At 40.6% G+C, this 288,358-nt stretch overlaps 2 protein-coding genes and 1 pseudogene across 4 annotated transcripts; 1 reads left to right on the top strand and 2 right to left on the bottom strand.

Annotated features, from left to right (window-relative positions):
- Nucleotides 1–27,881: 27,881 nt before the first annotated feature.
- On the bottom strand, nt 27,882–34,334 carry LOC114225945 (small ribosomal subunit protein eS10 pseudogene; annotated as a pseudogene).
- A 43,736-nt stretch (nt 34,335–78,070) lies between these two features.
- Nucleotides 78,071–119,389, bottom strand: DTL (denticleless E3 ubiquitin protein ligase adapter). Of its 2 annotated transcripts, XR_003612633.1 has the most exons (17): nt 119,227–119,389; nt 114,267–114,392; nt 113,390–113,488; nt 112,313–112,374; nt 112,107–112,227; nt 109,338–109,403; nt 107,991–108,103; nt 106,676–106,749; nt 104,991–105,094; nt 104,598–104,702; nt 101,732–101,844; nt 95,581–95,670; nt 92,344–92,479; nt 82,317–83,149; nt 80,071–80,181; nt 79,870–79,967; nt 78,071–78,340 (listed from the first exon to the last, which is right to left on the bottom strand). XR_003612633.1 is itself a non-coding variant. In XM_028125739.1 (16 exons), the coding sequence occupies exons 1-15, from the start codon at nt 119,276–119,278 to the stop codon at nt 80,083–80,085; spliced, it is 2,193 nt and encodes a 730-aa protein (XP_027981540.1). In that variant the 5' UTR covers nt 119,279–119,389; the 3' UTR covers nt 78,071–79,967; nt 80,071–80,082. The 2 variants fall into 2 exon arrangements, 1 of the variants encoding a protein (XP_027981540.1); XM_028125739.1 differs by having other exon boundaries at nt 78,071–79,967.
- A 253-nt stretch (nt 119,390–119,642) lies between these two features.
- Nucleotides 119,643–219,365, top strand: INTS7 (integrator complex subunit 7). 2 transcript variants are annotated; one of them, XM_028125825.2, is made up of 20 exons: nt 119,643–119,827; nt 127,267–127,396; nt 129,894–130,040; nt 137,065–137,202; nt 143,656–143,702; nt 147,190–147,389; nt 147,867–147,989; nt 171,471–171,588; nt 176,784–176,918; nt 179,748–179,845; nt 182,652–182,891; nt 184,810–184,947; nt 186,037–186,243; nt 196,194–196,388; nt 196,902–197,005; nt 198,054–198,122; nt 202,996–203,128; nt 212,908–213,006; nt 214,523–214,708; nt 217,876–219,365. In XM_028125825.2, exons 1-20 carry the CDS (start codon nt 119,734–119,736, stop codon nt 218,161–218,163), a joined length of 2,889 nt encoding a protein of 962 aa, XP_027981626.1. In that variant the 5' UTR covers nt 119,643–119,733; the 3' UTR covers nt 218,164–219,365. The 2 variants fall into 2 exon arrangements, with proteins under 2 accessions (XP_027981626.1, XP_027981627.1); XM_028125826.1 differs by lacking the exons at nt 119,643–119,827; nt 127,267–127,396 and adding an exon at nt 134,763–134,843 and having other exon boundaries at nt 129,965–130,040.
- The last annotated feature ends 68,993 nt before the right edge of the window (nt 219,366–288,358 follow it).

Below are 288,358 nucleotides of genomic sequence, written 5' to 3'. Positions count from 1 at the left end.
CAAACTTAGTAACTTGAAAGAACATCACTCTATTATGTTACAGGTCCCAAGGTCAGAAGTCTTCATGGGTCAGCAGGGCTGTGTTCCTTCTGGAGGCTCTGGGAGAGGATCCATGCCTAGTCCAGCTCCTAGAGGCTGCCCACATTCCTTGGCTCTTGGCCACATCTCACCAACCTCTGCTTTCATCATCAGGTCTTCGCTGACTCTGACATGCCCTCTAATAAAGACCTTGTGATTACATTGGGTTCAGACGGATAATCCAGAATAATCTCTCCATCTCAAAATTCTTCATTTAGTTACATCTGTAAAGTCCCATTTCTCACGTTAAGGTAACATAGCCACAGTTTAGCACATGGATAGCTTTGGGGGCCATTTTTCAGTCACGATAGTGTTTATCTGAGGAGAGAGGAAAAATAGGATTGGGGAGAAAAACTAAGAGAACTTCAACTTTGTCTGCCAGGTTTTATTTCTTTGCTTTAAAAAAGCCTTTTGAGGGCACCTGGGTGGCTCCGATGGCTAAGCGTCTGCCTTCGGCTCAGGTCATGATCCCAGGGTCCTGGGATGGAGTCCTGCATGGGGCTCCCTGCTCAGCGGGGAGCCTGCTTCTCCCTCTGCCTCTCTCTCTCTCTCTCTGTCTCTCATGAATAAATAAATAAAATCTTAAAAATAAAAGCCTTTTGAGACAAATATATGAAATTGTAATTTTCTGGTTATGGGTGGTAAGTGTTAGTTACATTATCCCCTGTGTATATGCTATTCCTTCTATTAATTTTTTTTTTCAAAATTACCAAAAAAAAAGAGAAAGGGGGTTAGGAAGGGAATGTATTTTCTCCTAGTTCATAGCTATGAAAAGTGCTGTGCTACTGTGTGACTCTATGAGGGAAGAATCAAGAAAGAAATCTAAGAAAAAGGAAAAAAGAAGGAAAGAAGGAAGGAAGGAAGGAAGGAAGGGAAGAAGGAAGGAAGGCTTTTAGATCAGACAGAAGGGGTCAGAGAGAACAGCTAGGCCGGTGGTTGTCTAACAGCCCCGGGAAGGCCTCACCTGGGGCAATACTTCAAGGCGCTGCTGGGGCCAAGATTGGGCCCTTTAAAGGACCCCTCCTTCTCCTATTCCACCCTTGTCTCTCCCACCGTCCCTTCAACCAAGGCACATCTGTTTTATCTGATTTTTATGATGGCGTTTTACACAAGATGTCATCATCCAAAAAGATGTTAAGTAAATACGTACTTGCACACACACATGCATGCACGAATACACACTTACACACCTGCACACATAGACAGCTTGAAAACCACTAACCGTTCCATCCTTCATCATTGTGTGATTGGGGAGTCTGAATCTGGAAAAGATGAAGCGACTTGAGACTACATAAAAGGTGTTACTATCTCAGCAAATCTCTTTTATTTGTGAGTCAGAGACCAGGCTGTTATAAACCCACAGAGGAAAGCCTTAAGATTTTCCAGTAACTGGAATTGTTTTATCTGAACACGTTTCCTGGAATCACGGATTCGTAGGACAGAGGTGTGGAGACAAGGAAGGAGGGGGTGTTCCTTGAGGAGGAAAGATCCTTTGTACATCCTCCCTGCTTCCAGAAGAATACAGAAACTGCTGAAAAGAGGGTTATTAGGAAGGAATTAGTAATAAATCTTTAAAACTAAAATATAGTTTTAAAAAATCTGGTTTCCCCAAAGCTCAAGTGAACACAGAGAGATATTTCCCCCTCTGCCTCCTTTTCTTCTCTTGCTTTTATAAAAGTATATGTTTTCCTTACTCTGTCTTTCCAAGTCTGCTTTGTGTCTCTCTCTGTTGTTTTACTTCTTTATTTATTTTATTTTATTTGAAGTGAAAGGACACGGCTGGAAGTCATCCCTCCCAGGCATGGGTGTGTGTGTGTGTGTGTGTGTGTGTGTGTGTGTGGCGGGGCCTCTATCCCAGAGGAGACTTTCTTTGCCTGTTGTGGAATGAAGGCTGTGTAGAAGTTCTGAGGATCCACCAACACAGAGGAGAGCAGAAGAGGTGACCAGTCAGCCCGAGAACACCTGCTTGGCAATGTGCTATGCAGCACGGAGCGTGGTGTGAAGAGCTGGCATCCTCTACGGGAGGCAGTCAGTCTCAAGCTTCTGAAGAGATTTTTATCGGCACCGGTCAAGTAACTTGATTTCTGAGTGAAGAGTTGTATTAAGGTGTTGACCTCAAACCAGTTTGTATAGATTAGTTTTGGGTGTAGTTGAGAGAACTGGTAACTCACATTTTCGGACCTATAACTGCTGGGTGGCTGCCATTGTCCTGGGCGTTTGTAGACTGTAGTGGGACCTGTTGGTGGCCTACTCAACTTCCATTTCTCCCTTTCTTCCTTGCTAACTGAACCCTGATTTTGTTCACCGCTTCTTTCCTTTTGAGGGTCAGAGAAAGGTGACCTGTCTCCAATTCCAAAGGTAGCTATTAATGGGTCTAAGCTAATTATGGTATTTCCATTTCCCTTGACAGTGACTGGCTTAGGAAAGGTCACGTGATACGAGTCTGTCAGAAATCATCCTAATTGATGTTTATAGGTTAATTCACTTAGTCTTCAGCACTGCCCGTAAGGTATCTGTGTCCTTTTTTATAGGTTAAGAAATGCATTTAAGTTAATACAGCTGTTAATCAGCTTAGCCCAAATTCAATCTAGCTCTAACTTCATGAAGATGGAAGCAGGCAGCACCCTGACAGCAAGGGCAGAATTTTGTTCACCAGTGTCTAGTCTAGCGCTTGGCACATGGTAGCCATTTTGAATAAATTAGCCCAGATCCCAGGTTTATTTTATTACCTTATGCTACTACATTAGAAGTAACAGGTAACTTCTATTTCTTGCAGTATAGTAGGCCAGATATTCTTAAATATCCCATCACTACCAAATACATAAATTATCTAAAAATACTAAAAAAATTTTTAAACTTTTAAAATGTACTGCTGAACTGATGTGCTTGCGTATGTGTGTGCACACGTACACACATGCACGCAAAGAAAAAGAAAAACTGAAAGGCAAAAAAAATCAAAGCAATAGCAAATTTAGAGCCAGAAGCACCCTGAGGAAAATCTCTCAATTTCTAACAACCACAGAGCCCACAGAAGCTGAAGAATCAAATCAGAGACTCCATCTCAAAGCTGGGTTTCTGAAGGGCTGAACCACAGTGTGAGTGGGGTACCTCCAAAGGGACTTAACAAAGAATCACTTGTGTTGGATTTTGCTCTCGGTTTGAGAGGAAAAAAAAATGTCTCCTTGAGATGGAGTCACCATAAACCAGCCCTCAACTCAGTTTGGGTTCCAGATTCACTCTATTTGCATATTCTGAAAATCTCCAATTGAGAATTTCATTTAAATTGATCCTGGGTCGATAGTGATTCTGAGTGTAGAAGAAGCAAATGTTAAGTCCTCTCTGGAGGAAGGACACCACCCTCAGCCAGGCCTCAAAGTATTCCATCAGGGAAAGATCTAATAAATATAAACTCGCAGTTTTCAAAAACAAATCATGAAACACACAAGGAAATAAAATGCCATGAGTGAGAGTCAACAGAAGAGTAAGATTACAAAGACTTCAGATATCGGAATTGTCAAAGCAGAATATAAATTAAATATATTTAGTATCAGTGGAATAAGGAAAAGAAAGAAGTCTTGGGGTAGAAAAAAGGTGAGGGAATGAAGAGGATGTTACACTTGTATGCTTTTTTATTTTTTTTATTTTTATTTTTTTTTAAGAATTTTATTTATTTATTGAAAGAGAGAGAGAATGGTAGAGAGAGAGCATGAGAGGGAGGAAGGTCAGAGGGAGAAGCAGACTCCCTACCGAGCAGGGAGCCTGATGTGGGACTCGATCCTGGGACTCCAGGATCATGACCTGAGCTGAAGGCAGTCGCTTAACCAACTGAGCCACCCAGGCACCCTACACTTGTATGCTTTTTTAAAAAAACATAGCTAAAAGATACTAATTACTCAAATAATACAAGGACATATGCATGTTTTAAAGATTCTAACCATGCAGAATGTAAGGAAATTTGAAATACAAAAAAGAATTTACTGTCTCCAATAGAAAGCTATGCACGGTTTTGGGGATACCCTTTAGGATGATCTGATTCTAGCCTTTCATTGCCTTTGATTTGCTTTACAGCTCTGTGAAGAGTAGAGAGCTGATAGCAAGGCAAAATAATGTTTGCCCATAGACACCTAAGTGAATTCTGGCCAGTGGAGGGACAACATGCCCCTCTCCACCCTAGAAAAACCAGTTTTGCATCCATTTACAAATTCTTTTCAATATTCCTGGTCTATAAATGTGTTGTCCTTTGGATTCCTTTGAACCAATTGTAACATCTGCTTCGTCCTCTCATGAGTAACGAGTTTTAACAATCTTTAACATGTGTTCATTTGATATCTGTCGGAGAGTTATGATTTTCACCTTTTTTAAAAGTCATCCTTATAACAAGAAGTATAGCAAAATCGAATACAACATGGAAAGTCTCCTTCTTCTTCAAGCCTTGGAAAACCACTAGTAACCTGGTAATCCTGGAGAGCAAGTTGGAGACGAGGTGGTGACCAGTCACTCAGAGGGCTGCCCCTCCTTCTGGACAGAGTCCACCACTGTCCTAGAGGCTGTTCCCAGAGTTAGTATTGCTCAGTTTTCTTTGGTGCAGGACTCTCTGGGTTCAAGCCATGGCTCCACCACTCAAATCTGAGAGATGTGGGGCAAGTTACTCAAACTTTCTGTGCTCCAGTGTCCCCTTATGGAAAGTGAGGCTAGTAATAAAATCTATCTAGTGGGGCTCTTGTAAAGATTAAATGAGTTTATGTTTATACATCACTTGAAATAGTGCCTGGTCCATTGGCAAAAGCAAGTCATAGCCAACACTATTTATTATTGTCTGCATGACCAAATGGCCAATTTCCAGGCAGATTTCAATCTAAAACACTATCACTTCTCCCCAGTAAAGTGGTATTTTCTTCATTTTTCCCTTTGCTATTCCTTTTAACCCACTCACTCTTTCTGGTGAACCCCTAGAAGCAAAACTATATGGTGGGGAGGCAGAGAGAGCAAAGAAGGAGAAGGTGAATGCTAGGAATTGGCAGGCTTGACTATCAGCAGAGGAGTTGGCATATTTTTGGGATCTGACTTGGGGTAGGAGAGAAAGGAAAGGTTGAAAATTTAGTTTGTCTCAAAATGTCCTATCAACCTCAGCCCTTTGGTTAGTGAGTTATTCCCGCTAGTCAATTCAGTTTACCGGAGGCAAGGCATTTTCTCCAGAAGACTCCATTAAGATGTAGCAGGGCAAGTGGGGAAACCACACGGAGTAGCGGCTAAGCCTGAAGCCTTTCGTGCTAGACTACCTGTGTTTGAGGCCTCAGTCTACTGTTTTCCAGCTGTGGCACCCTATACAGTTTGCTGAAATTTATCTGAGAGAGGAAACATTTACCTGATAGAGATTTCAGGAGGAATAAATGAGATAAGAAACAGAAAGTGTCCGGACCCTAAGCACTCAACAATCCAATGGTGCACATAGTGTGGGTTTAGAGAATGCCTCTTTCAGTGGTTCTTGACCAGGCTTTCACAGTGGAACCCCCAAGAGTTTCTTAAAATACAAGGGCACAGGCCTTGCACTGAATGGAAAACACTAGAGGCTGGGCAGACTTATTTTCCCAAGACAGGAGGGGTAACAAGCCACACTTGTCCCCCACTTTAGCTGGCACTGGTGCACCAGAATATTGCGTTGTCATCTGTGGGGTGGCAAAAATCCCATAGGGCCAGGTGGTATGGTGGGAAAGGTGCAGGCTTTGAAGCCAGCCAGGTCTGTGATGAAATTCAGGTCCAGTCACTCACTGGTTATGTGACTTTGGGGAAGGCACTTCATCTCTCTAAGCCTCAGTTTCCCTGTCTGTGTAGTAGAAATCATTAGAGCTTTCTTTAAGCCTTTGGTGAGGATTAATTTAGGCCCAGTAGTACCTGGTGGTCGGCCAATGTTAGCATCACTTGTCTTCAAGATGGAGCCCTGACTTCATTCGACACCCATGCCCTCTGAGAAGATGGAAAATGGAGCTTCTGGGAGCATGCCTGGCAGCAATTGAGATGTTCAGACCTGGAGCTGACCTTTAGACATTGAAGGAAACTGAATCTTCTGCAGGCGGAAGAGCTGCCACGTTGTTGGTCAGGGTTCCTCGTGGGTGAGTCACAGAGCATTGGTACCAGCTCACAGGTGCTGGTAGGAGGGGAGCTGGGTGGGGCAGTGACAGGCAGTGTCGGCAGTGGGGAGAGGTTCATTGGCTTCTTCCTTACTAAAAAATAAACTCCTGTCCATTTCCAGAAGCAAGGAGCCTTCATATTAGGTATTCCCTCCCTATAGAACATCCCATGTGGGCTGAACCCTACCGAAGAAAGGGGAGAGCTCTGTGGTTGTTGCTAGTGGTGGTTGGTTGGTGTTCCCTTCAACCCAACAGGGAAGAGTCCCTGTGATGTCTCCCTCCATTCACTCCTTGAGTTACAATCTTGTCATGAGATGATCTCCTTCTCAACATTGAATGCACAGACAGATTCACACACATTATGACACAAAACCAGTAACACACAGCCAGAAGAGAAGTTTTGAGGCTTCTTTGGCCTCATGTAGATGAAAGTCCAAGCAATCTTCCTCCCCCTATTTCTCAGATCCCACCCCAACACCTCCACAGTGATTCCTCATCTGTCCAGGCAAGGAGGAAGCACTCAAAGGGGAAATCTCCCCCGCTGCTCTTGGGGTTAACCAGCTCAAGATCTGGCCAGTCTTTACCAACATCTTTCTTGCCACATGACATTCTAACAGGGAATATTGGGAATGGGGATGGGGACAGGGGGAGCTCAGAAGTCAGTTTCAGTTTTTTTTCCTGTTGTTTCTTTGTTATTCACATTATGACTTTTCTTGCTTTGGGGCTCCTCTTGATATTTTGCATTTATTCTGATCATTGATGTCTCTTGCCCTGTTTCTAAGAGCACACACACCCCATCTCTGTGTCAGATGTGCAGCAGAAACATCCAGGAGCCCCTACTGGAATGTGAGGTTCTCACCTGCCTTATTCCTCTTCACATCCCTAGCACTTAGCATAGTACTAGGCACCAAGTTGGTCTTTAGTCATGGGTGCTGAACCAGTGGACTGTTACTGCACTGGAAGCGTGACTCAGGGAGGGGCAGCTCTGTTAAGGTTTCTCTAAAAGGTGGTTCTGTCCATCTCTGGCTTAACTGGGCAAGTGACAAAACAAGAGGTGGTTTCCAGCTTGAAACCATGGTTTCCATGACCTCTAGCTTCTCCCCCAGGCAATGTGAAACACTTGGGATTTGGAACATGAAATCTAAATTCAAGAGACAGACTTTCCACTTACTAACTGCATGAACCTTGGGCCATTTTCTTAAGTCCTCTGAACTTTAGTTTGTTTATTTACTTTTTTCCAGAAAAATATAAGATTTTCCTCTCCTGCTTCATAATCAGAGAGGTTGTGACAATCACACAAATAAGGTTTATGAAAATGCTCTCATCAAGAAGTATATTGGGGCAACTGGGTGGCTCAGTTGGTTGAGTGACTTTTGATCTCAGCTCAGGTTTTGATCTCAGCTCAGGTCTTGATCTCAGGGTCATGAGTTCGAGCCCCACGTTGGGTGTGGAGACTATATACATATGTATATATATAGAGAGAGGCATATAAAAATATATATAAAAGAAGTATATGAATGACAACTGTTATTTTTTATAAAGTTATTTCACTAGTGGGTTTCAAGTGTCATGGTTCAAAGGTATTAGACGCCCACTATATGTCAGGTGAAAAGAGCACTATGAAGGCGCCCAAAGAAATGAGCCACTCATAGACCGCACCCAGTCTGGGGGTGTCCTGGATATTTCTGTTGCTAAAGCACCCCATAATCTTTCATCCTGTGGAGTCTGAAGCTGTTAATAACACCCAAGTCATTCTCATTTTGCTTCAGGACACCCCCAGGCTGAGTCTGTGAATGGCTCCTTTCTTTCCACCAGGGCTGGCCACCATCTCTGGGAACACAGACCTTCCTTGACTTATGATAGGGTTACACCCCAATAAACCCATAGTAAGTGGAAAACATTGTAAGTCGAAAATGCATTTAATATATACCTAACCTACTGGACATCATCACTTAGCCTAGCCTACCTTAAACATTCCCAGAACACTTCCATTAGCCTACAGTTGGGCAACATCATCTAACACAAAGCCTATTTTATAATAAAGTGATGAATAGCTCATGTAATTGATTAAATACTGTACTGAAAGTGAATAACAGCGTGGCTGTGTGGGTACGGAATGGTTTTAAGTGTGCTGATTGTTTACTCTTGTGATTGTGGCTGATGTTAACATCACGAGAGTATCATACCGAATATTGCTAGCCCAGGGAAAAGATCAAAATTCAAAGTATGGTTTCTACTGAATGCTTATTACTTTCTCATCATGGTAAAGTCAAAAAATCCTAAGTTGAACCATTTTAAATTGAGGACCATCTGTACTGAAAAATCACCAAGTATTATCTCTGCTGAAGCCACGTATGGATCATAGACACTGTGTGATTTCAAGTATCGGTGTTCATTCTAACAGTAAATATCACATTAGGGAAAATTAATAGGCAAACAAGATTTTTGATATTTCCCTCCTCTCCCACTTCAAATCAGATGCTACAGATACGCTCCTCTGCTGGTAGCCAGCCCTGCTGATTCTTGGCATTTACCTCCTCCTTCTTTGCTCTGTGTGTCGTCCCTGCATACAGTTTTGCTCCCGGGAGTCCACCAGAAACAGTGGGTGAGGGAAAAGGAATAGCAAAGAGAAAAATTAAGAAACTACCGCTTTTATTAGGAAGCAGTGCACTGCTTTAGATTGAAATTTGTCTGAAAATAGACCATTCAGTCATGCAGACAATAATCAATTACATGTAAACACCAAACACTCAGGTGCATCTTAAAAACACGTCAATCAATGTTCATGTGACCCATGTGTATTTTGAGATGGTGTGAGGGGACCGTAAGTATAGCCTTCATGGTTAAGAACTTGGGATTGAGCACTAGCTCTGCTGATTACGAGCTACATGACCTTTTCTATGATTCAGTTTCCTCCTCTATAAAGTGGGAATAATATAGTACTTGCCTCATGGGCCATTGTGAGGACTGAGTGAGCACAGAAGACTCTCCTTTACAGCAGCCTGAAGGGAAACAGTGACCCTAATCAGACCTGTTCCTCTTCTCTGCTTTCCTCTCCCCTTGTCAATGGCTTATCTCCTCCTCTCCCACAGGAGCACCTGATTCAATGCAGACTCCTCCACCTTCAAGGCATCTAGCCCAAAGGACTTGTCCTCCCTTCCTTGTATGGGGGGAGCTATGTTCTTGGCTTTGAGACAGATTCTCAAATTGTCTTCTGCAGTTGCAAGTGACTCAGTCGTTGCTTAGAGATTTAATTAACCAGCAATAAGAGGCTTGAAACAGACAAGCCTCTGGGGACTTCTGCTCTTCTTTGGTTGGCTGTGAGCAGGGTGAGAATGGAACAACAAGGAAACTTCCAGAATTTCACTGTCCAATATGGTAGCCACAGTAGCTATTGAGCACTTGAAATGTGATTGTCCAAATTAAGATGTGCTGTAAGTACAAAATATATACCAGATTTTAAAGATTTGTATGAAAAAAGAATGTAAATTTCTCAATAATTTTTTATATTTATTGCAAATTGAAATAATATTTTTGATATATTGGCTTTACTTATTTTAATGCGGCTACAAGACAATTTAAAATTACCTATGTGGCTGCTGAATGGTGCTGTTCATGACTTAATAATGACTAATAACATGCCAGCATTTTTAAAAAGTGACTTTAACATAGATCTCCTTTTACCTTTATGAAGTAGATATTATCATAACAAATTTTCAGATTAAGGGCAGCAAGACCACAATCCATCTGTATTTGGATGATCAGTAGACTTGCTTGGTCGAAGCAGATCTAAGCTGGAGGATAATCAGATGAAAGAACACTGACTTGGGAATCAAACTTGGCTTCTCAACCTTACTACAGCATTAAATAGCTGTGTGACTTCCAGCAAATTATTGCCCCTCTCTGGACCTCAGGTTTTACTTACAAAATAAAGAGATTGGCTAAATTAGAATTTAAGAGTGGGAAACTGGAAGCCTATGGGCCAGGTATAGCCACAGATTTGTTTGTGTGTTTTGGCCAACACAGTGTTATAGAATTTATGTATTTACATACTCCTAGGTAGGGATCAGGTGCTCCTACTGTTGGGGGCTCTGACCATTCCCCTTGGACTCACACTCCACCACTTCACACACATTCATTACCTGCCTCAAAACCCAGGAGGCATTTGAGTTTGCAATCCTTGGCTGCAAAATTTTTTTTTTTAAAGATTTTACTTATTTAGAGAGACAGAGCGTGCGAGCATGCGTGCGCACACGTGCGGGCATGTGCAAGCTGGGGGCGGGAGGCGGGGTGGAAGTGGGCAGAGGGAGAGGGAGCAAGAGAATCCCAAGCAGACTCCGCACTGAGCATGGAGCCCAAAGTGGGGTTTTATCCCAGAACCATGACCTGAGCTGAAATCAAGAGTCAGACACTTAACCAACTGAGCCAACCAGGCACCCCTTAGCTGCAAATTTTAAACTCCTGGTGGAAGGACTCCAAGGAAAGACTACTGACTCTTCCTTCTGTCCATGCTAATGCCAACCATTGTTAGAACTGGGTGGCCTTAAGTAGTGGTCACCAGTCTACTCCAGGCCAAATTTTGACCTCTCCTTCTAGGTTGTTGCTGTTGTTGTTGTTGTTCAATGATGTTACCATCTTGAATTTCTAACAAAAACAGCATTATATCCTCCTGTAGAATCATAAATACTAACCTAGAAGGAAACTTAAAAATAATCCATTCAGGGCAAACCTTTCATTTTATAGAGGAGGAAACCAAAAGAAATTGAAGGCATATAGTGCTTTTATACTTGCATGTGTCAATGACTTTCTCGTCTGTCTTTGCAAATAAGATAAAAAATAAGATAAAATATAACTATTTTTAATTAAAATATTATGCAGTTCCTTTACATGAAATCCAGGTAGAATTTTCTCCTCCTTCTCCTTCTTCTTTTTTAAATAAAAATTCAATGGGATGGCTGGCTAGGAAAAGAAATAGTAGTCTAGAATTACTTTACTTCCTTTGTGATTATGCTATATAAAACTTGCAACAAAAAAAATAGGTAAATGCAATCCATGCAATGCAAGTAAACAGCCAAAGGATTTTAAAGCACTGAAAGAAGCCTTTTTGCAGGAATAATAGCAATTTGGATGTGAGCTACTGCTTTTGCATATTAAACGCAAGTCTTTGTCTCTTTCACCTCAGTAGTGTGAGAAAACAAAATCTGATTTGATGGAGGATTAGGCAAAGACCATAAATAAAAGGGTGGGTTGTTTCCTGAGGGACAATCTTCCTAATGGCATTCTGCCCAGAAGTCCTTTCTTCTTGGCTGACCCACGTGACCAGGATACGTTGAGTAACCAGACTGAGACCCGAGAGGGTCAGGAGAGACCACAAAGTTGATCAATGCCTCCAGGGTCCAGACTTGAGCCAGTCAGTGTTGCTGTTGAATAAACATACTCATGGAAACTACACGTGATCTCTGTATGGAGAAGATCAAAGTCAGCGATGGAAGAGATCCTCCCCAAGCTTAGCTAGTCACAGGTACCCCAGAAGTGTCTGAAGTTACTATCACCCCTCAATACTACTCCCAGGCATCCCTTGCCAGGAGAGAAGTCTAATCTTGGGTACATGGCTGGATTTAGGCAAAGACCATGACCTCTACCCTCAGGAAGCCAATGTCCAAAAAAGGGAAAAGACAGATCTGTTTTTTGTCCACAAAAATATAAACAAGTAAGTTCTAGAGGTCACCTTAGGGATTCGAGAAGAGGGGGAAGCAAAAAACAGCTTTTGCAAATGGCAAAAGCCAATCCAACCAACCCAAGTTCAGGAAAAGATAAAAATTAATAGTAAAATGGTTTGGGGAGATAAAGGTCTTCTCAACACTCCCTGTCCTTTTCTCCTTTGTTTATATACTTTTCTCTAGCAGCAGGCCCTTAGTTCGCCTGTTTCTCCAACAACTTACCCGTCTTTCAAGGTGCCTCAGGAATCCCACTTCTAAGAAGCTTTCTCTAAGCCTCCACATCCTTTGATGTGCCCATCAAAGACACCCGGCCCGAGTGTTTCTGCCTTTACTATCTGTGCTGTTCATTTGTCACTTGAATATGGTCTTGAGCTGCTTTTTACTATATTTATACACGTGCACCTCATCTTCCTAATCTGACTATAGACCCTTCACAGGCTGGGTGAAATGTAAGTGTTGGGTCTAGCTGAGCTGAGTACAGAGCTCTCAAGAGGAGACCAGCTCAACAGGCCCTCTACCAGCCATGGCCTGGGGCCTCCTTGCTTCCCTTTCCCAGCATGCCCCAGGACGCTGCACTTCACTGACTCCACACCTGGTTCCCTTCTTTGTGGCCAGACAGGAACCACATTCATCTGTCCTGCTTTTTCCCCTCACCAGAAGGCCAAAAAAAGAGATGTTTATCTTTTTATTCAAGAGATAAAGTATCAGGGAAACAAAGTATTATCAGCCGTTTAGGGAAGTTTATAATAGCAATTACCATTATCCAGATTACTAAGATTTTCTTAGAAAACCAAACCTTTTCCTGCTGAACAGAGCTGGACCATTAAGAAAACAAAAACCAAAAAACCAGGAAACAAAGAAAAACCTTCCATAGCTTTCTTCTGGAGGTGTTACCAGGCATCTGAGGACTTTAAAACAACAACAACAACAAACTATGTATACCTTGTGTTTATACGGTCCACAAGTGCAGGTAGGCTCATAAAACAAGCATTAACAATAAAAATACAGTCTGGGCTGGGCGCCTATGTGGCTGCGTTTGTTAAGCGTCCAACTCTTGGTTTCAGCTCAGGTCATGATCTCAGGGTCCTGGAAATGAGGCCCACGTTGGGCTCTGTGCTTAGTGTAGAGTCTTCTTGAGGTTCTTTCCCTCTCCCTCCCCTCTGCTTTTCCCCCTGCTTTCTCTCTCTCTCCCTCTCTCTCTGTCAAATAAATAAATAAATAAATAAAATCTTAAAAAAAAATACAGTCCAGGCTGAACTGTATGCTTAAATGGTTAAGATGGTAATTTTTTCATTATGTACCTTTTTACAGTTAAAAACTTAAAAAAAATACAGTCTGTATACAATATCAAGCATTAAAAGAAGAGTTGGGGGTGCCTGGGTGGCTCAGTTGGTTAAGCGACTGCCTTTGGCTCAGGTCATGATCCCGGAGTCCTGGGATCAAGTCCCGCATCGGGCTCCCTGCTCGGCAGGGAGCCTGCTTCTCCCTCTGACCCTCTCCCCTCTCATGTACTCTCTCTCATTCTCACTCTCTCAAATAAATAAATCTTTAAAAAAAAAAAAAGAAGAGTTGGAAGTTGCAAATGGACAACATGAGAGTACAGATTGAGGGTGGAAGATGGTGAAGCTCTTTCAGCCTAACTGAAGGGCTAGGGCAGTTGGTAACTCTGTAATACCCCAAGTTAGGTAAGGAGGAAAAATAACCATTAAAATTAACTATGGTATAAAGTTAGGCATTTGTCAGGAAATGAAAATTCTACTTGGAATTCCAATGGGATTGAATGCATAACTAAGTGCTATGTTCATGAGATGTCTGTTTTTATTTATCATTTTCTGCCTCTGAAAAAGAAAATGAGGTGGAGCCGAGAATGATAATAATATTACACTGTTGAATATGTGACTTCATTCTTTTCCCCCTAAGTTAAAAGTCCGAACGTGCCAAGAACATAAAATTCCAGCCAGACAAATGAGGTAAGGAACAAAGGAAGGAAATGGTCACTCGGGCCAGGTGTCTTTGATGGGCACATCTGCAGAGAAAGTTGAACAACCGTCCCTGCTCAAGACACTCTTTAAAAAGCTCCCCCATTGTTGCAGCATCTCTCAAACACATCTGACTTTGGAACACTTTCTATACATAAGATGTGGAGAAAAATACCAGTAGGAGCCCCTGAATGACATCACAATAATGATGATAATAGCATTTGCTGATACTTACCTGCCAACACTGTTCTAAGCACTTTATATATACTGACACTGGGGTGTCTGGGTGGCACAGTCGGTTGTGATCTCAGGGTCCTGGGATCGAACCCTGCGATGGGCTCCCTGCTCAATGCAGTCTGCTTGTCTCTCTCGCCCTCTGTCCTTCCCCCTGCTTATGCTCTCTCTCTAAAATAAGTAAATAAATCTTATATATACTGACATTTATCCTCAAAGCAACATGCAAGGTAGATATTGTTAATGTCTCCCATTTTACAAATGAGGAAACAGAGGCACAGACTGCATGGAGTAAATTGTTCAAGGTCGCAGAGCTAGTAAGGGGTCATGTCAGGATTTGAATCCAGGTAGTTTGACTCTAAAGCCTGTATGGGCCTTCACCACTGTTGAGGACTAAATGAGTATGCCCACCATCCCCAAAATTTATATGTTGAAGCTCTAACCCCAATGTGATGGTATTTGGGGATGGGGTCTTTGGGAGGCAAATGTTTAGATGAAGTCATGAGACTGGGCCCCCCATGATGGGATTAGCACCCTTATTTAAAGAAGACATAAGAGAACTCTCTGTCTCTGTTTTTCTCTGTCTGTCTGTCTGTCTCTTTTTTGTGTGCACAAAGAAGAGGTTATGTAAGCACACAATAAGATGGAGGCTGACTACAAACCAAGAAGAGAGGCCTCAGAATGACACCTACCTCGCCAACACCTTGATCTTGGACTTGCAGCTCCAGAACTATGAGACATGAATCTCTGTTGTACAAAGCACCAATTTATGGTATTTGTTATGGTGACCCAAGAAGACTAAGACAACCGCTAGACTACATGCTCCTTCTGCTCAGCACAGGATTGTAGGGCATGGGTGTGTAAATGTTTAGGCCACAATAAATACAATAGCATTAAAATGAATACTGAAATAATATACAAGATGCCTCATTGAAGATGACTGTTGATTGGTAAGCGTTGCTACCTCCCCTAAGTTCCCACTGAGCACAGGCATGCGTGCCTTGCCTGCCCATGGGGCTTGCTTGGACACACCATTTCTAAAGGCAAGGGGACACTGTAGGGTGAAAAACCATACAAATATGTTCAATATCTTTAAAAAATAAACACTTAATTTTAGAATACTTTTAGATTGACATAAAAATTGCAAAGATAGTACAGAGAGTTCTTGTGTACTCCATGCTCAATTTCCCCTATTGCTCACATGTTACACTAAGTATGGTACATTTGTTATAATTAATGAAACTATATTGATACATTATTATTAACTCATGTCCATTCTTCATTCAGATTTCCTTAGTTTTTACCAAATGTCCTTTCTGTATACCAGGATCTCATCTAGGATGCCACATTACATTTAGTTGTTGTCCTGAGGCTCCTCTTGGTTATGACAGTTTTCTAGACTTTCCTTGTTTTTGATGACCCTGACAGTTTTGAGGCATAAGGGTCAGGTATTTTATAGAATGTTCCTCTTTTGAGATATGTCAGATGTTTTTCTCATGATTAGGAGGATTACAGGTTTTTAGGAGAAGGACACAGAGGTAAAGTACCATTTTCACCACATTGTATCAAGGGTACATACTAACAAAATGACTTCATCTCTGTTGATGTTGACCTTGATCGCATGAGGTCATATTTGTCCGATTTCTCCGCTGTAAAGTTACTCCCTCTGCCCCTTTGCACACTCTACTCACTGGAAGGAAGTCACTATGCACAGCCCACACTGAAGGAGTAGGGAGTTATGCTTGACCTCCTTGAGAGTGGGGTGCCTACATAAATTATTTGGAATTCTTCTGCACGGGAGATTTGTCTTTTCTTTCCTCTGACTTCTTTATTCACATCTCTTGTCTTCTTCCTCTTTTTCTCCTTCCTCCTTTCTTCCTTCCTCCTCCTATTTCTCCTTCTTCTCATCCGCTTCCTCCTGACTTTATTTTTTTAGAGCAGATTTCAGATTTACAGCAAAATTGAGCGGAAAGTTACAGAGAGTTCCCATAAACCCCTTACCCCACACATGCAGTCTCCCCACTATCAACATCCTGCAGTAGAGTGGTACATTGTCCCATCATTATCACCCAAAGTCCCTACCTTATACTGGGGTTCACTCTTGGTGTTGTACACTCTATGGGTTTTGGCAAACGTATAATGACATGTATCCACCATTGCAGACCTATACATAATATTTTCACGGCCCTAAATATCCTCTTGCTCTGCCTATTTATCCCTTTCCCCCCAAAACCCTGGCAACCACTAATCTTTCTACTGTCTCCATAGTTTTGCCTTTTCCAGAAGTCATATAACTGGAATCGTACAGTATGTAGCCTCTTCAAATTGGCTCCTTTCACTTAGTAATATGCATTTAAGATTTTTTCATGTCTTTTTATGGCTTGATAGTTCATTTCTTTTCAGTGCTGAGTAATAGTCCATTGTCTGATGTACCACAGCTTATTTATCTATTCACCTGCTGAAGGACATCTTGGTTATTTCCAAGTTTTGGAAATTATGAATAAAGTTGCTATGAACTTCTGTGTGCAGGTTTTTGTGTGGACATAAGTTTTCAATTCGTTTGGATAAATGCCAAGGAGTGCGATGGCTGGATCATATGGTAAGAGTATATTTACTTTTTTAAGAAACTGCCAAACTGTCTCCCAAAGTGACAAGACAATTTTTGCATTACCACCAGCAGTGAATGAGAATTCTTGTTGCTCCACAGCCTTGTCAGCACTTGGTGTTGTCAGTGTTTTGGATTTTGGCCATTCTAATAGGGGTATAGTGGTATCTCATTGTTGTTTAATTTATAATTCTCTAATGACATATGATGCCGAACATTTTTACATATGCTTACTTGCTATCATCTTTAGTGAAGCGTTTGTTCACATTTTTTTTGCCCATTTTAAAAATTAGGTTGTTTGTTTTCTTATTGTTGAGCTTTAAGAGTTCTTTGCATATTGTGGAAAATAGTCTTTTATCAGATGTGTCTTTTGTGAATATTTTCTCCCAGGCTGTGGCTTGTCTTATCCTCTTGACACTGTTTTTTGCAGAAGTTTTTAATTGTGATGAAGTCCAGCTCATCAGTTATTTCTTTCATAAATCGTGCCTTTGGTGTTGTATTTAAAAAGCCATTGAAATACCCAAGGTCATCCAGGTTTTCCCTTATGTTATTCTCTAGGAGTATTACAGTTTTGAGTTTTACTTTTATTTTTATAATATTTTTGTGGAAAGTATAATGTCGGTGTCTAAATTAACTTTTTTCACATGTAGATTCACAGTTGTCCTACATAATATCTTTTTAATATATATATTTAAAGAAATTTTGTAAGAAAAATACTGGTCACATCCTAGTAACTTCTCAAGGCATGAAGACGGCTTCAGAGCAGTTTGAGAGATATTGATCTTTTAAATAAAGAGCCTCCATAGCCTGGTCCCTCCCACTGCTGCAGTCTTGGCCCTTGGAACTTTTCTGTCTACATTCAGTCCTCCAGCCAGACTGAGCTACAGGCTGCCCTTTTGCACCTTGTTTCCACCAAAACTACTACTTCTAAAAACCCCTTCATCTCAGGAGTTCCAGTTTTCACATTAGAAACATCCCTGGCTGAAATAATCCCTTTTTCCTCTGAGCTAAAAGGGTTCTCTACTTATATTTCTGTTGATGGTTGATTCTTGTTCTGTTTTTGTTCTACCTTCAGGAATCCATATTTTGCTTTATAACAGCCTTTTTCGATTTCTGAAGCATATTTCCTCCCTTTATCACCAACTAGGTAGGTGGGCTAAGACAGATCCATTCAGGGACAGTCCTATCCTGCCTGGGGACCAGTTAATGTGAGGTTGGTCATTTGGTTTTACCCAGGCTTGTGTATCTTAGATACAACAAAAACATTTGTGGAGCACAGACAAAAGCACACATGGAGTCCCAAATACATATATCTAAATATTTAAGTTATGAATTGAGAGAATAAACTGTTAAGTAAAATATGTTTTATTCTCCTACCTTGACAAAGATACCTTTATAATCACGTGGAAGGACAATTTCAAATTCAGAATGCTTGAACTCCTTGGAGTTCTGCACCGGAGGGGGGTGGCCCAGGGATTGATGACTGCCATCTCCCCCCTCCCCCATCCCATCTGTCCCGGCTCATCTTCCTGTTCCTGCTCTCTCTCAGGTACCTCATGTACAAGCCTGTGCATACTCCAGCCTGCAACCCAATCCCTGCAATCAGTTGCTCCAAGGCCACCTTTCAGGTGATCTCACCCAGGCAGAGCTATTGATCCCAGGAGGATGGGCCTGGGGTCACACACACACACACACACACACCCTGGAGGCGGGATCCGGCAGGGCTCTTTGTGCAAAGGCTTCTGGCATCCCAACTACCTGGAACATGGTCTGAAAGGGGAGGTGGGCTCTGGGTGGCCCTGTCTCCTTGACCCTGAGGACTCTTCATCCAGCGAGGAGAGATGCAACTGGAGGAAGCATGTTTCTCAGACACCAGTGTGCATGTGAATCACCTGGGATCGTATTTAGTAGGTCTGGGCAGGGCCTGAGATTCTGCATTTCTAAGAACTCCTAGGGGATGTCAATCCTCCCGGTCCTCTGCATTTCTAAGAACTCCTAGGGGATGTCAATCCTCCCGGTACAGGACCATACTTTGAATAGGAAAGCTCTAAAGCATAGACCCAAGGCAAGGGTCCCTCTTGCCTGGGGAAACAGGATGTATTGTATAATAATCTAATCATTGCCGTGGATAAACTACCAATGGAACTTAGTACGTGTTTAGGGTACACAAAAATAATGTATGCATAATAAAAATTTGAATGTAGCATCAAGCCCACACTTGGGGAGATCTTCTGTCTTAGTATGACCAGGTGTCACGACAGGTGAGTGTCATAGCTTTCAGTCCTAGTAGTTACTGTTTTCTTGACCTGCTTGCACACTTGAGCCCTTCCTGCTTGTGGCTCCCCCTGGGGCACTCACTGACCAGTTCCTGACATGCCTGTTAGGATTTCCGCTGCGTCTTCTGGGACTCTTCCTTACAAACACATTTTCTTACTCTTCCTCATCCTTTATTCTTTCTTCTCATCTGCTTCCCCACACTCTCAGAGCATTTCTTCTGGCACTTTCTCTAGCAGACTAGTCACTTTTCCAGGTCCTTTTGCCCCTTGCCCTCAGCCCTCAAGCCCACGCGGCCTAGTCCATGCTGCTGGTCCTGCAGTCGCTGTCTCCTGCTCACATGCTCCCGAGGCTCTCACCTTTCCTGATGCTGGAAAGCACCCTCCCTGAGACCTGCCTTCTGTAATGTGGCGGCATCTTTGGCCAGTTCCATGCGGCAAGAGAAGCTATTTATGCCTTTTGGAAATCTCATCAACGGGGCAGGAAGTGACCAACTTCCGGGCAAAGAATTCCCCAGAACATCTTCCCAGAGGGGAAAAAAGAGAAAACATATCTCTGACGTACATAGATGGTTTCCTTACTTGTAACTGGCCCTGCCCCAGCCCAGTGATATGGCTCAAGGCTGAAGCACTCCTGCTGGTGACAGAAGTCCACCCCATGTGACCCATTCAGCCTCGGTGCCTTGGATGTAGCAGGTGTGTAGCCTTGCCTGAATCAAGTTGAACTTCCTGGGGCTGGAACCCTGCTTCCTCTTTACTCTCTCTGCCCCTCTTGATCTTTTCACAGGGCGCTGCCAATGTTGGTTAATGCCTAAAATTAATTTTTTGCTACAGCTGAGGATTCAGCATACATCAGAATGCTGAGTCAAGTAGATCATGGACAGGGTACAGAGAGGGGTGTGAACTTTCTTTTAGAAAGAGCAACGTGTTATGTGGAGCCAGAAACTACCCTCCCACCCTTCTCCAAGAAAACTCATGAAAAACCAAAAACCAAAATAATCTACAGTGTTGACCGGAACATATAAGAACTTCATTTGGGGATAATGTAAGAGATGGCAATAAACAGGCTCTTTTCAAACAGTGACATGATGATGTAAAGGGACCAAAGGGACAAGAATGAGTGCTCTGTCTATGATTGTTGGAGAAGCTGTGAGGGCTTGTTATACTCTAGCAATGACCGAAGGTAAAATCACGGCTGACCTTAGTGTTATATTGAGTCTTAATATTAATAATTTTTTTCCCAAATATTTCCCTCCAAATGCTAATAGTTAGCATTTGTTTCAGCTAACAGCTGAAATAGAGCCACCACACCACTACCATAAAGACTCAACAGGACCAGCCCCAAAGGCAAATTGAAACAGGAGTGTTGGTCTTCAGGGTATAATTTCCTCTTCCTGCTGCAACCTTCTTGCCCACAATTACTGGCTTCCTGGCAACACAGAAAGGTTACTGGTCAAAGAGTTCTTTCTCCTAGGGTTGGTAGTTCCAAGGTAGAGTCTAATCAATCTAATTAACTAATCCATGCTAACATGCAAATGACTTGGGCCCTCCCCTCCATTCACTATACATTTTCATGGTGGTCTCAGAAGACCCTACCCCTCTAGAGCCTGTGAAGGTAGAAGACTGACACATGAGGAAAACTTGTTGGGGCAGATCCTTCTTCACAGGTGTGGTTTGGGACCTTCTTGGTCTATCCTGGCACACTGGCTATTCTCTCCATATGAGCACTGCTCACTGCAGTTATTGGCCTGATGGACTGGCTGATTGACAGACTTCTGGAAGACAAATGAAGGTCCAAGGTTGTTTTTCTTAGTGGTGTCTTTTAGGATAGTGTTCAGGAAGGTTGTCTTGGAGGGGTGTCTGGTATAGCCATGATTCACACCATCACTCCCTTTCCACTTGAGAGCCTGAAGTGTGGCCCTCGCCGAACCAAGTGGCTTTCCTGCCCCCAAATCAGGAGGTTGGGAGATGTATTAGTCACCTGTGTTGGTTAAAAATTTCAATCTATTGTTTTCTACATGTCCCATTTGTTCTTTGTTTCTTTGTCTTCTTTTGGATTGATTATTTCTCTTATGATTCCATTTTATTTCCACTATTGGATTATTAACTATAGCTCTTAAAATTTTTTTTCTGGTGGTTGTTCTCTATGGTTTACAACATACTTCTTATCACAGTCTATCACAAAACTTCCAATAATTTTATAATTTTATATCACTTCACATATAGTGAAAGCAACTTACAACAGTTTATTTCTATTTCTTCCCTTCCATCTTTTGTGCTATCATTATACATTTCACTCCAACATAGGCTATAAACCCCAAGATACATTGTAATTATTTTTACATGGATCAATTATCTTTTAAGGAAATTTAAAAGCAGGATAATTTTCTTTTATAGTTGTCCTACTATTTGACATTTCTGGTGCCCTTATTCCTTTGTGTAGACCAAATTTCCATCACCTTCCACCTGAAGAACTCCATTTAACATATCTTTTGACAACAAATTCTTTTGGCTTTTCTTTGTCTGAAAGAGCATTTATTTTTGCTTTTGTTTCTGAAAAGGTATTTTCATCAGGTATAGAATTCTAGGTTGATAGTTTTTATTTTCAACATCATAAAGAGGCTCTGCTGTCTCTAACTTGCAAAGTTTCTGACAAGAAGAGTGCTATCATTCTTGTATTTTGCTCCTCTGTACATTCTTTTTTCCTCTGGCTACTTTTAAGATTTTAATTTTTAACACTACCTTTTAGCAATTTGTATGGTGTGTCTTCATACAGTTTTCTTTATGTTTATTCTGCTTGGAATTTGTTGAGCTGCTTGTATCTATGAGTTTATAGTTTTCAACAACTTGGGGAAAATTTCAGCTATTATTTCTTCAAAACATTTTCCCATTCCCCCTCCTCTCCTGGAACTCAAATTACAGGTATGTTATACCACTTGCTACTGATTCATAGGTAACTGAAGCTCTTTTTTTTTCCCCCAGTCTTTTTTCCTTTGGACTGTTTTATTGCTGTGTCCTTAATTCATTGATCTTTTATATTATCTGATTTGTTTTTAATCTCAGTCAGTATATTTTTCATTTAGGTATTGCATCTTCCATCTCTAGAAATTTTATTTAGTCCTTTTTGCATCTTCCATTTTTCCCTTCATTGTGTTTATGTTTCCCTCTATCTTCCTCAGCACGTGGAGCAGGTTTAAAATAGCGTGTTAATGTTCTTGTTTGCTAACTCCCTCATCTCTGTCATTTCTGGGTCTGTTTCTACTAACTGATTTTTCTCCTTGTTGTGGATAGTATTTTCCTACTTTGATGTATGTGTGGCAAGTTTTGCTTGGTTGTGGGACCTGGTGAATTGTACACTGTTGGGTACTAGGTTTGGTTGTAATCCTTGAAGTGGTGTGCTACTGGTTCTGGCATGAAGTTAAGTAACTTAGCGTCAGTTTGATTCCTGCAAGGCTTGTTTTCAGCTTTGTTAGGGTGGATCCTGAGCAACTGTGAGTTTAGAGCTAATTTAGCACCACCACTATGACAATGCCCTCCTGAGGACTCTCCCTGAGGCTGTGTGTATTATGAGGTCTTTCCACTCTGGCTAAGGGGAACAGAATTCTGTGGGCTCCAGGAATTTGGGGAGCTCTTGCTTTCCATTCTTGTGCCCCCACTCTCTAGCCACCCCTCCCATCCGCCTGCTGTGGGATTCTTTCACACATGCATGATTCAGTACTCAGCCAAACACTTGCTCTACATTCCTTCAGAGCTCTCTATCTGGGTACGTCTGTCCTCTCTGATATGCTGCCTCTCAAACTCTAGCCATCTTGGCTTCCCTGAAGTCCAATCTCTCGATTTAGTGAGACCATCAGGCTGCTTGGGTTCTGCCTCCACACTCTGCAGCCTGGAAACTGTCTCCAGCTAGTCAGCTGAAGCAATCGTGGACTGACCTTGTTTTTTTGTTTTTCCCTTCTCTAAGGGACCACAATCATGTACTGACTATCATCCAAGGCCTGAAACCATTGTGTCATAGTTTGTCCAGATTTTTAGCTCTTTAAGTTAAGAAAGTAAATTCTTGGTGTCCCTGTTACTCCATTATGGCCAGAAGCAGAAGTTCTCTCCATGTGGATATAATGATATAACATATGACATTTTACATCATGATGTTTTCACTTAACAGTAGATGTTGGTCATTTTTCCATTTTATTGTATAATTTTGGTAAGCATTTTTTAAACTGTGTATATGTTCAGTTACTTATCAAACAGCTATCGGTTGAGTAACTCCTATGCTCCAGGCTCTGAATAAAGCAGTGACCCAAACAGGCAAGATTGCCACTTTCACAGAGGTTTTGCTCTGTGGAGGGAAGACAGGTAAAAGATAAGAAATAAATGAGCAAACCACGGAGCGATAAGAGCTATAAAACAGGGTGATGTGTTAGAGAGTGACAAGGATGGCTGTTGAAGATGGGTGTTTAGGGAAGTCCTCTCTGAGATATGGAACCTAAGCCCTGACTGATTTAGGAGCAGTCATGCACAGAGTGTGCCAGGCAGAGGGAACGTAGGTGCAGGAGCCTTGGGAAAGTAGCAAGCCCAGCATCCTGGAGGAACAGAGAGGAGACCAGTTTGGTGAGAGTATAGGGATCAAGGGGGAAGAGTTATACCAGATAAAATCAGGGAGAGAGATAAGGGCCAAGGCTTTGTGGAGCAAAGAATACCATGCAAGTGTGTAATTTATTTACTTAATTATACCATTATATAATGAATTTACTTATTCCTGTCCTGTTGAAACTCAGGTTTTGGGGTTTTTGTTTTGTTTTGTTTTTGCATTTTGAAATGTTTTATCATAAATGACACTGCAGCAAACATCTTTGTTTTCTCTTTTTTCTTTCTATACTTAGAATTCTTTCAGTATGGCAGAATTCCAGGACTGGAATTAAAGAGTCTGAGGGTACGTAGCGGAGGCTGTTGTTACCCCTGGGATCCCTTTTACAGTCAGAGGAGTCCTTCCTCCAGCCCCTGTAGGTGTTGCCAATAACTCACACATTGACCCGCTGGAGCCGCCTCCCCGCATGTTTGGGAATGACACCCCTGCACAGCCTACGGGCCAGTGACCCACTGCTGTGGAAAAACAAAAGCACCCACCTCCTTGCCTCAGTACAGGACAAACTGTGGTGCCATTTGTACTCTGGAGCTCCCAGAAGGACCAGTCTGAGGCTACATTTCTCCTGAAAACCACACTTCTGCTTAACTTCTTCCCCTTCCCTATCCTGCTCCCCTCCCTCCTCTCATGACTCTTCTAGAGCATTCTCCCCCAAAGTCACCTGCACAAGAATCTGCACATTAGGCTTTCCTCCTAGGGAACTCAATGTACAACAGTATATGAACGTTCTGAAAATTTCTGACTTACTAAATCCTAATTAAGAATTCTTTTTGTGGAGGGGCGCCTCGCTGGCTCAGTCAGAAGAGCGTGTGACTCTTGATCTCAGGATCATGGGTTCAAGCCCCACGATGGGTGTAGAGATTACTAATACAAATAAATAAACTTAAAGAAAAAGAATTCTATTTGTAGAAACACTATGTTCACTGGAGACAATATGACATTTGCCATCCCTATGAAGGGTAGGAAGGAGGTGGGGGGTAAGTGATTGAAGGATACCGAAAGGTCCTGAGGTGAAGGACTAATTGTTGCTGACGACCACATGTAGAAGGAGGATTAAGATTCCATCAGCTTCAGACAGGTAAGGAACACAAGTCTGTGAAGATTTAGGAATAGCCAGATTCAACCTAAATGAGAGTAGCCTATTTGACAATGTCCAGGTGAACTTATTGCCCCTGTTCTCAGCCACAATGAGAGCCTGCCCATTACCTCGCTGGTCCCAGAGCACATATTTTATTTTTCCTCTGAAGGAGTCTGTCATTTGATCCCAGAGGCCCTATGGCTTTAAGATAAGATGACAAGAGAACAGAAACACTAAAGCCAGGGCTGGGAGCCATGGTCAGAAGAAAGATAGGGACCAAGATGAGAGATGGGAATGAGAGTTCAGACTAGGGAAGGAAAAGTCAGGGCATCCTGACCCTTTGGTCACGATCCTTTTTTCTCTCTCCTCTTTGGGAAAAGACAACAGTCCATGGGAAAGCTTAAGATCAGCAGTGGCTATCACTCCCCTAATCCCCTCCCCCCTGCCCCCCCATGTTCCTACCACCTCCCCATCCTTTGAAGAAAGGATCTTGGACAAAGGACCCCACGCAGAGTGTTTAGAAGTACCCTCTTATTGAGAGTCTGGGCAGATTCCAACCTGGCTTCCAAAGTAGATGGTAATTCTACTGCCAAGCATTTCTGAAGAGGTCGAGATCTAGAATCATTAACAAATTCATCCAAATGTCAGGAAACTGAGAAAAGACTACGCACAGGAAGGCTGGATTCTTGTGCTATCTCTACCTACGTCAGAGTGAGAACAGCGGTGATTAAGGACAGTAGTCCCCCCTTATCCATGGTTTTGCTCTCTGCAGTTTCAGTCACCCCTTGCCAACTGCGGTCTCAGAGCAGATGACCCTCCTTCTGATCTATCATCAGAAGGTTGGTAGTAGCCTAATCGCAACGTCTGTGTCATTCCCCTCACTTCATCTCATCACAGAGGCATCTTTTCATTTCACATCATCACAAGAAGGGTGAGCACAACACAATGAGAGATTCTGAGAGGAAGATCACATCCATATAACTTTCATTACGATATATTGTTATAATTGTTCTGTTTTATTACTAGTTATTGTTGTTCATCTCTTTCCGTGCCTAATTTATAAAATTCATTATAGGTAGGTATGTGTAGAGAAGAAACACAGTACGTATAGGGTTTGGTACTATCTGTGGTTGCAGGCATCCACTGGGGGACTTGGAACAAATCCCTGTGAATAAGGGAGGACTGTGGAACATACCTGAATATGCCCCTTATGTGCAGAACACACAGTCCAAACTCTAACGTGGCACATCCCCTGAGTTGCCCAGGTCCGTGGAGCAAGTCAGAGCTATGGTAATAACTGAAATTTGCACAGGACTTTACAGCTTCCAGAATACTTTCATAACCATTATTATTTAGCTGCCTCTCATCTGTAAGCTCTAACTCTGATTATTGTTGTTGCTTTCATTTCTTTACATGAGCACATGTAGGGTCAGAGCAGTTAATAACTTGCCTAAGATCCTGTTACCGACAAGAGGCAACCCTTTTCTTCTGAGTCTGAATCTTGTATAGTTCCCACTCTACCTGCCTGCCTTGTCCCCCTCTCTGCTCACTGGAGTCTTTGTGTCCTGGTGTTCAGGGCTATGAGTTCTGATATCCTAGAAAAGGCACCAGGGAGTTGGCCATCCATGAGCTCCAGAGCCTACTCTCTCTCTCAAGGGTATCTTCCCATACTTACTGGACAAGGAACATTCTAGCCTACCCTTTTATTTTGGGGTACAGCTCCCAAGTTCCTGTACATAAGAAACACTTCTTTCCCTCCCTGATTTGCTCCTCTGTGGCTCCCAAGATGGCAGGCCTCTCTACTCTGACGGGAACATGGGAACAAGGCAAGACATGCAAACCTACCCCTGAGAGCAAAAACAGTGAGCCCACATAACAGTCTCGGTAGGAAGTGAGTGGGGGGTTCCACTGGCCATGGTGAATATTGAGCACATTGTTTCATAACCCTGCCCCACTGGTTCCCCCTTCTCTTGCACCTCCAGAGCTGCCTATCTAACTAATCTGGGAGGATGGAATGCCATTTCTTTCTCTCATTACCCTAAATTAAGTATCATTAGGAAGGTAAATGCTCTGCCTAAAACAAATAAATCACCTAACACACTCCAGAGAGAGATGTAAATTATTTAAATTTCTAGATAATCTGTCTCTTTGGATTAACCACACCACTATCGATTTCCCTAGCAGGAATAATTGAGAAGTAACAAAAAAAAAAATGGACTCACCTGACGCCCAGAGCCTTAGGGCTCATGCTGACTTGCAGACTGGCTGTGACACTGCCATGGAAGGAAGTGATGGCATTTGGGAGAATTTGTCACCCCGAGGAATATGGTGGTAGTAGTTTCAGCGTTTGCAATGCAGCTCTGAGTCATAGCAAAGCATGCTGCGGTAGGGATAGACCCAGCTTTGGATTGGGCGGCTTCCCAAGGCAGAGTCAACCAACAGGCCCGGGAAGCTCATTAATCCTCTTTCGGGCGTCGGTACCATAGCCAACCCAAGCCATCAGTGAGCACCAATGCACTGCTGAGATTCCCAGGCTGGGACGTGTGGGGGCAAGACTTGCCCAGAAAAAGATATAGTAGAGCCTCTAGATGGGAGGCCCACTCCCCTGCTCCCAGGAAGAAAGGCAGCGTAGTCCGGGGAGGGCGGGGGGAGGGTGGTGATGGTGGCAGAGGAGTGGGGGCCGGAGGAGGATGAGTGGCTTGTGACCCCTCAAAGGAGTCATGTCTGCCATTCCTTGGCACCGTAAAAGCGAGTCACCAGCCATGCCCGTGCCTGCAGTTCTGTCGGCTAACCTGGGAGGTCCCTGGAGGGTGAATAGAGCTAGAAGATTCTGCTTCTCTGGTCAGCAGCACCGAGCACTGAATTTGGAGCCCTGCCTCGGGTTTGGAGGCAAAGATACAACGAAGAAGAGGCATTTCCCCCTCGGAGCTGCTGTGGCGATGGGGGAGGGTTCTGGGTCAAACGCCCAAGACCCAGGAGGCATCTAGGAGCCGGCTGTGGAGGTGCTTTGTGAACTAGCGTTCCTCCCATCCGTCCCATTCTCCATCCCAGTTTACTGGAGGAGACTGGATAAACATGCACCAAAATGTCCAAAAGCAAAGCAACAGGAAAGATAGCGATGGAGTCAGGCCTCCACTTTGTGCCTTAGGCGTGATCTTCGTCGACCTCACCTGGGCCCCCAATCACCGACAGGAGGGCTGAAGACTGGACACAGCGCACAGAGGCCGTATGTGTGGGAGAAGACAGGTGATTCTAGTTGAAAGTCCAGAGCTGGTTATACAGCAGATCAGAAGGAGAAAACTCTATGAAAAGAACTCTTTTTTCCTGACCCGAGGCTGAAAATCTCCTGAGGAGAGACTCTGCTATTGTTTTGGTCAAGAAGTGAACTTCCCGAAGGCTGACGGATGATTCAGGTGTTCTCCCTGGAGAGGTGATTGGTAGGGAGAGAGGGGTAGGTGCAGGTGGTTCAGGGCTGATTTGGGATTCACGGCCTTATCTACAGTGACACAGGCAGCCCAGGCCCCTGCCTTCCGTGGGCCCAAATCCTGTGACAGCTTCTCCCAGGCAAACACGCAGGCAGTTGCCATGTGACTGGGCTGACACGCTTCTGCCCACCGCTGATGTCTCAGGGGAAAGTCATTTGGAGGTTAAGATAGGGAAGGAGGGAGGTAAGGTGTTCTCAAGCTAAATGGATTCAGGCAGGGCCAGGAAGGTTTTCTAAAAAGGGGGGATTTCAAATCTGCTTGACTGAAAAAAAAAAAAGGAACTTTCTTCTGTCTCACGCATCATCTACGAATGCTTCCTCGTGTACAGTTACCTCATCGGCAGTGGTAGTACAGCTTTTAAACATTCAAGTTGGTTGTCCTTTGATAGATCACAGTGAGCAGAGGTGTTAAGAGAGCCCCCATTGCCCGAGGAGGCTGGGTGGCACGCTGAGATGTGCCTGGTTTCTATTGCCAGAAGGAGCTGGGCTCGAGTCCTACCTGGGCCACTTATGAGTCATGGTTCCTTAAATAAGTTGCTTGACCTCCCTGATTCCACAAATCCTTAATTATAAAATGGAGACAGTCACTCCATGGTGAGGGGGGGGACCGAGAATTAAATGGAACATTATACAGCACTAGACCAAAAGTAGCTCCAGCGTTTCATTTCTGTGCATGTTTGAAGCACAGTGGGAGGGCAGGACCTGAAATGGAGCTCGATGAACAGGTGTGCCCGATGTGGGCCTTCACTGTGCTTTCCTCTAAGGAAGTGCCATCTGGAGGGGCATCAACCTGAACCCAGGGTGCCTATCCAAGATGGTAGCTCGTCCAGAGACTCCTCCGCATAGAACCAGTGGTGGGTCCAGGACACACAAGCCACATGGCCCATGCCTCAGTACTGCTTTTGGTAAACAGGACCACCCCAGGAGCTCCCCCTAAGCCCAAGCTCTGCAGGTGTGCCTGGACAACACACACAACACAGACCTGGAATCAAGGCCCAGAGGCGGTGCCTTGACCCTGTCTGTGGCATTGAAGATAGAAGCTGAGAAATGAAAAATAATTTTGAAAGTTAAGATCACATGCACCAACTTTTAGTAAACACACTTTTATTTTTCTTCTCACTTTTCAATATTATTTGTGGGTTCTTGTATGAGAATGTGTCCCTCACAGCTTAGTGTGTCAAACAAGAAAGAGGAATCCGAAGTCCCAGGTTCCAGCTCCAGCGCTTATTAACTGAGAGACCTTGGGCAAATCCTTTCATCTTGTTGAGCCTCAATGATCTCACCTGCGATAAAAGAAAGCTAGTGTCTCTCTCACAGGGTTGTGGTTAGGATCCAATAAAATAAGGAATGTAAAGGCCCTTAATGAACTGGGGGCCAAAGGGATACACATGGAAGCTAGCTTTTGCACGTCAAATGTCCATTGATCATCTGCTTGAAGCGTCTGTAATTATTGGGTTGACTTCCTGTACTATCTAACATCTGAGCCTATTCCTTCTTCTCTGCTCCTCAATCCCTACCCCAGTCTCCCTCCTCCATCAGGTCAAAAGAACTGAGACACTCTTGACCCCATTGTGCCTGTGGCAGGTCGGATATTCCTGAATGGTCATCACGGACTCCTGGGGACAGAAGTGATGATCCCAACTTGCTGGTGTGAGTGGGACAGTCTTTCCTCCTTGCCTTGCAAACCCTCTCAAGACTTAGGTTGTTCCGGCCTTTTCTTCAACAGGGGTCAAGAGAAAAAAGAAAAGAAAAGAAAAAGAAAACAAGAGAAGATAAAAGAAAGGGGGACCCGGGGGGCACAGGGTATGGGATGCTAACTGTCATGGCCTCTGAGTTGCCCCACCCACAAACTGTCCATGAAACCTTTGAATATGACAAGTGTTTCATGCAAAGTCTCTCAAGTCCCCTCTCTCTCCTTTGTTCATCTTGCACTCCCCTCTCAAACATCACCAAAGTTATAGAGGACGAGGCTATAGCTACATGTCATGAAAACCAAGAGTGGGTGCAATTCCTGGCCATTCTGTGTGAATGTGACTTTATGGTCACTTGCTCATCTTGCTTTTAGCATAAACTACCTTGTCCTACCAGGTTTCTTTCATTAAAAAATTAAAACCATTTTTCTAACTATAAAATAATACGTACAGAAAACATGTAAAGGAAATCATAAAGAAGAAAAAAAGACTATAATTCCACCACTGCTAACATCTTGGGCATATCTCCTTTCGTAACCACAAAATGTGGGTGATGACACGTATATAGTTTTGTGTGTTTTTTCACTTAATGTTAGACCATGAGAAATTTCCCGTCATGCAGAAATTCTGAGAAAAATGGATTTTAATGGCTGTAGAACGTCTACACGTACAGATGAATCATAAGTTACTTAACGGATTCCCTATTGTTCAACATTTAGACTGTTTTTATTTTTTTCCATTAAAAATAACACAGCTATTAATATCCTTGTACATAAGTGTCTATGCCTCTGATTATTTCCTTAACATAAATTACTAGAAATAGAACCAGTGGGTCAAAAGAGGAGGAATATTTTTGAAAGTCTTGATGTATGGTGCCAAATTGCCCTCCAAAAAATATGTACTGATTTGCCCTTCCACGAATAGTGTGCAATAACACTTATTTCACCACACCACCGCCAAGGCTGCATATTATCTCTGTTTGATTTTATTTATTTATTTATTTATTTATTTATTTATTTATTTATTATCTCTGTTTTCATCTTTGCTCTGTTTTTAAGATTTTTGTTTATTTATTTGAGAGGGAGAGAGAGAAAAATGTGTGAGCTAGAGCGCAAGAGCAGGTGGAGGGAGAAGCAGACTCCCCACTGAGCAGGGCCAAGGAGGGGCTCGATCCCAGGACTCCAGGATCATGACCTGAGCCAAAGGCAGACGCTTAACCGACTGAGCCACCCAGGTGCCCCTTATCTTTGCTCTTTTAATAAGTGAAATGTGGACATTTAATTTTTCTTTCATTAATTCACTCAGGTAACAAGCATTACTGGGCATCTATGATATATCAAGCACTGTACTCAACGCTGAAGAAAGTAGCTCACACTCTAGAAGGAGTGGGGTATGGGAGCATACAGGATGTTCTGAGAACATTAAGGAGAGACCTGAAGCCCAGATGGGAGGAATCAAGGAGGGCTTCCTGAAGGAGGTAGTGGCTGACAGGAGTTAGCCATAAATAACGTGGCTGAGGGGTTGGGTGTTTCAGGGGCAGAGAGCTCCATCTGCAAAGTTATAGTAGACAAAGAAAGTATGGTGCTTGGAGGAGTTTACTACTGGTTTAGCATATTCAGAACTTAGAGAGGGACAGAGAAAATGCAGGAGGTGAGGCCAGAGAGTTGGCAGGGGTCATAGCATGTACAGTGAGAATGAAGGTGACCAGTCTCAGGCTTCACCAGTCAGTGTGTGGAGGGGCAACCCCACCAGCATCAATATCCCACTCTCCCAAGCTCTGCATCCCACCAGCTTGTCTAAAGGAAGTCAAGATTCTGACAGAAAATCAAAGTTATTTTCAGGGTCTTTTCCACCAAGTACTTAGGGGACTCACTAGGGAGTACTTCCATGTTTTGATGAAATAGTCTGGGTTATCACTTGTCCATGGCTAGCCAAGCTGCAATTCTGCAGTCCCAGGCCTTCATGCTGTGACGAGGGTGCCAACGTAAAGGCTGGAAGATTCGGCCTATCATTGGCACAAATACCGGGCAGTCTGTTGAGCTTTATAGTGTTGACATTGGAGCATCACTGCTGCATGGAAAGACCAGAGATTATTGCCACTGCTCTAGAAAATGCTCTGGGGAAATGCTCTTATTGCTCTTATTGGGTCCAGGTCAAATAAGGTTCCACAGCGAGGCTTCTTGACTGTACTGTAACAGCTTTTGAAACTTCCCCAGAAGCCCCCTTCCTTCCAGGAGCCGCACATGCTGCCAAAGTGGCTAGAGAGACAAGTTCCAGTGTTAGCTTCTGCCATGAACCCAGAATACCATTTGGCTTGGGCACTCTGGCCCCAGTGCTGGATTTGATTCAAGGGGCCAGAAGCCTTCTTCTCTCTGATGACTTAGTTCTTGACAACCAGCCCCCACCCCCGCCACCACCTCCCCACCTTCGCTGCTTATAATCATGCCTCCCTCAGGCACCAGCCCCTCCCCGCCCCAGTCCATTGGATGAGTGAAATCCAGCCAGGACAAGCGTCAGACCCTTTCTCATAGGCTGGACTGTTCAACCTCTGTGTGAATCAGTGGATGCAAATAGATACATGGTGAGAAGGGAGGTGCCTAACTGTTCTTATCAAAGGCATCTAAATACCATCTCCTGCTCAGACAGCACACCTGGCTTTATTAAGCCACTTAGATTTTATTCTGTACACAAAGAAGATCCAATACAATTTTTATATGGTGTATTAGTATACAAATTGCACTATACTAATTAATGATTAATATCCATAATATACAAAGAGCTCTCAGAAACAGATTAGAAAAGACAAATCTGGTAGAAATGGGTAAATAACGTGAATATACAACTCATAGAAGAGAAGATCCCAATGTCCAATAAGTACATCTAAAAAAGCTAATTAAAATTAAAGTAGTAAAGTAATATCGCTTTATACCCTTTGGATTGGTAAAAATTAGGAACAGTGATGACACCTACTACAGGTGAAAATGGAGAGGAAACAGATACTCATAACATTGTTGGATGAAATGTGAATTGCTACAAACTTTTTGGCAATCAGGGAAAGACTATAAAATTTTAATACATTATGTCCTTCAACCCAGCAGTCCCATTGCTAGGAACCCAGCTTGTAGAAATAAATCATGGTAGAAAGGATACATGTACAAAGGTGTTTATTTCTGTATTGTTTATGGTTGGCAAAACACTGAATACAAAATGAATGCCCATCTTTAGGAGAATGATTGAATAAATTATAGTGTGCTCCTACCATGAGGAGTAACGTAGCCATTTAAAAAAGTATAGGCTAGGGTGCCTGGGTGGCTCAGTCGTTAAGCGTCTGCCTTCGGCTCAGGTCATGATCCCAGGGTCCTGGGATCGAGTCCCACATCGGGCTCCCTGCTCAGTGGGAAGCCTGCTTCTCCCTCTCCCACTCCCCCTGCTTGTGTTCCTGCTCTCTCTCTCTCTCTCTCTCTGTCAAATAAATAAATAAAATCTTAAAAAAATTAAAAATATAAAAAAAATAAAAAGTATAGGCTAGATCTATACTAAATGACTTGGAGGGATTTCCATGAAGTGTGATTAAGTAGGAAGAGCTCTATGCAACAGTGTATGTGTCCCCTGATCCAATTTGGCTGCTAATAGCAAAACAAGAACCCTAAAATCTTTTGTGTGTTAGCGTGTGTGTGTGTGTGTGTGTGTGTGTGTGTGTGTGTGTGTATGTGCCTTTTTTTCCTGCCCCATCTTGCAGAGAGGAGTGGCCAATGAGATATAATGGGAGCTTTGGACCGAGCGTTTGGTGAAGTTCTTTTTTGCTCCTGGTCTTCCCCTTTTCTTTCTTCCTTCCTTCCTTCCTTCCTTCCTTCCTTCCTTCCTTCCTTCCTTCCTTCTTTTCTTTTTCTGCCTACAGATTTATTCAACACACAACAATCTCTCCTCCAGCTTGATGGAGGTGGCTGACCACATCCACAACCAAACCTGCCTCTAAACTGGCCTTCAGTTGCTGACACAGGTCTGGCCTCAGCGAGCTTGTCGCAGCAGGGAGCCCAGGGCTTGGTCGGTCCGTGTCCCTGTCACTCGCCCTGTGGTGAGTCTGGCAGCTGGCTCTCCCTCTAGACCTTTGAGCCATGGCCTGTCCCAGGATGCTGTGGGGCAGAGCGGCAGGCACGCTCTCAGCCCGCAGGTGGAGGCAGGCGTGGGGACACTGGCCACCCTGGCTGGTCAGGGGCTGGTAGAAATGTCCCCCGGCAGACCTTCCCTTTATGTAGCTTCATGATTTGAAGGGCTCCATGGCCTTCACGATGTGAAGATGGGGCACGTTCTTTTCTACCTGCTCTCATCTGCCAGGCATGTGGACGTCCTTCTTGGCCACCGTCCCTCCTCCTTGAAAAGGAGTTCATAAATGGCAATAGGGTTCTTGCCGGGCATCAACATCCCAGCGGCTGCTATGTCCGCGGCCAGGGCCAGGGCTGGAAAGCAGCCTTCCCCTTTCCTTATCTGAGATGAGGATATGATAGCTGGCGCTTTTACAGCCGTTTTATGGCCTTGAAGTTATGACAGTATGAAAGATTGCAAGGCAGATAATTGGAAGGAACCTGGCTCCCTGGCCACTGTATGGGGCCCTGGACTTCGTACTTGTGAGAATAAACTGTCAAGGGAGCTGAGTCACTGTTAGGAGGAGCCAAACACAATATATGATGATGTGAGCATGAAGAAAATGTCGGAAAGTATACATGCTGAGTTCTTAGCATTGATTCACTGCGGTGGGTGTGGGGTGCAGGAGGAGAGAGAGCAGAGAAGGTATGGAAAAAAGTATTTTTTTTTAAAGTGCCCTCTACTCAAAACAAAACAGCACTATGATATTATTGTACAATTAGGTGGTCACTCTTTCTGGGTCTTCTTTGTTTCTACTTGAAATTATTCTTCCCTCAAGGCCATCCTGTGGCATCTGAATCCCAGAAAGGGACAAGGTTCAGACTTTTCTCATATGATTGGGCAACATTCAAAGGTTGACAGAGGAATAGAAGTGACTCAGGGTGGTGGGATTTCAGGTGATCATTTGTTTCTTTCTTATCTTTGTAAGATAGTCTTATTTTTATATTAATGTTGTAGTATTTATATAATCAGGAAAAAACAGCAAAGCTGTTTTTATTGAAAAACAACAAAAATAACAAAGAGATTGGAGTGAGGCAAGGTTGCAGGCAAGGTCACCTGGGAGGGCATTTTAATAATCCAGGTAAGAAATGATGACGGGCCAAATACAAGTAATGGCAGTGGAGATGGAGAGACGTGGAAGGTGGGTAGAAACAACAGGACACAGAGATTAATTGGAGGAGGAGGAGAAAGCAAGATTTTCTAGCTTCAAAGTAGATGGAGAGGTATGCCATTTCCTGGGATGAGGAACACAAGAGGAAAAGCAACCATTGAATGAAGGACATGTAGCATCTTCAAATATTGATGCCTGGGCTCCCCCCTGAATCAGAATCTCCAGGCACGTGTGACAGGGGATTCTGAGGCACCCCCAGGGCTGAGAGACAATGGTGAAGACCCCAGCACAGGGCTGAGGACCAGAAGACCAGGAAGTTTGAGACTAAGAAAACATGGTCAGAGAAGGAGGAGGAAAGCAAAGGAGAGTATGTCCCAGAAATCAACAGAGAAGGTTTCTGACACTGAGCACTGTGCTTAGAGCATAATTGGTGCTCAGTAAATACTTACTGACTAAATGACAGAAGGAAGGAAGGGATAATGGTGTCAAATATTGCCAGAGAGTCAAGAAAGAGAAGGGTTCTAAAGCGTCCATTGGATTTGGCATTGAAGAGGTTACCTTTAACACTTGTGGGGTCGGTTTGTGTTGTTGAGTGGTGAGGACTGGGAGCAAAAGTGTGGTGGGTTGATGACCAAATGGAAACTGACCATCTATTATATAACAATCTTGGTTATGCTTTAGAAATCACATTTCTAAAACATTTTGTGTTACTGAAAAATGCTCCCTCTACGTATAGTATGATTCTGATTGGGGTGAAAAGTAGAAGCATAAGGAGCCAGACTGCCTAGGATTGAGTCTAGAATGTGCCACTGACTCAATGCACGACTGTGGGTAAGTCTCTCACTGGATCCTGGTGAGCCTGGCCCACAGAAAGCACTCGCTAAAACATCATCTATTAAGTGTTAGACATAGATCTATACACGTGGAAACCCACAAAGAAGTGGCAAGATTACAAAGGTTCATTTCAGTATAGTTTGTGCAAATATTCTATAATGATCATGTACTACCTTTATAATTAGAGAAACATGTAAGATGATGTTTAACAACAAGAACAAGTTTTGCTGTTCAAGAAAAGATAAAGAAAGGGCAATAGCTAAAGTATATAATATTGATATTTCATGTGCTCCTGATGGGACATTTACCTATTCATGACTTTTGAAAAGGCATGGAAGGGGTTGAAGGTGATAACTGTGGCAAGAATGTTTCTTCAGTGGGGAGACGGGAAGGGATCCTGAGTGTAGTTTGAAGAATTAGCCTTGGACAGGATATGTCTTCCTGTGATTAGGAAGGGAAGGTGTTGTGAGTAGGTATAAATGCAGTAATTTGGGGATGCCTGGTTGGCTCAGCTGGTAGAGCATGCAACTCTTTTTTTTTTTAAAGACTTTATTTATTTATTTTTTATTTTAGAGAGATAGTGAGAGAGTGAGCAGGGGGAGGGGCGGAGGGAGAGAGAGAATCTCAAGCAGACTCAGCGCCGAGCACAGAGCCCAACGTGGGTCCTTAATTCCAGGACCATGAGATCACAACCCAAGCTAAAACTAAGAGTCAGACGCTTAACTGACTGAGCCACATAGAACATGCAACTCTTAATCTCAGGGTCATGAGTTCGAGCCCCATGTTGGGTGTAGAGATCACTTAAAATAAATAAATAAATAAATAAAAATTTTAAAAAAATGCAACAGTTTGTAGGTGCAGAGACAGTAGATCGAGGAAGTTCATGACTGATTACCTCGATGTCTATTACTGAAGCCAGCTAGGCTGTCTTCTGAGAGGGGAGATTTTGACAAGCACCCATAGGGAATGAAGAAGGAAACTGACAACCCAGATACTGGCAAGTGGCACCAAGCACCCACCTTTGGATGGAGACGTGACTCTGCCAAGGCCCTGATGTATGTCACCTCCAGGGGAGCAGGTGTATCCAGTGTTCTGTCACACAGTTCTGGTGTGTTTGTGTCTTGCTCTGGATCTGTGATTTAGTTGCTTCCCATGTGAATTCTATTCATTCTCCTTCTTATTTACAGACATCTTACTCAGTCTGCAAGGCCCAGCTCACTTACTCATTTATTCAGGTTTGACTGATCCAATTTCCAGTTGATCTCTCAGAACCTCATCCCTTCTGGGTTCAGAAACTTGCAAAAGCTCCATCTATGCCTTTTCTCTTTGATACCTGTGCTATCTGATCATGAAAGAGTCATTTCAGGACAGGAGCTTGCCTTGAAGTCTGACTTCCTGATGATTTTTGATTGGGGGCCAGTATTATATTCAGTCTGTGTATGAGTATACACGTGCTTCCTCTAGTTCTGCTATTAGGGATTTAATTTACTGGAGGGGAAGCACCTGTAACCCGTTTGGAAAAATGTTTAATGGCAATTCTCCCGGATGGGACCCACTTGACAGTAAAAGTTCCAGTGGAATCACTGTAGCCCAGTTCATGTGTAGATATAATCAGACATTTGGCTAGCTAGTTGGAAATGACTGGGTTCTCCAGAGAACTTAATCTCCACCATACCTATTCTCTGATTGTTATCAGGATCTCCAGTTTTCTACCAATGCAACACACCTCCTAACACATTTTTTTCCACATCCTACGTGAAACCTATGGCATATGATGGCATATGATGGCATATGATGTTCTTAACATCCAAGGTCCCTAACTTTCCCAATTCTTCTTCTTTACAGGTCACCAGTCTCAAATCAATCCAACCATCTCTTTTGCTTCTATGTTAGGGCTACTGAGCCCTTCATTAGAGCCTAGGTTTTTTCCCCAATGTGGCCAGCCAGAATTAGAGGTGCACAAGGACAACAAGTTAGCCTTCATGTCCCTGGTGGGAATCAGTGGGACTACAGGACCAAGGACTGGCCCCAAAGTAGTTAGGACATTGGTTACACATAGGTGGATTGAGCAAATATGTAATATATTGAGGATAATGAAAGCCAATTCTCTTACTGTTAGTGAAGGGAGTTATAAGTATGGAAAAGGGAAAGCTAAGATCAACCCTGAAATGTTGGATTAGAATTGGAGGTATTGGTGAAATCTCATGGTTTTTAATAGAAAGATATGGAAATAGATATAGATGTGCATGTGTGTGTGTATATTTATTCATATTCATATTCATATTCATATTTCCTTGCTCTGTCCACTGAGAGGACAGGGGCCTAGAAGCAATGAATGACACTCCTGTAGGAAGGAGCACACTGAGTACGCAGATCCTGGTTTATGAATATCACCTTGCACTAAAATGAATCAAGGCTTCTTGAAGAAATGACTGATTTTAGGCAGAGAAGTATAAAATGATCCTAGGGCCTGTTACCAAAAGTAACAAAGTACTGACATACCAAAAGGACACAGGAGATAACTTGAAGGGATTCCTACTGACCAAATGGGAAACAATTAGAAGATAAAAAAAAAAATAATAGTAATAGATTATAAGTCATTGAATAGAACTTCAATGAGTCCATACAATTGACTTTTAACCAAAAATTAACAATTTGTGGGGCTTATAACATATGTAGAAATAATTAACATATTACAATAATAGTATGAAAGCCAGAAAGGGAGTAAGTATTATTGTATGTTTCTTACCCATACATGAAGTGATATAATATTATAATATTATTTCAATATGCCTGTAATAAGTCATGAATGCATATTGTAATTTCTAGAGCAACCACTAAAATAAACAAAACCCCATGAGAAATAGCTAAAATGGAACACAAAAAATGTTTTTCTATATACAAAAAAAGCAGGAAGGGAGGTGAAAAGGAACAGAGAACAGATGGGATAAGTTAAAAATAAATAGCAACAGAGTGGACTTAAACCCAGTTATATCAATAATTACACTAAATATAAATGGTCTAAACACCACCATTAAAAGCAGTCTGTGTAAATAAGATAGTCTAGGAAGGCCTCACTACAAAGGGGACAATTGAACAAATACGTGAAGGAAAAGAGGGAGCAAAACATGCAGATAACTAGGGTCAGAGTGTTTGCAGACAGAGGAAAGAACATATACAAGACAGATACTGTTTTAAAAAAGAGAGCTGATCAGCAGACATTGCTCAGAGCTGAGGCTACTTGGATTCTCAATAACTGAAACATCCAGAAATATTCCTAGGATTATATATTGGTAAGTTATGGTGAGCTCAGCACTTCACAGAAATATCCCTTCAAATATTACTAGTTCTGCTTCTCAACTAGGCCTTTTCTGAACCACTTATTCTCTGTATTCTGGTGCAAGCCCCATTTGGAAAAGGTACTCAGTTAAGCCTTCAAGGTTTATGGTGATAGTGATCACAGAGTCATGGATTTAGGGATTGGAAGATATCTCAAAGCTCATCTTGTTCCAACCTCACACCTATGGCATGGCTGACAGATATGAGTTGGAGTCATAACCAATGAAAATGATTTCACACCTTCCAGGGTGGACTCTTCATCTGATGGAAGCCTCTATTAGAAAGTTCTTTCTTCTGTGGAGCACAAACTTGCTTCACTGTACTTGAATTTTTTCTGCATGTAATCAATTCTGATGAATGTCTTACTATATCTAGCAAGACATAAAGTAGGAGGGTTTCAACTTGACCATAAGTTTCTTGGTTTTCATCACCTTCACAGGACCTGTCAAATGGTTTAGATTTCAAAACTTAAATCCTTGGCCTTCACTAAACCTTCCCAGTACCTTCTGTCAAGAGGCTTCCTGGACTTTTGAAGGGAAAGTAAACCAAATGGGCGTTTGTTTCTCATCAGTGAAGGCAAAGTGCTTGCAGAGGCCAGCTGGTCTATTTTTGTCTGTGGGTCATGGATGGTCGCCAAGAATCAGCAGAGGGGTTTGTCTGTAGTAAAAACCAGAGACAGGGGTTGGTGGAGATGGATACTGATGCAGAAGGAAGGCTCAAGAACAGGACTCAGAACCTGGGAGCATTGTTGAGATGGTCCCAGCTCCACCTTCAAGCTCGGACCTCTCATTCTCCTCCTCACTTGCATCCTCTTCTCTGTGGGCTCAGGACTGCTAAGGGACTCATTCCTCTCCTAAGAGAAAGTAGATCTCAAGCCTTTGGTTGGGTCAGATCTTGTAGTGCCCTCATCTTACTATATGATGCTCTGATTGTTGGTACTGTGAATCCAAAGTGTCCTCTCCCTCATCCTCACTAATGGGGCTCAGCACTGTTTTGGCTGGATGCAAAGGCTGGGTGGGAGGACAGAGCCACTGGGGGTAGCACTAAATGTCAAAGAGAGCCAAGTTAATTCCAGGGAGTTGCGGACTGACTCAGATTCACAAACTGAGAAACGCCCAGAGAAACACCAATTCCACAGGCCCAAAATGCCGGGGTTTCAGAAGCCATGGGACCAGGTAGAGCTGGTATTAAAGGAAAGCAGTTTGGGAACAAGCCAACACAGGCTCCTGAGTCACTTTAACATTTTGCACTTTCCTTAAGGGCCCATGTGTATTGAATACTTACACACGAATGAGAGTGAATTCAGGGTGGCTTTTTCAAAAATAGAGATTTTTAAATATAGATTTTAAAAATATAGGTTAAAATATAGATGTCTAAGCCCTGCTCTTAGAAATGCAGATTTGGTCAGTCTGAGAGGGATCCAGAAAGTTGTCTTTTGAAAACTTCCCCAGATGACTCTGGTGTCTGGGAGTTATCAGCTTAAGGAGTTGGAGGTCCGGCAGACACCTGTGCTGGGTCTTTTGCCTGTGGACATCTGAACTTCCTGCCCTCAGCTTTGGTACTGTGCTCACCATAACCTTTCTCTCACTTACCTTGCTGATTCCCATGACTTGATTACCTGCCTGCCCAGTCTTAGCAGGTCTCAGGGCTGCCATGAGGAGGAAGTGAGCTAATGCTAAAGAATGCTTAGCATTGAACCTCATACTCAATAATTACTCAATAAAAGTCAGTTGTTATTCTTATTACCTTCTCTGCTTAAAAGTAAATGATGTGCCTCAATTGTATGACTCATTGGACCATGTGATTATATCCCTTAAAGATAGTAGAACTAGGTCAAACTCCTACCACCATTAATCCCTGGAATCTCTCCTCCTCTAGGAAACTTCCTGTTTGGCCCCACTGGGTTCTTACTTGGTGCCAGTCTGACTTTCTCCGGTTTCCTTTCTTTCTATTCTTTTGGCAAGATCTGGAGCAGGTGTAAGCCCCTTTGTGTTTGTTTGGAAATGTTCTTGACTGGTGGGAGGAGTTGGGCCTCCCACTCATAGTGTTTCGGTGATTTGTTTCCATTCTTTGTGGTTGTGTTTATGATTGTGGTACAACTACTTGGAACTGAAATGTAGTTTCTTTGGAGACTGGGGTATTTTGTAGACACAGTGTGAAATTCCTTGGGCTGGGAGGGTCCCCAGAATGTAACACAATATCTCTAGAACTTGGCAGAGTAGATAGGATTCTACTGTTACAACTAGAACTAGGGTAAATACAGGATTCACTCATTTGTTCATTTTTGTAGCTAATGTTTTATGAGTACTTTTAATGTGCCAGGCACTATACTAACAGAAGAAAAAGAGGGCCCAGATCCTTTTTGTACCCCCTCCTGTCCATAGATTACAACACCATCAGGTTAAACTTCACTCATTCATGCTCACAGTAACTAATCACCTACTGTGTGCTAGCTCAGAGGTTAAGAGGATATACCATAGCTTGCTTTTATCCATGGAGGATTTGTTCCAAGACCCCCAGTGAATGCCTGAAACTGTGGATAGTACCAAACCCTGTATATACTGTTTTTTCCTATACATACACACCCATGATAAAGTTTAGTTTATAAATTAGGCACAATAAGAGATGAACAACCTACCCAATAATAAAATAAAACAATTATAACAATGTATCTAAAAGTTATGTGAATGTGGCCTCTATCTTTCTAACTATGTTATTGTAACATACTCACCCTTCCTGTGATGACATGAGAAATAAAATGCCTACGTGATGAGATGACATGAGGTGAATGACGTAGGCATTGCAAGGTAGCGTTAGGACACCACTGACCTTCTGACGAGATGTCAGAGGGAGGATCATCTGCTTCCAGACCACAGTTGCCTGCGGGTAAGTGAAACTGAGGAAAAGCAAAAAGGCAGATGGGGGCGGGGGGGACCAGTACTGTAGAACTACTGTACTTCCGGTCTTCCAGGAACTCACAGTGTGGTAGGAAAGGAAGCGCAGAAGCATGTAACTATCCTGTTTCAAGTCCTGTTTAGCACGAGTGAAATATGCTTATTCTACCCGGAGCTTAGTACTGAAATAGAGCTAGAAAAGAAATGTGTGCAAAGTACCGGAGCATAAGAATTATATGTTTGGTGCTGTGCTCCGCAATACAGCAGAAGAGCTTCTGCTTTTATGGGACAGAGTTTGAAAGTGTAGGCTTATGAGAATTGGAGGTTGTACCTTGGCTCTACTACTTACTTAGCAGCTGTGTAACCTTGGGCAAATTACCCTCCCTCTCTGAGCCTCACATTTCTCATCTGTAAGATGGAGAAAATACCGTCTACCACATGGATTACTGGGAAGAGTAAATGAGACCTTTTTGTTTTGTTTTAAAGAGCTTTCAATTTAGTCCCCTTTTATTCTAATCTACTTCCTTGCATAATGCTAGATTAGTGCCTAACTGTTGCCCTAGACTGTGACTTCCCAAGGACGGTAACTGTGTCATATTTAGCTTTGTATCTACGGTGGCCCCTGCGTGTTGTGTTGCCCCCAGCTCACGTCTGGGTTGGAGTCCCTCACAGCTGCTGCTCCTGCACCCAGGCCATGGGCACCGGCCACGGTCCAGGGGCTTGTGGCTAGGTGGCGTTGGTTGTCAGCACGGAAGAACAATCTAAACACCTGGGGGCATGGAGCAGGAAGCTGGCGGGGCTGAGCTTGCTCCTCTCCTGCAGGTGCCTGATGTGGTCCCTCTGTTTTAACCTCCACCCACGCCCAGGCTTGAACACAGCCCCTGCCCCTTCTCTTGCTGTCCACGTTGCACTGCCTTGTCTGTTGTCTGCTGATTTCCTGCCCCACCTGACTATCCACACTGGCTCTTTGGGCCTCACTGATACAGCACTGTCTGCATCAGTGCCTCAGAAACCCATGGTCACATAGGAGCCATCCCCAACTGACTTCTAACTCTTTCACCTTGACTCGGTGCCCTTGTGGACAACCTGCTACTAGCTTTTCTGCCCCAGTTGGACTTCTGTCCCACCCTGACCCATTCAACAAACACACATTGAGTTCTTAAAGTGTGCCAGGTTCTCTGCCAGAGAACCCACAGGTGAAAGACACAGTCCTGCCTTGAATGACATCTATGACAGCCCCTGTCTTTTGGAAAAGGGTTGTCCAGCCTCCACAATGAGGTTTTCTTGCCCACTCTGATGAGTAGAAGACATCAAGGTGCCTTCTGGTGGGGCCCTAGAGCCAGCCCTCTTTTTAAAGATTTTTTTATTTATTCATTTGGGAGAGAGAGCAAGTGAGAGCATGAGCAGAGGGAGGGTCAAAGGGGGAGGGAGAAGACTCCCTGCTGAGCAGGGAGCCTGATGTGGGGCTCGATCCCAGGACCCCGGGATCATGACCTGAGCCGAAGGCAGACGCTTAACCGACTGAGCCACCCAGGCATTCCGTGTGTGTGTTTTTAAGAAAGGATGTACTCTCATTGTTACATAAATGCTTTTTTATATAAGAATGCATAAGGAACAAATTATTATGGACCTATCTGGGGAGGAGAACAAGACCATACTAGGAAGCTATATTCATTTTATTTTATTTTATTTTATTTTATTTTATTTTATTTGGAACCCATATTCATTTTAAACTCTACAATGGGTACTTAAGTTACTTTCATAATAAAAATACAAAGTTGACAGGGTACATATATTACTTCATAATAAAAATGCAAATTCAAATAAAGTCATGGCAAACCTTTTAATTAGGAGTTTGCTCCCAATCTCCCTCTGGTGACTAGATTGGTGCGCCTCATCTCCTCACACACTGCCAAGTCTGAATCTCAACAGCTGCCAACAGGAGATGATGGGCAAACAAAAGGTATAAAGAAATAAACAGGGGACACCTAGGTGGCTCAGTCGGTTAAGTGTCTGCCTTCGGCTCAGGTCATGATCCCAGGGTCCTGGGATCAAGCCCCGCATCGGGCTCCCTGCTCAGCAGGGAGCCTGCTTCTCCCTCTCCCACTCCCCCTGCTTGCGTTCCTGCTCTCACTATCTCTCTGTCAAACAAATAAATAAAATCTTAAAAAAACACACACACACACATCAACATCATATATGATCAAAAATTCCTATAGGTTTCCAAATGGGACAATTATAAAAGTAGAGGCTGTATTTTCTAGAGAAAGGTCTCTCTTAAAAAAAAAAAAATTATTTATTTATTTTGAGGGGGGTGGAGGGACAGAGGGAGAGGGAGAGAGAGAATTTCCAGCAGGCGTGGAGCCTGACACAGGGCTTGATGTGGGACTTGATCTCAAGACCCTGAGATCATCACTCTGAGATCATGACCTGAGCCAAAACCAAGAGTTGGATGCTCAACCAACTGAGCCACCCAGGCACCCCTAGAGAAAGGTCTCTTTAAAGCTTCAGACTCTCCACTCAGATTGGAGGGAGCAGGTGCCCATTTGTAGAAAAAATTTGTCCTCTATATTCTAAAATATTGCAGGACAGTCAATTCTTTCTCCCACTCGTTTTGCCTTCTGCTTTCCTTCTTTGGATGATAAATTTCTTCCAAGAAGGGAAGGGCTGAATTTTAGGTCACGTGTCCACCCACTTCCTGAGAACAGGTCATTTCCTCAGTCCTTATTGTGGACCCTGCCTGAGAGCGTGGGGGAAGGACTATTCTTTGGCTTGGTTGTTTGGTCAAATGGCCTTCGAGGGGTCAAGTTTGTCTGAAGACCTGTTGATTTCCTTGGATTTTTGTTACGCTGGAGCTTCTCCCTCAGGGAAAAGGAGGGACCAAAACAACCAAGTCAAAAGATTTGAGAGGGTGGAGTTAGTTTGACTGTTTCCCTGAACAACTTTTTAGTAGAGAATCTCTGTCAGACTGCTTCTGTTCCCGCCCTTTTCCTACCTTTCAGGATTACTTAACCTTTCTGGCCTTGGAAAGCTTTCCCTCACAGTGAGGGGGCAGGAGATGGGGGAAAAGGCTAGTAAGTGGCTGAACTAGGGTCTAACCCAGTCTTTCTGCCTCAAAATCCTGCAGAATCTCCAGGCTCATCCCCTCTTCTCCCTGTGGGAATTCAGTGCCCCCTTCAGGCAGGGCTGTTCTCAGCTGTAAGCACGTCTCCTTCTGCCCTCCAGACTGTCCTTGAGTCGCTCCACATCCCACTCCCATCCTTCTCACCCCTACTCTCTGCTCAAATACCACCCGCCTTTTCAGGTTACCCTTTTGGTCCTTTCATGAAGATCTCCATGAGCACTGATACATGCTAAGAAGATACTGGATTTTAAAAATACTTCAAAAACAAGTGTGCACATATCTTCCCCAATGTCTATCACCCAGCCACCCCCTCCCTCCCAAGGTGAGCGCTGTGAATTGTGTAAGACTGTTAAATCACAGATCTGAAACAAATAACGCAACATATTTTAAGAAAAAAGAAAAAGAAGAAGATAGCAGGAGAGGAAGAATGAAGGGGAGTAAGTCAGAGGGGGAGACGAACCAGGAGAGATGATGGACTCTGAAAAACAAACTGAGGTTTCTAGAGGGGAGGAGGGTAGGGGGATGGGTTAGCCTGGTGATGGGTATTAAAGAGGGCACATTCTGCATGGAGCACTGGGTGTTATGAACAAACAATGAATCATGGAACACTACACCAAAACAAATTATGTAATATATGGTGATTAACATAACGATAAAAAATTTAAAAAAAAGCAAAAAAAAAAACAAGTGTGCAAAAGATTATTATTATCACTGATGACCTTAGCTGTGGGGCACATTCAAGCTACAGGCTTAGCCCCGTGGCAGCCTGTGGTGGAAGCCTGGGATTCTCCAGGTTGGCTTTTCCACACAGGTGACCTAGGGCAGCAAGGCGGACTGATAGCCTGGTGGGCCAAGGAGCTCTCTAGCTCAGGGTGAGAGAGAAGCCAGCCTGAACCAGCTTGCTGGCCAGAGGTGCAGGGAGAAAGCAGCCTGCAGTTTGCACGTCAAATCCCCAACTGTTTTGCCTCAAATATTTTTCTTTCTTTTTCTTTCTTTCTTTCTTTCTTTCTTTCTTTCTTTCTTTCTTTCTTTCTTTCTTTCTTTCTTTCTTTCTTTCTTTCTTTCTTTCTTTCTTTCTTTCTTTCTTTCTTTCTTTCTTTCTTTCTTTCTTTCTTTCTTTCTTTCTCTCTCTCTCTCTCTCTCTCTCTCTCTTTCTTCCTTCCTTCCTTCCTTCCTTCTTTCTTTCTTTCTCTCTCTCTCTCTCTCTCTTTCTTTCTTTCTTTCTTTCTTCTTTCTTTCTTTTTTAAAATTTTATTTATTCATTTGAGACTCAGCGATACAGAGAGAGAGAGAGAGCATGAGCAGGGGGAGACGAGAGGGAGAAGCAGGCTCCCCGCTGAGTCAGGAGCCCGATGTGGGGCTTGATCTCAGGACCCTGGGATCATGACCTGAGCTGAAGGCAGACGCTTAACCATCTGAGCCACCCAGGCGCCCCATGAAGGGGTCACTAAGGTCACTGACTAAGAGGAAGTCAGTTCTTCCCACAGCTTCCCTGATGCCACCAAAACAACTCTTGGTTGCTCTCTCTCTCAGAAAACAGCAGGATACAGTGTGGTCTCAGGACAGAACCTGGACATTCATTCGACCGGGGCATTCTGACTGTCGCCATCCAGACCTAGGGGTTCCTGTTTCCAGATTTGTTAGTAGAAAGAGAATCTGGGCTTGAGTCAGAGAATCATAAAATGTTAAGTGGTAGAAGGGAATCAAGGAGAAATCCAACACTCTCTGATAAGGTAAATGAGGCCTAGAGAGATTTCAGAACTGGTTTCCAACGCCAATCCTTCTATCTGTCTTCTGGGGGGGCGGTGGTAAAAAAAGGATAAAGTAGTGAGTTTAAAAAAAATCATCTAAATTTATTCAATTTAAAAGATGTGTCTTTCATTCTGGTAGTATGGTCTTCTCTGTTTTTTAGGATTTAAGGTAATTTTGAATACTCTTTAAACAAATATAATGACTGTACTCGAAATTCTGAAGTTCAGATCCCCCGGGGTTAGGTAACTCACCAAAGGCCCTATGCGTCTAGTCAAGGGCAGAGCTGACTTTGAATTTCTATTACTCACTGTTTTCTTCTAAAGCCACAGAGACACTTAATGTATGACCTGGGGTAAATGATTTACATCCAGAGCTCCAGATTTTGCCATCTGTAAAATGAGGGATAATAAAATCTGCTCTGGGTCACCAAGCATTCATGAGGCAAAAATGAGACAATGGAGAAAGAAGAATTTGCGGAGTAAGGTTTTTACACTGACCAAGGGCTTGGTCAGTCCATTGATTCTTGAGGCTCTAGCTGTGTAGATTTTTTGCTTTGAAGCCTCTATTAGTTTCCCAGGGCTGCCAGAACAAAGTACCACAAACTGGTGGTAAACAGAAATTTATTCTGTCACAGTTCTGGAGGCTAGACATCTGATATTGTGGTATTGGCAGGGTCATACTCCCTCTGAAGCCTCTAGGGGACTGTCCTTCCTTGCCTTGTCCACTGCTGGTGACCCCAGCTGTTCTTTGGCTTCTTCCAGCATAACTCCTTTCTCTGCTTTTGGTATTCCATGACTGTCTCCTGTCTCTGTGACTCTGTCTCTTCACACAGTAGTGTTCTTTTCATAAGGAAACCAGTCATGTCAGATGAGTACGACCCCATCTTAACGCGATTTCATCGGCAGTGAACCTGTTTCCAAACAAGGTCATGTTCTGAGCTACGAGGAGTTAGGGCTTCAACACGTCGTCTTTGCAGGAGGGACACAATTCAACCGGTCACAAAGACCATCCAGGTAAATCTTAAGTTGCATTTTGAGTAGCATCAGCTGCCCTGACTCTAAGGAAAGCAAATTTCAGTTACCCCACTTTTCCAAAAAGGACCGCTATGAGGCAAAAACAAAGGGAAGTGGGGAGGTCGGTGTGTGGGGAGGGGGAGTGGAGGAAAATTAAAGTAGCTGGTTAATCAACAAACAGAATTCTTGGCTCCTGAGGGATGGAGCACTTAAGAGCTCCAAAAGCTTGACCAAGCTTGAAAGCAAATTCCAGGCTGTGCTCACTCCTCAGAGAACTCTTAGCCAGAGTGCTGCTCCCCTAGAACAATCCTCATTGCCAGGGAAAGGGGAAGCTTTCTTAAGTCAACACACTTGGGCCTGAAGCAATATTTGTTGATGAAGGGTCTGAGCTGGGTCCCGCTCTGCCAGGAGCAGACGCACTGGTGGTGGGGGCATTGCTGGCCAGGCCGGCCTCGCCAGGCCCTGGGGCCAGTTGAATCAACACCAGCACTCTTCTCATCTAGCGGCAAGCCTCCGCTTCCTTCCCAGAGAGTTGTTTTTTTTTTTTTTTTGTTTTTCGTTCTGACTCAAAGGTCAAAGGCAGCTGTGTTCAATTCTCCCAAGGACTGGGCCAAAGAAGGACATGGTCACAAGGAACTCTGCTCAGATCTTGCAAAGCATTCTCTCTCCATGAAGTTTGTGGACCCTGAGACATGTTCCTTGAGGAAGACAGGGCTGCATTCTGGGTTTTGCTGGCCCTTGGCACTTTTGCCTTTGTGGGTTCCTCACTTCATACAAAAAATATTTAAAATTATGTTTTATGGTATAAAGCTTAGCATAATTCAATCTGGATTCTTATAGATTTTTTAAAAGATTTTATTTATTTATTTGACAGAGAGAGACAGGGAGAGAGGGAACACAAGCAGGGGGAGTGAGAGAGGGAGAAGCAGTCTTCCTGGTGAGCAGGGAGCCTGATGTGGGGCTCGGTCCCAGGACCCCGGGATCATGACCTGAGCCAAAGGCAGACGCTTAACGACTGAGCCACCCAGGCGCCCCTGGATTCTTATTATAGATTTTATTTATTTATTTTTCTTAAGTAGGATCCATGCCCAGCATGGAGCCTGGGATTCTTATTATATATCTATTGATATTGTATATATATTTCCTTTTGGTTTTAAAAGAAATTAAAATGGAAACATTTTTGTTGGTCCCTAACATATCATGGGCCCTCGGCACTGTGCCTACTGTGCCTATGGATAAGTCAGCTCTTGGAGAGAGGTTATGCTATTTTTAAGCATGTGGGCATGGGTACAGTGAGTGGGGGTATGTCTGTATCTCTGGGTGTGAGTGTGATTTAAATCTAGGAGATGATTTAACATCAATCCAGTCTGGACACAGAAGAATGACCAAGGTGACTTCTTGAGGCCCATGTAAGCTGAAGGAATAAGGAGTAAGTTACCAAGCCCTTTCTCTTTAGAGTTTGGTGCTCTCTTTCTTCCTGTGAACCCAGATATATATCCAAATGGAAAGTGCATCTACCTTGTCAGTGGTTCCCTCACTTCCAAGTTCAATATGTGGATAACTTGCCTCATCGCAGGTCAAAAATGTAGAGGTGGATGTGCAAAAGAGGGTGATGAGAAGGGGAGAAAGCCAGAAGGGATTACCTGGACCACTAGTGAAATTAGGGGCCTAGGGCCCAAGATTATTGCATATCAACACAAATCCTGCCTCGCGGAGGGTCCCAAAAAACATTTTTCACTGGGACCAGAGCTATTTTGAGCACAAAGTATTTCATCTTCCATCTAACCTAGCGCTTACCTACCTTCTCCTCCATCGAGGAAAGCTGTACCAGTTTTACTGAGTCTAGGAAGTATTCACTGAGTCATTAGACTCATCTGTGCGTTGGCAAACTTCTGTAAAGGGCCAGCTAGTACATATTTTAGGCTTTCCAGGCCTTACAGTCTTTGTTGGAAGTACTTAATTCTGCTGTTATAATGCAAAGGCAATCATGGATAATATGTAAAAAAAGAAAAAAAAAAGGCCACAGATGTGTTCCAATAAAATTTTATTTACAAAAACAGATGGAGGGCCAGATTTGGCCTGTGGGTTGTAGTTTGCCAAACCCTGGACTACCCTAGCTTTCTCTCCTGACCACATCCTGTTCTTTCTTTCCAGAACATTTCTTGAGTGCCTCTTATGTGTTATACACTCTTAGGGACATTATTAGGTCTTATAATATTTAAGTTTTCCTGTTTTTGCTTCTTGTTTCTTCAGTGGCATCAAAGGCCCTGTTTTCTTCTGTATCCTCCACGAGGCTTAATGTAGTGCTGAACTGAGTATCCTTTGGCTTCTTATGATAATTATTGCTTACATTTTTCTGGTCTTGAAATCAATGGAGAAGACATTAGTTAAATTCACTAAAATCCACCAATTTGTATTTGGTGTTCAATTACCTTCCTTTCAGACTTCTGCTTTCCTCAGGGAGCAACCTCCAGCTCTTGTCTACAAGGCCCATCCTTTAGAGCTTTGCTGGCTGTCACTATATTCGACTCTTGCCAGTCAACAAATATCCATTTAGCACCTACCAATATGCTTAGATTATTATTTACAAAAAAAAAAAGATGCGATCTCTACTCTAAGTATTTATAAACTGTGGATATCGGTAGCACACCAAAAAACGACATGTCCCACTAGTATTACCCTTTTGAAGTCCTTTCCCACATTGACTCTTGGGTTGGGTGGGTGGCTTCCTCAGCCAATGAGATACTAACACACATGAAGCAAGTAGATAAATACTTGCATATTGGAGCTCTACTTCTTGAAATGCTCCCTTTTAGAATTTAGCTGCCATGCTGTAAGGAAGCCCAGGATAACCTGCTAGAGAGGAGACCATGTGGAGAGGCCTCAGAGGATGAGGCACCATATGGAGAGAAGGGCCAGCCAGCCCCCAGTGGTTCCAATCTCCTCCGCTGAGGTATCAGACATGCGGATGAAGACTTCTTGGATCTCCCATCACAACTGAGCCTCCAGATGATTGCAGCAGCATGAGAGACATTGAGCCAACTGGCAAAAGAACCACCCAACTGATCCCAGCCCATATTGTAGAGTTGTGAGTAATAATCATTTAAGTCACTAAGTTTTGGTGTGGTTTGTAATGCAGCAGTAGATACATTAATTGACAATGGATAGACACTAATTAGGAAGAGTGTACACACACACACACACACAGAATCCAACCAAGAAGATGCACCAGGCCATACCTGCTAGATCAAAGACTTGTACCAGCAACTCAAGCCCAAAGACAAGGGCAGGCAAGGCTGGAACAAAACCACTGAGGAGGGGCGCCTGGGTGGCTCAGTTGGTTAAGTGACTGCCTTCAGCTCAGGTCATGATCCTGGAGTCCCGGGATCGAGTCCCGCATCGGGCTCCCTGCTCAGCAGGGAGTCTGCTTCTCCCTCTGACCTTACCCCCTCTCATGTACTCTCTCTCTCTCCCTCATTCTCTCTCTCAAATAAATAAATAAAATCTTAAAAAAAAAAAAAACCACTGAGGAATTGTTCTGGGACTGAATGACAGATAGGATTTGAATATGTGGAAAAGAGCAACCTATGCAAAGAAGCAACGAGAGCAAAGGCTCATCTCTCTCTGGACCACGTGCCTTTAAAAGAAGACTCTGAGCGCTAAAATCATCCCTAAGGATGGACTCTAATGATGGACTTCCAGGAATGGTGATGTAAGGAGGCATTTTGGTATGTGGCTGAGGCACCCCCTCGTTTCTCTCAGAACATGCACGTGGATGGCAACCTACTCCACTTCCTCCTAAAGTCAGCCCTGATAAAAATAATCTATTATCAATGTAGAAAACTCCTAGGGCAAAATCCCCAGAACCCTAATAGGAGGTTCTCTCTTAGGAGGAACAGTCAGGAACAGCTAGGTTTACACTGCCTATTTTATAAAATGGCCAAATGCAAGTTTCAGGGTCTTGTTGTTATCCATCCTGGTCCATCTGGATTACTAATGATTTGGTTTCTTATCTATGTACTACTTAGATTTTTTTTAAAGATTTTATTTATTTATTTGACAGACATAGAGATAGTGAGAGCAGGAACACAAGCAGGGTGAGTGGGAGGGAGAGGGAGAAGCAGGCTCCCCGCTGAGCAGGGAGCCCGACGTGGGACTCGATCCCAGGACCCTGGGATCATGACCAGAGCCGAAGGCAGACGCTTAACGACTGAGCCACCCAGGTGCCCCTGTACTACTTAAGTTTTGAAGGCTAATTGCTTCCCTGCCAGCTGAGTTTTTGGTTCCTGATGGCAACACCATTGACTGAGATTCAAAGCTGGGCAATGGTCACACTGTATTGGAGTTGACTGTTCTCTTCTCCGCAGTCCCCACTAGAACAAGAGATTCTCAAAGGCAAAGATTTCTTCTGTTCAATGTTTTGTCTCCAATGCCTACATATTGATTGACATATAGCAAGTGTCCAATAAATGTGTAATGAATTAATGAGAAACCCAGGAATATGACAAACACAAAACCAGGCACATTAGAGTGGAAGACATAGCAGGCATAAAAGATTACTATCATTTATTGGCACAACTCTATTCCAGCTTCTGTATTAAGCATGTGATGAATCTTTTGTTCACTCTTAGTGTTTAGCAAGTTTTAGTTACATCTGGAGAGGTTAAATTATTTATCCATAGCTGGAATTCAACTGGGCCCCTCTGTTCCCAAGTCTATGCTACACTTTCTAGCTCTCCTCCTGGATGTTGAATACTACCCAGTCACTCTTATTTGAGAGTTCACCAAATAGGGTTAGAGATGGAGGAGAGATTGACAGGGGGGATCCCTTAGAGAACTTTTGCTTGGCCCTCAGGAATGAGCTCACTTATTCCCAAGTGTGTGCTGAGGAGGATTAGATGCAGACAGAAGACACCCTCAGAGTCTTTGAAGACCTTTTCATGGGCACAAGGAGGCAGGACTTGGCACCCAGCCTGTGCTGGGATAAGGATGAGTCCCTCTCAGGCTGTTCTCATCTCCTTCAGGACCAAGTTACTGTTCTCTGGAAGGACTGACATGCAGGAGAGGTCAGCCCGACCTGCCTATTCATAGGGTGGGTCATTACAACTTGACTCTATTTCTCCCAAGTTTCGAGATTAAGATCGGGAGCTCGGGATGGGGCAGGGGCTTGGCATTGGGGATGAAGTCGATGAGCGAAATTCAGACTCACAAAGAGCAGGGTGGAGCTGGGGTGACTCAGGGGGCAGCACCCAGTGTGGGGCAGCCTTTGGCAGGCAGGGACAGATTGGAGGAAAGTGTCTAACTGCATCCCTGTACGCACGGCTTTGCGGGCACTATTTGTCAGCTGCAGTGCTGTAAGTTAACCTGTGGCTTGGTCTCAACAGCCTAGGCTCAAATCCTAGCATGGCCATTTACTCTCCAGATGGCCCTGGCAAAATCATTTAAATTTTCAGGGCTTCAGTTTCCCTTTATACCATGGGACTAAAATGCTAGGTTGGGGTGACAAATAAATGGGAAAGCATGCTGAACATCTGTTCCCCTCCTTCTCCCTGTGCTGCTGGCCCTTGATAGTCCCCAGAGCCTTAAAGGTGAGCTGTGTCAGGCAGGGCCACATTATGATTCTCATGTGTCCCTTTTGCCTTCCTCAGTTGCTTCTTCCATAAAAAATGTTAAAAATTCTATTTTATGACTACATTGGTATAAAGAGGGATATAATCCAAACTGGGCTTATTATCATATATTCATTATTATTATACTCATTTTTCCTCTAACAGAAATTAACATTATAATATTCTGGGGGGGGCCTAAAAGTATCATGGGCCCTCAGCACTGTGCCTAATGGGTATGTTGGCTCTGGTGTCAGGCTATAAGCTATTCCTACAGGGGTGGGTCTCTTCCTTTTTCCTGAATCTTTGAGTCCCATTGCAATTGAAATGGTCAGGGCAGTAAATTCACAATTGAAGAGACATTTTCCCCCTGAGATATTCACGGGGTCAGTGAGGGTGTGTGTTGCACATGACTATGGGTATTTCTGTGGTGGTCTCAGTGTATCTGCGCCTCAGGGTGTAGCTGTTTTGGAGTGGAGGCAGGGTAGTGTGAAAGTCTATATTATAAAGTGCCTGAAACTTTATTGGTTCATCCAACAAATATTTTTTTGAGTATTTACCACATGCCAAGCCCTGTTATAGGAACTGGAGATACAGTACAACAAACAAAAAGACGAAGTCCCTGTCCTCATTCCGCTTACCTTCTGTGGAGGAAAATAGACAAGAAACGAAAAGATTATGTGAGGTGATAAGTGTTAAGCAAGGTGGGTAGAGAGAGCCGGTATAAGTGATAAGGTGAGAGTGGAGTGTCTATTACATAGAAGATGATCAGGAAACACGTCTTTGATAAGATGATATTGGAGCAGAGACCCAAAGGAAGTGAGGGATGGAGCCACGTGGCTACCTGGGGGAATAGCATTCCAGGCAGAATGAAAGGCAGGTACAGGGCGCCTGGGTGGTACAGTTGGTTAAGTGAATGACTCTTGGTTTTGCTCAGGTTGTGGTCTCAGTGTCATCCCACATCGGCTTTGCGCTTGGCGCGGAACCTGCTTGGGATTCTCTCTCCTTCTCCCTCTGCCCCTCCCGCTCATGCTCACTCTCTCTCTCTCAAATAAATAAATAAATCTTAAAAAAAAAAAAAAAAGACCCTGTAGCAGGAGGCTTCTCAGTGAGCTTGAGGAACAGAATGGAAGCCAGAGTCTGGAGCAGTGTGGCAGGAGATGAATTTAGACAGGCGGCACAGGGCCAGATCATGTAGAGCTTTGTAGGTTGTTGTAAAGACTCTAGCGTGTAGTCCAAGTGTGATGAGAAGCCTCTAAAAGAATTTGTTAGAGGAGTGTCATGATCTGACCTAGCTCTTAATAGTATCACTTTGGCTGCTTGCATGGAATAGATCGGAAGAGGCAAGCACAGAGCGGGAGGCCAGTTAGGAGACAATTTATACGGATGTGGACCAGAGGATTAGCAATGAGTGATGCTGAGAAGTGGTCAAAGTGGGGATATGAAGGTAAAGCCAACAAGATTGGCTGATATATTAAGATGTCTGAGGAACCTGAAAAAGAGGAGTCAAGGAAAACTTCCAAACGGGAAGCATGGAATTGGCATTTCCTGAAATGGGGCAAGGGAACAGGTTTAGAGAGGACTCTAAGAGTTTCGTTTTGAATGAGTTAATTTTGAGATGATTTTCTTGGATAAAGATTCTCAAATTGAAGCATTGGCCAGGGGTTTGTAGCCCTGACCAGTCTTTGGATGTGGGCTGCCCCCAGCAAGGGGGTGCAGAAATGAACCGAGGAAGCTCCCTTTAGCTGACAACATTGTCCAGAGAGGGGCAGAGCTGTGAGTCATCAACAGGCAACACTCATTGATGCTGAGGGAATGCATGTCTTAGTCCTAAAGAGGGGGGATCTGGATGCCACCTCATAGTATCCACTAGAAGCCACCTCTTGTGCTGTTCAAATCTACTCCATCTGGGAACAGTTTCTATAGAACCATAGTTGGTCTGTTTCCTTGGGAAACTTATGGAAGGTTCATGGGGTTAACCAGCCATACCTCTCCCTGTCTCCACTCCTGGCCACAACCAATACTCATCATCTCCCTCCTGTACTACCCATTCTAGAGTCCCTTCATCCCTGGCTGGCCCCTCCACTGTTCCAAGTGGCTCACCTGGTGTTGTGACCCTCATCCCTAAGGGATCTGAGCAGTGGGTCACCATGACCTAACGCTGCTGCACTTTTCCATTTACCTTTGTGATTGGGAGAGGGGGTATCAGGAGACACCCCAGCAGATCATGTGAGTGCCAAAGATATTCTTCATTACTCCCAGGGTGTAGCACGGCATCCTGATGATTAGGGTCGATCACCTTGGCCAATGTGGCGATCTTTTTCTGTCTGCTAGTCTCTTGGCATGAGGAGACTGAGGTGACCAGGCAGCATCCATGGCTTGAAGCATACTGGAACTTCTACTGTACCTCCTCCTGGTAGAAGCATTCTCCATTCGGGAACCAGGGCCTCTAGATCCACAAAGCCGCAAGTTGTTGGGGCTGGAAGCACCAACTCCCCAAGGAGGTCACTGGAGTGATGGTGAATGGGTCTTCCTCTTGGTTCCTGGACCTATGTATTCTGCCTATTGGAGACACGGTACTGTATAATGCTCGTTGATCAGGATGAGATCACATCCTGGGGACAACAGCACAACTTCGCAGTATATCAATTCCAAATTGGTGCCTCAGCTGCATCTTTAAGCAGCCACGTCGGCCCTCTACCAGGCCAGCAGCGTCTGGGTATGAGATAGGACGAGGGGATACCATGGTCATGTGCCCACTCCCACATCTCCTTTGCTGAAAAGTGAAGCCCATGGCCTGAGGCAAGATCATGCTTGATCCCATGGCAGTGGATCTAGTGTTCAGTAAGCCTTTGGATTGTGGTGTTGGCCAAGGCTCCACATGCAAGAAAGGCAAATCCAACTATGGAACATCAACCAGTTGTTTTTAAATTAAATCTTTATTTGATAACTGGAAATGCCCATGCAGTTGTAAAAATTAAAACAGAGATCCTATGGATTCTTTTACCCAGTTTCCCTCAACAGTACATCTTGCCAAACTAGCGCAATGTCACAACTGGGATATCCACACTGATACAAATCAGATTGCCCTGATTTTACTTGTACTCATTTCTGTGTGTGTGTGGTTGTGCACATGCACTTAGTTCTATACAGTTTTGTCACCCATGTGGGTGTGTATACCCACCACCACTGTCAAGATACAGAACAGTTCCATCCCCATAAGGATCCCTGTATTGGTCCTCTATAACCACAGCTGCCTCTCCCTTCCTTCTCCCACACCTAATGCCGGACAACCATGGATCTGTTCTCCGGTTCTAAAATTTTGTCATTTCAAAAATGTTTTATAAACAGAATTATAAAACAGTATCTAAGTTTTAGGAATTGGCTTTTTTATCACTCAGCATAATTCCTTGAAGACTCATCCAAGTCCTGTTCATCACTAGTTCATTCTTTTTGTTGCCAAGTATTCCATGATATGAATATACCACAGTTTAACTATTTATTCACTGGAGAACATCTGGGTTGTTTTCATTTTTTTTTAGCTGTAATGAATAAAGCTTCTTTGAATATCTGTGTACAGGTGTTTATGTGAACATAAGACTTCATTTCTATGGGATAAATGGCCAAGAGTGTAATTGCTGGGTCATATGGTAATTATATGCTTAGTTTTATTAAAAAACTACCAAACTGTTTTCCAGTGCACCTGGATCATTTTACCCTCCCACCAGCAATGTGTGAGTGATTCAGTTTTTCTACATCCTCACCAGCATTTGATGACACGATTTTTTATTTTAGTAAGTATGTAGTGATATCTCACTGTGGCTTTAATTTGTATTTCTCTAATGGCTAATGATATTGAACATCTTTCCATGCGCTTATTTGCTATCTGTATACCTTCTTCAGTGAAATATCCATTCATATTTTTGCCCATTTTATAATTGGATTTTTTAACTGTTGAGTTTTTTTTCCCCAGTCATGAAACTCTCTTGTACTGATACCACAGATGATCAATTATTTTTATTTTTTTATTTTTTAAATAATTTTTTATTGTTATGTTAATCACCATACACTACATCATTAGTTTTTGATGTAGTGTTCCACGATTCATTGTTTGTGCATAACACCCAGTGCTCCACGCAGAATGTGCCCTCTTTAATACCCATCACCAGGCTAACCCATCCCCCCACCCCCCTCCCCTCTAGAACCCTCAGTTTGTTTTTCAGAGTCCATCATCTCTAATGGTTCGTCTTAACTGTTGAGTTTTAAGATTTTTATATACGTGTATTTTTAGATACCAGTTCTCTGTTAGACATACGTTTTGCAAATATTTTCTCCCAATTACTGTTTGTTTTTAAATCCTCTTTATAGGGTCTTTCACAGAACAAAAGTTTTACATTTTGATGAGGTCAAATTTATCAATTTTTCCTTGTGGGTCATGCTTTTGGTATCAAGTCAAAAAACTCTGCCTAGCTCTAGATCCCGAATATTTTCTCCTGTTTTTTTTTATTGTTGTTAGTTTTTTTTTAAGATTTTATTTATTTATTTATTTGAGAGAGAGAGAGAGCACATGAGAGGGGAGAGGGTCAGAGGGAGAAGCAGACTCCCCGCCAAGCAGGGAGCCCGATGCGGGACTCGATCCCGGGACTCCAGGATCATGACCCGAGCAAAGGCAGTCGCTCAACCAACTGAGCCACCCAGGCGCCCAATTGTTGTTAGTTTTATAGCTTTACATTTTATATGTAAGCTTGTGATCCATTTTGAGTTAATGCATGAGGTAATGCATATGCATTTGAGTTAATGAAATATGTCTGAATGCCAGTCAAACTGGTGTTTCCTCTTCCAAAATGAAAAAGTCCCAGTGTAATCAACTTGCCACAAGTGGCTGGCTTGTGTCGTTGAAGGATGGTGCTGGATTGGGTGCTGAGCATCAGCTTCTGTTCCTGGCAGGTTGGTCATTTGTGGAGGCAGTAGACTAGCCTTTGTGACTGGGAGTTTGCACAGAGGTAGCCAGTGACAGAAGGTATCTGAGATCCACTGGCTGAGTCATTCCGTCTACTTGGGTTTAGTGGCAGTTGTTTTCTGGTGGCCATTAATATGTGGCAAAATACTTCATACTTCATGCCTACTTCCATAGGTCTATCCACATGACTCTCCCTCAGACCTCCCTGTCCCTTATCTTCTAAGCTTTGTCCTTCCCAGGACCCTGACAAATACTGCCAAACTATTCATCACTACCTAGATATTCTTGACCTCAATCTATTTATCTTTTCTTACAAGAGAATGACAGGTGCATGGAAGCTCTATCTATTATGAAGGTTTCCCCTCACCACTGTTTTTCAGGGCTGCCCCTGGATGGGCTGTAATGCAGCACCAGTCCACTTGTGGCGTGACCCATCTGTGACCCAAGCTTGGCTTCTTCCTCCTCTATCAGCCGATCATAAGAGCCCTACCTCATGTCTCCAAGTAGGAGCCGAGGGAAATGTGGTAGTTGACACCAGTGTCTGGAAGCTACATCGCCTTTCTAATCTAGCCTCAAAATCAATACATCATCACCACCTTGTTCAATTGGTAGAAACAGTTACAAACCTTCCCAGATTAAAGGACGAAAAAAAAAATCAGACTCTACTTCTTGATGTGGGTATAGCAACTCACATCGTAGAACAGTATGTGGTATGGGAGATCTTGGGTTATCTTTGGAAAATACAACCTGCCACAACAAGGTCTCTCTACTCTGGCTGCTAAGAACTTGAATGATTCACAGCCCTGCAGGAGCCCTAGGAATTGTTCAGCTTATAGCTCCCAGAAATTAGTCTTTCTCCAGTGGTTTGTCTTTGGCCTGGTCCTGTGAAGTATCACCCTGTGCATGTACAGACTGGTGTTCGTCCAAAGAGTTAACTCCTCATCCATAGTTCTTTTTCCACATAGCTCCTTCCTTTTTGGCATTTACCTAGCAAATTTTAGCTGACTCGGCTTCCCCAAACTCTAATTTGCCTCCTCAGTTCAGCAAGACCCCTGGGCTCTGTTACGTTTTTCCCAAACTATAAAAATTGCAATGATTCCGTAATGGAGGCTGAGTAACCTGACAATTTCCTCCACAGCGGAGGGCTCATCTCATTTGTTTCCCTTCCCTCAGGGATCACAGTCCTGGTGTGCCTCTTGTCCAAGGTCTAAAAATAGTTGTTTCATACCTTTGATCCACTTTTTCGGTTGGTTATGGTGACATAGTACTTCCCATTTTTTCATGGATGGAAGCAGAACCTGAATATATTTTGAAGATAAAGCCAATGGGATTTGATTATGAGTTGGATATAGGTTGTGAGAAAAAGAGAGATGTCAGTCAAGGATGACTTCAAGTTTTTAGGCCTGAAACTAGAAGGATAGCATTGCTATTACCTGAGGTTAGATCAGAATTGGGGTGGTGGCGGGGAGTAAATCAGGAGTTTAGTTTTAAAAATGTTAAACCTAAATACCTATTAAACATCCAAGTTGGGGGGCACCTGGGCAGCTCAGTTGGTTGAGCAGCTACCTTCGGCTCAGGTCATGATCCCAGGGTCCTGGGATCAAGCCCCGCATCAGGCTCCCTGCTCAGCAGAGAGCCTGCTTCTCCCTCTCCCTCTGCCTGCCTCTCTGCCTACTTGTGCTCTCTCTCTCTCTGTCAAATAAATAAATAAAATCTTTAAAAAAAAATTCAAGTTGGGCTGTCAACTCTTCAGTTGGATATAGGAGTCAGGTGCTCAGGTTGGAGATCAGGCTAGAAATACACACTAGGAATTGTCTCTGTATAGATGGTATTAAAAGCCATGAATCTGAATGAGATCCCCAAGGAAGAAAGTATGGATAGAAAAGTGAAGTCCGAGGACTAAGACCTGGGACTCTCCAATATTAAACATTTGGGGAGATGAAGAGGAACCCTGGAGTTGTTTGTGCTAACTCTCCCTCTCCTCCGTCCCCATTCTCTCTCACTCCCATGACTGCGCCCCATTCTGTCTTGCTGTTTTGCTGGCTCTGACTTCTGCTGACTTGTTTTGTCCTGTGGCCATCCCAGTCTGGGCCTGACAGATCAGTTCCAGGATTGACATTGAGCCTCAGAAACTGCTCTAGCCAATCCATGTCCTCAGAGTACTCTGGCGTCATTTGAGATCCATCTGGCTCCATCAGGACTGACTCCTGCCAAAGTATAGGGTGAGAATAAGGCGAATGGCTCATGACTTCCAGAGTGAGCAGTTCCTTGGCTAGAACTATCATCTGTGATAGTACCTTCCTTGTTGAAAGCTCAGAAGAACAGGGAAATAGCAGATATATCATCCTAGACCAAGCCAGTTTCTTCTGCCAAAGATTCTGTCATGCACAGTATTGCTGTGTGGGTAAACTTGGTAGTTGTACTCTATGCCATTGGCCTCAAAACACTAAGTGTATATTTTCCAAATATCTCCAATTTCCCCAAAGCAATTTATTAGTGACTGGATGGTAGTCATCAATATTAGCATCATTCATCTAGCCACATGTGAAAAGGATTAGATAAGGAATTTTATCATAGTACTATTTATAAAAATAAAAATATTAGAAATAACCTAAAATGACTAACAACAGGAATCAATATAAGTATGATATGGGAAGATGCTTATAATATATTGCTGATTTAAACTTTTTTTTTTTTCCAGAGAGGGAGAGGAGAGGAGGGGCAGAGGAAGTAAGAGAATCCTAAGCAGGCTCCAGCCCCAAGCTTGATGCAGGGCTCCATCCCACAACCCTGCGATCACGACCAGAGCTGAAATCAAGAGCCGGATGCTTAACCGACTGAGTCCCCCAGGTGCCCTGATTTAAACACTTTAACAAGGCAGTACAGTGTGGTGTTTAAAAGCACTTTCGAATAAACAGATTTAAAGAGAACTCCATACTTGAACTCTAATAATTAATGGCTAGGTAGAGAAGGATGCAAAGGGGACTTAGCAAGATCAGGTCAAAGATACAAGAAAAGCATTGTGTCACAGAAGGCAGGGGAAGTTTTTTGTTTTGGTTTTGGTTTTGGTTAAGAAAAAAGGAATGGTCATTCAACCATTCAATAGAGTCAAATGCTGAAGAGGCAAGATGAGGATTGAAAGATTGAAAGATGACCACTGTATTGACTGTGGGTATCACTGATGACCATTGCCAGAGCTGTTTTAGCAGAATAATGAGAGTAAAAGCCAGACTGGAAGTGGGTTGAAGGATAGACGGGAGGTGAAAAAGTGGAACTATTTTGAGGAATTAGATTGTGTAGGGGAAGAGAGACAGAAGGCCACAGATAGAGGATGTATGTTCACGGATTCTCTTTTTATTGAGAGAGATAGGAGTATGTTTAAATAACCATAAGATGGACCCAACAGAGAGGGAAAGACTGGATACACAAAAGCAAGACGGGATAAATTACAGATGAGGTTCATGAAAAGGAGGGTGAGGATGGGCTATAAAACACAAGTGGGGGAATTGCTCTTGGTTAGTTAGTAGGAAGAAGGACTCTTCAATTGTAACAGGAAGCAACAAGTAAGGGTGAATGTGTGGGTAGGTTTTAAACATTTGGTAACACAAAGGAAGGACTCAATGATGACTTGTGTGGAGGGCATCAGAGGGGTCAGGGGAGTGGGGAAGGTTTGAAACAGTTGATAGGAGTGTGAGTTGACCAGAGTCAAGTAGTAAACTTTCAACCACCCTTTTGTCCCATGTGGGGCTAGTGATCCTGAATTGTAGTGGAACCCATCTGCCTGACAGTGAGACTTTCTTCAGTAGTATTTAGTTGCTTGGGTGCAGGCAAAAAGGAAGCAGATAGAATGGTTCATCTGTGGTTGGGATTTCGCCATGCAGGAGATGAAAATGTCTCCCACCTGCTTGTGGGCCTGGGTGGATGGGGATGAGCCAGCCGCCCAGTTCTTCTGTGGAAGCACAGCGAGAGGGAAATGGGAAGACAGTGGTTCCTCTGTCCCCATTAAATGAGTTTCTCTGAAGTCCACCTTCCAAACTTCCTGTCCCTGGGAAAGCCTGTCCTTTGTTAGCCTGACAGATTCCTCCACGTAGAGCTCAGCCTCCCATATGCTCTTTGCTGTTTCTGTAGGCTTGTCGGGAACAATCCCTTTCAATTTTCAGAGAGGTCTTTTTATATGTGCTGCTTCTTGATCCATACTGTGCTTGTGAGTGCATGGGAGGGATAGGGCTTGACTCCCTGAGGAAGGTCACTGTTCAGCTCTAGTGAGGACAAAACAGCCTTCTTTAATGCTCTACTCACTTTATACTCTGGTGCCAACACTTCCTATAAGAAGCAACGGGGCTTCTCTTTCCTCTGGCCCTTCGCTTCTGCGGAAAGCAAAGTAGAATGGAGACACTTACTTTCCTCAGGTCTCGGCTTTTTACCCAAGGAGAAGAAACAGGGCAGCCAAGTTATAATTTGTGCATGTGTGACATTCCTAACCTGGCTGCTGGGCCAGAGTTGGCACTGGGAAGGGAACGGCTGGTGGAATGGAAGGAGTGAGGGAATCAGGTTCCAGCTCCCGACAGGCCTCAGCTGTGACTTCTGCTCAGAGAACAGAGGGGAGAGGGTGAACACAGGGTGGGCGACTGGTGGCTCTGCTGAAGAGCAGACTATGTTCCTCAAGCAGACGGGCTTTGGGGACAGGCTGGCCTCCGGAAGAAAGTCACACCCCCACCCCACCCGATATACATGCTCCAACCAGAAAAAGGCCAACCTGTGTTTCCTATGTGTCTTTGCTCCCTGGGAGCAGAGGAACCTTGTTTAAATGATAAGCTCCTGGCCAGCTGACGAACTGGGAGGTCACTAGCCATTTCTGGGCCTGTGACTTCATCCACAACCTGGGAGTTGAATGGGATGATTTCTAAGGCTCTTTCTGACTATAAATCTGATATATTCTGGGTATAAGTCTGATTGAACTGGAATGACAGATTTTAACTGTTTTATGAGCACTGGATCCCGAGGTCTTAACACATATTGGATGATATACACAGAGTCCCAGCACTAGTCTCAGCACTGATCCCAGAGGAAGGGGTCAGGGGAGAGAGAATAATTTAGGATGGCTTCACCCTGAAGAATGTGTTGAACCCCATGGCTCTGACTCTACTTTTTAGGCCTCAGTTTCTTCAACTGTAAAATGAGACTCTAAGCCTAGAAGACCTTTAAGATGTAGTTCTGATGTTCTGTGTTGCATGTCTCTGTCCTCAGGTAATCCTGAGCCCCAGTGGACAAAGACAGTGTACTTCCTGAACTATTTGCTTGGCCTGTGTGCAGTGCTGTAGTGGAACATGACTCCTGTCTCAAAGAGCTCACAATGGATTTTTAAAAATACTAAGCCACACACATAGGAAAGTGTGGTATAACATGCAATGTCATCCATGGCTAAATGTATTACACAGACACCACAGGCTGGCTCTCTTGGCATGCTGCAGGCTGGAGGAGCCACAATTATAGCTTGCTTCCCCCTCGGCCTTCTTCTACTTCAGCTCTCAAAAGGGGCTTTGTGGGGGTCAGACTGCTGGGGTCAGTTCTGGCTTCGCTACTTGTAAACTTGGGGAAGTTACTCAACTGTTGTAAGCTGTAAGGTCAGTTTCCTGATCTTCAAGATGGGGTTAATAAAAGGACTCCCTTGCCATGTTGTTGTAAAGATTATAGGACTTCTCAATAACTGGGTATAGAGAGAATGTACTTCAACATAATAAAGGCCATATATGATAAGTACACAGCTAATATACTCAACAGTGAAAAGCTGAAAGCTTTTTCTTTAAGATTGGGAGTAAGACAAGGATGCCCACTTTTACTGCTTGAATTTAACATCATGTTAGAAGTCCCAGCCAGAGCAATCAGGCGAGAAAAAGAAATAAAAAGACATCTGAATCAGAAAGAAAGAGGTAAAACTGTCTCTATTTGCAGATGACATGATGTTATATATAGAAACTCCAAAGACTCTACCAAAAAAAACTGTAAGAATACACAAATTCAATAAAGATGTAGGACACAAAAGCAATATACAAAAATCAGTTGTGTTTCTATACACTAACAATGATCAGAGGGAAATTAAGAAAACAACCCCACTTACAGTTGCATTGAAAGAATAAAATACCCAGGAATAAATTTAACCAAGGAGGTGAATGATCTGTACGCTGTAAACTATAAAACACCAGTGAAAGAAATCAAAGACATAAATAAATGGAAAGATATTCCATGTTCATGGATTAGAAGAATTAATATTATTAAAAGGTCCATACTACCCAAGGCAACTACAGATTCAATGCAATCCCTATCAAAATTCCAGTGGAATATTTCACAAAAATAGAACAAACAATCCGAAAATTTGTATGGAACTAAAGAAGACTCCAAATAGCCAAAGAAGTGTTATAAAAGAACAAAGCTGGAAGCATCACACTTCCTGATTTCAAACAAAATTACAAAGCTATAGTAATCAGAAACAGTATGGTATTGGCATAAAAACAGACACGTAGTTCAATGGGAACAGAATAGAGAGCCCAAAGATAAACCCATGCATATATGGTCAATTACTTTTCAACAAAAGACCCAAGAATATATAAGGGGGGAAAGAACAGTCTTCTCAATAAATAGTGCTAGGAAAATTAGGCAGCCTCATGCAAAAGAATGAAACTAGACTCCTGTTTTACACCATACACAAACATCAACTCACACAGATTAGAGACTTAAACATAAAACCTGAAACCATAAAAGTGCTAGAAGAAAATTTAGGGGCTAAGCTCCTTTATATCAGTCTTGGAAATACTTTCTTTGGATTTGACACCAAAAGCAAAGACAACAAAAGAAAAAAATAAGTAAGTGGGACTACATCAAACTAAAAGCTCTGTCTAGCAAAGGAAACTATCAACCAAATGAAAAGGCAACCTCCTGAACTGTAGAAAATATTTGCAAATCATATATAAGGAGTTAATATCCCAAATATACAAAGAACTCATACAACTCAATAGCAAAAAACAAAAAACCCAAACGATTCAATTAAAAAATGGTCAGAGGAACTGAACAGACATTTTTCCCAAAGAAGACATATAGATGGCCAATAGGTACATGAGAAAGTACTACCATCACTAATTACCAGAGAAATGCAAATCAAGACCACAATGAGCTATCACCTCACACCTGTTACTGTTAGAATGGCTATCATCAAAAAGACAAGAGATACAGGTGGTGGTGAGGAGGTAGAGAAAAGGGAACCCTTGTACAATGTTGATGGGAAGGTAAATTGTTGTAGCCACTATGGAAAACAATATGGAGGTTCTTCAAAAAATTTAAAAATAGAACTCACATTTTATCCAGCAATCCCACTGCTGGGTATTTATCCAAAAGAAATGAAAAGAGGATCTCGAAGCAGTATCTGCACGCCCATGTTCATTGCAGCACTATTCACAATAAATAGTCAAGGTATGGAAATGATAAAAGTGTCCATCAACAGATGAATGGATAAAGATGTGAGATACACACACACACACACACACACACACACACACACACACACACACACACAATGGAATACTATTTGGCCATAAGGAAAAAGGAAATCCTGCAACAGGGATGGACCTCGAGGTCATTTTGTTAAGGGAAAAAAGTGAGATAGAGAAAGACAAACACTATGTGTGGAATCTAAAAACTTTTTTAAAAAGAGAAAAAAAGGCAAACTCGTAGAAACAGAAAAGTGGTTGCCAGAGGTCTGTGTCCGAAAAATTCCCCTAGTGTGATGATAATGTCTCCCTGATGCACTGATGTCCAAGACTGTCACAGAGAGATAGGTGGCAGTGATGGAGAAGGAGCCCATAAGTGTAGCCATCACCGGTTTGGTTCTTAGACTGGCAGGAACCAGAGCCAAGCAGGCAGGGGGTGGGTCAAGTGAGAGAGGCAGAGCTCCCATTGGGCTCTAATCACTGCTGTGCTGTAGAGTTCTTGAGTTTACTGCAAACCACTCAAACCTGTCAGATCCCAATCCCTTTATGTCTTAGAGGTATTTACTATAGAAGAGAAAACCTGAATTCCTAAGAAGAAATCCCAGGAAATTAACAGGGTTTACTTTTTAAGAAAAGGCGGAAGTATAAAGGAAATCAAGGTATTAATGGGGATTCATCTAGAGTCCAGACTTGGGAGGCCTTAAATGATCTAAGGGAAATTGGAGGGTTTAAGGCAACTAGATTTAAAGAGCCACTAGCATCTCCAGAGCAGAGTCTTTGGACCTATCTGTTCAGTAGCAACTAACCCAAAGGCTTGTCCTAAGGACTTTCAGGGCCCATTAGTGCAAGTTGCTAGAGCCCTGTGCTCATGGGATCACAGGTTTGACCTTTGTGTATACGTGACCATTCCCATATTAGACTGAGCCCTCGCCCCAGTCAGTAGTCACACATGTACTCCTCAGGGACACACGGGGTTCTGGCTAGGGGAGTACAAGTGAATCCCCACCTTTGGAATCTAGCTAAAAGTACACTCTAGCTCAAACTACACACCTTGATACCTCAGGTTTGGAGCAGTGTTCGTATGTATCCTGCACGTCATTGTCATTTCATAGTAATTTTAAAAGAACATTCGAGCAGCGAGAGAAGACAGGACTCACTTCTGAGGGCCATTGAGCCTCTGAGGCACTAGCCTAGTGGGTTGACCAATTGGCCTGACTGGCAATTCTCCTTCAGGAAGTAAGTACTCAGAATTCTCCATCTTTGAGGAAACCACAGAGCTCTTCTTTCTTGAGGGCTTCCTGGGCATTTCAGCCAGACCTGCGGGGCTGGTCATCCAGGCTCACAGTAAGAGCTGTAGCTGAGGGTCTGGCACGCAGAACTGGAGGGCTGGGCCTCTGACGGCAGGTCCCAAAATAAGGTGCCAAGCCCTCCTTCTCACTTTCCCCCTGTGCCCTGTTAGATGCTGGCACTGCCTTCGGAGCCATTACTCAGCAGCCTGAATGTTCAGAAATAGGCCTAGTGCACTGACCCAGCAGGCCACGGTTCTTTCCTCTGGCAGGGACCTGTCCTGAGGTGGTAGGCCCAGGGAGAGCTGGCCTCCCACTCTCACTTCCTGTCAGGCAGTAATCCTACCACAGGACTGGGCTTTACTTAACTGTTTCTAGGCCATTGAACATGTATCTCCTCGCCTCTGGACTATACAGTACATTAACTGAACACACTTCCTTACCTTCCCCACATTTTTAACACACACTCTTTCCACCTTCTTATCCTAAATGAAAACCTGACCTGCCTTGTCTCCCTGCCCTCTCCAGAGGAGGCCACTTCTCTACCTCCCCTGGTTTTCAAGGTCAGGAGAACAACCTGGCATTCTTTGAGTTCCCTTTGTTTCCCCAGACCATGCTTCTCCATCCCTCTTGGGCACACCACCCCATCTTACTGGCCACCTTGTCCATTCAACTGTTTACTGATTTTTGGCATTCTCTTATCCTCCTCAGTGGCTTAAAGCCTGCCTCACAGTTTTCCTGGTCACTTCATCCCTGAGAGGTAAAGGGACCCTCCAGATATCCTGGATTCACCATCATTTTGAAAACTACAAATGACTAAATTCTGCCCAACAACATTACTCACTGTGATGAACATAATTTGGCCATGGGCATCAGAATGGTTCAAATCCTCACAGCCCTACTTGGACCACTTAACTTCTTTCTACCTGTCAAAGTATTTCTTCCTCATCTGTTCACCCTCCCCAGAATCTCCCACTTCCTCCATGTCCAGCCTGGACCTACTGGTCCACCACTCTAGGGTGCTCGTGGATCCCTTTCTTTCTTCTTCCCTGGGTCTTTTCTTGCTTCCTATCCTGGTTAATCTCTAACTCAGCTTTCTTTGCCTCTGTTCCTAGATTGCTGAGCTCTGCTGGAAATTTATAATTTCTGTGCTGCCTGAGCCCTCGACAAACCATACTGTTCAGATCACGCGTGTCTCTCTTCCCCACCATTTGTTCTTCAAGATAGGAATTTTGGCACCCCAGAACAGCTATAGAAAGTTAAAACTTAGCACATGCCTGGCACTTGTCTAGGCACTTTATACATACCAGCTCATTTGACCCCTACCCAATGACAATGAGGAAAATACTCTGAATGCTTCCCTTACTTGGTGAGGAAACTGGGGCTCAGAAAGAGTCAATAAATTGCAGAAGACCACAGAATTAGCAAGTGGCAGAACCAAGATTAGGGAGTCCGGGTGAGACATTATATTGTGTCTCATCATGAGATGATCATAAACTTTGCACAAAGTCTGTTGACTTTTATCAGAGCTCCCGTTGCAGTCCAGCAATCTTTTAAATCAACCCTTGTTCACTCCTAATTGGACATGTTTTTATTTTAACTCTGACTCTTATTATTTTTGGTCAATTTCGTTAGAGACCAAAGGCAATGCCTCAGAAGTCCCAGTGGGCATCTAGCATCTCAGGGTATTCTCTAATTTTCTTCTGACTGATTTCTGATTGGATCAGCTCCCATACAGCATCCCTCTGACAACATATACCATAACCAGCAGTGTCCTGGTCTCCATTCACTAGGAAGGGGAGAAGACACTGTAATTCTCATAATGGTTATTTCAAGCCATTTCCTTGTGAACTGGCTTTGGAGGCTGGGACCTAAATCCCCACTACTTACTAGATTCCATAGGCAAATTAAACTCAGAGGTTTAGTTTCTTTTTCTGTAAAGTGGGGGATAATAATAATCTCCCTAAAGGGTTGTATTGATTAAGGAGCCTAGCGTGGAGCCTGGCTCAGATCAGGCACTCGAAGTATTTGTTCCTTTCCTTCTCTTCCCCATACTCTCCTTTCACCTCACCTATACATTTAATCCGTCTTTCCGACCCACAGATATTTTCCTGACCATAGCCTGCTCCCCAGTATCTACCCTTTCTCACTTCTCTTCCCAGCAGACTCCATGGAGAGTAAACTATATTGGCTATCTCCCATTTTCTCCTTGACACTTACCCCGGTTCCAATATGACCCCTCTAAATGATGAAATGCAATTGACATTATTTGTTTTTCATCTTGCCTGACTTTATTCAATTTTATTTCTTGAAATCTATCCTGACCATCTTTTCCTGTAATGACTCCTTCTCACTCACTTCTGTCACCTCTTCTTTCTTTAATCACCCCCAAATGCTGGCTTTTCTCCACATGGATGTTCTCCCAGCAGCATCGGCATGGCTTGGGAACTTGTTAGAAATGTAGATTTCCAGGTTCCACCTCAGATCCCCTGAATCAAAAACTAGTGGGGATACTCGCTCAAGTTTGAGAACCATTGTGCCACACATTTTCTCTGGCTAATCTCTATGAGCTCCCCTTTTAACTATTCTTTTCCCACCTAATACTCCAAAAATTCTCTCTACTCCAGACCACTCTCCAGAGCGGCAATTGTATACATACGCCCACCTAAGGGGTATCTCCAGTCTGGCTATTAGGTGTCTCCATGGACAATAACCTCTCATGATCCTATCATTTCTGTGTCCCCTTTCTCCAAATGATACCGTTACCCAGTTGTCAGTGCCAGGATCCTGGGATTCATGATTCCTCGTTTACCCACCTAAGAAAACACTAGTTTGCCATTTCAGGAGTATCTCTCAAATCGGCAGTGTCCTCTTAACTGGCACCATTGTTACTTTACTTCAGGCCCATCCTTCTCACTGACTGGATGGCTAGTCTCCTTCTAATTGGGTCACTGAAGTCTGATTCCTTTCCAATGTACCCTCCACATTGCTACCAGAATCATCTAAAATAAAAATCGGATGGGGTTTATCCCCTGCTCAGTCATTCAGTGGCTGTCCAAGGCCTTCGAGATAAAGTTCAAACTCAGTACGGGGGCACCGTAGGGGTGCTTATGCCCGACCCCTGCTTGCCTCTGCAGCCTCATCTCCTGCTGGTGCTTTATGCTGTTCTCTCTGTTCTAGCTCTAACAGGAAACTGGAACTACACGAGTTCTCCAGACAGCCACTCTTTCTCACCCTCACACCGTTGTTCATGCTATTTTGCTATTTCCTTTGTGAGGAATGTCCTTCCTTCACTTACCACGTGGAAAACGTTCTTCTCTAGCACTCGGCTCAGTCGGCTTTGGTATGGAATCTCCCCTGGATGTGCAGGCTCAGTCTGATGTGCTCCCCCAGCCCCCATGTCATGTCTTCATCACAACCTTATCACACTGTGCTTGGTGCCCTTGTTGCCGTAGGCACCAGGGAGCAGCTTAAGGACAGGCCTGCATGTTACCTTTATTTAGTGCAATGCTTGACACACAGTAGGTATTCAGCAAATAGTTGCTTAGTAAGAAAGATTGCTTTTTTTTTTTTTTTGAAAGGCATCTACATTTACTGCTGTTTCCTAACCGCCCCTACCCTTTCGTTCCCACAGTTCAGCCTTATTATGCTACTGAAAAAGCTCTTGAGGACAAAGATGTGCTGGCTTTACTTCTCATCTTCCTAACTTCTCTGCAGCAGTGAACCACCTATTTCTCAAAAAGTTCTCTTCCCCGTGTTCCTCAACTGATACTTTTTGAACTCTCTGCATTCGCACTGGTTCCCTTCCTTCTCCACACTTGTTGCAACCGCTCTGCCCTACAGCAAGTACAGGGGTGGCTGGTGGTGGTGGTGGTATTCGTACAGTGACATGCTGGTAGCTGGCTCCCTGGGAGAAAAAGGCCCTGATTTGTGGTTTTTGTCTATTCCATGGTGTAAAGACTCTCATCAGGACTGATTTCAAGCTACGAACATTTTAATGACCAGCTCACAAAATTCCCGAGTATTTAATAATTGGCTCTCACAAGCATACCACTGGCTATGCAGAAATGAGTAAGACCAGTTTGACATCTAGGAGGATACAATCTGGTGGAGGGAATATGGAAAAAATTATGAGGCAAATGTGATAAGCATGATTGAGGACATTTAAACCAGGCACCATGCATGGGGCTGAATGGAAGGCTTAATTAGGAAAATCTGTTAATACTTCCTATGGGAAGGTAGGAGGCTTTGAACCGAACCTTAAAAATGGTATGTAGAGGAATGGCTAGTAGACCAGGAAGACTGGGGTGCAAAGAATGCGGGGTACCAGAATGGATTCTGCCACTAGTTTTGTGACCTTGGTCAAATTGGTTAACTTCCCCAGGCCAGTTTCTGCACCTTGAAAATAAGAATTTGATTTCCATGGCCCATTCTGCCTGGATTTGATGATGGTCCTTGGGAAGAGAAAAATATAAGTGGAGGAAGAAGGAAAAGGGAAGAAATATACTTAGTGTGAAGCTTTTAGGAGACCAAATGGTGCAGGAATCTCTCTTCTAACTAGTCCTCCCTGCTAACTTCTGGCTCAGTCCCAATTTTGAAAATCCCAATCCCATGTCTGAGTGATTGCGCAGTAGGCTGAAAGCTCAGTTCTTGTTTTTTCACCTGAATGAATATAGTGAATCCTGACAGTATATGTGGATCCAAGTCAGTTCATTCTTCTGTGTTGAGGGAACAGAGGATTTTCCCTTTTCCTTAGAAAGTATTAAAAAGAGTAGTAGCTTATTCCATTTGAATAATTGTTACTATCAAATCTATCTAGAATCTGCTTCTTGCCTGATCTTCTCAAGAACTATCTGAACTTCATTCCTTTTCAAAAACCTTTAAAAACATCATGAATCATAAAACAGATAGAAATATGCATAAAACATAAATGTAAGGCATAATTATAAAGCAAACACCCATGTAACCACCAAGCGGGGGAAGAGAGAACCTTGCCATAACCTAGCAAGTCCTCCCTGTGTTATTCCCCAAGTACAACCTTCCAGAAGGATCCACTATCTCGATTTATTGTGATAATGATCTTTGTTTTGCCTTTTACCATCCATGTATGTATCCTTCAATCCTACTTCACTATTGCATTTTTTGTTAACACCTGATATGAAGAGAATCATACTGCATGCATTCCCTTGTTTCTTGCTTCTTTTGTTCACCATTCTAACATTCATTCATTTTGTGTGTAGCTAGTTTATTCTTTTTTGTTTCATGGTTACATAGTATTCGACCATGAGTATTCCAGTCTACCAATTCTACTGTGAATGGATATTTGGGTTGTTTCCAGCCTTTGGCCAGTATAAACAATGCTGCTCTGAACATCTTCACTGTGCCCAGTGCATGTGAGCTTCCCAAAGGTACAGGGGTAGAATCATTAGGTCACAAGGTATGTATATCCTCATCTCCATTCTTCATTCTTTCCCCTACATTAGTGAGCAAGCCTTTTCTGAAGAATTTTACCTTCTGTGCCTTTGTTCCTGTTTTTCTAACTTTCAATCATCTTTGTTAATCTTATGTTCCTATAACACACGTTATCAGTACTGATTCTAGCTTCTAGCCCTGTATATTACCTTCCTCTGGTAGTTGAGAATGGTGTCCTCTCCAAGACGTAACATTATTTCATTTATTACTCAAAGAACAAATGTATCTGGAACATTTTGAGAGTTCTTCTTATTTGAATGTGTGCAAAATAGAAATCCTGTATTTGATTAATAGAGGGCCAGGGACAAGTCTCTTTCTCTGAGGCATTATAGTACGGGAATTAAGACTGTGGGCTTTGAGTCAGACCAAATCCACAAGCTGCTGGCCATGTGTCCTTGGGCTAATTACCTAACTTCTCTGTGCTTTAGTTTCCTCATCTGTCAAAACGTAGATAACAAACTATATCCACCCACAGGGTTATTGTGTGCATTACATGAAACAATCTACAAGTTTATCAAAAGAGGTTTATTAACTTGGTCTTTAGGGAGAAAGACAAGGAAAGACAGGCTTTCAAAATGCCTACAAGTTATGTAGTGAGGATACCTATTATGAGTTTGTCTCTGGGGTTTATACTGAGCCTAAATACTTTTTCCACTCCTCTTTCTTTTTTTAAAGATTTTATTTATTTGACAGTGAGAGGCACAGCGAGAGAGGGAACACAAGCAGGGGGAGTGGGAGTGGGAGTGGGAGAAGCAGGCTTCCCGCTGAGCAGGAAGCCCAACGCGGGACTCAATCCCAGGACCCTGGGACCATGACCTGAGCTGGAGGCAGACGCCCAATGACTGAGCCCTCCCCAGGCGCCCCTCCACTCCTCTTTCTGGAGCAGATGGCTAGGATAGGTAAGTGAGAGGGTGCCAAGGGCCATGGAACAGAGTGAAGTGAATTGGCCCATTTGGGAATCAAATCCCCAACTGGCTTTAATTACTATTCAACTGAGTTCAGTGGGCAACATAACCTGAAAAAGGAGAAAAATGAATGGGACTAGAAATACTGACAAAGTAAACAGGAGGGCAAGAGGACACTATAGGATAACTCAAATTAACAAGCTGCTCTAAACGACATCCTCTCTTTGTGAAATTTATTTTACAGGAGAGTTGGCTGTAATAGAAACCAGTCTTAATCATCAAAAAACCACATTCTAATTTTCCTTATCCTCCCGACTCTCCACGTATAATTCTAGACTTCGTTGCTTACATCTTTTGGTTTTAGGATATAGTCTTCCAAAGCTAGAAACTTAATTACAGATTCAACACTTCAAGGCCAATACCTAATTGCCTAATTAGGGAGCTGAGAAATGTTTAGCATAACTACCTTCCTACCCCTACCCTGAAGTTATTAATGTTCACTTCAGATTGTTTGCTAGTCAACCCTTGTGAAGATACTGATTTTTGGACTCTGAGTCTCTTACTCCTACATAAAGCTATCTAAATTCAATAAGGCTTTTGAGGAAGCAGCGTTTCCAACTTATTAACTGGTGGGCCAAATAATGACCCATTACAGAGACAATAATGCCTACTGGATTTTAATTTTAATTATTTCAGTTCCTGTTATTTCACAGTTACACTTAATAAACTCTACTATGCTTCTTATTAAATAATTTGTGGAAAATTGTGAGTGCATGGTAGGTTATGGAAAAAAGGTGGAAGAGAAATTAAAAAGGGGAAGAATGGTTCTGAACGATTATTGAATGATGTGGTGTGACAATATTTGTTAACTTCATGTCAACATAGCAAGGCCAGATGATTTATTTATAGCTTACTGTTTCAGTTAACATATATTATCTGGTAGTATATTGCTGGGGGAAGGGCTGATTTGTATAATTTTTGTACTTTTACACTATGACTTGGAAAGTGAGTAGGCTGATAACAGGAAAACAAAAAGCAGCCCTTAACATCTTCATTAGAATTGATAGTTTTGGCACCAACCCACGAAGGGCGCTGAGCATGGGGGGACGACTATCTGTTTGCAGAGGTGCAGATGCCAGCTCCTAATCGAGAACGCCACATTTTGTAAGTTCCTGGAAATTTGGAAACCAGGGTCTTGAACAGTAGCAGTGGCGGCATAATTTGGTGCTCAGATGCTAAGTGAAACTCCAGTGTTGGGTTTCTCCACCATAATGTCAAAGAAACCTCCATGGCTGGTATTTTGGCACTGATGTGACACTGGCAACAGGTATTACTGGCAACAAAAAGAAGCCCAGGGAAGAATCTCATTAAGTGAGAAAAAAGAATCTAGAGTCTACACATTACTCCTCAACCAAATGTTTGAATCTTGCATCCTACAAAATCAGAGCTACTAAGAGAGCAACATGGCCTGCTTTGAGCTTCATCTCTTATGTGCCTACTCACTGGCCATGGAACACAATAGTCTAACAAGTGATCAAGAATTGGCACTAACGGCCAGCCAGCTGCAGCTTCCTCCCCAAAGGTGAACACATGCTAAACAATGTAGCAGAGCTGGGGGCAGAGGTCAGGAAATGGGAGGGTGAGCTCTGTGAGAGCAAATGCTTCGGCTTGCTTAGGAGTCCAGGGTACAGATTTGCAAATTATAACCTCTTTGAACACTGGCTGAGACCACATATGAAATAACCTCTGTAATTTTAATGTGTACTTGGTAGGTAGGAATCATGAATCTCAAACACCTGCAGAACTGGAGTTGCTTTTGTTTTCGTCTTGTTTTTCTAGCGGTCTACTTGCTCCTTTTGAAAAGCGCTAGGAATGGGAGACTCAGGCAACATTGGTAAAAAAAAAAAAGCTTCTCAGGTGATTTTTATTTAGTTCCCATACCTTTGAGGACCATGGTTCTAGTGGAATGGGAATGAACAGGAATGAGTTAGAACTGAAAAGTTAAACCTTTATGCCCGTTTATCAAATAAGGATAGAATCCCTTCTCTCCCAATCTTGAGACTAATAGCTAACAGTAATTGTTCAATAAACGTTAGCTATTGTGTGCCAGGCACTGTCCTAAGAGCTATATTTGTGTGATAACCACACAATCCCATTTTATAAACGAGAAAACTGATTCACAGAGAGGTTAAGGAACTTGCCCAAGGTCACACAGCTAGGGCTTGGATTCAAAGCTAGGCAGTTTGGCTACAGAGATCATGCTTTTAACTATTATTCATAATATTGTAAAGAACATCATAAACACATGCATGAGAAAAGCATTTTACTTTGAAAAGTTCAGGTGCTCTAAGCAGCTGCTGAAAGAAGTTCCTGGAGGGAAGAGTCTGCATTGCATCTAGACAGCACTTGCTACCTTAATAGCTGCTCACAAACAACTTTACTCAAAGGACTTGAAAATCTGATCTTTGCCTGTTTCTCTCAAATGCCGACTTTACCCATTGACATGCCATAGATAAAGTGACTCCTCTGACAACAAAAAAATAAAGAGAACTCTCCAGTCCAGGTGCCTCACACAGGGCTTGGCACCCAGGTGATGAATAAAATGCTGACTGAATTGAAAACCTTCCAATCAAAGACATTTTGAAATGTGCTATTCACAGTCCACAAAATGGCTTGAATACAAATTATTTAGAATGTCAAAACAGGAAGGGGCATGTGGCAAGTTAAGGAAATTAAAGAGAAATGAAGTATAAATGGAATACTAAACCTTTGAAATTTAAAATAAAGAACCTGGTTATATATCCTTGAAATCCTCTTTCTTGGCTTAGCCGGGAAATGGGAGGGATAAGTGCTGGGGATCGAACAAGCCTATTCTTTAATAATATAATACTTATTTGTATACTATGTACTTGCTGTAAGCCTACAGATCTGAACAAGCTGCTTAATATGCTCAGGTGATTTTTTGAAAAGGCTGACTTTACCCTACATCATTCCCTAACGACCCTCGTGTTTTTTAGCAGGCACTCAAACATAGCTCAGAAATAAAACAGGTTTTTCTACCACTTTAGACAACAAAATGGATCCCTTATAACAAGCTGGGCTTGTATTCCTAGCATCAAATCTAATGAAGCATTAGACTCACCTCATGTCCAATGTAGTGTTTGGCCTCCCTATAACTTTCAACCAGTATCTAAAGAGCTAATGCATAAAGCAGGGTTTTCCATAATTCCCAAGAATTTAATGACTGGTTATTTCATGATGTGGCTTGATCCAAACCTGGGGCAGCCAAAGAATCTCCTATGAAGACCTGTTGAGAAGTAGTGAGACTTGATGAGCAAGAGCTCACTGGGCCTACATTCATCCCTTTAATTGCCATAAGGAGGACAACTCAGTTTCCCCAGCATGACATTCTCACTCAGGCTCTCTTCTGATGCACATCTGTAAAATGTTGTGCATGCTACCTAGTTGTGGAACTGATTCTATGAGACTACTTGGCCTTTGCTTTAAGAGCAGTGTGAAAGAAAGTCCAGACCCTCTTGGGACTAGGAAAAGCAGAAAAACAGACCAGAGAGCAGCAGTTTATCTGCTATGATAGGCTCTCAAAAGGCATATTTGCCCTGATATGTGACCTATACAAGATCATGACCATAGGCTGGGGGTTAAGGCAACACACACACACACACACACACACACACACACACACACACACACACTTTAAAAAGTTACCTCCAGACATCCATATTGCACAGTTGAGGATTTAAAAAAATGATTCCTATACAGGATGTTCCAAAAGTCTTAGTAAAGTTTTAAGCTATTAGGGCTGGAGACGGGGTGGTGAGCTGAATTTGCCCTCTGCCAGTCCAACAGGGTAGCTACAGATGGTCTTGATTTATCATCAGTTAAATGTGCAGCCCAGATTAAAGGAAACATTTTAAAGGACTAATTAGTCAACCCTCACAAAAGTAAATTAAGGGCCTGTGTTGAAACAGCCAAAGGAAACTCTAATACAGCACTGTAGCAATAATGCTGGGAGTGTATTCAAATGGAAAAGCTTGGGCTGGAAATACTTGTTTAGAAAAAGAAGTACAACACTCCACCCTACTTCAAGTAATCCAAGCCATCTTACACACTCAAGGTCTGACCAAGCAAGACGTATTTTATTAAAACCTCTTTCAGCTTGAACTAGATCATATCCTTGGGAATAAACAAATTTTATTCAATGAACAAGTAGAAGGGATTCTTGATTACTACTAGAGCTCTTTTGTGTAGACTGCTTCTAGGTTAATGCAAAAAGCTCAGAAAAGGATATCAGATAAGGTAAAAGGCTTTATTATTCAGGACCAGCTCAAAGTCTGACGCTGACAGAGGCAGGAATAATTATTATCTCATTACATTTGACCTTTGGTACCCATTTGAAGTACTAGTTTTCCAAGTGGGACGTGTTACAGCCAGGAGACTCTCAGCACAGTTTCTGTCAGCCACATTTACCCCAATTTTACTCGGTAGAGCTGTTAGGAGATGTTCAAGGATACAAAGAATATAATCATCTACTTTAGTTATCCTACCCCCCACCCCCACTGGCTTTCAAAGCAAGAGATAGGTAGCATTATTAGCAGATATGGTCATAAATAACACCTTTCCATAACCTAACATTAAAAAATCAAACACTAATTATAAGTAGAGTTTCTAAATATTCAGTTAATTCTATGGAGTGCTTTGTTTCAAAAACAGCAATTCTGAGGCTTCTCTTTATTTTTCTCCTTGCATAAAACCACGGAGAAGCCATGTTTAATTCACATACGTAGTTCTGGTTGGTACAAGCTTAACTTACAGGAATCAAAGGAATTAAAATTTGTCATTAAGAACAGATTTTTAAATTTTGACAAAAATATGAATAAAATCTACATATTTCTTAAGGATATGGATAAAATGAACCAAGTGTCATGATTGTTAGGGGATCCCCTTCCAAGGACACAGTACACAGAAGTACAAAGAGCTTGTGTCTCCGAGGTTATAAAGGCGAAAAACAGAAAACAACAGTTCAAGATGATTGATATGTAATTGCTGATTAAAGGGAAGATGTTCAAAATATTTTGCATATTATTAACTTAGAATCAATCTAAACACCTTCTATATTAAATATTTAGAGATATTTCCATGACTTTTCAGCTCAGGGCTATACTAGAGGTTTTTTATGTATATGTTTTTTATGTATATGAAGAGAATCCAAAAATTCAAGTTAAAGCCAAAAATTGTTTTTTAGGTTCTGGATTTTCAGTTCAGAGCTATGTTCTTTTAATAAAAGTACCAGTAAGAAATCATTACTTTTTCTTAAATTGATGACTTGTATTTTTAAAAAATTACAGCCCCTAGAGAACTGAATTCAAGTTGAATTCAAACCCCAACTTTAATGTATGACTATTGATTTTATAAATATCTTTGTCTAGTAAATGGCAAAAATTATAACCTCTTAGAGACCATGATGTTGGATTGGTACCATAGTAAATCGCTTAGTAAAAATAGAAGGACCTTAAGTCTCATATGGGAGATATATTTGGGGGAAAAAAGACAAGTAAAGGTTTCTAGTGTTGTTCTCCTAGTTTCTCCAAAGAGCTGACATTTATCACTGCTCTTAAAAAAAAGATGATTTTAACTTAAGAGACTGTATTTTAACACTGAACACTGAATCAAGATAAATGTACTTATCTGAACATCACATTTTTACACATACTAAAAAAACAAAAAAACTCCCAAAAGTGTAGTGAAAAGATTATATAAATTTTAAATGAAATTATATTTGTTTGAGGCAGCACAGATCCAGAGGTCTCCAGCAGAAGACTTCTTCAGCAACCAGCCTTCACAGACAGGCCTCCTGCCAAGACCAGCAGATATTTTCCACTGTGCACCAGTCTCAGAGTAACAAGAGACAAGTCTTGCTTTTTGCCTCTATGAGGTGGGATGTCATTATTGTAGAGAAGAGGCATAATTTAAAAAGTAAAGACTACTCATTCAGAAAGTTACAGAGTGATAAACTTACTTTATGGAATTAAACACAGCATTCATCCCAAGGAAGCTGCATATAAGCTATGGTAGTAGAACCAGAGCAGGTAAACTTCAGAGTTGAAAGGATTTTCTCTGAAAATGAAAAAAACGGTAGCTTTCTTAAAGATTAGAGTTATAGAATCACTCTGTTGTATTTTTTGTCTTGTTTTAATGGGCCAAAGTTCAGTTAACTCACTCAGATTAGAATCTATAATTCTGTTGATTGTTCAGGACTGCAGTAGTCATCTTGGGATTTTCTATGGAAGTATGTACAGATTTTCCTCATGGAGCTGGGAGTAATAGTGACCTAGAAAAAGAAAGTTTAGATTTCAAGATAAAGTTCAGCTGTTAACTTCAGCAAGTTAGCACTAAAAGGTATTTTAAATTGCGATGCCTAGAAATTTAGTCAGTCAGCTTTCAGTCCCAAACATTTTGATGGCAATGTGTCTTTTGGCTGATTTGTACTGAATTTAATAAAAATTGAACAGACAGTATGCAAGGATGGAAGGGATAGATTTTTCACGTGAACAGAAAATATTTACCAGTTAAACCTCCTAGTAGGAACGAAAGGTTAAAATAACCCTTCTTCTTGAAACAAATGAGTAAATCACCCTCCCAAATTTACAAATGGGATAGCGATTCAAATGGCAGCCGGTACCCTCTTCTGAAAGAATCTACATTATCATCATGCACATAAAGCAGAAAATTCTTTTAAAGAAACTTTAGCTTCAAAGACTGAAATTATAAAACCAGAAATATATGGGACCAGGACACTCTTTTTAAAAGCCTTTAAAATTCACACATTAGTGAAAACAATTTTTCATTGAAATTATTTTTCTGCTAACACACAGCTGAGACCAGTTCCTCTGGTGAAAAAAAAATTTTTGGTTAGGGGCAAAAAACAGATACAGTGAAAATATAATTCCTATATTATAGCTGATTTTTTTTCCATGTTCTGTAGCAAGGTCTTGGTTGGAGCTTGTGTTTGAAATAATCTTTAAAATATTTCTAGTTTATTTTCCCTCTGATTATGGGATAGGCTTCATGATAGTAGGAGGGGGATATGAACACTTATTAAACTAGAACTGGCCTGAGGTTATCCAGTTTCTGCCTTTTAGATTCTTGGAGTGGATTTTAATCATTCTACCACCTTCTCCTTAACACAGAGCAAGAGCTACTATGAAGCACAGCAGAACCTTCCTTAACCCATCCCACCTTAACTTGCAAACTGATTACCTGAAGCTTTTTAGTTCTGACTGGTGCCCATACTCACCCAACGCTTATAGCTACTTCCTCCACCATTAGTAATGAGTCACTTCCTTTCCCAATTTCACAAACCTATTTTCTGCCAGCAGTACTTGTTTTTGAAATTATTTAACTTAAATTTATGCTAGTCAATGAAATGAGTCCTAAAAAGGTAAGTGAAACTAAGCTGAATGTTTTAAAAGTATAGGTAATAGGTGAATTGCCAAAAATACTGGTGTGAGCAAGATGACTGTAAAAAAGATTGGAGAAAATCATAAAAATCTGGAAGGATTCTTCATTTAAATTGCTTTGTAAGTATCTAAGTTTCACCGTATTTTAAATAATCAAACTGTAATTACAAACTGGAAATCTATTTATGGACGTTGGCAACTTGCCCACGAATGTCAGCTTTATCCATAAGAAGGGGAGGGAATCTATAAAAAGTGGTGGCTGGGGGAGTGGTGGAGAAAATAAAAAGGGGGCCTGGGGGTGGCGGTGGAGAAAATAAAAAGAAAAGGTGGGGGTGGGGTGGGGAGGGAATAATATCAAACAAAGTAGAGGGAAGATACCTTTGAATTGATATACTAGAGGATGATGAAGGCTTTGAGGAATCAAGCAAGAGGGCTGAGGGCTATGGAACTTGATAGGAGGTTTTTTTTTTTTTTAATTAATTAATTTATTTGAAAGAGAGGGAGAGAGTGAGAGCGCCCACCCTCCAGGCGAGTGGGGGAGGGAGGGTAGGGGCAGAGGGAGAGAAGTAGACTCCCTGCTCAGCTGGGAGCCAGGAGGGTTGGATTTCACAACCCTGGGATCAAGACGTGAGCCGCAATCAAGAGTCAGAAGCTTAATGGACTGAGCCACTCAGGCACCCCTGGACCTTGACAGAAGGCATTTAATGGGAATAAATAGGGCTGCTAGATAATAAAATACAGCAATATCCAGTTACATTTGAATTTCAAACAAATAACTTTTTGGTATAAGGAATTTTTAGTATAAATATGTCCCATGCAATATTTGTCCTGAATTTTTATGTGCTAAATTTGGCAACTCTAGGTATAAATAGATTTACTAAAAAAAAAGAAAGCATCCTGACTCCTGAGAAGGGATTTGTGTCTGACCTCTTCAAATTAGGGAACGTATCCTCTCACTGGCCCCATTTGAGTTAGGAAATGCATCTTCCCACCACTGCCAACTTACCGGGCCTGGAGAAGTCTTTCCGCTCTGTCTCCTGGAATTGGGGGTCTGGGAGGATGGACTTCGCGGAGATGAATTCTCAGCCTTCCGTTTGGCTGCCATGGCCAATAACCAGTTTTTATTCTCTGGGGAGCTATTCTCTTTGCCTACAACCTCAGATCCTTCTCCACAAGATCCCAAAGGAAGAGGTAGTGTCCCACAGCTTTCTGAAGCATAAGGACTGGCAGGAGAAGGAGGCTCTGAGATACTCATACTAGCTCCTTCTATCTTGCTTGGTTTGGTAGGGCCTAGAGAGTCCTTACCAAGGTCCTCCTGGTTACCAGCAAGGCAGCACAGATCCAAATGAAGCTTTTCAACTGGGTCATCAAGCTCAGTCACACAGTTGCAACTCTTCACACACTTCTGTTTCACACTCTCCAGACAACTTGAGTCTAGCCTCCTCTTTACTCGATTTCTAGACTCTGAGCAAGCCACTGCTTGGGATGATTTCAAACTCACAGGAATGAGGGCTTTTCTTGGAGATGTGATCTTGGTCTCAGAAGCAGGTGGAGTGATAGGTGGTGATGAGGATGGTGTTCGGGTCATCCAGTTTCTAATGGACATCTTGAAAGATGAGGGTGGCTTGGGAGAGCCAGAGGAGACAGAGCCTCTTCTGCTGATGGGAGACCGGGCTTTGGCAGGAGGGGTTTTAATAGAGAATGTGGGAGTATTTGAAGGAAGAGGGAGGTCTCCTGCACAGCTTGGAGCACAAGCTGCTGATGATGGGGAGGAAATGGATGGACTGCTCTTTACTCTGGGCGCTTTGGCAGGAGTACTCTGGCTACTTGTTACTGTCACTGGGAAAAAAAAAAAAAAAGAGGGTCACAAAAATCAGAAGAGAAAGTCATAGAAAATTCCTGAATTCTCATCAAGGAAAATTATAGCTAACTTACTCATATAGAAATGGGTTTCCCAGTGAGTAGGTTACACAGATCATTGGATTGTTAACACACCCTTGGAACATTTTCCTTCCCCTTTCCTAACTGCCAGCCTCCCAACCACTGTTGTAAAACATATACTTTTAAATCTAGAAAATACAGAAAAATTTAAAAAAAAATTCAAAGTATTCAGGTAAACAACTTTTAGCATTTTTCTATACTTGTGCCTGTAATATATACATTATACACTTCAAATTTTTCTATACAAAAACAAGACCATAATGTATATACTATTTAGTAACCTGCTTCTTAGCATATCATGACTATTTCTCACATTAATATAGATTTATATTATCATTTTTAATAGCTACCAAGTATTCTAAGGTAACAGTTAGACATCAGGTTGTTAATATTTTGTTTTCATAAGTAAAGTTGCCATTAGGATTGCCATATATACTTTTCAGCAATGCTAGGGCAGAGAGGCGCTGCACAATGGCTCCCAAACAGAAGTGTCCTGGTCTAAAATTTGGCACATTCATTTACTATTGACTTGAACACAACCCTTTACCTCCTCTACTTCAGTTTCCCTATCTGTTAAATGGAGAGCTTTTAATCTCCACAAGAAATAACCCCATCAATTACTTGTTAAGGTTATTAGGCCTCACTTGGTTTTCCACCTTAATTTACAAATGGCTACAAGCCAAAGAATGCCAAAGAACATTTTAGAAACGAAATGCTTGCTTGCTCTTAGTAAAACAAATCAAACAGTGGATAGAACTCTTCTCTATGTGTCCTGTCTCTTGTTTACAAGCAATGACAAGTACTTTAGGCAAATTCTTATAAACTTTATGCTTCTTCCCCCTTGGGCCCCACCACAGACAGCTCTGTATTTTCTTACTTTCCTTCTGAGCTTTGTAGATTTCTGAAACAGTGTTCCTATCTCCAATAACAAGTAAAGGCCATCAGTTTATTTTCTAAGTCACAAACTCTTTGAATTATCACTCTGATATTTAATTCAGTTTAATTACTGAATTGCATTTATATGCATTTGAATTTAAAATGAGCTGACATAAAAATACAATCTCTCTTTTAACTAGAATACAGATTTACAAGCATTAATTTCAGGCATTTAGTTACCCTTTATGTTCTACCCTGTGCTTTTTACTAATCAAGCAGTTTTGCCTTGCAACAAAGAAATTCTACAAACTGACTTTTGCCTAAACTTTTCCCATCAACCATATGTTTAGAAATGGCCAAAGTGATACTGCTCCTTCAATGCATCATTACTGGAAACCCCCATTTTTGTCATAACACGCTATACAAGGGAAATTAGTGACAGGGACCTGTCCCTGAAGCATCTGGTCATAGTTCTCATACTCATGTTCCAGAGCTTGATTTGTTATTATTTCAGGAGGACAGAAACTTTTCATTTGTTTCACTGCTCAGTGCAGGTCAACAGTCACTACATAACCCCTGTAGTCTTTAGTTCCATTAAAGTGGGCTGAAGGGTATGGTTAAGGCAGAAAGTCCTAAAATAGTATGGGTCTTACAACATGCAGATTCGAAGACAGGATTAGGGGAGAAGGAAAAACTGGGCCAGGGGCAGCTGGGCTTGGGCCACACAGATATCTAAGTTTCTGGAGTGTTTACTAAAGGTCAGCGGGGGATCTGATGTGGTAGAAAGCTAGGGCATTTCTCTTCCTTTAGGATGTTAAAATGAAAGAAGGAGGGGACCATGGGGGTTCAAAGAGTAGATTTTAACTTGGAAGGCTAACAAAACTCTAGGCCAAATTTAAATCTTTTTTTAAAAATAGTAATTAGATTATTAAGATAATAAAGTTCATGATAAAAGAAGAACCAAACAGTTAAAGAGGGGAATAAGGTGAAAAGTAAAAAGTCCTCTTTTTAATCTTCTCATTTTACTCATGTTCTTGTGCAACTCACAATTTTCTATATGCCTGTTAGTACACACAAGGCATATCATACTTTAAAAACACACATACACCACATACTCCCCCACATACATTCTGCAGTTTGCTCTTTTCTCTTAAAAGTGTTATCTTTTTCTCTATATCTCTACAAGTACATTAGATGTACTGCATTCTTTTTAACAGCTATACAGTATGCCATTATACTGATCTATCGATTTAATATGACGTGCCCATTTAGCACATCATCTACTGAATTTCCACTGACCCTAAGCACTGCACGAGATCTGATGACACGGTAGCATAGACTGCTTTACTATCCTAAAAGCTTCCTGAAAGTCAGTTCCTTTGAGGAATTATAGAGAGCTTACTAATAACTGGTCACTTTGCAGCTCCTTTCTGTATAGGGTTTGCCATCTGGCCTCACCCCACCTTTTCAGTCATATCATGTACTCTGCTACTTTAGGATCCTGTTACAGGAGACTACTCATTGCTTCCTGAACAAGCTGCACAATGTCACATCTCTGTCTTTGTTCATGTGGCTTTCTTGCCAAGTCTGTCCCTTCTTGGCCAGGCAAAAATTCTCATGTTTCAGGCTCTGATGACATCGTTAACTTCATTGTTACACAATTCACAAACTTCTTTTCATTGTGAAGAATTCACAAACTTCTTTCCTCCTCTCCCAGAGTAAGTAGGTTCTTTTGTTTATATAGCTAGGAGCAATGTTAATAATGTACCACAGCTTTTGTATCTGCCTCCTGGACTAGACTGTGAGCACCTAGGGGAAGGTGATGATGATTTACTCATTTTTAAGTCTAGTGCCCCTATAGCAACTCAGCAAGGAATTATTAAGCAATTTTTGTTAAATGTCATTACTGCTGAGAGAGGACGGGGAGGTTCCAGGCATCAAAAAACAGACTCTAAGTATTCTGCTGACTGGTGAGACTATAGCAAGCACATGAGATAAAACAGGTAAGGTTTCTTTCCTTTAATATAAAGACAATCATCTTTGTCATTCAATAATGCCTAAACCAGATGTTCTCAATCCTGGCTACATAACAGAATTACTTGGAACTTTATAAACATACAGGTACTTGGTCCCCACCCCAGACCTATCTGGGGATACACAAACTTTTAAAAAGCTCCACCACTGGTTATGATGCACAGCTGGGGTTAAGAACCATTCACCTCGACAGTGCTGAAGATTGTTGGCCGAAACAGTGAAACACCAGGAAGTGACAGAGCAGGTGCTGGCTGGGAAAAGTAGGGCAGAGGGAAAAGTGGCCGTGCCTTGAGTTTAAAGCCTTCTGGCTGCTGTGTTAAAAGGGCCAGAAGAGAATATATGAAGCCCAGGATAGCAGTGAAGCTTGGGGTGACAATTAGAAGTTGGGAAAGCAGAGGACCATAATTTTCAAAACGGAAGTGTCATTAGCAGCAGCCGATCTGTTGCTGAAAGCTGGGCTATAGGGTTGAATAGCCAATGTGCCAGCCCTTGGCATTCATGTGGGGTTGCTGCTCTGTAGTGCTCTTCAGAGGAACTCTAGCAGCATCCAGAAATGGAGAAATCTAGGCATAACTCTTGGTCAGGTTTTTTCTCTTTTTTTAAAATATTTTATTTACTTATTAGAGAGAGAGAAAGCACAAACAGGGGAAGTGGTAGAGGGAGAGGGAGAAGCAGGCTGGAGCCCAGTACCCTGGGATCATGACCTGAGCCGAAGGCAGACAACCAACTGAGCCACTCAGGTGCCCCTCTTGGTCAGGTCTTAACTCCAATTTTGCTTTCCTGTGTTGAGTTCTAAAGGAGGCAGTACTGCAGAGTGCTTGCAAGCATGTGCTCTGAACCCAGGCTGCAAGTGTTTAAACTCTGGTTCTACTACAACTTCAAGGCTGTGTGATCTGAGGCAAGTCTTTCCTTGAGCTTCAGTTTTGGTTGTTTGGGGAACTAAATAAGATAATCCATGTGGGTCCCTAGAATGATTGTGCTAATACTCAATAATGGCTAAACGTTGTTGTTGTTATTATTCTGGTCCAAACTTAGTCAACATATGTAACTTTTTTTGTGACTTGGTTTCCAAAACTAAGAATAATTAATGACACACTAAAAATACTTAAACAACTCACTTTTCATTAATACTCTTAAAATGGTTACTGCAATTAACACAGAAATGCCACCTCTGGGAATCTATTTTAATGGGATGAAGGAACCCTTAATTCAGAAAAAAATTTTCACAAAATATTGGAAACAAAATGTCCAACTATGATAGAATAGCTAGATAAACTATGGAACATTTACTCAGTGGACTATTTTAAATATTTTGCTAAAAAGATAACAGAAAGTGCTTAGGACATCATGTTCAGTGAAAACATCCCCAAGAAATCCAAATGTATTTACAGTGTAAACATGATTCTGTTGATAAGAATCTCTTTGTGGAAAAGGAGGAAAATCTCAAAAAATAAGTTAAAATGTTAATTAAAATTGTGAGTGGTGGAAACACTGATGGCTTTTTCCTCATATGATTCTTCGCTTTTTCATTTTCCAAAATTAGGGAGAGATAAGTAAATATAAAGACAAGGCAGCAAATAGACATCCATGTTCATGGATCACAAGACTTAACATATCATTAAGATGGCAATATTACCCAAACTGAGCTATAGATTTGATGCAGTCCATATCAAAATCCTGGAGGACTATTTTGCAGAAATTGACAAGTTGGTTCTAAAATTCGTATAGAAATATAAGAGGACAAGCATAGTCATAATAACTTTGAAAAAGAAGAAAATTGGGGGACTCAGACTTTCCGATTTCCAAACCTGCTACAAAGCTACAATAATCAAGGCAATGTGCTATCAGCATAAGGATAGACATATACATCAATGGAACAGAAATGAGAATCTAAAAATAAACCCTTACATTTATGGTCAATTAAGTTTTGGCAAGGGTGTGAAAACAATTTAATGGAGTAAAGAATAGTCTCTTTTAAAAATGATACCGAGAGGGGCACCTGGGTGGCTCAGTCAGTTAAGCATCTGCCTTCGGCTCAGGTCATGATCCCTGAGTCCTGGGATCGAGTCCCACATCTGGCTCCCTGCTCAGCGGGAAGCCTGCTTCTCCCTCTCCCACTCCCCCTGCTTGTGTTCCTGCTCTCACTCTCTCTCTCTGTCAAATAAATAAAATATTTAAAAAAATAAAAAATAAAAATGATACCGAGAAAGCTGGATATCCATGTATAAAAGACTGAATTTGGATCCTTACCTCACATCATACACAAAAATAAACACACAATGGACCAGAGAGCCTTAAAACTAAAACTCCTAGAATAAAACATAGGAGTAAATCTTTGTGACCTTGAGTTAAGCAATGGTTTCATTAGATACAACATCAAAAGCACAAATGACAAAGGAAAAAACAGATAAATTGGATTTCAACTAAATTAGAAAATTTTATATCAAACAACACCATTAAGCAAGTAAAAAGACAACCTATAGAATAAGAGAAGATATTTTCAAATCATTGTATGACAAGGGGCTTATATCCAGAGTATATAAAGAACACTTATAACTCAACATTACTCCAAAGAAAATATACAAATGGCAAATAAGCACATGAAAAAATACTTTACATCATTAGCCATTAGGGAAATTCAAATTTAAACCACAATGGGATACCCCTTTGCATTCACTAGAAGGGCTATATTAAGAAGACAAACAATAAGAAGTGCTAATAAGGATACAGAGAAATTGGAACCCTAATTTTGGATGCTGAAAAAATTCTAGAATTAGATTGTGTTGATGACTGCCTAACTCTGACCATCCTAAAGACCCTGCACTGTATACTTTAAATGGGTGGACTTGTGATATGTGAATATACCTTGACAAGGCTCTAAAAAAAAGCCTCAAGGGGAAAAAAAGTAGAGGAAATAAAAAGTATGTAACTCCTTTCTGAATAGAAAAAAATAATAATACTCTTGATCAAACCAAAATTATGATCCTATATTGGGAAGATAGGGGAATGCGGAGCATGCAGAGGTTTGGTAGTGGTGGAGGCACAGAGAGCTAAATCCTCATCTCACATAATAAGAAGTCAACAGATAATGTTGAAAACTGCAACAAAATAAAACAAAACCCTAAAGAAATAGAAATGCACAAATATTATTTAGAGATATAGACATACACATCAAAGAATCAGCTAAAAGATTTGACAGTGGCTACCCCTGAAAAAGGGGAACTGTGGGGCAGGGTGTCTGGGGACTGCTTTTTATCTTATTCACTGCTGTAGAACTATTTGACTTGTTAAACTATGATACTAATAAAAAAATTTTTTTTTAAAGAGAGGAAAAACCAAAAACCAAAAATAAAGGCATCAAAGGTTTTACTGAAGTAGACTTAGAACAAAAGACCCCTCTGGAGTCCAGTTCTGCTTATAACAACTTGTAAGAGATTAATAAATAAGTCACTAGAAAAATGAGCATATAATTGGTCTCACCTTCAACTCCCCATTACCTTAGGCCTTGATGGTTAATGTAAAATGAATCTTTAAGTTTGAATTTCAAGCTTAGTACTATTTTTCTGTTGATAACATCAGAATCCCCTCTGGCTGGCTCAGTGCTTGGAAGACTTTTGCTCTTGGTGCATTGTCCCACTCTTCAACACTGTCTCTCAATTCACGGTTATTACAAAATCCACATTCATGATCTTTCCAATACCTTGCTTGCTCTGTCTCTTGGCCTCCTTCTAATAGCCTTGTCCTTTCACTCACTCAAGCCCCTTATTCCTTGACTTTATTACTACCAACCTGCAAATCCTCCATTTTCCCAATTTCACTCACCACCTGTTTTCCAGCTCACTTTTGTGAGCAATTCCAAATTCCAATTCCAAAAACCCTTCATCCTCAGGGGATCTCAATTCATCATCTTCCCACTTCGATACTATCCCCCGAGTGCCACTATATCCTCACTTCTCTCTTCACCCAGTTTCAATCCCGTAGTCAGTCATTATAGTCATCCTCTCATATCTACCCTCAACTTCCTTGTCCCCCCCCTCACTTCACACTTGTGGATTTAAACCACATCCCTGGTTAAATGCAACTCCCCACCTACAGTGTAACTGTACCTAGGCAGCAGACACACAACCATGCTGACTGCTCACTTTTAATTCATGGCTACTAGCCTCAAGTTGACCCACAGCCCAACAACCATATTTCCTCAGTCCATTTACTCTTCTTTTCTCTGCATGATTCATGTCACACTTTCTTATCTCTCCTCGGATCTCACCCACCTCCTCCCTTATCCTTATTTTCACTTGATGATCTCGATTCCTATCTCAGCTAAGAAAAGAGAAGTTATCAACTTCCACAGGTTCTGACCATCCCATCTATCCACCTACCTTCACTGTGCTTATATATTCTATGTTTTCTCTAATTACTACGGATGGACTTTCCACACCCCTGGCAAAGGCCTACCCTTTTACTTGTAAATTTGATATCACCCCCTCACACTTGAGAACATTCCTCTAGCAAATTTCCCTGCATCAAGTTTCCCCCTCTCCATAGGATCCTTCCAGTCACATACAAAATGCTATATTCCTATTAAAACAAAACAAAAACAAATTTTGACACTGCTTCTTCCTTCAGCTACCACTTCATTTCTCTCCTTTTCTTTCTAGCAAAAACTCCTTGAAGGAACCCTCTATACTTATAGGCTCCGAGTTCTCTTCTCTGATCCTCCTTAACACCCATCAGACACTGACACTCTGCCAACTGCTCTCATTAAAGTCACCAAATAATCCCCATATTGCCAAATCCAAAGGCCAATTTTTACATGGAATGCTAAAAACATTGACCAAATTCATCCCCCTCTCCATTTATTTACTTGGCTTCCAGGATACAATACTCTCCTGATTTTTCTCTATCTCTGGTTGTGTCTGTTCCTTCACCCCTCCAATCTCTAAACACTGGGGTGTTCCAAGGGTCAGAGCCTAGACCTATCCTCTTTTCTTAACGATAGCTTCCTTCACCTATATGATGAATCCCAAATTTACAGCTCTAGCCTCGAACTGCAGAATTAAACATCTAACCCCCTCTCTGACCTCTTCATTTGAATGTCTAATAATTGTATCAAACAACATATCCAAATGGAACTTTGGCTATTCCCTCCCAAACCTGTTTCGTCTGCAATGATTCCTATCGAGGTTAATAGCAATTCCATTCTCCTAGCTTCTCAAGTCCTAAACTCTGAAGTGATCCTTGATAACTCTCCCTTACATCCCATATCTGATTCCACACTATATTTACAATATATCCAGAACTTGAAGACTTCTTACCATATCTTTTGCTACCCCTCTGTCCAAGTCACCATCATTGCTTCCTGCATTATTTCAAAGGACTTCACAATTAGTTTCCAGCTTTTACACTGGTACCTTTATAATTTGTTTTCAACACGGGAGTAAAAATGATCAAGCTAGGAAAAGTCAGCTCATGATACTCCTGTATTTAAAACCCTGCAATAGCTTTTATCTGTCAGAATAAAAGCCCAAATCATATAAGAACCTCATTTTCCATTACTATTCCCCTCCCTCTCCTTAGCTTGCTCCAGTCACAGGGGCTATAGCCACATTAGCCTCCTCGAGGAACAAAAAATGTCAGGCCTACTCCTGCTTCAGGGCTTCTGTGCTTGCTGTTTTATCTGCCTGGAATGTTCTTCAAAATGTGCACATGGCTCACTATTTCACTTCTCTTACTCAAATGTCATCTAAACATTGAGGCCTCCCTGGGCACCTAATTTTCCAGTATTCCTTTTTTTCTGAAGTATTTATTATTAGCTGACATAGTACATATTTTACTTTAACTTGTTTCTTTGCCTCTCATACTAATCTGTAAGCTTCATTTACATCCTTGGGATTTTTGATTCTTTTGTTCACTGCTAAAAGTCCAGCAACTCAGAACAATGCCTAGCACATCGCAGGTGTTTGATACTTTGAAAGTAAATCCACCACTGTATTCCAGTGCCTCGTGTAGATGATAAACCTAGTAGTGCTCAGAAAATATTTATTGAAAAGAATGAATGTCAAAAAGATGGTGCTTTCCTTTAAAAATATACCAAACAAGATCAAATTTAGCTTATCACTCTGTATTGTAGAATGAAACCAATCAAACCATAAACAATGTAGAAAAATGCATGGGATCCTTACCTAGGTCAGCTCTCGCTTCTTTTTTCTTCTGAGAAGCCCAACCCACTATGGAGAGTTTATCTCCTCCTGATTTCTCCTCTAAGCCTCTATTCAACCGCCAGATTTTCAGTGTATTGTCATCAGAGCAGGTAGCAATCTAATGAGAATCAGGAAGGGAGTTAAGAAGTTTCAGTCAAAGATTTACAACAAAGTAAAAAGTAGATCTTAAGGACTTATGACTAGAGAATTAATCCATCTAATATACCAGGATGTAGAAAATGATCATATACTTCATCCCCTGCTTTCAGGAATCACTCCAAATTTCCAAAGAACTCTTGCTTCTTTATAATTCTGATGGTATGTCTTTCGTTACCAGTCATGTCTTACCTGACCTAAAGCCCTACTATAAATTCAGGTTCAAAAACCTGGGCAAGTCATCATCTTCATCACCTTCTATATAACTATGAAATAAATAATTATGACACCTTTTTTATTTCCTCTCTTAAATGATAAACCAGTGTATGCCACCAACATTCAATTTCTACCACTTTCTTCTGAATTCTACATGTTCTGGCTTACTGCTGAAATAATGGGATCATTTCCAAGATCAGGCTTAGTCGGTGACTCTAGTAGGCTGTGACAAGTAGAATGAAACCATTCCTTTGAGATTCTTTTTCAGATAGGTAAAGGAGTAATCTGGGAAAACAACAAGTTCACTAGGCTGAAAGAAGTTAAAAATAACCTTTGCCCCTTTAAAAATATCTGACCATTCCCGATCTTGGTCCCAAGCCTTTTATGGCAGAGAAAGTCCAGCTTGAAGAGCTTGTGGCAAATGGCCACTGGTACCAGAGCTGTTCCCCAACATTTGTTTATATAATTTCTCTATTTCAGTCATGAAGAGAGAGAAAAAAAAGAACACACGTTCTTCTTAAATCTTGGCCCCCAGAGACTGGCAGCTTTTTCCTTTCCTTACTGGGAGGCCAAAAGAAGACACACATATTTAACTGCTCTACAAGAAATGCCTGGAATCCCCAGTTACTCTATGGTCTATTAACAAGAATTATTTCCAGAGCACCTACTGTGAGTCTGACAATTTACATATTTTATGTTGTTTAATTCTTACAATGTAAAAAGCCTTGAACTCAAATAACCTCATCTACAAAATAAGAATAAAGTTATTTGCCCAAGGTCACCACAATTAAGTGGTAGAGCTAGAACTGAAATCTAAATTTTTCCAATTTCAAAGGCTAGATTTTAAAAGCATATTTTAGGGGTGCCTGGGTGGCTCAGATGGTTAAGCCTTTGGCTCAGGTCATGATCCCAGGGTCCTGGGATCGAGCCCTGCATCAGGCTCCCTGCTAAGCAGGGAGCCTGCTTCTCCCCCTCCCTCTGGTTCTCCCCCTGCTCATGTTCTCTCTCTCTCTCTCTGTATCTGTGTCTTGAATGAATAAATAAAAAAATCTTTAAAAAAAATTAAAAAATAAAACCATATTTTACCTTCTTAACTCTAGGCTGGGAACAAAGTTATTAAAACAAACAAACAAAAACTTTTAAAGTAGTGGTCATTAGATTAGTATAGGTAAACAGCCCTGTCATTACCTCTGAGTCTTTTCTGTGCTTATAGTTAAGGGCAATATATGATAGTTGAAAAAAGAGAACACAAATAACTGAGTAATTAAAAAACTCTCTTAGTTCTCCAAAGATACAAAACTCCATGTTAAAAGCAGATATTTCACTGGAAGTTACATGGAATCTCAGAAGAAAAATGTCATTAGGATTTAATTATTGGTGATTAAAGCAATGAGTTAAAAAAAAAAGAGTCTATCATAAGGCTGACCACAGAAATGGTTATACAGATATAGAAATAAAAAGAAATCCACAGCAGTACTGGAAAGCTAGCAGGGATGCCATGAGTAGACCAGACCATAAGAAGTTTCTGGAAGATAAAAAACAGATGGGAACAAAACCTCAAAATGTCATAAATGAAAGGGGAGATAACCACAGAAGTGATATTTCTTGTAAACCCCAAATAACCCAAAGACTAGAGGCAGTAGGGACTGGGAGAATTAGTGGAACTTGGGCCACTATTGTATGAAATCCCTACATATTCACAAAGTTTATGTTTCTGGCCTTTTTACATTTCAGGTATTTTGTTTGTTTGTCTTTAAGTATTATTGTAAAAAAATTTTTTTTAAGTGAGAAATGTCTAAAACATTTTGGAGCCACTTACATAGTGTAGCCATAGATAACCTAACACATTACGACTTCACAGTAAGCACAGTTTAGGCATGTGAAAACTAAATTGGACTGTGAAGGACAGTCAAGATGTTACATGTAAAATACCACATTGATAATACGTAGAAAGTTAATAAAAACTAGTTTTCCACCTTAGATTTTCTTTTTACCTTAGATTTTCAGATGAAATTTAATTACATTAAAAACTTAATTCTAGGGCGCCTGGGTGGCTCAGTTGGTTAATCAACTGCCTTCGGCTCAGGTCATGATCCTGGAGTCCCGGGATCGAGTCCTGCATCGGGCTCCCTGCTTGGCAGGGAGTCTGCTTCTCCCTCTGACCCTCCCCCGTCTCATGCTCTCTCTCAAATAAATAAATAAAATCTTTAAAAAAAAAACAACTTAATTCTATGTTTAGGAAAGAAATTACTCTAGGGAATCAAGAAATCCATTCTTATCTTGCCATTTGCAATGACGTGGATGGAACTAGAGGGTATTATGCTAAGTGAAATAAGTCAATCAGAGAAAGACAATTATCATATGATCTTACTTATACATGGAATTTAGGAAACAAAACAGAGGATCATAGGGGAAGAGAGGAAAAAATAAAACAAGATGAAATCAGAGAGGGAGACAAACCATAAGGGACTCTTAATCACAGGAAACAAACTGAGGGTTGCTGGAGGGGAAGGGATGGGAGATGGGGTAACTAGGTGATGGACATTAAGGAGGGCAGGTGATGTAATGAGCACTGGGTATTATATGAGACTGATGAGTCATTGATCTCTACCTCTGAAACCAATAATATATGTTAATTAACTGAGTTTAAATTTAAAAAAATCCATTTTTATTCCTATTGGTAGAGAAAAGTAGAATATGTATGGTTTATGCTGACATAGATCCTGGATGGCCTCTAGATCTTTCAATCTCTAAGCATAAAAGTGTGTAACTCTCAAACTAACCTTGGGAAAATCTACAAATCTGTGATCTACTTTTTAAACCAATGACAGAGATTTATTTACAAACCTTTGTGAAGTCTGACGGACACCAGCACACAGATGTGACCTCTTGAGAGTGACCCTGGAGCACAGTAGGAGGATGCCAGGGTGTGGAGACCTATCACACCATCAAAAAAGAAAAAACAAGTCAGCAGAGCAGTATTAGGTCTTCCAGATAGAGCCTTTGAACCTCTCCATATTTGTGTCTTACAGAGTTTCAGGGTTGTTACCAAAGTTCTCTCTAGGTATGCCTAGTTATAGCTCAGAAAAGAGTCCCAATGGGCAATAAAAGTATTTCTGTCATTGATCTGAGAAAACATAATGAAAAGAGCCAAAATAAGTAAATAATATGAACTTAAATACCAGGACAGGTCTTATTTCAATTCAAGACTACCTAGCTATATATATTTTGACTAAAATTCAAGAATGACATTGTTCCTCACCTCTTAGCTGGTAAACTTTCTATAAGGATAGGGTTCAGCTGCTAGGTAGTATGAACTTCAAGTGGAGTCCTGTTTTTACATAGCCTAGACATTTTCAGATCTTCTCTAATCAGCTATCTTCAGGAACACTACATTATATAAGTGCTGAAGGCATCTCAGACATACTACCAGTTCTCCTCTGACAAGAGGACAGTCTTTCACCCAAAAGACTCACTGATTTTTACCAAAGTCCCTAAAATTATACCCCTTCATTTTGAAGGAATATAAACTATATACTTTTATATGGCACTTCCACATGGCACTTTTTTTGGGGGAAAAAAAAAATCCCCTAAAATTTCATTTTGGTAAATTTGCTTAAAGAAATCTTGAATTTTCAGTTAAGTACTGCCACATCTTAATGAATCAAGAAGGGTCAGATTGTGCAGTACTATACACGTGACAAAGGATCAGATTTCCTCCCTCACTGGATGCTACTAGTGATATGCATTTGACAGTTGACTCATTCAAGAGTTGTCAATCCCTTTCAGAGGCCATGGGAATTAATCAGCACATTATGGCATATAAACTCACATAACTATTATTAGCATGTGTTTGGAAAAAAAAAATTATTCTTTTCATTTTCCTGAGGCTATGAATCATTGCTCGTCTGTATGAAGAAAGTGGAGGAGACTCTGGAAAGAATATTTGCAGAGAATGACTAAGAAAACTTAATAGATTCCTTCAATTGTAGTGAAGAGAGTCAACACACTGATTCATAAGGTCATCCAACTCAATTATTACTACTCCTCTCTTGGGTTAAATGGCACATGTAATGATTCAAAAAGCAAAAGAAGAGAAAGAGTAGAATCTAATTTGCCTTGCTGGGTTAATTAGAGTTTAACAGAAAAAGCTTTTTCCTGAGTATTATCTAAAAGGATCTCACTTTTTGCCTCCTACAATGGCACAGAGAACAATAACTCATTCTCTCACAAGGTAGCATATTTTAGGAAAGACTTTCAAGATAGTCTCTAACTATCTCAGGAACCACAGAAATTTTCCTTCCTCCTGTGTTTGGGATGGCCCCAGCCCATTAAATTTCTCTTCACCCAAGGCCCAAGCAGGCCAGGTAGCAGCAAATTAAAAAGGAGAGAAAATCCTAATGTCCTCTTGACTGACCCTCCCTGGTAGGAACACATTATCCTACTCCACTGGTTTACTCTGCTTGTGGCCTTTAGCTTGTCATTTCAAGATACTACCTCTTCTTCAGTTTTCTGGGCATTACAATACCTAAGGGAACCTAAACATGTACACAAAGGATTAAAATAAATCTCAAGAAAACCAAACATCTGCCAACAGAATATATGCACATTTTTTGCACTTATCTATAGGATCTAAAAGAAAAAACAAAAGATCCCTTGGAAAAACTTTTTACAAACTGGTAATAAGGTATAATAATAATAATAATTGACAATATTGTCAATTATATTTAAATATAATTTATAAATATAACATAACAAAAATAACATAATAATAATGACAATAAAAGTCAGCATTTGTTGAGGCAGGCACTTCGTATAACCTTAAAGTAGGGGGAAGGTTCCTCAAAAAGTTAAACACAGAATTAATTACTATATGACCCAGCAATTTTTTTTAAAGCTCTATTCATCCATTTGAGAGAGAGAATGAGACAGCACGTGCGCACGTGAACGGGGGTAGGGGGGAAGGGGGAGATGGAGAGAGAGAATCTCAAGCAGACTCCCTGCCCAGCCAGGAGCCCAATGTGGGGCTCAGTTCCACGACCTGGAGATCATGACCTGAGCTGAAATCAGGAGATGGACGCTCAACCCCGACTAGCCACCCAGGTGCCCCAGGACGCAGCAATTCTATTCTTAGGTATACACACAGAAAAACTGAAAATATATGTTCAAACAGGAACTTGTACATGAATGTTCATAGTAGCTTTATTTATAAAGCCAAAAAGTGGAATAATTCACATGTCCACCAACTAATAAATGGATAAATAAAATGTGGTCTATCCATACAATGGATATTCAGTCATAAAAACGAATGAAGTACTGATATGTGCAACAAACAAATCTGGAAAACATTATGCTCAGTGAAACAAACCAGACATAAAAAATCACATATTGTATGATTCCATTTATAGGATATGTCCAGAATAGGCAAATCCACAGACAGAACATAGGTTAGTGGTTGCCAAGGGCTGAGGGCAGAAGAGAATGAAGAGTGACTCTTCAAGGGTACAGTTGTTTCTTTTTGGAGTAATGAAAATGTCTGGGAATGAGACAGTGGCGATGGCTACTCAAAATCAAGTGTACATTTAAATATGACTAAAATGATGAATTTTTTATTATGTGAATTCTATCTCAATAAAAAAAAAAGGGTGGAGAGAAGGGCACGTTGTGGGCTGAAATGAGTACTAATGTCTAGCAAGTTTGTATGAATGGTAATTACAGGAGCTTTCACAGTTTAGGACTACCCTACATGGTATAGTATACTTGTTGACTACTTCAAAGAAGATGAATTTCCCCTAGTGAAACTCAACTTGTTTTTAAATCCTTCATTTTTATTCAAATAAGTTTTTATTGTCACTTTGTTATGATAAAACATTACCGTAATTACAGGATTTCATTTTTTAAAAACCTCCCTCTACTTTTAAGTAATTAGAGGAAACTATTAGGTCCAAGAGACATTTACACCTATGCATTCTGGAGATGGTCAAAACACAGAAAACTGTCCTTTCTTACATATTCTAGTTGTTATATAGACTTTAATTCAAGACATGAAGAATCCCCAAGTTAAAACTCCTAGAACTATGAAGGTTACCACTAGAAATAACTGACTCTAAGCTACACATCTAATAAAACATTCTGTATCCTTAAACATGCAAAAAAGACCGGCACCTTTCCTCAAAAAATCTCCTTACTCTGCCCAGTCAGAAACCAAATCTCATCTTTATTTCTGCCATGAGATCATCTACACTTCCTAAAGTGTCAGGCTCAATGTTTCACCAGTCAGCGGTAGAATGACTGTGCCAAATGAGTTTATTTATAACCACTTCAATACTATTCAGTGGCTATAACAGAAATGAACCAGGGAAGGGAGGGGAGAGGGAGGGGTGGGACAAAGGGTAAGAAATTAAAAATAAAAAAATATATTAACTTTCTATTTTTAAGTCTTGGTCCTTAGTATCAGAAAGTCTAACTATATTACACCTCCCTTTTGCTGAGCAGTGGTAAAGATTAAAAGGCCATTCCCTTCTGTCTTAAGATCTGTATCTCTTTTCTTTCACTCTGTTTTCTTGTGCCCATGGGCTTTTTAAGGTAGGAAAAATCGCAACACCTGAGAGAATTCTGACCTTTTGGAAACATAGCAGAGCTACAAGATAACCTAACAGCATGATACTCAGCTTGCATGGAATGGTTTTTAAATTACACCCCCACCCTTTTTTTTAATCATGGAAAAGAGAAACTGAGCCACCTCACTAGGCAAATTCAATTTTAGGAGCAGTAAGCTTGCCAGGATCTCAAATATCAGAGCCTGCACACTGAGTTATGTGTGGACAGGCAGGAGAACATCATGTCTGAACCACATCATTCAGCACTGACATGTGACCCAGCCTAGGAATTTAGAAAGGGTCACCCATGTATGTGATATCCCCTGACTGGATATCTGAAAATGGGTTACTAACAGCCAAGTTTCTTTACTGCATGTCTTTAGAGAGAGAAAACTGTACCTCAACCCTCATTCCCTGAAACAAACAAACAAAAAGCCTTTGTACTAGAGAAGATAGCTAGAGAGGAACTTTCATAATCAACAATAAAACTGTCCGTATCCACTTGCAAACATATATGTAGAATATATAATCATATGCATAATTATGTATGCATAATTAAAAACTGATTTTAAATGATTTTTAAAAAATGATCACTGCAGAAGTATTTTTTGCATAATCTTTTATTATGTTTCTCATGTAATTTTTTAAAAAGAATTAGGAATAAAATCTTCCTGCTAAGTTGGGAGCCATAATAAAAAAAGGAATGAAGATAAAACAGTGAGAGAAGGAGAAAGGAAAAACAAAAAGATAGTAAAATAAGCAGCATTAAGACCAAATTTAAAACTCAAAATGTTAAATATAAGAAGAAAGCATTAGTGTTAGTAACATATCGTTAAAGTTTAAAACTCAAGTCAGAAAATTTTATAGACAAGAAACTAGGTACAAATTCTTATGGATGAGAGTCTCAGGTATATATTTTATAAGCAAATTTTCATTTTAAAATACAATACATGAAAGAAATGTGCTTGTACAAAGAGGCAAGTACAACACAAAAAAGCATCTTGGATAGAACAACATCTCCACCATGTGACCATCTAGGATATAATCACTAAACACTCTTAAGTTTGTGTTGTATTTTTGCACCTCTAGGTATACAGAGAAGTCATTTTTAGTATGTCCTCCGGGACCAGATGAAATTAAGCAGAATTATGCTTCATACTTGACAGGTTCTACCCCATCCTAAGCCAACATTAAAGATACGACTTCCTAGAGGTTGGCAGGACTAATAATGATATAATTTCCTCTTGAGAAGGGATTTGATAACATTGAACCCATGAATCTATAAAGTTTTAGACATTATGACTCTAGAATCCAAAATGTGGGGCGCCTGGGTGGCTTGGTTGATTAGGCATCCAACTCTCGATTTCAGCTCAAGTCATGATCTTGGGGTCGTGGGATTGGACCCCATGTGGGGCACTGCACTCAGTGCAGAGCCTGCTTGTCCCTCTCCCTCTGCTCCTTCCCCTGCTCACTTGCTCTCTCTTAAATAAATAAATTTAAAAAAATAACAATAAAAAATAAAAATCCAAAATGTGTTAACTCTGATCATTCAATTCACCAATGCCAAGGACATTTATGATATTACATGGCAATTTAGAAGATAATTAATTTCTAGCCCTTGGAAAACAATGCCATGATGCTCTTATGTCTCTGAACTCCCAGACATTTCTATAATTAATTAGTCCCACAAGAGCTATTTTTGAGTAGTCAGCAAGGGCTACTCGTGTGATATTTCAGTTTTCTCCACTGAACCTTATATGGACAAATTTAAATTTCTTAGCTTACAGTAGTCACTTTAGGAATCACTGTTATTTAAAAAGAAAAAAGAGAAAATAAACTTGTGAACAGAAATAGAATCTGTAAAATAAGTAATGCTATTAAATATATACAAAACTGATAAAGTAGTCACATCTCTTCTAGTAACCTTAAGACTAGCCACTTAATAGAGAGTAAACAACACAATTACCATACAAATATCTTTTAGTGTTTTGTGCAAGGCTCTATGGTTGATTTGGGCATAGGATCCTGGGAATTAAAATACTGTATTTTGAATGAAGAGTTTGAAAACACAGAGCAGAAAGGCAATCCAACATATTTTTCCAGGAAGCAGGACAAGGTAGTTAAGGTTCTCTCTATTCTTCTGAATTCTTAATTTCCTGATAATCTGTGAAACTGCTGGAGTACATGGATTATCAATTTCTGAGAATCTCTAGCCATGAAAGTATGATATATTCTGACAATCAGAGTAAGTTTTGGCTGTTAAGAAGAAGCAACTTTTACTGAACATCTAATGTAGAAAAAGTTAATAGTATGTGTTTACATTAAACTTACTCATCTGAGAAGAAATATTTGTAAGAATACTTTAGCCTCACATTTGTGAGGGAAGTTTGGTAACTTACCTTCCAGATGTAGGCAGCTTCATCACTTGAGCCACTGACTAAAAACTGGTCATCTGGACTAAGACTTGATTTAACATAAAAGGTAGAGTTTTGATGTCCACTGAAGATAGCCACTGCCAGAGGGGGGAAAAAAACCAACAAATTACTTGGTTCTTGTTATTTCTAGTGTTCACATAAATGCAGACAGGTATACATGTTCTAATAAGTTTTATTAGTGTATTAACTATTGAATATTGAAACAGATAGTCAAGCTATATTCACTAAATTAAAGGGAACTGGACATTGGCAGAAAAGTAAAGGAAGACTCAGAAAGAGGTTTTATATTAGACCCAATCTCATGATCTAAGCCCAGATACTTGGTATGGAGCTGGCTATGGAAGAGAAAGTGATGGAAAACATTCTTAAGAAGAATACAACCAGTGTCCACTCTTTTAGTAAAATGCCTTTATTAGACCCTCTTTCCCCACACTAGGATAGGGCTTTCCCTATTATAATACATTGGTCCTTCTTCCTCTTAGACTTCAAATCTTGAGGGTAAATTTTGTATTTTATCCTTTACTCACTATACCTCACAGTGCTTTGAACAGAGATCTTCAAACATCTGTTGCATTAATAGGTAAGAATCAGTGGAAAGAGTTAAGATTTATGGATAGCTCATTTGGGATGTGGGAATCAATCAATCTATTTATTTATTGTGGGAATCTTTTTAATCCAAAACTTTAAGCAGGCTTAAAAGAAGTAGCTAGTGGGGTAAGCTATATGTTTGTAGGTAAGATACTCCAATTAGGTTAGGGTTAGCCTTCAGTTTTAGACTTCCTACTATCTGTGGTAAAAGGGCAAGTAATCCAATCTAGCACAGTGTGCTTGATGGGTTCTTCTTTCCTAAGAAGACCAAAACCTGAGGCTTCTGGTATCAGAACACTAATAGGAAATACAAGAAAAAAATCTTAGTTACTGGAAAATTTAAGGATACATTTAAGCAGGAAAAAAAGTTCACTCCAATCTTTTAACAGAAAGGAAGAATTATCAAGGGACTTAATAGCTTTCCCTTAGTGCTCACAGAAATCTCTTCCTTTTGCCAGAACAAAACTGGAAAAAGACTTTGCATTTCTAGCTTTTCAAGAAAAAGCCTACATATCAAATACCCTCCACATCAACACTTCCATTGTGGACGTTAAGCAGAATAGGAATCAATTCAGATATACATTTTATTTTTATCTACTGTGATAGGTAAATCCCCACAAAATAAACAGGGTCCTTTGCTCTGAATACAACTCTAAAACTATAATTGTTTATCTTAACTCTAACTATGAATGGAAAAATACAGACCAAATTTCCCACTAGACCTGTAAGTATTTATTGCCCTCTGCTGGATTAATCAAGTACACTGTAAATGCTTCAAACCATTCAAAAAATCCTAAAACCTGTATTGGCTTTGATTGGCTCAACTTAATCTTTCTTTGATAATATGGGCTCCGAAAATGCTTCAGTGAAGTGCTTCAGAGTCATCCTTATGAACATCACTTAGTATAATAAAACACTGTTAAATTAAAAGTACAGGAGATGAAGTATTAAGTCCAGGATGCTTTCTGAAGTTTTGAAAAAGATAAGCAATTACCCAATGTCATACACATGTCTGTCTGTCACTCAATATCTAAAGAACGTATCTACCTACCTATCTATCTGTAGGAGCCAATAAAATAATTTTAGGAGCACAGAAAAAGGTTACTAAATTTTTAGTAAAGTAGCCTTGGGCATATTTGTTTGACTAAACTTAAGGCCCCCTTTAAGGCCACACTACAAAAAAATGACACAGACAGAGCTCTTGTACATTTGATAATACAATTAGGATTATGCTTTTATCTTTTGGAGAAAGATTTTGAAAAGTCTATTTTATATGACTATCTAAATTAGAAGCTGTCCAAGTTCTGATTCCATTCAGGAAAACAGCAGGAGAAGTTATAAACTGCTTCCCTTTTCCAAATACTCTTGCTCTCATTTAGACAACAACAGACCTAATCCAGGACATTAGAAATACCAACTGTGAAGCTGTCACAGAACTAAAACTCCTAATACTGGCTTGGGGCAGTCTTTGGAAACTTCTGTAAGAGCCTAGCTAAGGTCTATACTATTTTAAGATTTATTTATCGGCACATCTTACTTTAGTGGGAAGTAGGTAGCTTTAGGGATTATAGGATCTGTCTGTTTCCGACAGAGCTAGAACTAGGTTACTAATATGTGGCTTGCCTAAATAATTGATAATGTTCTTAAAATTATGTAACCCTAAAAACCTTCAGAGTATGCTGAGAAACTTTCATTTCTTTTTTTAAAGTGTCATGTATCAACTTTAAACACCAGATTCCAATTGTAATTGGAGGAAAAGGGAAAAAAGGTGAGGTTGGGGAAAACTAGAAATAAAATAGACACTGCTCAACATTAAGAAGGCTGAGGTAAATAAAAACTATTTAGGGACTTAAAAAATTCAGCCCCCTTATTTTAACAAACAACCCCCAAACAAGACAAAAGCTGAGAACAGCCTTCTATATCCTATAAAATTTGAGACAATTCTAAATATAGTCAAAGGGACATAATTTCAGGAAAGACTCACTGTTAAAATAAAATTAAGTCACCATATACAGCAGGATTCTGTTTACTTGTGAAATATCACAAGGAAAATACACCTATGAAAATATCACTGGAACTAATCAAAGACCCCAAAGCCCTCCGATGTCTTAAAAAATTTGGTTTAGAAAAAAAGATCAATATTAAATTATCATTAACAAAAACCTCTGCATTCGTTTCTGGGTAAGAGATTTTATTTCATTTTATTTTTCCAGGTAGAGATTTTAAATGGCTAAGATCTTACCTGGAGAAGTCTTTAATCCGGTCATATTGAACATGTAGATATTGTCATCTGTGCAGTTAGCAAATAAAGTAGAGCCCGTGGAATCCAAAATCAGACTTGAGTATCCTAGAAAAAGGAAACTTTAGTTAGCACGTCCTGATGACAACAAGTAGAACTGAGGTGACAACGTTGTGGCAAGAAGATCATTCCACAAGTTTATCAGAATTCTTCTTCCCTCAAATATATACAAACCAAAAATATTCTTCTGAGTTTTTAACTTTTGAATTTCTAAAAGATACAACCACATGTTAATCTCAAGTCTATGTTGCTGAAAACTAGCTTGATGTTTATTTTTAAAATTTTAACAAAAACTCACGTCTCCAAAAAAGTCCTATAGGGTATAAAAAGGCTTACCTAGTTTTCGAGTGCTGCTACCTGGGTACAGGAAAGACTTGGATGCTATGGGTTCCTGTCGATAAGCAGTATAATTCTTACGTAAATCCCATATTTTGATTACCCTAAAAACCAAGGTAAAGAAAGTTATTTTGTAGCCCCCCCCAACTCCAACCAGTTTCAAGTACATTGAACGTGAAATGACTTTTAATCTAACTCCTCTGGCACATCAACCAGGTATAATGAGGATATCTCACTGGGAAACAGATTGAACTATCTCATACTGTTGTTTCCAATGTCAGGCTAACAACTCAGGCAGAACGGAAACAGATGTGATCTGACCCAGCGATGGGTTACCTTGAGTTTACTTCAAGGGAGCGGAAAAGGAAGATGAAGGTTGGGTTCTGATGGTCATTGTTTCATTGTTTTCAGAGAAAAAAAACAAAGCAAAACAAATGCTTCCTAAGACTTTAACACTCTGCATGTAACCTCTAACATTGTTAAGTAACAAGCTCTGTCCCTATGGTTTTATCTCCATATGTAGCTCCTTAAGTAATCTGGTCTAAACAGCTTTTCCTGTGAAATAAAGTATTTTTTCATTTCGTCTATTGGTATAATTGTCTTAATCCTCAACATGTAGTTTTTTTAAAAAATATGTTATTTATTTATTTCTAGAGAGAAAGAGCGAGTGAAAGCAGGGGGAGGGGAAGGAGGAGAGAGAGAATCCCAAGCAGACTCCCTGCTGAGCATGGAGCCCTAACTCGGGGCTTGATTTCACAACCCCGAGATCATGACCTGAGCAGAAGGCAAGAGTAGGTCGCCTAACCTACTGAGCCACCCAGGCACCCCCTCAACATCTAGTTTATCGGCAACATGAAAACAAAAGCTTGGTCTAAAAGGGCAATATCCTTGGAAACAAACAGCAAGGTTTCACAGCCATTCACAAGCATAACTAGTAACCTTGAGATAATCCTTCATTTGTGCCTGAGAATTTGGTCCACAGACGAGTTTTAGTGTCCAGAAGACACAATGGAAATCCTAGTTCATTAGGCCATCACCTTTTTAAATTTGTTTCAAAGGGAGGGATGTCTTAAGAGATATGATAAGTAAATAAAGGGGCAAAGAAGGGTGCTTAAAAAACACCTCAGAATTTTTATTGTAACAAAGCAACCAACTAAGAAGTACCACAAACTTATCTGGAAGCCAAACATTCAGACCAATCACAGATGGCAGGTATATGAAAGCCATTAGGCCTTACTATCAATATTGTTAGATTTCTCCCCAAAATGTCCATTATACACCCAGAATCAGATTCCTTCTTTTAAGGTATTACTAAACCTGAGAAGATAAAAATCCAAAATAATAGAAATTTTATTCCTCAAAATAAGACTCACTGCCTAAATTATACTGCATGGATAAGCAAGCTACCCACCCAGTTTCTCTGCAACAACAGCAGCAGCCAACACTGCTCCTATGTGCTATATAATGTGCTAAGTGTGACATATGGATTCCCTCATTTAATTATTTGAGCAAGAGTCCTAACTAGATATTTTTCAGTGTCATCTGCAGTTCCTCTTCTCAGCTGGATATTCACTATGTCGAAAGTTAAAAGCATATAAATTCGATTACAATGGGACTAGGTGACTTCCCTATCACAGTTTATGAAAGAGATCTCATCAAAAGAACCAAGAAATAAAGGCTCTTACCCATCCACGGCTCCCGCTGAGACTAACGTATTCTCATCTTGAAAGAGGACCACAGTAACACTCTGCTGGAAATCCTGACAGCACAAGGCAGAAAAAGATAGAAGAAAGTCCTATTTTCGGTACCATAATCTTCATCAAGAGACCAAGGTGTTAAAATGATGGCTTCCCCCCACCCAAATTCTGAGTTATACTAAATCTTCCCTCTCCAATACTCTTAAGTCAGGTATGTATACTGACCAAGAAGTAATTTTAGCATGAAAATGACCTAAACATTATGAAGTTATAGTACATAGTGTTGACTTTGACTTGTACTCAAGAAACAAACAGGTGAATAAAAGATTTGTCTAAACCTACTGGTTCTACTTAAAATTAGTCGTACTAATAAGCTATGTCTCTGTAGGAAACTCATTTAACTTTCTTGTGCCTGTTTCATCTACAAAATGTCACCATCCACCTAAACTGTCACATAGGAATGTCTAAAGAATTATTGATGAAAGATGATTATGTGCTCTGAAAAATTTAAAGGATCTCAATGGAATTCCACCTCCTAATTGCTGTTAACAAGTTTTCCTGGCTCAGATTCTGATTGTCTGAAATGATATTCATTTTAACTCCATCTGGCCTCCAAAAACCACAGTTAATCTTGTCAGTTTCCACTTACGCTTGTGTCCTATTCTTGGTATGCAATTTTAAGTCCTAACGTTTTAGTAAACACACTTCTCCAACATATTAATTTGGATCTTACAGACCAGGAATATCAGAAAAATAAACAAATTAAAGTAAAAGCCATGGTGATTTTTTTTTTAAAGAAAAAAGATGTATTATGGGCAATGTTTAAGCTTTGAGTAGAAGATGCTAGAGAAATATATTTTACCTAAATGTTTCAATAATTTAAATATTTTGCCAAATGTTTAAAAAAATATTAAAAACTCACATATTTCCTGTAGTTTGTTATGTAAAAAACAGGGATTACTTCCCCCTATAGAAAACTGTATCATAGTACTTAATATGCTTCTTCAAACTATCCCCCCTTTTCTAATAAATTACATTATATTGTAGATAGTATATGCATGGAGATATCTAGGGATGAGGCTCAGGAAGATGAATTTTTAGTATGCTTCCAGGTGACTGTTACACACTAAAGTTTGAGAACCACTACTGTAGGTATTGAGCAGTAAGTAATAAACCACTGAATGAAGATTCTCATTCACTTAATCTGTAGCTCCTATTTTATGCCCAACAAGTTACCTAAAATGAGATTCTATCTTACTACATGTTAAGATCTGCACACATGTACATAGCTATAAAACCTTACCACAGAAGGAGCAAGTCCTTTTGAATTCTGTTTCTTCTTAGGTTTTGAAGGGGTTTGCTTGTCTAGGGTATTATGAGCTCCACTGATTTGATTCACCTGCCTATAAAATCCATCTGAAAGATATTCCAAGCAAACTGATTTAGGTTTCAGAACTTTATTCCCATGCTGAATGTCACATTTACACATAAAATCTCAAAATTAATTATATTCTTAATAGTGAAATTGAAAGCCAGCAGAACTACTGCATTACATTTCTTTTGGTGCCATTATGATGTATAGAAGAGAAATAAGCATATGGATATTTATAGCAGCTTTATTCCTAAATGCCAAAACTTGGAGGCAATCAAGATGTCCTCTTGATGATGAGTATATGAATAAACTGTGGTATATCCAGGTAATGGCACATTATTCAATGGTAAGAAATGAGCTACCAAGCCATTAAAAGACAAGGAGGAACCTTAAATACATATTAAATGAGAGAAGCCAATCTCAAAAGGCTACATACTGTATGATTTCAACTATATGACATTCTGGAAAGGTAAAACGTTGGAAACGGTAACAAACAGTAAAACAGTAAAAAAAAAAAAAAATCAGTGGTTGTCAGGAGTTGGCAGGGGAGAGCAGGATGAGCACAGGGGATTTTTAGTGTTGTGAAACCATTCTGTATACTATAATGCTAGACACATGTCATTATACATTTGTCAAAACCAATAGAATGTGCAATACCAAGAGTTAACCCTCCTGTAAAGTACTGAGGGACACTGGGTGCTAATGGTATATCCGTGTAAGTGCATCAGTTTTAACGAATGCCAAACTCTGCCATGGGATGCTGATAGTGGGAAAGGCTGTGGGGATAGGGAGTATATCAGTACTTAGAGAACTCTCTGTATTTTCTGCTCAATTTTGCTGTGCATCTAAAACTGCTCTGAAAAAATAGTCTATTAAAAATATATTATTTTTAAAAAAGGAAGTAAGCAGTGAGATGATCCCTGCATTCTGCTTAATGGCATCATGGGTATAATGTGAGCATAATTATGTTTAATTTAATCCAATTCTTTAAAGCCAAATAACTTTTAAAGGATCGTTAACCACTGAGCCCATGTATTAATAATTCCAATTCTATCAATAATTTAGGTAAGTGGCATAGTTCAGAAGACAATATGAGGTAAATACAGAGGGTAATACTTGCAATAATCACAACAATCCTGAGAATTGGAACGGCAAGCCGAAGACAGGGGGGATTATGAACATGTGCCCCCTGGTGGTAACCAGATGAAATCATTAACTCATTCAAAATAAGTATGAGGTGATCCCACACTTATTAAAATCAAGATGGAACTAGGCTACCTTTTTTGTTGCACCTGGTGTCCCAGACCATAATGTTTCCATCTCTTCCACCTGTACAGAAGACAGCTATGGGGAAATAAATAAAGGATTATGAAGAACTCAAAATGCTTATGCTTTAGAGAATAATCCCTCTGTGTAAATATTCCTAAAAGCACATAAAATACTGTATGTAGTACACCTATGGAAAGAATAATGAAAAAGCAATAACCAAAATATACTGAGAGTTTACTAAGTGCTACACACTATCCCATGTGCTTTATATACATTATTTCAATTCTTGTTATCAACCCTATTAGGTGAATATTATTATCCTCATTTTACAGATAAGAAAACTAAGGCATAGAGAGAATAAGTAACTTATAAAGGTATTCCTAGCAGAATAAATCCAGAGCCCACTCTCCAAATCTCCAAGCTGTACTGTCTTCAGTATAAAAATATGGACCAGATCCATACAAAACGGTGAAAGAGGATGCCTCTAGGGATGGAAAGAGGGCAACAGGATTGGAGAAGGGAACATAGGGGAACTTCAATTTATCTGTAATGTTTTATTCTTTAAAATGAAACCAAAAAAACTCTGCTTCCTGAGTGGAAGAGTGAGCACTTACCAAACCAATCCAACTGCATTAGCTATAAACTCTGGACAAAATATAAAAACCAGTTACCTGAGGGCTCTTTAGAAACTGAACAAAAACATGCAATTTTTGGAGGGAAGTATACACCTGAATCAAGTGATTGGCCTGGGCTAAGTTACTGGCTTTTGTAGTTTTACCTTGAAGGCAGCCACAGTTGCATCAGTACCAAGCAGCTAAGATGCCAATACAGAATCTGCCATCTTTCAAGCCAGAGGAACAAGGAAAAGCAGACTGAGGCAACAAGAGCTGCCAGAGCCAGAGTGAGAGGGGAATCCTGGAGAGAGCCAGAGAAAGGGCTAACTCTTAACTCTGTGTTTAAACTTAGCACATGTCTCTGGTTGACCCCTGAACCATATATGCAAGGGAAAACCAAAAGAGGCTTGTAACTAAGGCTTAAATTAAAGAACTGAATTGAGATCTGACCCCGCCCCGCCATATGTCTGACAGTCTGCAATTTGACTCTTACTGAGTTAATTGCCTGTTAAAACACCAAAATCGGGGCACCGGGGTGGCTCAGTTGGTTAAGCACTGCCTTCGGCTCAGGTCATGATCCCAGGGTCCTGGGATCGAGTCCCGCATAGGGCTCCTCACTCAGTGGGGAGTCTGCTTCTCCCTCTGCCTGCCGTTCCCCCTGCTTGTGCTCTTTTTCTCTCTTGACAGATAGATAAATTAAATCTTAAAAAAAAAAAAAAAAATCAACAGATGAAAAGTCCAGGGAGATAAAAATGACTTTGCCCAAGTTTAGAGGTAGAAACAGGAATAAAACACAGGGATTCTATGTATGATTGTAAAAGTGTGCCCCGTACAAAGGCATTTGGCTGAAGATCTAAAATCTAATCTGTGTTTACCAACCAAACTATGTGGCTATGGGGGCAGTGTCCAACCAGGTAATTCGTGCTAGAGCACCTATAGACTACTAGGAGCCACTGTAAAACCTACCAGCCCCAATTTCTAATTCAATACTTTTTCTACTAGACCATATTGGCATAGATTTACTGAACAGAATTTTAAAAATTAAGCAAAGGGACCAAAAGATATAGTGTTTTCCTTTTCTGTTATCCTTTAAATAAATTTACCTTTAGTAAGGTTAATTTTCATGATCTTACATTATTTTTATAAACTTAGTCAACTCTGACACAGTAGTAAACTAGAACACAACCATACCTAACTTTATATAAATAGATGTGTTAATGAAAACTTATGCAGAGATAAAAACTATGCTATATATTCTTCAAGGTTCCACTCTCAAAAGCAACTGCAGTCAATTAAATTTGACCTTTTTTTGAGTCCAAATCAGCTCAACAACTCAGTTTAATATTTCTGAGTGCTCACATGAATAAATTTAAAAATAGAGTATTTCTTAATGATAAAGAAGACTGTAATGTTTGTCTCTATTATTGAGATTAAGGTCAGATTAATTCAGCCACTTCTTTGAGATGAGTATTTGTTGGTCTATTTGTTAAAAAAAAAAAAAAAAATCCGTGAGAAACTAATGGAGGAAGGAGAAAAGAAATGAACAGAAATGAAGAGCTAATTCAGACACTTCTAAGTTTTTCCCTAGCTGCTATAGTACTGTTCTGTACTATATCACTCTTTAAGTCTTCCTTTTCCACTTTAATAGTAAAATAAATATAGTAAATAATAGTTGTAAACATACTAAGGAATTGGGCCATTTAAAGTAATTAAACGGTAAATTTTTAGGTAGAGAATCATGTCCATTTTACCAGGTTTTCCACTCTAGCCTCACACTCCATTTAATTAAAATTTTACTAGTAGACTTAAAGTAAATAATTTACAAATAGAGTTAATCAGTGTCCAGTACAGGGTTTTGACTTTAAAGGACACTCAAAGTTGAACAGAGGTATTGTAGCTGTTTATAAGTATTTACCTTATCTTCAGGATTATAGAAAAAAATTATCTGAAGATTCTTAACTTACAGGGACAGGCTAGAGATAATATCCATAAGAATGGGACTAAAAGTCAACTTAATTTCATGGAGGATTTCAGTCATGAGATTCTCAATCTCAATGTAGGAAAAGTAGCAACTCTGACAGGGGAAAGGGTGGAAACAATCAGCTTCTTATTAACTCACCATGAAGGAGGTTAAGGACATGAAAGAGGATAGGCACAGACCTACCTTTCTCAAACTTAGAAAAGGCAACTGACTTAAGGCTGCACTGATGACCTTTGCACGTTCCAATCAGTTCACCAGCTTTTACATCCCAAAATTTGGCTGTTTGGTCACCTGCTGCTGTAACCTTTCAAAAAATAAGGTATCATAATTTAATAAAGCAACGCTTTACCAATATTTACCCAGATTCCAATAAAATGAAAGTCACTTACAAGTTTAAGTTCACCAGGAACCCAGGCCAGGTCAAAGACAGCATTCCAGTGAGCCATCCACTCTAAACAAAGAAAATGGTGAATGTGAAATGTCTAGACTACATTCTGGGCCATATCAATAGAAGTTTGAATTTCTTGAAAGCCAGAGTGAAAAAATAAGTCATCAGCGCCCTATAACCCATTGGCCAAAGAGAACTTGTATATTCACAGAACTTACATATTTCCTTCACTACTACAGAGAACTACCATTTGATACCAAATTCCTTTCCATGAGGTGACTAGTAATATAGTCTCCAAAATGGAATCTTTCTGAAATAGTCTCCAGTTCAAAAATCTTCATCATGCTCTCTGAATGGAATCTAAAGTAGTTTGACATTTAAGGTTCTGCATGCTTTGGCCTTTATCTCTGTTGCAAGGTTTATCTCTCACTGTCTCCACATACCTTATTCCAACCAAACTGGATGCCTCCCCATTCCCTAATTATAGCCTATGCTTTCTTATCTCTAGGCCTTTGCTAATGCTTTCCCCTCCACCTGGCATGTCCTATCCCACCTCCTTAGGTTTAAATACCACAGTCCAACTCAAATGTTCTACTCTTCATGAAAAATTGTCCTTGCCATCTTTACTACATGACAGCTTTCCTTTTGACAACCGTGGCATTTTTTTTTGTATGTCTATATCATTTGCAGCCTGTTTTATTTATTTCCACACTTGACTTAACTAGTTCCAAATTATTAGCTTAAGATCAGTAGAACTTTGCCTTATATAAGGGAGATGCTCGGTCAACATAGATATTTTAAAGTAAAGTTTCTCCCAACCACATCAAGTGTAAAAGATTTAACTTTTTAAAAGAAGAACTGTTCTTTATCCTAAATTGTATTTTTTTTTCAACTTTCAGTAAAGGTATTGCTGTACTTATAATATTATTGACAGAAGGGCCATCTACCATTTTCTTTTAGCCTGGTCCCTAAATAGACTTCATTAGAAGTGAATATAATTGGGAATACATTCAAATAACAATTTACTTGAGGCTTTATGAATTTAATGTTAAAACAAAAATTTTAGGCCTAGACTTACCTTTGACACACTTCTTTCTATTGGCTTGTGATTCTGTGTTATACAATCTAACGAAGCCTTCTTCATTGGCAACTGCTAGTATATGCTCCATATTGGGAGCTGAATAAGAAATAAAGAATACCATACATAAAGAGTAACACAAAAATTTTAAAGCTGAGTATAAAGCTGTAAAAACAATACAATACATATTAACTGAAAGCTACAAGTTAAATACAAAGAATCTGAAGAGGGAAGATGATTCTACCCTAATAGCATTTGATATGGTAGAGAGGTAATTTGAATTAAAGATCGCTTAAAGTTTGCCATAATATCTAATTCAGTAAATGACTCAAAACCACCAAAATTACCTTCAGATAATCTCTTATTTAGAGAAGGGTAGTACTTAAATAAAACAAGAGTGATACTGACCAATGGCAAAGAAAAGTATATGATATAGGTCACCAGCAGGTTGAGTCTATTAGTTAAATTTCCTTTTCACACCCTTTTACTTTTTTCCCTCTTAAACTATTAAGAGTGGGGACAAGTACTCTATTTCTGCTTATATGTTCCCCAATGCATTACAGAGATATTCCATCAGACCAAAAGGTGTATCCATTGGGCAAAACAGTTTTCAAGATGGCTAAACCTTTGCAATCCTTTCCCGGTACCAGTTAAAAAAATAAACAAAAAAACCAATGCTATAATAGTCCTATGCTTTAGAGGAAATACATAATTATGCATAGAGATTTTAAAAAGTCTATTTCATAAATCAGAGGAGAACAGGTATTAGAAAAACTCTACCATCTATCTAACCTACTTTTTCTTGAAAGAGGGACACCCCAGTATAATTTTATAGATCATTTCTGAGCAAGCCTAGCTTAGATAGTAATTCTCTTACCAGAAGAGAAGGTACATCCAAAAGGAGGAACTGGGACTCCTGTTTCTCCATAAGAAGTGTGCTCATCATTACAGTTGCACTGATAACCAGTTAGAAGGGACTGAAGAGGATACTGGGAAGACCATCCTAAAGTAAGACACAAATTCTTTATAGAATTTCAATATATTATCACGTTTCAATACTTTTAACAAGTGCAGAGGTAAATATTTGTTTTTAAAAGCTTTATATACTTTATATAAATCCACTCACTATTCAGGGTCCTCTAACAGTTTCTGGTATTTTCCTAAGGGGTCCTAAGGTAGAAATAAAGGGCACTCTCAACTTCTGGTGAGGTACAGCTTTGGGTTTACCATCTAAAATGGAGACTCTTGCTGGTACACTGAAGATTTTAAGAAACAAATGGCCTTTGCACATTAAAAAAGATCTTACCCCTCCTGCACCCTTTGGTGACAACTATAAAACACAACCACAAAGACTACCACAACCATTAAAACTGCCATTCTCTTCAATTAACATTTTGTTTCCAGAGTTTCTAAATCAACATTACTGCAAACTCTTTAATTACCTGCAACATCATAGATAATCCAATGGTCAAAGAGTTAAAGGAAATAACTTATGTAAATTTGCCTACCTAGCTACTAACATATTTACAAGTAAATTCTAATTTCACTTCCTCTTTCCAATACTGAAATTCTAGGATTCTAAAATGTTAACAAGTCACAGTATCTTAAATTACATTAGAGCAATTTTAAAGTGAGGCATTATGTACCCACCCCTAGAGTACAATCAGTTAAACTCTGGCTAGTAATAGAGTCAGGGAAGTCTTATAGAGTAGGTGAAATCAAACGTGTAGAGAGATGAGTAAGTTTTCACTGAATATACAAGACAGAGTAAGAAATTCAGGGTAGAGGGAGCATTTATTCTGCTTGGGTCAGAGATCTAATGGGCACTATGGTCCTAAATAAATAATAAGCAATCTTCAAAGATTTGTTTTATTATTTAGATATGTAGGTCAACATATTTTAAATATATAAAAGAAACATTAAATAAATGGTTACTGAGAACTAAATGTTTATTAAGCATCAGAGGAAACAATGAAGTTACAATCTATTGAGAGCTGTTTAATAAACTCACATTTTAGGGTACTTTCAATTATCACTTTTCATCAAAAATACCCTTTGGAGAAGACATCTCAGTCTGACATAACCTCAGACAAATCTAACTTTCATGTTCCTAGAGATTACCTGAAGGAATCAGTACAAGAGAGGCAAAGAATACAATCCAGATTTAGTAATTATTCCTGGTGTTATTACCTCAAGGTCAGGTATTAGTGTAAACAAGCTATTAAAAGACCACTAAAGAAAGAATACAATAGTTATATTGTAGAGTTCACAAATATCCATCTACAGAATGAATTTTAAAAGAAAAACCTCTGTATATATACACTTGTGGTTTGGGATTAAAAATAATAATAATCTAATGATTGCAATATACAAATTCAAAAGGATCAAATCTTGAACAATTCAGCTGGAACCGAACATGATAAGCTCTGGATACCTAATTCTTTGCAATTAAACAGTGATTCCTTCAACTCTACCTCACTGCCTACAGACTAATATCCAAACACCAACAAATGGCCTAACATGGTTTAGTAACTTGTCCCTATCTACCCCTCCATTTCTGCACTTTCTACAACACACAGTTGTGGACTGGTCTCTTAAGCAACTTTTGGATCCTTATTGTGCTATGCTGCTTCCAACACGAACATATAATGCTTTCCCCCAAGACACTCATTTGGAAAAGCCTATTCTTTCCTCAATGTACAATTTAAGCCCCTGGAATTACAGGCCAGTTTTTCAAGGAGTATCCAAGGACATGAGTTTTCAGAGAATCAGTTGATATAGGTGCATTTCTATAACTGATCTGAGAAGGCTGAAGCTTTTTCCTCTTCTCCCTTCATCACTGCTTTTCTTCCACTTTTCAAAAGAAAGGCATTTCCATGCCCCAATCTTATACCTTGCATTGATCCAAGGTACAAAAACTTCTGGGACTCCAACTAAGAGACAATAGGGTAATTCCTTTAATAAAGGTATCATAAACAGCCAAATCTTTCTCTTTAAAAGATACACTTCCAATAAAATTTTACTTTTTGCTTCATTTATTTATCAAAATTAAATCTATACTGTTTTGATCATTTGCATACTAGTAATTGTAACATTTCAATTCAGAGGAAACTTGACATTTAGAGCCTTATGATTACAGAAAATACCGAGTTTATTTTTTTTTCACAGAGGAGTATGACAGCGTGATCAATAAAATAACTTTTCAAACTTAGAATCAAATTACCTTAGGATAAATTCTGTGAGAAAAATAAAGTGGAAATAAAATCAAGGGGGAAAAAACTGTAATTGACCCTCAAACACAGGTCTGAACTGTGTGAGTCCACTTATCTATGGATTTTTTTTCCACAAACATAGTACTATAAATGTATTTTCTCTTCTTTATGATTTTCTTAGTAACATTTTCTTTTCTCTAGCTTTATTGTAAGAATACAGTATACAATATGTATAACATAAAAAGTATGTGTTAATTGGCCATTTATGTTACTGGTAAGGCTTCCTTCCAGTCAACAGGAGGCTATTGGTAAAGTTTTGGGAGAGTCAAAGTTATAGGTGACTTTTGACTGTGTGGGGTTTGGTGACTCTAATCCTTATGCTGTTCAAGGCTGAAATGTACATAGAAAATTTGGCAGTTAAAGAGTTTGTTCATATTTTTAAAAAATGATTGATATGATCATCAAATCACTATAGTATTCATAGTCTATTAGATACATTTTAAATGACATAGCATTTTTATTTTAAAATTTCAGTAAGTTTAAACCTATGATAAAAACTTTTAGATAACAACCTAAAAATACATAGAAGAGTAATGAGATTTCCACTTTAAATTGTTGGCAGCAATGTGGAGAATAAACTGGAGAGAGGGAAACTAAGAGGCCATTTGGGAACCTTCTTATAATACAGACAAGTAGTTATTAGGGCCCAACCTAGGGAAATGGAATGGTAAGCACAGAACAGATCCAAGTTATAGTGATGAGGCAAAATCAGTGGGAATAGAGAGAGGACAGATTCAAGAGATTTTAAGGGACCTTTAAGGGAACTTCCTGTATCTTGAGGAAAACAGAGGAAGTTTGATTGACTCAGGTTTCTGTCAGGGAAGACTAGTTTAAAATAATTGGGACCCCTCCCTAAAGTAGCAATATAGCAGGTTTGGGGAAAAGTGAGCTGTTTTGAGTACTTGAGTTTGAGATGTTTGTGGGACCGACCTGCTGGATGAAGATACTCACGCAGCTTTTATAGGAATGGATGCAAAGTATAGGGGATGGAAGGTTGCAAGTAGTAGTGGAATAAGCCCTGGTTGTGGCTCATCCATGGGAGTAGGCAGAAGGAGAAAAGGGGCCTAGAGTGGAACACTCAGAAGGGGAAAGAAGATGGTCCTATAAAGTTCAGTGCATTAATCTATACCAATGAATGAATTTCATTGTCTGACACATAACAATGAGTATTTGTAAATGAGAGAGAGGGGGGAAGTAGACAGAAAGATTGGGGAATTAGGAGAATATCTGTTACAAAATAGAGGCTAAGTATAATAAATAGCTTGCCCCAGGTCTCACAGGTGGGAAGGATTGGAGTTGGAATTAAAACTCTGGCAGCTCAATTCCAAAGACAGAGACCTTAACCTTAATCACTGGGCAGTACTGCCACTCATGACACAGAGCATAGAGAAGTTATCCAAACAAGGTTCCAGGAGAGTCAGAGAGAGGTCCATTTAGAGTATAGTCAGAAAGATTATCGGGGGGGTGGGGTGGGGGGGGTGGGAGAAGTATGTGTGAAAGGTATAAAGTTCAGATTGGGGGCAGGAAGTTGTGGGACTACTCCTCAGTCTACTTCTCAATATCCTCTTCCTAGATCTTTGCCTTGATATAAAAAGTTTCCTTCTCAGATTCTTTTTTGTTTTCCACATGGTTTCAAGGGGAAAGAAGACCTAGTCCATTTTTAAATGAATGAGATTTCATTTGTATCCATCCTAAGTCGGCGTAGTAACTCCCGCCTCAGAAACTTACCAGAAAGTTTCAGGTCGATGACACCCAAACCTAAGCTCAAAACTCCCACTGCCGATGTTTTAACCTAAGGAACCTCAAGAACTGTAGCGAGGAAGCTGGATTTCTACATACTATGGAAATATCCCCCAAGTTATACCGTTACAGTTAAAAACAAAACGAACAAAACATTTTGACCCCATTTCTGTAAATAACAATACGTATTACTTTGGCATTGAAAAACATTTGGAATAATCTACTTTAATCTATCACGAGTGGTTATCTCTGGGGGATGTGGTTATGGGCATTTTTCTGTAATTTCGTATTTTTACGCACATGTAATAATCGGGAGGAACATTTTTTTGACCATGCTAGAAGCAGATGTTGTCTTCTCGGCTAGAATGAGTTCCTTAATAGCGGGTCACACTCACAAGTATATATAAGCGAATAGTAGGACTCACTAAAGTTCTACAACAAATGAATCAATGAATCAACAAATCAATCAGTGAACACGAGTCCTGACGATCTCCCATAGCTGTGGAATCGCGCACACACACACAAATGCACGCATTTTCCAGTTACTGTGCAACTTAGACAGAAGCCGTAAAGAAGGCCAGTAGATTCGACTTTCTTCCCTCCGTCAGCCCACATAACGATTTAAAAAATCCCGATTACGATTAAAAGTGTCCCAAGGGCAAGAAAGTGCAGCTTTCTTCCGTAGTCCTCGCTAACACGAACTCACTCTGGCCGTGGGAGAAGTCGGGGGCTGGGAAACAGAGTTGGAGTCGGCCTTGGTCCGCCGTGTTGTTCGGGGGAGGTGAAGCCCGCCAGCAAGAAGAAGCGGTTAGGGCCGTTACTCACCATTTCTCGGGACGCCGAACTGGGGCTGGCGAAGCACCGAATTGAAAAGCATCTGGGCCAGAGGAAAAGGTTCAACTGACAGAAAAGCCGTGGAAATGCCCCCCAGGTTCAGCAGAAATCGTATCTTGCGCCCCTCAGAACACGACTAGTTATTGCCTCCAACTCCCGCCACTGTAAGCCCCGGCCACCAAACTCCCCGCCAAACTGACGTCACGCCCTCTGATTGGCTCCCACCGCGGCGTCCGGGCGCCTCCGAGTCACTTCCCCCTTCCAATCCCCGCCTCCTTTTCTCCGAGCCGCGGGAACCCAGAGTGCAGGAGCTCCCTGAGCGCCTGCGCGGGGGGCAGCAGAGGCGCTGGCGAACGGCGGGGTGACCAGGGCGCATGCGTAACAGGGCTTGACAGAGCGCGGAGGAAAAATCCGCGAGAAGGTGGTGGAAGAAGATGGCGGTGCTGGGGCAGAGTTTGCAATCTTTTTAAATAGGCTAGTCGAGTGACTATTCGGGTCATGGCGTCAAACTCAACTAAGTCTTTCCTGGCAGATGCTGGCTATGGCGAACAGGAGCTGGATGCTAACTCTGCCCTTATGGAATTAGACAAAGGTATTCGAAAGAGCGGGCTGAGCGGGTGAAACGGGCGTGGGGGTTTGTGGCGCCACCAGGCGGTGGTAGCCGCCGGCCAGGCGCATGCGCCTAGCTTCCCTGGGCGGGGGCGGGGGCGGGTATCTATGGTTTTGGTGAGTCCAGAGCATTTGCAGCTTTGGGAGATTGCAGGAAAATTGCAGCGTTGCAGGTTTGGCTTTGCACCAGCTGAACAAGTAGTGAGCTCCAGTGATGGGCCCTGTTTGACCGCTTGAGGGCACAGTACCCCGATTTTCCAAGCAGTTTGTAAAAATGCTACATTTAAGTTGAAATTGTCAGTACGTTCAGGTGAGACAAGGTCTTCATCAAGAGTGCTGAATAATAATCTTGCACCCACTTTATAACGACGTATTTTATTTCTGTAATTCTTACCTACGGTTTACTAGACATTAAACACGGCCAAGAAAATCCGAAAATCATAGCTCCTCTTTCTGTAAATTCCACGAGTTCTGTTTTCCTGTGGGAAGGGAGGGGTGGGAGGTGGGAGGGCTGCTTGGTGTAGTGGAAGGAGCTTTGGAGTTAGACTGAGTCGAATTACAGTGCCACCATTTTTATGATCATGGACAGGTCACCTAACTTCACCTAACCTCGTTTTTTTTGTTTACAAATTGCAGTACCATTGAGGTTGCAGGATTTGCAAATATTAAGTGATATATAATTGTATGTAAAAGAAGCCTTTACTAAATGCTAAAGAGATATGCCTTCTTAAATAAGGCTGTGGGAGGCAGAGGCAAATGTTTGACAGTAAAGAACTCGAATATTCTTTGTTTCAGTGATTTTTATTGAATGGGGGGAACATTTTGTCACCTGGTATACAGTTAATTCTTCATTAACCATAGCCACTATATAATATATTGAAAATTGGGGCTACAGGTTAGAAGGATCTTCTTTAAGTCCACTTTGAGCCAGTTCCCTGCTCTGACTTGGACACTCTGTTAACTTTTTGGGGATTTCGGTTTTTTTGTTTTGTTTTTTAACCTGTAAACCTTTCTAATAGGTAGGTCTAGATAAGAGTTTCTTAGACTTTTTAAAAAGCTTTTAACTCTTTTTGATCAACATAAAAATGTCACAGCACTCCAGTGAGATATTCTTTGGTTGAGTCACAGTATCTTTAGTGCATCCCCATCAGTCAAGAAAATGGTGTTGAACTTTTTGCTCTTACCAAAGCTATAGGGCTTTTCCCCATGAAAGATAAAATTATAATATTAGATGTGTTTTTTAAACACTACATAACCCTTTCCTTTCCATCCTGGAAATTTCTTCCTTATTCCCCATTGAGAGTTGCAGGTCCAGATATCTAATAACCCCACCAAATCTAAAGACATTATCGATTTATTAAGCTATGGGTTGTTAGGTTACCTTCTAATGTGTGGTGTGTACTTGTGTTTGTATTTTTTCCTGCTCTTACCCCCATTTTTAATGAATACACTTTAAGGTATATATGTATTATGTTTCCTTTTTGAGTTATCCTCACACCTTAGCTAAAGCGAATGTGTATAACAAACTCTTCTAAAATGTGCTTGTGAGGTAATGTGTATTAGCAGTGTTCTTTGTAATGGGTATTCCTCCTGTTGGTGGTCGCTTAGCATCTTGTAGTCACTCCTCCTGTGCTTAAGGAATGACCCACACTATATTCCCTGCCTCACCAGGGTGGAAGCCAAAGTTCACCTTCCTGGCTTCCCTTGCAAGAGCGCAGGATGTGAACTTGGCCCTGCTGGTCAGACAGACCTCCTCTGGCCTCTGTGATTTAGGAGTTCAGCAGCGCAAGAAGGCATAGTTGGAGAGCAGGCTCACAGTTCTGTGCCCTGGCAGCCACGGCGGTTGCGGTGTTCCTGGGGGACAGTAACAGCGGCAATGGCTACAGGGTTCCTGGATGTCAGCAGAGCTGATTGTAGCATCTGGTGTTTCCTAGCAACAAGACTTCTCTTCATCTAATCAGTCTGGCAGTGTGGTAGTAGGTGTTCATAGATGTTTAGCCTTGAAACTGTTTGTTAGGTTTTTAATAAACGCATGTTCTGCCTAATCAGCCAGTTAGCTTGTGTTGCTTGAAGCTAAGAACTCTGGCTGATACATGCTACCTGGAAATGTGTGTTGTTTTGAAAACTTGATTACTGTACATAACGATCCCCAAGTTTACCATCATTTATGTTATTCTTCCCAGTTCCTTGGAATTTGTCTGTCGTCAGAATTACACCACTCTAAAATCATAATTTAAATATCCCTTTTAAAATCTTAACCTCTGTCCTCTAGTTAGTTACTTGATCAAGATGTATTTTAGCATAATAGTTTAGGACCATAGGCTCTGGAGCCAGATTGCCAGGATGTGAATCCCAGGTCTGCCATTTATTAGCTGTTTCTTAAGCATATTGCGTAACCAGTCTGCCTGTGTCATCTTTAAAATGGGGATAATAATAGTACCTAACTTCTATGATTGCAGTGAGAGTTTAATTCGTGTAAATTGCTTAGTAGAGTGGCACAGAATAAGCACTTACTATGCACCATCACCATCATCATGACTAACTGCTATATTGATCATTCTTTATTTTCATTCAGACCTTAGTATATTCACCCGTCTACTTTCCCCTACCCAAAAGACTCTTCCTGTTGTTTCTTCTTTATCGAGCTTGGATTTCATGGTGCCACGTTTTATTAACTTTATTAACTTTCTTACCAGCACTTTATTTTATTTGTTTTTTAAATGATTTTATTTATTTACTTATTTGAGAGAGAGAGAGAGAGCATGAGCAGGGGGAGGGACAGAGGGAGAAACAGACTCCCCGCTGAGCAGAGAGCCCAACTCTGGGCCCCATCCCAGGACCTTGGGATCATGACCTGAGCCAAAAGTAGACACTTAACCGACTGAGCTACCCAGGTGCCCCCTTACCAGCACTTTAAATTCTCATCCAAGATTCTCTTCTAGTTATGTGTGCCCAAAGGCAGCCAAAAATTGCTAGAGAAAGATTGTAGGGTACATGGCTATTATCAGAAATGATTATCAAGCCCAAATGGGCTTTCAGCACAGACCTGCAATACTACAGTGTTTCTTTGGTCAAGACTCCCACCTTCTTTAGTGACATTGCAGATCTTTAAGAATTTCAAAACTAATGTGATTAACATAACGATAAAAAATTTCAAAACCAGAAATTCTGGGTTTTATTGAAATCTCATTTCATTTTTAAAATTTGACAATGAATTCAAAACCTTTAAAAAACATTGTTGTCTATCAGATGAAATTTGAGTGCCAAATTCAGCAAACTATTAGTTTTCTAACTCCAGTATAGACAGGGCAGTTAAATAGGGTGAGAAGTGGTGGAGGATAGCTTGAGGATCTAAGTTCCTGCCTTCTCAAAGTAGCTAAACAGATGCCTGGGCCCCAGCCTCAGATTTGGTAGGTTTGGAGTAAAACTCTGGCACAGGTATTTTTGAAAAGTTTTACAAATGTTTCTGATGCAGAACCACAGCTGAAAACCACTAGCCTAGCAAAATGTTCTGCACGTGTTAAGTGCTAAGTAAGTCTAGAATAATGAATTTCACTGCTGTCAAATGAAGTTTGAATGAATAAGCAATTTACAGACAACCTATTTTAGTTCTCCGTAGTCTACCTGAATGTTGCAACTGATTTAAGCACTGTTTAATTGCAGGCACTGAAAAGAAAGAGCTCTATTTCTTCGGGAGAATACAAAGAAAGATGTAGAAACAGGAATTGCATCCCTCCACCTTAATCTCTGGTTTTAGAGTGACATTCTCACGATCACTGGTCTTATGATCAGGGCATTCTTCCTTAGGTTGGTTGTAGCTAGCAACAGAAATAAAGTGAACAGTTCCTCCTAGAACAAGATCTGACCGTGCTGAGTGCCTGTTTTCAGCTGCTTGGCTTATTCTGGAATTGGAATTGGCCCAGAGCAAGCAAGATGGGTACCATACTGCCTCAGCCTGAGATTATTGCTAAATCCTAGGTCTTGATACATTTCTCTCTTCTCTTGCACCTTAGCTTCTGTCCCTCAGAACCAGCCTTGCTTGTTTCCTTTTTCCTAAAGCTCTTACATCAGTTATTAAGCAAGAAATTTACTATTCTTTAACTTATTTATTCTGATCAGCCCTGCTACAGGAATGAGAGTCTATTTTATCTTAAGGAAGTAAAGTTTGACAGTATTAGAGAAATCAGAACATTTCTTTGGCCAGATTCAAAATTATCTTTGGTATATTTTAAATCATCATATTTAAACCAATGAATGTAGTCTGTGGTTGTGTTTTTTAAGGGAAAGTGAAACAGATCATATTCTGTCAGCAAACTCCCTCTCCATGGGCTGCCTCCTACTTTACCTTTTTCATCCCAACCAAGGTTAACTTATTACAAGCAGCACTTTACTCCCTTTTCCATCACTCAACTACTGGCAGAAAGAAGAGGAGGAAAAAAGTCCCGATTACTGTGGATTATCCCAGCAGATTCCCACAGCACACACACACACACACACACACACACACACAAACACATCTGTTCCTTTGTTCTCTCACCTCCATCCTCAGACTTGGGCCTTCCTCCTCTCTCCTTCTCCTCTGTCCTTACTGCCCTATGTGTGTGTCTCTTGACCCCTTTGCCAAGTCAGGCCTTTAGAAAAGCTTTTAAGGCTACATGAGGCACTGCCAGTTACCTAGAACATTTCCATTGGCACTGTATTTGCCTGGAAGCTGACTCCAGGAGCTCTAGTGTCAGTTCTTTTGTGTATGGAGGTGGGGGTAGGGGAAGAAGGGAGCAGGCAAAGAAGGAATATGTTCTAAATATCTCCATGAGAAACTTGAATTAATTTTCCCATAGGAACTTTTATTATAAGTGGTTATTGGATTCTGGAATATGATGAGTGCTCATAGTGCTTTTTTTTTTTTTCCTACGAGGAAATATATTCCAAGTACCAAATAACCAACATGAGTGCATTTACAGAACTCAAACCATTAATAAGTTGTAGAAATTGCCTATGCAGATTTACTCTGTGGTTGTCTTTTGTATTGAAACATAGTGACAATAAAGAGTCCTCAGAGGAGTATTTCCTTGGCATTTTTTAACAGTGAGCAGAGTTTATTGAAGAGATATTCTAGAGCACTTACTCTTGTACGAATATAGATATAATTAGCATTTTATAAATGCTAAAATACCAAAAGAAATATTTGAAGCGGATGCTATTAATACCATATCAAGATATCCATTCTAAATGAATATTTTTAGGGATTGAACATTAACGTTTTGTTTGTTGGTTTGTTTTTTTTTACATTTTTAAAATCAGATTTTTGAGGTATAATTTATAGGTAATAAAATTCACCAAATGGATGCAGTCCTGAAACCACTACCACAGTCAAGACATAGAACATTTCCTTCACCCCAAAAACTTTCCCTGTATCCCTTTGCAGTCAGTTTTTTCTCTAGCCCCTGACAATCACTGATCTGTTCTCTGTCCCAAAGTTTTGCTTTTTCTTGAATGTCCTATAAAATAGTCATACAGTATCGTAGTCGTTTTGGGGTCTGACTTCTTTTATTTAGCACAGTGATTTTGAGATCTACCCTTGTTGCATGAATCAGCAATTGTTTCCTTTTTATCATTGAGTGGTAGTCCATTGTATGGATAGACCACAGTTTGTTTATTCATTCACCAGTTGATGGACATTTGGGTTTTTTTCCAGTTTGGGGCTATTACAAATAAAATTGCTGTGATACAGATACAATCTTTGTATGGACATATGTTCTCAATGTACTTGGATAAATATTTAGAAGTAGGATTGTTGATTATATAGTAAGTATATGATTATATTTATAAAAATATAGCCGAACTGTTTTCCAAAGAAACGTATAGTTTCGCATTCCCACCAACAATATATGAGTTATAGTTGCTCCATATCCTCATTAGCACTTGATATGTCATTCTTAAAATTTTTTGCCATTCTAGTGGGTATGTAGTGGTATCTTAATGTGGTTTTTAATTTACATTTCCCTGATGATCAGCAGTGTTGAACATCTGTTAACTTGCATGTATTTGCCATTCATATTTCTTCTTTAATGAAATTTCTCTTAAAATCTCACCCATTTCAAAAATCAGATTGTCGTCTTATTGAGGTGTTGGAAGTATGGATTCTGCCTGTGGAGCGACCCTATTGGGTGGAGACTGGAAGTGTGGGTTGTGAATTTACCCAAGACAGAACAAAGGAGATAGTTTATTGAATACACTGCAAGGGAGCAGCATGGCAGGACAGCAAAGGAGACTGTGAGGAGGCAGTGGTGGAGGGGGGTGGAGTATAATAGTGGGGGAAGTGAAGAGGCCTGGGAACTATGGAGTTTTCCTGTTTTGGTACCTGTGCCTCGTTGTAAGTAGCCCATGGTCAGCTAGGGCTTATGAATATTTTGAGGTGGGTCACCTAATGGGCCTGTCTGCATTCAGCTCAGTGGCTGCTGTGGGCCCCTTTACCTTATTCAGTTTCCATTGCTCAAGCCTGTGGCCTAAAAGCGGCCTCCACATTGTCCTTTATGAGGTATGTGTTCTGTAAATATTTTCTTCTCGTGTGTCGCTTGTCTTTTCATTCTCTTAACAAGTATCTTTTGATTTCTTTGTTTAACCCAAGAATTCTTTGCTTAACCCAAGCTCACAAAGATTTCCTCTGTATTTTCTTTATATGGTTTATAATTTTAGCTCTTTCATTTAGGTCTGTGGTTCATTCTGAGTTAATTTTTGTATATGGTACAAATTAAGGATTGAGATTTTATTTATTTTGCTTATGGATAGCCACTTGTTCCAGAACAGTTTGTTAAAAGGAATATCTTTTCCCCATTGAATTATCTTGGCCCCTTGTTAGGCCATTGATTTGAGACCTTTCTTCTTTCCTAATATAAAGCGTTAGATGTTATAAATGTTTCTTCAAGAACTGCATTAGGTGCATCACACAGATTGTGCTTTCATTTTCATTCAGTTCAGGAGATTTTTCTAATTTTCCCTTTCACCTATGGCTTATTTAGAAGTTGTTTGATTTCCAAATATTTGGGAATTTTCTAGATATTTTTCTCCTGGCAATTTCTAATTTAATTCCACTGTGGTCAAAGAACATAACAAAGTATGGTTTCGGTCATTTTAAATTTGCTGAGATTTATTTTATGGCCCCAGGTAGTCTTAAAATACTCAAACTTTTTTGAAAAAAAATTTTCTTTTTCATTATTTTATATCTAAAGTGGCAATTTACCAAATTACTATTTTATAGGCCATTTTTATTTTTTAAAAAGCTCATGAGTTACAGTGGTACCTTACCTAATTGTGAATGACTGTTATTTTACGGCTGTATGATGCTGTGTGGGTATTTGCTATTTTTGTTTTGTTGTAGCTACAGGTTTGTAAGCTGTTCTCCCTTTTTCATGCTTTTCATAGGTCTGAGATCTGGCAAACTTGGTGAACAGTGTGAAGCAGTTGTTCGCTTCCCCAGACTCTTTCAGAAGTATCCATTTCCTATTCTCATCAATTCTGCGTTCCTAAAGTTAGCAGATGTTTTCAGAGTTGGGTAAGTCTTTTTAAAGCCTCAGTGTCCTAAAGTACTTTGTTCAGATTTCTTTGTTTATAATGTTGTGGTCTTTATTGTTTTTGCCCTTTGGGACTTCCGCATGGTTAGTGAACATTTTAGTGGATGTACATGGCAGTTTATACTTTTTGGCATGAAATATAATGGCGTTTTAAGCAGAAATGAAGTTACAAGTCAGAGAGGACTTATTTCTTTGGGGAACAGAATAAATCCAGTTAAGATAATCTTAATATATATATTATTGCAACTTTTGGAAGTATCTGTGGTTTGCACAGATTGTTTTGAGAAGTTCCTGATTTAATAACTTGTTTTATAACACAAGATTACATGTTACTGTGAAGTGCCTGAAACATGGATGGACTGGATAAATACCTTTTGGGGTTTTTTTTCCCCTCCCCACCAGTCCCTCTCCTGCTTCTTTCTGCCATTTTCCATGCACTTGTGTGTTTATACACACACCGAGTCAGACTTGAAGGAGAAGAGATGTGTAGAATTAGCTTGAGAGAAGAGGAGACCATCTGACCTCCTGGCCTTCGGCATACGGTGATGGAGGAGATTTAATTCATCCCCAGGGCTTTTCTCTCTGTCACTGCCATCTGGGTGTCTTGCAGCAGGATTGCAGGCCTTGCCAACTGCCTATGCTTCGTATTCTAAGTGTAGGCTTCACGCCACCAAATACCATACGATTCCTACATGTAGCTCCCGTTTTCTGTAGGTACATCAGCAGAGCAGTGTCTCCAGACTTTGAATCTTGAAAGCTCTCAAATGATCTCCTCTGATCTTGAGTATGTTATTTCAGTTCCACAACCCTTCTTGATACTTAAGTCTTCATTCCTTTATGTTCTCCTTTCCCTAATATATGCTTAGAGTTCTTGACCTTGGCTTTAACATTTCTCGTCCTTCCTTCTCATACATGTCTGAGGATGTCAGATAACATCCAGGTAACTGATACAATAGGACACATCGGAGAGGATTGAGTCTGGAATTAGTTCTGTCCACTGTGGGAGGAGAGAGAGACAGAGCTGTAAATGCTGAGTTATAGGACGTCTAATATCCCATATAACAGACCTGAGTTTTTTATTTCCTTTCAAATGTATTGCACATTGTTTGCCAAGGCAGTTCTATCAGTTCATACTTTCGCCAAGGTCACATACCTGTTGACCACAACCTAGTCAGCCCTGGCTATTAGTTTTATTACTTCTGATTTGCTAGTTATGAAATGGTATTTCATTGCTGTTTTAACTAGCATTTTATAAATAACTTGTGAGGTTGAATATTTTGCCATATGATCTCATTTTCTTTACTACAAATTTTCTATTTGTTTGCCTCAATTTTTGTCTTATATATAATCTTCTTTGATGAAAATCCTCAAACATATTAAATTTTTGTGGGTAATGTTGTCAGTATTCTTTGATTAGAAGAAGACGTGAAGGAGTAACGGGAACATTTATTTCACTGTTTACTGAGCTCTTTCTATATATCAGATGCTTTTCTCATTTGCACATATGTGAGGTAAGTACTGTTGCTCAGCTTTATATAATTGAAGAAATGGAACTGAGCAGAGAAGTTAAATTTGTCCACAATGATAATACAGTTAGTGAGAGACAGAGCCAAGATAGCAGTCTTGGCGTTTGGTCTTCGGAATCTATGAAATATTACCTTTCTGACAGTTTGAACATTTGTGTTTATTGTACGTAATAAATTTAAGACATACCTGGATGAGCAGTATGCACAACATGAGCAAATTATTATCTTTAGGAAGAGTGTCAGACATTTGAAAAGGATTCCTTATGTTTTGTTTTGTTCTGTTTGGGCATTTCAGGTACACTAACAAATGCAAAAGCAAAAACTTGAGAATCCCTCTTCTAACATGGTGAAGTAATCAAATATGCCATCCACTCCCACAATCATGTCATCTGCAAATCAGGGCAGATTCTCTTCCTTTTTGATCTGTGTGCCTTTTATTTCCTTTTCTTACTGCACTAGCTTGAAGTTCCAGCCCTATGTTGTATAAGAGTAATGAGAGCTGGCACATTTGCCTTTTCCCCAGAATTCTGAGGAAAGCATTCATTCTTTCACCACCTAAATATAATGTTAGCTATGGGCTTTTGGTTTATATCCTTTATCAAGATGTTTTCTTCTGTTCCTAGTTTGGTTAGTTTCATCATGGTTGTGTTATTGAATTTTGTTCATTGCTTTTTCTGCATTGATCTATATGATCATGTAACTTCCTTAGCCTGTTAATATTATGAATTACATTGCTTCATTTTTGAATATTAAACCAGCCTGGTAGTTAAAAACAACAACAACAACAAAAACCAAAGTGTAGGCTTCAGCTCTTTTAATGACGAGAAATAATAATAGATTGAAAAACATTGGCCCATTGCTAAAATTTAGTACCGTTAGTGTTGCTTTGATTCCTAATTAAATATTACTTTCCTAAAGTGGGCTAATTTACTTTATCTCTGGTTCTTCATAGAAACAATTTCCTGAGGTTGTGTGTTCTTAAAGTTACTCAACAAAGTGAGAAGCATTTGGAGAAGATTCTGAATGTGGATGAATTTGTGAAGAGAATTTTCTCTGTGATTCACAGTAACGATCCTGTAGCAAGAGCCATCACACTCCGGTATACTCTGTTGCTATAATGAATCACCACAAGATTGTTTGAGTTGCAATTATGTACTGAATAGGGCAATATGTTTCCTTTTTTCATTTTGAATGTTAAGGATTTGTTTTTTTCAACCAATACTCGGGCAGAAATATGGTAACCATCCCAATCTGTATATGCTTTTCTGTTACCACCTATGATGCTGCTTTGGTTGTGAATTATTGCCTAACTTGTGTTTGAAACATTCCTTTTTGTAGGTTGGTGTTCTGATCAGCCAACTGGGGTCTGAATCTAGCTTAGCCCCAGCTCATTTTGGACTCTTACCTTCCTGAACTTGTTCTGTTTCATGTCAGTTTTTCTATTCACCTTTGGTTATGTGCTCATTTTTATATGCAGTAATTTGTATTTGAATTCCTTGGAGAATGCCAGAGGGAACCACTGTAGTTTCTCCATCCTTTCCTTTTCTTTCTTGGCATCTAAAAAAAAAATTTTTTTAAGATTTTATTTATTTGCGAGAGAGTGAGAGAACAAGTGGGGGAGGGGCAGAAGAGGAGGTAGAGAGAGAATCTCAAGCGGACTCCTTGCTGAGCGGGAGCCCAGTTTGGGGCTTGATCCCACGACCCTGAGATCATGCCCTGAGCCGAAAGGAAGAGTGGGATGCTTGACCAACTGAGCCATCCAAGCACCTGCCCCCCCAATTTTTTTTTAATTTTGTCAGAATTTCATATTGTAAGCCTTATATCCAGCTTGAATCATATTCTCTTTTTAGGTCTGCTGTCTATGGAATGAATGTGTAATTTTTAGACTTTTGAAATTCACTTTCCTAAATAATAGGGCTCACTTCTGACTTGCCTTGTTCAGAAGTAAGCCCTCTTTTTAACTATGAAGTCTAGGATGTCACTTCTCTCATTTTTCCATCAGGAGCCAGTTCTTTCCTCTTGTTCAGAATTAAGTGTTTTTGTCATTCCTCTGCCTTTTGAGTGATTAAATTATGAGCAGAGTGTGGTATTTTAAAATCAGTTAATTGGTTTTATCTTTTAAAAACTATAAGAGAATTAAATTTAAGATAATCTTACCTTTTGATTTAGCAAATTCACTTATAGGAATTTTTTTCTGTAAATCATTTTTAAAAGTTGGTGAATATATGTATACAGATGATCATAGTATTATCTTTGTAAAAAGTGAAAAATTGGGGGAAATCACGTGTCAATGTGGGAATAATTTATGGACCACTATATAACTTTTAAAGAATGAAGTGTGTGTTTAACATAGAGATATTAAGGGGCACCTGGGTGGCACAGTCAGTTGAGCATCTGACTCTTGGTTTCAGCTCAGGTTGTGATGAGATCGAGCCCCGCTCAGGCTCCCCACTTAAGGCTCTGTGCTCAGTGCAGATTCTACTTCAGATTCTTTCCCTCTGCCCCTCCTGCCCATGCTCTATCTCTCTGACATAAATAAATAAATCTTTTTAAAAAAGTGAAGATATTAAGTTAAAAAAAACAAGTAGTCAAGTAATGTCCATTTTTAACTCATTTTTACCTGTAATATTAATATATGTGTTTATTTAGGCTCAGAAAAGAATCTGAAGGAATATATACTGTTAACTGATTATTTTTGGCAGGGGTTATTGAGCTATGGATTACAAGAGTTTTCTGAGTGATTTTTGCAATGTTTGAATCATTTGCTACAGGCGTAGGTTATCTTTTTTATCAGAAGACAATTAAAAAAAGAAATAATAGAATTTAACTAGTGGAATGATTTTATAAATAATTTAGAGCTAGTTTGAATGTTTTGAGAAGAATATCGATTAATATTTGAATATACCATTCATTTTGCATGCTTGCTCTTTCCAAGTCATGACAACTGGGCTTTGCCACAATTTTTCACTGAAGAACTGTTACTGTCAGTAAAACCAGAGATTTGTAGAAAGCTTCCAGAATTTTATTTATTTATTTATTTATTTATTTAGAAAGAGCACTTTAAAGAAAAAAAATCAGATTGAAATTATATTTTTCCAACATTAATACGATGCAAAAAAATATTAAAAGAAACTTGAGTTGGGGAGCCTGGGTGGCCCATTTGATTAGGCATCTGCCTTCAGCTCAGGTCATCCCAGGGTCTGGGATCCGGTCCACATCGGGCTCCTTGCTCAGCAGGGAGTCTGCTTCTCCCTCTGTCTGCTGCTCTCTCTGCTTGTGCTCTTGCTCTCTTTCTTTCTCTGACAAATAAATAAAATCTTAAAAACAAAAAAAAGAAATGTGAGCTAAGAACGTTAAGGAGTCCAATTACCATTTAAAACATAGTACGTGGTGCCTGACCTGCTCCGTCGGTGGAGCATGTGACTCTTGATCTTGGGGTTATAAATTCAAGCCCCGCATTGGTGTAGAGATTACTTAAAAATAAAATTTAATAAATAAATAAATAGTACAGTTAATAAGATCCTTAGATATACAAGACCTTAGATGGTTTTGCCAAATAGGAACATGTTTCTTGGAATAGTTACTTTAGGAAGAGGAAAAAGCTTGGAGATCAGGAATAAGGGGTGATCAGATCATTGTGTGAAGTTTGCAGAATTATAAAGTAAATATTAAATACCCAAAAAGTATATTTATAACAACTCAAATCTAAAATTCTAGTATCAACACAATATGAGAGTATCAAACCCTTCTCACAAAAATAGAACATTTTTGAATAGCCTTAAAATTTTTTTTATGATACAAAAAAATGACTTAGAGTAAAAAAGTATTTTTAGTTTAGTGTATTATTTAACATTATATTATAAAGTTTTAAAAACACAATCTTTAAGAAGTATAAAGAAAACTAATTTTGCCATTAAAAAAGTAATAGGCACCATGTCATTTACTACCTTAATTATGTAAGAAAAGCATGATTTGTCAATAAAAATTTTTAAATCACAAATTTGACTTGGGGCTAAATGTAGTAAAAAGTAGGTTCCTTTTTTCCCCAATAATATTTTATTATAAATTTTAACAGTAGAGCAAAAATTTTTTTCTAATGCATTTCATAATAAATTACAGATAGTACACTTCCCTCTGCATACTTTGGCATGTGTATCATTAGGTAGAGTTCAGTTTGTTTATAGGGTTATCTGTTTCTTTGTTTAAGATTTATTTATTTATTTGAGAGAAAGAGTGCACACACATACGCACACAAGCAGAGGGAAGGGCAGAGGGAGAGAATCTCAAGCAGACTCCCCGCCCAGGTGGAGCTCCATGTAGGGCTGGATCCCACCACCCATGACATCATGACCTAAGCCTAAATCAAGAGTCAGGTGTTCAATCGACTGAGCCACTCAGGCGCCCCACAGGGTTATCTGGTTCTTTAAATGTTAGTTAATTTACTGAGTACTGATAGATGCTTCAACTTATTCCAGCCACTATCAGGATATAGAACTTACTCCAGAATATTCCCTTATGCACTTTCTACTCAGTTCCTTCATCCACCTCCCCAGAGGCTACTACTCTTCTGACTTTTTCCCATTATATAGATAAATTTTGTGTCTTTTTTCAAACTCCATGTAAGTGGGCTCATACAGTGGGTATCCTTTTGCATAAGGCTTCTTTCACTCAGTGTTTTTTAGGTTAATCCATTTTGTATGTCAGTAATTTCGTTCTTTTTATTGCTGAGTAGTTTTCCATTGTGTGTGAGCTTATTTATTTTCTTACTGATGACTACCTAGGCTGTTTCCACTTTGGGGCTATTGTAAATAAAGTTGCTGTGAACCTTCTTATACAAGACTTGTGAACATGCTTCCCTTTCTGCCAAATAGATACATAGGAGTGAAATTGCTGAATCATGGGGTAGGAATATATTTAATTTTACAAGAAACTGCCAGACCTTTTTTCCAAAGTGGTTTTAACCATTTTATTTTATTATTTTTTTAAAGATTTTATTTATTTATTTGACAAAAACAGAGAGGGAACACAAGCAGGGGGAATGGGAGAGGGAGAAGCAGGCTTCTCGCTGAGCAGGGAACCTGATGTGGGGCTCGATCCCAGGACCCTGGGATCATGACCTAAGCCAAAGGCAGACGCTTAACGACTGAGCCACCCAGGCGCCCCTTAACCATTTTATATTCTGACCAACAGTGTGTGAGCTCTGGTTGCTTCACCCTTTTGCCAACCTTTGGTGTTATCAGTCTTCATTTTAGCCATTCTGATGGGGTGTATAGTGGTTTTGATTTGCATTTCCCTGATGGTAATGATCACTTTCTCATATACCTTTTGATGACAGTTCTTCTCTTTTTGAAAAGATCTGTTCAAATTGTTTGCCCCTTTTCTTTCATTAGATTGTTTAGATTTTACGTTACTTGTCTCTTTATTACAGAATTGTAGGATTTCTTTTTTTTTTTTTAAGATTTTATTTATTTGAGAGAGAGAATGAGATAGAGCATGAGAAGGGAGAGGGTCAGAGGGAGAAGCAGACTCCTTGCTGAGCAGGGAGCCCGATGTGGGACTCAATCCCGGAACTCCAGGATCATGACCGGAGCCAAAGGCAGTCGCTTAACCAACTGAGCCACCTAGGTGCCCGAATTGTAGGATTTTTTTATATATTCGGAATACCAGTCCTTTATCAGACATACGCTTTACAAATCATATTTAAAAATAGAAACTTCTTTCAGGGCCTGAAAGCCATGAACAGAATGACTACCATTTTTATGCTCTTCCTTACGTTACATCTCAACATTATCGTTTCTTATATTTTCTGTCTGTAACTAAGTTAATAGATGCCTCAGAATAAAGAGAGTTCCAAACTGGGTAAGCGTCAAGACCAGCCGAGATGCCGGCGGTGTGAAACCAAGTGAGTGTGCTTCTGAGATAGTCACCAACCACTGTACATTGCTTTTAGTTTATATAAACTACGAGGTTTTCAAAATATTCTGCTTTTAAAAGGGAGAAATAACATAAGTGCTTTTGTAATTAAGAAGAAAAAAGATGTCAGCTTTTTGAAATCCCATTTGGGAAGCAGTAGCCTGCTCAACTGAAGAGAAGTTTGGCTGGATGTATAGGGAGAACTATTCTGGTCCCAACTCACATTCTGATGAGTTGACATTTCATAAATCACTTTCCTTGATGTAAAGCGAGAAAAGTAATACCTGCCCTAATGGATTCGCTTATTTCTTATATGGTAAAATGCAACATGTGCAAAAAAAAGAGTTTTTGGTTACCATAGAAATGTAAAGAACCTGACTATTAAAATCTGTCTTTGAAAAGGTATGAAGCATATAAGTGATTATGTATTCATTCCTTCTATCATGCAATACTTGACTACAATACTTTTTTTTTTGTAAAGAAAAAGATGTGTTACAGAAAGATCTTAGTGTTTAATAGGAACATGATTTTTCATTGAGGAACATTATAATAGCATGATGAAAAACGAATCTGTTAAGGAGAAAAAGTCTACAAAGAAAAGATGTGGCTAATAAGTGATAGATCAACATTAAGTACTCTGAGTACCCATTGAATAGAAAGTTTGTTGTGTGTTTTTAGGAAGATAGATTAAAGTGGGAACTCTGATCTCAAGGAGCTTGTTTTCTGGAAGAATGTATTAATAAGGTTAATGAAGGAAAGCAAAAAGTGATGTCTCTCAAACACGAGTTCTTAGAGTCAGAATGATTCAAACTTAAAGAGGAGAAAGGACACGGAAGAGATGACATTTTAAAGATGTTTTCTTTTTTTACCCATTACTTTAGACTTCTTAATGGAAACAAATGGAAGAAGAAGCTGGGAGGTATTTATAGTGTTTGAAATGTAGTGCTACAAATTATTTATAATATTACCAGAAATATTTTCAGAAAGTAATGACCAATGGGTCATTATGCCTTTTTTTGCCCTTTTATATTTAAATAGTAACAAACTTAATCAAAATGTGTTGATATTAGCCCAATCTTTTTTTATATAAAATATATTACAAGCTGTTTATTTCTTTTGAAAAATAACTCCTCTAATTTCAAAACCTTATTTTCAAATTGAATACAATTGACATATGGTAGTCCATTTTAGTATTTTGTTTGGTATAAACTCTAATACTTATGTCCAATCAAATCTCCATAAGATACTTAGGTGGTGACATGTCAAGTTGGAAGGTTACTTAGAACACTGACTTTGGGAAATGTTGTCCTGTAGGAACTCTGTTTTGTTTATTGCAGCATTTTACAGCCTTCAAAAATCCATGCCTTTCTAAGCTTGGGCACCTGGGTGGCTCAGTTGGTTAAGCGATTGCCTTCGGCTCAGGTCATGATCCTGGAGTCCCGGGATTGAGTCCCGCATCGGGCTCCCTGCTCGGCGGGGAGTCTGCTTCTCCCTCTGAGCCTCTTCCCTCTCGTGCTATCTCTCATTTTCTCTCTCTTAAATAAATAAAATAAAATAAATCTTTAAAAAAAAAAATCCATGCCTTTCTGGTGAAAAAATCTTTCAAGCTTTATCTTATGTAGTTTATGTTACAAACAATGGATTTCTTTCCTTTTCCAAATTTATAATTTATTATAAAGTAGATTGCATTTCTCGAGTTGCTACCTTCCTCATCCTTGCAGATTCTGAAATGAGCCCCTACTTCTGTTCTCTTGATGCTGAAGACAGATTTGAAAATCATGGTATCAGTATTTACTGATGTAGAAAAAAAGACTGGGAGTCTTACCTTTTTTACTTTCTGGATCTGCTTAGTAGCAAAAATGTTTTGCTAAAATGGACTGCTAGAACATTGGAAAATTGATATTTTGATGCTTTAATAATTCAGAAGTTTCTGGGCTCTATTTGGTACCTGGGAGGTACTTCAGGATGATAATTTTCAATTTTGCTTATGTTAGATAAGCCATGTTAATTTTTCTGACATATCAGAGTGTAGAAAAATGTTTGGAATTTGAATCACTGCTTGATTCCTAAAGTTGATGTTTTACTAACCCAAGATTTAAGGAATTATCTGCAAATTTTAATTTTGGCAATCTGGCTTTGCCTCTCTTCTTCCTCTCTTGATTTTTAGCTTACTGTATTTCTATTCTTTTTGGATCTCTCTGTTTCTATAGGATGTTAGGAAGCCTGGCATCAATAATTCCTGAGAGGAAGAATGCTCATCATAGTATTCGTCAGAGTCTGGACTCACATGATAACGTAGAAGTCGAAGCTGCTGTTTTTGCTGCTGCAAACTTCTCCGCACAGTCAAAGTAAGCATCTGCCTTTTAATAATTTGTCTTCCCAAGAAGAGGTTTTGAAGGAATAACTCATCAATATACATAAACACTAAGAGAGCAATGTAAATGGCAAGGTGTATTTCCTAAGAGGGTTTACATCATGTTGGGGAAACAGAACTTCATTACATAAAACAGAATGCTTAAGTACGTATGTTGGCGTTAACTGCACATGGAATAAGAATTTCCAGAAGCACAGATCAGCATGGATTACGATAGTTAGGGAGGGCTTCATTGGGGAGCAGAATTTTTGTCCACTGAGGCACCCTCCCCAAACATACATGGTTCTAATGCTAAATTGCTGCTTTCTTACTGTCTTGTCAAGGTTAGCTTTTTGGCATTAGAGCTGTGTACGTTTGGCAAAGGTAGTAATTTGAGCTGAAACCAGTTTTAGCCTATTTGTTTTGTTTATTTTTTGAGATTTTATTTATTCATTTGACAGAAAGAGACACAGCAAGAGAGGGAACATGAGCAGGGGGAGTGGGAGAGGAAGAAGCAGGCTTCCCGCTGATCAGGGAGCCTGATGTGGGACTCGATCCCAGGACTCTGGGATTATGACCTGAGTGGAAGGCAGACGCTTAACGCCTGAGCCACCCAGGTGCCCCTAGCCTATTTGTGATGTCATATCCTACACTGCTATATTGTAGAACAATTTTTTTTTTCTTTGGATGCAGTGCTGACCATGGATGGTTATGTTACTATCTTTGACTTGTTTGGTTACCCTCTCTAAAAATATAAATTATCCCTTTTATTGACTTTAATCAAAAGTAGCATTGCCTTCTGGAGGGCATTTTGGTAGTATGCATTTGCCTTAAACATGTTCATCCTTTTACCCCCTCAAGTGGACCTAGAAAATCCACTTCTGAGAACTTATCCTGAGGAATCAGCAACGTGTACTGATACTTATTTGCAAGGATGCTAGTTGTAGTGTTATAAAAACAAAACAAAACAAAACAAATTAGTAGCAACCTAACTTCCAACCAATGTGCTTAGATAAATATGATCATACAGTGAAATATTATGTCAGCTCTTTAACATATATTTTAGAAGTATATTTGGAAACAGGTTATGTCATAGCTTATAAGCTTTTACAGAATATATTTTTTAAGAAACAGGTATTTGTATTGATGAAAAACAAAAAAGACAAAGGATATATATCAAAATACTGTCTCTGGGTGATAAGATGATATTTTATTCTCCTTTTTATAAATTTCTGTTTATACTGTCAGGAGCAAGTTTGGGCTTTATAATCAGATGAATGTTATTTTTAAAATTAAAAAAGATAGCATTTACATTAAGAATCTGCTAAATTTGGATAAAACTTGGAACAGTTTATCACCAACTTTCTCTCTTCGGATTTTAATTATATGCGTATTCATCTCTTCAGCTGCTCCTATCAAACCTTCAGAATCCCAGGATTACTCATTGGAAAAGCAGAATGGAGAATAGAAAGCATGTAGTCTTTAATGTACTGCTCAAAATTAGTAGGTGTGGCAGTAATTGAGGAAGAGAAATATCTAAGTAAATACAGTCCTATTTGTGCTTTTGAGAACTGGCATTTTTTTCCTTATTGAGAGTCATTACTGGTGAGAGAACTTTTTAAAAATTGTTTTTATTGGTTAGGAATTGTATCTGGTGAATAGTTATCTGATTACCACTGTCAAGGTGTCAGTACTTTATAATCTATCTGAGTAAGCTTGCATTTCCTGTAGCTCCAAAAATAGTTTTCTAAATTTAGTTTCTAAATTCAGATCATAAATTTGTAATTTCGTGATTATAATTTATTTTAATGAGAATCATTTTTGGTTCAGGTTTTCTCTTATGTTATTATCAGAAGCTAATTTTATTAGCTGTGGAATTTCTGATCTGTTTTGGAAAAGGTTAACTAAGTACCATAGAAACATGATTCTTTGTTTATAGAATTTATTGACTAATAAACATTTAAATTAATGGTTTACATAGAAGCAGTTTTTAACATACCAGGCTTCAGTATGATATAATTTGTGATATTTAAAAATACCAAATTTGTGCAATAGGAAAGGCTCAAGGGCCTATCAAAATGTATCAGAGTGTAAAATTAACTAGTTGTATAATGAACTGTATCTTTTTGAGATTAGCACTTACCTCTTCTACTGAAGTGGTGAGCGGGCTTGAAATCAAGTATCTCAACCAATACTGATGGGTTTTTGTCTTAGTATCTCTGTCAGTTTTGGGAATCTTAAATTAGAGCAACTGGCCAAATAAGACCTTAAGAATTTAATACTGTTCTCCTTTTGTCTACTATAATAATCACATCTAACTTGTTCTTAAAAAGGTTAAGATTTTATATGTTTAAAGAGCTAGTCCCTGGGTCACAAAGCAGGAGTTGGAAACCCAAATACCTTCAGAAACTGGGGAAGCATTGTTAGTGAGAGAGGTGCCCTCTAGCGGCCACTGTGCCGAACTGAACAGCACACTCGCAGCCTAAAAGTGGTGGCTGCTTACTCCTTGGCCCCAGATGATTGTGACAGTGCAGGAATGTATGCCCAATGCTGTCAGATCTGACTCTTTTGGAGGGGGCAGGGGTGGAATGGATGGAAGCTGGAAAATCTGATTATTCTGTTTATAGTCTTATTACCATATGAGACTCTATATTAACATACATTCTTAATATTGACATTAAGAATTTAAAAAAATATTATTAGCAAAAAAGAAAGAAAGAAAGAAAACTGCAGGCTTCTAATTTGCAGTTTATTGGCCCTAAAGGCCCATAACAGATTTTTAAATTTTGAGTTGTATAAAGTTATATAGTTACTGAAGAAATACTTATTGAATATCCACCATGTCCAGATAGTATTCTCAGCACCCAGGAATACAGGGGTAGAGAAGATAAAAGCCCTATTGTTGTGTAAACACAAGATAGTTTCAGATGTGTGTTAATGTTATGGAAAAATAAAACAATTTTGTGATAAAAATAATATAGTTTCATCATTGTGATAATGACCTGAGTGAGCTGCTTTAAGTAGAGTGATCAGGGAAGGCCTTTCTAACGAGGTGACATTTGAGCTGAAACCAAGTGATGAAGAGGCAGCAAGTTAGAGGAAGAATAAGAAGAAAGAATAACAACTATAAGAGCACTCTGATATGTGAATGAGTTGTCTATACATGCCCGATACACCTCTTATCTTACACCTAAAAGACATTTGTAACTTAACTTTTTCTTATCAAATGTGGAGCTGGTATCTTAGAAAAGTGGTTTTCAGACTATTTGGTATCTTTACACTTTTCAAGTATTATTGAGGTCCTCAAAGAGCTTTTTTTGTTTACATGGACTATATCGATTGATATTTACAATATTAGAAATTTGAATGGCTAAATTTTAAAAATACGTGTTCATTTTTAAAATAACAATTCTCTAACTATGTTAATGTAAAAATACTTCTGTGAATAGTTGTTTTCCAAAACAAAACAATTTTGTGAGATGAGTAGCATTGGTTTTTTTTTACATTTTCGCAAATCTCTTTCATGTCTGGCTGGATTCTTATATCTGTTTCTGTATTCAAAATTTTTGTTGCAGTATGTTACCATAAAGTATATGAAACAAATCCAGCCTCACACAGATATACAGTTGGAAAAGAGAAGAATATTTTTAAAGTCTTTATAGGTAGTTATGAGTATTTTTCTTTGATGTTATACAAAACTAGACAAGTGGTGGTTTCTTAAAGGTTAATTGCAATGTGGACTCTAAAATCATATCAGTGAACTTGTACTATATTACATTGAAATCTGTTGGAATCTCTTACCCATGTATGGTTTTATGATTAATGCGTTGGCGTTTTTGAAAACATTGGTTCACTGCATTATGCAGGTCTTCCAAATGTTGACCCATTTCATTGTATCATATCAAAGGATCACATTTGTTACTGGCCACTGATCTCATCCAGAAATTCTTTAAATATTAAGTTGTCAAGTTCATGGCGATAGATACAAGTTTTCTGAAATTCTAATTTTTGCTTAGAAACTCAAATTGGTAAAAATATTTGCCCAGTTATTTTCCATGAATTGACAATTTATTCATCTTTTGAGAAAATGTCTGCCAAATAGCCAAGTCTGAGTAACCATGAAGTTTCATGAAAAAATGTCTAGTTCATCTCATAACTCAAATAATTAAGTGGTACTATTCCTGGAGACAACTGCTGTGTACGTATGTGTGGCTTCTGTTTTGTCAGAGAATATGAAAAAGATACTTGCTCATGGGTTGAAATTCAATAGAATTAGTAATTTTCACTGTTTTATCAAGGACATTTGTAAGTGCATCTGGCTTCCTTCCTTCCTTTCTTTCCGTTTAATGTGAGCGCACAGGGGTGAAGAATACAGTCGCTGCTGGGACAGTTGATGACACTGCCTTGGTTCTTGCTAAGGTACCAGCAGTTTTGCTCATTGCTTTGGTACCAGTGGTAAAGATAGCAACATTGGTGTTCCAGGAAAATCATGAGATTTAAAAAAAAAAAAAAAGGTACTTGCTTTGAAATTTTCAGCACAAATACGGTTTATTGCCGAGAATTCACATAAAAGATGATGTTTTCTGATTAGGTGATGCTGATACAAGCAAAAGAGCACATCTAGCCATGTCTGTAGATTTTCCATTTGTGAGGTAGAGGTAAAATTCTGCAGTTGAACTATTAACTCAGTTTTCATGTTTGCAGCTAAATCTTTTATGTGGTAAGTTACTCCAGTGTTGAAAAGTGGCAGTGCTTGATGTCTTGCACTGACTTTTCATCCAGGTATTCAGCATTGTCAGCTGCAGCCGTTTCTTAGCTTATGTGCCTTTCTCCAGCCAGTGCGTTACGATAACTTACCCTGTTATGATTTCTAGTTTAAAAATCAATAGTTTGCTTTTAAAGAGCACATTTAAAATACTCAGTCTTTTTTTTTTTTTAATTCTCAATAATTAGTCTTGAAACGAAACCTCAAGTTAACTGGTACCATAATACTTTCTGAAATGTCTTATTTCATAAGGCACAATAAGTTAAATTATTAACATCTGAAAAATTGAAGGATAGCTTTAGTCATATTTTTTTTATTTATGGTTTTGCTTTTCTTTAGAATAGATTCTTCCATGAATTAGAAAACTCTCTGATATGTCAGTTTTACCTTTCTCAGCATCTTTAGACCTAGACAGTACAGCTGTGGGTTGAGAAAATGAGTCTTCTAATCTCTTTGTCAAGCCAGTGATTCATTTTTAAGTATAAAAAAATGTTTTGCAAATAAACTTTATTGTATTTTGGAATAAAATATTGTTCAATTCTAAAAAAGCAATTTTAGATAAAATTTTAGAAAAATCTTTCAAAATCTTATTGCAAAGTATGGCAGTGTGTACTTCCTGATATGTTTCTCTATAAGCATAAGGAAAACTTCAGGATTCCAAAACCATGTGTTGGATGATAATGATGTTACAGGGTTAGTAATAGATATAGTCAAATATAGTAAAAGCACAGGAGAAGAATTGAGAACTGAGTTAATCTCAGAAAACATATTTGTACACTAAACCTGAACCTACTACCTTAGAAAATTCTAGGAAACACAAGAATGCACAGCTGTCAAGAGGTGATGTTATTATACATCATATAGCCTCTGGAAAACTATGCTATTCGCTTATGAGAATGGAATTGAAAATGGCAAATAATACCTTAATGGCAGGAAATATTTTATGTAGACATCCATTGAACTACAGAGGGGAAGTATCTCCTATCTTACATATCATTCATTGTGGCTAAGTGAGCCAAGCTTGATCATATTATCTGTATTATATTTCCTTACATATGATGTAATGTCTTATCCCAAATGTTCATGTTATTAATAACTTTTGCAGCACTCAGTGATATATTTATTGGGACCGAATCAAAAGCAGCACCTTGGGAAAACACTTTAAATATATATAATATAAAAAAACAATGGCCAACTTTAAATAGTTTGGCTTTTGGTAATATTCTGCCCATATCTCCTACTTGGCTTTTCTACTTCATACTTAGTCTATTTTTCTTAAATTTAGAATATTCGAAATGTATTTTATTGCTTATATAATCAGCTTAAGGTGTTAAAAGCTTTTCTTAAAAGCACATCCTAAAATATTGTAGACTGAGATAATGACCTTGAATCTTTTAGACAGTGGCACTCAGTGATGCAAACTGCAACAGCACCCATAAATCAGAACATCTTGCCTTGAATACCGCTTGGAAACAGTCTTGGCATAAGCCCATTTGCTGGTGGGAATTTCGGTTTCAGTTGCATTTCTTACCCCACCCCCACTACCTGACGTTTGGAGTATTAGTTACGATTTGAAGTATAATGTTTCTCCTGTGTTGATTGTGCTCTGTTTATGTCCTTAGGAAACTTAAGCAGATGTAATTTTTTTGGTTTTAAAGTTTTTGCTGTTCTCTCTTTCCAAAGGGATTTTGCTGTAGGAATCTGTAACAAAATCAGTGAAATGATTCAAGGTATGTATGCTTCATTCAGTATTATGAAGTGACTTACTGGGATTTATATTAATATTAATAGCTCTTAACATTAAGTACTTACTATGTGCTTGTCACCATTCATTCACTAATTCATTCAAATAATGTTTGTTAAGCATCTTCTAAATGTCCCACACTGTTCTGGGTGCTTAGGATTCAGTAGTGAACAAAACGGGGTCCTTGCCCTCGTGCGGCCGACATCCTAGTGACAGAAATGGGGGAGAGGTGGCCATAGACAAATACAAATATGATATAACAGTTGCTATGGAGAAAAAGGTAAGAAGGATAAGAATTCCCGGAGTAGTTTGCTCCCCACGGGGGAAGGGGGCGCTTTATATTTTGTATATGTTGAAGGACGGCCTCTAACGAAGTGATATTTGTGTGAGAACTGCAGTTATTTAGGGGAAGAGCACTCTGATCTGGGAGAGCAGAGGGCTGTCAGAAACTCTGAGGCGCTCTCCATGTTCTTTTAATTTTCCTCCAGTGTCTTCCAGTTGCAGCTAAACTCAGATCCAAATTCCTTACCATAGCCTTCAAGGCCCGGCTTTTCGAAACTCATCTTCCATGCCCTGCTTCATGTGTGCTGGCCTCACCTACTCCTGTCCCAGTCACTGAAGGGGGCCTGCGGCTCCAGCACTACGCGGCTCGGAGAGCACCACCTTCTTTGTATTTTTCCACGTGGCATTGCTGTGAATTGTGCAACTTGGCAGACTCGGCTAGGCAACACTATTATGTCTGTTTTACAGAAGAGGAAATGGAGCCACATTAAAATGACTTGAAGACCACGATACAGCGGTTGAGCTTTCTCCTGTCCTCCTTTCCTTTGTCCTTTTTTTTCCCCACTGCCAGCAAAGGGCTCTCCTGCAGAAAGCTGTCCTTAAAAGGAAGCATCAGCCCTCATTCACTGAGCAGTTTTTATTGAACCCTGGCTCTGTCAGACAAGACTGCATCAGGAAATAGATGTCATGCTCGAATTAAAATAATCCAAGGAGGGTTGAAGGAAGGAACAGTTACAAAGGTGTAGGCAGGGTGAACAGTAGGGGATAACGTAGTCCTATACCCAAAGGTGCGGAGAGGCAGTGGTTACCAGAAACCTGGAGTCATGTCAAGAGGGCCAGTTTGAAAAACTGACCTTCAGTGTGATATGACCTGATGTGACCCTGTAGAGAGGGATCAGGGAATAAATACTCTGACCTCTTTCTTCTCCCTCCCATCCCCTGCTGGGGCTCTTCACTGGCTAACCCCAAACGGTGGGCAGATAGCAAGGGAATTGATGGAAGCTATATAGGTAAGTCTCCTAAGGTGCTGGAGTATTGTGTATATTGGGTGATGGTTATTTGAGTATACCGATATGTAGAAACCTATTAATTTATACACCTAAGATTCATTATTGTTTCTTAAGTTTTATCTATAAAAAGATTTAAAGCAAAAGAACAGGAACTAGGGGGTTGAAAGAGAAAGAGGGGGAATAAAGCACAAGAGTGGCAGTGAGGGCAAGTGGAGGAAGGCTGGAGCCCAAGATACGGAAATGGCAGGGGAGTTTGAGGAATAAAGTAGGATGCTTGTGTTTCTGCAAAGTAAAACCTCTTGAGTGTCTCTAGACCAGTAAAAATGTCTGTAAACACAAGGAGTTCCATGGACTGCTGGGTGGAGCACAGATTTACAGAGGAAGAGGGGAGGGATAGGAGACAGGAGTCTCCCATGGGGAAAAGCCTATTAGGGAGAATACTTAGGAGACTTTTGTAATAATCCAGTCTAGAGATGGTGGTGGAAGTGGACCAGTGTGATAGCAATGGAAGCAGAATGGCATAGTCAGATTTGGGTTATATTTTAAAGATAGAACCTGAAGGATTTGCTAATACATTTGGATGTGGGGTATGAGAGAAGTAAGGGAGTCAAGAAAGACTCCAAGGTCTGAGGAGTTATAATGATGAGGCTGTGATGTACTGAAATGGGAAAAATTTTTAGAGGGGCAGGTTTGTGGTGAAGATCAGAAGCTCTCTTTGGCCCTAAGTACAGACTCTTCTAACTGTACATCCCAGTGGAGGTGACCAGGAGGTAATGGGATTTATGTTATCCGAAGTTCAGGGGCAGGGTGGAGGGGTAGGAGGTGGTCTTGAGCATATAGCTGATAATGGAAGCCATGGGATTATGTCACCTCACTCAGGGAAGGTATTGAGGGTGAGAAGAAAATTTATTACCATTTATTACCAACTCCAAGGAATACCAGAAATTAAAGCGTGGATAAAACAGATGAATATGAAGAGATTGAGAAGGACCAACCAGAGGAAGGACAAAAACCAGGAGGAGTATGCCTTTGGGAGAGAGTTTCAAAGACAGAATGGTTAGCAGTGTCAGATGCATTTGGGACCTTAAGGATCAAAATGTTAATAACATAAGCATGGTATGTATGACTGCAGAGAGAAAACGAGAGAGTCAATACTCTGACGTCATTTTTCTCCCTCTCATCTCCTGGGGCTCTCTGCTTTGGCCAGACTTAAATAGAGGCCCAATAGCAAGGCAGTTTGTTGATGTAAGCCACCCCGGGATGCTGAAATCTTCTCATATTTTAACACTAACAGTTACTTCACAATGGCGAAACAGTGCTCTGTAGAGTATAAATTAGCTTTTGGCATATATGCAGTAAATTATGATTGACAGTTTTTTTGTTCTCTATCATCACAAAGCCATGCTGTAGAAGAAAAGATTTTGTTTGTGTAGCTCCAGTGTTGACAGCAGAAGATGCATTGGAGTTAATCCTCATGGAGTTCCGGCTGTGTAGGCAGTAAAAAAAAAAGGGCACTGCTACCCAAAGTTCAGAAAACTTCAGAACCCCTCCACATACAGTCTATTCACATCCAGATCTTGACTTAATGTTGAAGGAATTAAAATTGTAAATATAATTAAATTGTAGCCATTGAGTATGTGCGTACATAGGTGTATGTGTACCTGTAATTTATATATCTTTTTAGCATGTTGTGAGAAAGAATAGACAGCAAATACGACTTTGCTTTCTACTGTGCCTTTTAAAGGCATTTTCTATTGTCAGCATGTAGCTTTATACTCACCGAAAAACTGTTACAATAAATGCTTTTGGATAAAAAAAGAATTTAATTGGGTTAGCTCCAGTATAATTATCTTTAATGTCATAAATATAACATTAGCATAGTATTTGTTTTTAAATGGTCATTTTGCTAATTGAATCACTTTTTTAAAAAATATTTTGTTTATTTATTTGAAAGAAAGTGAGAGAGAGAGATCATGAGCAGGGGGGAGAGGTAGACTTCCTGCCGAGGAGGGAGCCTGATGCGGGGCTGGATCCCAGGCCCCTAGGATCACGACCTAAGCTGAAGGCAGATGCTTAACCAACTGAGCCACCCAGGCGCCCTAATTGAATCACTTTTAAATGTGAAATATTATCAAGGATGACCATCAGAAATCTGTCCCTAACGATTCCTTTTGTGTTCAGGTTTAGCCACACCAGTGGACTTGAAACTGAAGTTGATCCCCATCCTCCAGCACATGCACCATGATGCGATCCTGGCGTCCAGCGCACGGCAGCTTTTACAGCAGCTGGTCACATCCTACCCCTCCACCAAAATGGTGATTGTTTCTTTGCACACCTTTACTTTGCTTGCAGCTTCATCTTTGGTTGATACACCTAAGCAGGTAATTTCAATTTTCTTTAAACTGCCTTTTTTTCAGTAAACTTGCATATTAAGTATAAACTAAAAAAAAAATAATAATCATAAGTTTTGATGATATTAAGGTCCCTTCTCGGATAAAGATCACTTTCATTTCCTTTTGCCTGCTTTTTTCTTTTCTGTATTCACAGTCCTAATTCTTGGGAGCCTTTTAGGAACATGGCGTGGAGGTGGGGGTACATGGCAGTATGGGGTTGGCAGGAGAGAGAAGAAAGAGTTGAATATTCAGAGCCGGGTCCCACGCTAGAACCTTACAAGTTGAGGGATAAGTATATTTTTGTGAATGACAAGAAAGTGGCCCAAACATGAACACATAGCTAATAAGTGACTGGGCTGCAATTGGAAGTGAGTTCTGTCTCAACTCTAAAAATTTGACTAAATTATACTATACGTGGTAATTTCAGTGACAGTATTGTTCACGAATGACTTATTTCTTTCATAGATTCAGCTTCTATTGCAGTATTTGAAGAATGACCCTAGGAAAGCAGTAAAGAGACTTACTATTCAAGATCTGAAATTACTTGCCAATAAAACACCACACACTTGGAGTAGGGAAAACATTCAGGTATGTAAACTTTGAACATTAATATTTTATAGAGAAAAATAATGCAACATTGTAAAAAATCACTTTACTTCACATTTTTGTATCATCTTTGTCATCTTTTAAATGTTTGAATATGAAAAAAATTTAAGGGTATTGTTGATATTTGTGGCAGATGTTGTTTTTTCAAGTGGCAAAGTAAATACATAAAACCTTTATCCTTTCATGTTTCAGGTTCTTTTAGTGAGTTAGACTTGCCTCTCAATTTCTTGTGAATTTTCCCGTAGCAGCACTAAGGCTGATTGAGAAGCCCAATGAAATCATTTATTTAATTTCAGTCTCCTTTACTCACTTCAGGGAGAACAGTTGGTGTTGACTGTGATTTATTAGGGAGAAAGTGCTACAAGCGTAACTCAGCAAAGTATATTTTTCCTTTTCATGGAGAGGAAAGACATTCTTAAGTTTTCTTTTGTAAATACAAGAGCAGGTCTCAATCTCTACACTTTTTTTTTTTTAAGGTTTTATTTATTTATTTGACAGAGAGAGACACAGCAAGAGAGGGAACACAAGCAGAGGGAGTGGGAGAGGGAGAAGCAGGCTTCCTGCGGAGCAGGGAGCCCGATGCGGGGCTCGGTCCCAGGACCCTGGGAACATGACCTGAGCCGAAGGCAGACGCTTAACGGCTGAGCCACCCAGGCGCCCCTCAATCTCTAGACTTTTAATGTGGCATCTTTTACAGCATTTTTTTAGGTTAAGTTAATGTTTTATATTTGTTCTTTCTCAAAACGGAACCTATTTGTTTATTCATTACTGTTAACAGATGTACCGTTTTCTAAAAAATGCTGTTTAAAGTGAAATGGAAGATTGTTAGAATTTGACCTTTATTTTCATGGATTTTATTACCTCTTAGTGTCATCGTAGCTACCGTGCAACAAAAACCTTTGAATTTCAGATTATGAAATTAAGCTGCTGTGTTAATTGGTTTTTTGTTTGCAATTTTCTAAACAACACTCTTCAGTATATTGTGATTGATAGTCACAAATATCCCAAGAGATAAGGGCAGTTGTTAGTATTTGCATTTATAGTAGATGAACAAATTAGGGTTCAGAGAGATTTACTGTGCTTAAGAGAGCTTCCTAAGAGGACTTAATTAAGATTTTAATTAAGAGAGCTCTGTCCTCTAATGCTTTTTCTACTAAATAATACTGTCTTTCCGAGAAGAGAATGTAGTCAGCCACCAAAGGGAACCAGACCTGGTGAAGGCACTCCCTTCTCATTTTCTCCTTTCTGTATGAGAGATCACATACACATGAAAGTATGTAAAATAAATATTTAATAGTTTAAATAATTGTAAATGAAAACAAAGTAGCCACCATCCAGCTAGAAGCAGAACAACACCGCAGGCTCACAGAAGCCTGCCACCTTCCTTGGCACGGTCCTCCCTGATCAGAATCGTAAAGCCAACCCAAAGGAAACTACTATTTTGACTTCTGTGATGATCGCTTTTTCACTCTTTACTGTTTTACTACCTATATATGTTTCCTTAAAAATTAATGTTTACTTTTTGTTTTTATTCTTGTGCTTAACGTTATAATGATGAGACTCATACATGTGGTTGCATGTTTTTTCCTTTAATTGCTGTGTAGTATTCCATTATTATATGGAATGGACCACAGTTTACTTGCTACCGATAGGTTTTTTCCAACTTGCATCTCTTGCAAACAACGCTGCTATGAGCATTCTTCAGTTTATCTCCTGGCACTTAGGTGCTATGTGCAGGAGTTTCTTTATATACTTAAGAGTGAAATTGCTGACGTACAGAATATGTATATTTTCAGCTTTACCAGGTAATGTCAAACTGTGTTCCAAAGTGATTGAACAAGTTTACATTCTAAATAGAGAATGCCTGTTGATCTCTACATCCTTAGATTACATTTTTACCAGTTTAGAAGTTGTAGTTTTAATTTCTATTTCCTTGATTACTAAAGAAGTTGAACATCCTTTTTTTTGAACATCCTTTTAATGTGTTTATTGACCATTTGGATTTCTTTTTTTGTGACATGGCTATTCAAGTCTTATTTTTCTATTGATTTGTAGTCATTCTTTGTATATTCTGGATACTTGTACTTTATTGACCATTGACATTCTATATAAATTTCAGAAGGAGCTGATCAAGTTTCACTTTTAAAAAAAGTTGATAATTTCATTGGGATTCCATTGAATGGAAGAATCAGTTTGTAACAAGTTGATATTTTTACACTGTTAAGTCTTTTTTTTTTTTTAAGATTTTATTTATTTTTTTGACAGAGACACAGTGAGAGAGGGAACACAAGCAGGGGGAGTGGGAGAGGGAGAGAGAGAAGCAGTCTTCCCGTGGAGCAGGGGCTCGATCCCAGGACACTGGGATCATGACCTGAGCTGAAGGCAGACGCTTAACAACTGAGCCACCCAGGCGCCCCAACACTGTTAAGTCTTCTAATGCATGAACATGCTATATCTTTTCATTTCTTTAGATCTCTGTACTGCATCTCTCTTTTGTCTGATGTTAATGTAGCTACTTCAGTTTTCTCCTGGATGTGTCTATGTGATAGATTATTATCGTTTTAGGGGCACCTGGGTGGCTCAGTCGGTTAAACATCTGCCTTCGGCTCAGGTCATGGTCTTGGTGTCCTGGGATCAAGCCCCACATCAGACTTCCTGCTCGGCAGGGAGTCTGCTCCCTCTGCGTCTCCCCCCGCTCATGCTCTCTCTCTTTCTCTCAAATAAATAAAATCTTGAAAAAGAGAAAAAGATTATCATCGTTTTACTTTGTCTTTCTTTAATGCATCTTTTATTTTCTTAAATTTTTTTTTTTTTTTAAATCTTAAAGATTTTTTTTAGAGACAGCAAGAGAGGGAACACAAGTAGGGGAAGTGGAGAGGGAGAAGCAGGCTTCCTGCCGAGCAGGGAGCCCGATGTGGGGCTCGATCCCAGGACCCTGGGATCATGACCTGAGCTGAAGGCAGACACTTAGTGACTGAGCCACCCAGGTACCCCTCTTTAATGCATCTATGTTTCAGTTTTGTCCTATGTCAGTTCTGCTGCAAAGACCTTACAATACACTACTCATCTATATTCCTCTAAACTTAATGCATTGTTATCATGTGTCTTAATTCTATCTTATCAAACAATTTTGTTGTTTTATAAATTCATGATCGTTGGGACCTTCCACTCTTTTTGCTCTTCTTGCATCTCAGGCTTTCTCTCTGGGATACTTTTTCTTCTGTCTTTGGAAAGTCCTTTAGTGAGGGTCTATGGTGGTAGGCTCTCCCAGTATTGTCTTAAAATGTCTTCATTTTGCCCTCAACCTTGAAAGACACTTTCTCTGGGAGTGGAATGCCCAGGACATCGAGGCTACCATTCTACTGTCTACTGATTTCCATTATTACTGCTGAGAATAGCAGTACTCTTTTGAAAGAATTTTTTTTCCTGCTTTAAAATGTCTCTTTAATTTGACGTTCTGTACTATGAACCATCTGATTATAGATTTCTATTTAAACTGTGTAGACTATTGATTTTCTTGAATCGTAAGATTGGTGCTTTTCAGCAGTTCTGGGAATTGTCAGCCATAGTTTTTTCAGATACTGCCTTTCCTTCTGGATCTCCACTTAAATACATATTAGCCCTTCTGTCAGTCCCCCATGTACCTTATATTCTTTTTTCCATCTCTTTATCTCTTTGTGCTGTGTTGTGAATAATTTCTCCTGTTTCAGTTCAATAATTATTTCTCCAGCTTATCTAAAGTCTCTCCAGATATGTCTCTGCTCTCGATTTCTATTGGCCCTCTTTTGTAGTACTCTTTTTCCTTATATACTTGGCTGTTTTTCACCTTGAGCTCCTCATTTTCCTTGGAAAAGTGTATGTGGGAATTCTCTGAAGAATTTCTCTATAGAAGGTTTGGATTTGCTTCTGCCGGGTGGAGAGGCCGGGTAGTGATACATGCTGTGGAGCAAAAGTCAAGGAAGAGGATTAGTGAGTGTGCAGTATAGGTTGCAGTGTTGCGTAGGGTGGCCAGGGAAGCTCTCACTAAGAAGTTGGCACTTGAGGGCGCCTGGGTGGCTCAGTTGGCTAAGCGACTGCTTTCGGCTCAGGTCATGATCCTGGAGTCCCGGGATCGAGTCCCGCATCGGGCTCCCTGCTCAGCGGGGAGTCTGCTTCTCCCTCTGACCCTGCCCCCTCTCATGCTCTCTCTCTCTATCTCATTCTCCCTCTCAAATAAATAAATAAATAAATCTTTAAAAAAAAAAAAAAAAAGAAGTTGGCACTTGATCAAGGACCTAAAGGAGGGACCACCAACTTCATGAGCCTCTGAAAGAAGAGCATTACCAGCAGAGAGAACAGCAAGAAATGTCCTGAGGTGAGAGCATTCATGAGTGTGAGGTCACTGTGACTATAAGTATGGGGGGCTGAGTCAGAGATGCTGTAGGATGGATAGAGCGTGTTGCAGATCATTTAGGGCCTGTGAGTCCTTTGTAAGGACATTAGCACAGGCCATTATTCTTTCTTAATTGAAATATATTTGACATATAATACTGTGTACAGCATGTTGATATGAGACATATATTATAATATGATTGCCATTGTAGTGATAATTAGTACCCCATCACATTGTGTAATTATCATTTCTTAATTTTAATGGTTGGAATAATTAAGTTCTAGAGTCTTAGCAAGTTTGATGGTTATCATACAATATTGTTGTCCATATTCACTATACTATACATTAGATCTCCAGGACTTACTACTTGTAAGTTTGTACCCTTAAACATCTGTCCTACCCCCCCATCCCAAGTCAGACAGAGAAAGACAAATACTGTATGATATCACTTACTTGTGGAATCTGAAAAGGCCGAACTTATAAAAACAGAGTAAAATAGTGCTTACTAGGGATTGGGGGTCTGAGGGGCAGGGGACATTAGCATACTTATTCTAAAAGATTCTCTCTGACTTAGGTGTACTGAGACTAGATTTTAGGGACATAAGGGCAGAAGCAGGGAAAAACATTTAGGAGGTGACTATATAAACATTCCAATTAGAAAATACTATGGCTCTCTGAACCTGGGGGAGCAGTGAAGACAGCAGGGAGAAGTGGTAATATTCTGGATATATTTTAAAGGCAAAGCTGACAGATTTACTGGCAAATTATTTATAGAGTATAAGAGAAAGAAAGGATGATTCAAGGGTTTTGGCTTCAACAAATTTACTTGGAATGGGTAAGACTCTGGGAGGCTTATTTTTTGAGGATCAGGAGTACAGTTCTGACCAAATAAAGTTTACGGTGTCAGACATCCAAGTGGAGGTGTCAAGGAGTTGGAGTTTAATGAACAGATCTAGATGAAGTTGTAAATATGAGAGTCATCAGTTTATAGATGGTATTTAAAATCATGAGACTGGATGAGTTACCTAAGGAGAGAGAATAAATGAGAAGATTCAGGCAATGATGAAATGAGAAATAACCAGCAAAACAGCCTGATAAGAAGCAGCCAGTGAAGTAGGAGATAAGCCCAGATAGTTTTATAGGAAGTTGGCTGTAGTCCACTGTGTGAGATACTGACCTGTATTTGTATTCTCCAAGAGATGAGGACTGATAATTCGCCTTTGCATTTAGCAAAGTGAAGTCGTTGATGACCTGCATGAAAACAATTTTATTGGAATATTGTGAGTACAAGAGTGATTGGAAAAACAGGAGAAATATCAGAGACAGTAAATATAGAAAGTGTTTTCAAAGGAGTTCTGCTTTACAACATAAGTCAGTCAGAGAAAGACAAATATATGATTTCACTCATGTGGAATTTAAGAAACAAAACAAATGATCATGCGGGGGGGAAAAGGGGAGAGGCAAATCAAGAAACACTCTTAACTATAAAGAACAAACTGATGGGGGCGCCTGGGTGGCTCAGCCAGTTAAGCATCTGCCTTCAGCTCAGGTCATGATCTCAGGGTCCTGGGATGGGGCCTGTGTCAGGCTTCCTGTTAATAAGCAGGGATTCTGCTTCTCTCTCTTCCTCTGCCTCTTCCCCCCCCCCATACCCCGTGACTTGTGTTCGCTCTCTCTTCTCTGTCTCTCAGAAATAAATAAGTAAAATCTTTGAAAAAAAAAAAACCAAAACAAAACTGATGGTTACCAGGGAGTAGGTGGGGGTGGGTAGGGTTGGGTTGAATAGGTGATAGGGATTAAGGAGTGTACTTGCTGTGATGAGCACTGGGTCATGTATGGAAGTCTTGAATCACTAAATTGTACACCTGAAACTAATATTACACTGTATGTTAACTAACTGGAATTTAAATAAAAACTAATAAATAAAAAATAAAGGAATTCTACTTTAAAAGAGCAAAGAATTGAAATTGTACTGCTAAAGTATATGTTGTCTGTTTGCTTTTTGTTTTTTCATGGGAAGAATTTAAAGAAACATAGAAATACCATTAGACTAGGGAAATAGAGGACTGCCAGATAGTTAAGATTTTTGGGTGAAGCCGTGTATATATATATGGTGTCTGGCATATACATAAAAATGCTTTTTTAAGAGTAGCTCTAATTAAAGGTAACATTATTCTACAGTTTTCCTTCTTGTATACATTGGCAGATTGTAGGGTTGGGGTTGTGCCGTCTTAATAAAATGAATTGGGAGCTTTCTCTTTCTATGCTCTGGAATGGTGAATAGCTATGACATCGAAATTTTCTGTCTCCTAAAGATATTGCTTAAAAGGTGTTATAAGTCCATCTGAACCTGGAACTTTCTCCAGGGATAGTATTTTGAGAATATTTCCAATTACTTACATGGATGTTGCCCTGTTAAAGTTTTCTACCTCTTCTTGAACCAGTTTTGATAATATTTTCCATTTAATTCACTTCTCAGATTCATTAGTATCAGTATCGAGAAACTTTATAATTTTTGGTATTTTTGTGTTTGAAATTTTATCTTTATTTTTATTTTTTTCTTACTGTTAGTGTTTATATCCCCCTTTTCTCAATTAGACTTTGCAGAAGCATGGCTTTCTTGTCTTTTTTAAGTACTTGGAACATTTATTTTTATTCTTGTTTAATAATGAAAACACTTAAGGCTATTAATTTTCCCCTCAGTGCAGATGCCCACTTTCCATAAATTATGTCTTCTAGTGCTCTCATTGCCCTTAATTTGAAATGCATTTTAAAAAAATATTTATTTGAGAGAGACAGAGGTAGAGAGAGCACAAGCAGAAAGGAGGGGGAGAAGCAGACTGCCCACTGAGCAGGGAGCCCGATGCAGGGCTCAATCCCAGGACCCTGGGATCATGACCTGAGCCGAAGGCAGACGCTTAACCAACTGAGCCACCCAGGCGCCCCTGAAATGCATTTTTAAAAGTCAGATTTATTGTAGTATAATTTGTTTACAGAAATCTTTCTAGGTATACTGGTCAGTGAGTTCTAATAAATGTCTATACTTGTGTAACCACCACCACAAATGAGATGTGGGACACTTTCCTCACTTTTGGAGTGAGGAAAATGTCTGTATTCCTTCAGGCTCCTCTGTAGTCAGTCTCACAATCACCAGTCTGATTTCTGTCCCTATAATTTTGCCTTTCTAGAATATAAATGAAATCATACAGTATGTCGCCTTTTGAGTCTGACTTCTTTTACTTTGCATAATTCTTTGATATTCATCCGTGGTGCATTAAGCAGTAATTCATTCCTTTTTATTGAGAAGTAGTATCCCAGTGTATGGACATGCCACAGTTTTATTTATTCATTCATAAGTTGGTGGACACTTGGATTGTTTCCAGTTTTTGATATTATAAATCAAGCTACTATTGTACAGGTCTCTTGGAGACATTTCTTAGGTCAATATGTAGGAGTTGAATTGCTGTGTTGTATGGTAAATGTATTATTAACTTTGTAAGAAACTGCCAAACTGTTTTCCATAATGACTGTACCATTTTACACACTTACCAGCCGTGTATAAGAGTTCTAGTTCTCTGGTTTACTAGCACTTTCTGTTATATGACTTTGTAATTTTAGCCATTTTAATAGGTGTATTGTGATATCTCATCATGGTTTTAATTTGCATTTCCCTAATTGTCATTTATATCTCATCTATATGTGATCATCTGTGTCTCATCGGTGAAGTGCTTATTCTAATATTTTATGCATTTTTTTGGGGGGGGTTGTCTTCTTGTTACTGTGTTCTTTATATATTCTGGATACAAATACTTTATCAGCTGTGTATTTTGCAAGCATTTCCTATTTTTATACTTTGATGAAATTTAGTTTATTTATTTTTTCCTCTTTTAGGGTGTATTTTTTGTGTTTTATCTAGGAAATCTTTACTGAACCCCAGGTCACAAGATTTTGCCATGTGTTTTCTTCTAGAAGTTTTATAGTTGTGGTTTTATATTCAACTCTTTGTGATCCATTTTGAGTTGACTCTTGTATATAGTACAAGGTAGGGATTGAGGTGTATTTAGATAGCCAGTTGTTCCAGCACCGTTTGTTGAAAAGACTGTCCTTCCTTCATTGAAATACCTTAGCATCCTTGTTGACAATCATTTGACCATATCTATGTAAGTCTGTTTCTGATTTCTGTTGTTTCTTTCGTCTGTGTGTCTATCCTCAAATGAATAACACACTTTTTTTTTTTTTAAGTAATCTCTACACCCAACGTAGGGCTCTAACTCACAACGCCGAGAACAAGAGTCAGCACGCTCCTCTGACTGAGCCAGCCAGGTGTGCCCCAGTAGCACACTGTCTTGATGACTGTAGGTTTATAGTAAGTGTTGGAATCAGATAGTGTGAGTCCTCTACCTTTGTATTTATCAAAATTATTTTGCATGTTCTAGGTTTTTTGCCTTTTCTACAAAGTTTAGAATTAGTTTGTTAGCTTCTGCAAAAAAGCTTTCTAGAATTTTGTTTGGTATTTGTATCTATAGATCAATTTGGAAAAAACTGACATCCTAATAGTATTGAGTTTTCTGATCCATGAACATTGTATATATCTCCATGTATTTAGGTCTTCCTCAGTTTCTCATCAGCAGTTTTTACTGTTCAGCATACAACTCTTGTACACATTCTGTTAGATTTATTCCTAAGTATTTCAAGGTTGTTAGCAGTATTACAAATGATTGTTTTTTTAATTTCCAGAAGAGCAATTTTGATTTCTTCTTTGACCCTGAAATTAATTTTTTCTTCTTTATTCATATACTTTTCCAGTTTTATTGAGATGTAATTGATATACATCAGTGTATAAGTTTAAGGAATACAGCATAATGGTTTGATTTATATTTATTGTGAAATGACTGCTGCAGTAAGCTTAGTTAGCATCTGTCATCATATAGATACAATAAAAAGAGAAAAATTTTTCGTACGGTGGGAACTCCTATGATTCACTCTCTTAACTTTCCTATACATCACATAGCGTTAACTGTAGTCACCATGTTGTACATTACATCCCTAGTACTTATTTATCTTGTAACTGGAAATTTCTATTTTTGAAGTGATTAGTTTTTTTAATTCATGGAATTTTTGTTGTTGCCAGCCTTTTGTTACTAATTTCTAATTTTAAAGTTTCTTTGTGGCCCAGTATAGGATCACTTCTTATAAATACAGTTGACCTTTGAACAACATGTGTTTGAACTGCATGGATCCACTTCTACATGGAGTTTTTTTTTCTAATAAATACAGTACAATGCTGCAAATGTATTTTCCTTATGATTTTCTTAGTAACACTTTCCTTTCTCTGGCTTCATCTATTTTAAGTATGTTATACATATAACCTACAAAATATGTGTTAACCAACTGTTTATTTTTAACCGGTAAGGCGTCCAGTCAGCAGTAAGCTATTAGTAATTAAGTTTTGGGGGAAGTTTATATACAGACTTTTGACTGTGCAGGGAGTTGGCACCCCAACCCCTGTGTAGTTCACAGGTCAACTATAGTTCAAAGGTCAGCTATAGTTTGAAGGATTTGAAAAGAAGGTATATTTTCTATATGATTATATCAAGTATGTTTTATGTAATGTAATATGTAGATAAATATATAGTATATAATATGTTACATAGTATGTGTATGTATTGAAAGCTATATTGAATCTACTGTACTGATGATAGTACTCAAGTATACCATCTTAAATTAGTTTTTTTCTCTTTTTGATCTATGAAGTTTTGTTATTTATTAGCATCTCGCACCAGTTTGTGTCAAATCCTAATGCTCTCTGGTTGCACAATAGAACTCTAACTAATATGAAGGAATCCTGTCTTCTATTTTAAGCTCTTTGCCTCAGATTCTTTATGTATCATTGACATTGCTACTTGTTTATTTTTGTTTGCATTATTTACTAGGTCTGCCAGTTTTATTATCCTTAACCTTTATCTGTCATTTAGGTTTCATCCTTATAAAATAGCATCCAGTTAGATTTATGTCCTTAGACTTAATCTGAGTCTTTTTAAATAGTGTACATAGCTTATTTGCATTTACTGATATACCTGAGGGTTTTTACTTAACTTCTTCCATCTTTATGCTGTTTTTATACATTCTTTTTGTTTCCTTTCTTTCATTACTTCCCTTTGTTACCTTGTTTTCTTCTTTTATTCTCTAGTAAATTAAAAAGATTTTTATATGCTAATTAAACTTTTTTTTACTTTTTTTTTACTTCTCTATACTCAATATATATTAATCTAAGAGCTTGTGTATCTCTATTAAAAATGAAAAGTGTGGTCTTTGAAATGTCACAAGTGTTAGTAGGTCTGAATTCTCCTCTTCTGCCTGTCACTCCACTTTCCCCCTATGTCTTACTAAAATAATCTGCAGTTTGATGATCAGTTGTCTTTTTTTTTATGCTATGCAGTGGTTTCTTTTTTTGTAATAAATTTTTTCATAATATATGTACTGAACTTTACAACCACATTAACGGTGACTTAAATGTTAAATGTTTTGTTGATTTCACAGCTTACTAATTTCTTCATTAAACCCCATCTTCTCTTGAGTTTTTTATTCTGATTTATCTTTCCTGTAACTTTTTTCTTTGGTTAATTCTAATTGAAAAAAAATATTTTTTAATATTTGTCTATCTCACAAAGAATTTTTTCATGTGCCTGAAACCTGAGCGTATTGATTTTATTTAAATAGATGTGGTCAAATAATCATTACTAGAGCCTAGATGTATTTTTGAAAATATTGAAATAGAGCAGAAGAAAACAGTGCTAATGATAAAACCTTTACAAGATAATAGTTTTGATTTCAAATTTGAATTTAACTCCCAGTTACCAAGAGTAATTCTTTTTCTTCTAAGGTTTCCTCCTTTTATCTTTCCTTCCTTCCTTCCTCTCAACCAGTCTTATCCACCACTGATTGATTTTTGAGTTTTGGAATTTTAAGAGCCAATTGTGTCTTTTTCATTGCTACTTTTACTGGTGTGTTGGTAGGTGTTATAATTTCCACATGGAATCATATATTCCAGGTTTAAAGGAAATACTTCCATTCTGAATGTTAAAAGCCCAAAATGAAGGCCCAATATAGTATATTATTATTAAAGAAGTCGAAAATAGTAACTTCATAGGAACAAAAATATTTTCTCATGTTTATAGTTTTGTTTGGATTTTTTTTATGCCTTACTAACATAAATATCCATTTTAGTTGGTGTTAATTTGTATTAATAGTTTACAATATTCTGATGTTATAGTTTTATCTGAAGAAGTTGATTTATACAACCTGTTACAAAGTGAAAGATTATCTGTTCTGGATATTTTCAAAGATACAATTTTATTTTTGGCTTTATATCTCCTGAGAGTTCTGTTTTGTTCCTTACCTAATACTAGGAGGAATGATAAGTTAAGCCTGAGAATTAGTTCTTTTAATCATCTTTTTCTTTGTAGGTTGGTACAATGGAAACATAGAAAAATTAGAGGGGTTATGTCTCTGACAGAGTACTTTTAAACATAACATTTTTCTATACCTTAAAGACTATAAGCTTTTTGCTGTGCTTTTCTGGAACACATCCCTGGTGGCCAGTCCCATTCTAGGGTAGAGGAGAAGCCCCTATTTAGGAACTGACCCAGAAAACAGTAATTCAGGACAGAGCTTCAGTTGAGCAGTGAGGTAAGCCAGCCTAGAGAGAGAGAAATTCAGACCAAATAGTCAGTGAAGAAGACCGTGGTAGTGACTGAGAAAGGGGCTTGTGTTTGAAGATTTCCTTTCTGTCAATAAGAAAAATGGACCTGGTAAGACAGTTTTGTAATAGGTCATGTCCTTGGAACAGAAGGGAGCCACATTTCCTCATTGAAACAGGATTGACCTGCCATCTCTGGGGAACTTTGTGATGTGCTCTGTTAAGCTAACTGATTTGAATTAACGAACCTTGAAATCAGTGTTTATTTACTGAGAGCATTGTAGGTACCCAATACTGTGCTGAGTGACAGAAATTAGAAGATAACATGGTCAATAATTTTATCAAAAATTTTTCGAACACTTTTTCTCAGTTTTTTAAATGGTAAAATTCTTTTTGCTTTTTAAAAAGTACTAATACTGTTATCATAAATGTCTTGCACATGCCTTCTCGATTATCCCAAAAGGTTAAATGTGTCTTAATACACAGAGCACTCTGTAAGACATAATTTTGAATATGTATAAACACAAGACATAGTCCTTAACTTCTGGGGCTATTTGGCTGCGGAATTTATTCCCAAACATAAGCTAATTAACAGCGTAAGGCAGGATAACTTAGGCAGTAAGAAGACGGGTAAATGGCAATGGTTTAAGAATTTGAATAAATAGAAAAGACTTTGGTATTACTTAAACACAATCACTTTTTTAAAAACTGCTTTCTTTTGCACTTCAAAAACAGCATCTGTGTCTGCTTCTATTTCTTTGTCCTTCACTCTTTAATACACTTGCATTTAGATCTGTTTCCCTATCACTTTTGCTTAGGCACGTCAAATGTCACCAGGGTTCTTAATGCTAGATTGGAGGCTTGTCTGCATTTGTCTTCTTTCCTTTTAGTGTATTTGGCCCTGTCAGCCTTTCCCGTTCCCTTGGCTTCTTTGCACTGAACTGTCCTCACTCATTTTTCTCACTGTCGAAACTGTATCCTCTCTGGATTCTTCACTGCCCCTTTTCTTCAGAATTGCGTCTTTGAGTTGAGTCTAGGTGCTTCCTCCCATTTATTCTCTGCCATTCTGATGGCATCCCCTCATATCAGGGTGGGCATTCTCCAGCAATCTAGTCCTTCTCCCTGAGCTTCTGAACTACTCTTTTTTTTTTTTTAGTATTTTATTTTATTTTATCTCTTAATTATTATGTTATGTTAATCACATTAATTATGATTAATTACATCATTGGTTTTTGATGTAGTGTTCCATGATTCATTGTTTGCGTATAACACCCAGTGCTCCATGCAGAACGTGCCCTCTTTAATACCCATCACCAGGCTAACCCATCCCCCCATGCCCCTCCCCTCTAGAACCCTCAGTTTGTTTTTCAGAGTCCATCGTCTCTCATGGTTCATCTCTCCCTCCGATTCCCCCCCTTCATTCTTCCCCTCCTGCTATCTTCTTCCTTTTTTTTTTTTTTAACATATAATGTATTATTTGTTTCAGAGGTACAGATCTGTGATTCAACAGTCTTACACAATTCACAGCACTCACCATAGCAAATACCCTCCCCAGGGTCTATCATCCAGCCACCCCACTCCTCCCACACCCCACCACTCCAGCAACCCTCAGTTTCTTTCCTGAGATTAAGAATTCCTCATATCAGTGAGGTCATATGATACATGTCTTTCTCTGATTGACTTATTTCGCTCAGCATAACACCCTCCAGTTCCATCCACGTCGTTGCAAATGGCAAGATCTCATTCCTTTTGATGGCTGCATCATATTCCATTGTGTATATATACCACCTCTTCATTATCCATTCATCTGTCAATGGACATCTTGGCTCTTTCCACAGTTTGGCTATTGTGGACATTGCTGCTATAAACATCGCGATGCACGTACCCCTTCGGATCCCTATATTTGTATCTTTGGGGTAAAGACCCAGTAGTGCAGTTGCTGGGTTATATGGTAGCTCTATTTTCAACTTTTTGAGGAACCTCCATACTGTTTTCCAGAGTGGCTGCACCAGCTTGCATTCCCAACTAACAGTGTAGGAGGGTTCCCCTTTCTCTGCATCCTTGCCAACATTTGTCATTTCCTGACTTGTTAATTTTAGTCATTCTGACTGGTGTGAGGTGATATCTCATTGAGGTTTTGATTTGTATTTCCCTGATGCCGAGGGATGTTGAGCACTTTTTCATGTGTCTGTTGGCCATTTGGATGTCTTTGGAAAAATGTCTGTTCATGTCTTCTGCCCATTTCCTGATTGGATCATTCGTTCTTTGGGTGTTGAGTTTAAGAAGTACTTTATAGATTTTGGATACTAGCCCTTTATCTGATATGTCATTTGCAAATATCTTATCCCATTCTGCGTTGTCTTTTGGTTTTTTTGACTGTTTCCTTTGCTGTGCAAAAACTTTTTATCTTGATGAAGTCCGAATAGTTCATTTTTGCCCTTGCTTCCCTTGCCTTTGGCGATGTTTCTAGGAAGAAGTTGCTGCGGCTGAGGTCGAAGAGATTGCTGCCTGTGTTCTCCTCAAGGATTTTGATGGATTCCTGTCTCACACTTAGGTCTTTCATCCATTTGGAGTGTATTTTTCTGTGTGGTGTAAGGAAATGGTCCAGTTTCATTCTTCTGCATGTGGCTGTCCAATTTTCCCAACACCATTTGTTGAAGAGACTGTCTTTTTTCCATTGGACATTCTTTCCTGCTTTGTCGAAGATTAGTTGAACATAGAGTTAAGGGTCCGTTTCTGGGCTCTCTGTTCTGTTCCGTTGATCTTTGTGTCTATTTTTGTGCCAGTCCTGTACTGTCTTGATGGTTACAGCTTTGTAATAGAGCTTGAAGTCCGGAATTGTGATGCCACCAGCTTTGCTTTTCTTTTTCACATTCCTCTGACTGTTCGGGGTCTTTTCTGGTTCCATACAAATTTGAGGATTATTTATTCCATTTCTTTGAAAAAGTGGATGGTATTTTGATAGGAATGCATTAAATGTGTAGATTGCTCTAGGCAGCACAGACATTTTCACAATATTTGTTCTTCCAATCCATGAGCATGGAACGTTTTTCCATTTCTTTGTGTCTTCCTCAATTTCTTTCATGAGTATTCTCGAGTTTTCTGAGTGCAGATTCTTTGCCTCTTTGGTTAGATTTATTCCTAGGTATCTTACGGTTATGGGTGCAATTGTAAATGGGATCGACTCCTTAATTTCTCTTTCTTCTGTCTTGTTGTTGGTGTATAGAAATGCAACTGATTTCTGTGCATTGATTTTATATCCTGCCACTATACTGAATCCCTGTACGAGTTCTAGCAGTTTTGGGGGTGGAGTCTTTTGGGTTTTCCACATAAAGTATCATATCATCTGCAGAGAGTGAGAGTTTGACTTCTTCTTTGCCGATTTGGATGCCTTTGATTTCTTTTTGTTGTCTGATTGCTGTGGCTAGGACTTCTAGTACTATGTTGAATAGCAGTGGTGATAGTGGACATCCCTGCCGTGTTCCTGACCTTAGGGGCAAAGCTCTCAGTTTTTCCCCATTGAGTATGATATTCACTGTGGGTTTTTCATAGATGGCTTTTACGATATTGAGGTATATACCCTGTGTCCCTACACTCTGAAGAGTTTTAATCAAGAAAGGATGCTGTACTTTGTCAAATGCTTTTTCTGCATCTGTTGAGAGGATCATATGGTTCTTGTTCTTTCTTTTATTAATGTACTGTATCACATTGATTTGTGGATGTTGAACCAGCCTTGCAGCCCAGGAATAAACCCCACTTGGTCGTGGTGAATAATCCTTTTAATGTACCGTTGGATCCTGTTGGCTAGTATTTTGATGAGAATTTTTGCATCCATGTTCATCAAGGATATTGGTCTGTAGTTCTCCTTTTTGATGAGGTCTTTGTCTGGTTTTGGGATCAAGGTAATGCTGGCCTCATCAAATGAGTTTGGAAGTTTCCCTTCCATTTCTATTTTTTGGAACAGTTGCAGAAGAATAGGTATTAATGCTTCTTTAAAAAATAAATGTTTGGTAGAATTCCCCTGGGAAGCCATCTGGCTCTGGGCTCTTGTTTGTTGGGAGATTTTTGATTCCTGCTTCAATTTCCTTAGTGGTTATGGGTCTGTTCAGGTTTTCTCTTTCTTCCTGGTTCAGTTTTGGTAGTTTATACGTCTCTAGGAATGCATCCATTTCTTCCAGATTATCTAATTTGCTGGCATAGAGTTGCTCATAATATGTTCTTACAATTGTTTGTACGTCTTTGGTGTTGGTTGTGATCTCTCCTCTTTCATTCATGATTTTGTTGACTTGGGTCCTTTCTCTTTTCTTTTTGATAAGTCTGGCCAGGGGTTTATCAATCTTGTTAATTCTTTCAAAGAACCAGCTCCTGGTTTCGTCGATCTGTTCTACTGTTCTTTTGGTTTCTATTTCATTGGTTTCTGCTCTGATCTTTATTATTTCTCTTCTCCTGCTGGGTTTAGGCTTTATTTGCTGTTCTTTCTCCAGCTCCTTTAGGTGTAGGGTTAGGTTGTGTATGTGAGACCTTTGTTGTTTCTTGAGAAAGGCTTGTAATGCTACATACTTTCCTCTTAGGACTGCCTTTGCTGTATCCCAAAGATTTTGAGCAATTGTCTTTTCATTTTCATATGTTTCCATGAATTTCTTAAATTCTTCTTTAATTTCCTGGTTGACCCATTCGTTCTTTAGCAGGATGCTCTTTAGCCTCCATGTATTTGAGTTCTTTCCGACTTTCCTCTTGTGATTGAGTTCTAGTTTCCAAGCATTGTGGTCCAAAAATATGCAGGGAATGATCCCAATCTTTTGGTACCTGTTGGGTTCTGATTTGTGACCCAGGATGTGATCAATTCTGGAGAATGTTCCATGGGCACTAGAGAAGAATGTGTGTTCTGTTGCTTTGGGATGGGATGTTCTGAATATATCTGTGAAGTCCATCTCGTCCAGTGTGTCCTTTAAAGCCTTTGTTTCCTTATTGATCTTTTGCTTAGATGATCTCTCCATTTCAATGAGGGGGGTGTTAAAGTCTCCCACTATTATTGTATTGTCGCTGTGTTTCTTTGATTTTGTTATTAATGCTTGTACAGTTGGCTGCTCCCATGTTAGGGGCATAGATATTTACAATTGTTAGATATTCCTGTTGGATAGACCCTTTAAGTATGATGGAGTGCCCTTCCTTATCTCTTATTATAGTCTTTGGTTTAAAATCTAATTTGTCTGATATAAGGATTGCCACCCCAGCTTTCTTTTGATGTCCATTAGCATGGTAAATGGTTTTCCACCCCCTCATTTAAATCTGGAGGTGTCTTTGCGTCTGAAATGAGTCTCTTGCAGACAGCGTATCGATGGGTCTTGTTCTTTTTATCCAGTCTGATGCCCTGTGTCTTTTGATTGGGGCATTTAGTCCATTTACATTCAGGGTAACTATCGAAAGATATGAATTTAGTGCCATGGGATTGCCTGTAAGGCGACTGTTATTGTATATTGTCTGTGTTCCTTTCTGGTCTGTGTTACTTTTAGGCTCTTTCTTTGCTTAGAGGACCCCTTTCAATATTTCTTGTAGGGCTGGTTTGGTGTTTGCAAATTGTTTTAGTTTTTGTTTGTCCTGGAAGCTTTTTCTCTCTCCTTCTATTTTCAGTGACAGCCTAGCTGGATATGGTATCTCTCTCGTTTACCGCTCTAAATATATCATGCCAGTCCTTTCTGGCCTGCGAGGTCTCTGTGGACAGGTCCGTTGCCAATCTAATGTTTCTACCGTTGTAGGTTACGGACCTCTTGTCCCGAGCTGCTTTCAGGATTTTCCCTTTGTCTCTGCGACTTGTCACTTTTACTGGTAGATGTTGGGGTGTTGACCTATTTTTATTGATTTTGAGGGGCTTCTCTGTGCCTCCTGGATTTTGATGCCTGTTTCCTTCCCCAAATTAGGTTAGTTGTCTGCTCTAATTTGCTCCAGTATACCTTCTGCCCCTCTCTCTCCTTCCTCTGGGATCCCACTTATTCTAATGTTGTTTCACTTTATGGTATCACTTATTTCTCGAATTCTGCCCTTGTGATCCAGTATTGTTTATCTCTTTTTCTCAGCTTCTTTATTTTCCATCATTTGGTCTTCTATATCTCCTATTCTCTCTTCTGCCTCATTTATCCTAGCAGTTAGAGCCTCCATTTTTGATTGCACCTCATTAATAGCCTTTTTGATTTCGACGTGGTTAGATTTTAGAAAGGGTTTCTCCAATAACTTCCGTGCTTTTTTCAAGCCCAGCTAGTACCTTTATAATCATCATTCTGAACTCTAGTTCTGACATCTTACTAATGTCTGTATTGATTAGGTCCCGGGCAGTTGGTACTGCCTCTTGTTCTTTTTGTTGAGGTGATTTTTTCCATCTTGTCATTTTGTCCAGAGGAGAATAGATGAATGAGAGAACAAAATGCTAACTGGGTGACAACGACCCCAGAAAAACACTAAACAAATCAGAAGAAACCCGAAACTGGGGGAAAAGAAAGGGAAATAAAAATAATAATAATATGATCAGGCTGGTGAATAGAACAGAGCCAAACTCTAGATTTTGGATGTATTTTGGTCTGTTAGAAGAAATTGCCTCCCAGAACTTTAAAGAATGAACAACTTATATATATACATATACAAAAAATAAGGCTAAATACAATGAAGGGATAAAATATGAGTGTAAACATGAAAATCAAAAAAGATTTTTAAAAAGGAATTGATAAGACGTTGGTTGAAAAAGGGAAGAAGAAAAATTCAACTAAAAAACAGAGAAAAATAAAAAATAAAATTTAAAAAATTAACGTTGAAAGACTAAAGAATCATGGGGGAAAAGCCATGAATTCTATGTGCAGTATTCCCCTAGCGCTGGAGTTCTGCCATTCTCATTGATCCGTAAACTTGGTCTTGGCTGGCTGTTCTTGCTGATCTTCTGGGGGAGGGTCCTTTTGCCATGGTTTCCAAATGTCTTTGCCCGAGTCAGAATTGCCCTGCCCTTGCTGGGTCCTGCTAAGTAATCGGCTTGGGTTCGCTTTCCGGAGCTTTTGTTCCCTGCAGCTTTCCATACAGCTTTGGAGGACAAGAGTGAAAATGGCGGCCTCCCTGTCTCTGCCCTGGAGGAGCTGAGAACTCGGGCCCTGCTCCTCAGTGCGCCCCCAGAGAAAAGCAGTCAGTCACTCCCCTCTTCCTGGTCTCCGGCCGCACTCCTTGCTCACCCAGCCTGTGACCGAGCGTTTGTTTCTGTCTCTGGCACCCGACTCCGTGTGGAGTTCCAAACCTTCCAGATCCCTGCAGTGCGCTCCTGCGCCACTCCTCCCGTGGGAGGAAGGGGAGTCTCCACGGATCTGCCGCTTGTTGGGTCCCTGCTGGAGGAGCAGTGGCCCAACTGTGCCGCGGATCACGGTTTATGGCAACCCCAAGCTGAGAGCCCGTGCCTCTGCTCGTCTCTGCAGCCGGCTTCCCCGCTCCATACCTGGGAGCTCTGCTGCACTCAGGCACCCCCGGTCTCTCTGTGACCCTGAAGGTCCTGAGACCACACTGTCCCGCGAGGGTTCACCCCTCCTCACCCCTCACTTAGCCACTGGAGCAACATCCCTCAGTGGAGCCAACTTCTGAAAGTTCCGATTTTGTGCTCCGCTGATCTATCACTTGCTGGTAGCGGCCTACGGTGGCCCCCTCCCTCGCTGTCTGTCCTCCCGAATATCGCCTCGGATTCACTTCTCCGCGCATCCTATCTTCCAGTAAGTGGTCGCTTTTCTGTTCAGAGAGTTGTTGCTATTCTTTTCTTCGATCTCCTTTTGAGTTTGTAGGTGTTCAGAATGGTTTGATCCCTATCCAGCTGAATTCCTGAGACCAGAGGAAATCCAGGTCTCCTACTCCTCCACCATCTTGCTCCTCCCCTGAACTGCTCTTCAGCGTAGTAGCTTGTAGGGCTTGCAAAGCTCTTTGACTCTCAGGAGCTTTTTATTATTGCAGACAATAAATGTCATCACCCCCACTTATATTTTATTTTAAAATTTTTTATGCCAGTATGTTCATGTGCAGAATTCAAAAGCTGCAAAAGGATATATATCATAAAGTATTTCCCACTTACTCTCCTGCCATCCACTCACTCCTTTGCCCAGTGGCAGCCCGTGTCTAATTTCTTATATGTTTTTCCAGAGGTGTTTTATATTAAAGCAACAATTCTGCAGGCCGCCTGGGTGGCTTAGTCAGTTAAGCGTACAGCTTGTGATTTCGGCTGAGGTCATGATCTCCTGGGTCATGTGCTTGAACCAGGTCAGGTTTTGCACTCAGCGGGGAGTCTGCTTAAGGTTCTCTTCCCTCTGCCCCTCCCCCTACTCACATACATTCTCTCTCTCTCAAATAAATAAATAAATCTTAAAAAAAAATTCTGTATAAATCTTTACCCCCATTTTAGAGACAAAGAAGTTGAGACTCAGAGATTTCAGTAATTGGCTCAGATCACAGAGATGGTAAGTGGTAGAGCCAGAATTCTCATGCAAGTCTTCCAGCTAAAAATCTGTTACATGTCAGATTCCAAATGCCTGGTAGATATTTCTTCTTGGATTTCATATCTCTTCCTATTTCTGTCCTTTCTCTGGGATTAGCTTATCTCCATAAATTCTCAGTCTTCATAAATGGAATCAACATTCTCTAGTCATGAGGTTTGAAATTTTGTATTAATTATTGAATCCTTCTTGTTGATTCCCTTTTACATCATCAGTTTCAAAACGCCTCTCATATTCACTCTCTACTCTCCATTTGAGCCCTCAAGCTGTAGTTAAGGCCATAGTCCATCACCACCTGCCTGGATTAATGCCCTAGGCTATAGGTTGGCTCTGTGGCCCTAACCTGTTTATCATTGCCATAATAATCTTCCTTAATGCTTTCAATAACATAATTCTCTCCAGTGGTTTCCTTTTTCCTTTAACCATTAAACTTAAATTACTCTAACTTCAAGGCCAACTTTAATCTGGCCTAATATTCCCTGTTCAGTGTTTCTCTGTCTTGGCCTTCATCCGTTTTGGACATATCTCCTGTTAGGCCACAAATAAATATTCCATAATCTGGCCTAACTGCCACACTGCTTGTTTGCTTCATCTCCATCACTGTCTTCCCTTTCATTACCAGAAACCTACTTTGTCTTTCAAGTCCATTTCCATTCCTGCCATGATTATTTGTTCCTGCTGCTGTTTTTGTTATTAGCTAGGGTTTTCTTTCAGTTGAAAAAGTACACATGCACATGATAAAAAATTCAGAGTTTAAGGTGAATAGTGAGCGAAAACACGTCTGTCTTGTAAGTCATCTCTTCTCTCAGCTCTCCCCTGCAGAGGTGGTCAGTGTTAACTAGTTTCTTATGTATCCTTCTGAATTTTGTCGTCCATAAAAAAGCATGTGTATGTCCTTTCTATTTCCTGTATGAAAATGAAAATAGTTTATGCACGTTCTGAACCTTTTATCTCTTCACAGTACATCTTGGGGAACATGTGGTATTAGTACTTAGATCTGCTACATTCTTTCAGCAGTTGTGTGGTACTGCCTTTATATTTCCAGTTCCACCGATGAACATTAAGAGTTGTTTCCAGTACTTTTACTCTTACTGTTTACACTGCTACATTGACTAGTTTGTTAAAAAAAGAAAATCATCATTGCTCACAATGATGATACATTTCTAAAAGAGGATTTCTTGGGTCCAATGATACATACAATTAAAGTTTTTATATGTAATGCCAGTTACCCACTAATGAGGTTTCTATTTTACCTTTCTGTCGGTAGTGTGACAGTGACTGTTGCCCCACACAGCTTTCAGAACTATGGCTTATTAAACTTTACTCCTGTACAGTCTGGTGAAAAAAATCTCTTATTTTAAATGTTTCAAATTAGGAGTGAGATTTAGCATCTTCTTTTTAAAAGGCATTTGTATAAATTTTATCTGTGAACTCATTTTTCTATTGTGGTGTTTGCCTATCTGCTAGTAAGAACGTTTTATATACGAAGGTGATTGGGCCTTTATTGACCTTACATGATATGAACATTTTTCCCAGATTTGTCAAATATCTTTTTACTTTTTCTTTTCCTATGTTAGCCCTTAGTATTTCTTACAGTTTTGGTTTTTATTTGCCATTAAAAAGAAACAAAGGTCTAGATTTATTTTACCCAGATGGCTGGCCAGTTGTCCTTGAGCTGTTTATCGAAAAGTCCCTCTCATTTGAAATGCCATTAGTGTATATTAAATTCTGTGTATTTGAATCCATTTCTGGAACAAGTTTGCTCTCATTGATTTCTCTGTCCATGAGTAGGAAAAACTTCTTTGACTTCTACAGGTTTATTATACATTTTATATTTGGTGGGGTTTGTTTTGTCCCTCATACTTCATCAGAATTTTTCTGGATATATTTTGATTTTGATTTTTCCATATGATCTTTAGAAACAGATTATGTAAATCTTTCCACTCCCAAGATTGTGTTGACATTTTTATCTGGGACATAATAAATCTATTGTTTAACTCTTTTGAAATTTTATTTTTGATTTTTTTCCCTAGTCTTTAAGTTTTGCTATTTTCTGAACTTTTGTCTTTGTGGGAGAATGGGAATTAGTTTAATTTAGCAGGGCGTTATTTGACCACTTATATGACATGTCCTAAGAGTAGAGGTGCAGGATAAGGCAAGAGTCACTGTAGTACGAGCACTTACCCATAGTTGACGTTACTTAAAGAAACACGAGCATCTTGTTTCTGGTAATTCTTCAGACCACGGTAGTCCGGAGTAGAGTGGATGATCCAAAATGGAGGAGGACAGACAGTGCATTCACTTGCATACAAGATAGACTGTCATGCTCCGTTATTTTTTAAAAATATAGATATATGAACTAATATTCGTATCTCTCCATGAAGTAAAGTACAGTGGAGGTTCTGCTTTTGTGGACTGAATAATACTTAATTTCCAGTGAGCTTAATAAAAAATCAGTCATGATGACCTTTTTTTTTTTTAAATGGACTTTATTCTTCAGAACAGGTGTAGATTTACAGAAAAATGGAAAAGATGGTACAGAGGGTTGCCACACACCCCACACCCAGTTTCCCCTGTCATTGTTTGCCATTAGTGCAGCACATTTGTTAAAATTAATAAACCAATGTTGGTACATCATTATTATTAACCAAAGTTCATTCTTTGTTCTGGTTGCTTTAGTTTTTGCTTAGGGTCCTTTTTCGGTTCCAGAGTCCCATCTAGGAAACTGCATTAGATTTCGCCCATGTGTCTCCTGATATTCCTCATGGCTCTGGCAGTTTGAAGTTTTTTATTGTAGATAGAATTTTTCTAAAAGCTAGAACATTTAAAACAAGTGGACAGTTTTAAGGTATTTCACCTTCTGTGTTCCGTTTTCTTCTGTATTCCAGGCACTCTGTGAATGTGCCCTCCAGACTCCTTATGACAGCCTGAAACTCGGGATGCTGTCTGTCCTTTCCACACTGTCAGGGACCATTGCCATCAAACATTACTTCAGCATAGCTTCAGGTAAGGAGAAGGGAGAGGACATATGGAGAATGTGCTAGTCCCTTTTCTCATGTTGATGGTTCAGGTTGTTTCTTCTGTAAAGCCTTAGAATCCAGAACAGTTTCAGTCTTGTACTCTGTTGTATGCCAGTGACTTATCTGAGAATGATTTCTTCTACTAATGCCTGTGGTCATAATATTTTGCATCCTTGATCATAATTCAAGGGTATTGTTTTGTCTAGATTTGCCCTGTTTTGAATTATATGTATGTGAAAGAATATTTTTGAGGATACTTAACATAGCTAGTTTGCTTTTGTTATGTCTCTGAGTTAAAGTGCCCTTTGGATTTAAGTACATTTCAAAGGCCAGATGGTGGTGAATTTTAAAAGCAAATGTCATATGCCTTCTTTTAGGTATATATTATCCCTCTGGAAAATGATTAAAAGAAAACTTTACCCCAGTTCAATAACACTTTCCTAGTTGCCTATTGCAGATGGTTTAACTTCAAAAATGCCTTAATTAATGCCCAGCGAGGAGCTTGCTTACCTAACAGACATGGCTAAAGTGTTTTGTTTTGTTTAATGCAGGTTTTGTGGTGGATCTGTATTGCTTCCTGTTTTAGTCCATTAATTTGAATTGAGGTAGCTAAGAATTACAATGACCCTTTGTCCTTTTTATGGTTTCACAGCCTTTGAACTTAACTGGGTAAAGGGAATTCCCTACCATATATATAAAGCTTGATAGGAAGATAAAAATACCTGGGACCCTGTTTGCCAGGCCTCCTTGCCAGCTAGGGTGCACACATGTGGCCTGGACTCAGGGCTCATGTCATACCATGGGCTGAATTGGGAGCCAGTCACGATAAGAAGTAGGGAAGTGGGAGAATCCGGTCTAGCGCTACAGCAGTGACCGCGGCCGCACCGTTTGTGGGGTCTCCCGTAACAGTGGGCATTTGCTCTGTCATGGTACCTCTGGCAGCAGTGTAAGCCGTGACATCGAGCTTAACTAATTCTTCACTGAACTAATTCTGTGCACGGTTTGGGCTGTGATCTTGCTTGGTCGCTAGCCTGGCCTTTTTCCTGTGCATTTTCTAACTTAGTTTTCTAGGCTTTCCAGTAATTCTGTGAGGTATTTCTATGTCAGTTTTCTACTGCTTTGCAGTAAGTCACCTCAAAACTTAGTGGCGTAAGGGACCTACCTGTAGGTGGCTCAGTCGGTTAAGCATCTGCCTTCAGCTCAGGTCGTGGTCCCAGGGTCCTGGGATCAAGTCCTGCATCGGGCTCCTTGCTCAGCAGGGAGCCTACTTCTCCCTCTGCCTGCCACTCCCCCTGCTTGTGCTCTCTCTCTCTGACAAATAAATAAATAAAATACTTAAAAAAAAAAAAACAAAAAACTTAGTGGCTTAAAACCATCACCATCGTATTTGCTCTGATTCTGCATATCAGCAATTTTGACTGACCTCAGCTGGGTGCTTCTCCCAGTCTCACGTGGGCTTTTACTCTTAAGATTGCAGTCATCTCGAACCTTGACCATTCTGGATGGTCTAAAGAGGCCTCATTCACCCAACTGGAGGTTGAAAGGCTTTCAGCAGAGCAGCTTGGTTCTCCTCCATGTGCCTCAGCAGGCTAGCTTAGCCTTGTTTACATTATGATCTCAGGGTTCTAGCGGGAACCAAAGAAGGAAGCCACCAGCACATGAGCACTTCTTAGTCTTTTCCTTGCGTATTTTTTAATGTCTGAATAGCCAGAGCAAGCGACACAGCCAAGCCGAGATAAGTGGGGAAATAAACACCTCTTGAGGCAAGGAATTAGAAAATTGCATCACAAAGGGGCATGCCAACAAGGGACGGGATATATTATCACAGCCCTTTTTATCAATAATCTATCATATACCCATTGTACTTTTGAGAAATTCTTTTCCTGCATAAATCAGCCAGTCTCAGTTTCTCAGCTTATAGTTAATATCTTTGACTGACATCCTACCTTAAAAGAGCTGCAAGAGTATTAATTGTATCTTATAATTTATAAGTGTCTTCCCATAGAAGGTCTCATTGCTTCTGTACAAGTAGCCTTTCAAGCAAGGCGCATAGAAAGGAGTTTATAAGTATTAAAATTGAGGCTTACAAAGTTTCAACGATATGTCCAAAATCACATACTTGATGACATGCCTTAGTCTAGGCCTGAACCCAAAAGTTCTGATCCAGTGTTCATTTTTGTACTAAACGGGCCTAGAAGCAGAATGACTTTGTTTTTCTTTATTTTATAATTCCAAAGTCATTTGTAAGCCTCTGTCAGGTTATAATATTCAAGCAATTCTCAAGCTTTGCCCTTTTATTGAATTTTAAATTTTATTAAATTGCAGTTTGTATATGGAATTAAGCAAAAGGCTTAAATAACCAGACTAGGTAATGTTCACAAGAAATAAAAGTCAAGGATTTTCCAAAATTAGGTTATTTCCATAGGCAATAGTAAATGTTTAAGTATGTTTTCATTGATTAGATTTTTTCAATATAAGCAGGATCGTTTGTAAAACAAACTTAAATTTAGTGTCTAAATGATCACTAACAAATGGCTCTTAAGCATATAAGATGTTCAGTATCACACATACCTAAGAAAATGCCAAATAAAACAATACTGAAATACTTTACCAATCCATCAGATTGGCAAAGATTCAGAAGTTTGATAACATGCTGTGTTGACAATGATATGGGTGAACAGCCACTCATTCATTGCTGGTGGGGTTGTGAATTATTAAATGTCTGCATAGGTGATTTGGAAATATTCATCAAAATTACAAATGACCCAGAAATTCCACTTCTAGGAATTGAACCTACTAATATATTGACACATTTGAGAAATGACGATGTATAAGATTATTCATAGCATCAGAGTATGTAATAGCAAAACATTGTCCATCAGCAGGGATGTAGTATAAAAAAAATCCATCAATAACGATCTCATTAAAGAAATTATGATACACAACTGCAATAGAAGTCAATATAATTTATTAAAGAGAATATATGGCATGGAATAATCTACATGATATGTTTAAAGGGCAATAAAGAAGGATGTAAAACTGGAAAAAGGAAAAAAATCGAGAAATGTATGTGCCTGCAAATGTATAGCCTCTGGAATGATACATAAGGAACTGATAATATTGGGTGCATGAGGAAGACTCTTCATTCACTGACTTTCTAGCTTTTTCTACTATTTGTTGAACCTTTTGAACCAGGTGAATTTATCTGAGTAAATAATTTTTTAATAAATAAAAAATTAAATTAAAAATAGTTTTGTCCTTAAAACTGTAAACATAGAAAAATGCTGGGCGCCTGGGTGGCTCAGTTGTTAAGCGTCTGCCTTCGGCTCAGGTCATGATCCCAGGGTCCTGGGATCGAGCCCCGCATCGGGCTCCCTGCTCAGCGGGAAGCCTGCTTCTCCCTCTCCCACTCCCCCTGCTTGTGTTCCTGCTCTCGCTGTGTCTCTCTGTCAAATAAATAAAATCTTTAAAAAAAAAGAAAAATGCTGCAAAATATATTTTAAAGGCAGAATATTGGCTATTACCTACTTACTGTGATTATGTGTGAATTTTTAAATTTTGAATTTTTCTGATTTTTTTCCAAGTTTTCTATGATGAGTCTTCATAGAAAAAAGGAAAAATGCAAGTTGCAAAACATGTTTGTAAATCTATTAATGAGTCTGTATTGTCCAAATCATACGGGCAAGACAAAGAATGGAGGAAATGCAAGTTCCATAGTCTTGAAAAAACTTTTCTAATATTTTGCCTTTTTTTTTTTTAAGATTTTTTATTTATTTACTTGACACAGAGAGAGAGACAGCTAGAGAGGGAACAAGCAGGAGGAGCGGAGAGGGAGAGGCAGGCTCCTGGCTGAGCAGGGAGCCCGATGCGGGGCTCGATCCCAGGACCCTGGGATCATGACCTGAGCAGAAGGCAGACGCTTAACGACTCAGCCACCCAGGCGCCCCTATTTTGCCTTAAATTTTAAAAACACTGAGGGTTTACCTGAACTAGTACTTTTATGTTAAACTGGAAAACACATGTCCCCCACTGCCTGGGATGGGGTCTTGGTTTATGCCTGTTGTAATTAGGAATATGATCAAAAAATATGATCACCTTTGGTGTGAGAAGCAAGGTTGAAGTTGATGGAAATCATGGAAAAATAAGCAAGAATGGAAAAAGGAAGGCAGGAACAAGAGTCTCTGCTAAAAAGCTGAAAAGCTTTAATCTCCTGATTCTTCTTAAAGTTCATTCACTTATACCTGAGAATTTCTCTACTATAAATAAATATATTCACAACATAAACCTTACATTACAGAATTTCAAGTGTGAATTTTAAAAGTTGCTGCAGGGACATCTGGGGGGCTCAGTCGGTTAAGCGGCTGCCTTCTGCTCAGGTCATGATCCCAGGATCCTGAGATCAAGTCCCTCATTTAAAATCTTAGTTATGCCCTACCCCTGCCTCTGGGTTTCAGTTTCTTTTGTAAAAATAGGGCATTGAATCATGTGATTTCAGAATCCTTTCCAGTTCTAAAATCATGAATTCTGGGGGCGCCTGAGTGGCTTAGGCAGTTAAGCATCTGCCTTCAACTCAGGTCATGATCCCGGAATCCTGGGATCAAGCCCTGCATCAGGCTCCCTGCTCAGTGGAGACCCTGCTTCTCCCTCTGCCCCTTACCTGTTCATGCTCTCTCTTTCGCTCTCGCTCTCGCTCTCTCTCTCAAATAATAAAATCTTTTAAAAAAGTAAAAATAAATAAAACCATGAATTCTGTGTAAACCTTTTGCAGTATAACTATCTGCCAGCCATTGAGGTGGGAAAAGCAAACTTAAAATTTTTGTTTCTCTTTTTCTTTCCTCTCATGAAGGTAAGGTTTATCTGATAAGAGGCCTAAAATTGACATCCGTTTTAATGAGAATCCATTTGCACTCCCAAGATACAGTCTTTAGTTGTTTTGGCTTTGCTGTGTTCCTTAGTCCATTTTTGTTAATATTTTTGTGGGAAAGTTCTGTATTATTTTAGATCCCAGTCATTATAAACTACTAGGACATACCTATTCTAAGTTCCTTGACAGGAGAGACAGGAATGATGGTTTATGTTGATGATGGAGTACAAGTAGATGGAACAATGAACCTATATGTTGAACTGCTTTTGAACTTTATAAGTGGATTAAGTCTGTGCTACTTTTCTCTTCTTGTTTAGGAAATGTGGGTTCTTCTCCCAGATCCTCTGACTTGGTCAGATTAGCCCAAGAGTGCTGTTACCATAATAACAGGGGCATTGCAGCTCATGGAGTACGAGTCCTAACTAATATAACGGTCTCTTGTCAAGAAAAAGGTGAGTTTGATCAACACTGATACTATGTATCAACTTTTAGGTTGAAGTTTGGGTGGAATTCTGTGTGTGTGTGTGTGTGTGTGTGTGTGTGTTTTAATCTCTTCTTTTTAGCATATATGCTTTTATCTACTGGTTGCCTCCTAAAGTCTACTTAGAGCAGGTTTTCTCAAAACTACTTAATCCTATGAAAAATAAAAATATATATATATGAGGACCTTGGGATTGGGATTATGAAATTGAAAGGTTTCATAGAGCATTGCCCATTTCCTCCCAGTGCTTCACTTTGCATGCATGGTGCTGTGGATAGGGATCACTTTTGACTGCCTGTGCTGTGGTATGACAATTTGTTCACATGTGCAAAAACCTGGAAAATTGAGGAAAAAATACCTTAAGTTATCAAGGGGCTTAAGTAACAAATAGTTTCACCTAGGAGCAAATGAATTAAGAGAGTAATATGAATTAAATTTGCCTAGAATTTGTCTCTAGGTATTTAAAGCATTAAGCTCATTTGCATAATTTATGATGTGAATAGAAAATGTTTATATTTTATTTTATTTCTAATATTTTTGACCTAAAGACCTGAATAAGTTCAAGCTGGCGTTCAAAAACAGCAGTGTATTTTGTTTTTTTGTTTTATAGGATGTGAATAGAAAACAATGCTTATATTTTCTTGTATTCCTGATATTTTTGACCTAAATGCTTGAATAAGTTAAAGCTGGTGTTCAAAAACAGATTGTACTTTGAATGTTTCTTCTGTTTCGGTGTTTATTTTGATCTTCATTAAGGATCGTAAGCGGGGATCTTATCCACACTAGACGTCAGCACTGCTCATTCCTAGTACCTGTTTTTTTCTAGCACCCTGACCTTCACTAGACTTAACACTGTCAAGCCCTACACTAACTCAGGTGACATTTCTTTAAAATTGTTCTTTAAATGCTGATTCTTATTTGAATAATTAAACCTGTTTTATTTTTGGTATAGTAATGAGTATTTTCTACCATGTAACAGAAAACTGTGTTCTCAAAGTTCATATATATTAACCTTAATATGGTTAATTAATATATTCAGAATTTTCTAGAACTGCTAGAGAAATTCGAGCCCTAAGGTAGTAGAAAGATGCTATAGTACTGCTATTACATGAGACACCTTAAGGGGTTTGTTCTTTGTGGTCTGACTTAAAATATTAATAAGGTTATGTGGGGTTTTCATTACTTCCTAAAAGGGTTTCAATTTTCATTAGAAAGTTACATTGTAGGTGAAAATGGACAAGCATAATTTGTGCCTAGTTAGGAAGATTAAAAATTTATATCTAGTTAGGAATGATTCATGTCTGGTTAGGAAGGTAATACATGGTTTGCTGTTCCTAGTATTTTCCTCAGCTAAGCTGGTGAGATTGTTTTCAGTTACGCTTTATTTATACTTTTGTGGCTTTAGCTCTTGATTTAACATGGGTATACATACCTTTTTTTTAAATATTAGTTTCAGGTGTACAACATAATGATTTGATATTTATGTATATTGTGAAATGGTCACCACAGTCTAGTTAACATCAGTCACCATACATAGTTATAAATTTTTTTTCTTGTGATGAAAATTTTTAAGATCTACTCTCTTAACTTTCAAATATGAAATATACAGTATTATTAACTATACTCGCCATACTATACTCATTTTATAACTAGAAGTTTGCACCTTTCAACCCCCTTCTCCCATTTTGTCCACCATCTGCCTCTGGCAATCACCAATCTGTTCTCTGTACCTGTGAGCTCAGTTTTTCTTTGCTTGTTTGTTTTAGATTTCACATGTAAGTGTGAAATCATATGGTATTTGTCCTTTTCTATCTGACTTCAAGATCAACATAATGCCTTCAAGATCAACATAATGCCTTCAAGATCGATCCATGTTGTCTCAAATGTCAGGTTTTCCTTCTTTTTATGGCTGAATAATAATCCATTGTGTATCAGTACCATTCTTTATCCATCCACCCACTAGTGGACTCAGGTTGTTTCCATATCTTGGCTATTGTAAATAATGCTGTGATGAACATGGGGGTGCATATGTCTTTTTGAGTTAGTATTTTCATTTTCTTTGGGTAAATACCCAGAAGTGGAATTGCTGGATCATATGGTAGTTCTATTTTTAGGTTTCTGAGGAACCTCCACACTGTCTTCCATAGCAGCTGCATCAATTTGCATCCCCACCAACAATGCACAGGGTTCCCTTTTCTCCACATCCTTGCCAGCTTGTTACTTCTTGTCTTTTTGATAATAGCCATTCTAACAGGTATGAGATGATATCTCATGGTTGTTTTTGATTTGCATTTCCCAGATGATTGGTGATGTGAGCATCTTTTCATGTACCTGTTAGCCATCTGGATATCTTACTCAGAAAAATTTCTCTTCAGGTCCTCTGCTCAGTTTTTAATTGGATGGTTTGTTTTTTGCTATTAAGTCATATGAGTTCTTTATATATTTTGGGTATTAACCCCTTACCAGAAACATGATTTGCAAATATTTTCTCCTATTTTCATTTTGTTGATGGTTTCCTTTGCTGTGCAGAAGCCTTTTAGTTTGTTGTAATGTATATATTTTTAGAATTGTCAGTATAATGGAAAAATAGAAGTCCGAAGATAGGCTTTACATTTCAGAAGTAATGGCACGTGTACTTTTTCAGGAAGGTTAGCTTTACACATAACAGTGTTTCTTATATCTTCGACTTCTTAACGGTTTTTTCTTCTAAGTGCGCGCGTGCATGTGTGTGTGTGTGTGTGTGTGTGTGTATTTAATCTTCTCTACTTGACCACTGTAAAACTTAGTGTTTTTCCTCTAGACCTTTTGGCACTGGAACAGGATGCTGTCTTTGGCCTGGAATCCCTTCTGGTACTTTGTAGTCAAGATGATAGTCCAGGTGCTCAAGCCACTTTAAAGGTGAAAATATCACTTATCTTAATATAATGCCTGTTTTTATTGCCTAAACTAGGGATTGGCAATCTCTCTATAAAGGACCAGATAGTAAAATATTTTAAGTTTTGTAGGCTATCTACTCTTTGTCACAACTACTCAGTTCTGCAGTGGTGGGATGAAGCAGCCATCGGCCGTGTGTGAAAGGGAACGGATAGGCAGCGTGGTGGTGTGGTAGTAAAGCTTTATTTATAAAGCCCGGCTGGAGTTGGCCAAAGGGCAGTGGTTTGTCAACTCTGGTTCAAACAAACATTTGCCCTTGATCTTCACTTTCAAAACTATCACGTTGACCATTGTTATTCCAAAGGATAGACAAAGTAAAAATCTGAGCTTTGGCTTATTTTGCCATCAGTTGACAGTGTTTATTAAGTTGTAGTAAATACATATGAAGGTCCTAGATGATATAAAGCAAAGGGAAATAGGCAGAGCTCCTGCACTTTAGGAAGTTTATAATCTGAGGTGACACTGGTAAGAGATATTTAAGATTTCTTATTATATTTTTACTATATTTAAGATACTAGAGATATTTAAGACTTTCAAAATGTGAAATGAGACTACTCTTACTGGAGTGAAATATGAAATATAATTTGTGATGGTACAAAATTAAGAGAAGTGGGATTAATAGAAGTAAAAAGCTACTAGGTAGACATTGGAGATTATAAGAACGATAGCTTGTCTAAGGTGTGATTTGAAGGAAGTCATAACTTAGTTTAGCATGTTAAGGAAAGGTTTGATGTCATAGTGATGAACAGTAAAGATATTAATACCATTAAATAAAAGCTGGTAAGAGGTGGAAAGGGAAGTAGGCAACATGTGTTTGGCAAGTGATTCATCCCCGGAATCCCTTTGGAACCACAATAAATTTATTTAAAAGTTTAAAAAAGAGAAAGAGAGAAAGAAACAAACCAGATCCTTTTCCCACCAATTGTAGGTGTCAATAAAACACTGGACTCAACACAGTGGGACATATATAGATGATCACAAAGGTCCCTGTGTTAGAGGAGTTCCCCAGCTAGAGGATACTGACATTTATCTAAGGGACTAGAATAGCAAGCAGAATGCACTAAGTTCCTTGGTGTAGTACAAACAGAAGTGCAATTCTAATGAGAGGACAGAGTTGGGAGTGATGCCTTTCAACTAAGGATGTTAGCAAAGACTTGCACAAGGAGATGTCATGTGAGTTAAGCCTTGAAAGATGGCGTAGAATTTCAACATTGAGGAAAGATCATTTGAACCCAAGGGACCGCTGCTACTAAAGGCATGAAAACAGAAATGTACTTGTTATGTTGGAAGAATGGTGAATAACCCACTATGGCTAGATGATATAATATATAAGATTGGAAAAATTGTTTGCAGCTCTGTCATGGAGTATAATCAAATATCATGCCAAGGAACTTTTTCTTGTTTCTATAGGTAGTGAGATATTAAATTTTTTTTTTAAAGATTTTATTTATTTGACAGAGAAAGACACAGCGAGAGAGGGAGCACAAGCAGGGGGAGTGGGAGAGGGAGAAGCAGGCTTCTGCCGAGCAGGGAGCCCAATGCGGGGCTCAATCCCAGGACCCTGGGATCATGACCTGAGCTGAAGGCAGATGCTTAATGACTGAGCCACCCAGGTGACCCGAGATACTAAAATTTTAAAGTAATGGACATGCTGTGACCTTCTTTGTAATTATTGTTATTTAAATGGATCTATTATGTGCCCAACTTTGTTGACAACTTGTATATACATTTCTTTCCTTCTTTACAAAAACCCATTGAGTGAAATTTTCCCCCTTTAATACTCATGAGGAAATTAAGATTCAGAAAGATAAAATAACTTGTTGAAAGATACCTAGCTAATCAAGGGCAAGCTGATCTTCAAATCTGGATCGTCAGATTCTGAAGACATCATTGTGTCTTCCTAACTCATACTGAAAGCTACATGGCTGTAGTGTGAAGGATGGGTTAATGGGCCCATCTTTTTAAGAGACTGGAATTAGGGAGAGAGATTTATGTTGTGGTAGAGAGAATGGAAAGCAGGTAGATATTGAAAACTGGACAAAAGTGGAAATGACGAGATGTAGCAATCAGTTGGCTATTTAGAAATGAGAGGACTTCTGTTTTCTGGTTCTGGTGGCTGGGATATTAGTTGATGCCATTAACTGGCCTGAATAGAAGTTCTAAAGCCAATTGGTTTTTTGGAATTCAGGTGAGAAGTGAGAGAGAAAATTAGGAGTTTCTTCCCCACTTCTGTGTGCTTAAGAGTCACCTAGGACACCTTTTTTGAACTTCAAACTATCAGTAACCCAAATACTAAAAAAAAAAGTTAATCCATTAAGTTTGGAATAGGTAGGGTCTGGGAATCTATATTTTTATTAGCATGCTGGGTGATGCTGGCATAGCTAAGTTTACAAACCATACTTTAGAAGCAATTTTTGAAAAGCAGTGAAAGTGCAGTATGGTGAGATCCCATTTGGCGTGTATTTTGCCTCTTCAGCATTGTGATTTTCTCTTCAAGTCTTTTTTTTTTTAATAATCTTAGATTGAAATGAGTGGTTAATATACAGTCCTGACTTATTTTCATTTTAAAACATGGCACATTTGTAGATTTTCATAAGATTTAGTACGCTGTGTGTTTCTTAATGAAGGAAAATGTTATGCCTACAAAAAGACCTTTTCCTTGATTTTTCCTGTTCCTTGATTTTTCTTAATAACTATACAGAGTTCTTTCTTTAAAGCTTCTGTTAATACCTTCAAAGTATAACTGGTCCATTTTCTATTCAATATGCAGATTGCTCTAAACTGTATGGTGAAGTTGGCCAAGGGCAGGCCTCACCTTAGCCAGTCAGTGGTTGAGACCTTGTTGACCCAGCTGCACAGTGCTCAGGATGCTGCGCGGATCCTGATGTGCCATTGCCTGGCAGCCATTGCCATGCAGCTGCCGGTGCTGGGTGATGGCATGCTTGGGGACCTCATGGAGCTCTACAAGGTGATTGGACGATCAGCCACAGACAAACAACAAGAACTTCTGGTAAAGAGCTGCCTTTTGAACCTACTGGGGATGAATAGATCTGGTCTAGTGGGAATTACTTTAGGAAATCAATGTTACTGTTTGACTTTACTTAAAAAGGTTAAAGTAATTGGGGCACCTGGGTGGCGCAGTCGGTTAAGCATCTGACTCTTGATTTTGGCTCAGGTGATGATTCAGGGTCATGAGATCACGCCCTGTGTCAGGTGCCATGCTCATTGCCCAGTCTGCTTGAGATTCTCTGCTTCTCCCTCTGCCCCTCCCCCTGCTCACTCTCTCTCTCAAATAAACAAATCTTAATGAAGAATAGAGCTCAAATTGAGTATTCATTGAAGTATTAACAACCATGAAAAAAATGTTGATTTTGTCTAAAATGACATGTTCTTAGTAAAATAAAATTTTCTTCCTTAAGAAAAAAAAAAAAACCTTTTTTTTAAAAAAAAGATTAAAGTAATTATGTAAGATCAAGAGTATGCTGAAGTCAGAATAGAAGTGGAACGATGAGCTTTTGACTATTTCCAACTTTTGATTTACAAAGCTCTGTTTAGTTCGGATCTAAAACTGCCTTCTTCCTTAGCCCTGTCAGATCAGTTTAGTGTAGCAAAGCCTTCAGTCTGATATTTTTATTTTATTACAAAGTGAAAATAAAATTTTTTCCTTCTTATACAAAGCAAATAATGAACTAAACCCTGTTATATACTTTCAAAAGTGTAAGTTAAAGACCTAATGATTAACAGTGACCATAAATTAACCCAAGTTGCTTTTTTCCAATTCAGGACCTCTTTACCTGTTTAGAATCCAGTTTAGATTTCAGTATAGTCCTGGGGTTGAGAAAGGTGTGTGATTAGAAACAGAAGGCACAGAAGCTATATAGTAATGTTTAGTTGAAAGTTCTCCAGGGCTGAGAGTAGGCTTCATTCTAAATAAGCATAAATGAGATGTAATCCTTATTGTGGTCATCCGAAGTTAGGGGTTGTGGAAAAAGGAAATGAGATTTCTTACTCAAGCCCATTTTATATTTTATCCTCCAGGGGGCGTTGGGTAAAAGATTGCCCCCGTCTCATTCCTATCAGGAAAGATTACCCTGGTGACCAAGTGGCAGTGGTCATGGGAATAACATCATACAGTTTTCACAATATATACGGACCTTTGTATGTATCAGCCTCAGAATACTAATAAGCAAATTTTTTTGTTTATTTTTATTGAAATGGCATTTTAGTGAAGTTTATTTTTTATTGAAACGGCATTTCCAACTAATGTTCTTTATCCCATTTTTGTTAGTACTGTTATGAGGCAGTTTTAAATTATGAAACATAGTATTCAAAAAATATAAGGAATAATATGAAAACATTTGCATCCATCACCTAGCTTAGGGAAAATTATTCCCAGTCTAGTTGAATTGTACCTCCCTTACAATATCTTCTTCCTTCTCCCAGAGGTTACCACTGTCCGGAATTTCATGTTCATCATCCCCATGCATGTCATACATTTACTACCTTAGAATATATCCTAATTAATAAGCAGTATTATTTTGCATATCTTTAACTTTATATAAATGTTATCTTGTTCCATGAAATCATTTGCATGTTGTCCATCTTTGCCTATTTTGTGTGAATCATCTATAGAGATAAGTGTATCTCTAGTTTACCCATTTCTCTACTATATAATATTTTATTGTGTGATTATATCATAATTTACCTACCCATATTTATGGGCATTGTTTCTAATTATTTGCTATTGTAAACAATGCTCTGAGCAATGGAATAAATTGCTTAATGACTTCAAAGTGGAAAATTAATAAATGTCAAAGGAAAACAAATTTGATGGGCTCTAGTTTTTGTCCCTTTTGGGTAAAGTCATCTGTGACATTGGATAAAATTACATGTTTTCCTTATTTCTCTTACTTCTCGCTCAATGTTAGGTGAGTTTGGCCACTGTGATTTTTGTGGCCAGTCAGAAAGCACTCTCTGCTGAAGTAAAGGCAGTAATTAAACAGCAGCTTGAAAGTGTCTCCAATGGATGGACTGTGTACCGAATTGCCAGACAGGCATCCAGAATGGTATGTATTATCCTTCTCTAGGACCCAGGTTGGCAAAAATAGCAAAGCTTAGATTGTGTGATTCTGACTCCTAGTCAAAACTGAAAATAAATATGGAAGTACGTTTTAATCATGGGCTTGAAAGTTTTTAACTTTTCTCATTTCAGAATGGTATGTATGTTGTTACAGGGTAAATTCTACAGGAATTCAAAAAATATGAGCTCTTTCTGGCTGAAGGTTATTAGTGGCACTTCATTTTTCCCTATACTCTCATATCCACAGTCGCCTCCCACCCACCACTTCTGTCCTCCATTATCAGTACCCCACATCTTTCTTCCCTCCCTCCCCCCAACCTTGTCATTCTTACATGGAGTGGGGGGCAAGTTTTGGTATGCTGTTCCCTTCTCAGTCATATGGAAAGCCTACCAATTTTTATTTTGTTTGAGAGGAAATATAGAGCTTGGGTAGTATAGAAATCCTTTGGATACAAGTCCAGAGAGCAAAGTTTGAGAAGCATTATTCTAGGTATTGTAATGCATGTTCTCATTTTACCGCGTTTCTCAAATAGGGGAGAGCTCTATTGGCAGGACAATTCTTTGTTATACCTAACACCCCCAAGCATCCAGGTGCTGCAGGATATTGAGCATCCCTGGCCCCCAGGCCTTCAGTGGCACTCACATTCCCCCCAACAGCTCCCCTCCCCCAGTCATTTCCAGAGGCAGGTGCAATGCTTCTGATAATCACTTCAGGGAACTTGCTGGAGTCCCCAGCCCGTCCCCGCCTCACTAAATAGCTCATACAGAATGACATACACTCAGTGTTTACACTTTCTCTAGTTTGAACTAAAGTTCTAGACTTAAGTTATAGTTAATTCCATTTATTTTCTCTTTGGAACTGTTTTAGAAAAGAACTAAAGGTGTTCTGTTACATAAAAGCAGCTCAGCATATTTTCTCTGAAGAAATACTTAGACCGAGTCTTAGAGAATTATATAATGTGAGGAATGGTTGTTAAAAACTTATCCAAGGGTTTTGAGTTTGTCTTTCAGCTGCCTTTCAGCTAATTCAAGTGTGAGAACCTCATCATGTGCCCACCCTCCCCCCTTTTTTCAGGGTAACCATGACATGGCCAGAGAGCTTTATCAGAGTTTGCTGACTCAGGTTGCTTCAGAACATTTCTACTTCTGGCTAAATAGTCTGAAGGAGTTCTCACATGCAGAACAGTGCCTCACCGGGTTGCAGGAGGAGAACTATAGTTCAGCACTTTCTTGCATTGCTGAGTCTTTAAAATTCTACCACAAAGGGATTGCTTCCTTAACAGTAAGTCCTCTTGACTCTCCTTTGGTGATGATGACTTGTGTGAGAATTGTCTCAATTTTCTTTGTGGGTTATTCTGTTTGAACTACCCTGAAAAATCTGGTGATAAATACATTTAACAATATTAAATAATAGGACATGGTAGTAAATCCTTAACCCTTCCCCCACTTTTTCATATTCATAAATTGATGGAAGTTTATCATGTTGTTTTTATCAAGTACCAGGTACCACATACGAGGTGGATTACTGAATCCATGCAGAAAGGATAAGCAGGAGATAGGATATTCCCTTTCCAGACTCCTGTTCATAAGAGGTATTGGGTCAGAACCAACCATCAAATGTAAACCCTGCCACAACCCATTTCATGCCTGGCAGCTACTCCCTAAGAAGCTAAAGTTTCTTGCTTTGTAGATAAAGAAGAAATTGTCAAGGATGCTAGTGTCCCACTTTTTACCCCTCCTATTCTAAATTAAGAGTCAGCCAGCTCCTATTCTTGTTTTCTCTGCCAGGAGAGCTTATAAAGGGGTTGCAAGAAGGGTAGACCATTAACATTTCTTATGTTTCCTTGAAATTGGTTATATTCCGAAGTAAGAACCTGTACCCAAGATGAGCATTTTCTGTATTAATGCAAAGATTTATTTTCCCCTTAAGGCTAAAGAGTTTATATAGTTAACATTAAACATTTTGTAAGTATTATCACACAGCTTTTAAAATTGTATATATTTAGATGGAACCATAAAACTTTTGGTACCTGCTTATATACATTTATCCCATAATCTAAAATATTTTTAATGGTGGGCCATCCCCAAAGAAGTGCTCTAAAGTAGAATAAAGAATAAACAGATGTCACAAAAGAGACAATATTCAGAATACTGTGGGTACATATCTTTTGAAGTATAATTTTTTTTGGCTAGGATTGATTGCTGTTTTAAAACAGGAATATAGGAATGGCTTCTCTCCATCTTAAAGGGTAGCATTGACTGCTGTGATTCTTTCCTCTTGATTATTCTGAGAAGAGTGTTGTTGCCTGTATCAGACTAATAAATGCCTCAGAAAATCAAAAGGTACAATTATTGGTTGCAGTCAGTAGAATTATTTCATTTTCTAGTTCACGTGGAGCAGAAAATTGTTTATCATTCAGTACAGTAAATGGTTGGAACTGTGAAACAAACTCACAGAGCAGCAAAGCAGGTAAAATTAATATTGTGAAAATCCTGTTGAATATTTAATAGTCTTTTAATGATTTGTGTGGTATGTGTATTTAATGAGGCTTGGCAGTAATTAAGGACTGATTCTAACATAGAAGGAAAGTATTCAGTTGACAGACAGAAACCTCTTGTCTTGATCTCTTTCTGCCGTTAACATATTATGACCTAAGGCAGGTTATTGGGCCTTACATCACCTCTGTTGGAAATGGAATTCTTTTATTTAGCAGACTATAAGCACTTACTAGTGCCAGATACTACTTTGAGGATTGAAAAAAAAATCAGGAAATGATCCTCTACTTGAGAGTAGGGTAGAGAGGAAGGCAGTATGATTCTTACAGTCATTTGGAACTTACCACATTTCTGATTGTACTATACCATAAAGGGTCTTTTAAAGATTTATTTTAATCATTCATTTGGCAAGTGTAGATTTGACAGTAGCTTTGTGTCTTTGAGAAGATATGAGCATGGACTGACCTACGCCAGCCACATGAATGACCCAACATGAGATTGTACAGTTGTGAGAATTCTGCTTTTTACCTGCTTCAGCCAAACTAAACAGAAGTTCAAATTCTGTGCTTACGGGGACTGAATGGCAACGTTGAGTATCTAAATTTCCCAACACTAATTAATGATTGAGTTATCTTGCTACTTAAGAATAAAAATTATAAAAAGTATTTTAGTTTTCTGTGCTGTGTAACAAATTACCACAAATTTAGTGACTTGAGACAACCCCCCCCCTTTTTAAGATTTTATTTAAAAGAGAGAATGCGAGTGAGCGAGTGCAGGAGCAGCTGGAGGAGCAGAGGGAGACGGACAAGCAGACTCTGTGCTGAGCACGGAGCCTGTCATGAGGCTCCACCCCATAACCCTGAGATCAGGAATCCGCCGCTTAACTGACCGAGCCACTCGGGCAGCCCGGACAATACCCATGTGCCCATGAGCCAGAGGTCCAGGCAAGGCTCAGCTGGCTCCTCTGATCGTGCTGTCATAGTCACGGTCACAGTGTCAGCCAGGGCCAGTCTGGTCTGAGGCCCAAGGAGGCACAGCGTCCTCTTCTGAACTCATGTTGACAGAACTCATTTCCTCACAGCCTTCGAATTTGTGGAAGCTTCAAGGCCTGCAGGAAAATCTCTCACCTTCAAGACTGTCTTTTAAGACTGATTAGGAGACTGATTAGGAGAGATCCACCCAGAAGAATCTCCCTTTTGACTGATAAACAGTCACTTCATTAAGGATCTAAATTATATCCCCCAGCATTCCTCACCTTTGCTGTATTCCATTGGTTAGAAATAAGTTACAGATCTCTTCCACACTCAGATTACTGTTGTAATCTGGAAGATGTGGACACCGCGGAGTGTGAAGCAGAGGAACAATCTTAGCATTCTGCCTCCAGTGGTGGGTTGTTAATTGTATGTATGTATGTATGTAAGTATGTATTTATTTATTTAAGGATTTTATTTATTTGAGAGAAAGAAGAAAGCATGCCTGAGCTGGGGGCGGGGGCAGGCGCAGACGGAGAGGGGCAAGCAGACCCCACTGAGCGCAGCATCCGTCACAGAGCTCAGTCTCAGGACCCTGAGATTAACTGACTGAGCCACCCAGGTGCCCCATTTTATTTATTTTAAAATAGTAAATATGTAGAATATCTTCATATATAGTATAGAGGGTATATTTAAAAAATACAACAAATATCCAAATATACCTAGTATATTTAGGAAATGGGGCATTACCATTGCCTCTAAAATTCATGCATATTCCTCCATGTTTGTATACCATTTCCTACCCCACAAAGGTAATCACTATCCTGAATCTTCTGTATACCATTCCCTTGCCTTTCTTTATAATTTTAACATGCATTTTTGAACTCTAAACAAGGTACTATTTTATATTGTTTTTGAATTTTATATAAAAAGGAATCATATTTTTCTTCAACTTGCTCTGATTATTTAAATTATGTTCTTCAGATTCATTCATCTTGCATGAAGCTGTAGGTCAGTTTTACTGCTGTATATTCTTCCATCATATGAATATATGTCAATTTATTTGCCCATTTTAGTGTTGATGGAAATTTTAACCTTCCCAGTTTTTTGCTGTTAAAAACAGTACTGCTATGAACATTCTTGTACATATCTTTTGATACACATATGTAAAGCTTTTTCTAGGACAGCAGTCCTCAATCGGGGATGATTTTGCCCTTCCAGAGGACATTTGGCAATGTCTAGAGACATTTTTCGTGATCATGATTTGTCATGGTGTTTAGTGGGTACAGGCCAGAGATGCTGCTAAACATCCAGCAATGCACAGGACCACCCCCCTCAACAAAGAATTACTCAGTTCAAACTGTAACTAGTATACTGAGAATGAAAACCCTTCTCCAGGGCAGTAGACCTCAATCAAAGCTACATATCTGTCCCTTGTTCCAGTTTGGAAGTGTGGGGGGATGTCTCTTTTTGTCACAGGGTCAGGGGGACTACTACTGGCTTTAATGGTCAGTGGCTAAAGATGCTTAATCTCCTGAAATGCCCAGGACGCTCCTGCCTCTGTTAAGAGATACTGCTCTAATATACTACCTGGGAGTAGAATCACAAGGTTGTGTACACCTTCAGTTGACTAGCTAATACCAGGAGGCTTTCTGTTGTGGTTTACAAATTTATAATCCTCCCAGCAGTGTATAAGAGTTCCTGTCGCTCTACATTTTCCCCCTCACTTGGTATGTTCTAGACGTTCTGATTGACATTTCTCAAATTATTAATTCAATTAAACATTTTATTTATTAGATGTAATTGACATACAACATATTGGTTTCAGGTATACAGCACAATGATTCAATATTTGTATATATTGTGAGATGATCACTACAATAAGTCTAGTTAATATTCATCACCATACATAGTTAGAAAAGGTTTTCTTTTTTGTGCTGAGGTTTTCTTTTTTATCCTGAGGACTTTTAAGATCCACTCTCTTAGCACCTTTCAGACATTCAATACAATATTAACTATACTCAGATACTATACATTACATCCCTGTGATTTATTTATTTTATAACTGGAAGTTTATACTTTTGACCCCCTTTACCCATTTCACCCACCCACCACCTCTGGCAACCACAAATCTATTCTCTATCTGTGAGCTTGAAGTTTTTTGTGGTTTTTTTTGGGGGGGGTTTTGGTTTTTTTATTCCACATATAAGTGAGATCATACGTAATTTGTCTTTTTCTGACTTACTTCACTTAGCATAATATCCTCAAGTCCATCTGTGTTGTTGCAGAAGGCAAATTTTCACTTTTTTATGGCTGAATAATACTTCATTATATATACATACCACATTTTCTTTATCCATTCATATGTTGATGGACACTTAGGTTGTTTCCATATCTATTGTGAATAATGCTGCAGTGAACATGGGGATGCATATGTCTTTTTGAGACAGTGTTTGTGTTTTCTTCATATAAATACCCAGAATTGGAATTGCTGGATCATATGGTAGTTCTATTTTTAGTTTTTTGAGGAACCTCCATACTCCACAGTGGCTGCTCCAGTTTACATTTCCGCCAACAGTGCACCAGAGTTCCCTTTTCTTCACATCCTTGACAACACTTACTTGTTTTTGTCTTTTTTTTGGTCATTTATTTATTTATTTCTTTGGCAGAGAGAGAGCACAAATGGGGCAGGGGGGAGAGGGAGAAGCAGGCTCCCTGCTGATGGCCTTTCTAACATGTGTGAAGTGATATCTTGTGGTTTTGATTTGCATTTCCCTGATTAGTGATGTTGAGCATCTTTTCATATACCTGTTGGCCGTCTTTATATCTTCTTTGGAAAAATAATCTAGTCAAATCTGCTAATTTTATAATCAGATTGTTGTTTGTTTTGTTTTGCTGTTAATAAGAGTTCTTTATATTTTTTGGATATTAACTCCTTATCAGATATAGGACTTGCAAATATTTTCTCCCATTCAGTAGTTGCTTTTTCATTTTCTTGAAACAATTAATTATTTGTTTCATTTTTGGCCATTTGTGTTTTGTTTTTTTTTTTCTGTTGACTTCCAGTTGAAGTTTTTTCATTTTCCTAGCAGGTTGTTTGTCTTATTGATTTATAAGAGTTCCTTATGTGTTCTGGATACTAATTTTTTGTAGGTTATATGAGTTGCAAATATCATCTAATTTTGTAGCTTTTTTCCCCCCATTTTCTATCTTTCGATGAACAGCCATTCTTAGTAGTCTAAGACTTAGTGGTCTAAATTATTGGTCTTTCTTCCTTTATGGTTTCTGTTTTTTAAAAAAATTTTCCCCAGTTCATGCTCCCTTCACCCTTTTCCCCAGAAGTAAGCACTATTTCGATTTCTAAAACTATAGGTTAGTCTTGGCTTGTTTTTTAGCATTAGTTGGGGACCTATGCAGTATTCTTGTGATTCTAGCTTGTTTTGCTCAGCTTTATGTTTGTGTGAGTCATTCATTTTGTCGTTGTTGGCATATTGCCGTAGTTCATTCATTTTCATTGCTCTGTGATATTCTTTTGATGACTGTTAAAGCAATCTGTTTATCCATTTTTATCATTGGGGAACATTTGGGTTATTTCCAGGTTGGGACTATTAAGAGTAATTTCTGAACACTCTAATGCACATCTTTTGGTAGAGGTGTGCATTTCTTCTGGATGGTAGTGCTGTGTCACGAGATAACTTAGGTTCAGCTTTAATAAATACTGCCAAAAGTTGCCTGTGATGGTTTCCAGCTTATACTCTTACCATTATGAATGCCTTTTGGGGTTCATAGTGCTTCTTGAATCTATGTCTTGATGACTTTGATCAGTTTTGGAACACTGGGTTATTGTCTCTTTAGCTCTTGCTTCCTGTCCCTTTCTGGCTCATTTGGGACTCCAGAGAGAACGATGATAACTCTTTATCATGTCCCTTTATCTCTTACATTCTCTTCTTCCTCTTCCATCTTTTTATCTGTTCTTAGCTCTAAATGTTTTCTTCTGACCTATCTTCCACTTCAGTAATTTTTTTTTTAAGATTTGTTTATTTATTTTAGAGAGAAAGGGGGTTGGGGCAGAGGGAGAGAGAGAATCTCAAGCAAACTCTACACTGAGCGCAGAGCCTGATGTGGGGCTCGATCTCACGACCCTGAGGTCATGACCTGAGCCAAAACCAAGAGTCAAACACTTAACCGACTAGCCACCCAGGCACCCACCCCCCACTTCAGTAACTTACATTGTGTCTAATCTGCTGTCAAACCCATTCATTAAGTTCTTAATTTCATTTATTGTGGGTTTGTTTTTTTTCAGTTCTAGAATTTCCATTTGGTTATTTTATATTTTCCAGTTCTCTGCCAGGATTCTCTGTCTTGTCTTTTAATTTCTTTTAACATATTAATCATAGTTACTTTAAAAAATTTGTATCTGATTTTCTGTTTTCTGGATCTATTGTGGTTTGTATCTTTGACTTTTTTCCCCCTCTTGCTTTGGAGGATTTTGTCTTTTTTGTATGCTTTATTTTTTATTTGGTTTTGGACAATGTAGATGAAAAGTTACAGTGATTACATCATCCAGAGCCTTATATATCTTTTTTTGCCTTTGGCAGGCAGTTAGGCTAAGAGTGCCTTAATCCAACCAAGGACTGAACTGATTAAAAGCTAGGCTTCAGTCCTTAGGAGGGCCAGTATAGTTTTGGGCTCTCCTAACTCGTAGGGCATAGCCCTTTGAGGTTACAGCCAAAAGCCTAAAGTGTTTTCCTCAGCCCCCTCCTGGTCTTATGAGACTGCTGAAAATTCTGCTCAGACTCTCAGGAGCAGCTTTCAAGTTAGCAAACATCTCAAGGGAGAAAATGTCACCAAATGTCAGTCCTACGTCCTTGCATTTCCCATTTCTCCATGATTTTTGGCTTTGAAATCCTTTTTGCCTTAGTAAGCTCTTCAGTGCTTTCAAATATATTATGTTTGTAATATTGTATTCAGTTTTCACAGCTGTTGTTAGTAGGAGGGCTGGTTTAAAACAGTCTAGTCCACGATTGCTTTATGCTTGGCTTATTCTTTCAAAATCTGAGATTATACTAAGTAAAATAAGCCAGTTGCAAGAAGACAAGTACTATATGATTCCACTTATATGAGATATCTAAAGAAGTCAAATTTATGGAGACAAAAGTAGAATGATGGTTACCAGGGACTTCTGGTCCATGGTTTAGGTTTACTCTTGGTTGTATGTTCTTTACCATTGTGTGAGCTCATCAGGTAAATTTTTTTTTTTTTTAACTGAGCTCATCAGGTAAATTTTTTTTTTAGCCATATTGGTTTCTTTAGGTAGCTCCATTTAGAAAATTGGATATGTACTACAAGTCAGAAGTTCAGTGAAGTAGCATTATATGCATGTCTAATAAGGATTTAACCTTGGGGCACCTGGGTAGCTCAGTTGGTTAAGCATCCAACTCTTGATTTCAGCTCAGGTCGTGATCTCAAGGTCATGAGATCGAGCCCCATATCAAGCCCTGCATCAGGCTCTGTACTTGGTGAGAGTCTACTTGAGATTCTCTCCCTCCCTCTGTCTATCCGCGCCCCCCCCCCGCCGCTTGCACACACATGTGTGCTCTCTCTCTCTCTCTCTCAAATAATAAATAAATAAATCTTTAGAAAAAAAGATTTAACTTTATATGTTTAGGGGAAAAGATAGAAGGAACGAGAAAAAATGGAAGGAAGGAGAAAAATAGTCATTTAAATAATGGGGAAGCAAAATAGCAGTCCAACTAGTGGGAATAGTTCTTCTCAATTAGCTGATACCCCAGAGTGAGCATTAGGGAAAGCTCCGAGTTTGTTGTTCCTTCACCTGCCTGTGTTGAATTCATTGAAAATAATTCCTTCCTGAGGAAGTTTCAAGGGTAATATTGATTGCATACAATTTTTACTTTACATACTAACCTTAGAATCCCAACCTGTGTTTAAGCTTTAGCTTCAATACAAAGAAAAGAAAATAATATCCTTTTTATTTCTCATTGGCATTATTCATACTGTTATAATCTAAATTTTATTTCTTTTACATTTTTTTTACAGATGATACTACCTTTTAAAGTCTTTGGCCTCTATGACAAATCTATCTTTTCCATGTTCTTTTGAACATGTGTACTATATCTAGCATTGCTTTCCTTCAGCATTAACACAGTCCAAGATGCATAGTCACTTTCAGAGTTTCCATCTTCTATCATCAGTAAAATACTCAAAAATAAATCCAGAGTTGCAGTACATCTTCCTCATTATAACTACATCTTACTTCTCTTTCAGTTTTGTAATGCATGTTAGGACAAGATGGCCAGGGTTTTTGTCTGGTCAGATGATCTGTACTGTATTTACAGAACAGTATCATATACAGCTACTTGTATCCCTGACAAGAGTTACTGACAAGCAGTAAATTAAGAATAGCAGGTAGCAGCTTACAGGGCAGAGGAGGGGGGAATCTCCCTTCTTACAAGAGCAAATTAAATCTCTAAGGAATTAAAAGCAATTAAAATGTTCTCTCTAATCTCCTAGTCTGTGCTGTTTCATGATTAGAACAGGCATCCTAAAAGTGTGAAAACCACAGAATTCAATATATTGAGTGCAGTTACTACCTCTAACTTATATAGCTCTTTATACGTAGCTTATATATATCAAGGGTCTTGCCATTTGAGAAGGATACAAGAGCAGATGTATGTTCTTTATAAAGGATATAGGGAGTGGCTAATTGTTTCATAGAGTAAAATATGAATGCTACCAAATAACAGAACTTAACCATTTGACACTTAAAAGTAGAGAGAAGTACGCTAAGGTCAATATGTGATACTTGGCCAAATGGTACTATGGTAACTGACTTCTAGAAACGCAAAGTCAAATGCCTTGCTCTCTGGTTAGAATGGAAGTAGTATCTAAGGAGCAAAGGGCATCAGCATGGTTTAAGCTAGTCACGTCAGAGGAAATTACTTTCACTGTGCTTCCATTTATTGTTAGTTTAGCAAATTTTTGGTATGCCTTTTGTTGAAAGCACCATGCTAGGCCCTCTGCCAGAGTAGTTACTGAATGGTTAACGGGGGTCCTAGTTTCTGCCCACACTGGCTTGACTTACGTTCCTTGCCCCATCTACCTAGCTACTGCTACTCGTCGCCATCCAAGACTCAGCCCTGATGCCTCTCTTCCCCATTGAAACTTATTTGTGCGTTCTGACCTGTTCTTCCTTGGTAGCCTCTCCGTGCGTTCTAACGTGTCTGCTCAGAAGTAAATTAATCTGGGCTCACAGTGGAAAAATACAGCCATGAGGCAATATGCTTTTTTAACAGTGACCGTCGAGCACCGTGGTTCTCCTGCCCTTATCTTTCTTTCCTCCCCCCTCCCAACTTTGGAAAATCCTGCCAGTGGTTCCAGTGATGACAATTTCATGTTAGAAAGGCGGGAAGGTGATGATGAGGGGGGTTTTGGAAGAATGATCATGTCCTTGAAGTGTCCCTCAAATGATATCTTACTGGTGATAATCTAGCCAACCCCCATGCGCCGGGGTCTTCATGATTGTAGGGAGTGAGGAACCTGAATGTTGATGGAACATACAGTTTTTCACAGCTGACGCTAGTCAGTTTTTCTTTCTAATACCACATCGTTCCTCTTGTAACGTAGGTGTTTATCCATCAATGTTAGAACTACTGCTCTTTTGCACAGACGGTGACAAATACTTTGTGTGGCACCATCTGGCTACTACATTTACTTTTATCTTACATGCATCTTTTTTTCCCCCCAGGCTGCCAGTACACCACTGAATCCTTTAAGTTTTCAGTGTGAATTTGTAAAACTCAGGATTGACCTTCTACAAGCCTTCTCTCAACTTATCTGTACTTGTAATAGCCTCAAGACAAGCCCCCCACCTGCAATTGCCACGACAATTGCCATGACCTTAGGGAATGACCTTCAGAGGTGTGGTCGCATCTCCAATCAGGTGTGTCTTCACTTGGTTTTCAGTGCAGTTTTTATTTACACTTTAGAGGTTTTTGAGGTTAGTTGTGAGATGAAATTTTCTGAAATTTAAAAATCAGCTCTTTGACTAATGGACATTAACCATCAAATGCTTAACTCATCTGTCTTGCCAAAAATAGGCTGATGTTTTATTAGAATGACAAAATGACTGATGATGTCTCACTAGATTCTACATATTCATAACTGTATTGTTTTAGTGGAACTTGAAGCTAACAAAGCAATGTTTTTGTTTCTGTGCGTCATATGCATTATTATTGTAATTGTGTAAACATTTAGAATTTCGTTTACCATCTTTGTTCATTTTATTTAACAAGGTTTATAAGCATGAATGGAATGGAAATGAAAAGGGTTGAACTACTTTTTGGATTTGATTGTTTGAGGATAGATTTTTTTTTTATGTTTTGGTTTTTGTGGTATATCATTATACAATAATGATAGCATGTTCCTTGTAATTGATACTTCTCCTTCTTTTTAGATGAAACAGTCCATGGAAGAATTCCGAAGCCTTGCTTCCCGATACGGGGATCTTTATCAGGCATCTTTTGATGCTGACTCCGCAACGTTGAGGAATGTGGAACTGTATCCTAAAGCTGCTTCAATATTTCTTGTTTTTTGGAAGTATTCTTTTAAACGTAGAGCAAATGCTTTAGATATGCTTAACTAAAAATACGTATATTTAGATTGGCCTACAAATTTATTATAATTAATAACTTCTCTTTTGAAATCTAGTGTGAGCAGTATAATTTTACTTTTTAACTTCAATGAGGCTTTAAAAAAAAAAAAAAGTAGTGACTCAGTGGTGGTCTTTCTCCACCACTAGGAAGAGCCTCCAAAACGCATGTCCCACCAGTGCTGCATACTTTGTGCGCACCTGAGCTACAGTGGAGAAGGCAACACATTTTCCCATCAGAAAACCATTTTCTCTTTTGTTACCTCTGTCTTCTTCATGGTGAAAACCCGGATTCCCATCACCTTTATTAGTGATCTGTAGTTTTAGTCATCACTTTGGTTCCCTAAGTCCTCTTTGAGTTCTCCATATTTAATTAGCAGCCTCAAATGCTTTTTGAAAGGAAGGAAGAGATATATTGTTTTTAAGTTGTGGGACCTATAAATCAGTAGTGCTTGGCATTTTGGTTTTCTAAGTAAAAACCTATGAATGCTATGAACCCTTTCCTCTACAAAATGCATTTATGCACACATCCTGGCAGATTTTTGTAGTCCCAGGAGGGTTACCAGATCCCTTGAGCCCCAGCTTCAGAACCTCTGGAGCAACTACAGACCATTTTTGGTGTTGTTGCTTTTAACTTTTATCACCGAAACTCCTACTTCTAAGCGGAAGAGAACAGTTTCTGTGATTGAATCACAGAGCCTGCTGCTTGGTTCCCCCTTCCCACATTAGGCAGCCTCAGAAGTACTCTTCCCGGAGGAGAATTTAAGAATCACTATTATAAACAACATATATCCCTTAAAAGGGAAAAAAAAAAAAAATGAAGTCTCAAACCACTTAATTTGATAACATATGGTTACCTTAACTAAAAATATAATCCTCATCTTGACTTGATATTCAGGTAATATAAAGTCTACATGGATTTCTCTATTTTCATGTAAAACCTTAACATTAATCCAGACAGCAGCAGAGCTGTTTACTGATATCTCATGCAATAGAAGCCCTGATTTTGGATCCAGAATCAGCAAGGTATTTCTAATAATAGTTTACATTAAGGTACATTTTCCAGTGTTATCTTACCTAGTCATCACAACATGTGTTTTGGAAGAGGTATTATGGAAGAACAAACAGAGAAGAAGGACTTTGTTAGTATTTGCCCGAGGTCACACTCCTAGTGACAAAACTTGCTTTTTCTGACTCCCATTGTTTATTTACTTCTGCCTATTTTTTTTAAAAAGCCTTATTTATTTGTTTTAGAGGGGAGAGGGAGAGAGAGAATCTCCAGCAGACTCCCCGCCCCAAGTGCAGAGCCGAGGCGGGGCTTGCTCTCAGGACCCTGAGATCATGACCTGAGCTGAAATCAAGAGTAGGATGCTTAACTGACTGAGCCTCCCAGGTGCCCCACTGCCTCCTATTTTTAAAACATTGACTTGGAAAAATAACTGGGAAGAAATTCTTTGAATTTGAATATTTTCTTCTTGTATACTATACCTAAAATTTGGTATGAAAAATTGGGTTAATAATTAAGCTTGAATTTTTTATTCTTTGATTTCTTAAACAAAAAGATATTCCTATTTTTGCTTTATTAATATTCTTTTCTCCTCTCCCATTAACTATTCAAAATATTCTATTAAAGAATGATCCACTGTTTTTTTTCCCATTACGGTATTCTGTTTTGGAATGTGCATTTTCAACTGTCTATAATTTCCAATTAATAAGGCCTGTGATTCCAGGGTCAGCTTTCTCAAAGAGAGTATTAACAGACAGAGTGAAATTTCTCTACCCTAAAATAGTGACTCACCATTGCTTTTCAGGACAATAGCAAGATCCTTGCTAATGTTTTAAAGTTCTGCCTGCTTTCAGACTAGGCCACTTGGCTATCTTTGTCCCCACTCATCCGATCCATTTTAATATAATATTCACTTATTTTTCCTTTTATCCTGTTTTCATCAGTGTTCATTTTCTCTTCCGACTTGCAGGGCTTATTTAAAAAAAAAAAATCCTTCATTTTAAGTTTCAAAATGTTCTTAAACCTCCATGTACTTTATAGAGTCTTTGCCAATTAATTGATGCTTCGAGGATCACACCATTTCTTATTGTGCCATACTCATTTTACTTCTTAGCACCCAGATATCACTGTACTGTTGATTGGCACAATAAGTATAAGTGTTTTTCTTGATTGACTTTTTAACAGATTGGGTGCATTGTCAGCAGGGAGGGGGTGAAGGGAGTTATCCAGCCAGCTCACACATGCTACTCTCTACTCTCTGTCCTTCCTACCACTTTTTTTCACTCCTCTCCTTCCCCTCTTATCCTCCAAACCTATTCCTCTAGCCTCTGCCCTTCATAGCAGGGAAAAATTGGAAAAGAAAGTTTGCACCTTGAAGGAGGGTTCTTTGGGTTTCATTCTCAATAATATACAGCTGCAAGGAGTGGATTCCTTCTAAAACTTCTGTTCTTGATTTTATATTCTGCATCTTCCAAATAAAGAAGACCAGCTAAAAAACCTCAAGAGTGAGGCGTAATGTTGGTATTTCACTAATGTGTCTATCTTTTTCGTAGCCTAGGAGCTTTTTGGGGAGAAGAGACCTTGTCTTATTATCTCTGGCACCTAACATAGTGCCTGAGCCAGTAACAATAAATATGGATTAGGACAGGGTAAACGTCTCTAATTATGAATGTGATTGTCTGCCTCATCCCGACTTTTTAGAATTATCAAGAAGAAATATTTTGAGATGGTTGTCCATTGCATTTTTCTACTCTAGCTTTTTATTTGCTCTGTCATGATTCCTTTGCACTTAATCTTTATTTTACTGCCTAAACGATAAGGGAATAGTTTCCGATGGTGATAGAGTAACTAAGACTGGACTTTTCCTTTTATTACAAACAGCTAAAACATGTAAGTTAACTGTTTTCACATGCTGGGCAGTAGGAAACTCAGGAATGTAATCCCTCAGAGGAGGGACATAAGTAAGGTAAACACTACAATAGTCTTTACTTTCCTCTCCCTGAAGGGACTTTTTAGACTGCCTCTCAGGGAGGAGTAACCAAAGCAGAACATGGTGAAGAGATAGGGATCAGAGTTCAGGGAACCAGAAGAAGCTAGAATTTGCAGGACAGAATACAAGAGAGAGGAAGAAGCTTTCCAGGGAAAGAGCTCCAGAAATTTCACCGGCTGTGAATCTTTGGCTGAATGCTGAGCTACACATACCTAAAGGGAAACTCCACACGGCCAGGGAAACAACTACAAGGGAAAGAGTAATTACCAGGAAGCTATAAGCTGAACAATTCCCAGAGCTCACACATGTCTGAGAAATGTTTGAATACCAACTAGCCAAATGGAGAGACCTTATTGAACACTGAGAGCATTCAGAAGAAACACCAGAAGGGTCAAGAAGACATAATTCTAAATATTTATGTACAAAGTAACAGATCTTCCAAATATATCAAGCAAAAACCGAAGGAAAAAAAAGCAGAACTGAAAGAGAAATAAATCCACAGTTACAAAGTTCTCAACACTTCCCTCTGAGTAATTGATGGAACAACTTGTTGGAAAATTTCTTAGGATATAGAATACTTTAACAACACCACCAATCATTTTGATCTAATTGACCTGTATATACCAACAGCAGCATACATGTTCTTTTCAAGTGCATTTGGAACATTTAATGAGATAAACCATATGCTAGGCTAGAAAGCAAATCTCAAATTTTAAAGCATTGAAATCATATAGAATATGTTATCTGACAAATTAGAATGCACTAACAAAAATGATCTCTAGAAAATCCCCACATATTTAGAAATTAAATAAGACTTCTGAATAACCCAGTTGGTCAAGAAATCAGAAGGGAAATTAGAAAATATGTTAAACAATGAAAATGAGAAAACCACCTATCAAAACTTGTGGGATGCAGCTAAAACAGAGCTTAGAGGGAAATTGATAGCTTTAGATGTTTTTATATAATATAAAAAAGAAAGTTTAAAATCAGTAATCTAAATTTCTGCCTTATCTGAAGCTAGAAAAAGAAAGCAAATTAAACTCAAAATAATTTAAAGGAAAGAAATAACAAAAATATAAGCACTAATCAGTGAATTAGAAATAAATAGTTGAGAAAATCAGTGAAACCCAAAGCTGGTTCTTTGAAAAGATCAATAAAACTGTTAATATTAGCTAGTCTGAGCAGTAAAGGAACACAGATTACCAATATCAGAAATCAAGTAAGAGTACCAATCCAAATCCTATAGCTATTAAAAGCCATAATAAGGGAATAACAACAGATCTTCATGAACACAGGTATAAGAATCATTTTAACAAAACATGTAGAAATGGAATCCAGCAATATACAAAAGATAATACATCAAGACCAAGTAGGTTTTATCCCAGAAATACCAGATTAACAATAGAAGATCAAATGGTGTAATTTGCCATATTGCAGAATAAAGGAGAAAAGCTAAAGTAGAGGACTTAACAAACATTTCAAGTCTTACTATAAAGCTATAGTGATTAAGACAATGCAGCATTGGCTTGATGGTAGAATGGAGAGCCCAGAATATGGAGAGACCACTCACATATGTGATCATTTGATTTTTGACAAAGGTGCCAAGATAATTCAGTAGGGAAAGGATAGTTTTTTCAATGAGTGGTGCTAGGATAGCTAGTTATCTATATAGGGAGGGGAAAAAAAAAGAATTTTGACCTTGCTTCACACCATACAGAAAAATTAATTCCGAATATATCATAGACCAAAATGTAAAATTAATTTCTTTATGCTTTATTTGCGTGTAGAGTTTTTCTTAAGAGTCATACAAATGAGGTTCAGTTCGTGTCTTATTGGAACTTAAGGTACAGTACAGAGCAGGGAATATAGTACAGAGCAGGGAACAAAGCTTTGGAGCCAGGCAGATATGAACATGATGAATCCTTTATCATTCACTCCTAGCTGTAGAAATATGTGCATGGAATTTCATCTCCCTGAGCCACATATGCATGAACTACAGGTAAATAATGATGCCTGTCTCCTAGAGTGGCTGTAATGGTTAAAGGGAATAACCCATATAAAGTACCTAAGTGAAGTGCCTTAGTGGTGCCTTTTAACACACACAGTAGGTATTAAAAGGGTAATAAGGGAAGAAGAAGAACAGTCTTATGCCCAGTGTGGCTAAATTACCTATATTGCATTTTCAGGTAATCCCGTTGAAGGTTAGTTAGAATACAAAAGATTTGCTTTCTTTTCTCACTTAGAGATACTTTGAAGAAATACTTTTTGGGTGTGAGGCAGTAGAGGAAGAAAGAGGAAATCTAAGTAAAACTTTCCCAGCATGCTCTGTGTGCTAGCTCTCCCCCGAACATTCCCACACCTTCCCTGTCCATGCTTTAGATTCATGCCATTTCTGCAGCCCTGAATGCCCACCACACTTCCGTCTCTCCACATCTTGTCCATCCTGCTTGCCCAGTGGTTTGTTCAGGACCTATCTCCCGTGGCATTCCCCGCTCCCTCCACATTCTGATCTTTTATTTATATATCTTCACTGGTTATGTGGCACTTAACCTGCTGGCTTTATACTGCTGGTTACCTTTTCAAATGTCTTGGGTCTCCTTCACCTCATGGCAGAGGCAACAGTTAAACATTTTTCTACTACCTAACAACCAAAGTGATTAGCCTTACATAATTTGAAGTCAGGTCTGGGTTTAAATTTAGGGCTTGTTACTTATTAGTTATGTGACTGAAGGCAAGTCACTTAACCTCTCCAAGCCTCAGTTGGCTCATCTGTAAAATGGAAACAGCAGTGCTTACTTTGTTATTTTACAAAATAAATGAGAACATGTAGAAAGTGCCTGACACATTTAGACATTAAGATGGTGACTATTTTGGGTGATTAATTGATACTGATTTGACCTCAGTTTCCAGGAATCTGGATCTACTGGAGCTGCCCACGCAGACAGTGAATATGAGCGGAGAATGATGTCTGTATACAATCGCGTCTTGGAGGAAGTGGACTCACTCAATCGGAAATATACCCCTGTTTCTTACATGGCAAGTGTTGTTTGGTTCATTGAGTTTTTATTACACGGAAGTGGGTTTTTATCCAACTCAGGCACTTCCTAACCCTATGACTTCAGTAAATTCACCTCTCTGCCAGTTTTCTCCACACCTGTTTTATAACAGGGTTACTGTCGTACCTGCCTCGCAGCGTTTGCCGTGAGGATGAAATGAGCTAATCCATGGCAGCGCTTGGCACCTCTGTGGCTGCTGCATAGTTAATATTTCGAATCTGCTCCCCCAGAACGCAAATAATACTTCTTTTTTTTTTTTTCCTTTTTAACAATTCAACTGAAGTTGGCAATAGTTCTCAACCCTGACTACACATTAGAATCACTTTGGGAGCTTTTTAAAAAATGCATCAATACCCAGGCCACACTCTAGACCAGTTAACTTGGAATCTCTGGAGTTGAGGGCCAAGCATTAGTATTTTTCCAGGCTCCTAGGTGATTCTGTCCTCCCACTGGGCTTGAGAACCACTGGCCAGTGGAAACAGAAAGAACTGGGCTCATCGTCTACCTGGCAATGAATCACTTCTGCCAGGGGTTGCCACTGACGTCCTTAGTGTACTGTTTCCCCTTAGCCTGCTGAATCTCTGCGACCTTTGGGAGTGTTGAGCTCTCGCTCGCTCTTCAGTCTTTCCCCCCCCAGGACAGACTGACACACACTCACCCAGAGTTTCTCCTCCCTGTCTGGCCATTCCCCAGTGTCTTAGCTCGGGCTCCTATACCAAAATACCTCTAGATTGGGTGGCTTAAACAACAGACACTTCTTTCTCCTAGTTGTGGGGGCTGGAAAGGCCAGAATCAAGGTGGCAGCCAGTTGGTCCCTGGTGAGGACCCTCTGGCTGGCTTCCAGACGGCCCCCTTCTCACAGTGTCCTCACACCGGGGAGAGAAAGGGAGCTCTGGTCACTTTTTTTCTAATAAGGACACTAATCCCGTCATAGGGCCCCATCCTCATTTTTTCATCCAAACCTAATAACGTCCCAAAGGCCCCGCCTCCAGTTACCAACACAATGGGGCTAAGGCTTCAAAATAGGAGTTTGGAGAATAAAGACATTCAGTCCATAAGACCCTGTCTGTGAACTTACACCTTGGAGATTTGCCCTTGCCCTGCCTGCCCATTAGATGCTGATATCCCCTGCAGCTCTCTTGTGGCTCCCGCTCTTCTCACTCTGTACTCTCACCTTTTATCAAGTGTTTAAGAAGAAATTGGCAAGATGTGTTGTGGAAGAGTTAGATTAGATTTCAGGACAGGAACTTTCCTGGACATACTGCTTTCCACATATGATTGTCAATATTTATTTGCTGAACTGAATTGATGAGGGTAGTGGTTTGACATTGAGATTTGGCTGCTAAGGGACAGTGTAAAGATTATCTTTGAAGGAAATATACACATCTCTGCAAGACATTGATTAAATTAAATACAAATGTTAGAAAGTACCAGATTCAACAAAGAAGAGTGCTGGTGCTCTGCTAGTCCTCCTGCTGGTTCATTAACCATATGTGACTTCATGTCTCTAGACTCTTCCTCTGATGGTAATCTGCTACTAACGTACCTGTGGAGGTGTGCCCCAGGTGCCGGTGGCCTCAGAGGCGGTCCACACTGTCCCTGGAGGGAATTGTAAAATCTGCAATTTTAAAATAGAGATTGGTGCCTTTTTGCTGGGGAACAGCCTGAGGTCACTTGGGGTCCGCTTTTAGTCCATCCTTTAAAGAGATGTCTCTCCCAAATACTCTTGGCATCAGACTTCCATTACCAGTAGGACGTCCCTGCAAATGCTTCCCAGGTTCCTTGTTGCAGGAAGATGAATAATGTTGAGTTTGCAGTTAAACCTGAAGAAAGAGACCCAACGTGTTGGAATCTACATTGTGGTCTTCTCAAGTAATAGACCTGCCATTTGTATTATGGGTCTATGGGCACAAAATGTTCAACACCCTGAAACCAGTGAGGAGTGGATTCTTCTGGTGTGTAGCCTTCATGCGCAACTGTTTAAAACTGTTTACAGCATAGGCAACTAGGTGGCACCCTGCTTGGAATCAGGAGCTTAGAAGGGCAGCCAGCAGAGTAGAGTAGTTTTCACCCTGAGGTGCTTTGGGGCCACTGATGGGAAAGTAGACTGAGGAGGGGAGGGTAGACTAACAGGAATATTTCTCGGTCACCCAAAGTTAGAAGTGTTCTGATGGTGCTGTAGCTTTTTTTCAATTAAGTTGGTGAATCGTTGTGAAATAGAACAAATCATTGAACTAAGAGTCAGGAAACCTAGGTTCTAGTTCTAGCTTGTTTTGTTACCTGTCTGGGTGACGAGCATCATCAGCAAAATTGAGGATTAGCCTGGGTGACCTTTATATCTTTGACGGTGTCACAGGTTGTATACTCATCTCCAAACTCATCAAGTTGGATACATTAAATATATACAGTTTTTTGTATGTCAGTCATACCTCAATAAAGTGGTTTCAAATAAATAAATACGTATAATTCTTAGAACTCCTAAATTCTAGTCATATGACTCCTTTTACTAACCCTCAAAGATTCACTGAAGTGACTCTCATCTGCAGCTATGCTGGGAGTTTCAAAACTCAGTTTAATTTGTGAAACGGATTTTTGACGTAAGGTACTCTTACTAAAATTTCAGAATTCTGTAGAGTTGAACTATATAGTCATTCTTAATCTTAATTCCAGTAAGTTTCCACCATTGCTCACTCTCTAGGGACCCACGGCCACAAGAACAGGGAAGCCACCCTATGGACATGGGATGGAAGAACAAGGCAGTGAGGCTCCCCATGGGATTTGGTGTTAAGCCTTGGACATCAGTATACTGTGCTGACTTCTTTATCATATATTTTTTTTTTTTAAGTCAAATATGCTTGTATGTTTCTTGTTTATTTTTTTATTAACATTTGTTTCAGGGGTACAGGTCTGTGATTCATCAGTCTTACACAATTCATAGCGCTCCCCATAGCACATACCCTCCCCAGTGTCCATCATCCAGCCACCCCATCCCTTCTACCAGCCTCCCCTCCAGCAATCCTCAGTTTGTTTCCTGAGATTAAGAGTCTCTTATGGTTTGTCTCCCTCTCTGGTTTGTCTTGTTTCATTTTTCCCTCCCTTCCCCTATGATCCTCTGTCTTGTTTCACAAAATCCTCATATCAGTGAGGTCATATGATACTTATCTTTCTCTGATTGATTTATTTCACTTAGCATAATACCATCTAATTTCATCAATGTCGTTGCAAATGGCAAGATTTCATTTTTTTGATGGCTGCATAATATCCCATTGTATATATATATACCACATCTTCTTTATCCATTCATCTGTTGATGGACGTCTAGGCTCTTTCAATACAGTTTAGCTATTGTGGACATTGCTGCTATAAAGCACTGGGGTGCATGTGCCCTTCGGATCACTACATTTGTATCTTTGGGGAAAATACCCAGTAGTGCAATTGCTGGGTCGTAGGGTAGCTCTCTTTTCAACTTTTTGAGGAACCTCTATACTGTTTTCCAGAGTGGCTGCACCAGCTTGCATTCCCAGCTAACAGTGTAGGAGGGTTCCCCTTTCTCTGCATCCTCGCCAACATTTGTCATTTCCTGACTTGTTAATTTTAGCCATTCTGACTGGTGTGAGGTGATATCTCATTGAGGTTTTGATTTGTATTTCCCTGATGCCGAGGGATGTTGAGCACTTTTTCATGTGTCTGTTGGCCATTTGGATGTCTTCTTTGGAAAAATGTCTGTTCATGTCTTCTGCCCATTTCCTGATTGGATCATTCGTTCTTTGGGTGTTGAGTTTAAGAAGTACTTTATAGATTTTGGATACTAGCCCTTTATCTGATATGTCATTTGCATATATCTCCTCCCATTCTGTCGGTTGTCTTTTGGTTTTTTTGACTGTTTCCTTTGCTGTGCAAAAACTTTTTATCTTGATGAAGTCTGAATAGTTCACTTTTGCCCTTGCTTCCCTTGCCTTTGGCGATGTTTCTAGGAAGAAGTTGCTGTGGCTGAGGTCGAAGAGATTGCTGCCTGTGTTCTCCTCAAGGATTTTGATGGATTCCTGTCTCACACTTAGGTCTTTCATCCATTTGGCGTGTATTTTTCTGTGTGGTGTAAGGAAATGGTCCAGTTTCATTCTTCTGCATGTGGCTGTCCAATTTTCCCAACACCATTTGTTGAAGAGACTGTCTTTTTTCCATTGGACATTCTTTCCTGCTTTGTCGAAGATTAGTTGACCATAGAGTTAAGGGTCCGTTTCTGGGCTCTCTGTTCTGTTCCGTTGATCTTTGTGTCTATTTTTGTGCCAGTCCTGTACCGTCTTGATGGTTACAGCTTTGTAATAGAGCTTGAAGTCCGGAATTATGATGCCACCAGCTTTGCTTTTCTTTTTCACATTCCTCTGACTGTTCGGGGTCTTTTCTGGTTCCATACAAATTTGAGGATTATTTGTTCCATTTCTTTGAAAAAAGTGGATGGTATTTTGATAGGAATGCATTAAATGTGTAGATTGCTCTAGGCAGCACAGACATTTTCACAATATTTGTTCTTCCAATCCATGAGCATGGAACGTTTTTCCATTTCTTTGTGTCTTCCTCAATTTCTTTCATGAGTATTCTCGAGTTTTCTGAGTGCAGATTCTTTGCCTCTTTGGTTAGATTTATTCCTAGGTATCTTACGGTTATGGGTGCAATTGTAAATGGGATCGACTCCTTAATTTCTCTTTCTTCTGTCTTGTTGTTGGTGTATAGAAATGCAACTGATTTCTGTGCATTGATTTTATATCCTGCCACTATACTGAATCCCTGTACGAGTTCTAGCAGTTTTGGGGGTGGAGTCTTTTGGGTTTTCCACATAAAGTATCATATCATCTGCAGAGAGTGAGAGTTTGACTTCTTCTTTGCCGATTTGGATGCCTTTGATTTCTTTTTGTTGTCTGATTGCTGTGGCTAGGACTTCTAGTACTATGTTGAATAGCAGTGGTGATAGTGGACATCCCTGCCGTGTTCCTGACCTTAGGGGCAAAGCTCTCAGTTTTTCCCCATTGAGTATGATATTCACTGTGGGTTTTTCATAGATGGCTTTTACGATATTGAGGTATATACCCTGTGTCCCTACACTCTGAAGAGTTTTAATCAAGAAAGGATGCTGTACTTTGTCAAATGCTTTTTCTGCATCTGTTGAGAGGATCATATGGTTCTTGTTCTTTCTTTTATTAATGTACTGTATCACATTGATTTGTGGATGTTGAACCAGCCTTGCAGCCCAGGAATAAACCCCACTTGGTCGTGGTGAATAATCCTTTTAATGTACCGTTGGATCCTGTTGGCTAGTATTTTGATGAGAATTTTTGCATCCATGTTCATCAAGGATATTGGTCTGTAGTTCTCCTTTTTGATGAGGTCTTTGTCTGGTTTTGGGATCAAGGTAATGCTGGCCTCATCAAATGAGTTTGGAAGTTTCCCTTCCATTTCTATTTTTTGGAACAGTTGCAGAAGAATAGGTATTAATGCTTCTTTAAAAAATAAATGTTTGGTAGAATTCCCCTGGGAAGCCATCTGGCTCTGGGCTCTTGTTTGTTGGGAGATTTTTGATTCCTGCTTCAATTTCCTTAGTGGTTATGGGTCTGTTCAGGTTTTCTCTTTCTTCCTGGTTCAGTTTTGGTAGTTTATACGTCTCTAGGAATGCATCCATTTCTTCCAGATTATCTAATTTGCTGGCATAGAGTTGCTCATAATATGTTCTTACAATTGTTTGTACGTCTTTGGTGTTGGTTGTGATCTCTCCTCTTTCATTCATGATTTTGTTGACTTGGGTCCTTTCTCTTTTCTTTTTGATAAGTCTGGCCAGGGGTTTATCAATCTTGTTAATTCTTTCAAAGAACCAGCTCCTGGTTTCGTCGATCTGTTCTACTGTTCTTTTGGTTTCTATTTCATTGGTTTCTGCTCTGATCTTTATTATTTCTCTTCTCCTGCTGGGTTTAGGCTTTATTTGCTGTTCTTTCTCCAGCTCCTTTAGGTGTAGGGTTAGGTTGTGTATGTGAGACCTTTGTTGTTTCTTGAGAAAGGCTTGTAATGCTACATACTTTCCTCTTAGGACTGCCTTTGCTGTATCCCAAAGATTTTGAGCGATTGTCTTTTCATTTTCATATGTTTCCATGAATTTCTTAAATTCTTCTTTAATTTCCTGGTTGACCCATTCGTTCTTTAGCAGGATGCTCTTTAGCCTCCATGTATTTGAGTTCTTTCCGACTTTCCTCTTGTGATTGAGTTCTAGTTTCCAAGCATTGTGGTCCAAAAATATGCAGGGAATGATCCCAATCTTTTGGTACCTGTTGGGTTCTGATTTGTGACCCAGGATGTGATCAATTCTGGAGAATGTTCCATGGGCACTAGAGAAGAATGTGTGTTCTGTTGCTTTGGGATGGGATGTTCTGAATATATCTGTGAAGTCCATCTCGTCCAGTGTGTCCTTTAAAGCCTTTATTTCCTTATTGATCTTTTGCTTAGATGATCTCTCCATTTCAATGAGGGGGGTGTTAAAGTCTCCCACTATTATTGTATTGTCACTGTGTTTCTTTGATTTTGTTATTAATGCTTGTACAGTTGGCTGCTCCCATGTTAGGGGCATAGATATTTACAATTGTTAGATATTCCTGTTGGATAGACCCTTTAAGTATGATGGAGTGCCCTTCCTCATCTCTTATTATAGTCTTTGGTTTAAAATCTAATTTGTCTGATATAAGGATTGCCACCCCAGCTTTCTTTTGATGTCCATTAGCATGATAAATGGTTTTCCACCCCCTCATTTAAATCTGGAGGTGTCTTTGCGTCTGAAATGAGTCTCTTGCAGACAGCGTATCGATGGGTCTTGTTCTTTTTATCCAGTCTGATGCCCTGTGTCTTTTGATTGGGGCATTTAGTCCATTTACATTCAGGGTAACTATCGAAAGATATGAATTTAGTGCCATGGGATTGCCTGTAAGGCGACTGTTATTGTATATTGTCTGTGTTCCTTTCTGGTCTGTGTTACTTTTAGGCTCTTTCTTTGCTTAGAGGACCCCTTTCAATATTTCTTGTAGGGCTGGTTTGGTGTTTGCAAATTGTTTTAGTTTTTGTTTGTCCTGGAAGCTTTTTCTCTCTCCTTCTATTTTCAGTGACAGCCTAGCTGGATATGGTATCTCTCTCGTTTACCGCTCTAAATATATCATGCCAGTCCTTTCTGGCCTGCGAGGTCTCTGTGGACAGGTCCGTTGCCAATCTAATGTTTCTACCGTTGTAGGTTACGGACCTCTTGTCCCGAGCTGCTTTCAGGATTTTCCCTTTGTCTCTGCGACTTGTCACTTTTACTGGTAGATGTTGGGGTGTTGACCTATTTTTATTGATTTTGAGGGGCTTCTCTGTGCCTCCTGGATTTTGATGCCTGTTTCCTTCCCCAAATTAGGTTAGTTGTCTGCTCTAATTTGCTCCAGTATACCTTCTGCCCCTCTCTCTCCTTCCTCTGGGATCCCACTTATTCTAATGTTGTTTCACTTTATGGTATCACTTATTTCTCGAATTCTGCCCTTGTGATCCAGTATTGTTTATCTCTTTTTCTCAGCTTCTTTATTTTCCATCATTTGGTCTTCTATATCTCCTATTCTCTCTTCTGCCTCATTTATCCTAGCAGTTAGAGCCTCCATTTTTGATTGCACCTCATTAATAGCCTTTTTGATTTCGACGTGGTTAGATTTTAGAAAGGGTTTCTCCAATAACTTCCGTGCTTTTTTCAAGCCCAGCTAGTACCTTTATAATCATCATTCTGAACTCTAGTTCTGACATCTTACTAATGTCTGTATTGATTAGGTCCCGGGCAGTTGGTACTGCCTCTTGTTCTTTTTGTTGAGGTGATTTTTTCCATCTTGTCATTTTGTCCAGAGGAGAATAGATGAATGAGAGAACAAAATGCTAACTGGGTGACAACGACCCCAGAAAAACACTAAACAAATCAGAAGAAACCCGAAACTGGGGGAAAAGAAAGGGAAATAAAAATAATAATAATATCAGGCTGGTGAATAGAACAGAGCCAAACTCTAGATTTTGGATGTATTTTGGTCTGTTAGAAGAAATTGCCTCCCAGAACTTTAAAGAATGAACAACTTATATATATACATATACAAAAAATAAGGCTAAATACAATGAAGGGATAAAATATGAGTGTAAACATGAAAATCAAAAAAGATTTTTAAAAAGGAATTGATAAGACGTTGGTTGAAAAAGGGAAGAAGAAAAATTCAACTAAAAAACAGAGAAAAATAAAAAATAAAGTTAAAAAATTAACGTTGAAAGACTAAAGAATCATGGGGGAAAAGCCATGAATTCTATGTGCAGTATTCCCCTAGTGCTGGAGTTCCGCCATTCTCATTGATCGGTAAACTTGGTCTTGGCTGGCTGTTCTTGCTGATCTTCTGGGGGAGGGGCCTTTTGCGTGGTTCCCAAATGTCTTTGCCGGAGGCGGAATTGCCCCACCCTTGCTGGGTCCTGGCTAAGTAATCGGCTCAGGTTTCCTCTCTGGAGCTTTTGTTCCCTGCAACTTTGGAGGACGAGAGTGAAAAGGACGGTCTCCCAGTCTCTGCCCTGGAGGAGCTGAGAACTCAGGCCCCCCGCTCCTCAGTGCGCCCCCGGAGAAAAGCAGTCAATCACTCCCATCTCCCTGGTCTCCGGCTGCACTTCGTGCTCACCCGGCCTGTGACCGAGCGTTCCTTTCTGTCTCTGGCACCCGACCCCATGTGGAATCTCCAAACCCAGCAGATCCCTGCGGTGTGCTCCCCCGCTGCTCCTCCCGGGGAAGGAAGGGGCATCTCCCCGGATCTGCCACTCGTTGGGTCCCTGCTGGAGGAGCAGTGGCCCAGCTGTGCCGCGGATCACAGTTTATGGCAACCCCGAGCTGAGAGCCCGCGCCTGGGCTCTGTCTCTGCAGCCGGCTTCCCTGCTCCGATACCTGGGAGCTCTGCTGCACTCAGGCACCCCCGGTCTCTCTGTGACCCCGAGGGTCCTGAGACCACACTGTCCCGTGAGGGTTTCACCCCCCACTTAGCCACTGGAGCGACGTCCCTCAGCGGAGCCGACTTATAAAAGTTCCGATTTTGTGCTCCGTGGCTCTAGCACTTGCCAGAAGTGACCAATGGAGGCCCCCTCCCCCGCCGTCTATCCTCCCGAATATCACCTCGGATTCACTTCTCCGCACACCCTACCTTCCAGAAAGTGGTCGCTTTTCTGTTCAGAGAGTTGTTGCTATTCTTTTCTTTGATCTCCTGTTGAGTTCGTGTTCAGAATGGTTTGATCCCTATTCAGCTGAATTCCCGGGACCAGAGGAAATTTAGGTCTCCTACTCCTCCGCCCTCTTGCTCCTCCCCCTCTTTATCATATAGTCTTGATCCTACTTTACCATATGAGAGTGACTCTATATTGTAGTATCTAAACTAATTATATAATAACATATCTAAGAGCTCTAATGCTACAGAAATGCAAAATTTGTGCATTATTTGGCCTGGAGGATTTTCTTCTACATTTACTTCTTATTTTAGTAAATGTACTTTAAAATAAAAATCTGCAGTTGTAATCCTTGACATGAATGATTTGGCAAACATTTGGGTGTTATGCCTGTTTACTGATTGGTATATACCTTTGCAGTAATCTTATGACCATTTGTACTTTTTAAACTTCTTCCTGAAAGTACCATTTGTTGATGAAATTTGGAAATTTATTTTTATTTGACTCAGTTTTTTTTTCCCCTCCCAGCATACAGCATGCCTCTGCAATGCCATCATTTCCTTGCTGAAAGTTCCTCTTTCGTTTCAGAGATATTTTTTCCAGAAACTGCAATCTACCAGCATCAAGGTAATACTCTACCAAAATATGGAGGTTAATACAGGTTAAAAACCCAGTTATCTTCTGGAATACATGGGCTATAGCTCTGCTTCGGCGTCTTACCTTTGGTTTTGATAAAACTTAGACCCTTTAGTTGTAAGTTTTTTCTCCCTTTATCAAGTGTTTTGGTAAAGGTAATGGGATTTGGGAGTTAAGCCCATTCCCTTCTTACCTGTCAGTACCAGGTGCAGTGCGACAGGCACTTGGGTACCTGGAGCTCTGTCTCTTGTCTCCAAGAATAATTTGAGAGGTTTTCATCGTAAGTCCTCTACGAGGATCTTGAGCTGAGTTCGCATGTGATTGGGCTTTTCAGACCCCATTTAGAGTAAATCAGGTCTGGTAAGACATTACCAGTCCTACCTCCAGAGCGCTTTTGTCTGTGAATATCAAGTTTTGAGGAGTTGGCCAGTGAGAAGAGCTAATATTTTTAAAATATTTGAGCTCTCCAAATTCAAAAGCTATTTTTGATTCAAAGAATAAAATTGTTGGAAAAGGTGGAAAACTCAACTCCAAGAGATTTCCTAGATGATCCCTCTGTCAATAAATGTCTTCAGTGCACTTTTGCATATCCATTTGAATGCTTTTGATTGTAAATAACAGGGCATTCCATTTCAAAATGACCTGAATCACGAGAAAAATTGATTATCTCAGATAAGATATCTTGAGGTAGGATGTGTGCAGGGTTTACTGATGCAATGCTTAGCATCATCAAAAAGACCCATGTCTTCCATCTTTTCATTTAGCAGAATTTGGGCTTTCTGTAATTTAAGGGTATTTGGGATTTTTAATATGTTCTTAAATAAAAACTCTAATGAGAGGTTAAAAATGTTATTTGGTTGGGTTCTTGGGTGGCTCGGTTGGTTGGACGACTGCCTTCGGCTCAGGTCATGATCCTGGAGTCCGGGGATCGAGTCCCGCATCGGGCTCCCTGCTCAATGGGGAGTCTGCTTCTCCTTCTGACCCTCTTCCCTCTCGTGCTATCTCTCATTCTCTCTCTCAAATAAATAAATAAAATCTTTAAAAAAAAAATGTTATTTGGTTCATTTGTGGAAATTGACTTTTATACCACTGTGACTTGATCATATATGTAATTCTAGAATTTTAAGTTCACTTGTCCTTGAATTTAGTCTATTTAAAATTACATAAGACCAAAGAGACAGCAGCTGGACATGAAAGTTTACATAGTGCATTTCCCTGCTGGAATTGGTTCATTGTCAAAGAAATGCAAATACAAATAAGGAAGACTAGGGCCTTCACTGTTTTCTGATCCTCAGTTACCCTCACACAGAACTGGGATTTGGTATTGAAAAGAGACGTTAGGGAGAAGGACCCCTTGACTTTAAAGGTGCATTTGTCTGGGTTTCCCAGCAGTCAGGTCATTAGCTGTGTAACGTTGTAACCTATAGACAACAATTAGCACAAACATGTTTGTTGGATGAAAGCTTGTTCTTGCTTGTGAGCATTTGTCTTAATGTTGCTATTCCAGCTTGCTCTGTCACCGTCGCCCCGGAACCCTGCCGAGCCCATCGCTGTTCAGAATAACCAGCAGCTGGCGCTCAAAGTAGAGGGAGTGGTTCAACACGGATCTAAGCCAGGACTCTTTCGCAAAATTCAGTCCGTCTGTCTGAATGTTTCTTCCACGCTACAGAGTAAATCTGGACAAGACTACAAGGTAATTTAAAAAAGAGGCAGAGTTGTGATACGTGTTTTGTTAGCTCATTCATGGAAGTTTTCCAGTGATTTTCATGGTTAAGCAGATTGCAGTTACACCTCCCAGGGGAAGAGATACGGACATAAGTTAAAAGCACCTATTGGAGTTTGAGGGGGCTGATAAATAATAACCTCTCTTTTCTCTGCCTGAACCAGTTGATAGAGAAAGCATCCAGGCAGACAGAGATCAAAATATGAGCCTCATTGTTTAGCGATGGGGAAACCTAGCTCAGGTGCCTGCCAACAAGGACTTCCTAGCCTTGTACCTCTGAATTGAATTTTCCCACCCAGCCTCAGCCTGTGCACACAAGAGCCTGCCCCTATAAAATCGATGGCAGGAAGGAGCATCCTGATGTCCAGAGAAGGGAAAGAGAAGGTCTTAGCTCCCTGTGCTCAGTTCTTACCCAAAAACTTAGCAGTCAGTAGAATTCACCTCCTCCCCTGGAGACCAGTGTTGTTCATCTCATGAAAAGTCCCTCTACCTGGAGGGAAACATCAGCCTCCCTATCCCTCTTACCCCCCAAAAGCACACATCTAATTATTTTTCTCTATTTTAAGTAGATATTAGCATTTTCTAAAGAAAAAAGGGTAGACAACATTGACAGACAATGGTCAGATAAAGTAAAATCTTCCCTTACGGGTGTAACCCTAGAAATTTCCTGCTTTGAGAAATTATGAGGTAGGTAACCAAAAATCATGCTTGCTTTGTTAGCCAGGGCCAAGGTGCTAAATACCATGGAATACCAATATTCCAAATGCAGAACGTTCCTTTCTTGAGACATCTCTTTCCAATTCCTTGGTGGCTTATTCACAGAAAATAGAACAAGGGAGCAAGTACACAGTTGTGTGAACAGAGTTGTTCAAATGCGCAAGATTGGTTATGTCCAGGTTTATTGTGGGCATACTTGAACTGAGCTCCATAGTAAGGAAAGGAATTAATATTCTGTAAAGATATAAAAAGAGAACATTTTATTCTCTTTGGTGGTTTTTAGGGAGAAGGTGTGGTTTAAGCCATTTTTATTTCTTTTCTTTGGTAACTTTCTATCCCTTCTTTTCCCACCCTGATAAGGCTCAGGCTTCATTCTCTTGCTCTCTTTGATTCCTACAACACAGACTGTGGTGCCTTATGTAGCCCTATGTAGCAAATATTTGATGAATGATGACAAAACCATTTACTGTATTTAGAGTACAACTGTTATGTTTGGACAATCCTTAGGTCGTAGTGAGAATTTACATAGTTAACCTACCCCTGTCTGCAGCTGTGTCCCCGCTTAGAGTTTGAAAGAATAGTAATTCTCTTTGTTCCTTGTATATAATGATTTCTACTGTTAAGAAAAAAATATTCAAACCAGGCTTCTGCTTATTAACTTACCTCTTGAGGCATTGCTTAAAGTCAGGAAGCTGATATAATAAGTCATGTAGTATAAGATTTGTAATGTTACTTGCGGTGAGTTTTCAACTTGAAATGCATCATCCGTTCAGAGTGATCAGGTTGCTTAGGCCTAGCTCTAGTCCTTTTAAGGAAGTTCATGTTTGGTAGGCATATTCTTTAGGGACATAAAAACCCTACAGAAGTTGTGCAAACAAACAGAACAGGGCCTATAAATAATCCTAAGATCTCGAATTGGTCAGTGACTTCGTTTCATCGACATTACAGGTAAATGTCTCTGGAAAACTGACGTCAAGATATGCTCATTTAGTCACAGAGTTTCAGGGCATATTTATGTCATTTTGATTAGGCAACAGAAACACACACATAAACCTAGAGCAATCTGGCCAAATAGTCGTTAAGTTTACCTTTATGTGTGTTCCAGAGTAAGTGTCTCTCTTGGCATACTTCATCTTGGGTACAGGTAAGGGTGTACCAGAGGTGTTATTCTGTTTTTCAAAGGACAAAGACATGGGTGTCTAGCTAAATAAGTGAACAAGCCCATAAACCTGTGTTTTATAATATATTGTGCTGCCAGTCTGAACAAGATACTGAGTATTAGGTAAACACTGTACAAGTTCTAAAGTTAATTTGTTAAAGGAGGGAGGAACAATTGCATTACTGAAGCAATATAAAACCAGACTAGTTAGGAGGAAGAACCCTAACTTGTATTTACTTAGTGTTAGGTTCTTTTTCAGTCTCTTAGATTTTAAACTTCCTGCAACAGGTGATTGCTCCCTGTTTCTTCAGAATATCTCCTCACAGAGTAAAGAAAAGTAAAGAAAGATGGGAATTGGAGTTGGGGTTGGGTAAGCAAGTGTAGTAGAAGAAAATTTTCTCTTCCATTGTCTTAGGGTCTCCTGCTGGGCCTAAGATTAAACTGATATTGAGGCAGATTAACATGAGAAAGGCATACATGTTTGTTAGAATTGTACCTATACATGGGAGTCTTCACAAGACAATGGAAACCCAAAGAAGTGACCAGAGCAGAAAGCTTACATAACTTTTAGACAAACGGTAAATTTGTGAAGACAGAAGACAAGGGCGAGGGGCAGTAAACTAGGGAAGTGATTGGGAGAGAGGGAGTGGGGGGGCACCTGTGGGAGATAGGGGTTATTCTAGTTTATTTGTGGAGGTACATTTCAGCATTGACTTCCAGTCTCTAGTGATAAGGATGTTCTCCTCTTCTTGGTATAGAGAAAGGGCACTTTTCTCATGGGAGGTTTTATGGCCTGTTTTAGGTAAAAATGAGGAGGTCAGAGAGCCCTTCCTCCATCTGCTGTTTCTCAGGTGCCTTTAAGCTCAAAATAATGTGCCAAAGCAGCATATTTTGAGGTGGCACGTCCTGAGCTCCTTCACAAGGAAGAAAGGCCAACAAAGGAAGGGGTTGAGAAAGTCTCCGGGAACTCGTTCTACTCAAGGATAGTGAGGAGGCAGGATCGCTTAATGGTGAAGAGTGTAGGCTCTGGAGTTAGCCTGCCTAGGTTGCCTAGCCTGCCACTCCTTAGCTATGTGACCTTGGAGAAATTACTTAACCTCTCTGCCTCAGTTTCCTTATCTAGAAGTCAAAGGTAAAAATGGTACCTAAACCTCTGGGTTGTTTGTGGGGATTAAGTAAGCACTTCATATGGGGCCTGGCTCCCAGTAAGCACTCAGTAAATGTTAGCTATTATTGTTATTTAACAATTTTTTCATTCCAGATACCCATTGACAATATGACCAATGAGATGGAGCAGAGGGTTGAACCTCATAATGATTACTTCAGTACTCAATTTCTGTTGAACTTTGCTATCCTTGGAACACACAACATTACAGTAGAATCTTCAGTGAAAGATGCCAATGGTATTGTATGGAAGACAGGTCCCAGAACTACCATATTTGTAAAATCCCTGGAAGACCCTTATTCCCAGCAAATTCGCCTACAACAACAGCAAGCCCAGCAACCATTACAACAGCAGCAACAACGAAATGCCTACTCACGGTTTTAGCCACATGAGGAATGCACTCCTGGCTTTATAGGAATTGATCAAATGGGCAAAAATAATTTGATTTTTCATATGGATTCAGATACGAAAGTTAGAATGTGGAGTCCATTTATTCATTGGTTTCTATAATGTAGTACTCTGGGGGGAAAAAGGGTTTGTTTTTCTTTAGAAATTTAATTTGAGAAATAACTAGGTTCCTAGCCAACAAGATTTTTTGTCCTTGTTCCTTCTTAAACCAAGTCCTTTATCATCTGCCTGACATTTTCATTGTTCTATTATTGTTTTTATGTTGCTGAGCCTTTCCTTTCGCTTTCAAGAAAAGTCATGTATTGGGATCACTGCATTTATAGATTTGACTCCCTGTCCACCAAAATACATCACTCGCTACCTGGCACAGACCTCTCATTCTGAGCCAGGCATTGGGAAATTCTGACTGGTTAGTACAAAGTTGACCTGTGGTAGCAGAAACCAAGTCCTTCCCTGGATTGACTTCAGTGTGTCCCCTGAAATCCAGTTTTCTGGATTTTGAGAACATGCAGTCTAGCCGAATTGAAACATCCTGCTATATTATTTCAACTACTTCACCTATCTTTTCTATGCTAACACAGTCTTAATTTATTGTTTTAGTATTTAATTGACCTAAAAAAACAGCTAACAATTACATACAAAAATTGGAGATTAATCATTTGTGTTTTCTAGTATGTGTATTGTTTTGTTTATAGTATAGACTTTTTACATTATTTCTAAGAGTGAAAAAACTCACTCACATGTACCATCTTAATTTTTTAAATTAGGAAGGCAGATCTTTTGATTGGTTTGGTTTCTTCTTGGCAGGTTATGTAATACCAGACTTGATTGTCTAGAAAGAACAGCCTCTTTATAACACAACCTCAATTATTTGGGATGCTCAGGGAATAGAAGTTTTCTGGTTAGCCAGAAAACCCCTTTTTTTCTATTTCAATACTGATTGAAAACTTATAATAATAAACTTTCTTGTCTTAACACGGTATACTAGTTGTAATTTACCTGTTCATTCTTCATTTGGGATCATTCAGTGCTCGGGATCATGGTTTTCTAAACATCAGGGATCCTAGGGTTGCAGATGTTGTTGATGATTGGACAGTTGGGCTGTAAGCAGCTCCTATGATGGAGCAGGGCACATTCCCTGGAGGCTTCCTTTTTAAATAAATCTCTCATTTTCTTTGCTTGTGTTTTGCTTTTTTTTTTTCTTTAAAGACAACATTAGCTCAAAGGGGAAAAAAAAATGAGTTGGTTTTTCTTTTTTCCTTGTCATGTCACCTCCAGTGGTGAGAAGTGATTGGCAACTCAGATTCCTCTGAGATTGCCTAGCTCCGTGAGCTATTGTCCCAGCAAAGCACCCTCTCCTGCCATTGGCCAGAACGTTGTCATAAAACATGTAAGTCCCCAGTGTCCACTGAGGATGCCATCCCTTTAAATGCGGCCTGGTTGTGGACTGTGCACGATGTGGACAGCTGTGACAGCACCTGGGAACACAGGCCCGAGAGAGAATTGCCAGAGCGGTGCAGAGGAGGTATGCAGGACCCCTTTCTTTCTCATCAGGCGTGGAAAAAACTGGACCAGAAAGCACAGGTTGCACTTTTGTTTCTGATGAATTAGCTCTGTGACCCGGGGCAAGTTACTTTATCTCTCTAGAGTGGTTTCTTTGTAAAATGACTGAATTAGATTAGATCTCTTAACTCCAATCTAGAGTTTTATCAGGTGACTAAAAGACTAAAAGACCAAAAAAAGAGCTCTTTTATGGGGGAAACAAAAAAATTTTTTTAAATTCATTGTCTGTTTTCAGAATGAAATTTTATAATGTCAATTTCAGGTTTCTGCTACTATTTCAAGGCAGAATTCTCAAGAAAAGAAGCAAATCTTGTAAGCCACAAATTCCCCCCAGTTCCCTTTGAGACCTTCCCAGATTGTATGTTCTTAAAAGGCTTTTTTGATAGCTACAGTTATAAACTCTTTGACTGGATGGCTCCTGGCACAAACTTGGAAAGGAATTATTAATAAAAACAAATCCAAATAGTTCAGACTAGGAAAACAACTCTATGAAGCAAAAAAGGCTATTTTAATTGAGTGTGTCCATTAGATCCAGGATTGGAACTCTGATTTTATGTTTGGTATAATGTCTAATGTTCTTGGCATCAACTGCTAAGCAATTATTTGAGGTAAGGGGAAATTGCATTTATAATTTGAACACCACGGTAATAAATGAAAAGAAAAAGAAATACTCAGGGAAAGATGAAGGCAGGAAAGATACACAGGCTGATTGTGAAGTGAGCATGTCCCCTGAACTTAGAAATATGGTTAATAAAGGGTGCTGGCTGATTGATTCTAGGAAGACAGCTAATTTTTCTCTGTTTAGCCACTTTGCAATATAACCTGGTGGCTCAGAGCACAGTGTCTGGAGCCACACTGTCTGGGTCCCAGTCCTAACTCTAATTTTATGACCTTGGGCAAGCGATTTGATATCTCTATGCCTCAGTTTTCTTACTCCTAAAATCAGGAAATATAATCGTGCTTCATGGGAGAGGTGTGAGGATTAAGTGAGTTAATACAGAATTAATATATGTAAAGCATTTAGCATGCTCCTTGCACAGAGTAAGCAGATATATGAGTTTGCTAGCATTGTTACTATTATATCCTCCCTAATACTATTTTTCACGGTGTTAGATCAATTCTTAATCTTAGCATTTTATTTATTCACAATAAAAGTTACTGCTATTTTGCTACTAAACACACATTTAAGCTATCTTCCCCTCATTTTCAATTTGGGTATATCGAATAATAACAAAATAATGTTGACCCAAACAAAATGGAATTTCTGTCTACAACCAGTATTATAAATCCTATTAAAATATTTAAAGACATATGTACAAAGAAAATTATGAAAGTACTTTCTAAAGCTGCTGATTGTCTTCAATAGTGACAGTAATAGTATATTGACTATTTAGAAATTAAAGTACCGTTATATTCCAGCTTAGCCTATGAGATCTTGTGATACAACCTTTGTAGCTCAAACTAACCAAGGTGGCAGATAATGTGCGTCACTTTTCACATTAAGGTATGGTTCCCAGAAGAACAAACCAACCAAACAAAGATCCTCAGACTAGGGTCCCAGAGATGTCAGTTTAAGTTCTATTTATAAGACTCACTTGCCATGGATCCTTAGATCGGTCCCTTGGTCCTTCTGTGCCAATACCTGCCAGCATTGAGAATAAGAGGATCCTGCCACTTGTTATGTAGCATATATGCAGCATTCATCCAATAGAATTTTCTGTGGTGATGGAAGTGTCCTAAGTCTGGCTGTCCAAAATAGCCACTAGCCCTATGTAGCTCTTGAGTGTCTAAAATATGGCTAATGTGACTGAATCTTTTATTTACTTGTAGTTCGGTTAAATTTAAATAGCCTCGCGTGCCTACCGCTTGCAGAATTGGGACAGTGCAAGAGTGAAAAGAAATGAGATTCACTATTCCCTTAGGACCTAGGTAATTCTTAAATAGATTTTAGATAAGAGGTCTATATTGGAATTCTTTGGCTAACCAAAGCGTTCACATGGAAGATTGTAGATGACAAGGGAAGGCATTTGGGGTTTGTGGGTTTGCTTTGCTTCTAGTAGTACTGTGTTGCTCAACCAAACAGCTGGCCCTGTTCTTTCTATAATTTGCTCTTGGATTTAGCCTTCGTCAGTCACCAACATTAAAAGGACAAGGTCCACAAGTCTGGTGAATGGGCTTAGATCTCCCAATAGCCGGAGGTTACAGTCTTTCTTTCCATTGCTTGCCCAAGAACACAAAGACCTGTAACACCACGGGCTGAGTATTTTATTGGCTTGACTGGAGAGAGGCCATTATTATTCTGTATTATCTCCCAGTCTAAAGTATTCATTCTATGAGTAGTTTAATTTGTAATTGCAATTGGGATTTAAACAGAGTGAGTCATAGTTTTCTCCTTAACTAGTAAACCAAGACCCGGAGCCATTGATACCCACTTTCTAATGAAGAATGCTAAGTGTTGTAAATTTGCTTTTTTCAAATCTCCCACAGGTACAAAGCATTTTTCAGTCTTTATCTTTTCCCTTATCTTCCTTCTTACTTGCTAATCTCTCCTGAAGCAATTCTGTCCTGCGCAGTCAAGTTTGTTGTGCAATAATTGTCCTCTGTTTAGATCTGGTTAAAGATTGGAAACCTTGTGAAATGAGTTTGGGGATTATCTTCCTCTCAGATCATGTCTACAAGGTCTAGCTTTTGTCTTGTGATACTTAGCTGACAAACTGACGTTAAAAATACTTTTATTGTGGGCGCCTGGGTGGCTCAGTTGGTTAAGCGACTGCCTTCGGCTCAGGTCATGATCCTGGAGTCCCGGGATCGAGTCCCACATCGGGCTCCCTGCTCAGCAGGGAGTCTGCTTCTCCCTCTGACCCTCTTCCCTCTCGTGCTCTCTATCCCTCATTCTCTGTCTCTCAAATAAATAAAAATAAAAAATAAAAAATTTTTATTGTTTACAGAGAATTATTTTTAGCAAATTATAAAGGTGAAATAATACGCATTCATTTGGTATTAGGAAATGAATCAATCAGCAAAGTGAACATCTCTACCCTCACAAGACAGGATGAGTTAAAGAAAATCAGATTGTTTTACAGAGAAAAAGTGTTCTCTACTTTACCTTTTGGTTTTCTTGGGAGATTTCATTTGTGGATTTTGATGAAACTTATTTGTGGCTATGAAGCAAAAATATTTCAGATAGAAAAGACAACATAGAGCTAAATTAGACTGAAGAATTATGAGAAGATATCAATGTCGAGTTGTGTTTCCAAGGCCGTAGAAGGTGAGAATAGGCCGTGCTGCCCCGAGTTGCACCCCATCCCCCTCCCCCCCCAATGGAGGCAGTGAAGATAATGATGCTTTTTGCCTATGTGTCATCTCTGAGATGAGCAAAGTGATGACAAATTGTTAACACTTGTGGCCCCCATCTTGCTTTCCCTTCCCCACCCCCACGCACCGGGCAAAGGCAGATACCATGTGATTAGGAGGGTCAGTTCTGAAGCCCACCACACACACACACACACACACACACACACACACACACACACACACACACACACACGACACACGACAAGAGTAGATGAAAAGCCTATTGTGGAAATGCAAGTGGGGGAGAAGGGCTTCCCAGCGCTGAGCCCCACACTGCGCCAGGCTCTGAGCTGGGGGTGGGAAATGCAAAAGGAATCTGACAGGGAGAGCCTCAGGCAACTTATAGTCTATAGACAGAAAAAGAAAAAGGAAAAAAAAAACTTGTATTTTTACAGAATGTGGAGAGAGCTTTATAAAAGCCATTGACAGAGCCCAAAAGTTGCCATTTCTGAAATTCTAATAGCGTCTCCCCTTGTATGTAACAGGCCAGGCTCTTAGGTAATTAGAAAATTGCCATCATTTGGCATTTTTTCCTTTCGCAGCTCTTGGAAGTGCAAGTGTTCCTTCCTTCTCAGAGAGCCTCTTGACATAATCAGGGACAATTGGGCACCTATTCCTTGGAAGCCAGAGAAGAACATAAGAGCATTTGGAAAAAAGATACACCCCTAAAGTGTGACGTCAACATTTGGCCTTGAGGAGACAGGAGCTTACACTCCAAAAGAACTAAATATTGTCTCATGTTGCAGAAAGAAACTACTGCTGATTCTAGCCAGGCCGTTGGATGACACAAACCTCCAATGTCACATTTCAAGGTATCAGGGCCTTGGGGAGAAATGACTGTAATCACAGAATCACTTAAGCAACATCAGATCTATCCTACTTAGTGGTTACAGTGTCCCCTGGGATGCTCAAAAGCTTATTGGCCCTGGCTAGAATTGTCTCTCAGGGAGTGAGCTCATTAGGAATCTCTCCTTGAGGGCCCTTGACACAGGAGAGGGCCCATGAGTCGGTCCTAAGCGCTACCTCTCCCTCCTTCCTCACCCAAGTGGCTGACCAGAAGTAGCTGATGGAAAGCACTTTTCCTTCATCCTGAGCACTAGAGGTACCTCAGCTGACATCACAGGGCTCTGTGGCTCAGCAACATTCGTCTAAGCTGAAGTTTGTGAATTTGGACAGATTCCCCAGACTTATGCCAAAGGCACAACCAACAAGGACACAATTTTAAAACAGGTGACCCTTTTTATTCATTCACCAAATGTTTATTGAACACGTATAGGGTACCAGGAGCTGGGATTGCAGTGATAGACAAGCTCCCTGGGTTTATAGCCATGCCATTTGTTTGTGCACAGACCATGGGAGGGAAGGCCATGGGAAACCCACCATGCTCTTGATTATGCTGGTGGGCCTGAGCTTCCTGGGTAGTTGATCATTTGCTCCAGTGAAAGGGGAGAAGAATGGGTTTGGACAGGACTGTCTGGGCTAGAGTCACTGCTGTTTCCAGTGTGGCACTTCAGGAAAGCACTCAGGCTGAGTTCTTCCTTATATCCAACCCCTCTCAGCAGTCGACCTCCTGCTTCAATTCCCCATGTTTGAGGGAAATGGAAAACTCCCCAAAACCATGGTCATAGGGAATTAGCTCTAATCACAACACAGTCTCCCCTGACCCCAGCTGTGCCACACTGAACAGCCCTTCTGTCCCTCCAGACCGGGCAGAAGCATCCTCCCTGTCTCCTCCAAGCAGACGTGACAGTTGGTATCCCTCTGTGACCAGTAGCAAGTTTAGTCTTGTGTGCAGTGGTCCGCTACCTGCTGTGTTGGCACAGATGTGGACAAATGGTGGTGAAAGTTGCCATGTGCTGTTCCTGGGAAGAGACCACTCCCTCCATGTCCCATGCCCCACACCAACCCCCTGCCCATTCTGAGTCAATGTTTCCTAACATCTCTGAGCCTTGGCTGATGCTTCTGTGAAATGGGGCTAATGACTGCCCTGTTGAAGAGCTGTGTGCATCCAATGCAAGGACCCACCAAATGCTTCTGTGGGGGAGTGGGTGGCGCGGGTGGTGCGGGCTGGTGGCCCAGGGGATGGTGGGGAAAGAAACCCCAGCCTCATGAAAAAGTGATGTTTCAGATCATCTCTACCTTAAAGGAAGATGATGTCTCAGGGCGTTTGAAGACCCTAAAGGTACTAAAATGTCTTAGACTCACAAGAAATGTATTATTCTCTCTCGGGAGGAGGGCATTTACGTTTACCAGCATCCCTGTCAGCACAGACTTTGAGCCCCCCCCAGGGGGTGGGGGGAGGAGACAAAACGAGAAGTGTCATGAGCGCAGTGAGCCAACCCAGGCTTCTCTGTCATTCTTTCTGAGTTATTTAGCAGCTGCACAATAAGTGGGCTTATAGCCAAACTCCTTTCTTGCCATCAGATCTATTGTATAAGCCCCATGACTCAATGGACACTTGCTACCTGACTGAACATAACTATTTTCCTATTGAGACTTCGCCATTTTCCCCAAATGCAGAACATGAGGCAAGGGGACTTGAAATTGAGAAGTTTAAGTTGGGGAGAAGGAAGAACTTAGTGACCTGTGAAAATAATTAAGGAAGAGGCATTAGGACTGTGTGAGCTCTGCTGTCCAACCACAGGGATGCATTTGCCAACAGCCTCTCTGGAGGCAGAGGGGTGGACTGTTTGACCTCTTGGCCCCATTCCATCAGCAGGCGCTCCTGAGGGCAGCAGGCTCCCCAGCGGAGGGCTCTGCCTGGGAGAGGGGGTGCGGCCCTTCTCCCCGACCAAACACATGCCCTCCAGACAGCGCTCAGGCAGTGCGGCTGCAGGTAGAAGTCACCCCTGCCTGCCTCTTTCTGGCCTTAGAGCAAATGCCTCTGGCCATATCCCAGAATGACATCAGGGGAACAAAGAAGTGGGGGCAGGGGGGCAGGGGGGCAGGGGTCGGGCTTGACGGCTGAGAAGAGAGGGCCGGTGAAGAGGTTATGTTTCCTCTCACCTCCTAAGTGTGTCTGAGATATGTGTCTAGGCAGGGAGAGGAGCTGTCCTACTTTTGAGGGAGGGGGACTGTCCTTCACAGCTCCCTCCTTCTCTTCCCACTACCCTCATTCTCGTTCACAGCCTTATTATGTCTTCCTGGGTAACACCTTCACTTCCTGTTTTCCTTGTTGCCCGTTTCTGTGTCCTCTTGAGTAATCCTTACTTCCCATTGCTTCCCAATTCACTCTCGTCTGGTCCAAAACTTTTATTCCCGCTGGGTTCCCGAAACAGCGCGAATTCTTCAGGGTATCACCGAAGACCCTCCACAGTGAGACGCCAGCCTAGCAGCCCCGCGGGCCTCACCTCTCGCCACACTAACACGTATATCTCAGTCTGTGGAAAAAGCTAGCATCCTGGACATCCCCGGAGCTCAGTCTGCACAGTCTCACCGTCACGGCTTTGTTCATATTTTCCCCCTGCTTGAATCCTCTCTCCATCACTGAAACGTCTGCCCATCCCTCCACGTTCAGATTCTCCAGCCAGAAGCAGGAGTCAGGGTTCCTGCCTGGCCTGTATCGTATTCAGTCTGGTGTGAAGCGATCAGGCTGCCTGGCCCCTGGGGTCAGCATAAAGGTGGACACATGGTGGCTAATGGGGCCCTGTCCTGCTGATGAGATCCAATGACTCCCTCCACCGCCCCACCCCCCATCGGCCTCTGGCTCTTCTCAGGCCTCCGGTGCTGGCTCACGTCCCTGCATGGAGCAGGCCTGTCTGACCTGCCTGCTAACCCCATGTTCACCTTGGAGACAAGAGGTGTAGAGCAAGCTTTCTACTATTTCTGAGCCTTGAGCAGTGTAATGGCGGGAGCACAGCCTACTGGCCAGTGGAGGCCCAGAGTACAGCTCAGGCTCTCATCTGAGGCCTGAGGCAGGAGGGAGTGGACCAGTACCTAGAGCTCGCAAGGAAAAAAAAAAAATTTTTTTTTGGAGAGAGCGAGTTCAAGCCAGTGGCTGGACTGGACGGGGGGATGGGGGAAGCAGCCGGGAGGGGCAGAGGGAGAGAATCCCAAGCAGTCGCCTTGCCCCCAGCATGGATCCCGACACGGGGCTTCATCCCCCAACCCTGAGATCAGGACCTGAGCCAAAATCAAGAGTCAGACATTTAACCAACTGAGCCACCCAGGTGCCCTGAAAAAAATGTTCAGATCATTTATCCGACTCTTTCCTTGGAGTCCTGTTCACTGTCCTCCAGCACCAGCTGGAATTGGTCAGAATTTAGAATGCATTGTTTAGAAAGTTTTGGGTTCCCCTGTTTCCGGCCAGGTACTTCCCTGTCCATCCCTCCTTCCTCCTTCCCTTTCTCTCTCCCTGCCTTTTCCATGGACTGATTGAGTGCTTGTTACAGTCAGGGCCCTGCAGCAGGTAGGGTCCGTGCTCCCAGGAAGCTTCGGTGACTGGTCATCATATGTGTCAGGGTGATAAGTGTTTGTCCACAGTGCCGACGGCTAGCTGAGGGGCCGACACCGCACAGAGGGAAGACCGAGCCGCATACTGCATTATTTTTCTCATTGACTGTGGAAGTATCTAAAGTGCTGTCGGGAAGACCCTGTGGGAGGTGAAGGGGGCAATGGAAGGTACCCAGGAAGAAAAGGCCAGGAGAGGAAGCCAGAGGTGGCCTTTGGTTTCCTACCACTCCAACCCAGCCTGACTCTAGGACCCCTGCACATCAGACTCACACAGTTCAAATCAGATGCTTTCACTCCTTCCTCTATGGGTCATCTATTAGATTGCTGGGCAGCTCATGTTTCCCCCTCACATCTCCATGTGCTTTCTCAGCATCTACTTCACCCACTGTAGACAACAGGACCTTGCTCTGGGTGGCTGGACCTGAACACGTAATATCTGGAGCCATCCAAGGCCATGTTTTTTGCTATATAAGAGAAGACGGCCCCCCTGAGCTCCTGTCCAAGGTGCTCTGAGCTGCCCTTGTGTCCTTATAATGCAGCAAAATGTTTATCACTGTGCTTTTCTTTTGGGCACTCCCCAACACATGATCTTTCCCTAGTCCACAACGCCCTGAGGAGTGGAGGTGTTACAGCAATAATGCAAAGACAAGAACCCCCCCACATTCAGTCTTTTTAACATCTGAAGGAAGCTATCAAGACTAAAAAGAGATGGAGTTTGGGCTATAAAAATAGAAGAGAGAAAGAATAATAGGAGAACCTTGACCACTTTAGACATGTTGATATTCTCATCGTCCCCTGAACCCCAGTGCATTTCACACACCCAGGCTCTGTACACACTTGGCCTCCAGCATGCAATGTTCTCCTCCCTATACCTCTGACTAGCAAGCTCAGTCCGTCTGTAAAGATTTACCCAGGTGGAAAAAAAAAAAAAAAGATTTACCCAGGTGGAAAGTCCTCCTTTCCAAAAAGCTTTCTCTGAAAGCCTCCACAGAGCCGGGTACCACCCTAGCCTTCTGGTCTCCTCTCTATTAAAGCACTAGGCTTCTTGTAACTCCCCACTTACATATCTGTCTCCCATTCTGTCTAGGCTGTGAACATCCGAAGGGGGGATTGGAAGTTCATCTTTGCATTTCTGGTGCCTGGCACATAGAAGGCAGTCAATCAGGTTACTGACTTCAAGAATTCAAATGAGCTAGCCATGGTACAGTTTCTGGCCCTGGGAGCTTAGCCACGGAGAACAGATTGTGAACTCAAGAGCTAGTGCCCAGCCAGTGGGCACTTCCTGTTGTCAGTCCTCAACTCAATAGATCAGCGGCCCAGGGGACCCTAAGCAGTGACCTGCAGTCTCCGGTGGGAGCCGGACCTGGGCTCGGTGCCTTTATGACCGAGGTGAGGCTCTGTCATCCCTGTCCCTGGGCTTCCGTGTCTCCATCTGTCAATGTGGCTGTGGGTCTTGATTAGAAAGCTCTTAGAGATTCCTGAAAGGACTGTTACTGTACAGCTACACAAAGGATATTATGTCACAGAGGTACAAGAGCATGGCAAATAATGGAAACCAGGAATAATAAGGGCACTTATTCCCAGAAGCACATTGATTTAAACCACAAAAGCTCCTTGGAACACAGCTTGAGAATTGTAAAAGCCTGAGCAATCAACAACCCCTGTGGGAGGGAAGCCCATGCCAGGCAGTTGCTGGAGAGTTCATTTGGCTGTTGTAGGCAGGCCAGTTTTGTCCCTCAGGTGTTCTCACTTCGGTGACATTTCCCTGCTGTAGTGAGCCCAGCCTGTTTGCTGGGTTCTGGAGAGAAACAACCATTACTTCCACAACTCTTGCATAAGGATGCAAAGAACTGGCCTTAGCACAGTTCAGCTGACTTTTCCTTCTATGTATGATGAACATGGGGCTCCAGATAATGGAAACCTCATCACCACTTCTGCTTCCAAAATCTGCATAGCAGCAATATCATCTGGTCACACCTTGACCCAGCCATTGCTACCTCTGGTTGGCAACTTTGGACGAGCACCCAGATGCAGTGTATCCGTGAAAAATAAAGCTCCCTTAAGAAACAAGTCATCCGACGTGCAAAAGTGTATTCAAGCATAGCTTTGACAGCAGAATGGGCAGAATCTACAAAGAATGACGGCTCTGACGGCAGAAAAATGTTAAACTTCTGAATGACAAAAAGCACCAAAACTCAAACTATAAGATAAAAAGAACAAACTGTAGGGAATATATTTGCAGCATTCATAATACACCAATGAGTACTATTCTGAATATATAAAGACTTTTGAAAATCATTAAGAAAAATAACAGCAACCCAATAGAAAAATGGGTTGAGGATACAGAGACTTGACAAAATAAAAATTACATATGGCTAATGAACAGCTTGTAAAAATGTAATAATGAAATAAATGTGATGAAAGAAATGAACTTTTATTTTCTTTCTAAAGATTTATTTATTTATTTTAGAGAGAGAGAGAGAGCACGCATGTGCGAGCACGAGTGGGGGAAGGGGCAGAGGGAAAGAATCTTCAAGCAGACTCCCTGCTTGAGGCTTGATCTCACAGCCCATGAGCTTGCGACCTAAGCCAAAAGCAAGAGCTGGATGCTTAGCCGACTGAGCCACCCAGGTGACCCAAGAAATGCAATTTTAAACAATAATATTTAATTTTTTACCTATTAGATTGGCAAAAATTGCAATTGTGAATTCACATTTAACATTACCTGGTAAAGCTAACTATAATTATATTCTATGATCCTGAAATTCCATTCCTAATCTCTCCTCCACAGCTTTTGCATCTGGACATAAGAAGACACACATGAGAATGTTTATAACATCCTTATTTGTAATATCAAACACTGGAAGGGAACCCAAATATCCATCAATAGATGGATATGTAAGTTATGATATATTCACAATAGAACACTATACAATGCTAACAACAAATGATTACAGCTGCATGCAGCAACACGCATGAAGTTGAGTGTATAAAGTTAGTCACTCTGGGGGTGCCTGGGTGGGTCAGTCAGTACGGCATGTGACTCTTGATCTCGGGATTGTAAGTTCGAGCCCCACGTCGGGTATAGAGATTACTTAAAAATAAAATCTTAAAAAAAAATAGGGGCACCTGGATGACTCAGTCAGTTAAGCATCCCACCCTTAATTTGGGCTCAGGTCATGATCTCAGCGTTGTGAGATGGAGCCCCGCATCAGGCTCTGCGCTGGGCATGGAGCCTGCTTAAGATTCTCTCTCTCCCTCTCCCTCTGCCTATCTTCCACCCTCTCTCTCTCTCCCGCCCCCCCAAAAATAATAATAATAATAAATAAAGTTAGTCACTTTGATTTCATTTATATAAATTTTGCGGTGTTCCAAGCAGAATATGGGTTCCTTTTGGAAGGACGTAGTAACTGGATGGGGGCTGAGGTGCCTTTCTGTGGTGCTAACAATGTTGTGTGTTCATTCTGAGAAAATTCATCAGGTTAAACATTCATGATACATGTACTTTTTTGTATGCATGCTATGCTTCCCTTACAAATGTTTTTTTAAAGCAAGTCATAAAAGAATACATACACAAAGTACAAGTTCATTTATATAAAGAAAAAGCATGCAAAACTAATTCATATCTAGTTAAGGGATGCAAGCATGTGTGGTAAAACTAGAGAAAAGCAAGGGACTGATACAGATTTCATTCAGGAAGATTCTTCTGAGGAGCAGGGTGGGGGCTTTAGGTGGTTGTGATGTTTTACTTCTTAAGCTGGCTGGTAAATGCAGATGTTTTATTAGTCTTTATGTCCTTCACGTGTTAGAAATATCATTTTCATGTATTTAATATTTAATAGAAACAATTTTAAAATTGTTTTTAAAAGACTTTGACACCACTGCTGTTGGGAGGCAGGGCATACATTGGTACAACTCTTCTAGATAGATGACTGTCTCTGTGTCAAACACCATGTAAAAATTACACTTTTAAGAATTTTTCCTAAGACAATGATAGAGAGCAGAGAAATTATAAAAGAATATTTATCAAATGTGGTTTAGTATGACAAAAATTGGAAACAATATAATATTTTCTCAATAGGAATTGATCAAATTACACTAACTCCATAAAATAGAATACTATGTAGCTATTAAGATTGATGAGGATGATGTACATCTTTTGATGGCCATGGACATATGTTCACTATAAATTCTTGAGTAAAAAAAAGTCAGGTTATGAAACAGTATGTTACGATCGCATATTCTTTTTTAAAAAAAATATTTTATTTATTCATTTGAGAGAGAGAATGTGTGTGAGCATGAGCAGGGGGAGGGGCAGACTCCCCACTGAGCAGGGAACCTGACATGGGGCTCCATCCCAGGACGCTGAGATCATGACCTGAGCTGAAGGCGGACACTTAACTGACTGAGCCACCCAGGTGTCCCTCTTTTTTTTTTTTTTTTTAAGATTCATTTTATTTATTTTGAAGAGAGAGAGAGAGTGAGCAGTGGGAGGGGCAGAGAGGGAGAGAGAGTCCCAAGCAGATTCCACGCTGAATGCAGAGCCCAACTTGGGGTTCGATCCCACCACCCTAAGATCATGACCTGAGCTGAAACCTCGAGCTGGCTGCTTCACCGACTGAACCACCCAGGCGTCTCTGATCTCATATTCTTAAAACTACATATTTTCATGTATAGGTGCATAAGTAAGAGTCTGGGAAGTCTATCAAAATATTAATAAGGTGGGGGTGCCTGGGTGGCTCAGTTGGTTAGGCAGCCGACTCTTGATTTCGGCTCAGGTCATGATCTCTGTGTCCTGGGATCTGGCTCTGCATCAGTCTCCATGTTCAGTGTGGAGTCTGCTTGAGGATTCTCTCTCTCCTTCTGCCCCTCCCTCCCTCAAATAAATAAATAAATCTTTAAAAAATATTAGTAAGGTGGCTTTTTCTAAATGGTACATGTAATTACTTAAAAAAAAAAGGTGTGTGTTTTTTTTTAAATAGGCTGCAGTACGAAAACAAATTCACCTCAGCTGCTAACTTTCCAAGATACATAAGAGGCATGGAAAAAAACTTAATATATTTTCTTATCACTGAATCCTAAAACATGAATGGAACCCCCCCACCCAAAGTGCAAGGCCTACTTACATCACGGACATATTTAGTGTAGCACATACGGGTTTACAAAAACAGTTTTCAAGCTTTCTTGAAAGCTCTCCTCTGTCCAACGTCTTTCTGAGATTTTCCAGCAGGGAAGGACTTTGAATGTTCGATCTTCAGCTACAACCACATTCACATGTGTGTCAACATTCCACAGCTGTTTACCAGAGCAAGGCCACCCAGAGGGCAGGAACGAGGGCACTGGCTGAGGGTCACCTGATGTGGGGTGCAGGGGAGTGGGTTTCCACACCCTGAATGCTCTGAGTCTCTGGGACTCCGGCCTTGACTCCGCGCCCTTCCCCACCTCACCAATACCATCCCCCAGTCCTTCAGGAATGACTTTAGGTGGCCAGTGCGCTGAACCAACAGACTCTTCAGACAGGAGGCTACTCACCTGGAAGCACTCACCGAAGGACTCCAGCAATCCTTTCCTCAGGGACAAGCCATCACCCTCCACACCTACCACCTTCGGTTCATTCTGTTCCGGTTTCTAACCGCCAGCTCATTCTTAGCTCTTTCCAGAGCATTTCCACGCTCTGTGTCCAAAGAGCTGGTTCGAAAGCTCCAAATGTCAGCCTGGACTCTGGAGAGGGTCTGCTTGGGGTGTATCTGCGAATGGCAAGACCCTGTTGCTCTCTGCACCCTTTCCTAACTGTGTATCCGCTGTGGGGTTCTGGAGCTGGGGACACGGGCCGTGGGGGAGGCCTGAGGGCAGAGAAGGGCACTACATCTTGTTGTCATTGTTGTTAAAGCACACGTACTCCTCTAAGGGCTACACGCTTCCTAAATCATAACATAATGTCTCAACACAAAGACAGATAGGTGATTAAACTTGAGTAGAGTTTTAATATTGTTTGCCCCAAAATGTGCAAATTTGTTGTTTTTGTCAATACAGCCAATCAAATTAATTCAACTACAGCAATGTTCATTGAGTGCCTGAGGAGGGCCAGGGATTGGTTAGGCCTGTGGGAAATACAAAGGTAAGTCCATTGTTGCCTTCCATGGGCTTCTAGAATTGCTCAAAATATGACCTAAAATACAAGCTATTATTGTATTTTATTGTAATACCATGGAGGTGCAGAAAGCAACAGGGAGAAAACATTAATTTGCTTCCAGATTCTATATGTTTATTCCTGAGAACTACCAAGTTTCCTGGTTCTCTCTCTCACTCGGGGTGTGTGTGTGTGTGTGTGTGTGTGTGTGGACTTCCCCTCCCGGGGGGCCGCCATTAATGGGCCTGCCTCCCCAGACAAGCTCTTTCCTTTGTGTCTCTATATTTCAAATTCCAAATTCCTGGAAGAGAGAACCTGAGCAGGTCACAGCATAAACATGGCGACCTGGACCCTCTAAGGGGTCTGGTGAGCGTGTATGTTTGAAGGGGGTCGGGGGAGGTTGAGCTGTACCCATAGAAGAGCAACTAAGCAGATAACCAACTCAGCGTATGTCTACAGCAATTCTGAAATGTGTACTAACCTGTCTTAGAAGAGTGTCTTCAAGTCACTAAAATGTGAAAAGCAAAAGGCATGGAGGTGACCGATGATTGCCTTCATATTTTACATTGGGTTGTAAATCCCATGTTTCCCTTTCCGATGGTAAAAAGCATCATGTAAGCTCACTGCTATGTGATTGTACATTCATTCAAATGTCTAGGCACTTTTCCACATAAGGTGTGCTGCCCTTAGGTACTATATTAGGTACTATAAGGATCACATATCCAGATTCTAAGTCATTCACTTAGGAAACACCGAGTAGCAACCACATGCTATTACATGGGGGCTTTGCTTGAGGAATCCACAGTCTAGGGTAGGAACCCATGATACATAGCATCGAAGTGATAGGAGCCATAAAAAAAAAATTAAAATTCATCTTATCTTTTAACTCCTTGCCTGTCCTAGGGAGGTGATGCAAGGAATACTGATTTCCAAATAAACAAACTTCCTTAATTGGGACTGAGCATAGTTGGCCACTCCAGCAGCAGGCCCAGGAACAAATATTCATTGCAAGTCTATACTATGCAGAGCCTGCATTATACTTTTGGGGGGCATCAGAGAAAAGGGGGGTCTATTTCTTGCCCTTGGGGAAAAGCTGAAAGTCTCCTAGAAGAGGCAGGTGCATGGACTAATGGCTCCAGAATTTCTATACAGGAAGGACTTAGGCCCCTTGTTGGTTGGAAAGGGGTGGGCTTGGGGACCCAGCTTGCTGTGTTTGCACAGAATTTACCAGAAACATCAGCTGTTCCTGACAAAATAAAAGGTGAGTATGGGGGTGGGCTGGGGTACTGATAGGGAGGAAGAGGGGGTGGCTAAAGCCTCCCAACCCTGCTCTTGAAATCAGCACTAGGTATAGGTAAAAATGCATCCTACCTATATGAAAGGAGCATTGAAATATGCAAACAAGAGTCAGGGATCTAGGCCTCTGGTACCAGCTTTACCACCTACTGACTAGGGCAAATCATTTCCTCTCTGGGCTGCAGTTGGGGCTCTGTGGGCTTGTCCATGGTACTCCATGGACAGGTGAGGACAGGTGAGGACAGGTGTGATATGTAGCAGAACCAAACAACTCTTTTTTTTAAAGATTTATTTATTTATGTATTTGAGAGACAGCGCGCATGTACATGAGCAGAGGGGAGGTGCAGAGGGAGAGGGAGAAGCAGACTCAATCCTGGGATCCTGGGATCATGACCTGAGCTGAAGGCAGACGCTTAACCAACTGAGCCACCCAGGTGCCCAGAGCCAAACAACCCTTGTTAAACCTCAGTTAAAGGCCACTACTCACCTGGTTAAGAAATCCAACCTTGATTTCAATGGCCTGGCACAATCTGCCTAGTAGCCCAAATACCCAGAGGAGTTATACAATGGGGAATGTATGTAGACAACAAAAGGAAGAGGGGAAAATAACCATATCTCCATGACTAGAAGAGCATTGCATTGTTTAATCATAAATTTACCTAGCCAACCACTGATAGATGATATATGATATGATATGATATATGTGCTAGAATGATATAATGCACTGGCTTCCAATTCCCTTCTTACCAGAAAACTAGAAAACACCCTTAATCAAGTATGACTGTGGAGAGACAGGTATAGAGGTCTAGGGTTATACGTGGCAAGAGAACAGAGGTTGAGGTCACTCCAAAGTGCCTGGCATCCCAAATCTGCCACTAACCAGCTGTGCCACTTGAGACACATGACCTGAAATTACAGGATCTTAATTCCCTCCTCTGTAAATTAGAGGTAGCACAGCCTAGCTCACAGAGTTGTTGTGAAGATTACATGTTAGCACAGCACATACTGGATGCTCAGTGCTGGTAGCTGCTCACTTTATTCTTGCTTATAATAAATTATTCTTGCTCTCCCATTTTCTAAGTTCTCCCAGTACTCACTTGCTGTTCATGCCTCATGTCAACTGGGCAACAATATCCTTTTTAAAATTTAGGATGCCTAACTCTATATGAAGAAATTTCTGCTGTTGGACACTTGTTCCAGCTCTTGGACAGAGTCTCAAGAGAGGCATGAACCACCATCCCAAAGGCACAGTGGTACATGGCCACAGGGCCCCAGCTGGAAGGGTTGACAAAGCCAGAGGGAGCTGCCCAACTTAGGGATAACCCCTAAGGTTGCTTCCAGGCCTAAGATACCATGATCTTAAAATTTTCCTCTGTTGACTTCATCGATCCAGGTAGACTCGCCAAGGCCTAGAGAGGCCACCTGACTCAACAGAGACTGTATATTGAGCAGTGGCTGGGCAGGGATTAGAAGTCCTGGCCTTTGAGCCATTATCACAAAGCTGGAAGAGACCTTGAGCCCATTCCAGTGGAAATTACAGACCCATGCATGCAGTGTTCAATGGGCCAACAACATGCCATGTTACCAAAATATTCCTTGGTGATTTTCAACTCAAACAGTTTTTACTATGTTAATTCAGTTTATAAATATGTATTTGGCATCTACTGTACATGCCACCCAGTGTCCATTAAGGCCTCTATTTCCTCCTCTAATGACATCTCCTACATGGAAATCGGGAGTGGGAGACAATGGGCAGGAACATCTGGCATTTGCCTTAGCTGGATGCCAGTGTGTGTCAAACCTCCAGGCAGCCTGCTGTCTTGTGACTGGCCAGGAGAGCAGGAAATAGTGTGAAGGTGAGTCAGAGGTCAGAGGGAAAAGTGGCTTGAGACAGCAGCTAGCCCAATGGTAAGGTGAGCAGGAACAGGGTCGGATCTTCCCACCCACCCATGGAGAAGACATGAAAAGATGAAGGGGGTATAGTGACCAGAGAGGAGGAGAATTACAGAGATAGAAGGACTGAGTGTGGGCATGAAGCAAAGAAAGGAAGCAGGAAGCTTCTGTGTCTGCATCCACCCAATACCACTTGTATGAGTCAGAATTAAACTCTGGAAGCAGAACTACTATGAGTATTACAGAATACAGAATTTATTATAAGATTAGCTCTTTCACAACTGGGGCAGGAGCTGGGGAAGTGAATATCTGGAAGGAGTTGTTGAAAGATCACAGAAGTCACTAACCGGCACCGGTGGGGCTGAGCAAAGTTGGAGCTTACAGAAAGCAAGGCCGGTCTAGCTGTGAAATGGGGCCGCACAGGGCTCCTAGAGCAGAATCTTTGGGAGGATGTTGGCTGGTTCTTTGCAGCCACTGCCTCTGTGAGTTTGCCGCAAAGCATCTGAGAGTGGGCTGGCAGTCCCCGAGAGCAGGGAAGAGTGGGGACACACGGGAGCCCAGCTGCCTCTCTGCGTGCCTCACCAGCTCCAGCCAACAGCAGCCATCCGGGCATGAAGGCGGATGCCTCACTACTGTCTTCCACATCTCAGGAGGACCAGAGTCATTCAGGGCAGGAGGTGCTGGGAAACATAATTCCTGGCATAACCAAGGTGACCACCCGGCAATCCCACACTCTAATCAAAGAGACCAGAACACGCTCAGTTCTGAGACTCTCAGACCCTCACATTTTGAAGTTTCAAAAAGTGTATGGTAGAGAGGAATGCTCTCCGAGTGTTTCTGTCCATCAGGACTCTGGGTTGCAAGTGACAGAAATTCTAAAACAAACTGGCTTAGGTAAGGGAAAAAAGAGGCTTTGGGGAAAAAATCTTGGGGCAGCTCCAAGAATCAAAAGAACAGCTGCCAGATAATGCCAGGACAGTCAGACAAAACCTGACCCCATAGAAACATCCTCTCTTGCCTTGTTTTGTTTTCTCTCTCTCTGCCAGCCTCGTCGCGGGATGGCAGCCTCGTAGCGGGATGACGACCTCGTCGCGGGATGGCGGCCTCGTCGCGGGATGGCGGCCTTGTCCTTCCCATCTTCTTCCGTGGCAGCTCTGGTGTCACAGTTATATAGCAATTTGCCCAGAAAGAAAAGATAGTTTCCCTACCAGCTTCATTTTTTTTTTAAATCCCTGGTTATTATTATTTTTTGATTGGTCCTTGGATAATCCCCAATTATCCAATTGCTCTGGGCAGGTGAGTGGGATGTTATTATGGTTAAGCCAGGTCACAGGTTTACACCTGTGGCCCCAGAGAAACAAGCCAGGCTACTTTGATCAGCAGCCCAGAACCACACGGAGGAAGAAAGGAGTTCTGCCAAGGAAGGAAGCTCCCTCCGCAGAAAAGGAGAAAGAGGTGCCGGGCGGACAAAAGTAATACCTGTCTGCCTTGGTGTCTCAGGGACCGAATGAAATGTTGCCCCAGATTCATTCTTCTCAGAGTCATGTTCTTTAACATGATAGCCACTGCAGCAAATTTCTGACCACACTCCACTGGTATTCCAAGGAGAACCTGCTACAAGGAAGGACGTACTTTGTGAGGGTGATGATCAGGTGATAACAACCATCTCAGAGACCTAGGGATTGAACAGTTTGCTCAGAGTCATTCGATTACTTACAAAGCGGAACTAGGACGCTGACAGAACATCCCCAGGGAACACATCAGCAGTCTGGTTTATAGATGGCCCTGTGGAGACTTGGGCTACCATGAATCCATTTCCCAGGGCCTAATCAGATGGTGTTCCTGGACTGAAAGAACAGACCAGAACCAGACATTACTTGGAATCTGACTTCAGCATGGAGCTGGGTTGAGATGATTCATGGTGTGTGTGTGGAGCATAGAGGAGGTGGGGTATGTGTACTTCGAAGTAAAAGAAACATCATTGTAGCAATAGACATCTTTTCTAGGAGGAGGAAAGGGATCTGAGATCAGGGTTTTGGGTGCTCTGAAAAAGATAGGCAATTTCTTTTTTTTTTTTTTTTAGGTTTTATTTATTTTTGTGAGAGAGAGCGAGATCTCGAGCACGAGAGGTGGGGGAGAGGCAGGGGGAAAAGCGGACCCCTGCTGAGCAGAGAGCCAGATGTAGAACTCCATCCCAGGACCCTGGGATCATGCCCTGAGCGGGAGGCAGATGCTTAACCGACTGAGCCACCCAGGCGCCCAAAGGTAGGCAATTTCATTGTTCTTTAGGTTGTCCTTTAGTTATCCACCTTAATCAGATAATCTAAGACTTCTTTTTGGCTACTAATGTCATTTCTACTGTCCTATTTGTCTTTAATACTTTGTCAGTGGTTTCCACACTTGGCTGTGCATCAAAATCATGGAGCTTTTATTTATTTATTTTTAAAGATTTTATTTATTTATTTGACAGAGAGAGAGACAGCAAGAGAGTGAGCACAAGCAGGGGGAGTGGGAGAGGGAGAAGCAAGCATCCCGCGGAGCAGGGAGCCCGATGCCAGACTCATCCCAGGACCCTGGGATCATGACCTGAGCCGAAGGCAGACGCTTAACGACTGAGCCACCCAGGCGCCCCATTGCAGAGCTTTTAAAAAAGTTCCCAGACACCGGGTCCCAGCGCCAGGGCCCCCCGCTCCCCTTTTCAAGTTCCATCGAGGATTCCAGGGCACGGGCAGGATGAAAAACGGCTCCCACTGCTACAAAATGCTCTCCATCTTTCAGAGAGATTTTGCATGCTTTGCCTTGCCTGATACCCCGGGCAAGGCCAGGCTGGGAGAGGATATGGTAGTTAAATGGCATTTTTAAAGTCAGACAGCTTGTAAGGGCTGGAACCAGGTGGGCTGGAACCTAGATTCTTTTGTTTCTAAGCCCAGTCAAAAAGGGTACCTAGGGTTGGTCTTGACCCACTAACTATGGAGGAGCAGCATATAAAGAGACTAATAAACATAGGTCCATTTCTGTATGCAATCAATCAAAGTAATACTCCTAGGTAGTATCCAGGAATGAGTATCTCCCACAGGCAAAGCCTTCCAAAACTGTACCATCCCTGGACTCTTTTCTTTTCCTGCTCTGGCAATTATTGCTGCGTCACCTTTGGAAACCTGCTTGACCTCACTGTTTCTTGGTTTTCTCATCTATACGACAATGAGAGTGTTGGATTTGAGTTCCTTCTGCTCTTATACTAGACTGTTATATCTTTTTTCTTTTTATATTTTATTTATTAGAGAGAGAGAGCAGGAGAGAGAGGATGAGCAGGGTGGAGGCGTAGAGAGAGAGGGAGAAGCAGGTTCCCCACTAAGCAGGGAGCCCGATGCGGGACTTGATCCCAGGACCCTGAGATCATGACCTGAGCCGAAGACAGACGCTTAACCGAGGCATCCTAGATTGTTACATCTTTTCAATAAAGAGCCCGTGGACATGCTGTGATTGCAAAGGGCTGAAAAGAGCTCTCTATTTTCTTAATGTCTGTTGATATCTTGTCCTTGTCCATTGGACAAAGCCTTTTATGTTGCAATACGGTATAAAAACAAGCTTAAAATGTGATGAACGCTGGAAAAGAGGCACTATGACTCAGTCTCATTCAAGTGAAAAATGAAAATGATTGACAGCATAGGGAGGGGGAAGTGCGCAGAACAGAAAGCAGGGAAGCTGTAAATCCATGAAGAGGCGCGGGAAGATAGGGCTGGAGGTGATAAAAGAGAGGGTTGGCAGCAACAAATGTGGCTGATTTATTCCAGCTTTGCCTGACATAGGTAGGTCCTAAATGGATTATGATGACAGTTTAAACTCTGGTCCCTTACTTTTGCCCCCGCCCTTCTGGAAGATCTCAAGATCCTTCCCCCTCAGATTTTCCACTACTGCAAGCCCAGGAACCATGAAATACACTAGTGTCTTAAATGAATGAAACATTTATGTTGGCCCTTGCCAGAACTGGAAGGAGGACCCCAAAAGCTAAGAAGGGAATACAAAGAGAGACACAAACCCCTAAGAATGGTGTCAGGAAGGTTAAAGCCCCTGCATAGTGGGGTGGGCGGGAGGGCGGTTGCCAACCATGACCAGGGCAATAAAAAGGCCCACTGGGTCATGTTCAGAGCGAGAAGATGGGCTAGACCCACAGTCTGGGAAACAGCACAGTGTTCACAGATGACAAAGAGACCAAAGAGCCATTCAGGTCCTAAGTGCTTGCTCTCTTGCCAGCATTGGAGACATGGCCAAGTCTCTGAGTACCCAGGCTGAGCTCAGGGTCTGGCACACAGTAGGAGTACAATAAAAGTTTGTTCAATGAATGGAGAATGAATGGGAGGAGGATGAAGAGGAGAAAGCTCTTGAACAGAGAGCCCAGGATGTTTGAGAAGGTAGTGAGGAAAGAGTCTCTGCTATCAGTTCAATCCAAATCAGAAGCAAAAGGTGAGATTTCCTAAGAAGCCGAGGAAACAGACTGAGGTGGAGATTGGGCAAGTAAAGGGAGTAGAAACAGGCAGAGGGGTGAATTGAACTACGATGCAGACACAACACAAATCTCAGGTCCACCCCAGAGGCTGGCTCACCCTGGAGGCTAGAGGCTAGAGGGCTGGGTCTTCATATTTCCTCATCAACCAGTCATCAGATCCAGGCTACACTCCTGGAGATGTGACCTTGGATCACCTGTGAACTGTCAGCAGCCAACACTCCCAAGTGCAGAGGGAATGAGTGACTCAGTCTTGAAGAAGGAATGTGTGGGCACCGAGTAAATAATTAATCCAACCTCCTTGTTTTACAGGTGAAAAAAGTCTAGAGATGAAATCGTATAGCTGGCTAAGAGCAGAGCCAGGATATCTCTCACAGTGATAATCAGAGTATTCCCACAGTGTACATGGGATTTGGGATGAGATTTGATATGGATAAGAAGGAGGAAGGGAGGTTAGGATCAATGGCTCCCAAATCTAGCTGCCATAAAAATCATGTGTGAAGGGCTATTAGAATGCAGATTCCTGGGCCCCATTTTCAGAGAGTCTGTTATTGGAGGGTCTGGGGCAAAGCCTGAGATTCTGTATTTTAACAAGTGCCCACACCATTTTATGTGGCACATCTCCCAGCCTGCACTTGCAAAACAGTGGCTGAGAAAATGAAACATTGGTGAATAATCCGTACTTAAAGAATATTGTTAAATGATGTTATTCTGGAAGGAGATCTCATCTGGGTTCAAGTGGGCTCACTCCTGAACTCTGATCTATTCAACAAGTTCTATCAACTTAAAGACTTTAGCAGTATATATATCCAATGAAGAGAATCCCACAACTGCAAGAGTTTGTTAATACTTTGGATGATAGAATTGAGATTTCAACAGATTCCAACATGTGGCACTTAAGTATGATTTTGTAGATTGATATTTATTGACACTGAAAGTCGCTCATAATATCTAAAAATGAGAGAAAGCAGCAGAGAGGCAGTTGGGTATGGTGGATTAGAACACAGACTCTGGAACCTAATGGACTGCATGGGCTCCAATCCCAGCCTTATCGCTTACTCACCCTGTGGCCCTGAGCAAACTTTTTATTTCCCTGTGTCAGTTTCCTCATCTGTAAAATGGGAATATATAATTACAGTACTTGCCTCATAGGGTTATTGTAAGGATTATGTGGGTAAACATGTATAAAGGATTAATAACCCTGCCCAGCACATAGAAAATACTGTAGAAACATCTGTTGTCATTATGTGTAATTGTTTATCTATTACTGTTGGAAAAAACTACCCCAAAACTTAGTGGTTTCAAATGACAATTTATTACTCCTTACTTGGTGGATTGTTCTGCATCACTTGGTACTGACTGAGGCTCTGGGATAATTAGAAGGTCCAAAAGGACTGCACTCATAGAGTTGATAGCTGATACTGGTTGCCATCTGGGAGCTCTGTGGTGTTTTCAGTCACAGGCCACAGTGGGGCCTCTCCATGTGGCTGGTTAGGCTTCCGCACACGGTGGTTGGGCTCCAAGAAGAGTCTTCCAAGAGATGAAGGCAGAAGCTGAGATCTCCTAAGGCCCACCTTGGCAGTCACCCAGCATTACCCCAACTACATTCTATTGGTTGAAACCAGACTCAGGCCCAGCCCAGACCCAGACCCAGAGAGGAAATAGATACCACCTATCAATGAGAGGAGCCACAAGGAATTGACAGCCATCTTTAATCTACCATAGAGGTTTAACCCCATGTTTGTCAAAGTGTGTGTGTGTGTGTGTGCGTGCGTGCGCGTGCGTGTGTGTGCCTGTGTGCACATGCTTGTGTGTTTATGCACAGAAAATGATGGCTGGAAGAGTACATACCAATATGTAAGCAATAGTTATCTTTAAGAGGAAGGGTTACAATATGATTGTTATTTTCTAATTTACCCTTTCATGTTTTGCTTTTTTCTCCCTGGATTTCCATAATAATGTATGTCACATTTGTTAAAAAGAGTAATTTCCATATTTTGAAAAAATATATGGAGATTTAAAAACTAATATGAGCCAAAATTGTGGTAGTTCAATCAAGAGAAGAAGAAGGAGGAGGAGGAAGAAAGAGAGAAGAAAAGAAAAGAAAAGAAAAGAAGGAAGAAAAAGAGAGAAAGAAAGAAAAGAAAAGAAAAGAAAAGGAAGACACTAGATTAAAGATACACAGCATTAGTAAAATCACAGCAGCTGGACCCTAGAACAAAGGTCCTAATCCCACTCCCCTCAGCAATCAGACCACACCGTAATGTTACATGCAGTGCTGGATTCTGAACTCTAAGAAAGATTCACAAGGGGAAACACAACACATCAAGTTGTGAAAGGGAAGACAAAGGGTCTATAAACTGTTTCTTGTGGAGAAGGATTTGAGGATACTTGGGTTGAAAAGAAGAGGCTTAACGGGGTCATGATACAGTGAACTGGGCCCTCACTGCAAATGCAAGAAGAGCTGCCACGGCGAAGAAGCATTAGTTCTGGTCCTGCAGAAGTAGGAACATTTAGTGGAAGTGACACAAAGGCAAATGTGAGATTCTTCATGCAAAGAAGAACTTTCTAGGTTGTAAAAGAATAAAGCCGGAGTGAGCGTCCTAGGAAGGCAACAAGCTCCCTGTTCAAGTAGAGACCAGATGCCATGTCTCAGGGCTCCTCCTGCCTTGGGGACCTGTCTGACCTAGGATCCCTACCAAATCCCTTCCAAATCCCAGATGACATGTAGGCTTACATGGGAGTGGAAATAAAACACATGACCATTTATCTAGGAAGCTTTAGCCTTATACTGGCTAAAGGCAGTGGCCAAAAATAAAGGAGTTCTTGAGATTCCTCTAATGAGTCTATAAACGGACATTGCCCTTGCTGTGAAAACACGGTAAGTCGGGGTGCCTGGGTGGCTCAGTCGTTAAGCATCTGCCTTCAGCTCAGGTCATGATCCCAGGGTCCTGGGATGAGTCTGGCATCGGGCTCCCTGCTCAGCGGGAAGCCTGCTTCTCCCTCTCCCACTCCCCCTGCTTGTGTTCCCTCTCTCGCTGTGTCTCTTTCTGTCAAAGAAATAAATAAAATCTTAAAAAAAACAAACAAACACGGTAAGTCAACAATCATCAAGTGAGCACTGAATGCATGGCCATGTCCAGGGTATGAAGACATGGTCTCTCAGACCACAGGTTTGAAGTTTAATAAAGAGGAAAGACATAAACACGTATGGACTTAACATTCCTAAATAGAGTCATTACAGATGAGTACCTGTGGGGGTGGCAAGTGCCCCAAACGTAAATGACTGATTTGTAACAGCAAAGAGAGCTTGGGGCAGAGGGAGCTTTAGGTTGTCACTAAGAGGTGAGAAATGAGAGGATGGGTAGTGGGGAGGCCAAGGAAGCAAGGCCTCGCCCCGCATCTTTACGTTAATGTGATCCGCTCTGGTGGAGGAAAGAAGGCTGCATGGCCGGCTCCTGGATCAGGTTTCCCTAAAAATAGATCACATTCTATCTTTATTGACTAATATAATTTTAACCACCTCCATTCACTAAGGACCTACTATATGGTAGTTGCTTCACATTATATTAACTCGTCAGATCTATTCCGTAACCAGGTAAAGCAATGACTATAATTTTCATGGATCGGGGCCCAAGGGTATGAGGAGCAGTGACTGGCCTCCTTGTGGTGCCTGCCTAACTCCCATGAAACTTGTAAGTATTCCTTGCCTCGGCACCCGTGTGTTCAGCATGAACCCTGCTCTCCTGTCCTCTGCTGAGTCTGAGCCCTCCCCCAGGCATCTGGAACTGTGTTCAAAGAGAGATGCGGGCTTTCCATGAACTGGGAGCTGTAAAACAGAAACAAGGACACCATGGGTGGTCATATTTTGTGATGCTGAGACAGAGAACAGGAGAGACAGACAGACAGACAGACAGAGAAATCAGATGCCCAGAGAGAAAGAGACAGGGAGAGTGTGCCACATGGTTCCTGGGGATAGTCACCCACGTCCCTGGTCCTGTTCCTTCCTGGGACCTGGATGCCTTCCTGCCCTCCAAGATTAAGAAACAGCCCTGTATCTTTATGTCAGATTGGCCCTTTTCACTTATGCTAGCTTGAATGTCTATTACTTGCCACCAGTAAGTCATTAACTGATACAAGAGTTTTGTCCATCTGTTAACTAAGGAGCCAGGCTTCCAACTTAGTTAGGTTCATCCACAGGGATCTCCCAGCTCCTTTCTGTCTGCCCCAGAGTGGCAGTGTTAGGGTCACACCTCCTCAAAGGAGGTTGGGTGGGACAGATTGCTCTCTGCTTCAAAGTGGTTTCTGTGCCGATTAGGTGTCGCCTGTCTGATAACCAGCTGCCCTGATGAGGGCAGGGGGCTGCCCAGCAGCAGTCCAACTGGCTCATGCAGGTTAGGAGTTCCCATCATCACGTTGTCCCCAGAACATGCACCTTTTATAAAGCTGTTGCTTTCCGGGTTTTAAAGGCATGCTTGGGGAAACAGATGCTTTGGGAACTTGGGTTTCTGAGGCCCCAGGGGCTACCCCAGCCCCTCGGACCCCGTGCTTGCTCCCTGCACGCTGCTGCTTTCACCCTTGCTACCCCTTCTGCAAAGACTCTTCTTGGTTCTGCCCACAGGCTCCCCACCTCTTTGGAAACACCTGAACCTTGGACTGATGTCGGTGATTAGCTCTGATGACACCTTCCTGCTCCATTCGCCAGGTGGCCGCTCTCCTGTGTCTAGCTGCGGGGGGCAGGGTCTGCGTCCTCTGTCTCTGTGTCTCCAGTCCCTGTCCCCACGGATGGCACATGGTGGGTGCTCCGTAAGTGTTTGCAGGGCAAACAACTGAATGAATAAACCAAAAATGAAACAAACTCATTTCTTTCCTAGACTCACTTCATTCATGGTCTCTTCATGCTGACCTACTGACTGCGCTATGTTTTACTTCATGAGTATTGTTTCTTTTAGGACAATTTTTTCTTCCCTGTTTGGTCCTTGTCCACCAGAAGGGCTGTGAAGCAACAGCCTTCCTCCTGCTCTCCTTCTCATCCCCTGCACAAGGCCTTACAAACAATGGGTGTCGGTTCATGGGAGGTTGGGGTGTATGTTTTGTGTTTGTTTTACTGAGCTCAAAATAATGATCCGCGGGCCGTTTCTCAAATGGTGATTTCTTTACTGTCCTGTCTGTTTCCCTCCTCTGCTTGTGGCTGGCCCTCTCCTGACAGTGGACAAAGTTCAATACGTGGCTTTGGATTCAACACGAATGACCTTTGGCTTAGGCAACCCAGACAGGAATTTACTCAAACATCCAGAAATAGAGACATCTATTTAATTGTCCTGATTGAATGTGGAAAAATCCATCACATCACATTCCTGAACCTCCCAACGGGCCTGAGCAGAACAAACACGAACCCGAGTGGCCACTGGGAGATCACGTCTGTCCCCCCACAGCGAGGCACGGCCGCACACAGTGCGGTGGGTGACCTCGCCCGGAGGGCTGTGCGCACCTGCCTTCACCCCCAGCTGCCGCTGCTCTGACAGGCTGGGTCCCCTTCCAGGACAAAGCAGAGACAGTGACTTCAGAAGCTGGAACTGGAGCAGACAGTTTATGAGGCTAGACAGGAGAGTGGGGCAGGAAGAAGGAACAGGACCAGGGAAGTGGGTGACTATCCCCAGTGAGTAGGCCTTAGTGAGTAGGAAGAAGCTCTTTGGGGTTATACTGGCTACCGTGGTGTTCAGGGTCGTGCTTCCCAGTGGGCAACCCTGAACACTACTTTGGGGCCACTGCCTTGCCCTCTGAGTCTTTGGGCTCTCTGGGAGGCAACAGCCCCCTCTGCCATTCGGGATCACATCACTTTCTTTCAAGTGAGCCAGGACAGCCTCTGGAGAGGAATAAATACAATAGAAGTGAGCGCAACTGATATTTAAGTAGGGAAAGTGCCTCCTTTATGCCAGGTACTACTGTAGGCTCTTTCTTTCTTTCTTCCTTTCTCCCTTCCTTTCCCCCGTCTTTCTTTTTTAGAACACATCTAAGAGCCTACCTATGAAATTTTAGATATCTTCAACGAGTAATATTGAGCCCTGCACAGTTAATTTCCTTTTACTACGTCTGGCTGGCTGGAAATTACTTAAAATCTCAATGCCCCGCTGTTTCAGCAAGATGCTTGTGACATTGGGCGCCTGGGTGGTTCAGTCGTTAAGCGTCTGCCTTCGGCTCAGGTCATGATCTCAGGGTCCTGGGATTGGGTCCCGCATCGGGCTCCTTGCTCCTTGGGAGCCTGCTTCTCCCTCTGCCTCTCTCTCTCTGTCTCTCATGAATAAATAAATAAAATCTTAAAAAAAGATGCTTGTGACATTGTTCAGCTTTTCAGCTAATAATTTACATGAGAGGAGAATTCCCTTTTGTATTTCTGATCATCTATGTGGCTCTGATTTTATGATCAATATCTGTGGTCTCATTCTATTCTCAGAGCGGAAAAGTAACTTGAGGACTCGAGATGGAAATTTGTGGGATAATATAGCTCCAACTGACCACTGAAATCTGCTCTTTCCTTTATCCTTGTCACTTCTCCTGGCCTTCCTGGATGTTATGGCCAAGTGGCTAAATGTCTTCCGAAGAAATGTGAGCAGAAGTGCTGTGTGCCATTTCCAGGTCTATACCTTAAGACCAGCGTTTGCTTCCTCATTCTTTCCCCTCTTCCCACACACTGGGATCCAAATAAGGTCATGACTTCACCTTGACCATGTAGACAACATCAAGGCCTAGGAGATGGAGGTGCAAGAAGATGGAAGAAACGTGGATCCCTAAATGTCAGGCATAGCAGAGCCCCCCACTGCCTGGAAACTCACCCTGGACTATTAACTGAGAAAAAATTCAACTTCTGTCTTCTTTAAGGTGTGGGATTATTGATGGGTCACTTTGTCAGAGCAACCTAACCTGACCCTAACTAAAACAGAAATTGGTACCAAAAGTATGGTATCACTGTTGTAAAACTATGTGGCATTGGCTTAGCAGGTGGGAGGTAAGAAAATTGGTATTGTTTACAAGAAAGCCAGTGTCCTTGTGCTGAGGCAAAAACACTTGGCAAGATTGTCACCTGAGATTATTTGAAGACAGACCAATTGCCGAAGCCCCTAACCCGAGGGGAAGTAGCTGCATAAAATCATATTATTAGTGTATGCTTGCGGCTCCTTCCTGCTTTTTAGTAAAACATTACAACAAAGTGCTGGGAAGTATTGGTCAGATTGCCAAGTACCTAGAAATGTGGATCTTTACAGAGTTAGAAAGGTCAATTGCTTCTCTACCCAAAATAAGAAGAGATTAAAAACTACAGTTGTCCAGAGCATTTTTCCAAAGGTCAGGTAAAACTCAGCCGAACGAAGAGGCAGGCCTGTAGAAGGATGAGGGTCTAAGGATTTGCCCTGAAGCCTATCATTTCAGATGGACTTAAGATAGACACCATTAAAATGAGAGAGAGAGAGAGAGAGAGTTATTGATTGATTAAGGAAACAAAGAAATAAAGCAGCTTTAAGAACTATGTTCAGAAAAGAACTTTGGGAGTGGTGACTAATTCGTGGAACTGACTGAAGCTTTTTCAATTCTTAGGCATTTACATTGCTGAAGAAATGACAAGTCTCATCCAAAAAAAAAAAAAATTCTCTAAGTCTTTAAGGCATAAGGAACCCTTGGCTTTGGGCCCTAACATCTGCACCAGCAGGAAGCCAGCTGTGAAATTTGCATGGCTCCAAAGAGGGCTTAATCCAGAGCTCACTTCCAATGTTGTAAGAAGGCAAAGCCATCAGCCATGAAGGACAACGGACGTCGCTCTTCTATACTCTTTACCACTTCCTGCCAGTTTAGGATTAACCATCATTTTCATTGCCAAATAGTATTCCATTGTAAGAAGACACCATAATTTAGCCATTCTATCATTTCTAGATATTTAGGTTGCTATCATGTTATGAACCTTCTTTTACATATTTCTTGGTACACGATGTGGACAGATTTCTCTAGGGAATATTCTTAGGCGTGCAATTAATGGGTCATTAGGTACTCAATAAGGTCAAACTCCTTCATAGTAATTATGCCAATTATAGTCCCTTCTGCAGTGTATTTGTGTTCCCTTTGTTTCATACCCTTGTCTACATGTTTTGTTTTTTTTTAAAGATTCTATTTATTCCTTTGCGAGAGAGACAGAGAGAGAACACGCAGGGGGAGAGGCAGAGGGAGAAGGAGACACAGACTCCCTGCTGAGCAAGAAGCCCGATGCGGGACTCCATCCCAGGACCCCGGGATCATGACCTGAGCCGAAGGCAGACACTTAACCATCTGAGCCACCCAGGTGCCCTACATGTTATTTTTGTGTTATTTTTTGGATATTCTAATTTTGCCTAACTGGTGGAGGTATAATGTTGTCGTTGGGGTTTAATTCACATTTCCTGATTACTAATGAGGCTGAATATCTTTTCATATTATTTACTGGCCATTTGGATTTTCCCTTTTGTGCCTCTTCAAAACTTTTGGATAGAGCTATTGGGTTGTCTATCTCTTTCATATTAATTTTTAGGAATTCTTTTAGGTAACAATTAATCATTACATAATGTTGCAAATATTTTCTCCCACTATGGGGCTCATCTTTCACCCACTATCTGGTCTCTTGATAATCAGAAGTACTGAATTTTAATGAGAGCTTAACTTTTTTTTATTCCTCAGTCTGTATCTCCCCATCTATGGTTCATATTCAGAAGCTCTGAAAGATGATATAATTAGTTGCCCAAGCACAGTATACCATAATGTGACTGGATGATACTCTAAAACATTTCCATTTCCGGTTCTAGGCAGCCTATAGATGTCTGTGTTAGATCAGTGCTAATCTCTGGCCCTATTCACTATCCCTAAGGTAGGGGAGTACCATATAAAACAATGAATGGGGGGGTGCCTGGCTGGCTCAGTTGGAAGAGCATGTGACTCTTGACCTCGGGTTGTGAGTTCGAGCCCCACGTTGGTTGGGTGTAGACATTACTTAAATAAACTTAAAAAAATAAAACAATAAATGATGGGGGCAGGTAGAAATTAGACAAAGGTTAAGATATTTAAGTCAAGAAATATTACTTACTGACAATACAGCTTTTAATAATCCATATCCAGAGTTGAAGAAAATAAACAGAAAACTTCTTAGAAATTATGTCATTCTGTATGTGGATTTTGCAACAAATATTTGGTGATTGAATACTTAACAACAACCTACCCTAAAATGTGATTTGAAGATGGCTTATTAATTAGATTATGGTGATTCCAAAGTTAGCACCAGGAAGTAATAAGCTTAAAACTTCATGAAAGTATGTTGAAATAACTAAAATTGCAATCTAAAATGTGCCAGACCCAAGTCTAGAAAAGGAGAGTCAATGAGTTCAGATTTGCCAGTGTTCATCAAGGAATTTCCAAGAGAGAGCAGGACTGGATACACAAGAACATTCTTGTCACTTCAGGAAGCTGTTTCAGCTTTAGGAAATAAGCTATTTGGGACACCTGGGTAGTTCTGTCAAATAAACATGGAACTCTTGGTTTTGGCTCAGGTCATGATCTCAGGGTGGGTCCTGAGATAGCCCCGCCTGTGGCTCCATGCTCAGCGTGGAATCTGCTTGAAATTCTTTCTCTTCCTCTCCCTTCCCCTTCCCTTAGCCCTCTAAAAAATAAAAATAAAACATCAACTATTCAAACCAGAAGCTCAGATGAGGAGGGGAGCTGACGGGGACTCGTATGAGGAATACTGCTCTGCAGACAAGATCTAGAGAGCTAGAAGGGAACCATACTAGAATCATGGGTTTTAGCCAACCCAACAAGCATTTATTGTCTGCCAGATGAGAGGTACTGTGGTGGATACAAAGATATGCTGATAAGAAAATAAAGTTCCTGTACTAGATAGGCCTGGTTACGCTGCAAGTTCCAGAGAACTGGACTCGAATGTAATAAGCAAACTTTTTTTGACTCATGTATACAGAAGTTCAGAGGTAGGGCAGTCTTCAGGGTTAGATTAATTCAGTGGCTCCTGGGTTACCTACTCTCTATGTCCTGACTTCATCTTCAGGGTGGCTTTCCGCATTGTGGCACAGCTCTTCTAGACATCAGAGCTCCCCAAAGAGAGAAAAGCTTTTACGGAGGTTCACTTTTAAAAGCAAAGATTCTTCCCTCCCCCTCGCCCCCCAAGCACCAGGCAAAGTTCATCTCATTTTTCATTGGCCCAGGAGCACCGGGCAAAGTTCATCTCATTTTTCATTGGCCCAGGAGCACCGGGCAAAGTTCATCTCATTTTTCATTGGCCCAGGAGCACCGGGCAAAGTTCATCTCATTTTTCATTGGCCCAGGAGCACCGGGCAAAGTTCATCTCATTTTTCATTGGCCCAGGAGCACCGGGCAAAGTTCATCTCATTTTTCATTGGCCCAGGAGCACCGGGCAAAGTTCATCTCATTTTTCCTTGGCCCAACTGGGTCACATGCTCCTTTCAAAACCAATCTCCGGGTGGAGAGAATCCCCTTGCACTGATCCGTTCAGAAACAAACGCTAGCGTAAACCACTGGACTTTGGCAAGCAACCAGGGATTCGGTCTAGGCAATAAAACCCCGCTTCTTTAGCTGGGGTGAGGGTGGGACGCTGGGGGTGGTGTCATCCTTCCCCAAAGGTAATAGGCCAGAGAGTAAATACCTGAGGGAAAGTCAGGGAGGATACTTTGGGGAAATGGCGCCAAGGATGCTGCCCCATCTTCCTATTACAGTCTCACTCTGCAAGTTTATACATTAAAGGGGAAGACAGGGGTGTGATCTGCTCATAATGGAAAGTGACAAGAGAGATATAAAGTGCTACGGGAGACTCGAGAAGGCCACTTATGGCACCTGAGGGGTCAAGGAGCTGCATCACGACAGATGCATTTTTGAAAGATACTGAGGCTAAGGGTGTTGGATCCAGAGCACAGTAGGGGAAGTGCTGTGCAGAGGAAGGAGGCAGGAAATTAGATTGATAGTAACATTCAAACATACAAATGAAAATGTCTGGGGAAAATTTAGCTGGAGGCTCCTCAAGAAAAAGCTGTGTAGAAATCCTTCTGTGTAGTACTCAGGGCAGCATTTTAAGGAAGTAGGTAAACAGGAACTGCTGTGAGGCATCTCAGGGAGCAGTGGTGGTTGTTAAAACACACTGATACTCGGTGACCTCTCAGTGTCTTTTCTCTCTCTCTGGTCCAGCTCTATAAATATAATAGCAGCCAACATTCATGGAGTGCTTTGGCCACATCATTCAGGCTGTGTGCCTGACAGGCATTAGCTTCTTAGAACCTCACAATCACGCAGCAAAGTGAGCGCTCTTATTGTTCCCATTTGACGGGTGAAGAAACTGAGGCACGGAAAGCTAAATAGTTTTCATAAAAAAGTGGTTAAATAGGAATGAGGAAAAAAACAAAACAAAACAAAAAACGATTCTGTCTTGAAAATGTCCAAGTAGAAAGTCCTCACTTAACACAGTGTGCTGGACTGTTACCCTGGCCATGTGAACTGAAACTTGAAACTGGAAAGAGGCAAAGTGATCTTTATAAACAATGAGAAAAATTACAATTGCTTTGTGACCTTTAAACATTTTTTTGTCAAAACATGTAAAATTCTCTTACTGTCATTTGTAAATGTATTGAGAAACGGAAAAAAATAGTAAAGCTGATGTTTACTTAGTACACTTCAATTTCAAACATTAGACACATTGAAAATAAAAGCATTTTATTTCTGGGGTGCCTGGGTTAAGCAATGGACTCCTGATTTCGGCTCAGGTCATGATCTCAGAGTGGTGAGATCGAAGTCCCTTTCAGGCCCTGCGCTGGGCGGGGAGTCTGCTGGAGATTCTCTCTCTCTCCCCCTCTCCCTCTCTCACTCTGCCCCTCCCCCCCAAGAAAGTATTTTATTTCTTTGTAAAAGAACAAATCAAGAGTAGTTTGAACAGTGCTTGCCTTCTCCTCGCATCACATACAATACAGACAGTATTTTTCTAACGCCTGGGCGAGCTGTCATATTTCTAAGTTCGGATCAGCTTCCAACATTTTCTCATTTGAACTTTCAACGTTATGAAACACCTCCAAGAGTGCCCTCAATGCAAAGCTTTTTCCTGCTGTCGCTTCCTCTCAGATGCCATCATCCTTTTCGTCACAACCACTTATGTCCCTGCGTTTGCCTTCCCTGAGTTCCTCCGGCTCTGTCTGTAGTCCTGAATGGCGGCACTGCCAACATCCCCACGGTTGTCCATCTAGAATTCAACCTACATTCAGCTCGAATTTTGCTTTTCACTTGCAATGTTCTCGCTTTTCATTTCTCTGGTGCATTTTCATTTCTGTTGGCCAGTTCTCTCTTCTGATAATCCATTTCTGTAAAGTGTCCTGTGGGTTTATTCCTGGGGGACAAGAAGGCAACCCAGCACCTGCTTTCCTGTCTGCCTGTGAACAACAGATGGACAGTGACCAATAACGAACCAACGGCCTTTAAAAGCAGGGATGTGACAGATCACTGATCACGATGTGCACCGGGTTTTTATGCAGGGATTTGAGCCCTGAAGAGCTATAGCAGCAGAGTCTGTGCTGTATGCAATTACTCACGGTTAATATACCGGGGTAACTGAAATTTGAACTATGCTGTGGAGGGACCGTTGTTATCCAACTAAACCCTGGCAACTGCTATCCATGCGTATCAGAGCCATGCAAAGTGAAGACTGCCTGTATATACAAGGTGGAGCAATTATATAATAAACCCCATGTATCCATCCCCCAGCGTCAACAATTATCAACTTATCACCAATCTTCTTTCTGCGAGACCCCACCAGCTCTCCCCTTCCTGCCTTATTTTGAAGAAAATCCCAGGCATTCGATCATTCCATACATAAATATTTCTATTTGTAATTCAAAATGGCATTTGAACCCAGCTCTGTCAAATTCCAGAGCCCGAGCTCTTAACAATTGCACCCTACAGCTTCCTGAGGAAGGGAGTAGACCCAGAAAAATGGAGTAACACATGAACTGTATTTGCCTTTTTTGTCCTGACAACAACCCCGTGAAATATTATTGTTCTCATTTTTTCCAAGAGGAAATTGAGGCACAGAGGAGCTAAGTCACTTGTCCAGGATCACACAGTGAGTGAGAAGCTGAGTGAGGCTTTAAGTTCAGATCTCCTGATTCCACATCCCATCTTCTTTTCTGTACATCACAACTCTCCGGAAGGGGCTCCTGAAACTCCCTTCATTGACTTTCTCCTGTGCCCAACCTCCTGTCAGCCTCCAGCTATGGCCAAAAACTCAGGAAATCATAGATTACTTCCTTCTCCCTGCACGCCCTCGGCATATGCTTCCAATGGAAAAAACAAGCAATCAGCAAGGACTCAGGACAAATCTTTGTGCAGGTGTTAACTTTGCCCAATCCCGGGGACGTGCTTTCTACTGGCACTGAATCATCACCGGGGCCAACTTGCTACATGCTCAGGCGCCTTGGTCTCAACATCCCCTCCTCCACAGGTGTCTTCTCTGCCATAGCCTCAGAGCAAAGCCTCAGGAAGCAGGTTTCTGGATGGAAATGAGATAGGCCCTCCACCACCGGGCCTCATCTGGGACAGAGTTAAATAACTCTCGATTCCTGCTTAGACACTTCAGCTCTTGAGGGCAGTACTCCCTGTGCTGAGCCTCTGGCGAGGGAAGGAACACTGCCTCGAGTGCTCTGCTATGGTGTCAACAGCAGAGAAGACAAAAAGCAGGAAGAGGGGAAGGAGGAGAAAGAGAAAAAGAAACCCTGCCTATCTGTCTGTTGGCACCTCTCTGAACCCTGCCCCTAATTCTGAGGGGATTCCTCAAGCACCAAGATGATAGGCCTTATCATGGCCTCTCTGCTCGCTTTCCCCATTCTTTACTACTACAGCTTTCTGATTTTCCTGTGAACTTTCCTTCTATTCCAAAACAAAAGCATATTTTCTCTCCTGCTTCCCGAGGGAGTTAAGCCGGGCAGGATCCTTTCCCTTTGGCTACAGTTACCCAACAGTCCCAGAAGTAACTTTGGGTGTGGCTGGGACAAAAGTACTTAAGAAAGGAGGTAGGAGACACCAAGAACAGAGGGACTGGAAGCTACTAAAAAAAGGAAGACGCGGGTAGCTCAGTTTAATATCTATTTCGATACCAGGCCCTGTTGCCTTACATATAGCCTCCTGTTGATTGAAATAGATGGTTGCTATTTTGTCTGACCAAATTCAGCTCCCACCCCCACCCCCCACCCCCACCCACCTCAATTCTTATTTTTGGTAACAGCATCCAGAAAGATCCTTTGCTCTGGGGGATTTCCTCTCCCCACTGCACCAGAATCCTCTGGTGGGCCAATACAAAACCCTTCTCCCTTCCCAAGGGTGGGCATACAACCCAGATATGGCTAATCAGAGACTTCCCTGGGCTTGTGTATACTGATATGGAGAAAGAGAAGTCCTCTTTCCCTCTGGGTTGCTAAACAGAAATTAAAGAAAGCAAAGTTATTTACAACCATTGCCCCCACTTGTATGGAGGAAGCTCATTTATAGTAGGACAAAATGAGGGCGATCACAGAAAGAAGCATAGTTGATTGTGTGGGCGTGTGTGAAAAGAGAATGATTGAGATATAGATCTTTATCTCTATCTGGCCATCACCCATCCATCTATCCACCCATCCCTCTATCTATGAGAAAAGGTAGGGAAGTAATCCGAAACTACTTTAGTCTCTGGACTAAGAGAGTCATAATGTAAACTAACAATATCTTTGTGTACCACTGCTTGCCCAAAAGTCATTTATTTTGTCAGTCACTGGTGAGCCAAGATTCACTCCAGGTTTCTCTGATCCTCTGGTTTGCTGCTGGCCCTCTGCCAAGTTGCCTCCTAAAGGCGGGTAAACCCTGGTCCTGCCTTAAAGAAACAAAGTCTGTGAGGATTTATTAGACCTTTCTAACTCACTACAAAGCAAGGCAGAACACAATGCTATAACAGAGATACAAATAAAATTCAGTGGGATCCACAGGGGAGTAAATATTTGGCACCATGATCGTGCCTCAAGTCAGCCCAGGGCCAACTTTGGGGGATTCCTGAATACTTGGATGCCCGAAGGAACCCTAAAGTAAGTCTGTCTCCTCAAGTCACTTTGGACTTGCATGGACACTGGCCATTTACTGATGTGTAACCAGCAATTCCCACAACCCCGAACAGAAACTAATTGCTTCGAACTGTGGCCATATTTGTAGAGCTCAGCATTGTCGGTGGCTCTGCCAATCATATTTAGAGTTACCCTGAAACCTTTGCTCTGAAGTTTGCCCCGCCCCACTCCCGATCACCGCTCTGCTGTCTGATCAGTCCAGTTGCATTACTTCTGGCTACAACCACAGTGAGCCTGCAGCTGAGTCGGGGTTGGGGAAAGGTAAGTGTGGATATTTATTTCCCAGGCGTTTACCAAGGGAAACGAGTTTACATATGCCATTTACAAGCTATTTCCAAAATGTGCAGTGAAAGTAGTTGTTTATTCCTAGAGTTTAAAACAGTGGTTTTCAAAGTATATTTTGGGAGATGAAGTGTACATGTGCTTTACCAGTTAGGGCATAAATGATTTGTATTCAAATTGCAATGCATAATTGTCTTTATGTGTAATTACTGGAAAATTAAAGGCCAAAAAATACAGTTGCAGCAAATATGCAACAGTGGTCATTTTAACCAAACAAATCACGACTAACTTGATAATGATGAAGCTGAGTTAACAGCAAATTATAATTAAAAGCAAGAATGGCAGCACTTGGGGCACCTGGTGGCTCAGTCGTTAAGCGTCTGCCTTCAGCTCAGGTCATGATCCCAGGGTCCTGAGATCGAGCCCTGCATGGGGCTCCCTGCTCAGCAGGAAGCCTGCTTCTCCCTCTCCCACTCCCCCTGCTTGTGTTCCCTCTCTCGCTGTCTCTCTCTGTCAAATAAATAAATAGAATCTTTAAAAAAAAAAGAATGGCAGCACTTGAAGACTTTGACTCACACATGGCGACACAGAGTAATGATGAAGCGCCAACCAGAGAATGTGGGCAAGGCTCCACCAGAACTTTCCCTGGAAGCCAGACTTCTTGGTAGAATATTAAATTAGAATCCTCAATAAAATTTAGTAACTCATTGATTCTGGTTTATGAATTCCAAATTAGATTAACCTTTTATAATTCACTTAGCGTGCTCTTAGTAAATAGGTCTTAGAGGTACATAAAAACGAGCATATGGATTTGTAAATAGTTTGTCCCAAAGGACTAAAGAAAAGATTAACTTTCTTGGGTAGGTTTGAGCCCCATCAGGTGTGCCTTGGGTAGCTCTTTTTATTTTTTTAGATTTTATTTATTTGAGAGAGAGAGAGAATGAGTGAGAGCGCACACGAGAGGGGGGAGGGTCAGGGGGAGAAGCAGACTCCCCGCCGAGCAGGGAGCCCGATGCGGGACGCGAACCTGGGACTCCAGGATCATGACCTGAGCCGAAGGCAGTCGCTTAACCGACTGAGCCACCCAGGCGCCCCGGGTAGCTCTTGAGAATCACTCAGATGACTCTGAACCTGAACCTTCGTGGGCACTCCATACTTGACTGTTGAGGGAGCAGGTAACTGGGGGGAAAGGAGAGGGCAGAGAAGGTTCAGGACTGGCTCACTAGCATGTCTGGAGAGGTGGTGGAGAAGAGGGAACTTCGAGCACCGTTGGTGAGAACATTAACTGGTGCGCCCATTATGGAACACAGTATGGAGGCTCCTAAAGAAATTACAAATAGAACTACCATATCATCCAGCAACCTCACTTCTGGGTATATATCCACTGGAGATGAAATCACTATCTTGAAGAGATACCGGCTTTCTCTGGTTCATTGTAGCTTCATGTACAACAGCTAAGATAGGAAAACAACTTTTTAAGTATCCATCTATGGATGAATGGATAAAGTAGATATTATGTATGTGTGTATAATTATTCTTATGTGTTTATATCATATATGTATATAAGGAAATACTACTCAAGTCTAAAAAAAGAAGGCAATCTTGCCACTTTTGACAACATGGATGAACCTAGAGGGGGCTATGCTAACTGAAATAATTTGGTCAGAGAAAGACAAATACTGCATGTCCTCACTTACATGTAGAATCTAAAAAAGCCAAATTCATAGAAACAGAGAGTACAATGGGGTGGGGGGAGCTGGGGAGTGGGGAAGGTGAGGAGACATTGGTCAGAGTATAAGCTTTTAGCTATAAGGTGAAGTTCTGGGAATCTAACGTACAGCATGGTGACCATGGTTCACAAAACTGTATTATATATTTGAAAGTTGCTAGGAGATGAAATCTTAAATGTTCTTACCACAATCACAACAACAAAATGGTAATTACGTGAGGTGATAGATCTGTTAACTAATCTTGCGGTAATCATTGCACAGTGCACCTTAAACGTACACAATGTTGTATTTCAATTACATCTTAATAAAGCTGGGGAAAAAATCATAAAAAAGAAGGGGCTCACTAGGGTGCTGACCTTGTAGCCCAGGCTGCATTCATGAGCTGTCAACAGTGGTGAGCACTCAAAAGGAATGCCACCCTCACATGCTGTTCTGGGGGCCCCAGAGGAAACAACAAGTTAACAGTGACGTGAGCCGTGAGGAGGGCCTCATGGGTTTGAAATAAAAGAAATTAAATTAAAATCAGTTAAGCAGACTAGAGCTATGCAAAGCCACTTTAAAGATCAAACAATGAAAGTCTCCTGGATACACAAAACAGGAGTCTCATCTGATGAGTATATGAACATAACGGAAGACAGCATGAATTCCCCTGGGGCTGGGGTGAAGAGTGGTGGTTGTCAACCTAGGAAGTTTAGTTAGGAAAGGGATAACTGAGGGGCCTTTGTCAGCTGAGCCTGGCTTAAAGTGCCAGGACTGGGGATGAAGGTGTCAGACTTTCCTGGGACGTTTCTGATGGGAACTAGACCCCAGAGGTAGGGGCAAGGCCCACCTGGGAATGGGAGAGCCCAGTGTGAGTTGCAGGTAGTGCCAAGGTGGGGCTCCAACATAATAGAGTGATTGAGGGTAAAAATCCTCTGCCCCTGGGAAGTCTGGTGTTGCTGTTTGCATTTGAAAAGGCAAAGGTACAGGAGAGAAAAATCTGTGAAGGTCATGGTGCTCTGGGTGAAGAATTAAGGGTCTCAGGCTGATGCTTCTTGTCTGCAAAGAATGACGAAAAGCATCATGCTTGCCAGATTAACCCACCTTTGGAGTTTCACGATCCAGGGAACGATAGTCATCATTTGGTCTGTTCATTCATTCGTTCGAATATTTTCGAGCCAGACCTGCTGCTAGATGTTGGGAATACAAAAATCAATGTTAACATGTAGTCCAACTAAGAACTTTAACCTCCTCACTGATATGAGGAATTCTTAATCTCAGGAAACAAACTGAGGGTTGCTGGAGTGGGGGTGGGGTGGGAGGGATGGGGTGGCTGGGTAAGACATTGGCGAGGGTATGTGCTATGGTGAGCGCTGTGAATTGTGCAAGACTGTTGAATCACAGATCTGTACCTCTGAAACAAATAATGCAATATATGTTAAGAAAAAAAAAAGCTAGCAGGAGGGGAAGAATGAAGGGGAGTAAATCGGAGGGGGAGACGAACCATGAGAGACGATGGACTCTGAAAACCAAACTGAGGGTTCTAGAGGGGAGGGGGGGGTGGGGGGATGGGTTAGCCTGGTGATGGGTATTAAAGAGGGCACGTTCTGCATGGAGCACTGGGTGTTATACGCAAACAATGACTCGTGGAACACTACATCAAAAACTAATGATGTAATGTATGGTGATTAACATAACAATAAAAAAATTTAAAGAAAAAACCATTAGACTTCTTTTGGTCAATATAGTCAACATTTATGGGTATATTCTTTAAATTGTGTGTTTCTTTGATTTTTAGAAGATTTTATTTATTTTTTATTTATTTTATTTTTTATTGTTATGTTCAATTAGCCAGCATAGAGTGCATCATTGGTTTTTGATGTAGTGATATTAAACACTTATAAATAGACTCATAAAATCCTAAGCAAATAATATAGTGGATATGTAAATGCACACTTGTATGCATATATATTTATACATATATGTATATAAATTCCAAGTTTACATTACTCTGGTTTGTGGCAATTTTCTTCCTTTCTCCCCATCTATACAAAATCATTTTAAGTGTATGCTTCTGTAGCAGGTTTATCAGTGAATGTCAAATCATTTAATATTTGTGTAATAATAATAAAATGTGCATTACAGGGAGCTAAAATAGCTCATATACATGTATTTCCTAAATTTAATCTAATTAACTCATGTACTTTATTAGATTTTAAAAATTAGACATAACAAGGGAAATTACAAAAAAAAAAAAGAAGAACTTTAACCTCCAGGATCTGTGTAATCTAGAAGCCAGTTCAAACAAGTGTCCTCTGGCTTCTCCCCAGGGGGTTAGGAAGGGCAGCCATAACATGGAGGACCACAAAGCTAATCAAGCAGAGCAGAAGGCTGTTAAAAGAGTAAAATGCCAACCCACTGGGGGATCTGCCTCACAACCTCTTGCTGGGAATGTTGACTGGGATCCATTAGAGCAGAAATACAGCCCCAATTAGGCTGTAAGCATTGCCACTAATAATCACGTAGCCAAAATTATCATTGAGCTAAACAAACGAAGGTTTTAGGTAAGCAGATCTTTCTAGAATGTCTGTAGAGTCACTGGAATGGGTTGTTGACTTTCTTCATCAACAGTGAAAATTTCACCAGGGTGCCTGAGACAAAGTAGATTTATATGATGCCTCTCTTGATTGCCCCGAGGCCTGCTCACCTAGAGCAGAAAGATTAAAGTGAATCTGGGCTACTCTTTCCTCATTTTAAAAATAAACATTCTCTGGGTTTTAAAATGTGAATTTCCCCAGAAAACACTTTACAGAAGGAATTCCTAGACTGTATATGTTTTGTATTCTTTGTAAATTCTATGAATATTTTGCATATTAGAGACAAGAAGATATTCAGTGTTTACTTTGGACGCAAAGGGAGAAGGGAAATAGATAGTCCTTGTCCAACCTTTGTGCAAGTCATCATCTGCGTCCCATCCATCTGAAGTCTGGTTAGCACTATGCTGAGTACCAGGGAGATGGAGAAAGACAGAAGGGGAAGGCGGATACAAAGAATTTGACAGCTCATCTTCAGTAAGCTTCCTGTCTCGTGGGGGTGTCGTCAGTTGGGTTCCCTGGATCTGAGATGAAGATTTGGGAGCCAGAAGTTTATCAGGGAGTGTCCTCAAGAACAACACTTTTGTAGGATTTGGCAGAGGGGAAGTTGAGCTGGAACATGATCCCACAGGGAGCTCTGAGGCTGAGATGGCCCTTCAGAGAGGTCCAGAATTGAGACAAGGGAGATGTGTCTGTGTAGAATGTCGCTGGGTGTGGGCTTCCTCCCTGGGAGGGAGAGTAACTTGGATGAGAGGGAAATTCCTGGGGAGGGACTCAACGATGAGCTTTCAGCAGGCAAGATCCCCAAGATGCTGGGAGGATTTATGCACTGGCCCTGATGGTGGAAATCTGGGGGGCACACCACAGTGTCCACGATGAGGGAGTATAACAGTATTACAAAGTGTGGTGCGACACGATGGTGCTGTAATGAAGGTACGGATGCAGTGGAATGGGCACTCAGGAGATGGAGGGATCACATCTGATGGCGCAAAAGGAAAGCTTCCTGAGGAGGTTGAGGTCTCTGAGTCTGTGCAAGCCTCCTGCCCTTGCTTTAGAAGAGCAAAAGTGATGGACTTGCACATTCGCAGCTGCTGGGGAAGGAGAAGAGAGCCGATGAGAGGAGATAAGATACCCACAATTGTCTCCTTCCCCAGCACTTCCGGAGTTGCAGTCCCAATTATCAATGACTTCTAGCTCCAATATTCAGTGGTCTCGGGTTAGGAAGCCCCTGATAGCGCTGGGGAGGCCTGCCCCCAGGGGCCTTGCAGATTCGTTGGCTTACTGCCCTGACAGACTGGCTTACCTGCCCCAGCCATCCCTGTTTGGTCCAGGTCACCGGAGAATTCTGAGTCTAGATGGCACTTTGCTGAGAGAGTGCCTTCCTTTTTTTTTTTTTTTTAATATTTTATTTATTTATTTGACAGAGAGAGACACAGCGAGAGAGGGAACACAAGCAGGGGGAGTGGGAGAGGGAGAAGCAGGCTTCCCTTGGAGCAGGGAGCCCGATGCGGGGCTCGATCCCCGGACCCTGGGATCATGACCTGAGCCGAAGGCAGACGCTTAACTGACTGAGCCACCCAGGCACCCCAGTGTGCCTTCCATTTTCAGTTGTTTTTTTCCTATCAAGCCGGGTTGTGTCAGGGTTCATGAACCTAGAGCCGCCTTCCCGGGATCAAAGCAGAGGGAGAAAGGGTACACGGCTCCACTCTCTGGCAAGTCAATGGGTGTTGTTATTAGTTTTGAGATATATCCTTCTGTTTGAGTTGCCTCCAGGCTAAAGGAAACAGTTTTTCCATGGATTTACCCTCCAATTAACATGTCCCCTTGCCCACTTTATAATTCTGCTGTAATGCCCTTTAAATTCTCCATCATAGGGAAGGCAAAAACCCGTTTAGAAGCTGAATAATGGAGGGGCGCCTGGGTGGCCCAGTCGCTGGGCATCTCCTTTCGGCTCAGGTCATGATCCCAGGGTCCTGGGATCGAGCCCCGCGTTGGGCTCCCTGCTCCGCGGGAAGCCTGCCTCTCCCTCTCCCACTCCCCCTGCTTGTGTTCCCGCTCTCGCTGTGTCTCTCTGTCAAATAAATAAGTGAATAAAATCTTTAAAAAAAAGTATTACCGAAGCTGAATAATGGATTCCGTCCAGGGCTTTGCATGAATCTGTGTACTCCAACACACAACTTTCTATGTCAAGGTTCAAAAACATTACTTCAAGTAGGCAAAATTAAACAAAGCGAAGCACTCTAACCCTATTCCAGATAGGGCCTCATTGTCCCAAGCTGTAAAATACAGACATCGGTCTTACTCAGTAATCTTTATTTGTTAGGTCCTTCCATGCTAAGAGCCACTGAGTTATAATGACCTGACCTGAAACAGCTGATTGAGACCCAGGAAAGTCCTTCCTGTCGACCTCTGCTTCTGATCCTACATTGGGACCCCAAACCCAAGAGAGATGCTTCAAGCCCCTACTGAGTGAGCACAGTTCTGCTTCCTGATCCCCCTTGTCCTCTCTCCCAGTGTTTCATTTATTAGGCTGAACCACCCACCATCCCAGAATGGGCAGTAGACTCAAACCAGTTTCTTGGAGTTCCTCTGGCTTGGGCCTCCTGGGCCACCGTTACTAACTGTGTCCTGTCTGGGGCCAACCAGCCAGGCCTGGATCCAGCAGGAACATAGGGATCCCAACCTGCAGGTGATCAGTATTTTCAGGTTTGCCTTCAGTGCTTGGTTCCAATCACCAGATGATGGAATAGGGCCTGCTGATGTTCTTCAGGTGTCCAAAGAGAGAATGGAGCCAATCTTAACATCTAGGCTGAATGCTAAGGGCTTGATCTCTTCCTGTCTCTTGCTTCCCCTCCTCCCCCTGACCAGGCCCAGGTTTAGGCTCTGGTGACCTCTAACCAGACAACTGCAAAGGGCCTCCCTCCTGTTCTCCAGGTTCTGCTTGGTGCATTTCAAACTACATACTGCTGATGGCTCACTCATCCAGCTGTGTCCCTTAGGGACTTTCAGTGACTCTTGACTTCATCTCCCGAATTAAGCCTGCATTCTGCTCCCTAGTTTTGCAGCTGCATTTCCACTGCCTCCCCCACTTGACTTCCTATCTGTGGTTATCCAGCCAAATTAAATGCTGGATTGTTGGGGCGCCTGGGTGGCTCAGTTGGTTAAGTGCCCACTCTTGGTTTCGGCTCAGGTCATGATCTCAGGGTCGTGAGATCAAGCCCCAAGTCACGTTGTGTGCTCAGCTCAGAGTCTGCTCAAGATTCTTTCCCCTCTTTCTCTCTCCCCCTTTTCTTCTCCCCCTGCTCACACTTGCACACGCACACACACACTCTCTCTTTAAAATAAATAAATAAAATCTTCTTAAAAAAAAACCACACACCAAAACCAAAGAACCCGCTGGATTGTTTTCCAAACCTATCCTGATCATCCCGCACCTCTACTTAAATTGTCTTCTCATTTGTCATGTCTTCCTTTCCCATCGTCCATTTCTTTCTCCTTCAAATTTCTTCTTTCACTTCAAGCCATGTTCCCTCATGAACATATATAAACAATTCTGACCAAAATTGTAGCAAATCAGTTAATACATCAGCAAATCAGCAAAAAGTTAATACATCATGACCAAATAGGGTTTATCCCAGGAATGTAAGGTTAGTTTGGCATTCAAAAATCAACCACCGTAATGCATTGTATTAATTTCCTGGTGTCGCGTAAAAAATTATCCCAAACTTAGCAGTTGAAACTGATGCAAATTTATTATCTCACAGTTTCCGTAAATCAGAAGTCCAAGCATGGCGCAACTAGATTCTCTGCTCAGGGTCTCACTGGGCTGAAACCAAGGCGTTGGCCATAGCTGTGGTTCTCATTTGGGGCTTGGGGTTCTCTTCCAAGCATGGAATAGCCCTCTTTCCATGGCCTCTTTTATTTTAGAAATACTTGCCGCTTTGCCTTATCCCGACCACATCCCCTCCCTTGAAGGCAGCAATGATCTTCATCATCTCGGTGTTAATGGAATTGAACTACAAAACCAAGTGTGCTGGTACTTTCCTTTTCTGCTTGAGCATCTTGTAACAGTGAATAAAGAGAGAGTCATTTTACTTTATATATTTCTATCCTTTTGCCACAGAACTTGTCTGCATTCCTCCCATTTGGCAGTACTTTTCCCAGTCTGGTAGTCAGCATTTTCAGCAGCTGCTGGGCAAGGCTTTCAATTAAATATGGCCATCTGTGAAAGGTACATTGCCACACAGCCCATTACTGTGCAGGAGACAGTGATGGGAGCAACAATTACTATTACTTACAGTCCGATGGGCCAAGGCACGTTTTTTTCCTTGCCCAAACAGGGGTCTACCATATCTAGATTAAACTTTCATTTTAAGAAATTTCATCAACTTGAACTAGACACAGACATATCTGAGAAACTGGAATAAATACCCATACCCCCAACTACTATCCTTTGACACACACTTCCAAAATGGTTCTATTCTACCTCTCCCCCACTCCCCTCAGCTGTCTCTACTTTGAGACCTCTTCTCGTTTTCATTTCTAAGTGTTGGGGGTAGACAGGATTATGGCTATGGAAGCCACAGGGACTCTCACTCCCTTCTCTCATAGAGATCTCTGCTTGGATGAAGTCAGTCAGTCAAGGAGGTTCAGTTCTGCAGTAGTAGTTAACTGCTCAGGCTTTGGAGCCCAACTGTGTGGGATTGAATCTCAGGATATGTTTCTTAATATTTGTCCCTCAGTTGCCTCATCTGTAAAACGGGAAAAATAACAGTACTAAGTAGTAGGCTTACTCAGAGACTGAATGAGTTCACTCATTTAGAAAAATGACTGGCACACCGTAGGTACTCAGTAGTAAAGTTTAGCTATTACTGTCTCTGCAACTGTTGTTCTCAACCCTGTTTGTATATTCAAATTGGGAAGATTTTGAAAAATGCTGATGCTCGGAGCCTCATCCGAGATCAGGGCTTCTCACTTGCAACACCACTGATATTTTTGGTCAGATAATTCTTTGTTGTGGGGCTGTCCTGTTTAGCAGCAACCTGGCATTTACCCATTAATGCCAATATTGCAAAACTCCCCCCATTCTCAGTCGTGATAACCAAAAATGTCTCCAGACATTGCTAGATGGTAGAAAAATAGGTAGAAAAAGTTTACCTCGGCTGAGATCTACTGCCCCACATCAATGAAGTCACAGTCTCTGGAGATGAGGCTTGGGTATGGGTCTTCCCAAGGGCAGATCCAGGTTTTGTGGGCCTGAAGCTTATAAAAGTTGGGGGTCACTCTTCTAGAAAAATAATACACATGTAAAAATAAGATATAGAAGTGAGTATTATTTAGAATGAGTAAAGAAATTACAACAAAACACATGTGTCTTGGAGATTCATATTCCTTTCTTTTGAGATCACTGTAGGCAATTTACCAGCAAAAAATTCTTTTTGACAGCAATCTGGCTTTCTCTCCCCACCTAGGATACTCTATACCACCCAGTGCTAACAGACACCTTAAAGTGTAAGCATCTCGAACAAGCTTTATGAGAAAGCCACCTCCAGGTCTTCCCTTGCTGCAGCCTACTGCTTTGGATGGAGGCTCAACTGGGCAGGGTAGGCACAAGGCCCACAAAGCCCAGTTACCTTAATCACAATTTCAGAAAACTTGGCACTGAGGGGTAGGTTGGAGGCGGGCAGGGAGCACAGCAAGAGGAGCTTGAGATTGCAGCAAAAGCTCAAAAGTCTGGAGCACTATGACCCTGACCATGAAATGCATAGTTCCAACTGGGCTGACCTTTGATTTGCAGTCTTAGTACTGAGGTCAGGGGCCGGATATGTGTCAAGAGGCAGGACTAAGGGTGATGAGGGCCAAGCACTAAGAGAGGTATGCCTCACATACCCAATCACCCTCCGTGCATTCCTCAGGAACACTGAGTCCGGGGGATTCCCAGAAACCAAAGAAATAGGGCAATGGGCAGGTCATACAGGCACCCAGCAGCCATGACTTGGGAGCCAGACTCTAGGTCTTAGAGAGTAGATTTACTTCTCAGCTCCATGAGATGAAGTTATGGGGACAGCCTAAGCCTGTAAATACTGAAATTTGCTAGAGACTGAATTTTTGTGTGTTCCCCCACCCACCACCCCTCAAATTCATATGTTGACATCCTCGTCCCTAATGTGATGATATTGGGAAGGGGAACCTCTGGGAGGTTAGTGGAGTCCTCAAGAATGGGATCAGTGCTCTTATAAAAGAGATCCCAGAGAGCAACCTTGCCCTGCCAACATCACTGTGAGAACACAGTGGGAAGTTGGCTTGTCTATGAACCAGGAAGCAGGCTCTCGCCGGACAACTGACTCTGCCAGCAACCTGATCTTGGACTTCCCAGCTTCTAGAATTGGGAGAAAGAAGTTTCTGCTGTTTATAAGCCACCTCGTCTTTGGTACTCTGTTATAGCAGCTGAAATAAACTAAGACAAACTCCCTGCCTTTGTTAGGATGGGCTCCAGAACTGGGTGTGAGGAGGAGCCGCTAGAACTGGGTGTAGGAGTGAGCTGTGACGTGCTAGGAACTGGGGAGGTAGGGAAGGGGCGGGGAGGAGGATGAGAAAGAGGAGGAGGAAGAAGGGGAGAGGAGACAGTTGCTAAAGGTGGTTTGCTTTTGAGGGAATTCAGTATCAGCTTTTCATACTTTTGAATGCAAATCTCCATCAAAATACTGTTAATAATTGATAAGGTAATATCCTATAAATATCTGTATAACTACTTCACAGGATTGTTTTAAGGCTACTATTAATATTTAATAAGGCATAATACTTAATTAATACCTAGGTATTATTTAAATCTACTTCAGGGCTGTAGTGAGGAATAAAGATAAGAATACAAAATGCCTGACACATAAATGATATTTATGAAATAGTAATTATTACTGAGACTATGAATTATAAATCCATGCTCCAACTCTGGAGTCAGACAGACTTGAGTTCATGTGACCTTGAGCAAATCATTTAAAGTCAAAAAACCTCGGTTTCCTCTTCAATCAAGAAATAGTTCCTTCTTCACAGCGAAGCTCTGAAGATGAAATGTGCTAATGCTATGATATTTAGCATTGTGCCTGTCACGTAGTTATTCCTGAGTAAACGTTAGTTATTTCATTGTTTTATGAGGCCCTTATCGTTATGTTTTCACTTGGTTTGTCCCTGATATCATCACATATGCTACTTCCTTGTTAAGGATGCTACATGGCATTCCCCACCCGCAACCCCCCTTTGGAATATCAGTGATTTGAAATTCTGAAATCCACTTGGAAGAATCCCTTCCTTCTGATCCTCCTTGAATCTACTTCCATTACTTTTTTCCCCTTAAATGCTCTAGGTTGGCTCTTTTTGCCATTATTATTTTAATGTAGGACATTCTTGATCCACAATCGATTATTCAAACCCAGCACATCTTGTAACTTGGAAACTCTTTGGTCCGTAACAGTCATGCCCTTGACTGTAACCATGACACTAGATTCATGTCCATAGCACTTGTTTTTTCCAACATTCCCCTTGCCTCCCCTTGATCCCTCCATTATTATCTCCATTACGACGAGTGAGGACCCAGCATTATTTTTACATTATCTTGACGGTACCTTTCCCCAGGTACTCGATGGCCTTCTTACCTGTGGTTGTCATCCTACTTTGTCATCCAGTCCTTCTCAAGGCCTATTTTCTTTCTGCGTGTCCTCTTCTTTGCAGTTTCCACTATTTAAATGTTGGTGCCATTCGCTAAACTCTGGCTTCCAAATTAAAGAATATGCTTAGTGACTTGGCTAGCAGAGAGATATAAGTACACTATATTATATATAATGATGAATTTCTCATTAGCTACGAATTGAGTTTTTGCACATAAAATTTTACTTTAGATATCCTAGGGGAGTTAACTATTTCCCGTTGTAAATCCCTGTGTAAAACACATAATTACCCACGAGTGTATGGTTTTGCACATAAAAATGTGAAATGCTGATATAGTGTCAGACCTATTATTCATTTGGGATTCTGTCTCTAGGAAGAGTTTATAAAGATCGTAGCTATCAGACCTACTTAAAAGTTGAAAGAAGCCCTACAGCTTGCAGCTTTTTTGGTCCCTTAGCCATAATTTTTAAAGTGATGATATATGAAAAATAAATACACTTCTGGGTAACCTAATGAAACAATTATATTTATTTATGCCTGTTTCTTTCCAAAATTTCACTAAAATGCTAAAGGGGGAGATTTAAAAAAAGATATGGGGTGCCTGGTTGGCTCAGTTGGTTAAGCGTCCAGCTCTTGATTTCAGCTCCTGTCATGATCTCAGAGTCGTGAGATCAAGCCCTACCTCAGGCTCCATGCTGGGCGTGGAGCCTGCTTAATATTCTCTCTCTACCTCTCCCTCTGCACACACCCCCCCCACCACTCACTCTCTCTCTCTAAAAAAAAAAAAAAAAAAAAATTGGGGCATCTGGCTGCCTCAGTCAATAGAGCAATGCGATTCTTGACCGTGGTTTGAGTCGTGAGTTTGAGCCCCACACTGGGGATAGAGTTTACTTAACGATAAAGAAAATAAACATCTTTTTAAAAAAGATACAAATCCACAAGGAAAAAGAGAACAAGTATGGAGACCACAGCAAATGAGAGATGTCAACAACATTTTGGAAGATGGAAAGTGGCTAGGTGATGATAAGGGACTTAGTAAGAGGAAGTCCTAGCTAATGCAATTAGACAAGAAAAAAATCCCAATCAAAATCTCAGCAAATTATCTTGTCGATATCAGCAATCTGAATCTATAGTTTATAGAAAGAAGCCAAAGACCCAGAATAATCAACCCAATGTTGGAGAAGAATAAATTTAAAGGACTGACACTACCCAACTTCAAGACTCATAAAGCTATAGTAATCAGACAGTTCACCATTGGTAAAAGAATAGATTAATGAAACAGAATAGAGAGCCCAGACATAGACCCACATAAATATCATCAATTGATCTTTGACAAAGTAGTAAAGACAGTACAATGGAACAAAGACAGTTTCTTCCATAAATGGTGCTGGGGCAATAGGACATCTATGTGCAGAAAAGTGAATCTAGACACAGACCTTACAACTTTCACAAAAATTAATTCAAAACAGATCATAAACCTAAATGTAATACACAAAACTATAAAATTTCTAGAAGATAACGTAGGAGAAATCTAGATGACCTTGGGTATGAGGATGACTTTTTAGACACAATGCAAAGGGCACCATCCATGGAAAAAATAACTGATAAGCTGGGCTTCATTAAAACTAAAAACTTCTGCTCTGTGAATGACGATGTAAAGAGAAAGAGAAGACAAGCCCAGACTGGGAGAAAATATTTGCAAACAACACCTCTGATAAAGGATTGCTATCCAAAATATACAAAGAACTTTAAAACTCAGCAAAAAGAAAACAAACAACCCAGTGAAAAATTGGGCAAAAGACGTGAACAGATACCTCACCAAAGTAGATAAACAGATGGTAAGTAAGCATATGAAAAGATACTAAATATCATGTGCATTAGGGATTTACAAATTAAAACAACAATGAAATGCCACTAATACCTGTTAGAGGGACCACAGTCCAAAACACTGACAGCACCAAATGCTGATGAGGATATGGACAAACGGGAATTCTCATTCATTGCTTGTAAGAATGTAAAATGGCACAGTCACTTTGGAAGACAGTTTGACAGTTTCTTAAAACTAAACTTTCTCACCATACAATCCAGAAATCATGCTCCTTGGTATTTACTGAAAAGAGTTACAAACTTATATACGCATGAAACCCTACACATGGATATTTATAGAAACTTTATTCATATGTCCTAACTTGCAAGCAACCACAATGTCCTTCAGTAGGTGAATTGATAAACTGTGGTAAATCTAGACAGTTCAGGAATATTATTTAGTACTAAAAAGAAATGAACTATCAAGTCATGGAGTTTTCCCTCATGGAGGAAACTTAAATACATATGACTTAGTGAAAGAAGCCAATCTGAAAAGGCTACATACATACTGTATGATTCCAATTATGTGACATTCTGGAAAAGGCAAAACTATGGCGATAGTAGAAAGATTAGTGGTTTTGCCAGGAGTTGGGAAGAGGGAGGAATGAATAGGCAGAGCACAGTGGATTTTTATGGCAAGTGAAGCTATTCTGTGGGATACTACAGTGATAGATACATGCTATTATACATTTGTCAAAACCCATAGAATATACAAAACCAAGAGTGAATTCCGATGTAAACTATGGACTTTGGAGGATAATGACGTGTCAATATAAATTCATCTTTATATAAATATAACAAAGGTACTACTCTGGTGCATGATATTGTTTGTAGGAGGCTGTGTAAGTGTGCGTGGAGGGATTATATGGGAGCTCTTTCTACTTCCTGCTCAACTTTGCTTGAAAAAATTTAAGCTTGTTAAATAAATAAATAAGGACAACGTGCACATCTGAGAATACATATAACATTAATCAGTCTTTAATATAGCATCTGTTTTGACATTTGTCTCTTTTTTCCTAATACAGAGTTATTATTGAAATGAACAGGGTCTTTTTGAGACCTTAAGGTTCAAGCCAAAGGGTCTTTCTAATGCTAGATGCCAACTCCAGGGCATCTCTTATCCTCTTTGGCTTTTGGGGCTTTATTCATAATGCTACTCTCAAATGTTAAAGGCATTTTCCAATCAATCATAGCATCCCTAAGATCCCAATATAAACCAAATATTTTTCATTAAGAGAACACATAAATAAATTATAGGAATTCATTCCACTTGGTATATTCATACTATATGGTCATTAAAATAAATGTATTAGAAATGTGTACTTAGACATTGTGTATTAGACCAATGTTTGCTAGAAATGCTAGGTCTTGAAAACATGTTTAGTGGTAGCACCAAGTTGTACATTGTACATATAGCAGAGTATTTTTGTATTCATTTGTATTGATTTGTATTTTAGTGACATTATTTATGCAAAGTATAAAAATACAATAATAGTAACTTATGGGAAAGGAAGAAGGAGGGTAAGTGAGAGGCGGGCAAGAACACAAGAACTTCAACTTTATTTTCAAAAATTTTCAGAAGAATCTATTATGATACTTCTGGTTTTCTCCTGAAGGGCCCTGAGGGGTAAAAGTTCCTTAAGTTTCCTGGCCATTTTGGAAGGTAATGCTCTCATTTGACCCAAACTTACCCTTTCAATGTTGAGAAGCATACCTAATTCTGGCATTCTGAAATTTGTGAATTCCATTTGCTCCCTCTGTCTTTACCATTGCAATTTTATTGGCAGTACCTGTAAACAGTATATTTAGAGTTCATTGGACCTAAGATTAAATCCCTGTTCTATTGCTTGTTAGCAGTTTGGTGTCAGGTAAGTCATTTAATTCTGTTTCCTTGTCTGTAAAAACATTCCTCTCTGGTTGTTGTGAGGAATATATTACATGGTGGCTGACGTGGAGCTGGTCTCAAGAAATGCCACCTTTGTATTTTTTATTTTTAAAATTTTTTAAATTTATTTTTATTTACTTACTTTTTAAAGATTTGTTCATTTATTTTAGAGAGAGAGAGAGTGTGTGGGGGAAGGGACAAAGGGAGAGAGGGAGAGAAACTCCTCATTGAGTGCAGAGCCTGATGTGGGGCTGATATCAGGACCTGAGCTGAAACCAAGGCTCGGATACTTAACTGACTGTGTCACCCAGGCACCCCAACATATGTCAGCTTTTTAAAGGCTTACATCATCTTCTTTCTTAGTTTTCAAACTGCTGGTAGAATGAATGAATGAATGAATGAATGCCAAGAGAATTATACTGTCAACATGAAGTAGATATACTGAGAGAGCAGGCCAGAGATTTTCCATGAAAACATAAGTTAATAAAACAGCAGTTACAGTTCATGCCTCCGTGTGTTTTAGAGGTAATGGAAGAATAAGTGAGCACTTCCAAGCACACCATCGAAGAAGAAGCTGATATGTCTTTGTAAAATGTGTGATGCAAGAAATTAAGTTTTCTCCACTACCTCAACCTATCACCAATAATAGCATGGGTGCATCCATTATGTCATATTGTACATCATGTAGATTACCTGTATTAACCACAGAATAGAAGTCATGCTCCAGAGTTACTAAAAGTGAAAATAGATGGGTGGTGGGGAGGCACCTGGCTAGTAATTAGTTCAGTTAATAGAGCACGTGGCCCTGTGGCTCTTGATCTCGGGTTCATGAGTTCAAGAGAGCTTGGGCAGAGAGCTTACTTAAAAAAAAAAAAGAAATGGGGAGTAGAGGTAGGGAATTGTATAATTTAAACATAAAGATATGTTCTGGTTTTGAATGTAATAGCAGTGTGTTTAACATACGATCTTCTGAACTACCTAGACAATGGACAGATAAGCCCCTTAACAAACCCACAATCAGAAAATTCAGAATAATAAACATCCTGAGTCCTTGTCTGACCACTTCAGGTTCTGAGGCCTCTTGGAACAGAGGTGGTTGCTCAAATATGTCTCAAAGTAATCAAGTATTTCTCAAAATGAGGTCTATCTCGCCAATAAGAAGCAAGCGTGTATCATGTGTCTCCTCCTCTGGAGATATTCTGAAGAGGACACATCAGTTATGTAGGATTCTAGCCAAAATTACATAACCCAAATCTAATCATTAGGAAACATCAGCCAAACCCACAATAAGGGATGTTCTGTAAAATAATTGGCTTGTGTTCTTTAAAAAAATGTCAATGTCATAAAGTAAAGATAGACTCAGGCACTGTTCCAGATTGAAGGAGACAAAGAGATGTCACACTAAATGCAATATGTACCTGGTCCCTGGATTGGCTCCTGTGCAGGGAGGAGGAGGCTGTGAGAAAAAGCATATTGACGCAATGGATACAATTGGAATATGGATTGTATATTAGATACTTTTATCTGGTTTCCTGAATTTGATAACTGACCAGTGCTTATGTAAAGAGAATATTCTTTAAAAAAAAAAAGATTTTATTTATTTATTTATTTGTCAGAGAGAGAGAGAGAGAATACAAGCAGGGGGAGCGGCAGAGGGAGAGAGAGAGAAGCAGGCTCCTCACTGAGCAAGGAGCCCAATGTGGGATCATGATCGGTGCCGAAGGCAGATGCTTAATTGACTGAGCCACCCAGGTGTCCCTGTAAAGAGAATATTCTTATTTTTAGGAAATACACGCTGACAATTTAAGGAGTAAAGAGGTATGACGTACAACCTACTCTCAAATGATTTAGAAAAAAATTTTCTAGATAGAGACAAATAGAGAAAAAAAGAGAGTGATATAGTAAAATGTATCAAAATAAAAATTGATGAATCTTAGTAAAGCATGAGTTCTTTCTGCTCTTTTTGCAGCTTTTCTGTAAATTTGAAATTATATCAAAGTGAAAGATAATTTTATTTTTTATTTATTTTATTTTAAGATTTTATTTATTGGAGAGAGAGAGCATGAGCAGGGGGAAGGGCAGAGGGACAGGGAGAAGCCAACTCTCCTCTGAGCAGGGAGCCCCACTTGGGCTGGATCCCAGGACCCCGAGATCATGACCTGATCATGATGCTTAACCGCCTGGGCCACCCAGGGGCTCACAAAATGAAAGGTTATTTTAAAAAGTGCCTAGGGATCACCTGTATCAGAACACTGGAGTACAGTTGTTGCTAAAGATGCAGATTCCTGGGCCCTGCCACTGACTACTGAAGCAGAAAGTCTGGGGGGTAGAGTCTGGGAATTTTCATTTAAAAAAGTATTCTTGGTGATTGCTATGTATACTAACATCCAAAAACCACTGGAATGAACTTAAAATAATTTTCTTAGCTGAATCAGCCAAATGCCTTGAGGAAGAATACTCCTCTTCCTCCTCCTAATGGCAAGTGTACTTACCATATGGTAAAGACTGTATATATTTTCTTCAATTCTCACAATAATTTCTATGAACTACTATATGCTCTTTTTACAGATGTGCAAAAGGTTAGAAAGGCTAAGTCAATTGCCAAGGTCTCATGCTAGTAAGAGATGGAGCCAGGATTTGAATCTAAGGACAAACTGACTTTAGGGCCACACTCTTGCCACCATGCTCTTGAGCCCAGCTCAGAAAATACATGTTCAGATTATAGGCTTTCGCTATCATAAAACTGACATGTTGTTTGTCTCTTATAAAGTCAGTCCTTAAGTGCATATTAAGGAAGGAAGCAGCAATGCAGCTAACACAACGAGCATTATAATAAGGCATGGAATTTCCCCTCCAATTCTCCATCCCGGTGACAAAGCCTTGGCTCTGTGACTAAGATAAGGCCACAGCCTGTTCTTTTACATCACTACTGTGATTTTCCCATACATTTTGTAGATCCTCTGCAGTCTGCAGGTACCAGGCCAGGTAAGGTCTGGACATACCCTCGTCAAAGATAGATCCACTCTCAGTGTGAGAGGGTTTCCTCAGTGAGGTGAAATGTCATAATAGTTTTATTTTTTTTAATGTTTTATTTATTTATTCATGAGAGTCAGAGAGAGGGAGAGAGAGAGGCAGAGGCAGAGGGAGAAGCAGGCTCCCCACCTAGCAGGGAGCCCGATACGGGACTCGATCCCAGGACCCCGGGATCATGGCCTAAGCCGAAGGCAGACGCTTAACATCTGAGCCACCCAGGCACCCCTGTCATCATAGTTTTAAACTAGGAAAGGAATTATTGATCACACCAAGGAAACGCCTGGACTAAAAAGAAGTAGGCATTTTCCAAGGAAACTAACTGCTCAGCTGGGGCTGTCTCCTCTGGTCCAGGGCACTGCCACCCTCCTGAGGCTTGGTCCTCTGCAGAGGGAACAGCCAGCCTACAGAAGAAAGCCTGGAGAAGTAGCTGGACCCTCCCTGAACCTTCAACAATAACCCTGTAATAACTTTGCTAATATGGACAGAGCTGGACTAAAAACTGGTCTTCTAATTCCAGAGGCTGAGGAGGTCTTTACACTAAATCATGCTGCCTTCTGAATGAAAAAGATAAATACTGACAGTTTTTTTTTCAGTCATGATCTCATGTATTTTTATAGACTGATAAGTGCAACCCTTGTGGTAAAACAAAACTGTGTTTTTCAGCTACATTAGTTGAAATGCAATGTGTAAAGAATTAGTAGTGAATTTTGTTGTTGAGAGACTCATCCTTTTTAACTAGAAAAATGAAACATTTTCGGGCACTTGGGTGACTCAGTTGGTTAAGCGTCTGCCTTTGGCTCAGGTCATGATCCTGGAGTCCCAGGATCGACTCCTGCATCGGGCTCCCTGCTCAGCAGGGAGTCTGCTTCTCCTTCTGACCCTCCCCCCTCTCATGCTCTCCCTCTCTCTCAAATAAATAAATAAAAATCTTTAAAAAAAAAAGAAAAATGAAACATTTTCAGCAAAAAACACATCGCTATTTTGAAGGGATTAGAGAACCACCCCCAGCTTAGTCCTACCACTGTGTAGTTGTTGTAGTCCTTAAGAACCTTCAGGTGGCAGGTGACATGATCTTATATACTGAAAATCCTGAATCCACACAAAGAAAGTATTACAGTTAATAAATGAGTTCATCAAGATCACAGGATACAAGATGAGTATACAAAAAAACATTTTCCATACACTTGGAATAAAAAATCTGAAAATGAAATTAGGAAACCAATTCTATTTACAGTAGCATCAAGAAGAACAAAGTACTTGGGAATACATTTAATAAGAAGTGTAAAACCTATACTCTGAAAACTACAAAACACTGTTGAAAGTAATTAAAGAAGATCTAAACAAACAAAAAGACTAATATGGACACTTCCCAGGACACTATGGATGCAACACAATCCTTAGCTAAGTCCCAGTTGGGTTTTGTTTGTTTGTTTGTTTGTTTTTTGCAGAAATCAACAAGCTGATCCTAAAATTCACATGGAACTATTCAAGGGACCCAAAATAACCGAAACAATCTTGAAATAGAAGAGTGAAGATGAAAGAGGCACACTTCCCAATTTCAAAGCTATAGTAATCAAGACAATATGGTACTAGCATCAGTAAGAGACATATAGATCAATAATAGAATTGAAGGTCCAGAAATATGCCCTTACATTTATGGTCAACTGATTCTGACAAGGGTGCCAACACCATCCAATGGAGAAAGAATAGTCTGGGGCAACTGATAGCCACATGCAAAAGAATGAAGTTGGACCCCCACTTCACACCTCATACAAAAATTAGCTCAAACCGTAGAAGCTAAAATTTAAAATCTTACAAGAAAACATAGGTGTGAATCTTTGAGATCTTGGTTTCTTAGATATGACACCAAAAGCACAAGCATCAGCAACAACAAATAGTTAAATTGGACATCATCAAAATTAGAGATTTTTGTTGCTGTACCATCAAGAAGTAAAAGGAAAACCCACAGAATGGTAGAGAATACTTGCAAATCATCCTTCTGGTAAGGGACTTGTATTTAGACTATGTAAAGTACTTTTACAACCCAACTATAAAAAGACAACCCAACGTAAAAAGGATAAAGTGTCTGAATAGATACTTTTCTAAAGAAAATATACAAATGGCCAATAACCATATGAGAAGATAGTCAATATCATTTTTTTAAGATAGAGAGAGCATATGAGTGGGGGGAAAGGGACATAAGGAGAGGGAAAGAGAGAATCTTAAGCAGGTTCCATACCCAGCATGGCGCCTGAGGCAGGGCTTCATCTCACGACCCTGAGATCATGACCTGAGTCGAATCAAAAGTCGGACACTTAACCAACTGAGCCACCCGGGCACCCCAAAGATAGTCAATATCACTAAACATCAGGAAAATGCAAATCAAAACCACAGTGAGATATCGTTCCATGCCCATTAGCATGCCTGTAAGCAAAAAGAGGGAGAATAGCAAGTGTTGATGAGAATATAGAGAAACTGGACCCCTATGGAAGTGGGAAATGGTGCAGCCATTTTGAAAAACAGTCTTGGTAGTTCCCCAAAAGGTTAAACATAGAGTTGCCATATGACCCAGCAATTCCACTCCTAGGAATATAACCAAGAGAACTGAAAACACATGTCCATGCAAAAACTTGCACATGAATTGTCCTAACAGCATTATTCGTAACAGCCCCAAAGCAGAAACAACCCTAACATCAGCCAGCTAATGGATTAGCAAATAAAATGTGCTGCACCTAGATAATAGAATAGTATTGGGCAATAAAAACAAATATAGTTCCAATCCATTCTCCAACATGGATGAACCTTGAAAACCTTATGCTAAGTGAAAAAGCCAAACACAAAAGGTGTGTGTGACTCAATTTACATAAAATGTCCAGAATAGCTAAATCCATAGGGACAGAAAAAAGAAGAGCAATTTCCTAGGGCTGAGGAGTCTGGGGAGAAATGATGGAATGACTGCTAATGGATATAGGATTTCTTGTTGGGGTGATGAAAATGTTTTAAAATTGATTTTGGTGATAGCTGCACAACTCCGTGAAGAATATACTAAAAACTGTTCAACACTTTAAATGGGTGAATTATGTGGTATGAGAATTGTATATCAATAAAGCTGTTTTACATCTATATGTGCGTATATATCCATATATTTATACCCACATATTTATATCCATACACTTATAAAGAACCTCAGGTCTGTGTTTTTTTCTTCTTTTCCTCTCAGTAAGAACAATTGCTCAGTAGGTGCTCGTCACTACTTAGAAGTTTAATGCCTTAAAATGAGGAAATTCCTAGTAACTCTTTTACTTAATGTGCCTGAGAAACATGAATTAAAACTTCTCTAGATCAAAAGCACTTGAAGGTGGCCGCAGACAGGTTTCCAGCTGGGGGACAAAGAGACAGGCAAGAGACAGTCCCTTCTGCTGGGACTGAGGTAAGAGAATGCAGATCAGAAGTTTAAGGTAAGGAGGGTATTATATCTGAAATGAAGCAGATGGGACAGAAGCCGATCGGGGATATACACAAATATTTCCAAGCGTGTCACTCTTCTGTACTGGGATGTGTGATTTTTTTCCACTGAGCCCAATATCGTCAATAGGGGTTGGGCAAAAAAGTGGATTCAGGGCCCATCCCTGGCTCTGCAGGGCAGGTGTAATAAAAAGACGATGGGAAGGGCAAGCTGATGGTACTAGTGAGAGTAATAAATGAGGTGAGAGACGCCCAGAAAGAGACGGCATGGGGGACAAGGGAAGATTGGGGGGTTCTAAGTTGAGAGGGATGGCCAGAGCTGGAAGGAGAGATGGAAGGACAGGTGGTCATGATCAGAGGCCGGAACAGTGGAGCTTAAGGTATCATAAAGAAGCAGTTCTGGGTGGTGACAAGGCCCAAGGAGAGCGTGAGAGTGGGTTGCTGGTGGGTGGGGGCTACAGCATCTGTAAATTTGCATTCTTGGAGTTGCTAGGTGTTGGGGCAGCCTTTTAGCTTCTCTCCCTGAATCATTTATCGTCAGGAATGGAGGCAGAATTTATTTTATTTTATTTTTTAAAGATTTTATTTATTTGACAGTAACAGCGAGAGGGGGAACACAAACAGGCGGAGTGGGAGAGGGAGAAGCAGGCTTCCCGCCGAGCAGGGAGCCCGATGTGGGGCTCAATCCCAGGACCCTGGGATCATGACCTGAGCCCAAGGCAGATGCTTAACGACTGAGCCACCCAGGCGCCCCATCATTGCCGCCTTTAAAAGAGAGAAAACTGCCTGCCTCTGCCGCACACCCAGTTTGCCCCCAAATCATTTAAACTCATTCTGCTCACCTTTGCAAGATTTTCAGAATTATTTAATTAACCTCATTTTTAGTGCTTTTGTAATGAAATGAATTTAAGCTAAAATTGCTAAATATTGCCGAGTAAAATAATTGGGCTCCTATAGGGTATAATTTAATATTAGGATATGCTAATTATTACTTTGCAAAGAAAACATTTATGTACTTTACAGATATAAAAAGAAGTTCCTGCAGGTTTATTAGAGACTTTAGATTAAATATAAATGGGAGAAAGACAGCAGAGCTGTGTTTAAGTGTAAATTTTCATGCTATAACATCAAGCTTTTTTCGTCCTTGTTTGCTTGGCTCACAATCCTAATTTCTAAAGCCATCAGTTCTTTTTATGGTACAAAAAAGAGAGCAGCAATGAAGAAGTCTTATATACTGTTTGCTCTTGCTACTAAAAAGATGCGACATCTTGCAAAGAATGTTAAAATTATCGTAAAACCACAATGACAATCCTAAGTAAATAATACTTTGCTTAGCTATCTTCACTTTAGAAATACGAGTTAAGAGAGAAGGGGGGGTGGGGAATGAAAAAAAGAAGAAATATGAATTAAGAAATGAGACAGAAACAAATGATCATTTGGAAATACCGTGAGAAGCACAGTTCCACACCAATAAAAGCTAGATAAGTAGTTCATGGTAACTATTAGAACACTTTTTAGTAGGAGGAAAACATTTCAGAGCAATTTCAGCTGCAAGAGTTCCCGGCTTCATTTATAGCAGGTCTATTTGGGGTGAGGTGTGGTTGGTAGGCTATAAAGATTATTTTCTTGTGGAACACATTGATTGGAGGTGATTTAAATGGGCTTGGCTTAAGGCAGCAAGTTAAGGAGCCATAATTTGCTCTTGAGAGCCTTCCATTCTTGTAACAAAGGCCCAGACCAGATAGTTTATACTTTGGCTGGGATGATATCCTCTGGGTCTACCTTAGTGTTTCAGTGCTTAAGCACAATATCGTTTGACTAGTCCGATGTGGGATTTGAAGTCCAGATTTCACTTTTACACTTGAGTTAATCCATGTGGTCTTGGAAATAGCATTTCCAACCTCTCACCACGTCCTGCCAACTTTACCTCCTAAATTTCTCTCAAATGCATCTTCTTCTCAACTCCACTGGCACCACCCTAGACCAAGCTACTGTCCTCTCTTGCCTGGGCACTCTAATCCTCCAACTGGTCTTTCAGTTCCAGTTCTATCTTCCTACACTTAGTTTTCCACATAGCAGCCAGTGTGTGAGCCTTAGAAAAAATTAGCCCCTGTATCTACTAAGGTGATGACCCCCAGACTGCTTTCCTTTGATCTCTCTAACATGAGAAAGATGTTATTGTACATCTTGCTTAAGTCACTATTACTGTACTTTGGACTTTTCTGTCATGCAGAGCCAAACCCTGATTCTAATGAATGAAACATGTACTTGAAAGTCAAGAAAGCAAGGGTGTATGCATCAGGCGCCATTCTGGTTTCACCTCTTACAAAACCTATGACCCAATAGATTAGTTAGCTAATCTTCCTAAGCCTTCCACTTCTCCCATGTGAAATCGAGATAACATTCTTCAAGGGTGGTTGTGAGGAGCAAATGAGATTCACTATAGGAAGTATCCAGCACGGTGCACAGTACACTCTCAATAAATGGACTCTACCTGATTACATTTGGGGGCATTTCCATAGACCGATATGGGACACTGAGAGCTGTGGACATTCAGAGGTTATCCCCACCTAGAATATTAGCATGGCAGTAGTGGAGCTCATGGTTTGGAAGGCGAATAGACTAGAAACAGGGACATGCTTCTAAAACCTCAAATCTAGGTGCTGGCAATTGCAGTGGAACCGAGGCAGCTACTGATTGGGCCCGTTTTCTGTCCCAGGCACATCCTGGGGGTTAAAGCCACAATGATAAAGAAGAACACACATGATTCTTACGCTCCCAGAGTTTACAGCCTGGTATGAGAATCGGACATGGAACTACTAATGAGCAGTTTTATGACAAACGGTGATTAAGTGATCTGAAGGGAAGGAACAAAATGTTCAGAGACCTTGTGCCGGGGGCAGCATGGGGCAAGGCTAATGTAATGAGGTAGGATTAAGCTGAGATATGAAAGATGAACCTGATTTGACCAAGTGAAGGGCAGCAGGGAAATGAAAGGCAAAAATCCTGAGGTGGAAAGGCACACAAGGGGTTCTCGTAAATAAGATGAAGCCAGGGTACCTGGATTGGTAAGCCCAAGGGGGGCACCTTGCATGGGACAAGCTGGAGAGAAAGGCAAGAGGTCCATCCTATAGGGCTTCATAGGCCATTATAAAGGGTTTTAGTCCAAGGATGACATTCTTCCCAAAAGTTACCTACTCTATTTCAATGTCTCCTGCACGTGCCTAACCATAAGATTCATCTGGGGGCTCTTTTTAATTCCAGATTTTAGTGTATATAAAAACTCCTGGAGAGAACAAACTGGTGGTTGAAGGTCCTTTAATTCAATGTAACATGGACTTACTGAAACTTTACACAAGCCTCATATAAGAATTTAAACTATAAAATTAATATAACTTGGATGGCAATACATTTCTAAAACCTCATACTTGAAGAGGCAGCATTTTAGCATCGCTCCTTTGCCCATAGCTTTGTTTAATTTGTAGTACTTAAAACAGGAACTCGTGTCTACAAGGCAAGGGATGAGATATTCTTTATTCTGGGAGAGAGGGGGTAGAGAGGCAGGGCCTGCCAGGCTTCAGGGTGACAGAGAGTGGAACCCTAACTCCAGGGCCTGTTGGTGGCTGTGTTGGGAGGGAGAAGCTGGTCCAGGATCCCCCAGCCCAACTCTAAGATTTCTCAAGGCTGTGTGGCTGCCAACAGCTGATTCCAGACAATTTTTAAAAATTATTTTTTATTTTTTCTAGGGGAATTAGTCAAACAATTCATGAGCAGAGAAAAGTTTTTCTACTCGTAAAATTTTGTTTGTTTTCACCATGATAAGTGTACTCTTAAATCACCATCATCTATTTCACCTACCCCACTGCCCACTTCCCCTCTAGGAGCCACCAGTTCTCCATAGTTAAGAGCCTGTTTCCTTGGTTTCTCTCTCTCTTTTTTTCCTTTGCTCATTTGTTTTGTTTCTTAACATATGAGTGACATATGGTATTTTTCTTAATCTGACTGACTTCTTTGGCTTAGCATTATACCCTATACCTTCTAGCTCCATCCATGTTGTTGCAAATGGCAAGATTTCATTCTTTTTTATGGCTGAGTAATATTCCACTGTGTGTGTGTGTGTGTGTGTGTGTGTGCACATTGCACATCTTCTTTGTTCATTCATCTATTGATGGACACTTGGGCTGCTTCCATAGTTTAGCCCTTGTAAATAATGGTTCTAAATAATTTAGAACTCCATTTTGGTTTATGCTTTGGAAGACAAGGTTTGAAAGAAACAAAGGATTTGAAAGTGTGTTTTATAAAATGTTTCTTAAAGACATTTCAAGAGGAAACCACTTGCAAGGAAATTCTTTCCTTACCCTTCCTACTTCTTTCAGCCAATAAGTACCAGCCTACCTCAAGGGGTTATTGTTAGCCTCCAACAAGATGTGCGTGCATGTGTGTGTGTGTGTGTGTGTGTGTGTGTGTGTGTGAGAGAGAGAGAGAGCACTTTGTTGACTGCAAAGCACTGGAGAAATGTAAGGTGGCATGATTTTCATTATAGCAGGGTCTCAGCCAACAGGCTCAGTCCCCAAGATAACAAATCAACTTTAAACACACAGCTGGAATACGAGCAGAGTGAAAATGTCTGCTCAAACCCCTTAGGATTTAAGCTGATGAGAACCATGGAAAGAGCCAAATTACATCACAGAAGGCTTGATAAGAATGGGAAATTTAACCGTGGTAAGGACAAGTAATATGCTTTAAAGGAAACATTAAACACACTATCAGCCCTCAATGGCCTGTTAACCTCTGATGTATCAGATCATCAGGGAGCAGGTGTAGCAGAGAAAAGGTAGGATGGGTAGGGAAGCTGGACCTCTGTAACCTGGCTAAGAGACTGCTTGGAGACCCAGGGGGTCAGGAGACGACACAGGGTCACCAACCATTTGCCAGAACTGAGTAGTTTCCTGGGATGCGGACTTTGAGTGCTAAAATCATGAAAGTCCTGGGTCAACCAGGAGGAATTGGTCTCCTGAAGGCCACCCCAGCTCTGTTTCTGATACACTCTATGATAAACAGCCCATGTCCCTTCTGCACACCTCATCTCTTCTGTTCATAAATGCAATTATCCTGTGTTATCTTTCTACAGGGGAATTCCTCTTCCTTATCAAACATCACTAAACTCTGCCGCCCCAACACCAGAATGTAGATGCTCCAATGGGATTTTTTTTTTTAATTTGTGGGAACACCCAGAAACATTGAATACTTATGAGATCAAAAGTTCCAGAACAAGTTAGGAGCTTGTTGTCAATGGTAGGTCTTGGAGCTGTGAAGGGATGCTAGAGATGAGATTCAGTGGGTTCTCCTGAGGATGGAGGTGAGGGCAAGGAAGGGAGAAGGTAGTTCAGAGCAGCTAGTCAGGATACTGTTTCCAGAAAGAAGGCAGTGCTGGGAAAGTCTGTGGACAGAGTCCCAGGAAATTGCCAAGCTGGAATTCAGGTAACTGTGAAGAAAGAAGTCTTGTGTGGAAACTAAGGGGAAGCCCAGACCTTGAGAAGACTCAACTTTTTGGAAGATCTAAAGAGGTTGAAGAAAGCAGATCTGGTTTTAAACGGGAGGGTGGAGTGTGGAAAGATAGAATGATGGAGGATAGAATGCTGAGCGACCAGCTGGTAAAGAGGTGAGATGCAGCAGCTGGAGCTTGTCTGCAGTCTTGAGTTGGAGCCTCATGAAACTGCACCCAGAACTTCTCGACCCTGGACAGTTCATAGGCTGAGCTCTCCTTGAACTGCAGGTTCCTAACTGGGCAGTTCATTGTGGCTCTGCGTGGCAACAAGCATGCAGAAGGGATGTGTGAAAGCCAAGAATTAAGTCAAAACTGTGAGGTGCTCTGTATAAATGCAGTAGTTATTCAGAGAAGGGGCTCTGGAGTCCTGGACAAGAAGGCAAGCTTCCTGTAGGTTAAGAGATGGTCCGAAAGAAAGGATGGCATTCTGGGTATGAGGAACGGGCAAAGGGAAGCTATGGAATGTACCCGTTTAAAAGCAGAGGGGGCTGGTTGGGAAGTAAATGAGAACTGAAGTAGGATTTGATAATGTTTCCCAACCTTTAACTTTATGGCACTCAATGAAAATGGTCATAATAGTGTAGGGTAAATAGAGGCAGCTCTAGCAGCACCAGGCTCTGCCTTGTGAACCTCACTGAAACCCACTGGTGTGCACGACCCAGTGGCTGCTAAAGTCTAGAATGAGTGAGAAATTGGGTAGTGAAGGCCCTGAAGTTAACCAGATAGAAACACTCAGAGTAGATTTTAATAAATCTACTACACATGGGAAAACGATGTCAAAACCGGAAGGGGAAAATGCAATGTTAAATACGGTGCTTTCAGAAAAACACGATGATAACCACATAATCTAGGATGCATTGGGAATAGGTGATAGTTTGAGAATAGAGGAAGGATGCTATTTTACAAATAAAAGAAGTATTATTCTTTTGTATCATTGTGATTCAGTTGAGGTACTTCTAGTCGCTGAATATTACTGAAACATGTTGAAAAGATTGAAATACATTATGAAGTATGAGCAATATTATTTCTTCTGCCTTGGTTTGGATGATAATGATGATGTCACCATTCAAGGTATCCTATTTGTCAATTTAAAAAAAAGGAATGATTTAATCTGAATGAATTAAACAAACATTGAATTAAAAAATTCATTTCCCAGGTGTCTGGCTGGCTCAGTCGGTGGAGCATGCGACTCTTGATCTTGGGGTTGTGGATTTGAGCCCCACGTTGGGTGTAGAGATTACCTAGAAATAAAATCTTTAAAAAAATTTTGTTTCCTACCATATATAAAGCAGTAAGCTAGACACCAGGAAAATGATAATGAGAAAGACAGGTGATGTGGGACTCCTAATCTCAGCAGAGAACCTGAAATACAAAACAGCCAGGCTTGTTGCAAGGTAGTGAGCACAGAGGCAGAAGCATACTATGAGGAAGAGGCAATGAACTGTTGAAGTGGTGGGAGAGTCTCTGATATCTTAGCTAGACCCCAAGGGATGAATATAATCAAACAGACAGAGAAGGGAAAAGCATGAACAAAGAATGCATGAACTTGAATGTGTGAGGTTGCACGGCGCATCCTTTCAAGAGGGTGAACACCTTAGTGTGATGAGCAAAATAGAGCATGGGGGCACGGAACGGGGGAGGGGTGAGGAGGGAGCAATAGGAGGTGAGACCAGAAACGAGTAGCATCCTCTGAAATTTCCTCTCTCTCTCTCAGTGGAGAAGAGCTTTTCCACCAGTGTCTCTTAGAGAGACACTGTAGTGTGTCATCAGGAGCATGGGCTCTGGAGCCTGAGAACTGGAAATCAAGTCTCAGCCCCTCCACTTGCGGGCTGAGTGACCTAAGGCAGATTGTCTAATCTCTCCATCTGTAAAATATGCCTAACAATATGGTCCTTAGAAGGTCTTTGTGAAGATTGAATGAGTTAATGCATGCAAACCATTGAGAACAGGGCCCCGGAACGTTGAAAGTGATCAATACATGTTAGCTGTCATTACCATTTTAACATAATCACCAATAACATCATTATTTTGGTTCTGTTAGGAAAATACAATCTGAATTTGTTTGTCTCTTTTGAATCTGAATTTGTCTCTTTTTAAAAGATTTATTTATTTATTTATTTGAGAGAGAGGGTGCACGTGAGAGAGTGTACGTGAGGGGTTAGAGGGAGCATGAGAGAGAGACTCTCAAGCCGACTTTCTGCTGAGCAGAGCCTGAGGCGCGGCTTGATCTCAGGACCCTGAGATCATAACCTGAGCCAAAGTCAACAGTAAGACTCCTAACTGACTGAGCTACCCAGGCGCCCCTGAATTTGTCTTATTCGTAGATGTACTGCATGACTTCATAGGTTTTGTCAGGGGAGGAACTTGCTGAAATAGCCTTCTCCAAAATATCTTACAAGAATACTCATCTACTACAGTGCTTGAGACTCTCCACTGCAGAGGCATTAAGGCTCAGGGGATTTTAGGAGGTCCTTTATAAAGTGTTCATCCTGTAGGTAGAGGGAACACATAGCCGTAAGCAGCTCAGCATGGATTAGTTTACCACACTAGGCAGGAAAGACAGGGCTGAACCAAGGAAATGCAATGTTGGACAGGTAAGAAAGAAGATACTAGCTTAGAGGGTTGTCTGGTGGGAGAGTGGGGGTCTTAGGTGGGGTCTTCAGTGACCTTTGGAAATTAGGGATCATTTTAGTATTAAGAGGGGAAAAGGGAAATTAGTTGAAAAGGAGAGGAGCACAAAGAAGAGAGAATTGTTTACTTCACAATATTGTTTAGGGCCAACCTTGTTAATAAAAAGTAGCTGAAATGGCTTATATGAAGCTATGGTCAAGTCTTGATGATTTGACCCAACTTGTCTAAAAAACACTGAGGCTAGAAGGCTTCATACATTTTATATAAAATGATTACTAACACTAATATAAAAGAAAAAATTAAGTATATATATGCTTATATATATTTGTATATTTATTATATATTATATATTTTATAGACATATTTACATATATTTATAATATATATTTTATACATATTTATATATTTATAATATATATATTTTTTCCCTTTTTATTTGAAGCCGACTAGCAGTCAGAATTTGACTCTTGGGGTGCTGATTTCTGGTTTGCAACTATTTGTAGTGATGGGGGGGAGCTGTGCCAGGTCATCACACACTTACAGCACTGCTGAGGGGCTTTCCCCCTAGAGAGGAACTAGATCACTGGAGCTCTAGCACAGCAAGCAGCCCAGGGAGGTGAAATGTCGTTGTTTTAATTGCTGCAAGGAAAAAGAGAGGGTCCAGGGGGTTCTTCTGCCCAAGGGAGCCCCTTCCTGGTTATAATCTGATTTGCTATGTGTATTCCACCAGATGGGTGGAATCAAACCTTCTAAGGTGTTGTGGTTAGATTGTTTTAAAACATCTGGAAACTCCTGGAAATGTGAGAAGTCATCTTTCTCTTTCAAAGGACCATCTTCTTGTGGTTCCGGTGTAAGGCTTTTGAAACTGAAACTCTACCATTCCTGTGGCTATAGGGTGGAGTCTGTTTTCCCTTTCCCCCTCTTGGGGTGCACATGAAGGCTCTCAAATGCTTGACTTGATTAGTGTTTGCGTTTTGATAAACAGAGCTCTAATTAGCAGGAACCTATTCAAGAAGGTCCTTGCTTTCTTCAGATCTCTCTAGAAGAACTGGCCTTCTCAAACTTGTTACAGTCATTGAAAGCATTTATACATGTCTGCCTGGGCTGTTTGGAAATAAGCTACAACAACAACAAAAAAAT

The sequence above is a fragment of the Eumetopias jubatus genome, unplaced genomic scaffold (genome assembly GCF_037043125.1).
Source record: "Eumetopias jubatus isolate StellerSeaLion01/CBP00866 unplaced genomic scaffold, mEumJub1_p1.0 scaffold_12, whole genome shotgun sequence".
Classification (NCBI taxonomy): domain Eukaryota; kingdom Metazoa; phylum Chordata; class Mammalia; order Carnivora; family Otariidae; genus Eumetopias; species Eumetopias jubatus.
The sequence above is the reverse complement of the archived record's forward strand: the minus strand, read 5'-3'. Positions and strand labels throughout refer to the sequence as shown.

Excerpts from the sequence above, each read along its gene's own strand:
- DTL (XM_028125739.1), bottom strand. The coding sequence starts at position 119,278 with ATGCTTTTCAATTCGGTGCTTCGCCAGCCCCAGTTCGGCGTCCCGAGA. Across the intron at positions 113,489-114,266 it reads TGGATGTACCTTCTCTTCTG|CTCCCAATATGGAGCATATA; the intron begins GTAAGAGAATTA and ends TTTCTTATTCAG. Across the intron at positions 101,845-104,597 it reads CGGATTAAAGACTTCTCCAG|TGGCTATCTTCAGTGGACAT; the intron begins GTAAGATCTTAG and ends CCCCTCTGGCAG.
- INTS7 (XM_028125825.2), top strand. The coding sequence starts at position 119,734 with ATGGCGTCAAACTCAACTAAGTCTTTCCTGGCAGATGCTGGCTATGGC. Across the intron at positions 186,244-196,193 it reads AAGGGATTGCTTCCTTAACA|GCTGCCAGTACACCACTGAA; the intron begins GTAAGTCCTCTT and ends TTTTCCCCCCAG. Across the intron at positions 213,007-214,522 it reads TGCAATCTACCAGCATCAAG|CTTGCTCTGTCACCGTCGCC; the intron begins GTAATACTCTAC and ends TTGCTATTCCAG.